Source organism: Rousettus aegyptiacus, unplaced genomic scaffold (genome assembly GCF_014176215.1).
Source record: "Rousettus aegyptiacus isolate mRouAeg1 unplaced genomic scaffold, mRouAeg1.p scaffold_m13_p_1, whole genome shotgun sequence".
NCBI lineage: Eukaryota > Metazoa > Chordata > Mammalia > Chiroptera > Pteropodidae > Rousettus > Rousettus aegyptiacus.
This window is the reverse complement of record NW_023416284.1, coordinates 81,146,230-81,434,587: the sequence shown is the minus strand read 5'-3', so window position 1 is coordinate 81,434,587 and position 288,358 is coordinate 81,146,230. Positions and strand designations below refer to the sequence as shown.

The following is a 288,358-nucleotide window of genomic DNA, read 5'->3' as shown; positions in this document are numbered from 1 at the left end:
TGATGTGAGCCTCTTTGGATTCCCGGTGTTGGTATTCTCTGAGCTTCCTAGGGTTTTATATCCATTTTCTTCACCAGATTAGGAAAGTTTTTTTTTTATCATTATTTCTTCAAATACCTATGCAACATCTTGTTTTCCTTCAAGTATATTGATCAGAAAGATATTTTGACACTTTTAGTGTCCCGTATGCTCCTTACATTATTATTATTCTTGGCATCGTTTTTCTTACCATTGTGATTGAGTGTTCTTGGCTTTCCTATCCTCTAGATAGGGCATTTGATTCTCTTCTTTATTCACTTTGTTTATTCCTTCATTTATTCCATTTAATATGCTTCTTATCTCAGATAATGTGTTCTTCATTTCAGACTGGTTCCTTTTTATAATTTCCATTTTCATTTTTATGTTTTTAATCTCTTTGTTGAAGTTTCAAGTGAATTTATATACACTTCCCAAAAGTTTATTGAGCATCTTTATAACCAGTGTTTTGAACTCCACGTCTGTTAGATCACTTGATTCCATTATATCTGAATCTCTGTTTGTTCATATGGTTTCTGCTTCTTTGTCTTCCCATTTTGGCTGCCTTTCTGTGTCTGTTTCTATGTACAAAGCAAAGCTCCTAAGTATCCTGGTCTTAGTGTGGATTTGCGAAGTAGGTATCCAGTCTTACAATCTTGAGAGTTCAGCTGCAGGCCAAATTAGGCCCAGCCTGTGACTCTCTAGAGCCACCTGTTAAGATTCAGCAAGCAATCCACAGATGTCATGCTCAAAAGGCCACACCAGAAACTGAGGCCAGCTGTCTCCAGTGTGAGATAGCTGCTCAGCAAAGAGCACTTGACTTACTGAGGATATACCCAAATGTGGCTTGGGTGGGGCTGTGAGTTGGCGTATGTGGGGTTTCAGGGAATCTTCTGGGCAGAGCAACCTCTGTTATAATACAGTTTGATGATGGTGGCGCTGCGTCCAGTACACTGGTAGTAGCAAGGGCTCAACAGGGAACAATGGATTCTGCCAGCACTTCTGAACAGAGTGATTCTCTCCTACTCAGCCCTCACTCCAACAATGTGTCCCTATAAGTCCCCAGTGCCCCCTGTGTACAGCCAAATCAGCACTGGTGCTCAGAGCGAGCAGGTCCGTCATGTGAAAATCCTCTCGTGACGTGGCCCCTTTAAGAGATGCTTGCCCCTGACACTGCCACAGCCTCCATCTCACTCAGTCCACTGGGGACAGGGCAGCCCTGCATCCTCTCATTCTCGTCCCATCCTACCTTCTGCTGTTGTAGAGTGATTTCTTGGATTTCTCCATAGTTGTATGGCTTGCTCATCTAGATCTCAGGTGATTTTTGCTTGTTGCTGTTCATTGTTTCTGTCACAACTTTGATTTGGTTGCCAGAGGGATGAACAAAGCCTCTATAATTTATGACATTTTCCCCCTACCTATTATTTATATTTTTGATCTTTCCTTCCTCTTAAAAAAGTCTCTCTAAAATTTCTTGTAATACTGGTTTGGTATTAATAAACCCCTTTAGTTTTTTTCTTGTCCGGGAAGCTCTTTATCTGTCCTTTGATTTTAAATAATAGCTTCGCTAGGTAGAGTAATCTTGGTTGTAGGTCCTTGCTTTTCATTACTTTGAATACTTCGTGAGAATCCATCTGGCCTGCAAAATTTTTGTTAAAAAATCAGCTGATGGTCTTATGGGGGCTCCCTTGTAGGAAACCAATTGTTTTTGTCTTGGTGCTTTTAAGATTCTCTCTTTGTTTTTAAGTTGTGGAATTTTAATTATGATGTGTCTTGGTCTGGGCCTCTTTGGGTTCATCTTGTTTGAAACTCTGTACATCCGGGGTTTGTATGTCTATTTCCTCTACCAAATTAAGACATTTTTTCATTATTATTTATTCAAATAAATCTTCAATACTTTGTGCTTTCTTTTTTCCTGCTGGTACCCCATGATGTGAATGTTGATATACGTGATGTTGTCTCAAAGGCCCCTTAAATGATTTTCATTTTTTTTGGATTCTTTTTTCTTGTTTCTGATCATATTGAGTGTTTTATGTTACCATAACTTTTGAATCGCTGATTTGATCCTTTGCTTTATCTAGTTTACTTTTGATTCATTCTAATGTTTTCTTCATTTTAGTTGTTATTGTAGTCTTCATTTCTGATTGTGTTTTTATGGTTTTTGTCTGTATTTTTATGTTTTCTATCTCTTTATTAAAGTTCTCATTGAGTTCATCTACTCCTTCCCTAAGCTCATTGAGCATGCTTATAGCTAGTGTCCGGAACTCTGCATTTGGTAGATTGCTTGTCTCCATTTTGTTTATTTCTTATTCTGGAGCTTTGTTCTGTTCTTTCGTTTGGGACATGTTTCTTTGTCTCCCTATTTTAGTGCTCTCCCTGTATTTGTTTCTATGTATTAAGTATAGCTACTAAGTCTCCCATTCTTGGTAGAGTGACCTTGTATAGTAGGTGTCCTGTGGGGCCCAGAGGTGCAGTCTTCCCTGGTCACCAGAGCCAGGTGCTCCAGGTGTGTCCCTTGTAAGGGTTGTGTGTGCCTTTCTGTTGTAGTTGGGCCTTGGTGGCTGTTTGCAGTTCCATGAGAGGAATTGACCCTCAGAGTGATTGGTTGTATGGACTGGCCATTGAGGTACTGACCCTACAGAGCAGGATTGACTTTAGCAGGCTTTGGTGCCTTCCCAGTTTGCCCTTTTGGTGTATTATCTCAGGTGCAGCCCTCTGTGGTACTCTAGTTCCTATTGAAGCTGACCACCACACATGCTGACTGCAGAGCCTCCTAGCAGGGACTCAGCCACAGGCCAAGTTTGGCCACAGCCTATGCACTGCCCAGGGCCACCTGGCAAGAGTCACCAAGAAATCCACAGATGGGATGGATTGGATTAAACATGGCGGTGTTAGAGACATTCCCAGATCTCTCCCCTTGAAATAACAATAAACTGAACACTTAAAACAACAAAAAATACACAAACTGCACACCAGCACGTCTGAGCATGGGATCTGCACATAAGAGCTACCACATGTCAGAACCCTGGGTGTTGGGCAGTGGACTGGGAGGAACAAAGAAGCTGTCTCTTGCAGCTGGGACTCTCTGTAGGAGGAGGGATAAAGGAGAAGGAGTGGCTAGTTCCCTGAACAGCCCTGCTTGAGAGTACTGTGAACTCCATGTGGCTGGTGGCAGTGCCCAATCATCAGGGCAGAAGGCGGAGAAATAAGGGTGGCAGAAAAGCAGGATGGCAGAGGAACAATAGTTGAATTTTACCAGCCACAGTTGCAAAACTGAGGATGAGTCTCAGCCCCCTCCCTCAACCCAGAGGGCCCCTCTAAGATGAAACACCGTGGAGCCCAGGGGAGTCTGAGCAAATGCTACCAAAACTGCGCTAACACTGACAGAAACTGAGACTGAGGGTAACGAGCATGATTAAACATCTATAAGGGAAAAAAGACATTATTAACACTTTATATAAAGCAGAGATCCAAGAGGCTTAGACACCACCTACTGGAAACCAAAAAAAACCCCACCTTACTTGCAACAGGCTAGGGACCATTATATAATAACTCTTCTTTCTGGGGATGAGGGCGGGGAGGAGAAAGAATACTTTCATTGATGCCCAGGCAGAGAAATAGTCCATTAAACACCATGAACAACCAAGATGACAAGGCATTTCAGAAAGAAAGACAAAAATCTCCAGAAGAAAAGCTTACAAACATAGACATATGCAACTTAAATGACAGAGAATTCAAGATGGTACTTCTGAAAAAACTCAGTGAGATCTGAAATGAATCATATCAGCGATTTCAGGAATTGAAAAAAAAGGTTAGATGAGCAGAATGAGTTCTTTAGCAAGGAGATTGAAACCCTCAAAAAGAACCAAATATAACTTCTGGAGATAACACACTGCAAGAGTTGAAAAATGAAATAACAAGCTTGGGAAATAGAGTCGACCAAATGAAGGAAAGGATCAGTGATATCAAAGACAGAAATCTAGAAATCAGAAGGAAGAAGAGAGAAACTGAAGAATTAAAAATAATGAAAGAGAAATATAAGAACTAGCTGATATCGTTAGGAGAGAAAACATAAGAATAATGGAAATTCTTGAAGAGGAGGGAAAGGAACAGGGATTAGAAAGCATTTTCGAACAAATAGTTGACAAGAATTTCCCAAATCTAAGGAATGAGCTGGAGCTTGGAATTCAAGAAGTCAACAGAACACCCAATTATTTCAACATAAAAAGGCCTTAACCAAGACACGTTGTATTCAAGTTATCAAAAATCAATGACAAAGAAAGCATTCCCAGGGCAACCAGGGAAAGGAAGATGGTAACCTATAAAGGAAAACCTATTAGATTATTGTCAGACTTCTCAGCACAAACCTTACAAGCCAGAAAGAAGTGGAATCAAATATTCAAACAATTAAGTGAAAGGAACTACCAGCCAAGAATAATATATCCAGTAAAGCTCTCCTTTAGATATGAGGGAGAAATAAAGACCTTTCCAGACATACAAAAATTGATGGACTACTCCACTATGAAGCCTGCACTACAAGAAATACTGAAAGGGGTCAGCTCACCTAAAACAAAATGACGAAAAAAATATGCATAATTAGGAGTAAGGTGACTAACAGGCTGATAAAAGCAGAGGAGTGCAAGCCTCAATATGAACAGATTATTATAAGCTTAAAATGAGAAGAGATTTGCTACAGCAAGATAGTAATGAACATTCAGCATATATAGAAACAAAATTAGACAACAATGACTGAAAAGGGGAGGATTTGAAGATCCAGATTCGCAAAGGGAAATGGAAATAAGGCACACACAGAAGAAAAGGGACAACAATATATGTTCAACTATCCTTCTCATATTTGTAATGTAACCACATGCCAAAGATTCAGAACTGTTGTATATAACATAAAACAAGAAGGACCAGAGGGAAAACCCACAAAAGCCAACCAAAATAAAGAAAACAGAAACACAAGGACAAGGAAGCAATGGAAACACTGAGCTACCAGAAAGCAAAAGATAAAATGGCTATAAGAAAACCTCATATTTCAATAATCACCCAAATGTAAATGGATTCAATTCACCAATAAAAAGGCACAAAGTTGAAGATTGGATCAAAAAACAAAACATAACCATGTGCTGCCTCCAGGAGACACATCTCAGTTCCAAAGACAAATATAGACTCAAAGTGAAAGGGTGAAAAATAATGTTTCAAGCAAAGGACATTCAGAGAAAAGCGGGAGTAGCAGTACTAATATCGGACAAAATAGACTTCAAAATAAAAAAGGTAAAGAAAGATACTTCATAATGATAAAAGGAATCATACACCAGGAAGACATAACACTTATTAACATGTTTGTTCCCAATCAACAAGCCCAGAAATAGGTAAAGTAATTACTCACAGAACTAAAGGGAGAAACAGACCAAAACACTATCGTAGTAGGGGACCTAAATACCCTACTGGCAGATATGGACAGATCATCCAAACAGAAAATCAATAAGGACATAACATCCTTAAATGACACATTAGACCAACGGGACATAATTGACATTTACAGAGCCTTCCATCCCAAAACAGCTGCTTATACATTCTTCTCTAGTGCATATGGAACATTCTCAAGATTCGACCACATACTGGGACACAGAGACAGTCCCAAAACAAATATGAGAAGGTTGAAATCATACCAACCATATTCTCTGATCATAATGCTTTGACACTAGAGATCAACTGCAAAAAAGCAATCAGGAAGAACCACAAATACATAGACAGTAAGCAACATGCTACTGAAGAATAACTGAGTCAGAGAAGAAATAAAAGAGAGATCAAGAGATACATAGAAACAAATGATAATGGTTGTACAACATATCAAAACTTTGGGGACATGGCAAAAGTGGTCATAAGAAGAATGTTCATATCATTACAGGCCTTTCTCCAAAAACAAGAATGAGCCCAAATAAACAACCTCGTTTTCATCTTACAAAACTAGAAAAGGAAGAACAAATGAAGCCTAAAGTCAGCAGAGGGAAAGAAATCATCAAAATTAGAGCCAAAATAAATGAAATTGAAAACAAACAAACAACAAAAATAGAAAAAAATAAATGCAACAAAGAGCTGTTTCTTTGAAAAGGTTAATAAAATTAGCAAACCCATGGCTAGACTAACTGAAGAAAATCGAGAAAGGACACAAATAAACAAAATCAGGCATGAAGGAGAAGAAATTACTACTGACATCACAAAGAACCATACGAAAAATACAAAGGACCATACAAGAATACTGTGAACAAGTATATAATACCAAATTTAACAACATAGAAGACATGGACCAGTACTCTAGAAAATACAACCTTTCTAGACTGAATTGAGAAGGATTGAAAAATCTAAGTAGACTGATCAGCAGTATGAAAATTGAAACGATCATCAAAAACCAGCCAAAAAGTAAAAATCCAGGACCAGATGGCTTTACCAGAGAATTCTACCAAACATTCAAAGATTTAATACCTATTCTCCTCAAACTCTTCTAAAAAATCAAAGAATAGTCAATACCTCCCAACTCTGATATCAACAGCTGGTAAAGATAACACAAAAAAAGAAAACTGCAGACCAATGTCTCTCATGAATACAGATGCAAAAATCCTAAATAAGATACTAGCGAACCAAATATAGCAACATATTAAAAAGATTATACGCCACGATCAAGTGGGTTTCATCCCAGGGTCAAAGGGATGGTTCATACGCAAATCAATTAATGTGATACACCAGGAACAGACCAAGGCTGTTCACTATCACCACTGTTATTCAGTATAACATTGGAGGTCCTAGCGAGTGCAATCAGACAAGAGAAAAATATAAAAGGCATCCAAATAAGCAACCAAGAAGTCAAACTGTCACTATTTATGGATGACATGATTCTCTATATAGAAAACCTCAAAGACAGCAGAAGAACACTACTAAAAACAAATACAATAAAGTCTCTGTATACAAAATCAAAGTTCAAAAATCCATAGTGTTCCTATACTCTAATATCGAAGTGTCAGAAAAAGAAGTGGAAAAAATAATTCCTTTTGCAATTGCAACAAAAAGTATAAAACATCTAGGAATAAATTTAACAAAACAGGTGAAAGATCTATATAATGAAAACTATAAGACTCTAGTAAAAGTAATTGAAGAAGATACAAAGAAATGGAATGATATTTCGTGTTCTTGGATTGAAAGATTCAACATTGTTAAAATGACCTTATTAACTAGAGCATTATACAGATTTAATGCTATCCCTATCAAAATCCCATCAAAAATTTTTAAAGAAATATAACAAAAAATCATTAGATTCATATGGAAGCACAAAAGACTCCGAATTGCCAAAGCAGTCCTGAGAAAAAAGAACGAGGCTGGAGGCATTACTCTGCCCGACTTCAAATTATACTACAAAGTGACAGTAATCAAAATATCATGGTATTGGCTGAAAAATTAGAGCACGGACAAGTGGAATAGAATTGAGAGTCCAGAAGTAAACCCACATTTATATGGGCAAATAATTTTTGACAAAAATGTCAAAAATATACAGTGGAGAAAGGAAAGTGTCTTCAATAAGTGGTGCTGGGAAAACTGGAAGGCCACTCGCAAAAGAATGAAACTAGGCTGTTGTCTATCGCTATACACCAAAACTAACTCAAAATGGATTAAGGACCTAAATATAAGACCTGAAACAATAAAATGCATATAAGAAACTATATAACTAAATGCATATAAGGAACTATACTTAAAGACCTTGGGCTTAAAGAGGATTTTATGAATTTGGCTTTAAAGAAGATTTTATGAATTTGGCAAGAGTAGTAAGAGCAAAAATAAATAAATGGGACTACATCAAAAGCTTCTGCTTAGCAAAACAACAACAACAAAAACCACCATCAACAAGGTAAAGAGAGAACCATCCAAACGGGAAAATATATTTGCAAGCAACACCTCCGATAAAGGCCTAGTATCCAAAAAGTACAAAGAACTCATACAACTCGATAACAACAAAAACAAACAATCTAATAAAAAAAAATAGGCAGAGAATCTGAATAGACACTTCTCCCTAGAGGACATACAAATGGCCAACAAATATATGAAAAGATGCTCAACATCGCTAGCTGTTACAGAAATGCAAATCAAAACCATAATGAAATACCATATCATGCATTTTAGAATGCTTCAATCAACAGTACAAGTAATAACATATGTTGGAGAGGATGTGGAGAAATAGGAACCCTCATGCACTTCTCGCGGGACTGTAAATTTGTTCAGCCATTATGGAAAGCAGTTTGGAGGTTCCTCAAAAAACTAAGAATTGATTTACCATATAATCCAGCAATTCCTCTACTGGGTATTTACCCCCAAAGACTTGAAAACTCATAATTGAAAAGATGTTTGCACACTACACCAGTGTTCATAGCAGCATTATTCACAGTGGCCAGAACATGGACACAACCGAAGTGTCCTACGATATACAGTTGGCTAAAGAAGCTGTAGTACATATATACGATGGAATATTACTCAGCCATAAGAAGAGATGAAATACTGCCATTTGTGACAACATGGATGGACCTTGAGATAATCATACTAAGTGAAATAAGCCAGACAGAAAAGGTTGAATATCACATGATATCACTTATATATGGGATATAAACCTAAAAGCAACAAATGAAGAGAACAAACAAACAGAGTCTTGGACAATGGAATAGTGGTAACCAGAAGGGAGGGGATAGAGGAAAGTGAGAAAATAAAGAAATAAAATGTTAAAAATTTATGTATATAGGGTATGAAAAAAAAATAAACTGGCATTAAAAAAAATCTGAAGATAGTTGCTACCTTATACTGAGCTTAGAGGTGCCTTAAGAGGCCAAGCTGCAAGGCTGGCTGTCACTAGTGCTGGGCTTGGGGATGCCCACAAGAGCAATGAATGACGACATAATCTCTACCAAATTTTCAGGTTATAGATTAAGTAGTGTTTAGAGAAAAAAATCACATATTTAAGTGTACATAATTTTAAAAAGAATAGAATAATTCACAAAGTAAACATACAACTCAAGGAGTTAGAAAAATAAGAAAAGAGTAAACCAAAAAATAAAAAGATAAGAGAAGAATTTAAAGAAATAGCAAATTAACCATAGAGAAGACCAACACTACCAAAAATTATTTCTTTGAGAGGAAAAAAGAAACAGTAAAATATGTGAAGCTTTAAGATTAGTGAAGACACAAAATAGATATTAGAAATAAAAAGGAGCTTTAACTATAGTGACTTTTAAAAATCATAAGATGATCTATGTCAAAAAATCAAAAACTTAATAGGAACAATTTTCTAGAAAAATATAGTTCTCTAAAACCTACTTGAGGAATCATATAAAATCTAAGTAGTCTTATGACTTTCAAAAAATTTGAATAGTAAACAAATATATATTCCTCTAAAAACAGCAACCCAAACTATTTCATTAGTTATTTTTATCAAATATTAAGTAAGTAATAATTCTTATCTTAGACAATGCTTTCTAGAGAATAAAAAGAAGGCATGCTCTACAATTCTTTTTGAGGCTGGTATAATCTTGTTGCAAAAATTGGTCAAAGGCATTATGAACAAGGAAAATTATTTGCCATTCTCACTCATCAACATTGAGGAAAAAATCCTAAATAAAATATTAGCAGTCCAAACCAAGCAATGGAGTAATAATCTAACATTAATGATTTAACATAGTAAATCATAATAAATCATATGCACACATTAAAGAAACTATATGATCATCTCAAAAGATATAGAAAAATTTGTTAAAATTCAACAGCCATCCAAGATAAAAATATTTAATAAACTAGAAATTAAAGGTAACTTCCTTGGGAGGATGCATTAGAATTAGTTGGTGACAAGAAATGGATGTGTGCTATTATTATGTCTACTGAATATTGACTGAAGGTCCTTACCAGGCCACTAAGGCCAGACACTGACATACAACATATAAGGGCTGGAAAGCAAACTACTTTTTTATGGATGACATGAATGCCATCCATGAATGTCATCCGTATTTGGAAAATGCAAGAGACTATACAGGTAAACTGTGGGAACTCTTAAGAACAATTTGGCAAAGTTCTTATATAGAGAGCAATACAGAGGAATCAATAGCATTCTTAAACAGTGGTACCAAATGATTGACAATGCAATTTAAAAAAAGATAACATTTATAATATCCCAAACTGTAAGATTATCAGAAATATAGCTATAATAATATGACACCTTCATGGACAAAATTAAGAACCTTTACTGTAAGACATAAAGAAAGATGTTATTTAATGTTGAAACATACCATATTCCTGGATAAGAAGACAACATTGCAATGGTTTTAATTCTCCTCCCAACTGTTTATAAACAATTCAATTCCAATGAAAATTTCACTTTTCGACAATAAAATTTTCATAAAATTTTTCAGGGAATTCAATATGCTTGTCCTAAAATTCATGAAATAGTAAAGGGCTAAAAACAGTAAAAAATTTTTTTAGAAAGTAATAGCATCAGCAGCAAAAGTAAAAGCAGAAGTAACGGAAGCTTAAAAAGGAAAACGAAGGTACAAGAGATAAAAAGACATTATATAGCTATAATAGTGAAAATGAACAATATCCTAAGAGAGTGGCATAGCATAGACAAATAATGTCCAGAAGAAGAATCTAGAAACTGGCATATAAATATCCTGTAACCTAAATGACAAGGTTGGTATTGCAAATTTTGAGAGAGAGGATGAATTCTTAAATAAATGATACAGCTACAATTGATTATTTATATGGAAAAAACGCAATTACATCTCTACCCTTTACTACACACAAAAAAATTCCACAAATTTTTGATAGATTAAAGACTTGTTACGAAAAACAAACTGTATGCATTTTAGAATTAAACCCAAGATCCTGTTATTTTTAGCACTTTTCTGTGTTCTTAAAGTATTTCATAGTTAAAAAGTGTTTCTTTAAAAAGTAAGCGAACCAGATGTTTGGGGTTTCAGAAAATCCAAGGTATAAAATATTTATGATAATCATAAAATAACCATAAAAGGCATTTTCCAATTTCTCATGATTAAAATGGCACTGAAGGCCAAAATGGAATATATTAGACTGCCAAAGACTATTACTTGGCTTCATAAGATTGTGTCTTTTATGCCTTTTATAATCTTTATGATCAGGTCTTTTATGGCAAGAGGACAGGAACCCAATTTAAATTTGCTTCAGCAAATATATGAAGTTTGGCTCACATAGCTGGAAAGTTGATGGACAATAATAACAAATATGTGTGCACTGTCAGGCACTAGTCTAAGGGCTTCACATCTATGCACCCATTTATTTCTCACAATGACCCTAGTGAGGTGGGTTCTGTTATTCATCTTGCAGATGAGCAGTAAACGGAGAACCTAGAGATAAGCAACTGTATCTTTGTGAACATAGTCAAGAAGGGACTTAGGAAACAGAGATGCTTCAGACAGATTTCTAACATGTTTGTTCAGGGCTGTGCAATGTGAACACCTGTTCCCATCTCCTATGGAATCACCAGCACTTTGGAATGTTTGGTTTATTTGGCAAAACTCAAAAAAGGGCTAAGCTCTTTTTTTTTTTGAGGCAATGTTGGTTAATTACATTATATAAATTGCAGGTGTACATTATAATTTGCTATCTATATACTCTATTGTGTACTCACCACCAAAAGTCTAGTTTCTATCAGTCACCACATATTTCATCCCCTTCACCTATTTTGCCACCCCAACCCACCTCTCTCCCCTCCTAATAACCACCATTCTGTTGTCTATATCTATTTATTTTAGTTTTGTTAGTTTATTTGTTATTTTTTTGTTTTATATTCCATATATAATGAAATCTATGGTTTTTGTCCTTTTTCATCTGACTTATTCCACTTACTGTAACACCCTCAAGATCTATCCATGTAGTCACAGACATCAATATTTCATAATTTTTGTGGCTAAGCAGTATTTCACTGTGCTCCATAAACATATAACATATTCTTTATCCATTCATTTGTTGATGGATACTTAGATTATTACCATAACTTAGTAAATAATGCTGCAGTGAATTCAGTGAATTTCCATGAAAAGATGTTCAATACCACTAATTATTAGGGAAATACAAATCAAAATTACAATGAGATATCATCTCATACCTATTGGAATGGATATTATCAAAAATCCAAGAAATAAGTGTGAAGAAAAGGGAATCCCTGTACACTGCTGATAGGATTGTAAATTGACACAGCCACTATGGCAAACAGTCTGGAGTTTCTTCAGAATATTAAGAATAGATCTACCATATAATCTAGCAATTCCTCTTCTGGGTATCTGAAAACAAGCTCTTAATTTAGTTTAATATGGGACAAAAATAGAGACAGCATGTGTGAAAGGAAGAACCCAAGGGTAAAGAGCCAGTTGGCCTCTGGGTTATACAAAACTCTTTGGAACTTATTCTGCAAGTAGAGAGCCCTACATAAGTTTTTGAACAGGACTAATTCAATCAAAACAGTGTTATGGGCATTTCAAGTAACATGTACTGCAAGTGAAAGGTAGAAAACTTGAAAGCAGGGAGACCAGTTAGAATACTGCTTGATGCATTAGTATCACACTAGATAAAGTTAGACTAAATTAGAAGCATATTAGATTAAATTAGAAGCATAGGGTTGAGGTCATACAAGAAACAAGAAGAGATAGATGAGAAAAGCATTATTACCGAAAAGTCAGCAGCACTTAATGACTGAATGGATGTTTGAAAAAGGGAGTGGGGAAAGTTAAAGATAACTTTGAAGTTATAGTATGGGTGACTGGGAGAATGATATCATTGGAAAGAAAAGGAAAGTCACAATAAATAATAGGCTTTAGGGGAAAAAACAGAATTCAATTTTAGACAAATTGAATTTGAGATGATGGATCAGAAACTGTATCAGTTAGGAGTCTTAGTTGGAAGCAGCCAAAACCAAGTTTAATTTAGGTGGCAAAAGAACTTTTTAGAGGGAGCTTGGGTAGTTTGCAGTCTTCAGGAGATCTGTAGAACCAGACTTAGAGACTCTCACCCTGGAACAATGACCTTAACCAAGAGGTCACCCCTGGTACTGGCTCTGAGCCCTGGACATGGCAGCATGTACTGCTGAGTGGTTGACACTGCATTCTGCTTCTCTCAGCCTCTCAGTCACCAGTGCTGCCAGGCTTCTTGGTTCCTGCTTCCCTATGTCATGAACTAATTCCAGGGGGACAGGTGTATTCAATGGCATGGGCCATATGGCTATACCTAATGTCAAGAGCAGCTGGAAGAGTGAGTGCCTGGCTTTTTCAGCTTTATAGTGAGATGCAGTCTCTGTATCTCATTGACGTTCATTAGGTTTTAGAAGTCTCTCAAAGCAGGAAAGGAGGTCATATGCCAGAAGGTCAAAAGAGCATTCAAGTACAAGTACCTATCAGGGGTTTAGAAAGTTTGGGCTGGAGCTCAGGGGAGAAGCTGGGGTTGGTGATAAACCTCTGGAAAGGGACATTCCCAAAAATAAAGGGTTTAGGGCATGATAGGATATTTATGTGTTAAAGGAAGTGAAAGTAGGGGCATCAGACAAATTTGAGAAGATTCAGCAAGAGAGGAGAGAGCTTCTGTGGAGTGGAGTGGGGTGAGTAAGTGTGGGATAGGGTCATAAGACCCAAGAAAATACCAACATTTTTAGAATTAAGAGGTCAGCATTGGCCATCCCAGGAGTTCAAAGAGGTTACAGTAGTGAGTGCATAGTGAAGAAAGAAGGCAGGATATGTGGTTAACCCACTTGTAAGCATTATAGAGAATGCACACTATACAGACATACCTTGTTTAAAAAAAATTTTTTTTAAATTAGTTTCAAGTATACAGCACATTGGTTAGACTTTTTTTTTTTTTTTTTTTTTTTTTTTTTTTTTTTTTTTTACAAATTGAAGGGAAGATCCTCCACTAGCAAAATGATTGACTTGCTGAAGGCTCAGATAATGTTTGGCATTTTTTAGCAATAAAGTATCTTTAAATTAAGGCATGTGCATATTTTTAGACATAATGCTATTGCACACTTAATAGACTATGATACAGTATAAACATAATTTTTATAAGATTGGGAAACCAAAAAATTAGTGTGGTTCACTTTATTGTGGTGGTCTGGAACCAAACTAGCAATATATCTGAGGTATGCCTGTACAATTGTGGGCAATATTATTTGTGCTGTAAAATTATTCACATACTCCATTACTGGTCCCTTATGGAGAGCTCAGCTCTAGAGTGCTGTTTAGCAATTAGCTTTATGCATTTTCTTGAATACTTAATGTTTTTTTGGCCAGGGACTGGGCAGTGAGGGGCAAGCTTTATCAATATTTGAAATCTCTAGTTAAGTATAAAAGTCCTGCATTAGTTTCTGCTGATGTCTGCTTGACAGTAGATCACAATCATGACATATTAGAGATGAGCTGACAGGGGAGACACTTGACTTGCAGATGGGCAGATGAACTTCTTCAGGGTCTACAGCAGTGGTCCCCAACATTTTGGCATCTGGGACCTATGCTCCTATGCACCTATGCCTGATGTTCTGAGGTGGAGCGGAGGTGGTGATGTTCTCACTAAGAGTGGCTGCAAATACAGATGAAGCTTCGCTCATTTGCCCACCACTCACTTCCTGCTGTGTGGCCCAATTACTAACAGGCCACGGACCAGTACTGGTCCACAGCCAGGGGTTGGGGATCCCTGGTCTACAGAACCAGGTAAAGAAGAAACTAATTCTGTTGAATTCTGGTTAAATCAGAAATTTCAGTTGAACTTAATCAATGTTAGGCAATTAGCTGTGCTCTCTGGGAAGGGCCAGAAAAGGAGGGAGATCTTGGGAACAGATTTAAATCCTCGTGGGTTTTCTATTCCACAGGAGAAGGATGTGGCGGGTCTGAGGTTTGGTCAGGGTGTGAAGGCCAGCATGTGGCAGAATGCCACTGGGCTAGGCATAATCAGCTCCCAGTTGGAAACCATCATATGACTTTATTGCTTAAAAATTCCTCCACTCTCTGCAGTAAAAACTCAGACTGTAGCAGCATGAAGACATAGTCAGAAGAGACTACTGCTTAATTATTCGATCCCCCGAATGGGTAATTTGGCAGTTAGTGTCTGTTTTAAGAGGGCCTCAAACAGGGTCTTGGGTAAGTTCTAAGTTTTGAAAAGTGTTGAAGGGAGATGAGAAGGTGGGAGATAGGTTATCAGAGAAGCTGGGAGAGGCAAGGGGTGGGGCTGTGTGATTGCGCAACAACAGGGCCTGTATGAGTGAGCTATCTTGAAGGCTTATTTGTTAAAATTTTAGGAAGTGAGTCTTTCCTGATGAATATGAACAAATCCTGTATTGCTATGAATAGCTATTAATGGCCATCTGATCTTTCCAGGTGAAAGTGATTTTTCTTTTAAAATTCTAAACTCTAATCTTATTTCTTTGTTTTTTATGGCTCTTATTGGTTTCCAATAAAGCCATTACATGTCTTTTTACATCAAGGAACACTTTGTTAACTGGGAGACAGCATATAAAAATTAGTTATTTATATGTGTAGTATAAAAGGAAGTCAAAAAAGAACAGTCTCAATTTCTGTGATCCCACAGACCTTGATACCAACCAAGCACACATTTCAAAGTGAGACATGAGAAAATCCATATGGGTTTGGTCAAAATTTCTGGAAATGAATTTTGTGACTATTCACTCATCACTTACCTTCGAAATATATAACTGAAATATATAACCAAAAGCTAAGAATTTAGGAAAAGGGCTTAGACATCAATAAGTGGATTCCTTCAAGGAGAGTTGTTGGAAAATGGTGGCATTTATCTTCCCTCAAGCTACATGAGAGGGGCTTCAAGAGAGTGAAGTGTCAACCTTGGTCTCCTGGAGTATATAGGATCCAAAGACTGATGATTTCCTTCTCCTGGAAGGTGGAAGGCTGTGCTGGACTTTGCCTGCCTGCCTAGGGAATGAAGAAAGATGACTGGTTTGAACATGAACATCGCTCCCAGAGATGGTGGCCAAAAATGCATGCTTCGGCTGGGGACTAGGTAGATGATGCTTGTATAGAAGTAGTTCTATGATTCTACCTAAGAAAATTGCCTGCAGTGAAGTGGGTGACCTCAAAAGAGGAGCACTAACAGCTACTAGAGGCTGAGTGAAAAAATCCCAAATTGCCAGGCAGTGCCCACATATAGGAGGTTGAATATGGAGAGTTTCCTTGGGGATGCCCAATAGCTTGTATCCAAGTTGGATTAAACCCCTCTTACTCCTTGCCTTTCCTTCCTTCTCATCTCTCCTCACCCCATGCCTTGGAGGAGCCAGAGACAGCTTAGTGACTGGTGGAGGAATGATAGAAGAATTTGGCTGGCAAATAAAAGAGAAGGTAAGTACACTCACCCGTTCTTACCTCCGTCTTCTTTGAAGCAAGACAGAGCCGGAAGGAAGGAGAGAATAGTGTATGGTGTTGTACGATTTTGACATTGAACAAGATATTACTGAAATGAGACCGTTCTTATAACTAAAATGAACAAAAATATTTTTTATTCTCTGAGCAAGATAGGAGAAATCCAGAGTCCCAGGGATTGGGAACATCCTAGTCCACAGTTGGAGTTGAGCTATCTTTAAAGGGACAGTGGGAGGGAAGAATGAAGTTTTCTGATTGAATCCCGTAGGTACCACTGTTTCAAAGAAATGATTGCAAAAAACTCCTCGAGGGCAGGGAATATGTCAAATTCACCTTTTTATCTCTGTAGTGCTAAGAATGTGTAGTTCTTGAGTGTAGCTTTTTGTTGTTGTTGTTGTTGTTGTTGAAACCTGAGGCTTTGACTAAAGTAGAAGTTCTTGAACTTGTAATGTGCACCTCAGAACTAACTGTTTGCAGGGCTTAGTAAAACACAGATTGCTGGGCCCCCTGCTGGGACCCGATGCTGTAGGACTGATGGTTTTAGAGAGGGAGCCTTTTCTTATGGACAAATTCCCAGGAGACGCTGCTGTGGCTGCTCAGGGAGCCACACTTTGAAAGCCCTGATCTAAATGAAATAAATAAGGAAGGGCAAGGTTATTCATCAACTAATTTATTCATTTGTTCATGAATTAATACAACAAATATTTACTAAGGGCCTACTGTGTTCTCTGTGCAGGTGCTGGCTGCATCCGGGATTACTCAGCTATCTAATTAGTTCAGTGAAGCTGCAGCATTTCCACCAGGCAGGAGAAATGAAGAAGCTTTGCTCAGAGAAACACTCCTCTCTGGCACTCACATCTATCTCACGCGAGGTTTCACTTTCCTTGTTGGCCTAACTCTTGTCGGAATGGAAGGCCTACTTCATATTTAATTGAGGCTTTTGTTCCCCCTTCACACAATATATTGATTCTTATAATTGGGCCTTTTTGCTTTTTCCCAAACTACATTACCCACATTAACAGCTGGCTTAAAAAGCTATTATAAAACCATACGAGTCTTAGTGGAAGTGAAAAAAGGAAATGAACCTCTCAGAGCTCCATCTCTTCCAGTAAGGAGTTCCATGGACGGGGAAGTCTGGCAGTGCTTGCTTTTCCGCCTCTCATTGGCTACAGTCCCCCAGAGCTTTCTAGCCAGCAGGCCAACCACTTACTCAGCTCTGCCCTGCAGACCAAGAATATGAGAATGTGGTAGGGGTCTCCCGTTTTCTTTCTTCTTTCTTTTTTTTCATATTAAATCTGTTCAATATCTTTAATAATTCTACTATTTCTAAATCCTTCCACAAAAGGGCATAACAGTTCTTCAGTTTATTGCAAACATGTCTTTGAAAACAAGTCAACCCTAATGTTGAAGCTATAATACAAACTTTTAATTATTGACAGTAAACAACATGCTACTGAAGAATAACTTAAAAACATGTGCTTTGAATAAAAGAAAGCCATATTTTGCTCAGTTATGCTATCGTACACATACATGCCATGTGGACTATTTTACAGCAGATACTAGTTTGCCAAACTTTAGATGACAAAATACTGAGTTTTGAGCTTGATATTGTCCAGCTAGTTGTTTCTGTCGCCCTGGAGAGTCTGGTGGCATGTAATGTTGAGAGCCTCCCTTGTTGCCACCATTTCTCCTCTCACACATGACTTCTCTGTGGTAGAATGTTCATATACTCATGATGCAGGGCCTAGCCAAAAGCCTCCCACAAATCCAAAAAGACTCCCACAAATCCACTGGATGTCACAATGTTCTGTTTGACAAATTCTGTTGCTTTTTCAATTAAGTTATGGATTTCAAGTGCTGCCTTATTTGTTTGTTTTTTAATTTGTCTTTTTGCTTTGTTTACACATTTTTCAACTTACTTTTAGTTGATCTGCACATAGCCACTGTGACTAGCAATCAAAAAGAGAAGAAAGCCACCATCTACTGCAGTTGCTTCAAGTTTTCCAACTTTCTGGAACAAAAGTCCTGCACACTTGCAGGATTTGTGGTTAATTGGGCTCAAATTCATAACAAGAGTCTAGCAGCCATTGTTTACAGAGGTCCCTCATGCACACTACATTTCCGGGAAAAGCTGCCCTGAGCTGCCTGCTTCTTGCACTGTGCCATATTTTCTTATTCTACTCTTCTCTAATGAGACCTATGTCCTGTGAGTCATACATATACATCTGTGCACCTTTCTGGGCCTTGGCCTGTTGTGTTGTGAAGTTAAGAGGGGTGGCTACACAGCCTTCTAAGTGCTCAAAGATGTTGGTGATGATTAATTTTATGTGTCAACTTAGCTTGTCCATGGTGCCCAGATATGTGGCCAAACATTATTCCAAATGTTTCTATGATAATGTTTTAGATGAAATTAACATTTAAATTGGTGGACTTTCACTGAACCAGATTGCCTTCTATAATGTTGGTGGGCCTCATCCAATGAATTGAAGGTCTGACTAGAACAAAAGACTGACCACCACCAAGTAAAAAGAAACTGTGCCAGCAGATGTCCTTTAGACTTGAACTGTAGCATCAGCTCTTCCCTGGGTCTCCAGCATACTGGACTACCTTGCAGAATTTGGACTTCCCAGCCCCCATAATAATGTGAGCAGATTCTTCAAAATAAATCTCTCTCTCTCTCTCTCTATTTATATTCTTTGATTCAGTTTTTCTGGAGAACCCTCACTAATTCACAGGTCAAATAAAGATTATATCACTGGAAATGTAGTGTAGGGGGAGTTATGAGATCTGTCGAGAAGTGCCAAGAAGTGTGGGTAGAATGACCACTATTATGTAAAGAGAGAGGATCCCCAAAAGAGAGCTCAACCTGAGCAAAGTGAAGCACCTTTTTAGGGAAGAGTAGTGTACTCTAGTCGCCTGGAGGGCTGGGTGTGAAAGGGGGACAGTTGGGAATGAAAGTGTAAGTATAATTGAGATAAATTGTGAAAGATGTTAAGGAATTTAGATTTTAATCTATATGTAATAAGTGGAGAGAGAGGACAGCTTTCTCCTTGGGAAAAACATACCAGTAGCATTTGATAAATTTATATGAAGTGGTAGGAGAGGACAATTGAAGATAAATTAGAAAATGTGGGTCATAGGTATAAAAGGTTTACTTAAGAAAGCGGAAGAGTAGAAGATGGAAAGGCCATATTATGTGGGACAATCTTCCTAAGAAAGAGAGAAGATCCAGAAACACACAGAAGTGGAGAGAAAGGAGAAGGAGAAAGGGAAGCAAACAGGTTGTGAGTGAAAGTGCTCAGGAGGCTTCGAGGAAGTTAATGTTTCAAAGGTCAGGGACCATTTCATCATTTGGGTAGGTGGCAAAGTTATTGTTAAGGTTTCATAGTTTCTTTTTGAGAATGAGTTCATCTTAAGCTCCCCCCCCCACCCCCAGGAATAGAATAGATTTATCCAGATCTAACTCCAGCAAAGATGATACTTTGTTATCAAAATTATGCATTTGTTTATCTGTGTGTGTGTGCATGTATTCCATGTCCCTAAAAGACAATTTTGACCTTATGACTCATCCATAGCAGGTTCTCTCATCAACTATAGGTATGAGGTGCCATAATGTACTGGCATACGTCCTAGTACACAGCAGGAGTTGAACAAATACATATGTACTAATGGATCTCAGAGTCAATCAGAGGAATCAGAAGTTAAATTAAATATAATGTTTTCCAATGCCCAAAGCCAAGTGCACACACATTTGTATGTGCAGATATACACACACTCATTTGGCTTCTTACATTTTGAATGCTTAGGATAGCACAACCATTAAGTCTTGGACACCAGGGTTCTGGAGAGAAAGAAAGACTGGACGAAAATCTTGACAGCATAGAAAGAATGAAGTTTACTGTTGCTCACACCATAGGTTCTCCATCTTGGCTATATGTTGTAAACATCTCAGGAGTTTTAAAAAATACTGATGCCTAGGTTCTGATTTCTTTGGAATGGTATGTGTTGAGAATCAGGATTTTTATAAAGCTCTTTAAAAGACTTTATTGTGTAGCCCAAGTTGAGAACCATTGCTTTAGATATCTGCTGTCCAATTTGGTAGCCATTAGCCACTTGATATGTGGCTAGTCAGAATTGAGATGTGCTCTAGGTGCAAATACAAACCAAAGTTTGAAGATTTTAAAGACAGTATGAAAACCAGACTGTAAAATAATATGTCATTAATAAATTTTAAATTGACAGTGGCCGACAGAATAATACCTTTCACACCCACATTTTGAATTTCAAATCTCCAGGTACTAAATGTCTTGTTTTAATCCACTTGTGGTAATTTGTTGTAAGAAATTGCATAATTGAAATATGAAATTATTCTATTGCTGTATACATTGAAATAGTAACATTTTGGATTGAGTTGAATAAGATATATACTTTTTTTAAAGAAAATTTATTTATTTATATTTTAAATTTTAAAAAGTTAGATATTTATATAATCCAAGAAGTGATCCCCCATTTACTTTAGCACCCATCTGGTACTGCACATAACCATTACAGTAATATTGACTATTTACTCTATAATATACTATAAATTCCCATGACTGTTTTGTAACTACTAATTTGTATTTCTTCATCTCTTTACCATTCTGACCCAGCCTCCAACATCCCTTCCCTCCGTCAATCACCAGTTTGTTTTTTGTATCTGTGAGGCTGTTTTTATTTAGTTTGTTCATTTCTTTCATTCCTTAGAGTCTGCATATATGTGAAATCATATGGTATTTATCTTTCTATGTCTGACATTTCACTCAGTAGAATACCCTCTAGGTCCATCCAAGTGTTGCAAATGGTAAGATTTTATTTTTTAATAACTCAGTAATATTCCATTGTGTATATGAACAACATTTTTATTCAATCGTCTTTGATGGATAGCAAGTTAGGTTGCTTCCATATCTTGGCTATTATGAATAGGGCTGCTGTGAACGTAGGAGTGCACAAAACTTTATGAACTAGTGTTTTGGTTTTCTTTGGATAAATACCCAGAAGTGCAATTGCTACGTCAAAGAGAAATTTATTTTTAATATTTTGATGCACCTCCAAACTGTTTTCCAGAGTGGCTGTACTAATTTGCCATCCCATCAAGAGTGCTCAAGGGTTCCTTTTTCTGTATACCTCTACAACATTTGTGGTTTTCGATTTGTTGATAATAGCCAATCTGACAGGTGTGAGGTAATATCTCATTGTGGTTTTAATTTGTGTTTCTCTGATGATTAGTGACTTTGAGCATCTTCTCACGTGTTTATTTACTATCTGTATGTCGTCTTTGGAGAAATACCTATTCATGTCTTCTGCCCAGTTTTTAATTGGATTGTTTTTGTTCCTGTTGTTGTCGTTGTTGAGTTGTATGAGTTCTTTATAAATTTTGGATATTAACCCTTTGTCAAATATATCACTGGTGCATATCTTCTCCCATTTAGTAGGTTGTCTTTTTGTCTTGTTGATGCTTTCCTTTGCTGTGCATAATTTTTAATTTGATGTAGTCTCATTTGTTTATTTTTTTCTTTGGTTTCCCTTGTCTGAGGAGGTAAATCAGAAAAAATATTACTAATATCAATATCAGGGGGTTTACTGCCCATGTTTTCTTCTAGAAGTTTTATGTTTTCAGGTCTTACATTTAAGTTTTTAAACCATTTTGATTTTATTCTTACATATGGCATAAGAAGGTGGTCTAGTTTCATTTTTTTCTTGTAGCTGTACAGTTTTCCAAGCACCTTTTGTGGAAGAGATTGTCTTTACTCCATTGTATTCTTGCCTCCTTTGTCACAAATTAAATGACCATATAGGCATGGATTTATTTCTGAGTTCTCTATTCTGTTCCATTGATCTTTATGTCTGTTTTTATGCCAATACCATGCTGTTTTGATTACTATAGCCTTGCAGTATAGTTTGATATCAGGTAGTGTGATACCTCCAAATTTGTTCTTCTTTCTCAGAATTGTTGTGTCTATTAGAGATCTTTTTTAATTCCATATAAATTTTAGGATTAATTGTTTTAGTTCTCTGAAAAATGCTATTGGTATTTTGATAGGGATTATATTGAATCTATAGATTGCTTTGAGTAATATGGCCATTTTCACAATGTTGGTTCTTCCTACCCCTGAGCACAGTACCTGTTTCCATTTATTTATATCTTCTTCAAATTATTTTTTCAGTGACTTATAATTTTCTGAAAACAGGTATTTTACCTCCGTGGTTAATTAGATTCCTAGATATTTTATTGCTTTTGATGCAATTGTGAATCAAACTATGAAATTATTTTTTAATTTCTCTTTCCAAAAGTTCATTATTGGTATAAGAACACAATCAACCTCTGCATATTAATATTGTATCCTGATACTTTACTAAATTCCTTCATCAGTTTTAATAGTTTTTGGGTGGACTCTTTAGGATTCTCTATATTTAGTATTATGTCATCTGAAAATAATAACAGTTTTACTCCTTCATTTCCAATTTGGATGACTTTTCTTTTTCTTATCTGATAGTTGTAGCTAGGCCTTCCAATACTATGTTGAATAGAAGTGAGTATTCTTGTCTTGTTCTCGATCTTAAGGAAAATGCTTTCAGCCTTTCCCCATTGAGTATAACGTTAGCTGTAGGTTTGTTATATATGACCTTTATTATGTAGAGGTATGTTCCCTCTGTTCCTGCTTTCCTGAGAGTTTTTATCATAAATGGATGCTGTATTTTGTCAAACACTTTTCTGCATCGGTTGATATGATCATATGATTTTTATCTTTCAATTTGTTCATGTGGTGTATCACATTAATTAATTTGTGGATGTTAAGGAAACCTTGCATCCAAGAATAAATCCAACTTGATCATAGTGTATAATATTTGTAATATATTGCTGAATTCAGTTTGCTAATATTTTCTTGAGGATTTTTATATCAATGTTCATTGGGGATATTGGCCTATAGTTTATTTTTATTTTTATTTTATTATTATTATTTTTTTACCTGTCTGGTTTTAGAATCAGGGTAATAGTCCTTTGTAAAGGAAGTTATGAAGTCTTCCTTCCTTTGAATTTTTTGAAATAGTTTGAGAAGAATTGGTGTTAATTCTTCTTTGAACATTTGGTAAAATTCACCCATGAAGCTGTCTGGTCCAGGACTTTTGTTTTTTGGAAGTTTTATAATTACAGGTTTGATTTCATTATTGGTAAGTGGTCGGTTCAGATTTTCTATTTTTTCTTGACTGAGTCTTAGGAGATCGTATGTTTCTAGGAATGTGTTCATTTTTTCCAGATCATGCAATTCGTTGGCGTATAATTGCTCACAGTGTTTTCTTAGGATCCTTTGTATTTCTGTGGAGTTTGAAATTACCTTTCTTTCATTTTTGATTTTATTTTTTGGGGTCCTCTCTCTTTTTTCTCGATGAGTCTGGTTAAAGTTTTATCAATTTTGTTTATCTTTTCAAAGAACCAGCTCTCAGTTTTATTGATCTTTTAATTGTTTTTCTAGACTCTATTTTGTTTATTTCTGCTCCGATCTTTATTATTTCCTTTCTTCTACTCGCCTTGGGCTTTGCTGTTCTTATTCTTGTTTTTTTTTTTTTTTGTTTTTTGTTTTTTTTTTTTTTAAGCATGACCTCACAGTCCTTTTAGAAGTTTATTATTATTTTTTAAATTTTTAATTAAGTTTATTAGGGTAACATTGGTTAATACAATTATATAATTTTCAGGTGTACATTATCATTTGATATCTGTATATTCTATTGTGTGCTTACCATCCAAAGTCCAGTTTCCTTTAGCTATCATATATTTGATCCCTTTTATCTACTTCACCTTCCCCCTAAACCGTATATTTGACCTGCTTGACCCCGTCTACCTCCTCCCTCCTCCACCACCCTGCTAGTAACCACTAGCCTATAGTCCATGTCCATGAGTCTCTGTCTGTTTGTCCTGCTCATTTGTTGCTTTTAGGTTTATATCCCACATATAAGCAGTATCATGTGATTTTCAACTTTTTCTGTCTGGCTTATTTTGCTTAGGATGATTATCTCAAGGTCCATCCATGTCTTTGCAAATGGCAGTATTTCATCTCTTCTTATGACTGAGTAATATTCCTTCTATGTATGTACCACAGCTTCTTTAGCCACTCATCTATCATAGGATACTTCAGTTGCTTCCATGTCCTGGACACTGAATAATACTGCAGTGAACATCGGTGTGCAGATATCTTTTGGGATATGGGTTTTCAAGTCTTTGGGGTAAATACTCAATAGAGGAATTGCTGGATCATATGGTAGATCAATTTTTAGTTTTCTGAGGGACCTCCATACTGTTTTCCATAGTGGCTGTACCAATTTGCAGTCCCACCAGCAGTGTATGAGGGTTCCTTTTTCTTCCCATTCTCTCCAACATTTGTTATTATTACTTGTCTTGTTGAATGTTAGAATGTGGCCATTCTAATAACAGATGTGAGATGGTATCTTATTGTGGTTTTGATTTGCATTTCCCTAATAACTAGCGATGTTGAGCATCTTTTCATATGATTTTTGGCCATTTGTATGTCCTCTAGGGAGAAGTGTTTGTTCAGGTCTTCTGCCCATTTTTTGATTGGATCATTTGTGTTTTTTTTGTTGTTATTGAGTTGTATGAGTTCTTTGTATATTTTAGGTATTAGGCCCTTATCGGAGGTGTTGCTTGCAAATATATTTTTCCATTTAGATGGTTCTCTCTTTACCTTGGTGACGATTTCTTTTGCTCAGTAGAAGCTTTTTAGTTTGTTGTAGTCCCATTCATTTATTTTTGCTTTTACTTCCCTTGCCCTTGAAGTCACATTCATAAAATCCTCTTTAAGTCCAAGGCCCTTGAGTTTAGTTTCTATGTTTTCTTCTATGCATTTTACTGTTTCAGGTCTTCTATTTAGGTCCTTAATCCATTTTGAGTTAATTTTGGTGCAGGTAGCTTTTGAGTTTTTCGAGCACCATTTATTAAAGAGGATTTCTCTTCTTTACTATATGTTTTGGCTTCTATTTGATTCAAATTTATTTACCCAGATAAATATTGGTTTACTTCTGGATTCTTGATTCTGTTCCACTGTTCTGTGTGTCTGTTTTGCTGCCAATACCATGCCATTTTAATTACTGTCACTTTGTAGTATAATTTGAAGTTGGGAAGAGTGATGTCTCCAGCTTTATTCTTTTTTCTCAGGATAGCTTTGGCAATTCAGGGTCTTTCGTGGTTCCATACAAATCTGATGATTTTTTGTTCTATTTCTTTAAAAAGTGCTGATGAGATTTTGATGGGGGTTGCATTAAATCTGTATAATTCTCTGTTTATTAAGGTCATTTTAACTATGTTGATTCTTCCAGTCCAAGAATATGAAATATCTTTCCATTTCTTTGTCTCTTCTTTGATTTCTTTTAATAGGGTCTTATAGTTTTCATTACATAGGTCCTTCACTTGTTTCATTAAATTTATTCTTAGATATTTTATACTTTTTGTTGCAATTGCTAAAGGAATTATTTTTTCCATTTCTTTTTCTGACGCTTCATTATTATATTATAGGAATGCTATGGATTTTTGAATGTTGATTTTGTATACAGAGACCTTACTGTATTTGCTTATTGTTTCTAGTAGTGTTCTTTTGGAATCTTCAGGGTTTTATATATAGTGAATCATGTAATCTGTAAATAGTGACAGTTTGAATTCTTGGTTGCCTATTTGGATGCATTTTATATCTTTCTCTTGCCTGATTACAATCGCTAGGACCTCCAATGTAAAATTAAATAACAGGGGTGATAGTGGACAATCTTGCCTTGTTCCTGATCTTAGAGGGAAAGTTTTTGGTTTTTCACCATTAAGTATAATGTTGGCTGAGGGCTTGTCATATATGACCTTTATTATGTTAAGGTACTCTCCTTCTATACAGATTTTGTTAAGTGTTTTGATCATAAATGGATGATATATCTTGTTGAAGGCTTCTTCTGCATCTATTGGTATGATCATATGATTCTTATTTTTCAATTTGTTTACGTGGTGTATCACATTAATCAATTTGAATATGTCGAACTATCCCTATGCCTCTGGGATGAAGCCCTCTTGATCGTGGAGTATAATTTTTTTAATATGTTGCTGTTTTTGGTTCGCTAGTATCTTATTTAGAAATTTTGTGTCTGTGTTCAGGAGAGATATTGATTGGTCTGTAGCGTTCTTTTTTGTCTGTAATCTTGATACCTAGGTTTTGGTATCAGAGTAATATTGACCTCATAAAATATGTTGGGAAGTATTGCCTCCTCTTCAATTTTTTGGAAGAGTTTGAGGAGAACAAGTATTAAATCTTCTTTGAATATTTGGTAGAATTCTCTGGTGAAGCCATCTGGTCCTGGATTTTTACTTTTTGGCTGTTTTTTGATGATTGTTTCAATTTCCATACTGCTGATCAGTCTACTTAGATTTTTCAATTCTTCTCAATTCAGTCTAGAAAGGTTGTATTTTCTAGAGTACTGGTCCATGTCTTCTATGTTGTTAAATTTGGTATTATATACTTGTTCACAGTATTCTTGTATGGTCCTTTGTATTTTTCGTATGGTTCTTTGTGATGTCAGTAGTAATTTCTTCTCCTTCATGCCTGATTTTGTTTATTTGTGTCCTTTCTCGATTTTCTTCAGTTAGTCTAGCCATGGGTTTGCTAATTTTATTAACCTTTTCAAGAAACAGCTCTTTGTTGCATTTATTTTTTTCTATTTTTGTTGTTTGTTTGTTTTCAATTTCATTTATTTTGGCTCTAATTTTGATGATTTCTTTCCCTCTGCTTCATTTGTTCTTCCTTTTCTAGTTTTGTAAGATGAAAACGAGGTTGTTTATTTGGGCTCATTCTTGTTTTTGGAGAAAGGCCTGTAATGATATGAACATTCCTCTTTTGACCACTTCGCCATGTCCCCAAAGTTTTGATATGTTGTACTACCATTATCATTTGTTTCTATGTATCTCTTGATCTCTCTTTTATTTCTTCTCTGACTCAGTTATTCTTCAGTAGCATGTTGCTTACTGTCCATGTATTTGTGGTTCTTCCTGATTGCTTTTTTGCAGTTGATCTCTAGTGTCAAAGCATTATGATCAGAGAATATGGTTGGTATGATTTCAACCTTCTCATATTTGTTTTGGGACTGTCTCTGTGTCCCAGTATGTGGTCGAATCTTGAGAATGTTCCATATGCACTAGAGAAGAATGTATAAGCAGCTGTTTTGGGATGGAAGGCTCTGTAAATGTCAATTATGTCCCGTTGGTCTAATGTGTCATTTAAGGATGTTATGTCCTTATTGATTTTCTGTTTGGATGATCTGTCCATATCTGCCAGTAGGGTATTTAGGTCCCCTACTACGATAGTGTTTTGGTCTGTTTCTCCCTTTAGTTCTGTGAGTAATTACTTTACCTATTTCTGGGCTTGTTGATTGGGAACAAACATGTTAATAAGTGTTATGTCTTCCTGGTGTATGATTCCCTTTATCATTATGAAGTATCTTTCTTTACCTTTTTTATTTTGAAGTCTATTTTGTCCGATATTAGTACTGCTACTCCTGCTTTTCTCTGAATGTCCTTTGCTTGAAACATTATTTTTCAGCCTTTCATTTTGAGTCTATATTTGTCTTTGGAACTGTGATGTGTCTCCTGAAGACAGTATATGGTTTTGTTTTGTTTTGTTTTGTTTTTGATTCATTCTGCAACTCTGTGCCTTTTTATTGATGAATCGAATCCATTTAAATTTGGGTGATTATTGAAATATGAGGTCTTCTTATTGCCATTTTATCTTTTACTTTCTAGTAGCTTGGTGTTTCCATTGCTTCCTTGTCCTTGTGTTTCTGTTTTCTTTATTTTGGTTGGCTCTTGTGGGTTTTCCCTCTGGTCCTTCTTGTTTTATGTTATATACTTAGGTTCTGAATTTTTAGTGTGTGGTTACCATTATGAATAAGTAAAGGATAGGCTTATGTACACAGACACACGCGCGCGCGTGCACACACACACACACACACACACACACACACACACACACACTGTTATCCATTTTCTTTTGCGCGTGCCTTATCTCTATTCTTTTTTGCGAATTTGGAGTTTTGAGTCCTCCTCTTTTCAGTCATTGTTATCTGAATGTGTTCCTATGTATGCTTAACGTTCATTGCTATCTTTTTATACCAATTATCTTTTTATTATTTAAGCTTATAATGTCCTGTTTTTAGTAAGGGTTGCACTTCTTGCTTCTATTTGCCTGATAGTCAATTTACTCCTAATTATGTTTTTTTTGTGTATGTCATTTTGTTTTAGGTGAACCGACCCCTTTCAGTATTTCCTGTAGTGCAGGCCTCGTAGTGGAGAATTTCCTCATTTTTGTATGTCAGAAACGTCTTTATTTCTCCTTCGTATCTAAAGGAAAGCTTAGCCAGATACATTATTCTGGGCTGGTAGTTCCTTTTACTTAATAGTTTAAATATTTGATTCCATTCCTTTCTGGCTTATAAGATTTCCTCTGAGAAGTCCAAGGATAATCTGATGTGTTTACCTTTATAAGTTACAGTTTTCTTCTCCTGGCTGCCCTGAGAATTCTGTCTTTGTCATTGATTTTTGATATTTTTAATACAATGTGTCTTTCAAAGGCTTTTTAGGGTTGAGATAATTAGGTGTTCTGTTGACTTCTTGAATTCCAAGCTCCAACTCCTTCCTTAGATTTGGAAAATTCTCATTAACTGTTTGTCTATAAATGCTTTCTAATTCCTGTTCCTTTTCTTCACCTTTGGTATGCCCATTATTCTTATGTTTCCTCTCCCGATAGTATCAGCTAGTTCTTGAATTTCTCCTTTATTATTTTACGTTCTTCAGTTTCTCTCTTTTTTCTTCTGATTTATTTCTAGATTTCTGTCTTTGTTACCACTCATCCTTTCTTTCATTTGGTCGACTTCTTTTCCCCTGGTTACTATTTCATTTTTCAACATTTGCAGTGTGTTCTTTATCTCCAGAAGGTCTATTCGGTTCTTTTTGATGGCTTCAATCTCCTTGCTCTACTCGTTTAGTCGTATTTTCAATTCCTTAAATTGTTCATTTGAGTTATTTTGGCTTTCACTGAGATTTTTCAGAAGTACCATCCTGAATTCTCTGTCATTTAAGTTGCATATTTCTATGTCTGTAAGCTTATATTCTGGAGATTTTTCTCTTTCTTTCTGAGATGGCTTTGCACCTTAGTTGTTCATGGTGTTTAATGTACTATTTCTCCACCTAGGTATTAATGGAAGTGTATTCTGTTGTTTTTCCAGGAAGAAGATTTATTATATAAAGGTCTCTCTTTAGCCTGTTACAAAGAGGGCACTTTTTTTTTTTTTTTTTTGGTTTCCAGTAGGTGGCGTCTAAGCCTCTTGGATCCCTGCTTTATATAAAACCTTAATAACGCTTTTTAAATTTTTTTTTTGTGGATATTTAATTACACTCGCAACCCTCAGTTCATTCCCTGTCAGTGTCATTGATAGTCTTGGCAGCGTTTGCTCAGATTCCTCTAGGCTCCTTGGTGAATGGCCTTGGAGAGTATGGGGGGGAGGAGCCCTCTGAGTTGGGAGTTGGGAGCTGTGGCTCAGCCTCAGTTTTGCAACTGTGGCTGGCAAAAATCAGCTGTTGTTCCTCTTCAGTCCCGTCCCACTCCTCTGCTTTCTGCCCTGATGACTGAGCCCTGCAGCCAGCTGGCCACGGGGAGCTCACAGCTATCGCAGAAAGGGCTGTCCAGGGAATTCACTGCAGGAACTTGCTGCTCCTTCTCCTCTCCCAATCCTCCTGCAGGGAGCTCCAGCAGCTGTGAGAGGCAGCTTCTTTATTACTCCCAGTCTACTTCCTGACACCCAGGGTTTGGACCTATGGTAGCTCTTAAGTGCAGATCCCACGCTCAGACATACTGGTGTGCAGTTTGGGTGTTTTTTGGTAGTTTTAGATGTTCAGCTTATTGTTGTTTCAAGAGGAGAGATCTGGGGATGTCTCTCCTCCATGTTTCCAAAGATCCTCCTTTTAGAAGTTTAAATGCAAGTTTCTGTCATATAACATTCCAAGTGAAGCATGTTAAAAAGCTATTTTGCACCTTCAGACCCCAAATCTGGAACAAAGTTTGGAAAGCACCTTCTAACAGTTTATATCACTCTTCTTTAAATTGGTTTTATTCTTGGGACTACCAACTTCTCCCTAGAGGCTAGTGAGAACACCCCGCCCTCCCTGGAGTCTACAAAAGCACACACCTCTAGTTCTTTTAAGAGTAAAGTTAGATTGTTTGTTTGAGATTTTTTTTGTTTGTTCCTTGACATAGGCCTGTATTGCTATGAATCTTTCTCTTAGGACTGCTTTCACTGTGTCCCATAGATTTTGGGTCATTCCGTTTTCATTTATGTTTGTTTTTAGTTACATTTTGATTACTTCCTGAATCTTATTGTCAACTCATTCATTGTTCAGTAGCATGTTGTTTAACCTCCATGTGTTTGTGTATTTTCCAGTTTTTTACTTGTAGTTGATTTCTAGTTTCATACCATTGTGGTAGCAGAAGTCACTTGATATGATTTTGGTCTTCTTAAATTTGTTGAGACTTGTTTTGTGACTTAACGTGTGGTATAATGTGAAAAATGTTCCATATGCACTAGAAAAGAATGTATATTTTGCTGCTTTGTGGTGAAACGTCTGAAAATATCAATTAAATCCATCTGGTCTAGGGTGTCACTGCTGTTTCCTTATTGATTTTCTGTCAGAAGATCTGTCCATTGGTTTCAATGGGGTGTTAGAGTCTTTACTATGAGTATATTACTGCCAATCTCTTCCTTTATGTGGGTCAATAATTTCTTTATTTATGTAGATGTTTCTGTGTTGGGTGCATATGTTTAGTAGGGTTATGCACCCTTGTTGTATTGATCCCTTTATCATGTAATTCCCTTTTTTGTCTCTTATTATAGCTTTTGTTATAAAGTCTATTTTGTCTCATATGTATATTGCTACCCCAGCTTTTTTTCCATTTCCATTCGCATAAAATATCTTTTTATATCCCTTTACTTTCAGCCTGTGTATATTATTTGATCTGAGGTGGATCTCTTGTAGACAGTATAAGTACGAATCTTGTTTTCTTATCTACTCAGTTACCCTAAGACTTTTCATTGGAACTTTTAATATAATTACATTTAAGGTGGTTATTGATAGGTACATAGTTCTTGCCATGCTATTATTTGTATTTATGGGTTTCCCCCTCCCCTTGTTTTGTTTTTACAGAAATCCCTTTAACATTTCTTCTTATTCTGGCTTGTTAGTGATGAATTCTTTTAGATTTTTCCTGTATGGGAAGCTCTTTATCTCTCTTTCAATTTTAATTGATAGTCTTGCTAGGTAGAGCAGTCTTGGTACAGGTTCTTGCGGTTTGTTTTTTTGTTTGTTTTTTTTTTGTTTTTTTGTTTTTTTTTTATCACTTTGAATCTTTTGCGCCAATCCCTTCTGGCCTGCAAAGTTCCTTTTGAAAAGTCAGCTGATATTATTATGGGAGTCCTCTTGTAAGTAACTAACTGCCTTTTTCTTGCTGCTTTTAGGATTCTCTCTTTATCTTTAACCTTTGGCATTTGAAATATGATGTGTCTTGGTGTGGGCCTCTTTGGGTTCATCTCATTTGGGAATCTTCATGCTTCCTGGACTTGTATGTCTAATTCCTTCACCAGGTCAGGAAAATTTTTTGTCATTATTTTTTCAAATGAGCTTTTAATTCTTTGATCTCTCTCTTCTCCTACTGGTACTTCTACGATAGAGATGTTGGTATATTTGATGTTGTCCCAGAGGTCTCTTCAACTTTCCTCAATTTTTTTGATTCTTTTTTATTTTTGCTGTTCTGATTGCATGTTTTCCATTACCTTGTCTTCCAACTCACTAATTTGGCCCTCTGCTTCATCTAATCTATTGTATATTCTTCATTTCAGTTATTGTATTCTTCATTTATGACTGGTTCTTCTGTATGGTTTCTATGTTTTGTTTTCGTTTTTGTTTTTTTATACTTACTATCTCTCTGTCTCTGGTAGATCACTTGTCTCCATTATATTTATTTTTTTTTTCTAGAGTTTTCTCTTGTTCTATTTGAGGTATGTTTCACTCTTTTCTCATTTTGGTTGCCTCTCTGTGTTCGTTTCTATCCATTAAGAAGATTTGTTATGTCTCCCAGCCTTGGCCATGTGGTCTTATATAGTAGGTGTCCTCTGTGGTCCAGTGGCACAGTCTTCCTGATCACCTGCATTGTGGGCTTTGGGCATGTTCCTTGGATGGGTTGTGTATGTTCTCCTTGTGCATGTTGTAGTTAAGCCTTGATTTCTGTTAGCACATCAGTGGGATGGGATTGATTCTCAAGCTGACTGGCTGTGGGGATTGTCCACAACCACAGGGTATGAGTTGCTATATGGGGGCTGACCCCTCAGAGAGGGGTTCCCCCTAGCAGGCTTGTTTACCTCTTGAGACCACCCTTTGGCTGTGTCATTTATGGAGCTAATCAGGTGATCTATTGTGGTCTGATGCCAGCCTCCAGGTGTGTTGGTTCTGTGGCCCCTTGGGAAGTGTTCCCATGTACGCCAAGTTCAGCCACTGCCTTTGATTTCTCAGGGCTACCTGGTGGGAACCACAAAATGATTCACAAATAGTTGCTGCCTATGCTGGATCTGGAGGCCAGTGGGAGATAGCATGCTGTGAGCCTAGGTTGTTTACCCCTAGTACTGGACCTGGGGGAGCGTAGCAAAAGGACCTGTGTTCCTCAAGGCCTGGGACTGCCTGCCAGCTGCCTGTATGACTCTGCAGCTAGAAGAGGTATGTGAATTGAGTGGGGTGGGGAAGCCAAGGAGTCACCAGGGTCAAGTGAACAAATTTCACTTGGCCCGTGCAGAGTCTGGTTTCATGCCAATGTTAAATCTGTGGTTTCCTATAAAAAGTCTCAGGCTGCAGCAAAGCCAGCACTGTCCTCAGATCCTCACACCCCTGTGATTCACCCAAAAGATACTGCAGTTTAGGCTGGCACCAGCAGCTCACCACCAAAAGTCTCCCCTGAAATGTGTGAAATGCATGTGGGCCACATGAGCTGAAGGCTGTTGCCTGCCAATAAATATGCAGTTCAGGGAAGATGTAGGGTGGGGCTGGCTATCCAGCAATGGGCCTGTGAGGGCAATTTGTGGTCTGGGTAGGGCAGGGCCCCTGGGAGACACCAGGTGGGCCGATCTCACCCTGCCAATGTAGCTTCAGAATTGGCCACAGGGGGAGGGTTCAACACAAGCAATATGACACCCACCTATAGGGGAGACAAAGGAGCAATGGCAGCTGTATCTCCAGGTCTTGCCCCAGGGCCACACAATTCAGTCCTTCCCCATATGTCTTTTGTACCTCCCGAGCTACTGACCCTCCTCCGGAGCCCAAGGCGAATGTCTGTGAGCAAGTGAGTCTGTGTATGGCCCCTTTAACCATACATGTGGGTTTTCAGGTTTTTTCCATCTCACCCAGACAGCCAGAGTCCCCACTAGTTTTCACAGTCAGATTTTGTGGGAACTCCTCTTTCCAGGACTGGAACCCTGGGCTGGGAACTCCTGTGTGGGGCTAGGACCTCTCGTTCCTTCACCTTTCTCTTTCTACTTGTTTTTAATGTTTGGCTACTGGTAATTTTACAATAAAATATGTGGCTTTACTTACATTTATTTTGAACAGTGCTGCTCTAAACCCCCTCCTCAATCTTTGGATGTTATGGTACTATGCCTTACTCTGTCACCAGTAGATAAGACACCAGTCAATGTGGGAAGAGTAACGACTTCCATGGAGATTTCTTGGCTAACTGAAAATAGTGTATATTCTTAGTGCCTTCTAGTTATTGGTAATAGGAGGAGAAAGTGTATCTCATGACTGGACCATACAGTGAATAAATGGCTATAGGTCATTTTGAGTGACCACTTTCCAAGTTTGTAGACACTGTAAAACTGGTTCAATCCAATAAATTATTAGCAGTTTTGAGAGATGTGCGCACAAATTGATGCTCACTCACCATTGGAACATGATTCTCTTAGTTCTCTCAACAACAGTGCAACTACTATAGGAAGGTGGTGTGGACTAGATCTGTCAATCTACAAATACCACTACTGGCTAGACCCTTGAGTGACATGTTTGTTTTTTGTAACAAGTGTCTTTTTGGTCACAAATAATAAATTTAATATTTAGGCAATTAACATGTTTACTTTTGCATTTAGCAAGTCAGTCCAAAAGAGGAAACATTTCAAACTACAGTGCCTGGAAGGAAGAAAATAGGAGTAAAATTCAGAGTAAAATTGAGGCCTAATTCTTTAGCACACTCTCTTGGCAAAAGAAAAGCAAAGGGGATTGAATAGCGTCTTCTTGAGAGGCTAGGACGAGATAGAAGTGGCCAGTCTTTGCTGTATCAGGACACACAAGTAATTTCTTACCTTCAAGCACACCAATGACTACTTTGAAAGAAAAATGAGGAGAAGGTGACACATTGAGGCAAAGAGCCTCAAAATATAACTGTTTTTTTCTTTTGTCATGATACAATACTTTCTTCCAAAGACACAAACCTAGAGTATTGTAGAGATTGTAATAAACGTTGAACTTCCAAAATTCATATTAATAATTCTGGATTTGAATGCTGGGAATATTTGGAGAATCTGATAACATTTAGTGACATTTTGTGAGTCAAAAAAATTTTGTTCTACAAATGCATAAAAAAATTTCCAGCAATGTGTAATTGAAAAAATGTGTAAAACAATTCCAAGCAATGTGTAGTGTTTGTAGGACAAAATGGGGAGCACTCAAAATGACTGCTATCATTCTGCAGTTCGTTGGAATCAAAGAAAAGAAAAAACTTTTTACTTCCAATTTGAGTATTTTTTCCCCTCAAACCCTAATCATGCTGTGTGAAACATGAAGTGGGAATGAGAGTGTTTTCTGCATTTTCTTCATGGCCTCGTGCCAGTATCTAATGCACTTAATGCTACTTTATATTTCCGGCCAACTCCTATAATCCACTTACAATAGATTTTTGAACTGCTGTTGATGTGGATGTCTTGCCTCAAGCCCCAGCAGTGACAGGCCTGTGCTCCATGGATAATAAAAGCAAGAAGGGTACTGGGACTATTTCTTAGAAGCTCTTCTAATGAGCAGTTACCACACTAGTTGCAGGAAATACTGTAATGTTCCTATAGCTGTAAAGATGCTTTCCCCCACATGAGTAAAGTTACCTGAGATAAATTAACTGTTTCTCTCCCAAAGACCTTTGCCTGCATTTCTCCTTAATAATTTTGTATAAAAGTACAGTGATGGAACTAAAAGATATCCTCTGGGCTTTAATTCTCCAAGCTTCAAGATACCATCCAACCACGAAGGGCCTGTCACAGTCATAATGTTAAGGTTAAATACCACACGGCATCTTTATATTTTTCTTTCTTGTGGCTAATGCATTGGTGCTTCTCATGAAATCTAGTCTTTCTAGGTTCAGCTTCCTAATAAAATGGAGTCACAGGATTTCTTTTCACCTGTGTACACCATTCTGGGAAACATCTTTCCCATTTTATAACTCATCCTTCCTAACCCTTTTTGATCCAATTTAATTCTTTTCGCATATGAAAAGAGGATCTACAGAAGGCCAGCAAGAGTGCCTCCAAGCCACTAAATCATGTCTTCACTTCGAACATGAATCATGTCTAAAGGCATAAGAGCCACCAGTTTAGGCTAATATTTAGTACATGGTGAACAAGAGAAAGAAAAGTGAAGGGAAATATTCTTAATATTCTCTTTCTCTGCTTTTTCTTCAAACTTTTGCATGCCATTGCCAAAAAACAAAATAGACTTGCTTTTATTTTCTTTAGTTTTTCTTTCCTTGGACAATTTCTTAACTTACATGTATAAATTTAAGGGCCAGAGACTGGGACAAATAAATCTCCAGTCAAACCGTGCATTTGATATGAACTTCTCTGGTCTTCCTGCTCCTGCCGTTGACCTCCTTCAGTCATTGTCAACAGAGAAGCAGAAATGAGTCTGTTAAAACTGAAGTTGGGTCATGTGATTTCTCTACTTAGAAACCTCCAAAGCTATAGGCTGAAGGTTTGTGTCCCCTTCCCCCAATTCACACGTTGAGATCCTAAACCCAATGTAAAGATTTTAGGAATTGGGGATATTTGGGGGTGATTATGTCATGAGAGTGGAGGAGCCCTCAGGAATTAGCGCCCTTATAAAAGAGGCCCTAAGGAGCTCCCTTGTCCCTTTCACCATGTGAGGACACCACAAGAAGTCTACAACTGGGAAGAGAGCCCTCACCTGACCATCACGCTGCTATCCTGATCTTGGACTTCCAGCCTCCAGAACTGTAGGAAATAAATTTCTCTTGTTTATAAGCTATTTGGTTTATGGTATTTTGTTACAACCGCCTGAATATGCTAAGACAGGGCTCGTATTTCAGAGTAAAAGCAAACTCCCTGGAATGACTCTAAAGCCTCATGTAATCAGGTCCCAGGTCACACTTTTTTCCTCAGCTTCTAGACTTTTCCACTTAGTCACTTTAGTTCAGCCACCTGATTTTCTTGCTGTTCTTTGTGCCAGATTTATTCCTGCCTTAAAACTTTGCCCTTGTTATTCCATATTCTTAAAAAGCATTTACCCTACAGATGTGCTTGGCTCACACGCTCTTCCTCTTCATGTGTTTACTCAAATGCCACCTCTTCATTGAGACCTTTCTTGGCTATTCCACCTAAAATTATGCCCACCTTAACACCAGGGTCTGACCTTCCCTCTCCCCCTTCTCTGCTTTATCTTTCTCCTTAACACTTAACTTGCAACATAATGTATATTTTATTTAATTAAATTCTTTATTATCTATCTTACTTAACCAGAACATACACTCCATGAGAGCAGAGATTTTGTCTATTTTGATCACTGCTGTGTGTTCTGATCCTAAAACAGTGCCTATGGGAAGTGTTTGTTCAGCATGTCGAATGAGTGGATAAATCACTCCTTTGTGGATGGGAGGCAATTAGTTCTGTTCAGTTTTAATAGACTCATTTCTGCTTCTCTGCTGTCAATGACTGAAGGAGGTCAATGGTAGGAGCAGGAAGACCAGTGAAGTCGACATCAAATGCATGGTTTGACTGGAGATTTATTTGTCCCGGTCTCTGGCCCTTAAATTTATACATGTAAGTTAAGAAATTGTCCAAGGGAAGAAAAACTAAAGAAAATAAAAGCAAGTCTATTTTGTTTCTTGGCAATGTCATGCAAAAATTTGAAGAATAAGCAGAGAAAGAGAATACTAAGAATATTTCCCTTTACCTTCCTTTCTCTCAGTGAAATAAGAATAAGTGAATTGCTCCCTCAACTGTTCTCTGCTTTGACAAATGCTTTGTGGCTATGAATACAGTATTTGTGAAAGTTGCCCTTGATAGTTTGTGAATAAAATTGATTTGTCATTAATAGAATTAAAAGTCACCAATGGGATTAAAAAAGGATTACAGAATGAAAAAGAAAATCGAAACATATTGATAACCATCAATAACCAGAAGTAATATCAGAGATATTACTCATCAAATCGTAAAATAAAAAACAGAAATGTCAGTGTTTCCCTGACTGTGCTAAAACATGCTGCCATTGAGACACCGTATTTTAGGGTGTATTTTTTCACAGCTTTATTGAGATATAATTGATATATAATATCGCATAAGTTTAAGGTGCACGATGTAATGATTTGATACATGTATATATTGTAAGTGTTTATCACAATAATGTTAGTTAACATACCCTTCACCTCATCTAATTACCATTTTGCTGTTGTTATGGTGAGAACGTTTCAGATCTGTTCTTAAATGTTAAAAAATGATAAAAAAAGATCTGCTCTTTTAATTAGTTTCAAATATAAAGTTCATTGATTAGACAATCCCCCCAATTGCTCCCTCCCTCTTCAGACCCTCCACTTAGCCAACATATTAATGCTAACTGCATTCCCTATGCCATGCTCCCCATCCCCGTGATCATCCATCAGCTACTAGTTTGTACTTCTTTAACCCTTTACCCAATTCTCCTAACTCCCCAAACCTCCTCCCCCTCTCTCTGTCACCAAATTGTCCGTTATATTTGTGAGTCTGTTTTTGTTTAGTTTGTTCTTTTTATTCCTTAGATTCCGCATATAAGTGAAATCATATAGCATTTATCTTTCTCTGTCTTATTTAAATATTTTCTAAGTCCATCAAAGCAATATCTTTTTCCATCCTCTTTCTTTTCATATGTAGGAGTCTTGTCTTCATATCCTTTCAGCCACTCTATCTTTTGGTTGGAGCACTTAATTTTTTTCCTTTTAAGGTACTTATTGATAGGAATGTAGTTGTAACCATTCTTTATTCCTGTTTTTGATACATGTTTTTTTCTTAAAGAAGTCCCTCCAACATTTCCTGTAATTCTGGCTTGGTGGTGATACATTCCTTTAGCTTATTTTTGTCTGGGAAGCTCTCGATCTATCCTTCAGCTCTAAATGATAGCTTTGCTGGATAAAGTATCCTTGGTTGTAGATTGTGAGTCTTCATCCTGTTGAATATTTTTTTGCCGAGCACTTCTGTCCTGCATAATTTCTCTTGAGAAATCAGCTGCCAGTCTTATGGGTATTCCCTTATAAGTTATTACCTGTTTTTCTCTTGCTGCTTTTAATATTCTTTCTTTATATTTAACCTTTGGCAATTTAATTATGATGTGTCTTAGTGTGGAACTCTTTGGATCACTGATTTTTGGGATTCTCTGAACTTCCTGAGGTTTTATGTCCATTTCCTTCCCTAGGTTAGAGAAGTTTTCCATCATTATTTCTTCAAACAACTATTCCTCATCTTGATTTTCTTCAGGTATGCCGATCAGATGGCTATTTGGACTCTTAATAGTGTCCTATATCCTCTTTAAATTATTCTTATAGTCTTGGCATCTTATCTCTTGCAATTCTGATTGTATGTCCTTGGATTTCCTGTCCTCTAGATAGGGGATTTGATGCTTTTCTTTATTCACTTTGCTTATTCCTTTGTTTATTCCATTTAATATACTTCTCATCTCAGATAATGTGTTCTTCATTTCAGACTGGTTCCCTTTTATAATTTTCCTTTCCATTTTTATGTTTTCTTATCTCTTTGTTGAAATTTTCACTGAATTTATCTACACTTCCCAAAAGTTCATTGAGCATCTTTATAACCAGTGTTTTGAACTCTGCATCTGTTGGATTACTTGACCCCATTATATCTGGATCTCTGTTCTGTTCTTTCATATGGTTCTATGTCTTCCCATTTTGGCTGTCTTTCCGTGTCTGTATCCATGTACTAAGTAAAACTTCTAAATCTTCAGTCTTATTAGTGTGGACTTGTGAAGTAAATGTCCAGTAACACAATCCTGATAGGGGTTCAGCTACAGGCCAAATTTAGCCCAAGCCTGTGACCCTCTGGAGCCACCTGTTAAGATTCAGGAGGCAATCTACAGATGCTGTGCTTTTAGTTGCCTCAAAAGGCCATACCAGAAACTGAGGCCAGTTGCCTCCAGTGTGTCTAGGCATTGCTCAGCAAGGAGCACTTGACTCACTGAGGATACACCTGGATGTGGCTTGGGTAGGGCCGCGAGTTGGGGGAGACAGGGTTTCAGGGAATCCTTTGGGCCGTGTGACCTCAGTTTGATGACATCTCGGCTATGGCAGCACTGTGCCCATGCCCTGGGAGAGGGGAAGGTTCAACAGGGAACAATGGATACCACCAGCACTTCTGTACAGAGCGAGCCTCACCTGGGCCTTCACTCTAACAATGTCTCCCTGTAAGCCCCTGGTGCCCCCTGCCCACAGCCTATTTGGCACTGGTGCTCAGAGCGAGCATGTCTGTCACTGTGAAAATCCACTTGTGGACACGGCCCCGTTAAGAAGCTTCTGCTGCAGCCTTCGTCTCACTCAGCCCCTCAAGACTGGGCAGCCCTACATCCTCGCCTCATCCTACCTTCTGCCGTTGCAGGGTGCTTTCTTGGATTTCTCCATAGGTGTATGGCTTGTTCATCAAGATTCCAAGTGGTTTTCCTTGCTGCTGGTCCTTGATTTCATCAAAATTTTGATTTGGTTGCCAGAAGAATGAACAGGGCTTCTATCATCTACACCACTTTTTTTTCTACTCCCGGTAAATCTTAACTCTACAATATAATATTAACTGTAGTTATCGCGCTGTACATTAAGCTCTCCAGAACTTATTCCTCTTATAATTGAAAATTTTACCCTTTCACCAGCATCTCATTTCCCCTACCTTTGCTTCTGACAACCACCAATCTATTCTCTTTCTATGAATTTAGCTTTTAAGATTCCACATATATATGAAAATGCAGTATTTGTCTTTTACTTCTCCTAGCATAATGTTTCCAAGGATCATCCATATTGTCACAAATGCCAGAGTTTCCTTTATTTTATGGTTGAATAATATATCAGTATATGTACCTATATCTGTGTATCTGTCTGTCTATCTATCATCTAATTTTTTCCCCTTGGCTACTGTAAATAATACTGCAATGAACACAAAGGTGTAGTTATCTCTATGATACAATGATTTCATTTCCTCTGGATAAATACCTAGAAGGGGGATTGCTGGATCTTATGATAGCTCTATTTTTAATTTTTGAGAAGACCGTACTGTTTTCTGTAGTCGCTGTACCAATTTACATTCCCACCAACAGTGCTTTTGTTATCTTTTTTCTTTCGATAATAGCCTTTCTAACAGATTCTACCATCTTAATGTAATTATTGGCTATTCGTATATCTTCTTTGGAAAATTATCTACTCAGATTCCTTGCCTATATTTTGATCATTTTGTTTTTTGCTATTGAGTTGTATGTTTTTCTTATATATTTTGAATATTGACTATCAGATATATGGTTTACAAATATTTTCTCCCATTTCATAAGTTGCTCTTTCATTTTGTTGATTGTGTCTTTTGCAATGCAGAGCTTTTTAGTTTGATATAGTCCTATTTTTTGATTTTTGCTTTTGTTGCCTGTGTTGTGATGTCATGTCCAAAAAATCATTGCCAAGACCAATACTGAGCAGATTTTTCCCTATTTTTTTTTTCCAGGAGTTTTATGGTTTCAAGTCTTACATTTAAGTCATTAATTCATTTCAAGTTTATTTTTGTGAGTTGTGTAAGATAAGAATCCAATTTCATTCTTTTGCATGTGAATGTCTGTTTATTAAAGAGACTGTCCTTTCCCCACTTAGTATTCTTGGCTTCCTTGTCAAATATTGGTTGACTGGATATGCATGGGCTTATTCATGGGTTCTTGATTCTGTTCCATTGACCTTTGTGTTGGTTTTTATTCTAACACCATACTATTTTGATTACTATAGCTTTGTAATGTAGTTTTGAAATCAGAAAGCTTGATGCCTCTAGCTTTATTCTTTCTCAAAATCACTTTGGTTGCTTCGTGTCTTTTGTGGTTCCACATATGGATTGTATTGAATTTATTGATGGCTTGGGGTAGTGGACATTTTAGTATTATTAATTTCTCTGAAAATGTTATTTTCTTCATTTCTTTTCAGATGATAAATTGTTAATGTATAGAAATGCAACTAGTTTTTGTATATTGATTTTATTCTTAGTCTAACAGGAATGTGTGTGTGTGTGTGTGTGTTTGTGTGTGTGTAGTCTTTAAGATTCTCTACATACAAGATCATGTCATCTGCAAATAAACAATTTTACTTCTTTTACAATTTGGATGCCTTTTATTTATTTTCTTGACTGATTGCTCTGGCTAGGACTGCCAGTACTATGTTAAATAGGAACGATGATAGTGGGCACCTTTGTCTTGTTCCTGATCTTAGAGGGAAAACTTTCAACCTTTACCTTTGAGTATGATATTAGCTGTGGGTTTGTCTTATGTGGCCTTTTTATATTGAGATGTGTTTCTTCTGCACCCATTTTGTTGAGAATTTTTATCATGAAAGGATGTTGAATTTTGTCAAATGCTTATTTTGCATCTGAGATGATCATATGATTTTTATCTTTTGTATTAATGTGATGTATCAAATTTATTGATTCATATATGTTGAACAATCCTTGCATCTCAGGGATAAATCCTACTTCATCATGGTATGTAATCATTTTAATGTGCTATTAATTATGTTTACGAGTATTTTGTTGAGAATTTTTGCATCTATAGTTTTCTTTTTCTTTTTCTTTTTCTTTTTTCCTTTGTATTATCCTTTTTCTTTTTTCCTTTGTATTATCCTTATCAAATGACAATGTTGAGAATGCTGCCTTCTCTTTGATTTTTTGGAAGAGTTTTGTTAGGAATAGTGTTCATTCTTCTTTACATGTTTTGTAGAATTCATCAGGGAAGCTACCTGGTCCAGGGCTTTTCTTTGTTGAGAGGTTTTTGATTACTGATTCAATCTAGTGGTTATTGGTATGTTCAGATCTTCTAGTAAAAGCATACCTTATTTTGTTGTGCTTTGCTTTATTGTACATCAGATATTGTGTTTTTTACAAATTGAAGGTTTGTGGAAACCCTACACCAAGCAAGTCTATTAGTGCTATTTTTTCTAATAGTATTTTCTCACTTAGTGACTTGTATCACATTTTGGTAATTCTCACAAAAGTTCAAAATTTTTCATCATTATTATATTTGTTATGGTGAGCTGTGATCAGTGACCTATGACGTTACTATTGTAATTGTTTGAACCATGCCCTTATAAGATGGCAAACTTAGTTGATAATTGTTGTGTGTGTTCTGACTTCTCCATCATCCGGCTGTTCTCCATCTCTCTTCCTCTTCTTGGGCTTCCCTATTCCCTAAGACACAATAATATTGAAATTAGGCCAATTAGTAATTTTACAGAGGCCTCTAAGTGTTTAAGTAAAAGGAAGAGTCTCATATCTCTCACTTTAAATAAAAATCAGAAATGTTAAGCTTAGTGAGGAAGGCATGTCTAAAGCCAAGATAAGCTGAAAGCTAGGCCTTTTGTGTCAAACAATTAGTCAGGTTGTGAATGTAAACAAAAAGTTCTTGGACGTTAAAAGTGCTACTCCAGTGAACACACAATAAGAAAAGGAAATAGCCTTATTGGTGATATGAAGAAAGTTTCAGTGGTCTAGATAGATGTTCAAACCAGCCACAACATTCCCTTAAGCCAAAACCTAGTCTAAAGCAACCCTCTACTCTCTTCAATTCTGTGAAGTCTGAGAGAAGAGTTGGAAGCTAACAGAGGTTGGTTCATGAGGTTTAAGGAAAGAAGCCTTCTTCGCAACATAAAAATGCAAGGCGAAGCCACAGGTATTGATGCAGAACTTATAGCAAGTTGTCAAGAAGATCTAGATAAGATAATTAAGGTGGTTACACTATATAAGATATTCCATGTAGACAAAACAGCATTATATTGGAAGAAGATGCCATTTATGACTTTGTTCGTTAGAGAGAAGTTGATGACTGGCTTTAAATCTTCAAAGAATAATCTATCTTGTTATGAACTAATGTAGCTGGTGACCTTAAATTGAAGCCAATGCTTATTTACCATTCCAAAATATCTAGGGTCCTTAAGAATTATGCTAAATCTACTCTGTGCTCTATAAATGAAACAACAAAGCCTGAATGACAGCACATCAGTTTACAACATTTTTTATTAACTATTTTAGACCCACTGTTGAGACCTTCTGCTCAGAGAAAAGGATTCCTTTCAAAATATCACTGCTCATTGAAAATGTACCTGGTCACCCAAGAGCTCTGATGGAGATGTAAGAGATTAAAGTTTTCATGCCTGCTACCACAACATCCATTCTGCAGGGCCTAGACCAAAGAGAAATTTTGACTTTCAAGTCTCATTATTTAAAAAATATATTTATTAAGACTATAGCTACCATGGATAGTGCTGTTCCTCCAATGGATATGGGCAAAGTAAATTGAAAATCTGGAAAGGATTTACAATTTTAGATGTCTTTAGAAACATTTGTGCTTCATGGGAAGAGGTCAAAATATCAACATTAACAGGAATTTGGAAGAAGTTGATTCCAACCCTCATGGATGATTTTGAGGGAGTCGAGATGTCAGTGGAGAAAGTAACTGCAGATGTGGTGGAAATGGCAAGAGAACTAGAATTAGAAGTGGAGCCTGAAGATGTGACTGAATTGCTGCAATCTCATGATAAAACTTTAAGGGATGAAGAGTTTCTTCTTATGCATGAGCAAAGAAAGTGATTTTTTGAGATAGAATCTACTCCTGGCGAAGATGCTATGAAGATTGTTGAAATGACAACAAAAGATTTAGTATATGATGTAAACCTAGCTGATAAATCTGAGCACGGTTTGAAAGTATCAACTTCAATTTCGAAAGAAGTTCTAATGTAATTACAATGCTATAGAACAGCATTGCATGCTACAGAGGAATCATTTGTGAAAAGAAGAGCCAATTGATGAAAAATTCCATTATTATCTTATGTTAAGAAATTGCCACAGTTACACCAATCTTCAGCCAGTTACCCCAGTCTTCAGCAACCACCACCCTGATCAGTCAGTAGCCATCAACACTGAAGCAAGACCCCCATCAGCAAAATGATTATGATTTGCTAATGGCTCAGATGATGATTAGTATTTTTTAGCTATAAAGTATTTTTTAAACTGAGATAGGTACATTGTTTTTAGACAAACTTAATAGAATACAGTATGGTGTAAACATACTTTTACATGTGCTGGGAAACCCAAAGAATTCATGTGATTCATCTTATTGCAATATTTGCTTTATTGTGGTGGTCTGGAACTGAAACTGCAATATCTCTGAGGCACACCTGTACTTTATAATTCAGTCTTGGTAGGTTGTATTTTTCTAGGAATTTACCTACTTCTAGGTTGTCCAATATGCTGACAGAGTAGTCTTTTATGATCCTTTATATTTCTGTGGTATCAGTTGTAATCTCCTTTTTCATTTATAACTGTATTTATTTGACTCCCCTCTCTTTTTTTTTCTTGGTAAGTCTAGTTAAAGATTTGTCAATTTTGCTTATCTTTTCAAATGACCAATATAATTTTGGACTTAGATTATTCTTCTCTTATGATTTCCTTAAGGTATTAAGTTAGGTCATTTACTTGAAATTATTCTTTTTTCTTAATGTATGCATGCATTGCTATAAATCTTCTTAGAGCTACTTTTACTGTATCCCATTCGTTTTGGTATCTTGTGTTTCCATTTTCATTTATTTCAAGATATTTTCTCTTTTCCTTTTTTATTTTTCTTTGACCCATTGGTTGTTCAGGAGCGTGTTATTTAATTTGCATATATTTGTGAATTTTTCAGTTTTTCTTCTGTTACTGATTTCTAGTTTCATACCATTGTGGTCAGAAAAGATACTTGGTATGATTTCAATATTTTAAAATTTGCTAACACTTGTTTTGTGACTGACATATAATCTATTCTGAAGAATGTTCTATGTGTTTTGAGAAGAATGTGTACTCTGCTGCTGTTGGATGTAGTGTTTTATATAGGTCTGTTAGTTTCATTTGCTCTAAAGTCTGTTAGTTTCATTTGCTTTAAAGTATAGTTCGAGTGAAATATTTCCTTATTTATTTTCTGTCTGGATAGCCTATCCATTGTTCAAAGTGGGATACTGAAGTTCCCTACTATAATTATATTGTTGTGTATGTCTTCCTTCAGATATGTTAATATTTGCTTAATATATTTAGGTACTCTGATTTTGGGTGCATATATATTTGCAATTGTTATATCCTCTTAATGAATTGACCACTTTTCATCATATAATGACTTTCTTAGTCGTTTGTCATAGTTTTTTACTTAAAGTCTGCTGTATATATAGCTACTTCTACTCTCTTTTGATTTCCATTTGTGTAAAATGTATTTTCCCATTCTTTCAATTTGAGCCTACCTGGATCCTTAATACCAGAGTAAGTCTCTTATAGGCAGCATATAGTTGAGTTTTTTTTAAAAAATGTAGCCACTCTATATATTTTGATTGGATAATGTAATCCATTTATATTTAAAGTAATTACTGATGCCATCATATTAATTGTTTTCTGTCTATTTTATAGCTTCTTTGTTCCTTTCTTTCCTCTCTCTTTTTTTCTTTTGTGAATTTATGTTTTTAGAGTGATATACCTTGATTTCTTTTTATCTTGTATGCATATATTATAGGTTTTTCATTGTGGTTACAGTGAGCCTTACATAAAATATCTTGTAAATACAATAGTCCATTTTAAGCCAGTAACTACTTAACTTCAATTCCATACAAAAACTTTACCTTTTTACCATCCCTTCCAAATTTTTATGTTTTTGATGTCACTATTTACATCTTTTTATACTGCATATGCAGTAACAAATTATTGTAGCTATAGCTATTTTTAGTATTTCTGACATTTAATCTTTATACTAGAATTAAATGGTTAACACATCACCCTATGATAGTATTGGAGTATTCTGAATTTGTTTTTATACTTACCTTTACTAGTCTGTTTTATGTTTTCATGTTATTAATTAGTGTTCTTTCATTTTACCTTGAAAAATTCTTTTTAGTATTTCTTGTAAGACAGATCTTGTAGTGAAGAATTCCCTAAGCTTTTGTTTGTCTGGAAAAGTACCTCTCCTTTGTTTCTGAAGGACAACTTCAGGACTTTGAATATAGCATCCTACTCTCTCACAGCCTTTAAGATTTGTACTAAAAAATTATATCTATGGATTTTTGGGAACCTATGGGCATTCATTTTTAAGTGACAAGCTTTGTTTCTCTTGCTGCTTTTAGTATTCTCTTTTTGTCTTTGATTTTTGACAATATTACTATAAGATGTCTTGGAGATCTCTTTAAATTGAATTTGGGGACAATTATATTTTATGAGCTTTATGTCCAAATCTATCCTCATGTCTGGTAAGTTCTCAGCCATTATTTCTTTAAATACGATTTCTCCCCTTTTCTCCCTCATTCTCCTTCTGGGACTCCAATAATACATAGACTTTTTTTCTTTTGATGGTCTCCTAAAGTTTATATAGTTTTTTTTCACTCTTTTTAATTCTTTTTATTCTTTTTGCTCTTTTGATTGAATACTTTCAAATGATCTGTCTTTGAGTTCATTAATGCTTTTTATCTGTTTGGTTCAGTCTATTGTTAGAGCTCTCTATTGAGTTCTTCAGTTTTGTCACTGTCTTCAACTCTAATTTTTTTTGTGTCTTCTCTATATATTTGTTGAACTTGCTCTTGATTTGTCTCCTTGATTTTGTTAAATTGTTTATCTGTGTTCTTTTGTAGATTTTGAACATCTTTAGAACAATTATTTTGAATTCTTCGTAAGGCAATTCATGTATTTCTATTTTGGGGATTAATTACTGGAAGTTTACTGTGTTACTTTGATGGTGTCATGTTTCCCTGGTTCTTCATGATCCCTGTGGCCTTGCATGTGTGTCTGTACATTTGAAGAAGTACTTACTTCCTCTAGAGTTTATGGATTAACTTTAGTGAAAAAATCTTCACCTACAAGTGGGAGCGTGCTGGAGTGTGTTGTGACCCTGGGTCTAGTGGTGTGGGGTGAAAATGTGAGACTTGTGGTGGTTCCAAGTTGAGGGTGCATGAGGATCATGGTTGCTGAGGATCAGGGCATCGACAACTGTGTGATCCTTGATGATAACTGTGGGAAGTCCACAGTGGGTACGAGGGCTATTGGGATCCTCAGCAATGCCTCTACATTCAGTGGCTAGGGACCATGGCAGGTATCTCTAGTGGTCAGAGTCACTGATGTGCACATGATCACCTGCAGCGACCATTTGCAGGTGCCTCTGTAGTGGCAAGGGGCCAACAGGAAGGTTTGGGGTCAACTGTGGGCACATTAGTAACTGTGGGAACTCTGGCTATTGGCATGCACCACCGTGGCTGCAGGGTCCTGACAGAGATACACACACAGCAGTGGAGGACAATGACAGGAATTGAGTTGGCAGTATGTAGGTACACAGTTATAGGAGATAGCCATGAATGCACATTCAGTAGTGGAAGTCAGCCATGGAGGTCAAGGCTGGCATTTTGCATGTGCACATCAGAGGGTGGAATTGACTGCTGTTGTAGATCCCAGGCTCTGGCAGCAGGTGGAGAGAGGGAGCAAGGAGGGACTCAGATGGCTGGCATTTGTGAATGTAAAAACCTGTGGAGAAAATCTCAGTAGTAAAATCTGCAGGGGGTCTGCAATGGTTGTGCTGTCTGTTGGTTTCTTCAGCAGCAAAAGCCGTTGGGGTCCTCCTCACAGCAGGCCATTGGGAACTGTGGTCATTCTCATTATTTGGTTGGTACTGGTAGCCCCTGACCTTCTTCCTTATTGCTACTAGACATCTCTAGATATCTCAGGTTTGCTGGTTTCTGGGTAGGGTGGTACCCCGTAAGCTGGTTGCTCACACTGTACTCTCTTTTCTGGTGAGGTAAACTCTTTCAAGCCAAGGTGCTCCTTCTAGGATTAAACAGTGCTATCCGAGGGGATGGGATTGGTGCAGATAAAATAAAGCTGTTCTTCCTCCCCTTTTTTGCAGTTAGTCTCAGTTTTGTTGTTGTCGTTCCAACGTGTTTCCGAAGCTTCTTAAGTGGACTCTTGAGCTTTCTCAGAACCATTTTGTTCATGGATAGGTGGCTAATTGTTTATCTTTGTGACGGGACAAAGACTGGACTTTCCTACTCTGCTATCTTGGTGACATGACTCTTTGGGTGTATTTTAAATATTTCCATCTGGTATATGATCAGGGCCTGCTAAGAAATGAAAGTTGATTTTAATCCTAGATTCTTTTATCCCCATCACATTTGAATCAAGAAAAATTCTGAATTGGTATTAGACTTACTATCCTTATTGAATATTGTATTCTCTCCTTTAAACTTGTATAAAATATAAAAAATATATAAACAAATATATAAATAATTTTTTGTCTTATTTGTTTGTTTTTGATGATTAGCTCACAAAATATTTAAGCTATCTGTGTAGCCTTGGTTTACTCAAGAACCTTGTTCATGAGTGTTCAGCAGATAGTTGGTTTGTGCATGCCTGTGAACAAACTACCCGACGTCAGAGAAAGAAATATATCTCTGTGTAATTCCCACCTCTATCAAAATGCAGAATGTTTTCTCATACCAGAAAATCCATCAAACTCCTTCAAGGTCAATCCTTGCCCAAACCTGTACCCACAGAGGCAATAATTTTTGTGATTTCTGTCAACATAGATTAGTTTTACTTATTCTTGAATTTAATTTAATGGAATTATATAGTCTGTCTAGCTTCTTTTGCTCAGAAAAAATGATTTTGAGATTCATCCATATGATTGAATATATATGTACTTTATTCCTTTTTATTACTGAAGAATATTCTTTGTATATATGTAACCACAATTTGTTTATTTATAGTTCTGTTGAAGACATTTCCCCTTCCATGCTCTCAGTCTTTTTTACTCTTATAAAGAATACAGCTATTGATATTCACGCAAAACTCTTTTTATGCTCATATATTTTTTCATTTCTCTTAGGTAAATACCTAGCAGTGGAATTGTTGGTTCATAGGAGATACTTAACATTAAGAGAAGCTTCAGATATTTTTTTATATTTTCTTTTCCTAGGAGCTTTATAGTTTCAGCTCTTGCATTTAGGTCTATAAGTCATTCCAAATTAATTTTGTGTATGTTGACAGGTATGAGTCAAGGTTCATTTTTCTCTATGTGGATATCCAGTGGTTATAGCATCATTTCTTTATTCATTGGATTGCTTGGGTTGGTCAAAAAAGCAATTTACCATGTAAATGTGGATCTATTTCTGGATTTTCTTATTTTATTTTAGTCATCCAAATAACTATCTTTACACCAATATCTCACTTACTTTTATAGTAAGCCTTAAAAATCTAGTTATACAGATGAATATTCCAACTTTATTCTTCTCTTCAATGTTGTTTTGAGTATTTTAAATTCTTTATATTGCCATATAAATTTTAGCATCAGTTTGTCAAATATATAATGATGACTGCTGTTATTTTGATTGGAACCAGATTGAATCTATGTATCAATTTGTGGAGGATTGATATTTAATAATATTGAGACTTCTAAACCATGAACATTGTATATTTCTATGGTTTAGGTTTTAATAATTTTTCTCAATAATGTTTTATAGCTTTCAGTACAGATGTCTTATAATATTTTTAAAAATTATCTATCATTTATGCTTTAAATGTGGTCATAAATAGAATTTTAAAATATTTGATTTTCCAGTTTTTTCCTAGTATGTAGATGATCTTGTACCCTATAACCTTATTAAATTTATTTATTAGATCTAGTAGTTTTTATGCAGATTCCTAGGGATTTTGTAGGTAGATGCCATGTCATCTATGAACAAAGACATTTCTATTCCTTTTTAGAATCTTTATGCCTATTATTATTATTTCTTATTGTCCTGATTAAGACTTCCTTTCACAATGTTGACTATAAGTATATGAGAGATAATATACTTACATTATTCCCAGTCATGACAGGGGAGAGTTCAATCTTTTACCATACAGTATTATGTTCAATGTGAGTTTTATCAGATTGGGAGGAGTTCCTTTCATTGCTGCTATGCTGAGTTAAAAAAAAAAATCCTTTGAATATAATGTGTCTTTTCTCATTGGCTGTTTTTAAACCCTTTTTCCTCTTATTACTAGTTATTTGCTAGGTGACTATAGTGTGCCTTGCTGTGAGTTTGTTAATCGTGCTTGAGATTGGTTTAGTAACTTGAATAAAGCCACAGGGACTCAGTTTTTCAACAAATATTTAAATTTTAAGCCATTATTACTTCAAATACATTTCTCTCTTTGCTTTCTCTCCCACTTCCTGCTCTTTTCTGGCATTCATGTATCTTTTAGAACATTTGTTATTGTTCCATATGTCACTGAGGCTGTTTATTTTTCAGCCTTTTTTTCTTTGTGTATTTTTTTTAGTAGTTTCTATTGCCCTGTCTTTAATTGTTTAACCTCCTGTCAAACAGATCCAATTAATTTTGTTTTCATTTTATTTATAGATTTTTGTTCTAGAATTCCCATTTAGTTATTTTTTTTAATATTTCCTATTTCTTTATTAACATTCCCTATTTGCTCTTTTATTGTGTATATGCTTTTTTTGAATTGTTGCACATGTTTATATCAACTGTTATAATAGTCTTACTCTTTGTTGTCTCATAATCATTTCAGTCATATCTGGGTTTATTTATATTGATTGATTTTTCTCCTGGTTATGAGTAATGTTTTCTCGCCTCCTTGCATATCTAGTAAATTTTAATTGTATACTGGCTGCTATATTTATATAGGAGCTATATTTTTGAGTTTCTGTACGCTGTTATTTAAGTTAGTAGATTATTAATATTTGTTGTTACAAGCAGTTAATTTACTTGAGCATCAACTTAAAACTTTTAAGCCTAGCTTTTAAGCCTTGTTAGGGTGAGTCGAGAGTAGTCATTACTTCAGGACTAGATTAGCCCTACTTCTAAGACATTGCCTTTTTGGGATCTTTACTGAAGGCTGTTGGTTTTCAGCTATCTTTTAGTCCTGGGAGAGCTCTGGTAACTGATCTCAGAAATTTATAAGTCTCAGTAGTTGTTCTTTTCCCGGTTGTTGGCTTTGCTTAACTTTGTGGAGTCTCAGCCTTTGCATACACTTTAGGCAAAGACATATGCTGCTTTCTGTAGCCTCATCTCTTCACAGCTCCTTTCAATCTAATACCTTGTTCCACAAAATTTTGATACCTTAGAAGCCTTGGACTTTAATCTCTGTACCCTCAGGACTATTGTGATTTATTTGAGCTCAACTTTCCTGCACTAAAATCTGAAAAGGTCTTCTAGGCAAAATGTTGGAGAGATAACAGGGCTGATTTAGCTGTTTCCCTTCTCTCAAGTTTCACAGTCTGTGCTGCCTGGTATTGGTATTCAACATTTGAAAGACTGGTTTTCTAAATTTTGTCTAGATAAAGAGCTAGACTGGTACCACTCTTTTAAGATGATCAGAAGTTGATGTCTCTTAGTAACATATATATAAACTTGGAGTCCTTTGTTCTCAACATTCACAATAGCTTCATTGTTGATCATAAATATCCAATTGTGAATTATAATTCTCCAGATCTTGTTTCAATTTATTTAATAAATTCACAGATATATAGTTTTCAATTAGCAAAAATATTAAAGATCATTTATAGTATATTACTTTAGACTACATATACAAAATAATCTCCAGATAATCAGCATTCGTCACATATATTGTAGACCAGTGGTCCCCAAACTTTTTGGCACCAGAGACTGGTGCTCCTATGAGATTCTAATTTCTGATGATCTGAGGTAGAGCTGAGGTTGCGATGCTAGTGCTAGGAAGCAGTTGCAAATACAGATGAAGCTTCAGTGGCTCACCTGCCGCTCACCTGCCATTCACTTGCTGTGTGGTAGCAGTTCATGGCCCCCAGGGGTTAGCGATCCCTGTTGTAGGCTGTAATTATAGAATAATTTTAATTTATGACAATTTTGTACATATTTCCCCATTATTTTGATTAATTTCTTATGAAATATTTTGGATAGATCAGTCACTTTGTTTTACTTATTTGCATCTTTCCAGGTAGTCATGAAAAGTAGATAAAATTTAGCAATTAGCTTGACAATTCCAATCACATCTCTTTTATTTGAAGAATACTGTTTCTCAGCATGACCTATATAGGACCAAACCTCTTTCATGTAAAGAAATGTAGTAACTACAACTACTCTTATAGCACTTCAAAATAATGTTCTTTCTTATCTGTTCTTTAATATATTGATTCTATCCATTTTAATTTTTTCATCCAAGCAAACAGATCCTTGTTATACTTTGTGGAATCTCTATGACTTTTTTTGAGAAATTTTAATCTATTCATCCAGTCTGTAAGTTCATTTGATCTAGATAATGTTTGTCATGCCGGTTCTTCAACAACGTTTAGAAAACAATGACAAAACAATAACAAAACTTTTAATTTTGTAATAGGCTACTCAAGATCTCAGAATATTTTGAAATTTTAACTTCTATTAATAAAATATCTTTTTGACAAAAACCTTTTAAAACTCATTTTGTATTCTGATTGATTCTCTGTTAACATTTTTGGGATACACTATTTTAAAAATAGAACAGTCTTTCACTAAAGAATTCTAATGAAATTATTTCTTATTATAATGGGTCATTTGGAAAGACTACAGTACAAATTGAAATCAATAAATTCATCAAATGAAGCTGATACTGATTTTCCTACATGCTCTGTTGACTGTAAAAACTTCTGTAAGTCTTTCTTTTAGTTTACATTTTGGCTCCTACTAAAATTTTTCCTTCTCCTCACATTTAAATTGTATTGTAATCTAGAATTCTGAAAATAACTCAAAATTTATCTAGTAGTAAGGCATGAACAAGAGCAATTTGAATGCATTTTAAAATTATTGTTATGTTATACCTAGTTGTACAATTGTGTAGTCAAAATACTATTACGGCATACTTTTGACTTATTGGTGACTATATATAAGAGTTTGTCACTGAAACACTTGTTTCTTCAGCTTGTTTCACTGAATGGGTGGGGATTTTCATGCTATTTCATCTGGAACTACCAGACTTTATAAGGATTTGGTATATCAAGTCTGCTAAGATATGTTCTGATACTTAGGGTGCATAAAACATGTGAGAATAGATGTTAAGGTAATTGCTTGTATGCTACAAATGAGAATTTTCAAAATTCTATTTTACATTATTCTCATAAAAAACAGATACACGTGTTTAAAATTATACACGTTGTATTATTTAGTGTATACCTGAGAGAAGAGTTCTTTCATTTTGACTTGGTATTGATTAGAACTGAATCCTTAGTTAACGAGTTTACACCGACTAGCTTTCAGCTCTCTGCATTTTAAACCTAGTTTCTCCCACATACTTCTAATGAGGAGCACCTCAGTCAGTTCTGTTGCCTATACCTCTGTGAGTCAGAGATGGCAGTGTTTCTGGAAGTGATTCTTATATTGAGACAACTAACAATAATTTCACTATACACAAGATGGACAATGAACCACATAAGTGTAACCAACTACATACAAAGTGAATCTATTCTTTATTCTCCCTGTCTTTTCTGGATCTTTAAAATGCCTGTGGATAGTCTAATGCCATCTGACAAAGAGAAGTGTGACAGAGGGAAAACTGTTAATTTAACTGGTTATGTTTAAAACATCTTCCTTTTGAATACCTTACATATACTTATGACAATGTAAAAATAATGCCAAGACCCCTCCAGGTCTTTAGAAGGGCTCTGCGCAAGTGAGGGGCCCTGAAGCATTTGTTAGCTCCCTGATTACTCTGGGCAGGGCTGCCCTGGGGTCTCTATTCTGTACACACTATGGAATCTTGGAGTGCCTTTAACCTTCATCTTAGATTTCCTGGGCCTGTCATTTTGTGATATCATGAGAATCTGAACTTAAATAGTTTTCATTCTCATTAAGTCCTTGGTATTTGAGAGGAATACAGAGAAATAATAAGAACTAAAAAGGCATGTTTTTAGTTTCTTGTGAAAAAGGAGAATTTAAGTGGTCTTTTTCACATGGATAAGTGATAAATGGAGAGGAAATTAAATTCAAATTATATTTAATTGAGAATATGCACATATAAAGCATTTTATAGATCATGTGAACAACACAGAAGTTGGATAAGTCATATGAATTAGCTATTCTTACTTGAATGACTGTAAAAAAACGATTAATTAAAACTGGCTTAGGTGATTCAATATGGAAGATAATTTATTCTGCAGATCAGGAGGTGTAATTTTGCACTTGCTAGACTTAGTATTTAGTAGCAAACTCCCTGAGATGAATACTTACCAAAGAATAGATAATGAATTAGCCTTTTAAGACTAAAATGATACTACATTCCAATAACTACCATGGAATGAAATCATCACTGTTGATTTATAGAGTAGATTACCTAAACCATTAAGAGGTTATCGAAAAAGCATATCTTTATTGTTTAACTTTTTAATATTTTTTACTCATTTTTTATGCCTTTCCTTTCTCTTCATATATATAAAAAAAATTAAATGTAATAGAATTAAACAGAAACTATCATAAAAGTCAATGAAATTAGATACCATTGAGAGTGATTGCATCTTTAGAGAGAAAGGCTATTGTCTTTATCTTAAGCTTCTTTAATATGCAAATCTAGAAACCTTTTAGTCAGCTCTATAGTTGATAGTGCTTTGTGTTTAGCACTGCCCACATTTTAATTTGGATTCATGTAAGGATCAGCCACAGTGAAGCCCTGCATCTATATTATCCTTTCCAAAAATCTACAATTTAATGTTTTTCGCGTACATATGCAAATGAACCAAAGTAGAAAGAGGATGTATAGGGGAGACAAAGATGCTGAGAAACCTCCCTGAGCCAGGAGAAAGTGAGGGGAGAGAGCTATTGTAAATCTGAGATGACGTCTATGAAAAGAAGCAGCATTGAGTCATGGTGCGTCAGTTCCCAGTCTTCTCAGGCCTTCCCACACATTCTTAGAACTTAGTGCCAATGCATTTACAATCAGAAGATGTGGTGGCAGTGCTGGTCTTTTGAGACATAAGGAATTTTCTTTCTTTCTTTTTTTTTATAACATCATTTCTTTTAATTTATATTTCCCTGAGAGCATGGTTCTCATACATTTAAAGCCCTGAGAATTTGGAGATGATAGACGTCTATATTTAATTCTAAATGAGACATCTGTTGATCTAGATTGACAGGCTTTTGCTTTCCTAGAAAATTACTTCAGGGGAAGCAAAGGTTCAGACACAAGAATAGAGTTTGAACATCACTCTTTCTGTCCAGAGCTGGTATTTCTTGTGGTCTGTTAAGATGAAGGACACAGAAAATGATAATTATATTATCAGGTCTTAACGCCTTATTCTTTATAGGACAGACAATTCCAATTTTCTATGACCTTTTGTAGGATTATAGACTGTGGGGACTAAAGCTTCTGAGTAATAGCTCAGCTCAGCTCTGATATACATACAGAAGACTTGGTGGATAAAGAAAGAGAAACATGGTTCCCAAGTACCAAAGCCAAAGAACCAGAAAATTGGTTAATTCTGGGGAGGAAGTGAGGGGGAAAGGTGGAGCAATATTAAGTGGATTTGGATTGATAGAAGACAATTTGGTACTCCTCACTTAAATGTTTCATCTCCCTATTTTATTGTGTCCTCTTTTGGGCCCAGGTCTTTCATTGCATTTACTCTTGCCTACCACTTTGGCGTACCCTGCCAATGGAGGGATCCCTAACACTTCTCAGGCTAAAGGAGGAGTCCCTCTCCTATCTGAGTTTGATGGTCGAGGAGCCTTCATCTCATCATACAGGTTTCAGCTGTCTTGCTCCAGTCTTCTTATCCTAGTTATCTCAAAGCTTATCCATATTCTGGGTGGTGGTAGCTAAGAATGGGTCTGTGTAACACAGGGTACCATGTCTTTTACAATGAATTTATGCCTCAAATACATATATGGTGTTTCTTGAAACATCCCCTCTTCCAACCTGCTAATACAATTAAGTCATTTTTGCAGCCAGGGTTATTATTAGTTGTCTAGACCTTAATATCACTTTGCTTCCAGACCTTTATTTTCCCTGCTTTTACCAATATCCTATGTTTGTTAATTGGAAGGCAATCATGATTAAACACTGAGCCTTAGATGCTGAGAAAAATCCAGCTAATAAATTGGGAAGTCTCTTTCCCTTTTTGTTGCTTTTACCATCTTTCGTTTTGTCACCCAAAGAGCATACTGTCTTTATCTGATAAAAAAAAAAAAAAAGTTGACTAGAAGGGCACACTGATGAGGCTTAGATTATGGGTTAAAGATAAGGTAACAAAATTCTTATTTATATGCACTACAAACACAACCCATGATGGCCATCTTGGTCACAAAAAAGACTGAGTGATGCAGTGAGTATTTCAGTTCACAGTGTTGGTGGGGAAATGTTAGGTGTTATAGTATATCAAATACAAAATCTTAATAATATAGATTCTTAGACTTGGAAGTTACTTTAGGAATCATCTTACCCATTCTCTTGTGTAGTTTAGCAATCTTCACCAAACCATTCCCAATGGGTGCCTAGCTTCTGCTTGGGCATCTTCAATTTTGGGACTCACTACCTTAGATGGTTGTTTGGTCTATGGTAAGAAATTATATTTGTGGGAAGATCAGCACATGGTGCCTAGTTTTGAGATAGAAAATGAAAGCTTAATTTCTCTCTTCTGTTAGCTTCATCTCTAAATTCCCTAAACCCAGACTCATCCCAAATTCCAATTTTAGCAACAAAAGGTGCTTAGAGCTACTGATGTTTTCTGCAGAGTTCCTTAAAATCACTTTGGCAGTAGTATGAGGAGAGAAAAGGGCTATTTATGACTCTTTGATTATTGTTTCGAGGGTGCTTGTGCATGAGAAAATGGGAACTAGGTAGCTGGGAAAACTCAGTTAGGATAATTCAGGTTAGAATGATTCAGAATGTTTTATTTCTAAGGAGGAGCAGATAGACAATGGACTATGTTCAAATAACTGTGTTTGATGGCTGAGTTCTGATTCTCATCCCATCTTGACCCCTGTTGCCTTTGATATTATTTGGGCTTTGATGCTTAAGTCAACTCTGGAAAGTAGAATGGTAAAGAGGAAGGAAAATGCCTGGGAACAAAGAACTTTGGGATTTTAGTGGTAATGGAAGGTGCTAAATGGAAGTAATTAAGATGACAGGGGACAGCCTGACCTATGTAGTAGCAGGGAGAAATACACTTTTTCCTCACTCAATTAGCTATTAGGTCATTCATTCATCCACTCATTCATTCAACAAATGCTTATTGATAGGCTATTCTGCACCAGGTACTTGGTGATGTACTCCCTAGAACCACAGAGATCCTTTTATAAGTTGAAAAGTGTATGCTCGCCTAAACAGGATCTATTTTAGTCATTTGGGACTGTTAGTCATTTTTGGCAAAGGAAATCATCGTGATGGGTCAGTCAGATACTACAACTTCTTTCAACATTTGGTAAAAATTGTCAGGGAAGCTATGCCAAGGCACAACAGAGATAGAAAGAGATAATCAACTTTAAACTTAAATGGTATTATTTTTCCATGTGTTAACATATGGTCTTATATATAATATTTTCTGTATTTACTGTTTTTTTTTAAATATACATATAATTAGGTGAATCCCAATTGAAATGGCCCAAAAATTAATGGTGAAAAGTATTGATTTTCCAGGTTCTTTTATAAGCTGTGTCTAAAGCGTGATACTGAGGTAAAAAACAGCCACTCCTACCCTCCTGGCATCCAGGTAGTGTCTCCTTAGCTAGAGAAGTAGACTAGCAGGTCAAAGAGGTTTATCTGGGTCTAGTCAGATGGTTGTCTGTGAAGAAGAAAATCCCAAAGCTCAATATCTTCTGTTAAGAAAAAAGAAGCCCCAAGAAAACAAATTAGGAGTCAATAAGAATGAACAGGTTTCTAGGCCAGAGAAGAAAGACAATGTGAACTCAAAATATCTTGTGTAGCCAGACCCTGTGGCTTCATCTTGGCTGTTATAAAAATAATTTTTTTTTTCTATGAATTGAGGTATAACTAAGATAGCCTCCAAGGATTCCTGCTTTCTAATATTCATGCCCTGTGTAATCCTCTTCCTCTGACTCTGGGCTGGACCTAGTGACTCACTTTTAATAGAACATGACAAAAGAAATAGGGTGTCATTTCTGAGTTTGGGTTACAAAAAAATTTTGACTTTTGTCTTGCTTACCCTATCTTGCTCTTTTGCTTTCTCACTGTAATAAAAGTCAGATGTTAAGTAGTGAGCTGCCCTATGGGGAGGTGACCACAACAAGGGACTGAGAGAGGCCCCCAGCCAACAGCCAGAAAATAACAGAGGCCCTTGGTTGACCAGTTTGCAAGTAACCCATGAATGAGCTTGAAAGCAGAGCCTCTCCCAGTTGAGACTTTAGATGTGACCATGGCTCTGGCTAACATTTATTGCAGTCTTGTGAGAAATCTCAAGCCAAAGTACCCAGCTACATCATGCCTGGATTTCTAATTTTTTTTTGGTTGGGAAAGGAGGAGTTATTTTGAATGCTATAAATAATCTTGAACATTCTTACCTTTTATATATGCATATATATCTGTTGGAAATACACATAGTGGAATTACTGGGTCATGACATGAATTCAGATTTCTAGATACTGCCAAATAGTTTTCCAAAGAGGTTACACCAATATACTCTTACCACTAGTGCCCAAGACAATCAATTATCTCACTATTTCAGGTGTGAATTTGTCACTTGAAAATATCTGGAAGTTATAGATGTCCATTTTTGAAATATAGGTAATATTAACCATAAGAAACTAGTATCAGAAATATAAAAGATAAGTTAATGACAAAGGATTAGGTCATTATAGTAGGAAAAAATTCAACAGGGCTTTGTAGTGCTGTGAGCATAGGACTTTTTGCTCTTTCTCAATTCGGCACAGCACCAAGTGTGCCATGGCATTTTAATGGCATATTTTATTAGTAATAATATAAATAAAAAGATAATAACAGTGAAGGTAACCTTTTGGATACCCAATTACCCAATGTATTAATTTTTGAAGAGCCATATATAGCCAATACTTCACTATGTGTTATTTCACATGTATTGAGCACTAACAGAACAACACATTAAGCATCAGTTAGAATACATAAATAGCCTGGTTGTCTTTATATTAGATTTTTAAGGAGATAACCAGGATTAAAGAAAAAAAATAGTCTAAGTAGAATGCTTTCATTTTTGTTCTTAACATTTAGGTTATTTAGGTGAGCTCAGGCTTTTCATTTTTCAGTTTAAATTTCCCAGATAATGGCCTTCATTTTTTGCTTAACATTGCTAGTGAAAATATCATCGAAGCTTATTTTCATTATAGAGAGAGGTTTTATTGTATTATACCTATTTTTCAATTTTATGTCACTAATAATATTTTGTTGATCTATATGGGCTTTTAGCATTATATACTCAATAAAACTAATTGGGATATTACTGAAGATAGCTAGAATTTTTTTTTGATGATTAGCAAAAAAGTAGATTCTTTTATTAGAGTCACACTTGTTTAAATTCATGGTTATAGGCAAGACAAAAAGATAATACTCATGAGCATAGCCTTGAAAAAGGCAATTTACAAAAAAGCAAGTTTGGCAACAATAGGCCAACACCATGGGCACTTTAGCCTGGACAGGCTTGGTTTGGGTAGGGAAATACTTGGTGGGGTGTGAATTTGTCACTTGAAAATCTCTGGAAGATATAAATGTCCACCTTTGAAATAAGGTTAATATTGGCCATAAGTAACTGGCATCAGGAATATAAAGGATAAGTGAATGACAAAATATTAGGTCATTATAGTAGGAAAACATTCAAAATCCACATTAAATGCCATGACTCATAATATAAGGGCATGCTCTACTAAGTTTAGAAATCTGCCTTCTGAGGATAAGGTGTAGAATGGCAAATCAGATGTTCTTCTGCTTTCTGAGGGCTGTGTAGTACAGTTGAGCATAAGCAGGAACAGTGAGGGAGACTAACTCCAGAGAGTTAGCTCCAGACCAGGGAGACTAACTCCAGCACCTCTGTCAGGGACCTTGCGGAGATTACCTGAATATTGGCTTTCTGTGGGTTTTGGATGGTACTGTGATAGAAGACTCTGCACAATGTTGTGAGGCCCAATTGTGGCACAAAGGCTCTTGTAGAAGAGAGGCTGGGTAGGAGAATGGCTATTCATGACTACTGGTGTATGTCAAGGACACATTTCTAGGGAACAAGACTATTTTAGGGTCACCACCATCAACTGTAGGACAAGGGTGACACTTACTATATCTATGGCTAGTTTTTGACTCATCTTTAACCTTGAACCTCCTGTTTTCAAGCCATTATTGGACTTAGCTGTAGCAGTGGCCACAAGTATTGGTTTAAGTATAATTCAAATCAAAATAAACTACTTTATATTTTCCCAACTTTATTGAAATATAATAGACAATTATTTGCTTGTATTTACATTGTACATTTCAATGTTTTTTTTTTCAATTATAGTCACCATACAATAATATGCCAGTTTCAGTTATATAGTATAGTGATCAGAGATCCACATAACTTGCAAAGTGATCACACCACTAAATCACCCCTCTTTCCTCTTACATATTTATTACATTATCAACCATCTTCCTCATGCTACACTCTATATCTTCATGTCTATTACACAACTATCCATGTGTACCTCTTAACCCCTTTGCTTTTCTTTTGTCTCCCCCAACCCCCTCCCATATAGTAGCCCTCAAAATATTCTCTGTATCTATGAGTTTATTTCTTTTTGTTGTTGTTTATTTTTTTCTTTAGATTTCACATGTATATGAAATCATGTGATATTTGTCTTTCTCATTCTGACCCATTTCATTCAGTACAATACCTTCTAGGTCCAACAAGGCAATATCTTTTTCCACCCCCTTCATTTTAGTGTGTGTGTGTATTTTAATCTTAAGTGAGTCCCTTGTAGACAGCATATGTAGGGGTCTTGTTTTCTTATCCATTCAGCCACTCTATCTTTTGGTTGGAGCACTTAATTCCTTTCATTTGAGGTGCTTGTTGATAGAAATATAGTTATTACCATTCTGTATTCCTGTGTTTGATACATGTTTTTTTCTTCTTAAAGAAGTCCCTCCAGCATTTCCTGTAATACTGACTCAGTGGTGATAAATTCCTTTAGCTTATTTTTGTCTGGGAAGCTCTTGATCTATTTTTCGACTCTAAATGATAGCTCTGCTAGATAAAGCAACTCTTGGTTGTAGATCCTGGGTTTTCATCACATTCAATATTTTATGCCAAGCCTTTACATCCTGCATTGTTACTTTTGAGAAATCAGCTGCCAGTCTTATGGGTGGTCCCTTGTAGGTAACTAACTGCTTTCCTCTTGCTGCTTTTAAAATTCTCTCTTTGTTTTTAACCTTTGGCATTTAAACGAGGATGTGTCTTGGTGGGGGCCTTTTTGGATCTGTGGTTTTGGGAACTCTCTGAGCTTCCTTTTATGTCCATTTCCTTCACCATGTTAGGGAAGTTTTCCATCATTTATTTCTTCAAACAGATTTTTTCCCCCCTCCAGTACCCCTGTGATACAGATATTTTTACATTTAATAGTGTCCCATAGGCTCTTTAAATCATTATTATAGTCTTGGCTTCTTTTTTCTTGCCATTCTGATTGAGTGTCCTTGGTTTCCCCATCCTCCTTATAGGTCATTTGATCCTCTTCTTTATTCACTTTGTTTATTTCATTTAATATATTTTTCATCTTGGATAATGTGTTTTTCATTTCCGACTGGTTCCCTGTTATAATTTCAATTTCCATTTTTATGTTTTTTATCTCTTTGTTAAAGTTCTCATTGAATTCATCTACACTTTCCATAAGTTCATTGAGCATCTTTAAAGCCAGTGTTTTGAACTCTGCATCTGTTAGATTGCTTGACTCCATTATTTCTGGATCTCTGTTTTGTTCTCTCATGTGATTTCTGTTTCTTTGCCTTCCAATTTTGGCTGCCTTTTTGTTTCTGTTTCTATATACTAAGCAAAGCTCTTAAATCTCCCAGTCTTATTAGTGCAGCTTTGGAAGTAGGTGTCCAGGCACAGTCCTGAGAGGAGTTCAGCTGTAGGCCAAGTTTAGCCTCAGCGTGTGCCCTTCAGTGCCACCTGTTAAGATTCAGCAAACAATCCACAGATGCTGTGCTTATAGTTGCCTCAAGGGCCCTTGACAGAACCTTGACCAGCTGCCACCAGTGTGAGTCTAGGTGCTGGTCAACGAGGGGCACCTGACTCGCTGAGGATATGTTTGGATATGGCTTGAGTGGGGCTGTAAGTTGGGGGAGAGGCAGTTTCAGGAAATACTCTGGATGAAGTGACCTCTGTTATCCAGTTTGATGACGTCTCAGCTATGGCAGTGCTGAGTTCCACATTGGGAGTAGGGAGGGCTCAACAGAGGAACAATGGATACCATTGGCTCTTCTGTACAGAGTGAGTCTCACTTCAGCCCTCACTCTGACAACTCAGCATCCCCCTGTAAGTCCCTGGTGTGCCCTGTGCAGCTGACCTGGTGCTGGTGCTCAGAGCAAGTGGTCCGCCACTGTAAAAGTCTGTTCACAGACACAGCCCCTTTAAGAGGTTTCTAAAGCTGCCAGCAGCTGCTGCTATAGCCTCAGTCCCACTCAGCCACTAGGGACTGGGCAGCCTCACATCCTTGCCCTGTCCTACCTCCGCCCATTGCAGGGTGATTTCTTATTTCTCTCCCTAGTTGTAGGGCTTGTTCATCTAGATGACAGGCAATTTTCCTTGCTGTTTGCTCCTGTACAACTTTGATTTAGTCGCCAGAGGGATGTACGGAGCCTCAATCATCTATACCATTTTTTTTCTCCCTTCAAAATAAATTACTTTATTGTATTTTGTTTCATTTAGAGCTAAATCAGTATAGACCTCTGTGCAAATTAAGGCATTTTTGAATGTTCAGGGAACAAAAAAATGGAAGGTAGTCTTGTGACCAGACTGTTTCACTATTTTCTATTACTTCAGCTCATGAGAAATCTGGGTTCATGGGGGTTAATTGAGGGTCTGACACTTCTTTGAGGTTCTCAATGGAATGGTCCTATTTCCTAAGACTTTGCGAAAGAGTAATGTCATTATTCTCCATTGTGCCCTCTCACTCAACTTCAAGTTATTCCTAGTTGGCATCTAACCAAATATTCCTAATTTGGCATCTAACCAAATATTGAGGGAGATGAGGGCAGGAAGGATCTATACTTAAAAGGAAGAGGTAAAGGCACTGAAAATACTTAAACTATTAGATTGGGAATATACATGTTAGGTCTCTCCAAATATATAGAAGCTGCTGAGTAGCAACAAACTATATGTATCTCTATATAGTTTTCAGGAAGATAATAATCAAAACAGAGCATTTCCTTAAAGCAAGAAGAGCATTAATCAGTAAATTGCTCTCCTTTCTGAGATTGTTGGAGTAAGTGCTCTGGTTATATCTTACTGCATTACAAATAACCTCAAACTTAGTGGCTTAAAACAATAACTGTTTTATCATATCTCATAATTTGGTCAGTCAAGAGTCTTGGCAGAGTGTTTCTTCTCTAAGTGGCATTGATTGAGGTCACTTTGTGGCATTCTGCTCATGGGTAGGCTGGTCTTCAGGGTCCAAGATGGCTTTATTATCATGTATAGTGCCTTGATGGGGTAGCTGAAAGGCTGAACTTAGTGAGGATGGTCGACCAGAGCATCTACATGTAGCTTCTCCAGGATGGCGGTCTCAAAGTAGTTGAGCTTTTGCATGGTAGCTCAGGACTTCCGATGGAGAGGATTTCAGGAAACAAGAAGTGAAAGCTGCTTGTTTCCCAAGACCTGGGCCTGAGAACTAATAGTGTTATTTCTACTACACTAGAAACACTGAGCCTGACTAGAATCAAGGGGAGTTTGACTCCACCTCTCAGTAGGAGAAATAATGACAACTTTATGGTTGTTTGTATTCTGTCACCTTAAGATAACAAATTCTAAGTCTGATCGTAATTTTTTTCATGCCATACTTTCCCAATGTCTAAACTTATTCAAAACAAAAAGAAGAGTGAAGAACTCTCTTTGTGGTATGGGCACTTGATTTTACTAATAGAAAATACTCATTAGGACCCCTTATTATTTAATTAGTTTCAGGAATGGTAAAACATTGCTTAGATAATTAGTTAAGTCCTAGAACAATGATTAATGTGAAAATTAATGGGAGTTCATGAACTGTATCAACAGCAAGCTTACTAAGCAACTTTTAAAAACATCTATTGTCTTTGGAGCTAGAAAATAGTCACTGTAACTCCTGGCAATTGAGGTGGGCACAATTTCCTAGTAATTTTTCCTGCTACAACTGAGGTGATTTTTTCCTCTTCTCGTTTATTTGTGTTTGTTTTTAAAGAGTGATTTCTGACAGCCATACTCAAAAGATATTATTGTTGCCTTGTTTTCATTTTTTTATAGAGAGTTATGGAAGTAAAACTGAGTCTAAATGAGTTGAGGTGCTGAGAACTTAAGGAAAATCTGAAACTAAGATGGGAAGAAGTTTCTTTAGACACAGCTGGCTTTCTTGGGTACCGAGTTTGAGATCTTTGCTTTAACACAGAAGTGAGAATGGGCCTAGAAATAAGATCCTGGGTCTTTTAACAGTCCCTGACCATGGCAATTACTTGGATGCCAAATTTTATTTTTTAGAAATTTGTCTGACACACTCCTGTGCACATTTTTTGAAATAAACAGCTCCCCTCAACATGCTACCTCTCCCACTTTATCTACATCTCATTTTCCAACACTGAACCTAAATGTAGTCACACCCCTATTATACCTTTATAACTGACCTGCGTTAGGCATTCCACCCCATATGCTCTTGGCTTGGTCACTCTTTGACCCACCCATAGGTTTTAGTTCTGCATTCAGTGTGCTATTCGCAGCCTCTATTAGCCTCCCTCCACAATACGGTGCCAGGGGAACAAATGCTTGTTTCTGGAATGTTCCAGCTCTGATACATCCTGCGTTTCTGTGGCTAAAATCTTTGTAGATACTTTCTCGTGAATGATCTCATTATGATGAATTTGGAGAGCCATACCTCTCCTTGCTGGATACTCACCATCTCTCCATGCCAAGCTCATCACAGTTCTCTAGAAGGATCATGCTCTTCCTTTCCTCTAGGCTGTCATAGGAGCTCTTCTCTGTAAAATGATCTTCAACTTACCTCCTGTTCTGTTTTTAAGACTCTATTGAAATCTTTATTATTCTTGGAGATTTCGGGGGAGGCTTTTTTATACATCTTTTTTTTTATTCCCATTATGCTCTGGACATACCTCTATTAATGTTTCCCTTTGTATTTTATGTAGCTGGCTCCCCCTCTGGCTTGTCAATTCTTTCCAGGTAGGGACCACAGACTTCCCACCTTTGAATCCTCAGGCTCTAGTATTATGCTCAATATTCAATAAATACTTTTGAATTTGTTCATATGTATTTATTAATAAGTAATTGGGTGGTTAGATGGATGGTTGGAATAAAGAATGGATAGGTAATTATAAAGCTGGCTGGCTGGCTGAATGGTAGAAAAGGTGAATAAATGTTTGGTTCAATTGGTTGGCTAGTAACTTTATAATAATATTGAATGGATGTTCACAAATGACCTTACACCTAGAATTTTATGACTTTTAATTGCCAATGCATCTAGCACAAATTTCGTTTCCCCCCACATTTCTGTTATAAACTTGTGCATATTTTTGTTTGTTATACTGCAGCTCTTCAAAGAGTCTTGAAGTTGGTTTTATATTAGTATTCTTAAAACTGTGGGAAAGCAGCAAGAGGTTTAAAGGGTGTACAGAAAACTAGAGTTTGATTTCACTGCCTACTCCTACCCCAGCTTAATTTGCCATGATATGTAGCTTTTTAGCCCTTTTTAAATTCTTCATGAACAGTTTGAAAATAATATTTACTTTTTTTTACAGGTTGATAAGTTAAAATTATTTGAAAAAAAAAACCCATGTATATTCTATCTATCTATCTATCTATCTATCTATCTATCTATCTATTATCTATCTATCCATCATATTTCCATCCATTCATCCATCCATTCATCCATCCATCTATCCATCCATCCATCCATCCATCCATCCATCCATCCATCCATCTATCTAGGTTTTATATGTGTTATTGCTAGAGTTTGCTTGATATAGCCCCCAGAATAACGTAATGGAAACATAAGCATTGTTATCCATCTTTAGTCATTGAACTTTAAACACAGATGAGGGTTTGTTCAGAAGTGTGGAGGACTAGCACAGGCAGAAACTAGAACTCAGATTCTCTGTTGCCATCTGATATGCATTGTTACCAATGCTAAAGTATTACTTGTAGATCCGTAACGTGATTACACAGTATGGAATCCCAGCTATTAAAAGAGTTGACCTAGCTCTAAGGTAGGCTTAACAGGTAGGTTTTATTTTGTATGCCAACTCCAAAGCAGTTGGTAATAGCTGCCTGCAGTACTGTGTTGAGGAGGACTCTGAGGCCTATTTTAGCTGCAATTGTTTAGTGATGTCTGCTTGAATATAGTCTCTTCTGTGCATATTTGCCATATATTTTCAATCTCTGTTTTAAGACCATAAAAGGTATATGTTATGATAGGTATTCATGCTGGCTTGTCCATTGATTCACCCTAATGATTCATGAGATCATTCATGAAAAAGTTTCTACAGATATTTTGCAGTTTCTAGAAGTTGGTTTTTGAACTAAATCTGTAAATATCCTCCTTCAGTGAATATAGTTAAAATATAGAGAGAGCAGCAAGGAAAGCTAACTGTGACAGCAGTACCTATTATATTTATTTTCCTGAAAGGGGAAGTGCTTATCTTCCTATCTAGGTGTGTTATTCCTATCCAAGAAGGGTGATTTCTTGAGCAGTTGTGGTTAGTAGTATGCTGTATTGAAAATTCAAAACATTCACTTCTGTGCAAATGAAAATACAATTAGATCAAGTTTATTTTAAGCTTTGATTACATTCTAGCTAATAGGAGTATATTATGTTAAGCCACCTTTACAGTCTAGCAAAAATACATTTAATTTTAGAATTGGAAATTTTAAGGCTTGGCAAATGCTAGGAGATTACTTAAGAGTTAGGTATGCTGTTCCTATGGGGACCAGCTACCCTTATGGATTCCTGGTGCTGGAGGCTTAGAAACAGTCTCAAAGGCTTAGATATGTTGTTATATAGAGCAGAGAATTCCATTCTGGCTTCCCCTTCCCCCTTGCCTCCCTTCCCCAGTTTCTCACCACTGTTCATTTTTTGTTTGTTAAGAATCACAATATACTGATCTAAATCACTCCCTAGGCATATCAATAGGTAATTTTGACCATAAATCAGCCTTGAAAATAAATATCAGGCAGCTTTGTCTGTTGGAACCTTGGGGCACAATACAAATGATGCCAGTGTTTTCTGTCATAGGGTAGTGCTGGCTCTTTGCAAAGAGGAGTCCATGTTACTTTTCAGTGCCTGAGCGATAGGCTGTGTTCTCAACATAGGTGATAAGAAAGAAAAGAGAGAATTAGTGACTGCCCATTCTTCCACATGCCTGGTCAATAAATCTGCCATCTTCTCTAAACTGTTGGGCTTATTCTATCTCTAAAACATACCTAGGCCTGCATCATTGTGTGAAGATAATCTCAGAGAGACAGGTGAAGCGTAATCACTATTAAAGACTAATTCCTCATTCCTCCTGTCCCACATCAGCCTCATAACTTTTTAGTACAGGCATACTTGTGTTTTTTGTTTGTTTGTTTTGTTTTGTTTTTTTTTTTTTTACAAATTGAAAGTGAGACTCTTCACCAGCAAATAGATTATAACTTGCTTTATAGTTTTATTGTGGTTGTCTGGAACCGAACCTACAATACCTCTGAGGTGTGCCTGTACTGAAGAAAGGATTAAAATAAGGGATATTGGTTCCTGCTGATCAGGCCATGGTGCGACACCTTTAAAATGCACCATAAAACTATATTATTTAATAGATCTGGGTATTACACCTGCTTTCTCATCTCCTCTTAGGTGATTAAGTTTCTCATAAATGCAATTTGTTAATATGGGGCCACATCTTCTGTGAAATTTGGCAGGCAGTTGCTTTGCTGCAGGTGCAAGATAAAAGACCTTTCCCTGGCTTTGCCAAGAAGACAAATGATGTTGTACTCAATTCTTGGGAAAAATATTCTGACACAGAGAGCAGAACCTGCTTCTAAGAAAGGAGAATAGAATTCTAGGGCGCAAATCATACACTTCTCTCCATTTTGGGGAGTATGTTACCCCCAAAAGGCTGAGTGGGGATCTGAAGTCTAGTTTTACATGAGGCCAGGTATTAAGCAAATCCCTTCGCTAAGGGGAGTCCTCTGATATTTGGAGCTGCAGCCATTTGTAATGATAAATGATGACTTTTACTCTTATGAGCTATGAGAGCTTAATTAGAGCTTAATTAAAGCTAATCCTCAGAATCCTTCAGAAGGGGGAACAATAAAAACTAACTTCCACACTGAATAGCCTAGGTTTGGAAAAGTGTGTTTTTGAAATACATGGCACCCCGACTCTGAGCCCTAACAAGTCCTGTCTAGATCTTCACACCTAAGTCAAAGCAAGAGCTGACTATTTTTGCATTAGAATTTCCTTAGCCAAGACAATGAAAGGCCAAGTGCCTAGATCTATCTCAGCCTCTTGTGCATTTACATAGAAGGTTGTCTTTGAATCTGCAAATCCAGCTCGCCATATACATGTCTCAGGGAGTCACTGGTCATGCTGGCTATCAGCTTCCGATGGCCAGAGACCCAAGGCCGGCTCACTTCTTCCCACTGCACAGTGGAGTTGGGCTGGATTTCACTGAAAGGATGGAAAAGAAAAGAAAGGTTTTACTTTCCAGAGAGGCAGATCCAGTTTCCTATCTTGATCAGGTAGCGATCAGAGCCTCTTTTTCCTTCTAATTGGTGGTAATTAGGAGACTGGCTTATTCCACCAGTTACAACCCAAATGAGCCCCCTAATGAGGCTCTGCCAGACCCTGCCAGTGACAATCCCTTGGAGCATGGTTATTTCCATTTGGATGCAATAGCATGTCTCCCAGTGTATGTGGTCCATCAGTGTCTGGTGGAGCTGGGCTGAGCCCCACAAGCCACGAGTCAACTGAACTCTATCTAGCTTGTCTCCAAGCCTCCCCAGTAGCCTTGTCAGTGTGACTGATCTGCCTCAGCTCATTTTTTGGCACTCCAGTTCCCTTCTGGGCCTAGACTCCTCTCTGAATCCCCCAGCTGCCTTTGCTGAGGTCCTGACACTCTAAATAGCTCTTACCAACCCTCTTGAACTAGACCTTGTTCCCAGACCAAGATCATGACCCTACTGCTGCGAACTGACTATGACTATATGCATGCTTTGTAATTTGTAATTCTGTTTCAGCCATCAAATTGGGTCTTCCGCCCATGCACCTTTCTCCTTTCATCTGTTGCCAATGCCCAAATCCACCCTGATAATGGAGTTAGTTTGTAGTGGTCCAGGTGTTCTCCTTTTCCTCTGTAGCCCATGTTCTGAGGTCTTACTAAGTGTCATGGCCAAGCCCACTGCAGCACAAAGTTGAAGTTGGGGGGAGTTAGGCTTCTCTGGGATGCTTTACCTATATTACCCCATGTGGGCCTCAGGAGGAGATTATATGCAGGTTTTATCTGTATAATAGTATCTAGAGGTAGCTACTACTTGACAATTTTGGAAGTATGAAAAATGGAGGTTTAAACAAGAGAAGCAACTTTTCTAAGATCACAGAGCTGTTAACGAGCAGAGATGAGATTTGAACTCAGGTTTATCTGATTCCCAAATCCATGCTGTTTCTACTAGTGTATAATGTATTTCATACTATATCTTATAAGAAGATGACTTTTCGATCACTGTGCTTACTTTTTCACATGCTTGCTTTCTCAAGCAAGATGGATAACCTTTAATTCTGTAGGAAGAACTTTCTACAAGTGTTGTCCATGGAGGATTCTTGGTCTCTGCTAGAGGACACATGCTAGTTGGCTTGTGGGACCCTTGGCTAGTGATTTTCTGGGAGAGCATTAGGGAAATAAACAGAGGCTTCATACATGTCTTGAAAAGAGAGAAAAGGAATCTGAGTATTTTCATGGGGTTATTAAGGCCTTTCATGTGAGAATTGGAAAGGACTAAGAAATTACTTTGATTGTCTCATTTTACAGATGAGGAAACTGAGATCCAAAGGGGACTATGGACTCTTTCAGTCACAGAACCCAATGACTCAGATAATGGATGAAGAGAGATACACTGGGGAAATGAAGAACATGTTGTACAGAGGAATTCTGTAGCTAGATCCACAGACAACTGAGCAAGGGGTCAGAGCTGGAGGAGATTACATCCTGCTAGCACCCTACGGAAGGACCTGGGGGACCCAAGGAGCTGGGGGCGACACTATAGTTTTATACTTTGGGTGGTTGGAGGGATTGTAAGGAAGGAGAATTGTGAAAGAAAGTCTAGAGTGGCTCAAAGGTCTTAGCCACATGAGTTCCCATTTGCTCTTGGGGGCTGAAGCCATAGAGCATCACTTTAGACAGAACCAAAGTGAGGGAAGGAACACAGGGCCACATACCTTTGTTGGACCTATTCTACATAAAGTTGGTACCTCAGGATTTCCTCGAATATCACTAAAACTACATATTTCAGCTAGCTGTGGATGTAACCTCTGGTATAAAAAGGGAAACAGCTTCAAATCCTAGAAACCCAGACACTGAATAAGAAGTCCTTTTTTTTTTTTTTTCTCTCTTGTATCTGTGGCCCATGAATTGGGAAAGGCACCTAAGGTCTTGGGGACCTCTTTGGGGCTACTCCAAGGCGTTGACCTTGACACTGATAATCTGAATGTCTCAATTAATTTTGTATTTGCCAATGCTTCTCTTATTTTTTTTCTTTAGAAATGTGGCTATATAAATTATTTAAATCAGTTAGATAAAAGCCAAATTGTGTAAAAAGTACACATACAACCTATATACATATTTTTCAAACTCAGTATATTAATTTTATGATTCAAGGTTTGAAAATCACTGGCCTCACCATGATTTTCTTCACCTGTGAAAGGTGGACACTTTGGACTATTGAATAGGCTGTGGAGAGAGTGATGTGAGTTTATATTTGCACGGTGCATAAAACTATGGCAAGACAGGGTAAGTGCCACATGTTAGATATGTATTGTTGTTCTTATTATTACTTTTATTATCATTATCACTTTTGTGGTTGTTTGCTCTGCTTGAACTCGCTACAAAATAATTTAGGACAGTAAGTTCATTCTACCTGTACACAGTTTCCATCTTTAATTTACAGTGATTAATTCAATATGAATGTAAATTTTGAAATATTTATTTCTCAGTAATCATTATTTTAACCCTGACCCATTTGTTTTCTCTTCTCTGATTTCCCCCAGTGATTAGTCAGAAACACTGTGAGATAGTTGTCCTGCTTAAGGATCTAGCCTAAGGCCATGTAATAAAGGTAACCTCAAAGAGAAACTATAATTCATTCATAAGCTTTGCTTCATTATTTGCGCTTACTCATAAACTCACCCAAATAATATTTATATCCATATCTCATACATGTATATATGTATCATGTATGAGTATCATACAAATATACTCATATATGAAGATATACGTGCATGTCTAAGTATGCATTTACCTACATACAGAAAGAGAGAAAAAATACTTTACCCATCTTGGTAAGTGGAGTAATACTGGAATAATCCTATTTGCCTGGGGATAGATGTTGTGATAAATGATTCTCAGTAATGTGCTGAGCCATCAGGATATGCTGCCCATTTATCATCTTGAACACATGCAGGCAAATGGGATTATTGTTACAATAAACTGCAACTATCTATAGTTTGTTCTCTGTGTGTCTAGCCCTCAGCTTCTGTCCTATTTGAAAAACTCAAAATTTAAACCAATATTACAAAGTCAGGGAACTTTTCTCTTGAAATAACTTCCTGAATCTGACCATTTTTTAAAGAGAAAAATGAATCTGGAAGATGAATTATTTGATGTTCTGGGAGTATCAAGTATAGAAACTTAAAAGCTGAGAGTCTGTGGGAGCAGTACCTCCAAGCACTTGAGACAGGTGGGAGGAGGTGGGGGAAGGGCAGGAAGGTAAAGCATCTTAGAGTAGAGTTGGCTTGTACCCTGATCAAAGAATGAGACCTGGCACCACCTGCCTTCCTTGTTTCTAGTTCAATTCCCTGCTCACCAGCTCTTTCCTTTCAGTCCTTTGCTTTGAGCTAGAGAACTGCTGCCTTCTAGGGCCCTGGCACGGGAGCCTCTCTGGACTATTCAAGATGTGTATCCCAGAAAGAAATATGATCTTGTGAAAGATTCTCGCTCTACAGAATTGCCCCTTTTAAGGGCCCAAGTAGATATATGGATCTGCTACCCATAAATCTGATCTTGGCAGCAGAGGGTAATTGGAGTTTCTAATTATCTGGCAATATGGTGGATATGGGCACTGGCTGGCTCAGTTCTTGGTTATGAAGGTGTGTGCTGGAGTCAGGAGGAAATGAAGAAAGTAATGCTCTCTCCAAAGTCTTAAGCCCACCTGGATAATAAATATTTTCTATATCAAATTCTTTCCAATTTTTGACAGTCTCTGAGAAATAAAGCTTCCCTTGCTTTGGAGAGCTTCACCCCTGGATATGAATTCCCATAAGAGATTAAAGACCTGGCATTCTATCTGTTACCCATCTGCCATAGACCAATATGCTGAAGTAACTAGTAATAATACCTTAGGGCAGAGCATGGGTGGGCCATCCTATTGTTCATGTAGGGACTGGTCTCTTTCATCCTTTCCCTGATTCATTCCACCTTGCCTGTCCCAGTGTCAGATATTAACAATAAACAATGCACCTGGACACTAAAACTATTTTGAGACTTTCACCTCCCAAATGGTGGGTCACTACTCTAGGTGAGCATTAATCTTTATTTTAACACATAGATTGTTTATTGTTGTATATTGGCTTTTGATTAAGGTGGAACTCTTGGGACAGCCAAGGTGTAAAGGTAGCTCAAAGTTCCAGTACCCTCAGATGAAGCTTGTGGGATTACTATTTGAGATGGAAAATTAGATACAGCAGGAGACTTTTTTGAAGTAGAAATGTGTTTCACTTTGCCTGAGTGATTATTGTATCTGATTCAAGTGGGAAGGTGTGAGAACGGACAAGTGAAACTATCATTTCTGACAAAAGCAGAACTATTACTGCTGACCTCTCCCTCTAGCTGGAGTTGATTCCTAATTTAATTCTTCCCTCGCCCCCCTGCAACTTTCCTATTAGCACAGGAAGGTTGTTAAGTTTTGTGCTTGCATTTTTTAAAGTACTCAAATCATTTTCTCTACTGTTTATAGCATCCACAAGCATAAAGTACCTCTTAAACTATGAGATGAAGAAGCTGTGAGCACTGTAATTTGAAAGAAATGCAGCTCTTAGTGGGAAAATTGGTTTTTAAACCTGCCAGAGAAAGGGTGAAGGAGGCCTCGCACTTGTCCCACAGATTACAGATCAAGGTAGCTTCTATGAAGGACATTTGGGGAATTCCTAACATACCTGGTCATGAGGCAGTTTCTAAACCCCTCCACCTCCCTTTCTGTGCCTTAGAAGGTCACCCACAGGAAATTTTCTAGATTGATTGATGCTGACAGGGACTTATTTGTGGTAGAAATGAAAGTAATAAACCTTAAGACTGGGATCCATTTTGGTGTCACAGTCTTAAGAGGAGCACTAACAAATTGAAGCATGTGAGAGAGGGAAGGAGCTAAAACCACATTAGAGGTGAGAGGAATGAAGTCAGGGTAGCTATAAAGAGGATTCAAGAAAGATGTCACAGTTGCTTGCAAATATTTGCAAGCCATCAGATGGAAGAGAGATGGGCCTTACTCAGTGTATAGGTCCAGATGACAGAATTGGGATCATTGGGATGATTGAAAAGTAGTATTGTTATCTAACAGTTAGGGCTACCTGACCATGGAATGGTCTGTCTTGCTGAATGACGGTCTTTGTCGGTACAATTCTCTGCGAACTGTATAGCACAATCTGATGGTGCTAGGTGTGAAAGAAGCAGTTTCATTCAAAGTATTACTGAACTTGGGGTTGTCATTAGTCCCCTGACTAAAGAACTTAGTCTCAAACTCTTTAGGCTCACTTTTATTCTACTGAAAGCAATAGTTCTAGAGAGTGCTTGGATTGGTGAAATCTGGGAGGTGGAGGTTGATAGAAAGGACCTATGAAAAGGAACATCTTTCAGCATAATATCTGATACACAGATAATAAATATTAGTAGGACCGATACATGAGGAAGTTGTATGGCAAAATGCTTAAACTTGGGTCCTGGATTCAGCCCCCCTGAATCTGAAACTTTGTGTTACTTTTATAAGCTGTGCAACTTGGGGCAAACCGAATGACCTCTCAAAGCCTCGAATTCCTCTGCTACTGAAAGGAAATAATAACAGTACCTACCTCATTTGGGTAGTTTGAAGGATTAGATGATAGACTTGCCAGTCGAATCAACCCTATTTTTATCCCTTGTCCCAAAGAAATAACAATAAGGAGGTAGCAGTTTCTTGGACATTTTCATTAGGGATTAGATATAAGTTTGGTAAAGACAGAGAGAGATAAGCTTCCCAAAGCCCCACATCACCTTCCCACAACTCCCCAGCACATACCGGAACAGCTTCCTCTTTGGTTTTATCACTCCAGGACCATCCAGGTGTATCCAAACATTTTGCAGAGTTTCTTTTAAAGGGTTGGTGAACTCAACTGTCACAACCATGTCAGAACCAACTATCTTTGGGCCGCGGACCTAAGAAATGAGTTGGGGGAGAATGCAGCTAATTAGCAGCACATAAAACCTCTTTCTGCTCTCTGTGCCCTTAACCACCTTTACTTTGCTTCTGTTTTACGGTATGATTATTTTTTTTTTTGCAATGGAACTAGTGTGATGAGAATAGCTTATTACTTTGATGGGGGGATATACCTATTGAGAAAGAGATAGAAAATTACTAATTAGAATCACACTCTTTTCCTCATTATAAAAACCACCCTAATTAGAGCTCAGGTTAATAACCTGGCTACCAGCTGCTCCCTTTGTCAGCAGGAGGTGGAAGTGCATTTGGTGTAGCAACAGATTTCCATGGTCTGGCAGCCAGGCGAACTCTGCTTCTGGATAGAGCTCAAATTTCCTGCCAGCACTTGGGGAATTCCTGAGTTTAAGGGGAAACAATTGCTCTAGGGAAACTGTGCCTTGCAAATATTAGAAACACTGTAAAAATGTGTCCAAAGAGGGAGTCCTTACTATTGAACTTGAAGAAGAGAAAGCTGGACACTAAAATAGACAAAAGAGAATTCATCTACAGCTACGACATGGGAGTCCAGGAGGATGTGAGGCTATTTGTTGGTGAGTTTCTCCATAACAAATCTCAGAAGTATCAGATATTTGGTAGGATATGCAAGTTCAATGCTAGCTTCAACACTTACTAGTAGTGGGGCCTTGGGTGACAACCTTCTGAGACTCAGTTTTCTTGTCTCTGAAAGTGACTGACATTTCTATGAGGTGATCTATGTACATTGCCATTATTAGTAGTAATTCTTATGCTGTGTTTAATCTGTGTGGGCACTGCCCCTTGTCCTTGGAACTATATGCTTTCCCAACACCATGTGCTGAAAAATGGCCAGGTGACCATAGTTTTAGTTGTTTGTTTAGGAGGTATGTACCCCAAATAGATGGAACTGTATAAATCCTAAGTAACTTGGGAACTAGATAATAATAAAAGATTTTCTGATAAGAAAAGGGTAGGATGAAATAATACATATAAAGCAGCTAGCACACTGCATACCACATGGCAAAGACTTAATACATTAAGCTCATATTTTTTTGAAGTAACAATGCTTGGGGTAGTTTGTTTTATTCACCTTATATTTCAGCCCACTTTCTACTCTAGTATCTAGTCAGTGCCCAGTAAATATTTGTTAAAGTAGTTTGGCTAGTTAAAAAAGTAATGGGCATTTGAGTTTTCTAGATAACAATCCAGTCATTACTATACCTTATTTCTTTAAGCAATGTATAATATAGAAAAAATCATGTGGAAATGAGCCTTTATTATGAATAGGGGAAAAGAGGAAGAACATTGCCTGGAGAGAAGACTCTCACTGACTCTACAGTTAAGAATAAAAAGTAATGGCTTTACTCTTTAAGATATAGTTTGTAACTAAATCTATATCTATGGGATTTTTAAAAATCTATAAGAAAAATAAAAATTCCAGTCAATTCCCCATGTTCATTACATTCAAAACCCCATCTCCTAAGGTAGGATGGGCAGAGAGTGGGTTCTGAGGGATCAGGGTGAAGCAGATGCCGATCATGATGGTGACTACAGCAGGTGTCACCTACAGAGCATGGATTGTTTGCCAAGCAGTGTGTTCAGCACTTTAATCAGTGGTCCTCAGCTTGGCATGCACAGGCTGAATCACCTGGGGAACTTTAAAACTATGGCAGTCTAGGCCCAACTCACACAATTAAATTAGAATCTCTGGCAGTGCACCCTATAATCTGTTAAGCACCGCTCTTGATTTCTAAGGACCAACTTAGAAAACTGTCCCTCACCCCTCCATTCAGTTGTAAACCATCGATGCAGACAAAACATTTGGAAGACAGTTTTTCACTTTCTTTCCAAATGTCCTGACTCTATCATTGATATTGGAGGCATGAGAATGCATAATACTGTAGGTTTAATTCTCAAGTGTGTCCCAAATATTTTTCTTAAGTTGAAAAGAAATTTCAGAATACTTTTGACTTTTTAAAAATACAAGATAAAGGTAATATTTATAAAAACTCTAAATTAGAGAAAGTGGGGCTACTTCAGAGATGCTATTGATAAAAGCATTTGCTCTGATCACTTTAATTTTGGGGAGGGAAATATTTTGAGCCATCTGCCTTCTTCATGGCATACTTTTACAAGTATGAGCACAAGCTCCTTAAAATAATCTGATAATAGTTACTCACCCTTACACCACACAGGCATACACAGTGGAAAATATACGGGATATACAAAGCCCACATGTAGTTTTAGGGGATTTATTGCAGACCTATGTGCCCTCTGGGGCCCACGGGCTCCAGGTTGAGAATAATTTCTATATTGGTAGGCTAGCTCTACAGGGAGATCCCCATGCTGTGGAAAGCCAAGTGTACACTTTCAGGTCACTGATGACAGTGATAGGAAAGATTAGGCATTTGAAAGAATGGCCCAAGTGTTTGGGTCTTCATGGATAGGTTTTAGATCTGAATATGATTAGAAGATTAAGTCTTCTCAGATAATTTCACATGTCATACCTAATCAGTTAGCTTCCAGAGTTTATCTCTGTAATTAAATGCTGGCATGGGTATATAAATACTGCCCAGCCTTCCTTGATGCTGAAGCGAGGAGGAGGCCTGGGAGGGGTGGTGTATTGAAAGGAGAGGGCCCTTCAAGGTTTTATAGTGCTTCTTCTGCAGTTAATGAATACTCAGTGTCACTTTTCTGCATTTGTCCCTATTAAACATCTTTCACCTGACTACTGAGTTGATAATGAGCCTTAGAACTCAAACTAAACCAAATAAAAAAGCCTGCCCGTTTAACATCAATATTTTCTGTTTAGGAATTTAAGTGGAGATGTTTCCCCCTGTTCTTTTGAGGAAAATGGAGCACACACATAGTATTTTCATATTTTGTGTTGATTTAAGTGATGTGCCATGCCATGGTATCTGTGAAATGCTGAGAATGTAGGTAAAAATATCTGTTCAAATTCTTTTTTTTTTCTTTTTTAAAGGGACTCTGCAGTGCTTTCTTCAGTGCTGTAAGAATCATTCCATATCAACGTAATTATATTTCTGATTTTCTTGCTCTCATAAAACCTTAAATCAAGGGAGCCTTTAGCAATCCTGAGATGGTTAAATCAAGAAGCTTTTATGTGCATTCACTTTAGAGAAGAGTATTACTCAGACCAGAGAAAAGGATAAAGTATATGTCATACTTGGTGACATTAAATCCTTTTCCACATATTTGATGTCCTTGGTTCTTTAAAATTTCCATTTAAACTATCTCTGTTTTAAAAAATTGACAAAATATGATGCTTTTCAAGTTAAATACCATTCGCCAATATTAAAATACTGAGTTCTTGCCTTTGATGCTATTTCATGATAATGAGCAACTATTCTGATTCTTTGGTAAACAAGTCTCTCTCTCCCCTTCGCTCCTTCTTTCTCTCTCTCTCACACACACACACTTTTGGGAAAAAAATTACTTTTTAGGAAATTACAAGAGCTCTTCCATGAAGTATACATTTTACAGTATACATAACCATGTTCAAAATGGAAACTGAAATGAAAAAAATTAAGAAAGAACAAATTTAGTTGGCTATATGAGTCACATGATTTATTAGTTCAACTCACAGCCCTTACTTCTTGTGTTTTCAATCGTGTATTATTACATGTGCTGATGAAAGATGAAATTTTTTTCTCCTTCTCTGCCTATGATCACTGCTGGTAATAAGCAGTTGCTTGTTTGTAAATTCTGCTCATTAATGATAGTGCCACCATTGCTATTAGCTAATACACTTAGGTTGGCGTTTACTAAACAATGCTAATGGTTTAAGATAGGTAATGTTATAGTCTGTGGTGTCAATTATGGTAGCCACCAGCCACATGTGGCTATTTAAATTAATTAAATTAAATTAAATTGAAAAGTCAGTTGCTTAGTTGCATTAGCCAAATTTCAAGTACTCAGTAACTACATGTGGCTGGTGGCTATCATATTGGACAGCACAAATTTAGAATATTTCCATAATTATAGAAAGTTCTATTGAACAATGCTGTTAAGTGATTTATATATATTACAACTTATTTAATCTTCACAACCATATGAATTAGATACTGTGAGTCTTCACTTTACAGGTGAGGAAACAGACACAGAGAAGTAAGTTGCTCAGGTTCATGAAGATAGTAAGTAGGGGAAGTGATAACTGAATGCGGATGGTCTGGTGCCAGAGCCATTGTTCAACCATACCTCTAGATTGACTCTAATTAGTAATAATAATAGTAACTTACTTAGTAATTCAGGCATTCTGCTCATCATTTTATTTGTATTATTTAATCCTCCTTACAGCCCTATGGGCTTGGGAGTTGACATGATTATATCACATCACATTCCATTGATGTGAAACTGAAACTTAAAAGATAAAATGTCCAAGTTACAGACCTAGTAAGTCTGTAGAATCCAGATATAAATATAGGTCTTTCTGACTCCAAAACATCCATTTTTAAACACTGCATACACTGTGGTCTCTGACAGCAGAGAAACAAAAATAGTAACATTTTTTTTTTTTTGCTGTAAATAGCCTCATTATTTTATGAAATTCACTGAAAAATTATTTGCAGTATTTCCTTATATTGTCCCTAAACTACCAGTTGAGTACAATGATTATAACTTGATCATGAACTAAATTTGAAAATATATATACAACCAAACTCTTTGATTTTATGGGGAAAGAATCAGATTTCTATAGCATAGTAAAATGTGACAAGATAGACTTAGGGCCTTGATATATTATATTACTTGATGATAACAGGATTTTCTACTTAGAGTAAAGGTCGAGATACTTTAAAAAACCAATAGCCCAAACATAGTGGGATTATATGATAAGGTAGATGAGATTCATCATTCTTGATGTTTAACTTTATGTGCCTTTTTTTAAGATAAAAAAAATAGCAAAAGGATATGCATAGAGCAAATTATATTTTAGGTACACAAGTTACCAGATACTTCTCATTTTAACTCTCAAATACAGGTTGTTATGTAGCTGTACTGTGGAAACAGGTATATGGAAACATAAACCTTCCAGTTGTGGGGCTTACCAATTGACAGGTCTAGGATATGCACTCCTGGCTGTTAGAGCACACTCACTCTCTGGTCATCCATGCCCAACAGCCATGAGGGGGTGGAGAGTCAGCAAGCTGTGCATAGAAAGCCATGGCTGGTGGAGCCCTGCCTGGGACCCTCGCAGGATACATAGATTTTAACCACTCAGAGCCCATCAGGGTAGGACCTTACACAGACATATTTGATTTTCTCCACTGATGGTCTAGGACAGTGCCAAGAGGCATATCCAAAGTGGCTAAGACACAGAGAGTGACCATACTTGGGGGAAGCTGCGGTGAAGGTGTGCTGAACTCAAAGTCTGAAAACCAGGGGCTGCCGCTGTATGTCCTTGGGCCAAATGGCTTGGACTCTCTGGGCCTCAGTTTCTTATGTGGTTATAGGGAAGATTCAATGTGAAATGATCTAGAAGAGTATCTTAAACACATTAGCACTTACTGAATCTAAATGCTATTGAGGTTTAAGAGAAGAAATGTTGCTACTAGAGTGACCATGAGAACCATCTAAACCATAAATTCCCCTATGGAGATGTAGATTCAGTTTCTTAGGGAAGAGAACCACAAAGGGGAGAAGTTGGGAGCCTCCACTAACACTTTTTAAAAAATGGAGAATCCACCTCCCTGTGCCCTTGCCTCAGCCTCCCTTGAAGGACCAAGGGGGAAGGGCAGGCAGAGGTGCATCCTAGTGACTGGGACATGTGACAAAGTCAGAGAGAACACAGGAGGTTGGAAGGGAGATATGTGCTTGGTTGGAGACATAGGAGGGGAGATGGTTTAGGATTTAGTTAGAACACAGTCTCTGTTTTCATTTTCTGCCTTGATAGAAAGTTTCTGATATTTAAGTTCTCACGGAACAAAACAAAACTGTAGCGAGGTCTCACCATTAACCCAGTGGCTGTCAAGCATTTTGGAGACAATTACTACATCTCAAGTGGTTTCCCCAATTTTAACCTTTCCTGTGGGATAAAGGTATATGAATTGAGATGTTGTAGGAGCAGAGTGCAGGCACCCACCTCAGCAACCAACTCAGCCTTGCTCTACTCTGGTTAAAATGGTATCTTCCATGGATACAAAGAGGATTCTAACCGGAGCCCACACCTTAGGAAGAATCATGGGCTCCAGTAAGAACACATTAGAATAGTTGTTCAAAAAAGCCAAAATAATGTCTTGAGTCAGAAGAGAGCTAGACATTGAGCCAATGCGGGTGTGTGTCAGTGCAGGTTAGGAAAGGGTGTCCCTTTTAAGGGTGGATGTTGCTCTCTGCATAGCTTGGCAAGTGGGATAGATTCGATCCCCTTATGGCCTCCTCACCCCAGGTGGGACAGTCTGCACAAGTGTCGGTGTTGGCTTGGAGTAGAGCCCACCCAGAAGTAGGTCCAAGTACCCACCCTGGAGGGGTTGGCAGGGACATTGCCCATGTCACCTGTGTTATCCTCACCACTGCAAGTCCAGAGTGCTGAGGCCCAGTTGATTGGGGCTAGTAGTGCAGACATTCTGCTTACAAATATCAATGAATTACCAGCCTTTGTAGGCACTGTGTACACTCATCATACGAGAGGAGTGCTTCAGGCCATGTGGTAATGGGGACCAATCCATAAGAAAACAGAGTGGCCAGGCTCCTGGAGCTGACCAAGGTTGGCTACCACTAAACAGAAATACCAGCAATCTTTCCCCATTTCAAAGAAACAGTCAATACAAATGTTCTTAATGTTGACTTTTTCCTCTGATAATTAAAAAAAAAAAAACAAACGTCTACAACTTATGTACAGAGGAGGCACCAAATAACTATTGAATGAAGTGAATAAAAGAATGAATAAATGAGTGAATGACTAAACAAAGGGCTGAATAAATACTAGAAATTTCTTATAGTCAACAGAACAAATAAGTAAGAAGCAATCCTTATTAAAATCTTGTTAATGCCACTGGGCCAATACCTACACTTGGGCAGACTGTGCCCACCCCAGAGGTGGGGAGGCAGTGAGGCACATTAAAATCTATGTTAAAAAATCTTGAAATCAGTCAGTTGTTCTCATTTTAAATGTTTAAGAGATTTTTTAAAGAATTGGGGGCACCTATTTGTTCATGGCTTGTTTACGGTTGTAATTTTTTTAAATCATGTACATAGAAAGTAGTTATATTTTCTCAGTAAAATTGCTCCTTGTTCATACAAGAAAATTAGTTCTGGTATTGCATGAGGTCCTGCAAAGGCTACAGGAATTGCTCTACATAACACTACAGAAGTATTGGCACCTGAGCTATCTTAGACTAGCACTTGGAAGAGTTTATTTTCCAGGTACTGAATGAAAGTCATCTGAGGAACACATAAAAACTTCTATCTGCCCCCACCCTTACACCAGACTCTTCAAAACTGGCCATCCTCACATGGGTTCCACAGGGAACAGTGCACACCCTTGACACCCAGAGGTCAGATGCAATGCCACCAGGTGAGTGTTACCTTCACTTTAGGCCAGAGGGCCACACATTGCTCTAAGTAATTTTCAGGGTGTGACTGCAGGATTTCCAGGCACAGATAGGACTAGGCAAAGAAGGAAGAAACTTTTATCAACAACTACCAAGTCCTGGCATGGCCTAAGCATCCTCACAAACATTACAAATGTTAACCCACAAAAACTTTGTGTTTTACATGTGATTGTAATTAATATAAATAACATAATTGTTAGTGGGTTAATCATTTTGCAAAAGGGACACTGAAGTTCAGAGAGGATGGTATGTGTGTATGAGACAGAAAGAGAGAAGAGGAGGAGGAGATGAAAAAGCAAAGTGGAGGGTAGGTATGTGTGGTGGAAGCTGATAGACATTGGCCTTCATTGAGGATTTACTATGATGAAAGTACTATGCTAAGCTCTATATGTGAATTATTTTAATGATGCCTCCTAGAAACACAATGTCAGTACTATCATTGGACCCATTTTACATCTCACGGTTGAGCAATTAACCCAAAGCAGCCCAGGTAGATTATTCACCCAGCTACTTTGCTTCTACAAAAGGGGCTACAGGTGTCCATCTTGGTGTTCTTATTCTAGTTGAGTGAAACCATGAAAAATGTGAAACCTTTGCTAATTGAGAATTGGAGAAACCCACCATAATGCTATTTCCATTTTACACATCACAGATTCCAGACAAGCCAGTCTCTAGCCTGGAGACCAGCTGAATTCTCCCAATTGCTTCCATTCTCTCCAAAAAAAAAAAAAAAAAAAAAAAATAGCTTTTCATTAAAAATAAAAATGCCTAAGAGTCTTTTTCTGACTTAAAGCATCTTACGACCATCACTGCATGGGAAGCCAGAAAAAAATACTATGTCTGATTTTAATAAAATATTCTTTTCTCATCAAAATATTTTGATAGCATGGAAAAAGAAAAGTGTGCTCATTAAAGTTTAATGAATGTCTCTCTCTGCCATTTTCCATATGAGGATCACACACTGTGACTCATGCACTGTGGGTGCTGGGAATAATTAACTTATCATTATAGGGAAGAATGCAACCAAGACTGGGTCCATTAGGGTGTAATTACATGTCCACTGGTCAACTGCTTTGGTTGACAATGACATGGAGTCAGACAGGTGAGCTCAGTATTGTTCCAGGTTGGCCTTCACTTGCTCTAAAAATGGGGCTGGTTAAAAGCAGCTGCAAACTTGCTGCCAGAAACCTCCAGTCCCAAGGATGAGCTGAGGACTCCCAGAATGAGAGAGCGCCTTGAGAAAAGGCTTTAAAGAGAAGGGAGAAACAAAATTGGTTCTGACTCTTGGGCGAGCAGAGTTGACAGTTGTTACATTTATGCTCTAGAACAGGGGTCCCTAACTCTTGGGTCACGGACCAGTACCCGTCAAAGGCCTGTTAGGAACTAGACCACACAGCAGGAGGTGAGCAGTAGGTGAGTGAGCAAAGCTTCATCTATATTTGCAGCCGCTCTCAAGTGTTAGCATCACCACCTCAGCTCCACCTCAGATCATCAGGCATTAGATTCTCATAGGAGCACTGGTGCCTTGTACCAAAAAGGTTGGAACCGCTGCTCTAGAATCTATGCTGCAACCTTTGTTCATAGAGTGAATTATAAAGCTCTCATTCCAAAATTTTAGGCTTTAAAATGGCCCTAAGCTGCCTTTCTAGGTTTATCACCACTAGTCCCTTGCTCCCAGCATCGACTCCAGCCAAAGCAGGATTCTAGTTGCTCCCCAAACCTACCATCCACCTCTCTTCTTGTTCTTCCTCATATTTTTTCCCTAGGATCTGGAGTGGTCTCTCCATTCATTTCTACTGCTTTAAGTGTTATCCATTCATAGGGGATCATCTATTGTTCTATAGCATTAATTTTTCACATATCACTCCAACCAAACTCCCTTGAAAAACACAGACCCTTGTTAAGGCAGTCACCATGTTCTACTTTCTGTGAAAATTCCAGTGTGAGAGCAATGTAGCCTAGTGGTTATCTACACAGACTGCTGAGTCAGAAGATCTGGATTAGAAGCTTCACTCACTAGGCATGTGATCACAGTCCAGTTGCTTATGAAAAGTAATGACAATAATAACAACCAGCATGTACTCAGTGTTTACTGTGAGTTGGGCATTAGGTGTCCATTAAGTCATTATATACTCACAACAGCCATATGAAGTATTAGCATTGTCTTCCTTTTATAAATGAGAAAAAAACGCTAAAAGAGAGCAAGTGATATGTCTAGGTTACAGTTATTATGTTGAGAAAATAGGCTTTGAACCCAGTTTTATTCAAAGCCCATGTTTCGACCACTATGCTACAGGGCACATTACCTCCTCTGGGCCTCAGTTTTCTCACCTCTAAAATGGGGGGTATAGTAATATACACTTCATGAGATAGTAATGATTAAATTAGATAACACAAGAGAAGTATAATAATATAGAGCTCAATAATTTATAGCTGCTATCATTGTCATCATCATACGCTGGTCTCATCCCTCCTGCCTGTGGGCTAAGGACAGGAGGATCAGGTCCTCCTAACCCTTTGTCTCTCACGTGGTCTCCCTTGTGCCCAGAAGATTCATTGAGATGTTCTGGGCCCATCTCAGGCTCAAAGAGATTGACAAAGTTTTCTGGCATTTTCCTAGAATGTGAGCACATGACCTAAGCAATTCTGGACCTCTGAGCCACTGTGCTTTTTTTTTTTTTTTTTTTTTTTTTATTTTCACCGCATTTAGCTCCCTCTCCAACTCCTGTTTTATTCAATTTATTTGATTCCTTTCCCTAAGGTCTCCTGTGTAATACTTCAATGTAATGTTTTTTTTCTCCTCCCTCCTTCCCTCTCCTTCCCACTCCTCTGCTCTTCCTTCCTCTTTTCCATTCCTCCCCTCTTTTCCATTCCCTTCTTCTCCCCTTCCCTTCCCTACTTTTTTCTCTCCTCCTCCCCATCCCCCTTCCCTCCTCTTCTCTGTGTCCTCTTTCCCTCCCCCAGTTACTTTCAGAACAAGAAGTGCAATCTGGATGCCATAGCTCTATATTTCCTATCTACGGCAGCCTCCCAGGTCTCCAGTCCTTTAGCCAGAGTGTCTGCAATGAGGGCTTCTCACAGCTCAGGGATACATGGGTGGCTTTTAAGGTGTGAGGTGCTTTACCCAGAAACACCTCTTCCTCTGCTCAGATTTAGTTTGTCTGTGGGGTTAATATGTTTAATAGGATTAGTGGTTAAAGAGTAGTTTTTTGAGAATTTCTTCTGACTTTCTTTCAAATAATTTTGGTACAGGACAGAAGCCAGAATTTTTATTTATTTTTATTTCTCTCATGTTCAAGTCCCAGTCAAACCTCTAAATAAATTTCCCTCAGGAATAGCACCCCTGATACCTTTATGGGAATTAAAAACAAAACAAAACAAAACAAAACAAAACAAAACAAAAGCAAGAACACAGCTCTTTTAAAAAGTGCATCCTCCCTGCCCAGGTCACTCAACTTATGGGAGAAGGTAGTTCCATTCTGTCCCTGAGGGATGACACTGCTCTTTAAGTAAACTCAAAAGATAACTAATAAATAATCCTTCAGATTAATAATGTCTAAAAGATGAAAGTTATTAGTTTCCTTTATACATACAGTTTATTATCAGTGGTGCAATTAAATTCTATTTTATGCTTTGGTTTGAGCACATAGCTTGGAAGTGCTCTCTCCTGAGCCCTTTACAGAGACAAGCCATCGCTTCATAATTAAGGAGAGCATATAGGCCTTGCCTCTGGTGAGAAAGCTTCTTAGGTTGAGTTCGTGGATGAGACTGGGAAAGGATAAAGGATGCCTCCACATGCAGTTGGGAGAGGCCTGCAGAGCAACACTGCATGTCTCCGAGGGAGAGCTGGCCATGAGGGCAGCCTGCCTGTTTGTGGGTGGTGGGAAGGCCCACCCCACTTATGGTACCTTATGCTATTGAATTCATGTTCTCATGGGATTAACAGCACCATGAGGAACCCAATCCCACTTCTCTGTTTTCCATTTGTTTTCTATTCTGCCTGCACATCCTCATTTTTGTCTCTTAAGGCCACTTGTGCAGACAGGTGCTGTGATCAGTCTGTGGGAGGTGACTGAGGTGAACGAACCAAACAGAGAAGATGACTTAAGTCTTTCTAGAAATAAAGGGCTTAGAATTATCTTCCTCCACAGGCACTATACATCTGTGTTTAGATGAGCCTTATCCTACGGTGATTAATGGTGGTTCTCAAGTGCCATCCACATGATACTAGATCCAGTAAAAGTTGTCATTTTGAATGCTATACAAGTTATTAGTTTTACAAATATTCACAGAAAATCATCCTTAAGACTTAAGGCCTACCTCCCCCTCCCAACCCATTGCCTTCTCCCTACCACCTCTAGGGGCATTTAAAATATGAGCAAGTTTATACAACTTTGATTTGTCTATCACTTTAGAGGAATGAAACTTAGGCTCTGTGCTAATCACTCTTAATTACTTCAAGGAAAATGTTCCCTAGCCACTCGGAAAGATCTCTAAGCCCTGGATATGGCTGGCATAAGATGTCATCGCCCAAGGACCCTGCTGGAGGCCTGAGTTCCTGCTCACAGGTCAGGGTGGTGTCCCAGGGATGTGGTTGTAGATGCTGCCAGTGCTCCTGAATTGTGGGAACAAAATGGGTTACCATATTCAGCCCTCCTTTGCCCAGTTCCTTTGAGCCATCAAGGGCAGAAATTTCTGGTGATAAATGGAGAGATGTTAAAGCTACAAGCCAAATGGTCCAAAAAAGCCATATAGTGACAAAAGTCAGAAGAAGTGGTTATCTTGATAATGGGGGAGGGGATTATTTACTGGAAAAGGCATGAGGGAGCTTTCTGAGGTGTTGGAAATCCCCTACATCTTCATCTGTCCGCAGTTTACAAAGTGTATACATATATAAAAAGTCATTGTCATCAAGCTGACAATTCAGTTCGTGCATTCTACTGTATTCAATTATATCTCAATAAACAATAGTACAGCCCAAAAGGCAGGTGGGAGATGATCCAAGCAGTTTCCATTTTATCCTCTGCCTGACCCACTTTATACTGGAGACTGTGAGAGTTCTAAGTATCTGTATCCATTACACATCTTTATCTTCCTCCACAAGTATGTTTATATCTACAGGTTATATTTATATCTGCAACCAGATCTATATATTTAAATCTGGAGAGAAGAGAAAAGTGTTATATGCTATGTCTATATATAGAGTAGTTTACTTCTTTCAAAGAACAGGAGGACCCTAGCTCCATTTGTTTTTTGTTTTTGTTTTTGTTTTTTTGAGCAGGACACACATTCAAATATACACTCACTCACAAACACGCTAAAACACAATAAGCTTGGATAAGTAATCAACAAATTTGCTGCTCTCACTTGTCTGAGATGCTAAAACTAACCTTGATGTTGACCTTGGGGATTGTCAGCACAGTGGACTTCTGCTTGGCCAGAATATCTCCCGTCTTATCGACACGAGCTGTGACGAAGAATTGCAGAGACGCTTGTTCCAGCAAGTGGCCCATGTACTCGCCAGCTCTCACCAGCACTTCCTCTTTCTTGACTGGCAGGAGGAAAAACAAACATGCTGGATATTGAGACCCGAGATAGAATCTGCTTTACTTTCCCCAAGTGACCTCATTTTTTTCACATTAGCACAGCACCCTCTGGAACACAGCAAAGCTGGGGGCAAATGGAACAAACAGTCAATCAGGGATAAGCTCTCCTGCTTCTGGGTAAAGAATGTGCTGGAAATTTAATATTCAGTGAAGTCTTACTAGAGAAAATGTGTCAAATTTCCCAGTGTTTTTCCTGTTGTAAAATATGATAGTCATGTTTAAAATCAAGGATCAAGGGGTTTTAACTGTGGCTATTTTGATTTGGGCAGGGACAGACGCCATCCCAAGATGGCAGATGTGGAGCGGTGAAGTTCAAGGTTACTTACTATCCTATGTGCCCACCCCTCGTGCCATAAGAAGCCTCTCATGCAGGCTATGGGCCATGCAGAAGCAAAACTGTCAATCACCTAAACCTGCTCCTTGTAGTGCTCCACAGATTTTTATAGGTTTTTAATTTTATTTTATTATTAGCTTCAAATATACAGTACATTGGTTAGGTATTTATATGGTTTATAAACAGTCCTCCTGATTGCTCTTTCTCTCCTCTGGCTCTACATCTAGCCATTATTTTAATGCTGAATGCACTCCTTATGCCATGCTTCCCCATCCCTGTGACTATCAACTACTAATTTGTACTTCCTTAACCCTCACTCCTTTCTCCAACCCCCTAAACCCCCACCCCTCTGGCCATCACCAAATTGTCCCCTATATTTGTGAATCTGTTTTTGATGAGTGTGTTCTTTTTGTTCCTTAGGTTCCATATATAAGTGAAATCATATGGTTTTTATCTTTCTTTACCTGAATTATTTCACTCGGCATAATAACCTTTATGTCCATCCAGGTCTTTGTGAATGGTAGAATTTCATTTTTTTAATGGCCGAGTAATATTGCATTGTATATATGACCATAACTTTTTTATCCAATTGTCTGTCGATGGGCATTTAGGTTGTTTCCATATCTTGGCTATTGTTAATTGTATTGCCACAAACATAGGGGTGGATAGATCTTTATGAATTATTGTCCAGCTTTTTTTTTTTTGTACCAATTTGACATGACTTCTACTTAAGAGAAAGATGCTCTTGAAACTTGTTTTCACCATAGGCATTCAACTCCCTCCTACCCCCTCTCCTATTTGCAACTTAAAAGACCTCTGTACCAAATGCTTATTTCCTCAAGTCACTGAAATTAGCATTTAGGTGTTGGGGACAGTCAGTGAGGAGGACATTTGGAGGATGGGGAGAGGTCCAGGCTGCTGTCAGTCATCATAGGGCTGAGGAAGGGGATTCTGTCTTGTGGCTCTGGCTACAGCGATAAGGTTCTGTTTGGCTGCATTGCCCACCTTTTCTATCCCTTTCATTTCCCACAGCCTGGGAGTCTAGACAGCAAAGGGCAGTTCTTCTGCAGGCTGAGCCTGGGCCACGTATAGCACCCGTTGCTAGGTGGTCAGAGCCACATGTTAGTGTGGCATCAACAGCCAGCACGCCCAGCAGGGGAATGGGTAACTCACATCTCCACCCCACACACACAGTACAGGCTCTGTAAACATTCATGGAATTGAAGGTCTCCACCACTGCTTCCCTGTCCCACGTCAGCCTTTTGCTAAAGAGTTCTTCCTGCGGAAGATTTTGAAGGAAATAATTCTCACGGTCGATAGTTTCATGTGCAGAGGGTAGTTCATTTTGCCCTCCATAGCAAGCAGCAGTCCAGCAACACAAATGGAACACTGTGCAGAGGCAGCGCCAGGGCACAGGGAGGCCTCCTGACTTGCTAGAGCACAGGTGAGGGTGTGTCAGGTTATGCTCAGCATCTGCTTCAAAGTCTCACAGATGAGTAGGTGCTATGACCGCCTCCAGCCCTCTGACTGAGGAGTTCTCAATCTTGGCTCCACAACACAATCACCTGGGGACATTTAAAAACCTGCTGGATCCCACCCCAGACCAAATAAATCAGAATTTTGGAGGCTAGAGCTAGGATGTTGTTTTAAACATGCCACAGTGGACGCTAATATACAGCTGGGGCCAAGAAGCAGTGCTCTAACAACCAGGGCATCCCCACAGAATGAGTTCTGAAAAAGCCTTGGTTCAAGTGGAAAGGGCTGTCTTTCCAACCCAGCTCTTGCTGCCCCAGGCTTGGTCAGCAGCAAACATCACCTGGGAGCTTGTTAGAGATGCAAGTTCTCTGACCCCACCTCACCTACTGGATCAGGTTCTGCACTTGACTAAGATGCCCAGATGACGAGTGTGCAGGTTTGAAAAGCACCCAGAGATACGAGGTTCTAGCAGTAGAAGGGGTGAGTTAGGGTGGACTTAGGACAGTCTCAGTTTTAAACCTGAAAATTCTGTACCCCGGAACCATTCAATTCCTGGCAAACTGTAAAGGTTGGTCACTCTAGACCAGTGGTTGTCACCTGGGGATAATTTGGCCCCCCAGGGGATGTTTGGTAATCTCTGGAGACATTTTTGTTAGTCAGAATTGGGAGTTGCTACTGGCATCTAGTGGATACAGGCCAGGGATTCTGCAATGCACAGGACGGGCCCCAGAACAATTATCTACAGCTTGAACTAACTGTCAGTGATGCCTCTGCTGAGAAACCCTGCCTTGGGCTATGTAGATTTATGTGAAGGTATTTGTCCATCCTAGGCAAGTATTAAACAACTTGGCTTGATTCTTGGGGCAGTCCTATTCCACTCAGAGCCAGCCTTTTTAATCTATGACATTGCTTTGATCTTGGCCCTTGAATTCTGAATTTTTGAACAACCCAATCATTTTGCCTTCTTTGGGCCTGAGCCTGGACTCTGCTTTTTCCATAGTTCCTCCAGCAATCAATTGTCTAGATGAATAAGACTCTGTGTCTCAGTTGGATATAACCTCAGATGAACATGTGGGGCCATTTTTCACTTCCCCAGATCTAAATGAATGGAGTGGCAAATGACAGGCCTGGGAGAATGTCCATTTTTGCCTCAAGCTGCCTTCAGTAATAATAAAACAATGGACCTCCTCTGGCTAGTTCTGTGTTTGACCTCTGGGTTCCTTTAGGCTGCTGAGATATGCCTAACTTCTTTCCACCAATCTTTACAGAGGCCCTTGCTACCTTTACAATATTGGTATAAAGACCCCTTAATCTCTGAGGCAGAGCATTCTCTAAATCATAGCACTAAGGAAAATGGGCTGTGCTTCGAGCCCAAGAGAACAGTTCTCCTGAAATAGTATGTTATGTAAGTGCTGTGTTTTGCCACCACACAAGAAATTGTTCTAGATAAAGTTTATTAAACGTGGCAAGAGAAAGAAGAATAGATTTTCACTCTATAAGTGGTGGAGCTGGGATCCTGCCAACATCATTTACGGTGTCTGGGGAAAGCCAAGGGAGACACAGACTGGAGCTGCCTCATCTCTTTTCCAAAAAGCAAAGAAAACTAAATATAGCCAAGTAGAAATGATAGCACCTTTGAAGGTATTGGAAGGTTTAAGTTATTCAAGTCTTCCAACCTGATTCTAGCCCACACATTTTCTTTAATCATCAATCTGGAAAGTATGCCTCTCATTCTACTTGGAACACTTTCTTTGCAATACAGCCTCCTAGAAATGTACTTTGACCTCTATAATATGTGATTTTTTGCAATAATATGCAGTTTATTTTAGATTGCAATATGCAATTTATTGCATGCAATTAATGACACCTACCTGCAGGGTAAAGCAAGTAACAGTCTCCAAACCCCTTGAAATTATTCAGGACAAGATTTGGGGTGGGCCAAGCTGTTGGGACCTGTATTAATAATGAATCAGACTTAGGTTTGGTCAGCTGTCCCTAGATCAGTGATTTCTGGGGACTAATATGTCATTTTAGCCTGCTAAGTCATATAAGCTCATTCTTTTGTTGGATTAGGGAGAGAGGGGGAAGGAGAATGAGCACTGGGATTCTTGGGAGGTGGGAAAAGGATGGTGTATAGTTCCCTGCCCAGGGAAGGGAGGGGCGGCTGGACTCCAGATAACAGGAAACTGGCTTACTTAAGGCCCAAGTTTACACCAGGGCCTACACTGTCATTGCTTGAATGGGGCCTGGCTTTTATTATCTGCTTTGCCTCTGACTACTGTATGTGACCTTGAAACACACCAACTCATCCTTCCAGTCTTGGTTTCCCAAAAGTAAACATGTTGGAAGTTAACATTTACTGAAAGCCTTACCATGTGCGAAGTATTTCACACATATTTATCTTATTTAGTTTCCTTCACACCGTCTTCACATACCACACATCCAATCTGTCAACCAATCCGGTGAGTTCTGCCTTCAGAATATACCTGCATCTGATTGTATGTATTTCTCTCACTACCCCACCATCTCTCACCAAATTATTGCAGTAGCATCTTAACTAGTCTCTAACGTTTAGCCCTAATTCCCCTAGAATCTATTCTCAACACAGCAGCCAGAGCGACCTTTCAAAACCTAAGTTAGATCATGCCACACTTCTGCTCAGAACCCTCCAGTGGCTCCTCAGCTTGCTCGGAGTCAAAGCTAAAGACCTTACCAGGGCCTATGGCTTTTTTCACTACTCTCTTCTTGACACCTGTGTTCCCCACTCTGGTCTCCTTGCTGCTCACTGAGCACATCAGACCTTCTCTGGTCTCAGGGCCTTTGACTTCCGGTTTCTTCTGGCTGAAAAGCTCACTCCTACCCTTTAGTCAGGCTTCTGTTAAACATTACCCTATTAGAGAGATTCCCCCCCCCCCCACCGAACCACCTCTCCCCCACCAGCACTCCCTATCTTCTTTACCCTGCTTTCTATTTTCCAATTACGTGCATAATAACACTAAAAATTCACTTGTTTGATTGTTTGTTGTTGAGCCCCACACCCACCACAAGAGACCACAAACTCCATGAGGGGCTACATTTCTGTTTAGTTCATTGCTGTGTCTCCAGCACAAAACAGCACCTAGACTTATGAGCACCAAACAAAGGTTTGGTGAGTGAATCAACAGCCCTGTGATGCAGGTTGTACTGTCCTCGTGTACAGATGAGGAGAGCAAACTCAGATTGCTTAAGCAGCTTGCCTAGGGACACACAGTTAGTAGGTAACATAGTCACACCCCAAATCCAGATTTGTCTAATTCCAAGGTTTGGGCTCTGAAATCCACTGCATCTGCCCGCCCTAAACAATTGTAATGACTGTCATGCTTCTGAGTCCTTTATATGACTGCTCTTTTCTATAAGAATTCTCTTACCTGTAGGGATAAGAAAAGTGCTAGATCTTCCAGTTTCTAAAGAAAATACCATGTCGATTTCCCCAACTGTTAAAGCCACATTATTGAAGTTAGGAAGGTTTACTTCCTTCAAGTTTGGGTAAGTTTCTTGGAAATAAGATTTCAAAAAATAGTTTCCCATGTTCCTGGGACTATCTTTCTGAAGCCTCACAGGGCACTTACTGTGGCTTGGGACAGACACCAATTCCAGAAAGCTTGAACACAATGGAGACATGATTTGGTCATCCCAGGGGGGCATAGTAGCTTTGCTTGCCTCTGTTTTATAAAACTTATTATTCATATACTTTTTTCTTTTCTATTTTCTTTTCTTTTTTTTCTTTTTCAGTGGCACATGTCAGATAATGGAAATTTGGTTCAGGGTTTTCCAACCTGCTCTATCTATCTCAACATGCTCTGCCTGGAGACCAGTTTCTTTCTGTTGACCCATTTTTTCAGCTGTGTGATTAACTGAGGTGCTGACTAAATACGAAGACTCCAGGAAATGAGATTGGTCAAAATTGCAGTCCCCAGAGCAAGCTTCAGCATGTCAGTCCCAATCTTGCTTAAAATATTATGCAGTTTTATAGCAAAGAAGATGCTTTAGAGGGGAATGTATACAGGGGAGGCTGGAAGAGATCAAGGATGAGAAAGAGGTCCCCTGAGAAATGGCAGAGCAAAGCCCTTCAGAGGCTCCTGGACAGCACGTCCTGAGCTTCTAGTCTTTCTCCCAAGGGTGGGCTCTCTCCTGGCCTTATACATCAGACAGGTCATTTTTCAGAAATGGCCTTTATGCAGAGTTTAGATCTCCTTGCCTTCTAAATGATAAAGCAAAACCCATCCATCATTCCTGCTGGGGCAGTCCCGAAAAGAATTGGAGAGAGAGGCATCACCAGGGGTCCTGCTTTTTAGATTTGTTTTTAACAAACTTTCCTATTCACACTCCAAAGCTCTTGGGATCTTGTTAAAATGCAGATCCTAGTTCTATAGGTCTGCATTCCTAACCAGCTCCCCAGGGATGCTGATACTTCAGGTCCTCAGCCCACACTATAAGTAGCAAGAAATTAAGTTATATTTAACTTTCACAACTTATTGGACTCTAGGCTTGGAAAATTCCAGTGTTCACTTGTATGCGTGAGACATGAAGACGAAAGGTGAGGCTTCTCTAGAGGTTGGTTCTCCAAGCTCCTGAGCTCTGGTGCAGAACTTAAAATTTGACAGAATATTTTCAGGGGGTATCAGCACATTGCCAGCTAGATCACAAGTCCTACAGAGAATTGCCTCCCCGCAACCCAGGTAGCTTACTAGAAAAAGGCTCCAGTGTCACATCAAAGGTCTCCTTCTTGAATTCCTCCTTAGAGACCCCGGTGTAGAAGGTGATGTTGCCAGAGAGATAGGCCGAGATAGCGTGAGAGTTGGGGCTGTTGTTCTGGAAGGTGATGTTGACCTTGAAGTCTTTTCCCAGCACGACATTTTCCACTTCAAAGTCCATGACCACGTCAGACTTTGGTTTGATGACACCTTCTGTATTGAGGGGCTTTTTAACCCCATACATCAGGGCAGTTTCAAGGGCCAGTCTCTCTTCTGTTTGGCCTGGGAAAGACAGAGATGATGAGGGAAAAGAAATGCAGTCCATCAGAGAGAAAGTCGCACTGTGCTCTGAGCACAAGCCATACAATTACAAGACATACGACTTCCCTTTGGGGTGAGAATTTTTCAAATTCTGCCAAATCAAGTTCCAAGAGAGTCATGAGCTTCCCAGGTCACCAAGTTGGGTGATATTTCTAGGGCCCGTCAGAAAGGGGTTGCTAAAGGGCTTGCTCTAAGGGTTGTTTGTCCAGTGTCATTATATCAGGGTTCGCAGATAGAATTGGTAAAATCTAACTCTTCTCAAACTGCGGTATTGATTTGCTTCTTTCCCCAAGTCCTAGCCATGTAGCTAGAATTTGGAGATCTATAAGCAAAGATTTTGGCAATAGTTGTACCTGGCCATTCTACCTTCTGCAATATGAGTTTTCTCCTATTCATGGATCTCCCCAGTAATCATCTCAGTAATTATCTCTCTACTTGAGCCTGTCCCATTTGCTCTTGCTGAGCTCCTGTCCTGCCCTCCATTCCTTCCTCTGTTGCCATTTGCCTCCAGCAGAGTGCAGAGATCACTATTTCCCATACCGTGCACTGCCCCATACACTCAGATCTAGCAAACTGTTAACAAGCCTTCCCTGCAGAAGGGCTCTAAGGCCAAGTTCTTTTGGGGAGCACTGGTTCTCTAGTGTCCCCTGGGTGTTCACAAGGTTCAATAGCCTATGAAAGGTTCTGAGATTGAGCCCTAAAATAAGGAGACATATTTAACACAAGATTTCTTAAACTCATCTGACCCAGAATACATTTTTTTTTTTTTTGAGGGACACCTATTGGCATCTGGTGGTGCAGTTTGAGATGTGTGTTGTGTTTAGGAAAATGTCTTATGTAAGATTTCCGAGATGGTGGCAATGGAGACAAAGATAGGGAGAAAAGAGAAAAGGACAAGCTCTGGAAGAAAAAAAATAGCTTTGTGTAGATGAGGAAGTGAGAAGTATAGGTACAAGTCAGGCCTGGGAGCTTGCTGCTCCCACCTCCAGGCTGGGCTGACACTCCTTAGAGCCCTGAACAAAATGCTTGGCCTTGAGGGCAAGGATTGAGGGGTGGAGGGATTGTCACTATTCTCTTTACCATCTGAATGACTTTGAGTACATCTCAGTATGTTGTAGAAAATAGAGAGGCAAATTTTTTTCTGGCTTGTAAAAACTAGTCATGGGGATGGCTAGCAAAAAAAACAAAAACAAAAACAAACAAATAAGAAACCAACACTTTGAAATAAAAATACTGGCTTTTATAATTATGTTAATTTTTAAGATACTATATCTTCCACTTTATTTTATTTAATTTATGATAAAATGCAACAGAGATGGAGAGGTCAATTAATAATAATAACTATCATTGACAGCTAACCATGTTATGGGTGTTATGGTAAATACATATTGTATGTTATCTCATTTAATCCTCAGAACAACTACAGAAGGCAGGAACTATTATTATCATCATCGGTTTCTCTATTTGTAAAACGAGGGTGCTGACGTCACAAAGTTGTGAGGTGGATTAGAGGTAGAACCTGCATAAGAACTGGTAGCTACTAGTCCTTTGCAAAGACAGAGAAAATGCCAGCAGGTGTTGTAAACAATTGGAAATGTGTGTGTGTGTGTGTGTGTGTGTTAACAATTTCTCTGATTGTTAAGACTGCCATAATGTGACAGAAACAATTTGTCTAGGATAAGCATTGGCCAGCGCACGTGTTTACGGATCAATAGGAGGGAGATGGTGATCGAGAGAGGAGGGGCTGTGACAAAGAAAGTGCAGCAAAGTGTTTTAGCAGAAAGCATCTGGCAAATAGCTCTGTGAGACACAGGGCATTAACAGTTTTCGATTTGGATGAGCACCAAATATGCATTTAGGCAAAATGCAGGGGGTGAACACCAGCAGCAGAAGCATGGTCAGAGAGGTGCCCCCGTGGGGGAGAGAGGCTGAGCTGGCCTGGCTGGCGTGAAGGGAAGGGACAGTGGAAGACTTGTGGGGCTATGAGAGATTTCATAGAATGTCCTGTCATAGATGAAGGGACCTCTAGCTTCCTTCTGTGGATGAGCCTGCCTCTGTGAGCAGGAAGTGCCAGGCAGAGGTAGGCTTGGGATTTTACAGGAAGCACAGGCTCAGGTAGGAAACAAGAACTGCAGGATTTTCCCAAGCTTGGCAGAATTCCCATCACTTTGCAGTTGTGCTTTGTGCTCTGATATCTTACATAATTCAGGCCATGAATTTAGTGCTATGAGAGAATGATCTAAAGCCAGATTGTTATTTTCTGAGATTCCTCTGTGGCATCCAGGCACAAGGTCGAAAACATCTTTTTGTTAACCGGGATGCAATCAGAGTGTCCTTTTATGTTTGACAAAGCCTCTTTTCATTGTCTGGGTCTTAGCTCAAATGTCATCTTCTCAGAGTGCCCTCCCTTTCATTACCCTGTGTAATATGCCCCCCAACCTCAGTCTTTTTATTTCTCACTAATACATTATCTGGTTTTCTTTCCTTTTCCTAGTACTTGTCACTACATGACATTATTTCTCCTGCTAGAACGAAAGCTCCATGTGCCCAGGACCTAGGACTCAGCCTGGCAGAGGCTTTTGAAGGGTCACGGTTTGGAGAAGCCTTTTGCTTTCATTCTTCCATCTTTCTAATATATACTAAATAGTCCAGTTTAAGATATTTGATGTTCAGTTAAGCTCACCTGTGAAAGTGCCACCTATGTTAGCATTCATTTGATTATTTCATGCTAGTTGAGACCCTGTGATTTCCATGCACTGTTCCAAGCTCAGGTTAGAAGCACAGCCCTTCTCTCAGGGGTCTTGGGGAAAAGTAAAGACGGATCACCATGAACATGTCCATCATGCATGCTGAGGCAGATGTTTGCGTGTGGAACAGGGAACATGCGAAAGACTCAGCTTCCCTGGGGGCAGGGAAGTCTTCTCAGAGATGTGATCCCTCCACAGAGAGAGCAAGTGGGAGCCTGGCTTGTTGGAGGAACTGTCAGCAGCTCACCTGGCTGCTGCTTATGATAATTGTGGGTGTGGTCAGAAGGGGCAGTGAGGGGGACAAAAAGGCAAATAGAGGCTTGGTGACCTCTGATTGCAATGCCTTGGATATGGCTGAAGAGAGTAAGGGCTTTTAAGTAGTGCAGTAATAGATTCAGATTTATTTTTAAATATATCACTTTGGCAGCAATGCAGGGTTTAGAATGAGGGGAAAAAGATGAGAAAGAAAGGTAGATTTGGGAAACTATAGCAGGTTATCCAAGCGAAAAACAATCATAGTCCAAGTTGATACTAGTGATATGATAGTAATAATAGAATTGCTAGCTGTAGCAGAAGCTAACTTTTATTGGACACTTTCTACGTATCAAGTACTGTGCTAAGGACTTTCCACACGTGATAAAATTTAATTCTCAGAGAGTGGCCACGGAGATAAAGGGGAAGGGATGGATTTGAGCCATTTCAGAGGGAACATTTAGAAGATTTGCTGTTTGACTGATTCTGAAGTTGCTAAATTTAGGTAGATTATGGTTCTCTTCACTGGGGAAGGGAGCGTAGGAGAAATAGATCTGGGGTGGGGGAGGCAGTGGGAGACGTGGCATCTGGGAAGGTTCAGTTTCAGGTTTGGGTGAGTGCGGAGCTGAAAAGTGAAGTCTAAATTGGAGACAGTGACTTGTGAGTGATCAGTATATATGTGAACATAACACCAGGGGCATAGAAAGAACATAAAGGGGATGGAATGAAGCCCAAGGATGGAAGCCTAGAATGAAGAAACAGTCAGAGCAGGTAAGGAAAGGGGAGCTTAGAACTGCAGGAGATAGAAAAAAGAGCCAAGTAGGTTGGGACAAAAGCAGGAGACATTTGTATCATAGAAACAAAGAAAACAGAATTTCAAGAATTGGGAGTGAGCAGTAGCATCAAAAGATGTAAGAGAGTGAGGCAAGCTGAGGTCTGCAAAACGTTTATTCTACGTGGCAATCAGGTGGTCTTGGCAACATTGAGAAAATCTTCAAAGACTTGATGGTAGCAGAATTCAGTGTATAGTAGGTGAGAAAGAAAGGAAAAGGAACATGATAGGATGCCAGGTGTAGGTAGCTCTCTCTAGGTGCCCGGCTATGGAGGAAAGGAGGAAGAAAGTACGGGCATGTTTGGTGGGGGATATACTGTTGAAAAGAGTTTTGTCAATTTTTAAACAGAGGTGACACTTGAGCCTACTTAAATGATAATGGGAAAAAAGCTAATAGAAAAGGAGAGATGAAAATACAGGTCATAGAGGGAACCATGGATGGAGCAAAGAGGAAATGGGATCCAGACACCAGCATAAAGGAGATATATTGCCACAGGAGAAATTTTAAGAATTCTGGTTTTCAAAGTTTTATAGCATAAAAGGTATCAACTTAAGCTTTAGTTCACTGAAGTGAAAAAGAGCTATCCACAATTCAGTTAATTAGAATAGTAAATTCCTAAATCTGATAATAATTTCTTTGTTTTTATTTATTGCCACATTTTAGTATCCACACTCAGAATTTGTGGAGAGAGAAATTATACGAGACATTAAATAATGAGAATCAGGGTGGCAAATGCATGGCCATGGATGCTGGCATACCTTCCTAGATGTCCATGGTAAACATAAGTAATCACTCAGTCTTTCCCACTATATTTGAGTAGTGCAGTCAGCATCCTTCTCTGAATAGCATTCTACTCGGTCATTCCCAAAGTTGGAATTTGAAAGGCATATGCCATCCTGATTAAGAGGCTAATTATCCATCCACTCAGGATCAAACTCCAGCCCAGCAGGTTGTTTGTCTCTTAAAACTATGCAAAATTTAGGAGAGCTTCTGTTTAGACCAGATACCCCACACTGTCTACCTCTCTGAGCCTTGCCATCTTGCCAAGCTGCGAAGGCCTGGACTGCAAATGTCTTCATTTTTCAGAGTTGGAACATTTTATTCCTTTAATCTGGTGTCCACCCTTGGCCAAGCCCCTGACTCCTCTTTCACAGACTGCTTTGGGGTTCTTCCTCTCTTAAGATCTGTCACCTCCATATTTGACAGCTATGGTGTTCTGCTGTGAGGTTTAGACGAGACAGCCGATCACTCAAATGGCTCCCTATAGGTTCACCTCTTGCTCTCTTGTCTGGTCAGCACTTCCACATTACAAAAGTTTATCCATAATCTCTATCCTGCTGCCTTTTTCTGGAAACTCCTTTCCCTTGCTTCAACTAGACAATTACTGTTTATCTTCCATCTCAATGAGCCCACCATAATGTACTCCAGGATCTTTCAGTTTGTCTTGGGAGTCCCTTCTCAGTGCCCTGCAACATCTGTCCGCTCCTGTTCAGGGTATCCACCACACAGCTTGGTTAGGGCTTGCTTCCTGCTTGTATCTCCGGCTAGATGGGAAGGCTGCGCTATGCATGTCTCCATTTCTACACAGTATTGAGAATATTGGGGATGGTTAATAGCAAGTCATTGAATGAATTAATGAATAAACGAATGAATGTCGCAGCTAATTTCTTTTACTTCTATTATGGAATTTTTTCTTTTTGAAGCATTTTTTACTATAATGCTATAACAATAAGGCATTCCTTACTTGTTTTGTTTTATTTTGCTTGTATTTTTTTTTAGCAAAAAAAACCTTTTTTTTTTTTGGATTGTTTCTATTGCTATGTATTCAAATTTATTACTTTCTTTTCTTTAGGAAAAAAAACAAATTTTTTTATCTGTATTGTACAATAGATGATAATCCACAGAAATGAAGAATGGATCATTTTAGAAATACAGCAAAAATTCACCTGTTCAGATGACAAAAATTCTGAATTTCTAATACTATGCACAGGAGTTCTCAATTCAGCAAACTTTCTCTTTATAGTGCAAATTGGTTTTGTAAATAAGAGCAGAGAGACTGTCTAAAATATTTAAAACAAATTCTGCATTCCTTAGCACTTCAGGAATACTGATGAATATTTAGGTATATGATAATAATTCACCATTTTTTATCCATTCACTAAAATGAATGCCACTCCCAAGAACTCTGCTAGTGAATCATCTGTAAAATATACTCCACATTCCCCATCGAGATACCTAAGGTCCTTTACTTCCTCTTTGCTTCTGACCTTGGGGAGCTTTGTCTTCAGCCCCTAGGTACTCTGAGCTTGATGCTTTAGTAATGCCTGCAGGATGCTAAGCACACCAGCTGCTTTACACCTCCATGCCTTTGGTCATGTTCCCAGTGCCTAGAAAACCCTGTCCATCTTTAACTGTGATCTGTGATTTATCTCACTCAGCTTTGCTTTTTCTGAATCTCCTGGTTGGATTGACTGTCCCTCTTTGTTATCAGAGGCTCCTCTATATAATAATTCTGCCACTTGGCCAGGAACAGAAATTCGATCCTGTTCTCTATGAGAATCCCCAGCACCAAAGACAATTCCGGGCATAGAGTAAGCAATCAGTACTGATAGAGGGGGAATTGAACTCAATGATTCACTTGGAAACATACTACACAATAAAAGTTAACAAACCCATCTTATCATTATTTTATAATTGAAATGGGTCTTCAACTTAATTAGCCCGAATTAGTGAGATTACACTGTCCTGTTAATATTGTATTATCTACCTCAAGGGATTTCCATGATAACTCAATGGAACAATGTATGTAAGAATAGTGTGTAAAGTACTCAACGAATGTGAAGAGTTATTTAAATTTCTCGTTGAAGTAAAATTATATTAGTTATACATTTTCTAATAGAATTATGTAAAATTATGTTCTTTTGTATTTTTGCTCTTACATAGATTCTATATGCTGTTAAAATAGATATGACTTAAAATCAAATTATTTTCACAAACCATGCAAAGGGGAATTCTATTCAAAGCAAACAAACACATGAAACTGTAATAAAAAATTTTACGTGTAATGTGCCTTTCACTCATGAGAGCTTATACTTCTGCTTTGATTACCAAATGCTGCAATTGCCAGTGTATTCTCTGGGATATATCTCATAGTGACAGTGGGTGATTACTAAATGGACTTGGGCAAAGAAATCTTCATTCAGTTATAGTAAATTACCTTCTTGGAATTTGTAGGTATCAGTAATATCCTTCATGCCATCTCCTCCAATTTGTTTGGTCACAATTAATTTCCCAATGTGGGTGGTGTCAACAGCTTCCACCACATGAGTGCCATCTTTCTTAGCTGTAATGTATACAAGATCACTGTTGACCTAAGAACAGGGAAAAAAAAGCATTAGCCATCATTGAATGTCCTTGTTACCAAAATCGCTAACTCTTGATGGTGTAGTCATCTAAGTTCCCTGGAGTTAATATGTTTTTTCAAACAACGTTGGATTCATAGGGCTAAACTCATTTTAAAACTATTCCAAAGGGGAATCTAGTCTAGATGAATGATCAGATGTTTTAAATTAAGAATATTAGGTTGAGACTAATAGTTGTCTAAATATCATTCATTTCATTCTTCCCTTTTTCTTGCTGATAAATTCTACCTCCTAAGAGAGAAGTAAAAGCACCATCATGTATGTTACTCTCTTTCCTCGACTTCTTTTAAGCTAGCAGTGGCTGTGTGACCTACTTTTAGGAAGAAGAGAACGTTTGCTGGGTGGTTTCTGGGAAAGACTTTTCTCCTTTATAATAAAAAAGGAGAGAAGTACATGGGAGAGTCTTCCTGCTTTTGAACGTTTTCATGCGAAGTGAAGTGCTGCTTTAGCCACCCTGGGACAGTGAGGAGGAATATGCTACTTTCTGCCAGTAAGATGGTATCATCTGCATATTTAAGTTATTGATACTTCTTCCACCAATTTTCACTCCTCTTTCCTCTGAGGCTAACCTAGTTTTTAATAAAAGATGTTCTGCGTGCAGATTAAACATAAGGAGATAATCTATACCCTCGTCTGACATCTTTGCCTGTAGGAAACCATCCTCTATATATTTCATCCTTACAGTGGCTTCCAGTCAACAGTTCAGGTTATGCATCAGGACAATCAAATACTGAGGTATGACCATTTCTTTTAGAGCAATCCATAGCTTTTTATGATCTACACAATAGAAGGCTCTACCATAGTTTATAAAAAATTGGCTGATCTTCTAACCTTTGGTATTTCTTATATGAGAAAAATTAAACTTGAATTCCTAAGTTCTTTTGTTACCTGAAGCCAAAAGCATTTTAATTAAAAAATAATAGGCTCTTCAGGAGGAATTCAGCCAGTTTTTTGGTGATTTAGCAACATTGATGGGACTTGGAAATAGCATCTTGGAGTCATGCTGGCTGACCCTAAGTTCTTCCAAGGTTCTGCCTTATCACTCTACTTTTCAGGCACAATGTCTAAATCTGTGGCTGAAGGTAGATTCCCCCAGAGTTCCTTATTCTTTACAATCACTTTCTTGTGGGTTCCATTTATTAGCAAGGAAGCAGGTAGGAAAAATGAATTGCACAGCTATATCAGGTACTCCAGTTGAAAACAGTCACTAATGCATTTACTAAATGTTTCGCAAGACCCTCTGCAAGACTTGGTTCCCTCATTTAAATAAGGTAATAATAGTGCCTTTCTCAAGGTAGTTGGCAGAATTGACTGAAATAAACACATGTAAATTATTTATAATCCTTGGCATAGAGCCAACACTCATAAATATTATTCATAATAGTAATGATAAATTGTTAGTATTGCTACATATTATTTAAAGTGCTGGAGGCCTAATGATGAACAAAATAGATTTGGACATTTATAGGGTTTATACTCTAGTAAAGGAATATTCCGTGCATCAGAATCACCTGAGGAAATTTAAAATAGATGTCTGATCAAGGAAGTTTTGGATGGGACCTTGAATGGAAATTTTATATATATATATATATATATATATATATATATATATATATATATATATATATATATATTTAAAGGTCCTAGATAAATCAATTGGACACCCAGGTCTAAGAACCCCTGCAATAAAGTACAGCAAGTACCTAGCAGGGGTTCATTCAAGATACCGTGGGAACACTTGGAGAAAAGCAGGGTTGGGGGGCTAAGAAACAGCCAAGTTGAAATCTGGAAGATGCATAGAAGTTAGTGAACTACAGGATCTCATGTTAAGTGTTCTTAATAAAACCAGCCAACCAACCAACCAACCAACCAACCAAACACAAAACTCACAAAAGAATACAAGAAAATTTTTGGAGATGATGGATATGTATAGTATCTTGGTTGTGTTGATAGTATCACAGATGCATACATTTAATTTAAAATTGTCAGTTACACTCCCAGTAAAGCCAAAAATAATTAAAGTAAAAAAAAAAAAAAAAAGGCTGTGATTAGCAGAGGGACCAGTTCCTGCAAACTTTCTGGAGAATGTATTTGAGAGACACACTGGAATAGCTGCAAGACACTTGGATTCAGATCTTGGATGTGTACTTTTAGAAAGTTAGCTTATCCTCTCTGACCTTCTGTTCCTGCTTCTATAAAATGAAAATAATTATACTTGTTCAGGCAATTTTATAGGAACATTTTAGGACTGAGTGAGATAGGATCTAGGTGAGCATAACTTGTAAACTTCGAAACTGAGTAAAAATCTAATGGGGAAACTTGATAGATCCCTAACTTTTAAAGCTGAGGTTAAAGATGTTTCAAGTCTCTATTTTTTCACAGAAAGTTTTGAATTTACATAAAATCAGATTCTACTAAGGAAGAAGGAAGTAGCTAACATTTATTAAATACACAACATTTTAGGGACACTTTAAAATTATTTAGTTTAAATCTTACAACCACCACCATGTGAAGTATACATTATTATGCCCATTTTACAGATGAGGCTACCATGACTCAGAAGGTCAGTAAAGTGTTTGTGGGCACATGGCTCAGAGCGGGTAGAGAAGTGCAAAGCCTGGGCTAGCCCGTGGCATGCTTTTTGACTTAACAGCACACTGCATCTCTCACATCACCTGCAGAACCATGAGTAGCACGATGCAGTGGTGAAATGGTTCCATGCTTGGGCCTCAGATTTCTGAGGAGAGATAAGTGATGTTCCTGCTTCTTAGCAGAGTGACCAGGGCTTGGAGGCATCTGCTATATGATGTGAAAGGCTGAAATGTGAAATCAGGAATCAGGACAGGAGATGACAGAGCAGACACCTGAGGAATATTGGTTATTTTGGAAAAAAAAAAAGAAAGTTAAATAACCTTTAAATGAGCTTCCTGAGAATTTTAGCTTTTCCTCTGGAGGAGGCCAAGCAACCACCAACAGCTCCCTCCTCCACTTGCAAATTATAGCAAATTAATGTTAAATATTCTCTTAATATTAGTCCTTACAACAGCTTACAGTTTTCCAGGGAGACAAGGCTAAATATGAAAGTGGTTAAGTCCTTGTCTCTCCTTGAACACAGCTTAGGAAATTTATGCAGGTGAAAGTCTCAGGCCAGCCCAACAGCACTGTCCCTTGTGGAGAGAAGAGAGAAGAAACTTACAAACGAAATGGCTTTTGCATATGTATGTTAGGAACAGGTGAAGGGGAAGTATTCTATTCAATCAATATGACACATCAGCAAGCTTTCTTTTCTGTTTCAGATACTAGGATAGTGATTCTCCACCTTGGTTGCACATTAGGGTCACTGAAGGGTTTAAATAATAGCAGTGATAGATGCCCAGCCACGAACAATTATATGTCTACGGTACAACAGTCATAAGTGCAGGAAATGCTGGAATAAATATTAGACCAAGGCTGTGTGACTTTGGGCAAGTTACTGAATGTCCCTGAGCCTGGGTTTAAAAATATTACCCTTGTGGGGCTGGTAGATAGATAAGTACTAATTCTTCCTTATGAAAGCCCTATGTTTAAAGCTAATTTCTTCTGAATAGAAAGGAGTCTTAGTGATTATCTAGTCCTACCCTTACATTTGAAGGGGCTGTGGTCATGCAGAGGCTGGGCATTTCAACATGAAATTTGGTGCCGTTTTCAGCACACCACACCTTGCCTCTCGGTCAGACACAGGCACTTTCTAGGCAGCCTCTCCCAAGGTTCAGGCCCCAGAGGCTCAGCAAAGATACTGCTAAGGATGTAGACTCTTTCTTCAGAACCCAGGACTGACTTTTATTTATTTGTTCCCAGGTAGAGATAACTACATGGCATATAGTCTGTGCAGAGATGTGGTGATCCTCTGAAGATATATGAAGGCAGTGGATACCTGCTTGGTCCATGAGGCTTCCTGGCACGACTGCTGTACATCCACCCTGTGCTTGCCACTCCTTCAGTCTGTAGGGCTGGCCATGCTGCCAGGCCATATGTGCTCCTCATCTCCCACCAGGACTATTAGTACTTAGGCATGCCATCTGGCCCCTGTCTCTCTGAGCTACTATTCTTAGCAATGTACTCTGCATCAGCTTTTCCTTCCTTCCTTCCTTCCTTCCTTCCTTCCTTCCTTCCTTCCTTCCTTCCTTCCTTCCTTCCTTCTTTCCTTCATTGAGCAAGCATTTATTCCTGCCTACTATGTGCCAGAACTTGCTTTCAGCAAAGGGGATCTAGCAGCAACTACCTTCATGGAGCTTACATTCTAGAAAGGAGGGAAATAATCAATGCTAAGGCAGGTCAGAAGAATAAAAACAATAGAGCAGATTATGATATTTTAAGTAGGGTGTGAGGGTGAGTGAAGGCTACTTTGAAGAGGTGACCTGAGCAGAGACCTGGATATAGGGAACAGAACATGCAAAGTGGTGTGGAAGAGCTTTCCTAGCAAAAGACTTTACACTTTCCCAGTGTAAAGACTCCAAAATGAGAGCATGTTTGAATGTTTCCAGAAGGGTAAGAAGGTCATTATGGTGGGAGGGAAATGAAAAAGGGATAGGAGTGAAAGAAAGCCAGGGCCCGGATCACAAACAATCTTGTAAAGATTTATGTTCAATTTTATTGTAAGGGTGGTGGGGATTTATTAGACTGTTGGAGACAGCATAGTGATGTTTTTATTTACATTTTTAAAGGACATTTCTCGCTGATCTGTGGAGAATGGACAGAAAAGGGGTAAGAGTAGAGGAGGGAGATGAATCAGCAGGCAACTTCACAGGATTCATTGCTGTGCAGAGCTCAGAGGGTAATAATGAAGATCATAGACATGGTTGATATATGACAATTTTTAAAGATATTTCTGGCAAGATGCCTCAGGAATGCTAAGAAGAGAAACCAAGATGATTTCTAAGTTTTATGTTATCTGAATGAATTATTTTAGATCAGAATAGAATATGCAGCAAAAAATGGGCTGCATCTAATAAGTGATAGCAAAATATATGACTTGGCATTGAGAATAAAGAATCTGCAGAGTAGCAGCTGCGCAGTTTGTACACAGAGAACTGCTGGTCAAGAGCTGGGAAAGGCATACCTGCTGGAGCAATGGGCTGGTTTCCATGGCTCTGAGGAGCCAGGCATCTCTGCTGAAAAACTCAGCCCAGTGCCAGGGAGGGAAGGCAGAAGCGTGTGTGTGTATGTGTGTGTGTGTGATGGTGGGATGATGTGAAGGAGACAGCAGATCCAATTAGAAGCTAAGATAGAAAAGAAGCAGCAACTTTGAGAATTCAGTGAACATGGGAATTCAGACGACAACCCCAGACATTTAGACCTGCTCTACTTCCTCCTCACTTCTTTAGAAACTCCAAGGCACCATGAGTTAGGGAGAGAAAAGGCAGATGTGTCTCCAGAACTGAGAAACTCAGCCAGCACTGAGGGCATGAAAAGGGAGGAGGGGAGAGAAGTAAGTCTCAAGCCCTGAAAGATATCTAGAAATGCTAAGAATAAATCTCTAAAATGGAGGAGAGGAAAAGGAACAGAAATAAGATGCTTTCTATGCATACCCCTCTCATTTTGGATTCTGCTCTCACTAAAGAGGACCAAATCCCTAAGAAGACCCCAAAAAGTCAATAAACATAATGCTTAATCTGGTCTGAAAGTGAGTAAGGAATGACAAAGTCAGCATACCCACAGACAAGAAAAGGCAAACTCCGGCTGACATACTTGGGGTAGGTAGTGAGAGGCAACCTTATGCAGCAGGGAGATGGGAACAGGAGGAGAAGACGCAGTCTAAAGCCTGAGTCATGTTGACATCCCCATGGGTTCCTACTTTAGGCACCTTTGAGAAAAGATTCTTGAGACACTTTCAACAGCTAGAACATGCCTTATAAATGACTCAGCCCTGGAGCTCAGCCTGCAACAGAGCAACACATTGTACACTATGTCAGACAACTCTGCAGTGGGTGAGAGAGGAGTAATTATAATCTGCAAATCCTGATGACATTCACAACACCCCGATCTATATTTAATAATAGCAAAAAGTGTTTGCATTAACAGCTATTAGACAATTTGCTCTTGGAGGCAAGTTCCTTCCTCTCTTCTTCTTAGCAGCAATAAAGCATAATAAAAATATAAAAACAAGGCTTTGTGAATTTTAGAGTGATTTCCTGTTAAGAGGTTCTCATAGCATCATGAACTATCATGTGACAGCTGGCGAGGTCTGGATAAATCTTCAAAACCAAAAGTGAAATAGAGGGAATAAAATTCCAAGTACAATATGTCTGTTCTCCCATGGCTTCTAGAAACTAATGGGAGGTATGATGAAAGAAACGCTGTTCCTTTTGTGTATTTCACATTTCCGATTTTGCTGTCCAAATACTTATGCTCATTGTACTTCCTAAACGTTGCCAAATTCTGCCTCCTCCTTCCTGCGCCATTGCCATTTGTCCAGTTCTCTCTGGCATGGGGTAATATCACAGCCTTCTAGCTGGTCTCCCCACTCAGCGGTGCTCCCATCAAGCCCGTGCTCCACAAATCTCACATCTCTCCCCTGTGGTAACTCTTTCATTTACAGGTTGAGGTGCTCACTTCTCAGACATAAGTTCCCTATGTCTAGTTTCTTCAGCTGTCATCTTTTGACATCCCCTGATGCATCACTTTATGCAAGCCTGCATAGATAGGTTTTAATGTACCCCCCTCCCCTCCGCCACACACACACACTGTTCAGATGCTCAAGTCATCACCTTTGTCAAAAAGTTTTTCCTTCCTCTGGCTTCTTTTTCACCCCTTTTGCCAGAAAAACTACTAAACACATTTCAAGACTCAGCTCAGCCACTGATACTTGCAGGGAGATCCTGATGCTCCTTCCAGGCCTCTGGCAACAATCTGCTCACCTTACTGTGGCTATCACAAAAGTGTCATTACTGTCTGTCCCCTTGCCACCCTTCCTCCATAGACAAGGTCTTATGGCCTTTGCTGTCTGACTAAATTTCCTGGCTCATATTTTTCAGTTAATGAACTTGAATGTATAAATGCAGATCATTTATTACCTATGTTGCTCATCTCATGTATTATTGTTATTTAACTTTTAATGTGCTTATGTACTCCACCTCCCATCAAGAATCAAATTTCTTAAGGACATAGGCCTCTGAATTCCCCACAGCACAGTTTCTGACATATATGAGTAATAGATATTTACTTATTTTAGAGTAGTTGTAGAGTGTGGTGGTTACTAGTGTGAGCTCAGATACCTGCCTGGCTTTCAAACTTACCACTACTATTTATTAGGTGATTGTGGAAGAGTTATTTAATCACTCTCTTCTGTAAAATGGGAAAAATTACAATACTCATTTTAAAGAGTTGCTAAGAACAGCAAATGGTAGACAAAGTGATTATACAGTAAGAACTCAGAACATGACAGACACTATTGCAGTGTATTTGTTGGTGAAACTATACTCTAGGTAAGTCCTGCCTCTTGGCCTCTCACATATTTTTCTACCATCCCCTGACCCCCACCTCTAGCAGCCTCCCAGTTTTTCAGAGCTCTCCTTCAGTACCATTATCTGCTTCCTCTACTTATAGATCCCATCCAGTTCTTCCAGAATTTCAGACCCTCACCAAAGTGTCCCTACCAGCTCATTAAGTGTGCTGCAGTCCAGTCACCTTCTCCCCCACACCATCTCATTCTGGCAGTTCTACTCTCCCTTACTCTGATGCAGGATGGCCTGGAATGGCAGGAAATGGATTGTAGTTCTCAGACTAAGACTGTGGCTGGAGTGTGTTTGAATTTTTGTTTTATGTTAATTGCTGGTCTAGTCTCAGAGTAACATAGTACACTGAAATTTCAATTCATAGACTGTCTCCACCAATTTTTAGTTGCATGATCCATCTAGACACTTAATTTCTTGGGAGCAGTTGATACCTACTTTATGGGTGCAGAGAACTAGCTGAGGTTAGTAAGCCAATTGTTTTTGAGGAGAAAAAAAATCTCAAATTATCAAGGAAAGAAAATGTTAGGTAAGAACTGCATTTACAATTAAGAGGCCAGAGATTAGAACGATGGCTAGTTAACTTTATAAAAACAAAGCATATGCCACGTACCTGGAAAATTTAGAAGTAATAACCCAGTATCTTTTTTTTTGAGGTATTAAGAGGTTGGGGAGGATAGTAGCACTTTCCCTTCGTTTTCCACCTACCTCTGCATAAACGAAGGGTGCATCGAACTGGAAGCAAACATGACCATGTTTAATGGCTTGAACAGAGGCCGGGCCACACCGATACATCCCTACATCACACAGAGGAAGAAGAGTATAAGTTTGTCATCTTCATTTTTGTCTAGATACAGGACAGTTCACAGCACTGAGGTGACAAGTGTTTTTCAACTTCATTACTGATTTAGCCAAAATGCTTTCCATGGCCAGGGAGGGTAGCTGATGGTATATAATCAAGAGGATTTTGTTGGAAATGACTTCTCAAAACAAAATTTGAAGCCATGAAAAAAAAATGCATGGCATCACTATCCTTTGCATCTGTTCTTCCACCTACAAACCTACAAGTGTGAGTGCAATGCTGTTGGCTAATGCAGCATTTATCCTTTTACAGTTGGTGTTTGTAATGTGGGAAATGGTGATGTTTCCTCAGTGGTTATGTTGTTTGTTGTTTTGATTTTTATCTTGTGTTTTTGGACACTGAGAACATATGTTAAGTTTAACTGCCGAATGTAGACACTAAACACACACATTGACCAATGTCCAACATGCATTCAGGAAGTCAGTAGGCCCATGTTTATGTTAACAAAGTTCTTTAAATTTTACCCAGGTAACTCTAGTTAATAAGAGATTAATTGCCATTAGTCACCTCTGAAGTCTCTCATGATATATAATCCAGAACAACAGAAAGTGTTGGACTTTCTCTTTTAAAATACACTAAAATTCTCTTGTGAATATGCAATGAATGTTTATATATATGTGTAATATCTCATATCAACACCAGAGAAAATAAACATAACATCTCCAGGCCACTGTGTTTTATCATCACATTGAAGATAAATGGAGGCTTATAATGTGACTTTATAAAAGTCCAGAGGAGGTCATAGCTGTCACTTACTACTTAGTATAGTTTTCAAGTTAGATGACAAATACCTACATACTTAGTTTTTAAAGAAAATCGCACAACATATAAAGAAATAATGTTCTGGGAAAAATTGGTATTTAAAATTGCTATTTTAAATATCAATTTAAAGGATGATCTGTACAGGGTACAGCCCGAAACGGGGCTGTCCTCTCGCCCATCACTCAGTGCATGTTTGTGGGGAACCTGGTGCTAAACCATTCATAGGTGACCTGCTTCTGGGTTATGGTTCCATAGGTAGCAGAGCAGCTTCCTCGCTGCAATCTATTGAAAGTCAGCCTTTGACACAAGGGTTTGAGAAAATAAAAAGGATAAAAAATTTTTAAATTAAGGATAATCTGTAACTATTTTTCTGAGTCCTTTATTTTCTCTACTGCCTTATATCAGGGAGGGCCGAAGTACATTTTATAGCCTAATGAAAATGCTTACACAGATATTTTTTCTCCTGTCTTCAAAACTGCTTATCAAAGCAAGAGCAGATGAATTATATATGTTGAGCTTTATGCTCTTTTTCTAAAAGTTATAACATAATCAGGGTAAAGCCAACCATCAAATTGAAATTAAATCTAATCGGCAGGTAGTTAATACTATACATGTGCCCAGAAAGCAGGCTTCTGAAGTTGGTTCCCACTGGGAGTGCTTCCCACACATCAAGTGCAATCATAAAAGCAAATGAAGATCAGCAGTTAAACAGTTCCCCTGAGGAAAGATGCAGTTTTACCATCACTGTTTTCCTGGGGAGTGCTGTCCACGGCTTGCCAACCACCAAATCCAACGGGAAGATCAGGCCTTGTCATCCAGGCTTCATTCCAGCAGTGGTAGTTCCTTAGAAAACAGCACTCCAGTGAGATTAAACTTCTGACCATAGTCAATGTTCCAAAAAGTGACAAAAAATTCCTGAGGCTATGCCATCTACTAATTATTGAAATGAATTAAACTCAATTGAGGACTCCCAGAGATATCCTGCATCTCTAGACTCAAGTTTGCTGGGCAGATATATTTCCATTGACACATCTTAGGGCACTCGCATAGGTGGACATTGCTCTTCTGCTAATACAGCTTCAAGGACACATAGAGATATTCTAATGAGTGCATTACACTGCTTTGATTTTAGCCATTCTCTGCTATCTAATGAAACAGAACTTATTACATGATAAAAAGGTAAGGAAGAAAAGTTAATCAAAACCAATATATATATATGTATATCTTTGGATTACTTTTGTATTTACATATATTAGATTTATAAAAAGGATATCCCTTGTAACAATTAAGAAATGAAATGCTTGTTTGTACGGACTTATATTATTGCCATTAAGATTAGAACATTGACTCCTGACTATAATTGTCTACAATTTGTGACAAATTTTTACTTGGTGTTCAATAAGAAGGAAAGTTGTCAGGGTGAATGTCTCTTTATCCTTTATCAAAGGTGGGCAACACATGAGCTAAGAGCCAAGCAAAACTTTTCTCATGACCCTCGAGGCAAGAGCATGGAATAAAATGTCATCATGAATTGTATTATTATGTCCTTGGAAAGACCTGAAATTATATGACAGTACAGAAATAAATGAGAGCACATTAACCAGTCCGCACTACAGAAAATATTCATATAGTAATAACAATTTAATGGTAGTTATAGCAGTCTTTGTTGATAGCACTGATGAATTTCAGATCTAACTACCATGCATCCTTTCCCTAAATGTCCTTCAATATCAGTAATTCATTCATGTTTCCATATCTCTCTGAGTTTGGCTCATCTTTGATTGGCTTAATTCAAAGTTACTTATTTAACTATGTACCCATTTTGTGCCAAGTACCATGCTAGATGCTGGAGATTCAACAAAGATCAAGACAAAAGTTTTTGCCCATAAAGAGCTCACAATCTAGGAGGAATAACAAACATGTTAACCAACTATTCAAACATTTCATAAGTTTTCTGTGAGGCTTGAACAAAATAATACATGTAAAGCACTTAGAACAGCATCTGGCATGTGATAGTGCTCAAAAATGGTAACTCTCAGACTTTGAAAAATAATTAATTGAAGTGATGCATGATAGAACAAAAATGTATCTGGGTTTTGATGGGGTCTCAGTGGGAAACTATCAGGGCATGAGGGGAGGCTTCACAGCAGAATTGATATTTAAACTGAGTCCTGAAAAATAAGTAGGAGTTTAGCAGGTCAACAAAGGGCAAAGGACAAAGTTGTGGAGGCATGAAATAGTCAACACAGGGTGTCTAGGGAACTTTAGGCTGTTTTGGGGCTGAAGGGTAGTGTGTTTGCATATTTGTACACATGAGAAAAGAGGGGTGGCAGGTAATGGGCAGGCAGCAAATCCCAAAACTGACAAATACACATCACTCTTACTCTATGCCAGGCACCCTTCTAAAACCTTTCTGTATATTAACACATCTGCTGTTCCCAGAGCTCTATCAGAAGGGTACTATTATTATTATCCTCATTTATATGATAAATTGAAACACAGAGAGATTAAAAGTCTTGCCTGAGATCGCATAGCTAGTAAGTGATAGAGGGTCCGTGCTCTTAAACACTAAGTTAAGCTATAGATCAGAAAGAGATTGTGAGATCTTTTGATCCCAAATTAAATATTCTTTTGGGGCAAGTTAAATGCTCAATTCTGTACTTGCGGAAGGTATGAGGAGAGGCAGTATGGGAGATCGAGCTGAGTTACCCCACACACACCAAAATACTGCAGTAGTCTTCAATGGATCAAAAAGATGTTCACCACAGAAGTGGTCATCACTGTGGAGAGAGAAAGGAGCCATTGGGAAGTAAAACTGATGGCTTATGGAGATGTGAGGGAACCAGATGATTTGAGGAAGACTTTTGAGTTTGCAGGGAGTGTGATGGTTCCATTTACCAAGACCAAATTAAGGAAGAAGAGAAGAAGGTTTGTATCAGAGGGAGAAATGTTGGGTTGGTGGAAAGTTCATTTTGAACATAATGAACTTGTGTGTCTGTGACAATTACAGGAGATGAAACCCCAGGTATTTTTATATATACGTGCGACACAAGATTTAATGAGGAAGAAGTCTCTGGCATCCTTACTGATGATGGAGGAGAGTGGGGGCAAGAGCCAGATGAAGAGTGAATGGGAAGGAGGAGATGCAGTGTAGATTCCTCCTCCAAGAGCGATCTATATTATGATGGAAGGAAGAGAAGATAGGGCAGTGGCTGGAAAGTAATGCAATGCAAGGAAGATCATTTAGATTATTTTTACATCAGGAGAGATTGTCATATAGAGAAAGAACCAGTGGAGTGAAGTAGGAATAAAGAGAGAACAGAGAGAGAGATGTTCCAATACCAATGATGCAAGAAGATGAGGTCAAGAGCAACAGCACCACAGACAGGCGTTGGGAGAGAGGCATTGTCCGCGGTGGGAGGGAGGTGCAGATATAGATCAGGATCGAAGTGTGGAGGTATTGGGGCAGGAACATGAGGTTGGTTTCCATTTGAGAGTCTCCATCTTTGCTCTGAAGCTGGCAGAAAGGTAACCATATTAAACAATGACTACTAGCCTCTCTTTCAAATAGTGAAGGTTGCACCATCAAGCAGAGATACAGAAAACATAGCAATGAAGCATTTGAATCCTACATGGACACAGTCCTGCTTCCTACACAACTTGTGGTCGTTTAGCAATCCTGGCTTTCACTGTTACACCACCACCTTAAATTAATAGCCCCAGAATCTCCTTATTTAAATTCAGATATCTTGGGCAAAGTTTGCCTTGACAAAAATAAACAAGTTTTGCATTTAAGATCTCAGATTAAAATATGTATTTGAGGATAATATTTTTTTCAAATGACCAGAAGATGGGGAAAGTTTTCTTTTTTTTTTTTTATTACGATATTTAATTAGTTACTTGTGATCTCTTCCACTTTCACCTATGACTGAGACCTTATCTGTGTATTTAGTGTGGGAGAATTTAATGAGAGGGTCAGGAACTCATAGGCAGTGGATGAGGTGGGCAGAACTATAAGCTGTCTACATCACCCACTGGCTATGAGTTCGAGTGGGGTTGGGCCTTAGTCAACATGTGGAAAGCCAATGACCGGATTCCCAGAATGGCCATGAGCAGAAGGAGAGGATGTTACCTCCAAAGCCTCCATTATGTCATTCTCTGTTCAGGAATGACCAGTGGAAAATGTGTTCTAGGCCACCCCTGCCACGAGAGTTTCCTTTTGGCTGTTTGTTAAGTATTTCTGGTTACACGTACTTGTCTTTTATATTCAATTTCCCTCATGAAAGAGGCTAATGATCACAGACATTTCTGAATTCTATATACTCACTCTCCGGATTGGGAAATATATATGTTTCCTGAAAGGTTATTTCTTATTTTAAAGCTTCTTTGTCTAGATCCTTAGCATTTGTTCTGTTTTCGTCTTGCAGTTTCATCATGCATGTGTAGAGTGCATAGATTCACTTTTGGGGGCTGTGTTTTGTTCAACATCACATATGCTGAACTAGAGCTGGCTCTTTGGAGGTGCTCACAAAGTATTGTTGCTTAAAAGGTGAAAACATCTCCTAGTAAGGTAGGTGTAATTAAATCTTTGTAAGATTCACGATTTAATATTTTCTCAGAGCCTTCATTTGAAACCTGACTTCCCATTATACTATCAAAGTGTCCCCTTAAAGTTAAAAGAAAACAATTATAAACCTTCAAAATGATCTACTTTCCTTGTTGCCTCTTTTTAAAGAAGCAGTGTAGAAATTAAAATAATGCCCCCATTTCATTGAGAGTTATTTAATCAAGTTGAAAATAACTTTTTGTGGAGTGGATAATGATAGAGATGACAAGTGAGGAACACATTTTTGCTTTCTGTTACTTTCTGCATGCTCTTCCAGTGACAGTTAGTGATTTCTGGAACTTATTTCAAGGATGCTAATAATTCAATAGTATTTGGTACAAAGGACCCAGAAAATCGTCACCAAAGTTAGAGCCTCACTAGAAAAACAGCACCGTGCACTGCTTGGAAACCCTTAAAAGGATGTTACAGCATTGGTTTAGTTTATACTTTGATTCAGTAAACCCCTTTCTTTGGAATTTGCACACAGGAAATGATCACAAAAATTCAATGACAAGTATATAAGACTGTTCATCCTTACATAATCTATGAGAGAAAAATCCAAAACAGTCTAACTGACCAATATGTGATTAATTCTTTTGAAACACAAAATAGAATACTATTCAGCCATAAAAATGCAGACTTATATTTATTATCAGGAAAGATCTATGGCATATTAATTTTTTAAAAACACATTACAAAACATATACAATGTATGTGTTCATTGTGTATGTACATAAGTGTGGAAGGCAGAATTTTAAATGACCTTTACCCTTGTATAATTTTCTCCCCTTGAAATCTCTGAACAGGATGAGATATTACTCTGAAAATTATGTTACTTTATATGGCAAAGAGAATTTTTTTCAGATGTAATTCAAGTAATTAATCTGTTGACTTCGAGTTAATCAAATGAGAGATTATCAAGGTGGGCCTGACCTAATCTGGTGAGCCCTTTAAACGTGGGTCTAGAGGTCAGGAACAGAGCAAACCAAAGATTCAAAGCTGGCCTTAAAGAAGATGGATGCTTTCATGAGGTTTACAGCTGCAAGGAACTGAGTTCAAAGAATGAGCACTGAGCATCAGGTGGGACAACAGTTCTAGTTAATATTTTGGTTGCTGTTATGGGAAAGGACCCAGTGCCCACACTCTGACTCACAGAAACTGTTTGATAATAAATTTGTGTTTTAAGATGCTAAACTTTTGGTAATTTGTTATGCAACAATAATAATGAATATAATATACAAAGAGACATATTAAAGAATGCTTAGCAAAATGCTGAAAATGTTGAGTAGTTAGAAAGTAGATGACTCTTACTTTTGTGCTTGTTTCCTGCAATGTTTGAAATTTTTATAATAAACATGTACTATACCTCCTCTTCCCCAAATTAAGAGGACAACTTTTTTATTATTATTATTAAAAGAAGGTAGAACACAGATCAAAATTTTTCCTGGTTCTAACAGCTGGATAAGGTCACATTTAGAGTTGTAAGAGCCCATGGAAGGTGGAGAAGTGGACAGAGAACACAGTTGAGGCCATGATAGGCTTCAGGGCTCTGTGTACCATACATTCACAGAAAAGAAAGTGGATGATTTGAGCAAGGAGACCTTCACTGCCTTTAACTTAGCTAACCACTTAAACACTCCACAGGGTTATTTCATTTACAATCTATCCAAAAAGATTTCAGAGAAAAGGAATCCCTAAAAGGGAAGAAAGAGATATCAGCTTATAACTTTATTTCTGCAGCTTTATTAGAGATCGAGGGAGAGCATAAAGAAGATCAAGAGAAAGTCCTGAAGAAGATGTACTAGACCAACTTCGAGTGTAAACCAAGTGTTTGAATTCTTTTATTTTAAAAATGGCAGGGTGCAGAAGGAAGGCACATGTCTATCTTGCAAATTGTTTGTGTATTTGTAGCAAATAGGCATAGCCCTACCTCTCTGGCTCTGCTGAAATACTCCTAATACAATGATATTGGTGACAAAAATGACAGCACACCCTGGAATTGTTAAGCTCTGGCTATACCAATGGCCACAGGGATAGGGTGGGGTTGGATTTGTTGGAAAGAAGTAGGGACAAGTTGGTGGATTCTGAGGCTTGTCTAACAAAACATTCCTAAATGGAAATGAAAGCTTGGACCAAGAAAAAACTTGTCAGGAGAGGTCAGGAAGTAAGACAACAAAAAAGGAATTATTCAGAGGAAGGGAGGCATGCTAGAGGATTCTTTTATGGAGCTGGGAGCTAGGAGCACCATACTTCTTCAGCATGTAGCCATTCATTGTTAGGGACAGTGGGAGTGCTGAAACCAGGAAGGTCATTTAGAGTCTCTCTGGAGTCATGTCAGTCAAAAGCCAGATATTCAATCAGATGGAGACCAGGCCAGTCACCACTCCACCATAGGAACCAACTGTCCATTGAAAAAAAAAGGTAGAGAAGAGATGTGGTGTTTATTTTTGCTTGTCCTGTGCAGGCAAGGGATCCTACAATGCTCATTGAGAAGTCAAAGTTTAAGCACAGCGTAATATAGAAAAAGAGGCCCCATTCGAGGGTGCTGATGATGTGGAGAGGGCTTGGATATTGGCTGTAACTTCTGAAATGAAACTATAAAGTATATTTATAGTAGAGGTGATAATCAAAATAATGAATAACTGCTTAGATGCAGGCATGAACCAATTGGAAGCTACAACCAATCAGAAAGGATACTCACTCCAAATGCCCATATAGTCCTCCCAGGGCATATTAGATAAATCCCAGATCAGATGTATTCAGTTACATACATGTGAAATAGTACTTAATAAATTTCTTTTCATTTACAAAGTTATCTGGGAGTGTGTCTTTCCGTAGTTTTGAGAGTATGGCCTTTTCATTCTTAAGCTTCCAGGTATTGATTTCTTGAATATTCTGCAGAAACTTTATTAATAATGATTTTTAGAAAATTAAGGAATGATTATGTAAGTTTCTTTTTTCTTCTCTTTTGATAGCTTACTCTCTTTTGATTATCTGTTTTATTTTTTCATTGTGGCACCACAAAATGAAGAGGCAGAGAATGAAACTAAATTAGGCAAAAACAAAGAAAAACAAATAATACCCCAAAATGCTAAGGAAGTAGATACTATTCATTCACATGAGCCATATTTGCCATTGCTACTTAGTAGAAGTTCCTCTGTAACTCTGCTAGATTCATTTTGAAAATAAGACCCTGGCCCTCTTTACTGTTCTCTCTGGGATAGCAAATTAGAAATTAATATTCCACCTGAAAATGAAGAAAAGATTGAATTTTAAGAGTATTTGTTTGGATAATTCTAACATGTGAAAATCTTTCTGTAATAGATTTGGCCAAGTTTTCCATAATTATTGAAGGAAGTTTTTGAAAATACAATCAATAGTGTTAGTAGGTACCAAAGTTATTATTTTGCATTATAAAGCTTTGAGTTTTCTATGTGGTTTGTTTGAAATGAACTCTGGTTTTTTGTTGTTGTTGTTTTTTGTTTGTTCGTTTGACCTCCCAAACCTCCTCTTTGTCTACTCTAAAGTGGGACTAGAATTGTATAGGGAGTGCAGGCACTCTTTGGAGATATTCTATGGTAGGTGTATGATAGGGATAGGAAAATAATCTAGTGCAGTGATTTTCGATCTTCAAAAAAATGTCCATTCCTAATTTTAAAACAAATATTTTGTAATACCCCTTTATTATACTGAAATGAAATCTACAGATGGCTTTCTATGCATATAATTTCTAAAAGGTCAATATAATGCCTTATAGCGTATAAAGAAATGGAGAAATAAAAGGCTATAGGTAAAATAATATGTATTTCAACATATATATGTCAAGAAGATGATCCTAGACATCAAAATATTTCTATAAAATGTCAACCCTTTAAGGGGTGTGATAGCCCTCCGACTTGGGAACACTTGTGTAGTGGTTAATAGTGTGCTCTGGGGAAACACTTACAGAATGACAGAGTAAGGACCTCCAAAAAACCTGCTCCTCCGTGAAAACAATGAGAATACTAGTAAACATGATCAAACCCAACTTTTTCAGAACTCTGAAAGTTAACCAAAGACTTACAACAATCTGAGGATCTATTAAACAAAATCAAATGAATCTCAGTGAGAACAGTGACCTTTGTGATATTTTAATTTGCCTTATTCCCACCCTCCTCTCTGTATCTCCATGGTAGTCTAAAAAGCCAACAGCCTCACAACTATGGTAGCTATTAAAACTTGCAGCCTAACAACGAAAAAAGGGGGGAAAATAGGTTTGGAACTCAGTAGAAGCGATATCTTCCAAGAATTGTCACTATTTAACCCTTCTGGCAGTTCTCTAAAACACTATTCTCAGGACTTACTTTTATTTGATCTGATTTGAGTTTACTCTGTGCAAATGACCCTATTCATAGGATGTTTTTAAAGAACAATTAGAAGCAACTATCTAAGATCACAGCTGCCAGAAAGAGCGATACAAATTGGGGTTAATAAATGATGCCCTCCAAAACTTAAAAGAAAAACCTAGGGACTGAGATGTCCATAGTGGTTTTGAACAACATACTCCTGAGAGTCTAAGTGGCCACGCATATGTGTAGGGCTGTGTGCATGTCCAGGAAAGTCCCAAGAAAGTACTAACTTTCACTTCTCGCTGACCTTGAGGCTCTGTACAAGCAAGAAGGGAAGGCTACAGCAGAACTGTAAACTTCTTGCTGGATCATTGAAGACATTCCTCCAATACACATACACGAAGCTCCTTAGTAAAACTGGTAGCTTATTGGTTCAAGGCATTTAAGAAATTCTCTGTCAAATTGTCACCAACCCATTAAGTTAACCCAGGAGAGATGTCAGTGGCCACACATGATAAAGAATACCAACTTTATAGATTAGTCCAGGAAAGTCACAAAACAAACAGTACTACCACCAACAAAAAAGCAACAAACATCAATGGCAGATTCTTGGAAACAGGAAATCTTATTTTTAGAGTTATCACATTACATGATTTAAATGTCCAGTTTTTAACAAAAATTACCAGACACAACAAAACAAAAGTGTGGATCATACAGAGAAGAAAAAGCAATCAAAAGAAACTGTTGCTAAGGAAGCCAAGATATTGGGCTTACTAGAAAAAAGTATTAAATAAGCTATTATAAACATGTTTAAAGAACTAAAGGAAACCATAAGAGAGATGTCTAACCAAACAGAGAATATTAATAAAAAGATAGAAATTATGGAAAGAAATCAAACAGAAAAACTAGAGGTGAAAAGTACAAGAATTAGAATCAAAATTTCAAAAATTTACTAGAGGATCTCAAAATCAGATTTGAGTAGGCAGAAAGAAGAAAAAATATCAGTGAATTTGAAGTCAGTTGAAATGATCCAATCTGAATAACAGATGAAAAAATATGAAGAAAAATAAACAGAGTCCCAGTAACAAATGAGACAGTATCAAGTGTAGCAACACACTTATAATGTGACTCGCTGAAGGAAAGTAGAGAAAGGAGCAGAAAGAATTTTGAGAAATAATAGCTGAAAACTTTCCAAATTTGGTAACAGACATTAATATACACATCTAATAAGTTAAAAACTCCAAATACGATAAACTCAAAGAGATATATACCTAAACACCTCATAGTCAAACCATCAAAAGATAAAGACAAAAAATATTGAAGATGATATCAAAAAAGTGATTTATTATGTACAAGGATCATCAATAGGATTAAAACTGATGTCTTATCAGGAACTATGAAATCTAAAAGCCAATGGGATGATGTATTTAAACTGCAGAAAGAAAAACTGTTAACCAAGAGTCATATATCTTGCAAAACTCTCCAAAAAAATAAAAAAATAAAAATAAAGGTAAAGGTAACTGCATAAAGAACTAGAAAAGATAGTGAAAAATTAATATTTATTTGTAATTCTCCCCTCTGATTTTTAACACAACTTCATAAAGCAATAATTACAAAATTCTGTTGATGGGCATATAATGTAGAAAGACATAATCTGTATTATAAGAACAGCACAAAGGGCAGGGGAATGGAAAAAAGTTATTTTATGTTATTGAAATTAAGTTGCTATTAATATGAACCTGATTGTTTTTAAATTATGATGTTAGTTGTAACCCCCAGGGAAACCAATAAGAAAAAAATTGAAAAATATATAGTAGAAAAAAAAGAAAAAGAATGAAAATTGTATACTAAAAATATCTATTTTACATAAAATAAGGAACTAATAGAGGAATAGAAGTAGAAAAAGAAATAATCCATATGAAAAGGAAATAGTTAAACAGTAGATGTAAATCCTGCTTATCAATAATTACATTAAATGTTAGTAGACTAAATAAACACTCCAATCAATAGGCAGAATTTGGCAAGATGGATAACAAAACATTATTTAATTATATACTATATACAAGAGGTACACTTCATATTCAAATATATAAATAGGTTGAAAGTAAAAAGATGGAAAAAGACCATGTTTGATCCATTAACATTTAATGTAATTATTGATAAATAAGATTTATATCTGTAATTTTGCTATTTTGATATTATGTCTTTTTTCTTCCTCTATTCCTCTATTATTTTTTTTATGTAAACATATTTTCTAGTATACCATTTTAAATCTTTTTAATCTTTTTTTTTACTATATAGTTTTCTGGGGGTTTTTTTCTTAGTGGTTTCCCTGGAGATTACAATTAGCATCATAACTTAAAACAATCTAGTTCAGATGAATACTGACTTAATTTCAGTAGTATACAAAAACTTTGCTCCGTTCTTCCTGTACTTGTGCTGTTATATTGATACAAATTATATCTTTCTATATTATAAACCTATAAACATGATTTTATAATTACTAGTATGTGAGTTATACTTCAATAAAAGTACTATTTCTTGAAAAAAGAAAAAAAGTAGGCTCTAGGGTGAGCCCCCTGAGGTTTGTTTTCAGGTTCTGCCACTTAATGACTGACAACCATGGTTAAGTTACCGTGCCTCAGTTTCTTCATTTATAAATGAGGAAAATAATAGTAACTGCCTTTATAGGTTGTTAAAAAGATTAGATGAGCTAATACATGTCACCCACTTATATTGGGATCTGGCACCGGAAAAAAAATGTATCCCGTAAGCATGGGCTATTTTGATTCTTTGGAGGTGGTAAATACTTTTTCAATATTTTCTTTGAGACTGAAGTGGTTCACAGAGTGTATTCTTAGTTCTCTAATGAGAGCTCTTATGATCTAGGGCCAGATGATTTTCTCAAAAAACAATTTTGGCCAACAGTAATGTGGTTAACAAGATAATCTATTTGAAAATAAATATCTTGGTAGCTGTTCAGAATTGGTAACTTGGATGCATCACAGGATAATTTTATACACCCTTAAGCATCTTGAAGTAGTTTGGTCTGTATTCGGATTTTTTCTTCTTTTTAATTTGGGATTCATTTTTAGATATTTTTTCACATAGATTAAAACTTAAGATAATAAAAAGTTCACCTAGTTGGAATACACTGAGAATCTCAAACAATGGTGGATTAGTTTAAATTTCAAAAACATATCTACAATGTGCAAACCACCACGTCATGGGCAGAGACTGTAATCAGAATTAGGATTGGTGGCTGTGGTACACCCAAGGCTGACTCCCAGGTGTGAAAGCCACTTAATTTTAGCTCTAAAACTTGTTTTGAAAGGGCATTGTTTATAGATTCAGTACTACCCATTGCAACACAGTTTTTTGTTTGTTTATTTTTTATTTTTGCATTTGGAGTGAAAAAATAATACAAAACAATAGCAAATGTACTCTTTCTAAAAAGTATTGAAGGAAATCGGAACTTTTTTAAAAAGAACCAGATGCACTGAGGCCAGCCAAACAGTTACAGAACTTTCTGTGGTGTGTTTGATTTCTGCTTTTTTTTTCTTCCTGGAGAAATGATGTGGAGCTAATTTGCAAAACAGCAGCTATAAAGTAAGCAGATCACAGCCCAGCCCTGTGTAGGTGAGCAGGTTTTCACACAAACAAGCAGAAGAATATGCAGAATATGGGAGGAAAAGCCTGGCTGAAGAATGATGAAAATTATTTTTAAAATAATAACAATTTTAGAGCTGGAAATGACACTATAGCTCATTAAGACCAAACTCACACACTTATACACATACATATGAGAAAATTAAGGCCCAGAAAAATAAAGCAATTTGCCCAAAGTCACCAAGATAATTTGTGACAAAGTCAATCATATTGCTTTGTATTATAGAGAGAGAGAGAAAGAGAGAGGGAGGGAAAAATTATATGCATAGTTTGACTTAATTTGGTATTTTTCCATGATACCCCGAGGAAAAAGAAAACTGTGATTTCTTTCCACTTTGATAGCTGACTAATTCTTAGATTGTCTAAACTTTGAGCCAAAATTGATAAATACAAATTTGGTAGTTTGCAATTATTTTAAAAAATTGAATTGAAAAATCCAATTTCAAATAAAAAGGCAATAAAGGAAATAAAACTTTTACCAATTATTTTAGCACTTGCTGTCTTTACACCTTTTTTTTTAATTAAAATTATTCAGTTGACATTGGTAATAAAATCAAATAGGTTTTAACTGAACAATTCCATAATACATCATATGTATATTGCATTGTGTGTTCACCACCCCGAAGTTAGATTTCCTTCTGTCACCAAATATTTGACTCCCCTTACTTCCATCTACCTCCCTCCTCTCCCACCCCACCCCTTCTCTGGTAACCACTAATCTACTGTCCATGTCCATGAGTCTCTGTCTGTTGGTCATGATTGTTATTTTTAGTTTTATATCACACATATGAATGAAATCATATGGTTCTCAACTTTTTCTGTCTGACTTGTTTTGCTTAGTTTGATAATCTCAAAATCTATCCATGTTGTTGCAAATGGCAGTATTTCATCATTTCTTATAGCTGAGTAATCTTCCATTGTATACATGTACCACATCTTCTTTTTACATTTATCTTTAATTTTTGATAAGATTTTTAAAACATCTTTTAGTTGGCCAATTAGCTGGACTTTGAGATGTAAAATGGTCAGCTTAAGGCCCTTGATGTATATACATGTGCTCAGCCCCTTCTCTTCACATCATGACAGCATGAAAAGCACATGCTTCCCCACCTCTGACTTGGAACTCCACTGTCCAGAGATGAACAATTTTCTCTGGGAATATGTGTAGGATGGAAAGGGTCACATGATAGAGATGCTTAGAAGCTGAACAAAAAGTAGTCACAGAGTCTAGGAAGCTGTTGGCTCCAAGAGGGAATCTGGTACACTGTTGACTATTGGATCCTTTAAGACAAAGAGAGTGAGGGGAGGGTTTGTCTTAAAGGAGGCAGGACCTAGGACTGAACAGAGGGTAGAGAAGAAGAAGAGGTGATGATAGATGGGTAATAAGGATATATCTCCACCCTTAAACAGTATCAACTCCATCCGCTCTTTGTGAATGCACAGCCTGGGGGAATTAGACCCTTCAGGAAGGCAGGCAAAGAGTTAGGTGTTCTTGATGTGCAGGAAGGAGCAGCAAGGCGCTGGATCATGAGAGTTAGAGTAAGTTTTAATATTCAACAACTGTAGTCATAATAATACAGGATACCTCTGCTTGAAACTCTCTTCCTTCCTACCTGGTCCTGATAAATACAAATTTGCTAGTTAGTTTGATCTTTGGTTGTCTCATCTTATCATGCGAACAGCTTTTCCACTAGCTCCCCTGGGCTTAGAACGGAAGCCCCGTCCCCTTATCTCTGTGACTCCTGGCTCACATTACAGCCCACTTATATCTTTTATTGAGTGTTCAATACATGGTTGTCTCACCCACAAACACTGAGTGGAGCTTCTCAAGGGCAGTGACCTGGTTAATTTCTCTGAATTCTTAGTATATAGGTATTCGGACACATTAGTGCATGATAGTGTTTGTTGAATGAATTAAATGACATTTATTCAGTTGAATGAACATTTAAAATTTTTTCAACCAACTCTATTAAGTTCTCATTATATGGCCTGCACCCTGTTACATGCTAGCAAAACGAACAAAAACAAATTATATCAGACATTGCTCCGTCACCCCTCCATGGGGGTTATATTCTGATAGGGGAAAGCCAAGAGGTGGGCATAGTTCTTTTACCCAGAACCATAAAATCTGATTACATCTTTATTTATGAGAGGAGCCTTTAATTAAAATACCTAATAAGTGCCACATCCCTTTCTTTTAAAATTATTTCCATTTTCATTGTGATCTTCATATAATGGGGTGATGAAACAGCTTTTTCCTGGTGAAGCCAGAGCTTCACTCTGCCTATGAGAGTGAGCCCATACTCTCCCTCCTCATGGAGCCCTCATATCCCTATTCACTGGTGGACTACAGCTCAACACTGAAGAAGTGTCTTCATTAAACTGTCCACAGTGATTCATAGATGCCTTCCCACAGGGGTTGCATATAATTCAACACCCATCAGCACACTGGGGACAGGCAGCTTAAATTGCTCCTTCCTGGATATGTTACCTTGCATTGGCCCACTGGAAATTTCATTTGCTACCCTGAGGTCCAATAACTTTGCCCAGCTGTTCCCGTCTAAGTTTCCCTGGCTTCTCCCTCTCCTGAATCGTTAAACAGCTGACTCTTCCCTCTGTAAGCATCAACACTGTGTCCACTCTGTGAAAAATTGCTGACCCCTGTAAGGCAAGGCACTCTTGAAAGGAAAACCCACCATGCAGGGAGCTGCTGTGACAAACCAGGAAGCAGGCAAATAAGCAGTCAGTCTTTGAAAGACTGTGATGATAAAGGGGGAAGACTAAGAATATGGGAGGAAATCAAAACTCTCCTGTCTTGGCTTTGAGTGTGTTGAGCACGAAACACCCTCACACACATTTTTGTCCTGTCCTCTCCACCCTCCTTACTGGCTTTGGGCTCTCTGGACCTGGCTGAGTCATGGAGAAGAAGCAGCCCAGGGTCCTTGAGACCCAATTGGATAAATTAATTCGTCACAAACTGTATACCATCAGGACCTCAATGAAGAGATAGTGGAGGCACAGGAAAGAGAATCCAAGAAATCTTTCTCATGGTTTCCTTTGGAAAGAGAGAAAGGAGGAGGAAGGAGGGCAGGAACCACATGCAAACTGAGAGGGAGTGGGGGCAAGTTTGTCTGACTGCAGCCTTTGAGAGAAGTGAGTCAGAGGCTTGAGTGAGGCCAATTGCTTCTGAGACCCTGCAAGAAAATTCACTAGGCCATGTGTTGCTGGCCACACTGCACTGGCCTCTTGAGGGACAGCTGATCCCCACCAAATCCTCCCTGCTCTCACCTCAGCCTCTGTCAGCCATCTGCACTCCCCATACCCTACCTACAGCTCAGGCTGCCACTGTTCTTAGCAGTGGACATTTCCAATCTACTCAGCAGTTATTGATTGAGTGCTCCTTCTGGGCCTAGCACTATGGTAAGTCATTTACTTGAATTACCTTATTTAACTGTCATAACTACCCCATCAGGAAATGGTCACTATTAAGATTACCCTCATTCTACTGATGAAGAAACTAAAGCTCAGAGAAGTAAAGCCATTTTTTTTCAAAGCTACACACCAAGTAACTATCTAAGCTGGTGCTTGATGTAGGGGTGTGGCTGTGGTGACCATGTGGTTAATGTGTCCAAGGACAGCCTCCATCAGTATTCTCAATCAAGGAAGGTCTTAGAAATACTTTCGTTTTTCTGGAATATCTATAGCTTCTCGGGTCTATTAGTGTTTGCATTGGAGAGGCACAAATTTCTGCTTTTGTTTAAAAAATATCCCACAGTAATAGAAATAGCATAGTCATCTTAGGATACTGGACACTCCTTTTTTTCTGACTGCTTCGATGTGCTTAGGTTGATGGTGACATATTGCTTCTAAGAAATTCCAGCTGTGTGGTTAATAATGAAAGCAATAATAACAGCTAACATTCATTAGGCACCTGTTATGCTTGGCTCTGTGCAGAATAAAAAAAAATTTTGTCATCTTTAGAGGATAAAAGAGAGGCACAGAGAAGTTGTGCTTTGCCCAAGGTCACACAGCTAGTCAGTCAGTGGTATAGGCAAACCTTCAACCCGGCTTGACTGAGCTCTTTATCCTCTGTGGTCCATGGTCTGGTATGCTCTGAGTTGGATTAGTATCAGCCACTCTATTAGTCAGATGGTCAGTCATTACTTATTGGAAACATATTATACATCAAGTGAAGGGAGGGAAGAGGAGTCTAGGGTAGTGATCTTGCCATGGAGGATGATTAAGAGTACTAGACCTGGGAACACAGTACCAGGGCAATGGAATATTTGAGAAAGGCAAAGAAGGAGAAAAGGGTGACAAAGATAGGGAGAGGAATTTGGAGCAGGGAGCTGAAAGAAGAAAAGGTTGTCAAGAGTGAGATCTACCAGCTTCACGATTTTATATCAATTTTGTTTATATTCTTGTGGTATTATTTGTTGGGAAGCCTCATGGGGGTTTATGATGACAGGTATCTGGATCAAGAAATAGAAGGGAATAATTTTGCACTGTAATTGACTACAAAGTCATTAGGTGTAGGGGTGTGTGCGTGCGTGCGCGCGTGTGTGTGTAAGGAAGAGGTAAACAATGTAGAATGCTAAATAATTCTCATTTTGCCATTTAGACTGTCACAACAGGCTATTTTGGTCTGTTTTTGTCATCCCATGTACATGCAGGGTTGCTATCCTGTAATTTTAAGGGCTTAAATGATACCTTAAATTTCTATTCAGTTTACAGAGGTGAGGTTTTGGCTTGCCTACACTCTCTAGTTTATCATTGCTCTGCTCATTCTCTGGGAATGAAGTGCACTATTTTTGACTCGTAGTAGCACTTTGCAACCAGTTCAGCGATTTCCTTCTCTCAACATTTTCAAATAAGCATTTATTGGTATTGGTGAGTTAATATTGCTCCTACAACTGTGATCATTCCTATAACACAGGGGAGTTAAGGCACTTCTAACTTTTAATTTCTCTTAAAAAGAGCTTATAACTTCCAACCATCCCCATTTGGATGCTTTTACTACTGACAGTGTTTTAGTTTTATTATTTATAAAGAACAACCAAATTTTTTGGCTTGGGAATTCCACCTAGTTCAATGCCTGGCAATTTCCTCCCATGTAGCCCTTCATAAATATCCTTTACATTTAGACTCAGTATTTTTCCCTGCTTTTTAGAATATTGTTTTGGACTGAGTGCATCCTATGGAAAAAGGAAATTTCCTTGGGATCTTAAACTCCCTGTAGCCAGCTTGTGATGCAGTTGTTCAGGAAAGAATCATGTGGTTGGTATCTGGTAATAGTTTCAACTTTTCTATCTCTGAATGAATGATGAGTCCACAAATTATGAAGAATTACATCTTTGTACTCAAAGAGCAATCTTATATCTCGAAAGTAAGAAAAGATTGCCAGTAAAGGTCATTTGGATTCTATTCTCAGCTTACCAGATGCGTGACCTTGAGCAAACTACTATAACCTCTCTGGAACTCAGTTTCCTCATCATGTAAGTGGAGATATTAATAAGCACCCACCTGATAAGAATTAGATAAGGCTGTGCACACACAGAGACTGGTACATAGTGCACATTTAATAAACTTTAGCTGTATTACTCTTAGAATGTTGACGTTGACAATGCTTGGCTCCCATATCTCTGCCATTCACCATAATATTCATATACTAATGTAGAGAAGAAATAGTGTAGGCTCTAGCCTCTAGGACAATGGCATTTTTCAGTGGTTGTTGTTGAAATGGGATGCATAATCTTTATTACCAGAAACCCTAACTGCCTGTTTGGCAACATTTTTCATTCATTAGGTAAAAACAATCTCTGACAATCAGACATTTCTGCTTATGGTATTGAACAGTTCTTAAAATAGAAGAGAAAGAAACATTAGACCAAGTCTGTCTTGTGGTAAATGTGTAATGTCACTTTAATTTGATATTAGCAAATGCCCTTATAAATCAAACTCACCACACTGAATCCTTGGTGAGTTTGGAGTTCACGTTCCCATCTTCTTCCAGGAAGATGTCCATTTGTAAATTGGCATCATTATCATGGGCTGAGAAATAATTGGTAACAACTCTTGCTGGTATCCCAAGGCATCGTAAAACTGCAGGAAAGAAGGACAGACCATAACTAAACACATCAATAAAATCTAATAAAGTCATAGGAACAATTTCTCCTCATAAGGGACTTTCTCTTTTACCAAGGTCAAAAGTTCAGATATAACAGAAGAAAAACCAATGAATCACTGAAATACTAATTAGTAAAAGTTTATTGTGTACACACCAAAAAGACAGTTTTCAAACCAGGAGCACTCAAACCAAAATATGGAATGAGGCTCAGGGGTGTATTATTATAAAGCAGCTTATGTGGTCTGAAAGAGGTTGACTGTTTATTCTTTACAGTGACTGGTTATATTAGAATTTTCTTAAATGACAGGGAATTGGTCTGTGGTTACTTTCTATCAACCTTGGAAAGAGTTTAAATTTTGTTTATGATTTCCATAGGTGTAAGCAAGAAATAGCCTTGGTCAAGTCGGCCCTGCAAAATAAGCTAAAATAAGCTTTGTTTGTATGACTCAAGCGGGTTTATCTGCTCAGAGAATTTTCAAGGCTGGTGTTCGTTTGCTTTTGATTTGAAAACCAACTGGAAAAGCCCCTTGGCATATGTTGTCTTCAAATATTCCATACTGAAGAAGGGGGACTAAGGGCAGCCACTGGGGCTGCAAAGAGAAACTTTGCTGCAATATCATTCAGAACTATAGTTGGGCCAGATAAAGCCAACTAGAATAGGAACCCAGTAATGGGGTTCCAATTGTTTAGTTGCTCATCATAAGATTGTAAAAGTAGTGTTATTTTAATCAAGCTAAGGAGACTATGTTTCTGAAAATAAAATAAAATAGGAAACCAACTAATAAGAAGTTAGGGATTTATAAAGCAGGTCCTCAGTGTGGTTTGCTTTCCTGGCTAGAATTTGCTTCGTGACGCTTGATGGAGGGTGACACCACAGATTCATTTTAATTGTTAGATAATAAATTACCTGGATGCATCTCTTGCCATATGTACCTATTGATTAAACTTAATCCAAATGCCCTCTCTGGCTCCCAGGATGCTACCCATCAGGGCTCATTGAAAATAATTCGGCTGACAATTTTAAGATTAATGACTTGGCTTGGCTTTTATTTTATCAGAATAGTTTAGCATATTTAACCAAAGACTACCCATATTTTTCAATAGAACAACCTTGGAAGTCCAAAATGGAGTCTGGTAAGGTGAAGCTTGACACTGGGGCGTCAATAACTCCTTCCCCCCAATTTCCTTCTTTGTACATATTTCCCCACATTGTGCGTCTGCCTTTTCCTAGCTTACCATCAAAGCCTGGAATAGATCTGGTGACCCTTTTATACAAAAGGCATAAATAGATGGCAGGTATTCACTATTTTTTCTGGATCTAGGCTTAAAGGCATTACACTGGGATAATAAAATCACAGGCAGGAGGAGGACATGAGGAGTCAGAGGGTCCTTTCTGTTTTCCTGGAATCATTTCATAAGAGTGGCTGCCTCCGTCATGTGCCCTCTACATAGTCCTGGCTTGGGAACTACGAGAGAGGGAAGCTACCTCCAACAGTTAGCTCATTTTGAAGTTCGGGCACCTCTCTAGAACTTCAGAGACCAATTCTTCTAGAAGACTGATACATTGTCCTTAACTGTTTTCAAGAAATGTATGTTCCTGGGAGAAAAAAAGTTGCACAGATGATAGAGACTTTGTTCATTTCTCTGGAAACCAAATCAAAGTTATGACAGAAACAAGGAGCAAACAGCAAGGAAAATCACATAGGATCTAGATGAACAAGCCATACAACTAGGGAGAAATCTAAGAAATCACCTTGCGATGGCAGAAGGTAGGATGGGGTGAAGACATGAAGTTGCCCGATCCCGAGCAGCTGAGTGAGATGGAGGCTGCGGCAGCAGCAGCCCATATCTGTGGATGCCTCTTAAAGGGGCCATGTCTGCGAGCAGACTTTTGCAGTGATGGACCTGCTCGCTCTGAGCACCAGTGCTTGTCGGAGTGAGGGCCTAGGCGAGACTCACTCTGTACAGAAGTGCTGGTGGAATCCATTGCTTCTCTGTTGAGCCCTCCCCCTCCAAGTGTGCAGACTCAGCACCGCCATAGCGAAGACGATGTCAAACTAGATAATAGAGGTCTCTCCTCTGAGAAGATTACCTGAAACTCCACCTCCCCCAACTTGCAGCCTCATCCAAGCCACACCCAGGTGTACCCTCCTTAGTCAGGTGCTCCTTGCTGAGGAGTGCCTAGACTCACACTTGTGGCAGCTGGCCTCAGTTTCTAGTTTGGTTTCTTGAAGCAACTATAAGCACAGCATCTGTGGATTGCTTGCTAAATCTTAACAGGTGGCTTCAGAGGGTCATAGGCTGGGACTAAATTTGGCCTGCAGCTGAACCCCTCTCAAGACTATGCCACTGGACACCTACCACACAAAGCCACACTAATAAGGCCAGGAGACTTAAGAGCTTTGCTTACTACATAGAAACAGACACGGAAAGGTGTCCAAAATGGGAAGACAAAGAATCAGAAACCATATGAGAGAAGAGAAGAGAGATCCAGAAATAATGGAGTCAAATAATCTAATGGATGCAGAGTTCAAAACACTGGTAAAGATGCTCAATGAACTTTTGGGAAGTGTAGATAAATTCAGTGAGAACTTTAACAAAGAGATAAAAAAAACATAAAAATGGAAACAGAAATTATAACAGGGAACCAGTCTGAAATGAAGAACACATTATCTGAGATGAGAAGTATATTAAATTGAACAAGCAAAGTGAGTAAAGAAGAGGATCAAATGACCTAATAGAGGAGGGGAAAGCCGAGGACACTCAATCAGAATGGCAAGAAAAAAGAAGCCAAGACTATAATAATAATTTAAGGAGCCTATGGGACACTATTACAGGTAAAAATATCTGTGTCATAGGGGTATCAGAAAAAAAAAAGACACTAAAAACTATTTGAAGCAATAATGATGGAAAACTTCCCTAACCTGGTGAAGGAAATAGACATAAAACCCAAGAACCTCAGAGAGTACCCCAAAGCCAGGGATCCAAAGAGGCCCACACAAAGACACATCATAATTCAAATGCTAAAGGTTAAAGACAATGAGAATTTTAAAAGCAGCAAGAGAAAAGCAGTTAGTTAACATATAAGGGTGTACCCATAAGAATGGCAGCTGATTTCTCAAAAGAAACTATGCAGGAAAGAAGGGTTTGGCACAAAATATTCAATGTAATGAAAACCTAGGATCTACAACCAAGAATACTTTATCCAGCAAGCTATCATTTAGAGTCAAGGACAGATCAAGAGCTTCACAGACAAAAATAAGGTAAGGCAATTTATAATCACCAAGCCAGTATTACAGAAAATGTTGGAGGGACTTCTTTAAGAAGAAAAACCATGTATCAAAAGCAGGAATAAAGAATGGTAACAACTACTTTCCTATCAACAAGTACCTCAAATGGAAAGGAACTAAGTACTCCAACCAAAAGATAGAGTGGCTGAATGAATAAGAAAACAAGACCCCTACATATGTTGCCTACAAGAGACTCACTTTAGATTAAAAGACACACACTGGCTAAAAGGAAGGGGATGAAAAAAGATATTGCCTTGATGGACGTAGGGGATACTGTACTGAAGGAAATAGGTTGGATAGAGAAAAGCAAATATTACATGATTTCAAATACACGTGGAATCTAAAGAACAAAATAAACAACAACAACAACAAAAGCAGAAATAAATTCATAGATAAATGAATATTGAAAGGAATACTAGATGGGAGGGGTCTGGGGAGACAGAAAGAAAAAGGCAAAGGGATTAAGAGGTACAAGTGGATAGTTGCAGAATAGACATGGAGATGTAGAGTGTAGCGTAAGGAAGATGGTTAATAATGGAATAAATATAAAGGGGAAGAGGAGTACTAGATTAAGTGGGGTGGTCACTTTGCGAGTTATGTGTATCACTTATCATTATGCTATACATCTGAAACTGGTATATTATTGTATGCCAACTACAATTAAAAAAAAAACCTCATTGAATTGTACAATGTAAATACGAGCAACTAATTGTTTATTATAGTTCAATAAAGATGGAAAAAATAGAAATAAAAAGCCATACAATTTGTTAAGGGTAGCAAGAGGTAGAAATAAACATTTTTAGAATGAATATTATATCTACCTATATATATATATATATATATATATATATATTCCTTTAGTCCTTGAGTATGCTCAAATCGCTAAGAAAATGATTGTATTCAGTTTGATGCCATGAAGAAACAAAACTTATGATTTCTCCCCACTTGAATCAATGACTAATTCTTATAATGTTACAACTTTGAGCTGAAACTGATAGGCTTCATAACCATTTATAAAAATATTGGCTCCACCCCAGCTTCCAACCTTCAGTCCCTTCTTGATTTTTCTGATTAAAAAAAATGCTAACTAGGTAAATCAGTCTTTATTAATAAGCAAGCAGAAAGGGCTCTTCAACTTGAGCTTAACGTTTTCTCCAAAGCTATAGAAATGGCAGGTGACTAAAAGTCATTACCAATGATGAACACATATTGAAATAAATTTATTTTTAGAAATATTTACTGAATTGACATAATGATGTCTGAGCCTAGACAGGCAAATACCATATCAAAAAATGTTGCATGAGGGTGGAGAGAATAATTTTGATCTGATATGTCTCCCTTTATGAATTGGATGTGGGGTAGATTGAAAACCAGAAGGGCAACTGAGGAGTAAAAATTGTTCATTATGTTCTGCTATCTAAATGCTCAGGGGCATTGGGACTCATATATAAAAATAGATAAAAAAAATATTTAAGATAAGACCACATGCCACAATCCCTTTAATAGCTAGGGTAAATATTAAGTGGTCTATTAACAAAATTTCTCAGTGATAAACAATAAGTAAATTAGCATATTTATAAAACTTCTTAATGACAAACAAGCAGCATACATCTTTTTTATTATTTATTATTTTAAATTTGGCTAATTTAAGCTTTTTAAAATGTGGAGGATTACTAAAAAGAAAATTCTACATCCTTTCCCCCAAATCCTTACTTGGCTCCTGAGACCCCTCATTTCTCTGAATGTAGAATGATGAATTATGCAGGAAGTAGTTCATCATTCTTTCTACAAAGTTTCTGCACTCAAAGAAAAACTATGAACATATTTGGCCTAGAACAATTTAATTATGCATTGACTACGTCCCAGAATAGCCACTCATAAATTCTATAGAGCCAATAGGAATTGCTAGGTCTCTTTGCCAGGTTATATATAAAATCTAGTGAAGTGAAATTTCCTTTACATTAAAAAATATTACTCAGGCTTCCAGTCAAGAGATTGAAGTAGGAAAACTTCCTTCCATGACCAAATCAAAATTACAACTAAACCACTGAAGAGCCGTCATTGAGAATCATCTGAAGTCTAGCTGAACAGAAGTCCTATAACTAAGGACTACATAAGAATCCATATCAAGACTGGTAGGAGGAACAAGGAATCTGAACTAACTGGTCCCACATCCATGTGTAGCAGTTAGAAATCAGGAGGCTGTGGAGGTTTCCCCTGGATTCCAGTGCCAGGGAGAGAAGTCCCCACACTTCTGGCTGTGAAAACCAGCAAAGATTATGGCTGAGTGAGACAGAGCTTGGCTGTAGTCTTCTTAAATGAGCCACACATGGACTCACTCACTGACAGACTCACTTGCTCTAAACTCTAGCATTGGGCCAGCAGCTTTAAAAATACCAGGGATGTACAGAAAGTAACCAAATTATCTGGCTTCAGGGTGATGGCTGGTGGGGCAGCTTTCCTCAGGAAAGAAGTGCTGGCAGACACCATGTTTCTTTATTGAGCCCTCCCCTCATCCAACATGCACATACATGTAGGCACCAAATCTGAGTATCCATCAACTTGGCTGAAACCATTCACCCAACCCTGGTGATTTCTCTGAGGTCCTACCTCACCCAACTTTTTGGCCCACCCAACCACTTCCAGTGGACTTTCCATATAAACAGCCTATCTTGACTCATGCTGTGGACTTTCCTAATATATCTTAAAGGTTCACAAACCCCAAACAAACATCATCTGGCCTTGGCATGCCCTGTACCTCTTTTTGAGCAGCTCCAAACCCAGCACTATTGGCAGCCAGCCTCAGTTTGTAGCTTAGCCTCTCCCAGACACCTCCAAGCCAAGCACAAATGGCAAGTATCTGAAGATCACTTTGTAGCTCATACCATGTGGCCCTGGGCAGGACATTGGCAATAACTGAACTTGACCTGCACCAGAACCTCTTCCACAGAGGCCCTAGGTCCAACACATTCAGTGGCCAGCTTCAAATTACACCAGGGCATCCCACCCCACAACGACCTCCAAAAACAATATACCCAAGGGGCAAACTCAGCAGGCACCAGAGGCCCACTAAAGCAAATCCTGGTCCATAGGGTCAGCCCCTGCACAAAGCTCCTCTGTTGTAGTCACAGCCAGTCCTCACGGCGAATCAGCCTGAGGGTAAGTCCTTCCCACTGATGCGCCAACAGCACCTAAAGCTCAATTACAACAGAGGACACATATAACCTGCACAAGGGACATACTGGGAGCAACCAGTCCAGGTGACCTGAAAGACTATGTCACTGGGCTCTACAGGACAGCTACTACATAGGCCACTCTACCAAGACTGGGACACACAGCAGCTCTACCTAATACATAGAAACATACATCGACACAGGGAGGCAGCCCAAATGAAGAAACGAAGAAACATATCCCAAATGAAGAAACGTAACAACACTTCTAAGAAAGAATTAAACAAAATGGAGACAAGCAATTCAGATGCAGAGTTCAAAACACCAGTTAAAAGGATGCTTAACGATGTCAATAAGAATTCAACAAGAAGAAAATCTAAAAATGGAGATAGAAAACATAAAAAAGGACCAGTCAGAAATAAAGAATATAATAACTGAAATAAAGAATACATTAGAGGGAATCAATAGTAGATTAGATGAAGCAAAGGATTACATTAAAAATATAGAAGATAAAGTAGCAGAAAACACCCAATCAGAACAGCAACAAGAAAAAGGAATCCAAAAAAAAATTAGGATAATTTAAGGAGTCTCTGAAACAACATCAAGTGTACCAACATTCACATTATATAGGGTACCAGAAGGAGAAGAGAGAGACCAAGGGATTAAAAACCTATTTGAAGAAATAATAATAAAGATCTTCCCTAACCTGGTAAAGGAAATAGACATACAATCCCAGAAAGCACAGAGAATTCCAAAAAGGATGAACCAAAAGAGGCCCACACCAAGACACATCATAATTAAAATGCCAAAGGTCAAAGACAAAGAGAGAATCTTAATAGAAGCAAGAAAAAAGCAGTTAGTTACCTACAAGGGAGCTCCCATAAGATTGTCAGCTGATTTCTCAACAGAAACTTTTCAGGCCAGAAGGGATTGGCATGAAATACTCATAGTGATGAAAAGCAATCAAGATTACCCTACTCAGCAAAGCTATCATTTAGAATTGAAGGAAAGATAAAGAGCTTCTCAGATAGGGAAAAGCTAAAGTTCATCAAAGGAGTTTCTTTAAGAAGAAGAAGAAAAAAAGGTAAAAAATATAAATAATAAAATGGCAATAACAAATATGTCTCAACTACTCTAAGTGAAAATAGATTAATGCTCCAATGAAAAGACATAGGGTGGCTGAATGGATAAGACAATAAAACTTTTCCATATGCTGCCTGCAAGAGACTCATTTTAGATTAAAAGGCATACACAGACTGAAAGTAAAGGGATAGAAAAAAAATATTTCATGAAAATGGAAATAAACACAAAAAGGTTGTGTAGCAATACTTACACCAGACAAAATAAACTTTAAAACAAAGGCTATAAGGAGAGATAAAGAAGAATCCAGTAATCCCCCTTCTAGGTATCTATCTAAAGAAACTTGAAGCACTAATTCAAAAAGACATATGCATCAATATGTTCTTTGAAGAATTATTTACAATAACCAAGGTCTGTAAGCAACTTAAATGTCTATCAACAGAGAAAGGGATAAAGAAGAAATGGTACATGCATACAGTGGAACATTACTCAGTTATAAAAAAAAAAAGAATGAAATCTTTCCGTCTGCAATAACATAGATGGACCTAGAAGGTACTATGCTGTGAAATAAGTCATATAAAAAAATACCATATGATTTCACTTATATGTGTAATCTAAAGACAAAAGAACAAACAAAACAGAAAGAAACTCATTGATACAGAGAATATTTTGGTGGTTGCCAGGTGGGAGGGCGGTTTGGGGGATGGGTGAAAAAAGGGGAACGGACTAAGAAGTGCAAATTATAGTTTACAGAATAATCATAGAGATGTAAAACATAGCATAGGGAATTTATTCAATAATATTGTAATAACTATGTATGGTGTCAGATGGGTATTTATGGGGGTGATCACTTTATAAGTCATATAAATGTCTAATTGCTATGTTATACACCTGAAACTAATATAATATTGTATGTCAACTATAGTTAAAAAATAAAAAAATTATTAAAGAAAAAATATTACTCATTTGAATACTTACACGTGTTAAAGACACCAGCAAAAACCCAGCACTGTCCATACCGGACTGGATTCTTAGAACTCTGGTATTCCAACAGAATGTCAATGCTTCCAGTCCAGGCTGATGGAGGGACACCATAGGCATATATATTGTCCCAGGATCCAACAAGAACACCTTCATCATCTTTGGAATTAACCTACATGGTGAGAAGGAAGAAAGATCATTTAGAAGAATCCTCTCCAGACTCTGACATTGGGCAAGCAAAAGCTTCTAGTACCTTCATGTGTCCTACACGAGGAAAATAGTTCACTAGTGTTTAATTTATTGATGTGTGGTCAGAGAAAGTGATGCAATAACTATGAGTGAAAGGGGAAACCAAAGAACCAAACTGCCTCTTAAATAGCATATCATTGTAGTAAGGTGACGTTGAATAGCAGATAGAAAGATTTGTAATGTCTTCGCCATATGCTCAGGAGAAGATACACATAGGACAGTTGGTTTCATTGAAATAGTGCTGGGGAATGATGTGAGAAACAGAGGAAGGAGACCTATAGAAGAAGACAGCTTAAGTAGGGATCAAGGTAGAAATCTTCTGGTGGAAGGAAAATTAAAAACTGACAAATGACGAAAGATGTATTGGTAGAATGGAGGCCCAAAGTCTCATGGTCTAAGGTGTTTTGTCTTTGATGATGAGTGGCAGACACTAATAAGTAAATAGATGCTTTCATAGGAACCATTAAAGTTAATAAGAAACCAGATTTCCATGGGTAACTTATAAAATTTGTTTTAAAAAGTTTTATTAAAGAAGTATTTTATTTATGATTAAAGTGCTTAAAGTTTTATGATTTTGTTAAAAGGTATTTCCATTTACATAAAAGACCTGCGGTCTTATAGTTTAAACATGTAGAAAACTTAAGCAAATAATAACAATCTTAGATATTTGGGAAAACCTTGCTGCACATTCAGACCACAGTCATCCTGTAGCTGACCTCAAATGCAGGAACAAAGACCTTTTGTATTTAGACAATAAAACAAAGGCCGGGAGTTAATAGTTTTGAGGCATTTTGTCAGTTTTCTTGGAGGAGTACTGCTTATTTCTCTTGGTGTAATTTAAATCGTGTTTAATTATAGTCAGAAGAATGTCTAGGTGGGGAGCAGTGGGAGTTTTTCCAAAAACTGGTGTTACTTCAACAGTATTAACATGAAAATTGTTTAGAGCCTTGCTCCTCAAAATGTGATCTCTGAACCAGCAGCAGTGGCATCCCCGGGGAACTTGTTGGAAATCGAGAATCTCAGGCCTCTCCCCAGACTTGCTGAATCAGAGTCTACATTTTAACAAAATCCTCATGTGATTTGTGTGCACATAAGTTTGAGAAGCATAGGTTCAGACTATTCTGGGAAGACAGTAAGCGAAGTGAAACATGTGATTGAAGTATGTGTGTTTGGACTATGAAAATCATAAAAGAGATATTAAAACATGGTGAGTTTTTATGTGTTCACTGCCTTGCCCACTAACAGCTCAGCATCAGCACTTGCTTAAACACCTCTCTTAGATTTGCTAAGTTTAGCTGTATAGGTGTCTCTCTTTCCCACTGGGGCATGAGTTAACTGAGGACAGAGATACAAATCTATGTCTTTCTGACTTCTAGCAAGTATTGAAAAGAGTTGTTGAATAATCACTTGTATATTCAATAAGCATATAGGCATTCTACAACTTAATAAGAAGAAGACCTTCTCCCTAGAGAGATATAGATAAGAAACCAATCAAGTGGAAGTAAATATTTTGGTATTAAGGGAGAAAGATGTACAGGTGGAATTGGGGGCAAAAGGAGAGAGTAATAAGTTTTATTAGGTTTCAGGGTGGTAGTGGTAATAGTGGGCTAAATAGAGGAAATAAGATGAAATCTAGGTTTTTGAGGAGCTGGGGGCCAGAAAAGGTCATTTACATAGTAAAAACCATTTGAATAAATGCTTGGTGTCATGAAACAATAAGGCAGTTTCAGGGACCTGTGAGGAGCTCTGCATAGGTATCATGCAAGTAGGCAGTATTGAATAAAATAGAATATACTAGAAGAAAATACTTAAGATGCGCAAGCACCTTTTACTCTGAATGACAGACCCTCCAATGAAATATGACATTTATTCTAACATTGAGTGGCGTTTCCCAAAGAGTATCCTTCTGGAGAGTATTCTCTAGAAGATCATCATTCAGCTTGATTTAGACATATTTTTCCCCTTTGACTCTGACCAGTCAGGTAAAAGTGAAGGTAACTACCCAGTTAATTTGTTTAAGGTAGAAAAATAGTAATTCTTTGAAGATTAACTAATTGCAAACTCATGATTTTGATGTAAATTTTGACTTTACCCTGTAAATTCATAAAATGATGGAGATGCAGCAGAGGTTAGCCAACCATTTTGTCTCTATTCATGATAATATTTCTTATTGCAGTTAAATTGGTTATTTTAAAATCTGCATCTATTATACTGAAGCCTGAAGAGTGCCTTTGTAGGCCATGATGTGGTTTTGGTCTTTGTGGAGAGGTAGATTGAAGTTTAACTCACATTAACATTTTCTTACCTTTATAATTGAGAGAAAGAATACAGCCTATGAATATCTGAGGTAAAAGTTTCTAAACTGTGGTTCTGATTAATGATTTTCAAACAGATAGCCATTAATTAGAAAGGCTATTTATAGCTAATGGTTGAACCTGATCAGCTAAGGGAAAGGAAAAGTGAAAAAAAAGCTATCTCCTCTACAGATCTTTTAATTGTTAATGCTGAGTTGTCCCTCTGTTGCTAGATAAATCACAACTCTCATTTATTAGCATTTGGCCAGATTAGCTACTGTTTTCTAATTAGAATATTGATTTCTGGAAAACCCATACACTAAAGAGATAAGTCTTTAGTGACAGATATGAAGGGTCAAAGTAGTAACTCCCTCCTTAAACAGCAAGATATGTTTGGGGGACACATTAAAGGCACAGTGGTCCTTCTTCATAGCACAATGAGTGGTTTTAACACCCTATCACAAACTCAAAGTTTAATCAGTGACAGAATGAAATGTCTTGGTCTTGCATCACTTGTGATTAAGAAGATAATACGAGCCCAGGACTTTGAACAGGGAGTGCTATTAAACTTCATTAAGGTTGCACCAAATTGTTCTCCCATAATAGGTACAAATGTTGGAAAAAATGAAAGACCAGCCCTCCCCCACAATTCACTGTCAGCAACCTCAGTAGAATAATATAATTCAGTAAACTTCAAAACCTGGTTCAAAGAAAAGATGAGGATTATGGAATAAAGAAGAGAGGCAGTATGGTTCAGCTTCTAACCCCAGCCACCAGTTCTTTAGAAACCCTACTGTCAACTCAACACAATCCTGATATTTCTCATTCGTATTTTAAAATCTAGAAAGAAACAAACTGAATTAAAATGCTCACGTTTTCCTTGTTCTGGCAAGAATAGGAGACACAGCTGTTATGGAGAAATGAGGGAAGAAGGGCTTGTACCTCTAAAGAGGTAGAGATTCCAGGACTACAGTACAGGAAATTATACAAAGCCCGAAAGTTATTTCCCCATGGGAAAGAGATATACCTCCAACTAGGTGGAGTGTATTCTAAAATAAGAATTTGACAGAATCCTGAAAGTTCAGAGCCCAAGTATTCTAACAGAGATTGCCATCTCCTCAGCTAAATTCCCTCCCCTGCTCCATTATTTCTCAGAGTACTAAAGAGTAGATAGAATGAAATACATTGGCCTCAAACTGATGTCCAGAGTTTAGAAATCAAACAAGTCTTAGATTGGGAAGAGTCAAGATTTAATCGACACTCTATTAGCAAATAAAACACTAGGAAGAGAGTTATGCAAGTATGAGAATGACTAATAAAAAAATGAAGCACTGAAGAAAGAGGAAAAAGATAGAAAAAGAGAAAATATATTAAAAGTAATACATAGAAGAAGACAAAATTAAGGAACATAAAGAGTTTTTCTCACACACTCTTAGGAGATCACAGACCTAAAGAACAAATTGAGAACCAAATTATATCATCATGGAACTAAAAATAAATTACAAACTGTAAGAAACAGACTAGATACTGATAAAAATAAAATTAATGACATAGAAGAAAAGCTTAAAATAAAGTATATACCAATTAAAGAAGTGAAGAGATGAAGTTATTTAGAGAGAAGCTAATAGTTATAAAAGAATAGGATGATACAACATAAGGATAATTAGTATCATTAAAATAGATAACCCAACAAATGAGACAGAAGATATATTAAGACATAATATAAGGAAACTTTACTAAGTTGAGAAAAAATTGAATTTACACATTGAAAGAGCAATCTGTGCTCCAAGGTAACTTGATGCAGAATGGTCATTGTCTAGAGACTTTAATTAACTAAGCTATTTGAATTTAAGAATAAAGAAATAATACAAACAGAAGATACAAATTTGAAACAAGGGAGGAAATTAGACTGCCTTCAGATTTCTTCATAGCACCATTCAACAGCAGTCAATCAATATTTACACAGTCATGAGAGAAGGAAAGGTTGACCCAAGGATGTTATGCAGAGCTATGGTATTTTGCAAGTATAAAGGCAACCAGCACACATTTCAAATATAAAGGATCTCAGGAAGTACAGTATCCATCAAAACCAAATTACTTAAAAAGTGATATCAAGACAATTATGAGTTGAATCAAACAAAGAACCCAGGAACAGAGATGCTGTGACACAAGTGGTGAGAAAAATCCATGTAAGTATAAAAATCTTGGGGGAGTATAGTAGTAACAGAATAAAAATGAATTTTAAAACTTGCTAATGTAAAAACAATAATAACCTCAAGAAAAATTACATGAGGAAGGAAAAAGAATAAAGAGCTAATGTTTCAATGTGTTGCTCTTTCTTAGTTAATTGACACATCTAAAATTAAAACATAATTTAAAAATATAATTACTTTATTCTTTTAATGATTTCATTAATTTTTAAAAACCTTAATGGGATTTGTTAGGAAATAATATTTCTGATAGTGAAGAAATATTTACTTGAAGCTTAATAATTTCTTCTGTTGTAATTCAGCTTTTTCTTCTGTGAAAGTAAAATTTAGTAAAACTTAAAATTAAATAGAATTAAAGTACAATTAAGTGTAATATTTTAAAATAAATAGTGTGACTATTTAACATAAATACAAACAAACAGACCAATGGAACACAATAGAGAACACATAAATAGACCTCAGAAATATAGTTAACTAATTTTGATAAAGTTACAGAGGCAATTCTATGGACAATGAATAATCTTTACAACAAATGGTGTGGAAACAATCAGATATTCATATTCAAAAATGAATTTTGACTCATACCTTGTACCATAGACAACAATTTTCTCACAATAGAAGGATTCCCAGCCAAGAGAATTGAATAGGTGGACACTGTGCTTTCCTCTTTTCACAACCACATGAGAATTACAACTAAACTACAGAATAACCATCATTGAGAATCTCCCAAGTCTAGCTGAACAGAAGTCCTACAACTAAGGACATACAGAAGAAGCCATGTCAAGGCTAGTAGAGGGGTGGAAGTGCAGAAAGGGATGGTCCCATGCCCATATGTAGCAGTTAAAAATTGGGAGGGATATCTTGGCTGCAGAAGTTCCCCTGGAGGAGTGAGGGGTCCTAGCCCCACATTGGCTCCCCAGCCTATGGTTTCAGACCCTAGAAGGCCCCACAACTTTCTGGCTGTGATAAACAGTGGAGATTGTGGCTGAATGAGAGAGAGGGTTGCAGGAGTCACAGACATCCATCTTAAAGGGCCCATGAATGACAAACTCACTCTGAGCTCCGGCACTGAGGGAGTAGCTCAAAAGGCATGGGGGACATAAAGGGAAAAACTGAATTGTTTGACTTCAGAGTGAGGGCTGGAGGGGCAGCATTCTCCCAGAGAAAAGTCCTGGCAGGATTCATTGTTTCTTTGTTGTGCAGTCTCCCTGCCCATGTGCAAATGCAGGAAGCCACCATATCTAAGTTTTAATCAACCTGGCTAACATTGGTCACCCTTCTCTGGTGATTTCCTAAGACCCCACCCCATCCAACTTTCAGGCTCACTCAACACAATTCTAATGGCTTTTCCATGCAAATTGTCTGTCTCGACTCATGCTGTGGACTTTCTTAAAATCTGTCAAAGCTTCACAAACCCTAACGAGCAATATCTGGTCTAAGTATGCCCTGTACCTTTTGCTGAGAAGACCCAAGTCTGGCATTAGCTGCAGCTACCCTCACTTTGTGGCTAAGCCTCTCAAGACACCTCTAAGCCCAGTGCAGGTGGATTGCTTGGTGACTCTTGCTAGGTGGCCCTGGGCAGGGTGCAGGCTGTGGCTGAACTTGGCCTGCAGCAAGGCCCATCCCAGGAGGCCCCAGAGCCAGCAAGCCCAGTGGCTGGCTTTGGACTGAACCAGAGCACTAACCAAGGCTGCATTCAAGGATGACACATCCAAAGGGCAGGTTAGGCAGACACCAGAGCCCTGCTAAGGCAAGTACTCCTTCAGACGGTAAGCCCCAGACCAGCCAGTCCTCACAATCAATCAGCCAGATAGATGGTAAGTTTCTTTAACTGATGTGCAAACAGCAATCAAGGCTTAATTACTAAAGGAGAGCACACACAACACACACGAGACCCACTTGGAGTATCTGGCTCAAGTGTCCAGGGAGACTGTGCCACTGGGCCCCACAGGACATATACTTTACTAAGACTTGGAGAAATAGAATTTCTACCTACTACTTAGAAACAAACAATCTATTGAGTTTAAAACACTGGTTCTAAGGATGTTCAATGAACTTAAGGAATAAGTAGAGAAACTCAGCGAGAATTTTAACAAAGAGATAGAATACATAAAAGTGAAGATAAAAAACATTGAAAAAGAACTGGTAAGAAATGAAGAATACAATTACTGAAATAAAGAATACATTAGAGAAAATTAGAGTAGATTAGATAAAGCAGGGGGTCATATCAGTAATATAGAAGATAAAGTAGCAAAAAAACACCCAGTCAGTGATAAGTTACCTACGAGAGAGCTCCCATAAGACTTTTAGCTGATTTCTCAACAGAAACTTTGCAGGCCAAAGGAATTGGCATGAAATAGCCCAAATGATGAAAAGCAGTAATCTATAACCAAGATTTCTCTATCCAGCAAAGGTATCATTTAAAATCAAAGCGCAGTTAAGAGCTTCTCAGACAAGAAAAAGCTATCACCATGAAGCCAGTATTACATGAAATGTTAAGGAAAGAAGGAAGATAAGAAGAAATTTTGAAAATATAAATAATAAAATGGCAATAACTACACATCTATCAACTTTAAATGTAAATGAATTAAATGCTCCAGTGAAAAGACATAGGGTGGCTGAATAGATAAGTAAACAAGACCCTTATATATGCTGCCTACAAGAGACTCATTTCAGATCAAAAGACACAGACATACTCAATGTAAAGGGTTGAAAATGATATTTCATGAAAATGAAAAAAAAAATAATGGGATAGCAATACTTATACCAGATGAAATAGACTTTAAAACGAAGGCTATAACAAGAAACAAAGAACTCATTTTGGTGGAAGGCCCTTTAAATAAGATGGCTGTAAAAAGATTGGCCTGTGCTTGGCTCTGAAGTGGAGCTTCCTGCCAGCGGAGTGGTTACTCTGACCTTAGGGCCTGGCGTTGGAGTTACACTAAGTAGACTTCAACCTAGGGTCAGAATAAGCCCTGGGTTCCTGTGCAATTCAAAGTGCAGGGAGAGCTTTAAAGCATGACTAACACTGAACTTCTCTCCAGTTTTGGTTGGGAGATTGAGCAGATTTTAATTCTATATTGAAAAAAAAAAGTAACATTTCTTGATTCTCCAATTTCCTATAGCACACACCTTTAAACTTTGCATAATCACTGTTTTTTCTGCTTCTTTTTAAAGGTAAAGGTATTTTTCTTACCCCATGTGCACATATTATATGGCTGTAATGAAATAACTTTTCTCTGTTATAAACCTAATCTGTTAAATTTCATTCTTAAAAGTTATATTCTCATAAAGGTTAGGACTTCTGTAACCCTCATAGTATATAATTTTATACCTAACCATGTCTATAATAGTTTCTCAAAGACCATTGGATATAAATTTGGGGTAACATGAATTAGCTTCAAATGTGAAGAGTTAAGTTTGGAAAGGAGAAGAATTATTCCTTGAATAAGATCCTTTCCAGGTTTTGTGAACCATAATCCCCCAGCTATAGTCTGGTGGTGATCAATCTAAATTGTAGGTAGAACTCATATAGTAGATGTCAAATTGTGCCCATAACATTCCAGGGTTCTGTAAAAGAACCTTAGCAGTCACTGTTTTAGGGGGTGGGGAAGGAGATGACTGAATTATGGCAGTATTGAGAGATTCGGGCACCCCCCTCTTCAATAACAACAGTTCTACCTTTCTCTTTTATATATTTGAGTTTGATTGATATTTGTTTGAGAAAATTATTCCAAAATGTAAAATTCGAAAACTCATTAGTCTGGGAATTGTAGAAATCTGTTTCTTGTGCCTGCTGTGCCATTTTTCAAGTTATGTGGTGAGGATAGGAGGAAAGATGAGCTGAAGATTAAGTACTCCTAGACAGGTTATTCCATGGGCAAGCCTCCCAGGAAATACGCACAAGAGAAAGAATTAGAATAGTAAGAATTCTACTTCCTCCCTTGCCTGGGTCCTCATCTTTCATTCTCTTTGGACTTTCATTAACACTTATAATAGCTAGGATCCTGATCCAAAGAAAAAGAAAGTCATCTATAATCTCCTTGGCTTTTCATAGTGATGAGCTTAACAATAGGCTGCTTTGTTATCCTGTCTTCCTGGAATATCCTTCCAGACCCAAACCCTTTCTTTACTTGGTACATGCCTAACGATTTTTTAAAACTCAGATGGTTTCATTCTGAAAATCATTGCCTATCACTTTAATTTGAACGTCTTCACTCACATAGTATTCCTTGCTTAACACTAGTCTATTCATTGCATCACCTTGTGTCATTGATTGATTGCTTTGTTCCCACTACCATATGTGCATTCCTGGAAGTAAGGAAGGCGCCATACTGCTTTGACTTTGTATTCTCAGTGCTAGCACAGAGTGGGCACTAAATAAGTTCTGCTGAATGAATGGACATAGTGGAAGGTGGTATAGGCCACCTTTTACTAGATCGGGACAAATGGCTTAATCAGAATGCTAACAGTCATTTTTGTTGAAATTGACAAGTTGTTTCTAAAATTTATATAGAAATGCAAAGGATCTAGAATAACCAAAACCATATTGAAAAAAAAGATCAAAGTTGGTGGATTATATGATTTGAAGATTTACTATAACACTGCAGTAATTGAGACAATATGATTTATAAGGATAGATAAATAGACCAATGGGACAGACTAGAGAGTCCACAAAAATAGATCCACACTTTTATAGTCATTTGATTTTTAACAAAGACACCAAAGAAATTTAATAAGGAAAAATGACAGTCCTTTCAGCAAATGAAAGTCTTTTCAACAAATTAGTTTACAAGTTTTTCAATACAGGGTGCTAGAACAAATGGATAAACAGTGGTGAAAAAAGCATTGACCCTTACTTTATACCACACAGAATAATAACTCATGACAGATCATAGATATAAACATAAAAGCCAAAATTATAAAGTTTCATAACATGTACAGGAGAATATCTTCACGGTCTTGTGGAAATAATGTATTTCCTAGACAGGCTTCTTAAATTTTTTAAAATATTGAATTTTATAAAATTAAAGAACTTTTGTTTCTTAAAGTATACCATTAAGAAAAAGTAATGACAAGCCACATTCTTGGAGGAAATATCTTCTACACATATCTGACAAAAGAGTTATATGAAAACTATAGAGAGAGCAACTACAACTCAATAATAAAAAGGCAAACAATCCAATAAGAAAATGGGCAAAGACTCGAAAAAAATAAAAATTAAAATCCCAGTGAGATACCACTATACACACATTAGAATGGTTAAAATAAAGAAGGTTGAGCAAAACAAAAATAGGTGAAGTTGTGTAAAAACTGAAACTCTTATATATTACTGCTAGAAATATAAAATGGTCCAAATCACTTTGGAACACTAGTAGATTCCTATAAAGTTAAAACTTCACATATCCTATGATTTAGGCATTCCACCTTTAGCTACTTATCCCAGAGATATGGAAATGTATGTACACAAAAAGACATATACAAGAATGTATATAGTAGCATTATTCACAATAGCCCCAAGTTGGAAAAATCTCAAATGTCTATTATAGGTGAATGGATAGACAAATTGTAGTACAGAATATAATGAAATACTACTCAACAGCTAACAGGAACATTAAAGACATGAGCAACAACTGATTGAGTAAAAGAAGTCAGCCCCAAGTAGTATATACTGTATGTATCCAGTTATGTGAAGTGTTAGAACAAGCAAATCTAATCTATTGAAAGAATTCAGAATAGCGATTGCTTATGGGAATGTGGATTGACTAAGAAGGGAACACAAAGACATTTCTGAACTGATGGTAATGTTTATATTTTGGTTGGGGTGGCTATTGCCCTAGTCAAAACTAACTGAATTTAGCATTTATTATCTCTGCATTTCTCTGTGTGTAAATTTTACTTTTATTATTAAAAAAAACATGAATTAACCCTTACCTATATTATGAAGCATATATCCACTGTTATGAAAATGTTTTTTGGTATATAGATACATGACACAAGCTCTGGCAGGGGTTAGTAATTAAATTCATTTTTCATGAAAACCACTAAAAATGGAGATTATTAACTTTATCTCCCTTAATAACTGAGGATTCTTACTTGGTCAAAATATATTTTATAAGTGACAATTGAGAGAGAAATAACCAAATGTGGATCAAAAGAGAGAGAGACCAAGATTTTAAGCTTTTCAAATGTCATCTGCCTTTTTTCATTGCTATATCATGCTGCATGGTGTAGGGCTGGTGTAGAACAGCCTTCCAAAAATTTTTGAATGAAAAGAATGGATGGATAGGAAGGGGAAAAATGTAGAGGAAGAGGAAAGAAGAGGATGTCAAGGGAAGAGATAGGAAGAAAAGAGAGTGAGAAGTGAGACTCAAAGTGTGTAAGGCTTTGAAAACATATCGTAAAAGGTTACGTTGGCTTTGCTGTCCTTCTGTCTATCCTGGGGACATCTGCCCAGAAGACGAGAGCAGCCCGACTGCTCAGCCTAGAGGGAGTGCTGAAAAGATCCCATATTTTAGAAATAGCCTGTGTGATTACAAAATAGATGTAGCATTGAAACCTCATTCCAGGAAGCAATTCAGGGAAAGCAGACATTTAGATTGACGATGATTATCACATTCAAGAGATAGCTTGTAATAAATGTCTGTTTTTCTCCAAAAATATGGAGAGAACAGGCATAAGAAATGTAAACTTAATAATTGAGAAACCAAGCTGTTTGCCCACAAATGGAAACTTTATTACACTGCTGGCTTTTACCATAACAGAGAAAAATGATGTCTGAGCAGTTCATTGTCCCGTTCTCCCCACCCCCCACCTAAAAGAGAGGGATTGAATCAGACAGAGCTTGTAAAAAATATTGTATTTGTATCCAAAGAGCTCATGTGATGTGAAGAGAGGACAGACAGAGGACAAATCCAGGAAAATATAATATTTCATATGAACCAGTGGGATCAGGCAAACTGGGCTTAATTTCCAGTTCTACCAGGGGCCTTGGATAAGTCATTTAACTTCCTTATAGCTCAGTCTTTTCATCTGCACATTGGTTATTTATGAAGTGAATATAATTTTTCAAAATTGGCTATGTAAACAATTTCTGTTAGGTAAATTCTATTTTTCCACAAACTCGCAATATATTTCTTAATTGTTAAAAATTCTTTAAAAAAAACAGAAATGAAAAGCTCTACTGAGTAACTGACCCTATGGTATTACATTTAATTTGAAAGGTACTAGAGATTGTCTTGACTCTCTGTACCTTCCACTTGTCATTCCTTCAGTCTTTCCTTACCTGAAGATATGTCTCCTATGCTTAGGGATATCTTAAAACTCCAACTTTAAGGGTTCAAAAAATCTTTTTAGACTTGATAATTTAGCTCTGTTGGACTATGATAATATTTTTCATTAATTCTAACCAGCAGATTCCCTAAAGCTGCCATCACTGGGAGCCCCTAACTGATTGAGATGTGCTACCAGTGGAAAGGTTAGAGGCTTCCAGTGTTTTTTGTTATTCCAAAGTGATATTTCTGGGGATGAATCATGTAGAGAGAAAATAACAAGTTAAAATAAAACATGCTATTGGGTTGGAGACCCAGAAACTCTGGATAGAGACTCAAATCCATCTTGGAGCCTACAGCTGGCAATGGTCACTAGCCTGGAGATTTTAGCTCCTAGGCAGGTGTGTGGGTCATTCACATTCTTCCACAATATCAAATGGAAGCCGTATGGTTACCTTTGCAAAGGTGGTACCAAATCATGTTCGGTTGTACTGCCACTGATTAGCGGGTGGTGGTGATCACCACTGCCACCACCATTAGAAGTTCTGATCTGCAATGATATGAATCTTTGACACAAGAATGGGGAAACAAATTATTATTACATAATCATGTTTTTTTGATAGTTTAAATTTTTCCAAATGGGGAAATGTGAAAAAGCTCCTCAGTGACGAAATGGTTGAAAACAATTGACACTGAGAATCTGGATGCTCAGATTTCTCTAGGACTGTTCACTCCAAGAAAGGTATTTTAGCTGCGTTAGGGAGCAACTGGATAGTGATTTAAAATTTTTTGTTTTGTTTTTTAAAAATAAAATTGTTGGGAGCCTGTGCTGTGGTTGGTCTGTATGATGAGGAAGTAGACTTCATGTATTTATATCTGACTGTAATGTTCATTTGAGATGACTGAGGGGTAGAATTACTAACCCAAGTGAATTTTTAAATATAATCTAAATAGTCATAATAGTATGTTGCAAAGAGAAGTTTGCTGAATGCAAAGCTTTCCATAAGATGTCTGAGTAAATAACTGAAGGAAAATAAAAAGATGAGTTTGTAGTAAGTCTCCGTGGAGCTGCTTGGCAAAATATCAAAGGAGTGATGGCATTACTGTCTTTTTCATGCATGGAAAGCAAAAAATAACTTTTTTTTTTTTAGTTTATCTATGAGATCAGATAGGCTTAGGGATCAGAACCCCCAAATTCATTTTATCTCAAAGGTCTATAGTCATTCATCTTGTGCTGGACCTTAGGAAACTTCGGGACCTACTTCCAGTTGTGGCCAGTTTGATTTATTAGCTGGAGTTCAATATTTTTTTTATAACACTAGAGAGTATACCGAACATCGATAGGTTAAAAAAAAAGTTCAATCTTGAGTTAGTTCCCAAAAGGCACAGTCAGAACAGGGTATTAATGGGGATTAATGATGGCATTGTAGTTCGATATTAGCAAAAGACCAAGGCTAAAAATAAACATGAATACCTCAAGGGAAGCAGGAAAGTTCAGGCTGGCAACAGTATAAAGAATGGAGTTTTAAAATATGTAACTATATTGACATTTTTTTCTCTCCTTCCTTCCAAAATTTCTCAAAAATGTCACCTTTAAAAGATTATTATAATTGAATCCGATAAGCCCCCAGAGAAAAAAATTATCTTGGTTTACTTTTCCTTGCAGTGCTTTTGGTGACTGGTTATTTGCATGTAATTTCCACCACAGAAAAGGGGTTTCCATGAATAATAGCATCGTTTATTATTGCTATGGGCCTTTGTCAGCCATTCTTCTACCCCCTTAGTCAATATCTCAATACCTACTAAGGCTAAGTGTTCAGTCCTGGGAAAACTCTGAGCAAAACTTGAGAGATTTTCTTTTCCATATGTTTATTTCATCAGAGAATTTGCCATACTGTATTGAAATTTTCTATTACCAGTCTGTCTTCTCTATTAGAGTCAAAGCTCTGTGAAGGCAGAAACTATGTTTTGTTTTTAATTGTACCCCAGGACCTAGACTGGTAGATTCTCAAATACTTTTTGAATGAATAAGTTCATATTGAGTGCTTTACTACCATCAGCATCATTAGAGCAATCACTATCACTATAACCACTACCATTATCACTATTACCATCACCATAACCATCATCACCTCCATTACTACCACTACCACCAATACCACCATCGAATCATATTTGGTACCTAATTCTCTTTGGGAACTCTTTCTCTAGGGGCCCAGAATTTTCCAATTTATACCTTTCTTCACATATTCCCTTATTTTAAAATTCACCTATCTCTGGACCCATTCCCTTGGGTTCTCTTTTTCTGGGAGACAGCTACTTAATTTGGCATAGTAATTCTGTTACAGGAACTAATATGTTGGTAATGGTCCTCTAAAGTAATATGATCTGAGAGTAAGGAGAATATCTAGTTCTAGCTCAGCTACTTATTTGCTGAGCAACATCACTTCTAAGAGCCTCTGCTTCTACGCCTAGAAAACCCCTGGAGAGTTTTCCAGATCCCATGCACTGATTCTCTGTGCATTTCAACACAGATCTTCTATTGATAAAGTCTCAAGCCAAAGGAGCAAACCTGCACCAAGGTGAGATTTTAGTAGTTTCACAGTGACTAAGCAAGCAGTATCTGCTTAATAAGCAGATAAGCTTAGAAAAAGCAATGGCGGCCATCGCAGCAGCAGTGCGCCTCCCTGGGCAACTTCCCTGTCCTCTGTTAGCTGCCAGATCCAATCAGTCATGGGGTAGAAACAGACACAGACAGGTAACCGCTCAGCAGTAATGCCAGGCTATTGTCACTGTTTCCCCTTTCCCCAAGACCATGCAGTGCTTGTCACAACATGGCATTACACAACTGTTTTGATACTCTGACTGCAGCTCAGAGTCCATATCTGATTTCTTCATGGTAATCCAGGTCCAATGATAAATTTCTTCATTAATGTCCTGAGAGCAAGATAAGTTTTCAGATAGCACAAAGCTTCTTTCTAAAAATTTCCTGGGAATCATCTTTGGGGTACTGTCATATCAGATAAGTGATGGAAAGAAAATGGCCATTAAGCAACATAATTTAAAAGAGAAAGTGTGGCTTTGGACAAGTTCCTTCTGTTTTATAATTTTCTCTTCTTAAAATTTTTCTCTCTTTTATATCAATCTGCAGAGTAGCTTTGATAAAATTTACCACTTAGTATTTAGAAGAGTCTAAATCAAACGTAATTTATATAAGGTGATACTAACTCAGACCCAATCCTAAAACAATGAAATTACAGGACTTTTAGACTTTCTTCCCCCTTGAGAGAATCCAATAGCCCAAAGCTGTCCAGATTGTCATAAGCTTTTCCAATTTTCACATCAAAGTGAAGTAACAGCAGTGTAAAAGAAGAACGAAATAAAATACTGAATATATAGAGCATTGTTCTGAAGAATAAAAAAATGTTCTTCCTGCCACCTGGAATAACAAATGCAGTTTGAGTACAGGGACAAAGTTTCATTTTAAAGATGAAGTAAGGCCTGGAGAGGTTGAGTGATTTGCCTTGGATCACATAGTAAGTAAGTGGTGGAGTCAGAACTGAGAGGTCTGATCTGATACCAGCCATGGCCCTTTCCATACAACACTGCCTACACTTTCTTGTCAGTTGCAGAATGAAAACCAGCAGGCTTTGCATGAGGTAAGAAGACAGATCCTCTATGTAGGCAAGAAGAGAGGGTTATATTCATTGCATAGGCAGGGAAACTGAGCCATAGAGGGGTTTACTGCTGTGGTCCTCATTGGGGGTGATTTTTAACCCCCAGTGGACATTTGGCAGTGCCTGAAGACATTCTTGATTGTCACAACTGGTATGGAGAAGATGCTACTGGCCTCTCTTAGGTAGAAGCCAGGGATCCTGCTAAACATTCTCTTGTGCAACAGGACAGCCCCTTCCTCCCTCAACCCCCCCCCCCAAAAAAAAAAAGAACCCAGGTCATAGACACTGGAAAGTAATGATTTTTATCTGGAGATTGTGTACTTAACATCCACGTTTATTATTATTATTATTATTATTAAAGTTTGCACAGCCTGAGTAATTAACTGTGCTCATTTAGCATCATGTACCTACTTAATCTCTGTAAATTCCTTGCCAATCTTCAGTGGTAGACTTTGCTATGACCACAGTAAGCCAATTTGCCTTTGGGGCCTCAGGTTTCTACTCCTGCCTCTTTACCTTCTCCAGGTGACCAGCCAGGGCTGGGCCGTTCATCCCCACTCTTTCCTGGTGACAGTTGCTCCCAGGAAATTTCTGCCTCTCATCACTTTCATCTTGGCATGAATTGAAGCTAGTGTCTTACCCCTCCCAGAAAATTTATGTGTTACAATGTATCTCTGTTTCAGTTCTTGTATCCTGTGAAGGGATTTTCCAACCTTAATAACTAGACTGGGGAGACATTTGAAAAGAATTCCTCAAACAACCTCCAATGGCCTCTGTTCTTCCAGTGGACTGGGACAGCCCCCTGAGAACACATACACTGGCCCAACCTGTCTCAGAGTCAGGGTTCTGGCTACACTCACAACTTTGGAAAACTTTCTTTCCAGGCTCTCTAAATTCATCTCACATTTTGAAGAAAATCTTTAATTGAGAATTTGATAGTTTTTTTTGTTTTGTTTTCATCGTTGCTTAACTTCACTTAGCAATTTCATGACAGGTTTCCAGGATTTGTGAATAAGAAAGGAAGTACCTGAATGACCAGAAAGCAGTTAATTTTTTTTTGAAGGTGCCATCTTTTTTTTTTTTTTATTGATTTTTGGAGGCTTAATATCTTAGTTTCTTAAATCGTTATAACTGAATAGATTTTGGAAGCATTTGCAGAGCTCTTTTAAGGATTAAAGGAGATAATTGTTGTGAAAGGGTTTTGAAAACTATCAATCATGTATTTTGTGTATGTAAGCAACGCTGGTGGTGAAAATAGAAATATTGCCCTGAAATGGTCCAGGGTGGGGCTTCTGCCTCCTAACACCTAAAGCCTCCCATTCCAAAAACCAAACCAAACCAAACCAAGCCATCCCCCAAACAGGTTCTGTCTTGTTGTAAATCTTGTAATCGGGTTATAGATTTTCAAAACTGAACTTTATAGGTTTTTGTATTAATAAAATTTCAAGGCAATTTTCATTATGATTATATGCTTAATTCAAGGTTTAATAGCTTCTACTTGGTCAGATGCCACTACAGAAAGTATTGGGTTAGCTGCTTCATGTTTGCTTCTCTCTTGCTTTGGCTTGTGTTAGGCAGTGATTTCTAGATTAGTAAAAACACCATGTGTGAGCAAGCTTAGGCTGATGAGCATGCTATTTTATAATGCTTAAGAAGGAATTAATTTATATTCAACCACTGCTAGCTATCACTTCCTTTCTCACTGCAAACCTGTCATGGTGATGTTAAAAGAAAAAGGAAAAGAGGAATGTTGTCAGTGAAACAGGAAAAATAGTGATGGACTGCCGGTTTAATATATGTTGTTATAATTTCTATAAAGAAATTTCTCAATTCTTTAGAATTGTCTTTTCATTATGCAATGCAAATTAACAACAGGAAACAAAAGACTTTTGATTTTAGTTTTTACCTCCTATTTTTAAGCTCTACTATTTCTAAATTCTCGTGTAGTTTAGTTATTAAGAAAATAACCAGAAATTACATTTCATATCATTCTCAGTTTAATATTGATTAATTGGGAAAGATTGATTTTATTTAGCTCAAACAAAACTCACAAAACAAAATTCTTATAAAGAGTAAGTTTTTTTTAAAGAAAAATTAAGGAAATTAGTAATATGAGGATTTTTTTTATTGTGGTTCAGTCTTTAATGGAATGAAATAGCACCTAGCTTAATGTATCTTTAGGAATATTCTGGTCATGAGTCAGCTTTGGTATGCTTCTGTGCTCAAAGGGCAAGACCTACATGCCGTGTATAACAGTCCAGTCCAGGACTGCAGAGGACCTGGGCATCACTTTTAATTCACCTCCCATGCCAAACCTCCCAGCTTTCCAACTTATATGGACTCTATCTCCTCTCCTAGGAAGTTATTGCATTGCAGGATCTTTGTATTCTCAAAGATGTTTTAAGATTTCCTACAAAGAGCAGCATGAAAGGTAGAAAATATCTAGATTTGGAGTCAGCTGACCTGGGTTCTAGAGGAAGCTTTGTCACTGATGATGTCATTGCTTCCTAACTTGCAAAATGGCATAAGTAATACCCACCCAACTTATCTCATGTGATTGAAGAATAAAAACCCATTTCATCAGCTGTATGGTGAGGTATTATTTTAATAGAAACTAAAATTAGATAGAGTCATTTATTTCTTTACTCTTACTGTGGTTGTGAAAATGTTGAAAAGCTGTGTCTTGCATATTTTTTTTGGGTGCTCCCTGAAGTTCATTGGTTTGCTTGCTTGATTGATTATAGTCACTGACATTTTTGTCATGGTCACTCCTCAGTCCCTAGGCAAGAGATTCTTAAGAATAACTGGTCTATAGTATCATGTCATCTATTACCATTTGTCTGAAGCCCCCTCCAAAACCTACAATACTGATATAAAAATTTTGTTTTATAGCAGAGAATTTCAGGCTATGACAAATAAGAGTTTACTAAGTTTAAGTCACAATTTCAACAGCTCTTAAAGAACTGGCATTTGTACTGAGGCAAATGACATGTTCTTGATTTTTGTAATCACTAGTAGTTGCTTACCATTGCAGAGCCAACGCGGCTGACTTTGATGGGATTCCCCCTACCCGAAAGGTCCATTTGTGCTCTGTCCATCATATACAGGCAAGCGTCCAGGATGCCATCCTCAAACTGTTTGGAGGGGAAAAAATAAGAAACTGCTTAATGTCCACTCTACAAGCAAAATACTTTCTGGCAAAAAATAAAATGAAATCACAACTTAATGTTTAGAAATGTGTGTTTTTCATATAGTAATTGCCCATAATCTCTAGTACGAAGGAGGCATACTCTTTTATTTCTTAGTAAAATAAACAAGAATTTAAAAGCAAACTAAAAATATAAACAGAAGTACTAGGAAACTGATATACTCAAGGATCAAGAACTGACTTGAAGTTCCTGAGAAAACTGTACAAGTTAATTTAGATGATCTCTCCAACATATTGGCTCCAGTGCCCAAAGCAATGAATCATTGACCAAAGACAAGCCAAAATCTTGAGACCTCAAAAGTATCATGAGTCCTTGTATGCTCAGAAAATAAATGGCTCTCAGGTATATCACAGGAAGGTACTTGAGGCCTGTATACCACATACTGGAAAGAGTAGGAGATTTCAAGTAGTAAATGCCTGCCTAAGGTTTTCCCTCTTTGAGAGAAGGTGGACTCTGGAGTCAGGAGATAGCAGCTTATATTATGAAGGGAACAGCCTTGTAGTCAGCTTAATCTCCTTCAAGAGAACTGCTAGCCATTTGCAACACCAGTATTTTTGAAAAAGGAATAAAAAATAGTAATAAAAATGGCAAAATGGGAAGATTTCATCTATATTGTATTGCACTTTACTAAAGATTTTCCTGAATATAGAAATCTTGCAGTTGTCCACACAAATACTTGTGACAGAAACCACAATCTTAATGGCTAATTATCATGTAATTCTTTATTACATTTAGTTAGAATATCAATTCTGCGTGTACTCTAAACCGATGTGATGGATGCAGTAATGGGTAACTGCACTAGTTCTGGAATGTAAAGAACTCGTTACCCTGGTACTTACTAAGCAGCATCTCTCAGCTGTGTCTGTGGGACAGGATAGCAGCAAACTGGTGAGGAAAAAGTAATAGTCGTAGAACTAGTTGTTTCTCTACATCACTGCAAACTACTGACTTATCTGCTTCTTTATGCTGAAGGACCCAAATTAAGGACACCAAATGATAGTAGAGACAGAGAGTGGCTATGCTCGACAGGCTGAAGAGTACCCCAGTAATGCTTGGGACTCTTCCCCAGTCCTCCTAAATGACTTCGTCCTTATTGGCTCTCTATATATTGTCACATTGAGAACATAAGTAGAATCACACCTAGAGGTTAGGATTCAGGGACCCAAAGCTAGGGCACTAGACAATAGACAATAGTCAAGGGTTGTAAGTCACCCAGGAAGGGGAGTGCTTATAACCAGAGAGCCAGGCAGGGATCCAAAATAGGAGAGAACGTAGGTAATTAGCTTGACAGGATGGCAGGAATGAAGGTGGGCAAGCCTGAGCACTGGGCATGTGATTTTCAGGAATAACGGTACAAGAGACAACCATGAACCTGTTTTTGTTTGTTTGTTTGTCCACAAAGCCGGGTGGACAAAATAGGAACTAGTGATGACACAGGTCCCATTTGTCAGGTTCGAACAGGGGTGAGGGATGTAGGCAGTGTCTCTATGGAAGTCAAAACAAGACATTATGAAGCCAGGAAAGTATCATGCAACCTGATGAGGCCAGATTTTTGTGAACTCTCTCCACTAGGTACCAGAACAATGGTATGCATTTCCAACTTTCTCAGCTAAAACTCTCTGAAAAAGGACACATTTACCTCCTCTTATGCTGCTAATGCAAAGTTGTTTCTGAATCGTAGGACATGCATTCATTTATGAAAATATAGTAAAATATCATTCATTTGCACCACTGTTAAAATTACCAAACTGAAATAGTTGAGATTATTGAATGTATAAAATGAAACATCATTTGCTATTTTATATCCAGGCAGTAACTTGAGGTTGCAGCTATAAAACATATCTAGGTAAAAGCCCAGAGAGCCCCCTTTGATGAATGGCAACACTCTCTTCTAATTAGCAGTATCTTATACTAACACTTAAAAAAGTTATTTCTTTGAGTTGGGTGCACACCTTGCAGTATCCTTTGCAGCTCTATAAAAACACCTTTTCCTTATAAGAAAGAGAAAACTCGGTCTATTCCGGGTTGCAAAGCAACGTCTGAGCTAATGAGATTTCATTGTACTAAGATGCCAAAGCATTTCTTACTACAAGGCCACATTATCGGTAGAATCTCTGATCTTTGTAACATTGTAATAACTGAAGATATGTGATTTCAGCTGATAAATTATGCAGCTGCCTTTCTAGTCTCTGCTCTGGGCTGTCTTGGACTCTCAGATCCTGAAAAGCAGGAGACCGTGCTTGCCTAATATTGGCAAATGGCGCCCTGCGGTGAAACTTATGACAAAAAATATTAAGCGAAAATGTCCTTGACAATGACAAATTTTAAATGGCTCACCTGACCATAGCTCCAGCTTCTACTTTTGATGTTATTGAAGTCTCCATAAAAAATAACCCCGATGTCATTTAGGACATATTCTTCTCTTTCTTTATCATCATCCAGGTATACAGCATCCTCTGTATCAGAATTTAAACAAAATGACCATTATCAAACCAGTCTGAATTTATATATTTAAAGTTTGTTTCGGTCCTAAACTGCAATTTAATCAACAAATAAAAAGTCCTTTGTCTCGCTAAAGATAGCTCATTTCCCAATATGTAATTTTGGCAATGGTGAACCTAATCAGTAGCCAAGATCAGTCTGTAAATGATGAAATTTGTCAGCGAAATGCTGACAAACTCTGTCCCTTTAAGTTACAAGCAGCACAATTAAATTGACATGTCTCATTAAACATTTTAAGAGTCTGGTGTATCAGTAGTTTCAGAATCAGAATTCTGTGATGCAGACACAAATCTGTAAAGCAGATCAAAAAATAATTTTCAACCTATTAATGTTAATAGAAAACTAGCCAAAAAGAAATGATTTTTAAAACAATTCTATGGCATATTAGAAGGTTGCAGTATCATCTGTCATGCTTGGTTTGTGGCCCATCACTGACAGAAGATGGGAGGTGGGGGGTTGCCATCTTTCAATGAGCATTTATTGTAGATGCTTTTGGAAGGGTTTTCCCTACCATTCTCTCTGGTTAGCACCTTTCATTGCAAAGACTTTTTTCTTCCCTGTGGCTATAATCTTAAGAAGGCCATACTCCTCATTTGCCTACTTAGTAATTAGCCTAAAACTTATTCCCAGGGCAGGTGTGAAAACAGTAAAAACATCTTTAACACAGGCAGGACCATACAGGTATAAATTATAGTGAGGTAAATTTGAATATTTGGAACAGGGTCAGTTTGGGTCCTAAATGCAGGCATGGTTCATTACATTTCATTACAAGTCATACCTGCCATTTCTATGATTTTTTTCAGGGTTCTTTCCTCATCATTCCCTGATAGGCTTTTATCATTCTCTTTGAAACAGCAGTTATTAACCTTGGCTGCATATTAGAATCACCTGAGTAGATTTAAAGACGCCTGATTCCTGGGCTGAACTCTGTATCAATTAAATCAGAATCTCAGAGGGTGGGAGTGAGATCCAGGCATCCAGTCTATCTATCTATCTTTCTGTCTTTCTATCTATCTGTCTGTCTGTCTATCTATCTATCTATCTATCTATCTATCTATCTATCTATCTATCTATCTATCTATCTAATCATCTATCATCTATCTATTTATGTATATTTTAAGTTCTCCAGTGAGTCTGATAAACAACTAAAACTGAGAACAAATGTTCTAGCCCCTTACTACTCGAAGACTGGTTAAAAGACCAGCATCATCAGCATCACCTGGGAGCTTGTCAGAAATGCAGAATCCCAGGCCCCAGCTCAGACCCACGAAATCAGAATGTGCATGTTAACAAGATCCCCAGGGGAAGGATGTACACATTAAGGTTTGCAAAGCACTGCTCAGCCCAACCACTTCAATCCCTATATGGGCTATCTTACAGTTTTGATGGAATCCCTTGAGGATTCTTTGTCTTGTGTTTACTCTCTAATACTTCCTTGTTTCTTCCTTTTTCTGTTCTCTCCCCTTGCCTCCCATTTTTCCGGTTTCATAAAATTGTAAGTACACGTACACACTTACATATGTACTAATGCCAATAAACTGCACACATTAACAGTGTACAATTTCAAAATCAAAATAATAAACGTATTTATCACCCCAAAAATTTCATGAGCCCCTTTATATTCCTTCCCGAGCTTCTCTCTGATTCTCCCATTAATTTTTTTTTGTCACTGTAAATCAGTTCACATTTTCTAGAATTTTATTTAAATAGAATCATACACTATGTACTCTTTGGGTGGTCTAGCTTCTTTCACTCAGTCTAATTACTTTGAGATTCATTCTTGTAGCGTGTATCAATAGTTCCTTCCTACTAAAGTCATTTTATCTTTCTAGAAGAATTTGACTTAAATGACAAGTGTTCTGCAACTTTCCCTCAGCCCTTGCAAGTGTAAGCTTTGATGCCTCAAACTGTTGGCCTTGCCAGGTTTTGGAGGCAGAATGCCATGGTTTTATCAGCAATCTCTACATAGGCCTATGGCCCCTAAAAGAAAACGATAGCTTCATTTCCAAGTGGATAACACATAAGGAATTGACAACTGTGTTTGAGGTCAATATTTCTGGGTAAGCATAAATGAATACTTTTATTTTAAAAGAAAATAATGTGAGAGTATATATAAAAGGGCACTGACCATTTGCATGCACATGGCCTTCCATCAGATGCTATCAACCGTCCTGAAAAGAAAAGGCTACTTTTGTTTTTATTCTTTTATAATAGTAGTTTAACTGTTGTGACTATCCTAATGATAAACATGCTAGCCAATTGGGTTTTAAATGCCTGCTATTGAAGTAGAAATCTCCTGCTATTGCTATTTTGAAATTAATATAACAAGGGATCGTGTTAATGACATTAGAAACCAAGATTTGCAGGATAAGAGAAGGAATGCATAAGCAAAATCAAAGAAATAAAAATTTAAACCTCGTATCCTATCTTTAAGGCATTTGTCACATAATATTCATTTGCAAATTATTCTAGATTTAGGAATAGCTTTCCTTAATTTTTAAATTATTATTATTTAAAATAAAAGCAGAGAGAAGGCTTTCTTTCAGTTTTCTTTTTATTAATAACTTGCATGCATGATAGTACTACAGCTGTAGACTAATAGTTGGACTAATTTTAATTAAGAATGGAAGCAGTTAAAGGTTTGACTACAAAATCAAGTTTTTCTTTAAAATCCTTCTTAAATGGCTCTAAGGTGGACTCATCTTTGGAAAGCATCACACTGCATGTGATTTACATGACTGCTAAACCCCTCGAGCTGCCACCGGTTTCTGCAATTTATCTGTGTGTTTGCACTTCTCTCAATCCTTTATGTGTGCTCTATTCTTTTTCTCTTCCTGATTCAAAAGAAAGACAAACTTATTGAATAAATAAATAAATTAAATAAATAAAACATTAAATATTACTTACATGGTGCAATTTATTCACTAACAACATATCAGGATAAATTAAAAGAACTTTTGCCTGAAAATGCTGCCTGTGGACTATTGTGTAAATGTAGCCACTTTGAAAAATAATCTTGAAACTATAAATTGAAACATGTTTGGTCAGATTGTATCAGACTTAATTTGTTTTGTTTTGTTTTTCCATTATTAACACATTCTTCTATTAAGGGATATATATTTAAATTATTCTGCAGAAATCTTAATGAGTATAGAGTTTTGGGGCATGAAGTTTCCTTGTTTCTTTCTATTCACTCATAACAGTTAAAGTTTTTGTTTCTGGACTAATAGGCCCTTTAATATTTTTAGCTAGAAATCAGTCTCATAAATCTATTTTTGAGTATACTTTGTGTAAAATAAAAATATTTAGCTTTGTTAATAACTTTTCCAAGCTGAACTCCCTCTAGCAAGATTTTTTAAATGCTTTTATTTACTATGAATTTAGATGGTGCACTTTTCCTGAAATATTTCATAACTTTTTTTGTACTTTTGTCATTTGAAAAGGTTGTGGTATAGTTGGTCTGCAATTAAGTTGCAAATTTAAAACCACTGTCAGCTTTGTAAATCAACATATTGGTGTTTTATTCCTGATTTATCATCATTCTATTTACAGCTGGAACTGGAATCCCATTATCTTCTGGCTACCATTCACTTCTTCATAGTTAACAAAAGAAGAATGTGTAATTCAGTGAATGCAGTTAAGTACCCTGTCAGGAGATGAATCTCATTTCATCAAAATTGAAGTATGTTTTCCCATGAAAATAATGGCACGAATTGGGGACATATCACTCTGAAATTGGAAGACTTCCTCACTTAAGGCTCCAAGGTGGTTCACTCAGTTGAATTCTAGATTACTACTCTTTTCTTTGTTCACCCACTGAGGGGTATGGTTACTTTAGTGGGAGGAAATGGCCATTCTAACTACTGTTTTGAGAAGATATAAGAAGAAAATTTTAAAAATTTTACCTCCTCCCATATGGTTGTGCTTATGCTCTTATGGCCTACAGATGGATTTCAGAGATTCTTTAAGAGATTTTCCTATTTCTACTAATCTTTACAATACTGTTAAGTGTTTCAATCAGAGCTTACTGTAATAATCATAAATTTAATTCCATTATAATAAAAAATCAAGCAAAGTACTTTAGGAAAAAAATAAATAGAAATTGAAGATGTTGGTAATAACTCATGATGCATTTTCTCTTTAAAAATCACATTTTTTAGTTCTTCCCACTATAAAGAACTAGAAAAAAACAACCAATATAGTAGCAGCAATAGCCCTTGAGCCTGTATGATGGTCTCTAAGTACCACTCTTCCTCTTCCCCTTTTCCTGTCAAAGGGTCCAGGGCTTCTTAAGAGAAATGATTCAAAGAGGTCTGTGTCAGAAAATGTATAAGACTAGACTGAAATATGTCTTCCTATCAGAAAACAAGGAGGTTATTAAAGATTGTAGAAGTTGTGATAAAGGAATCAAAAACCAACTTAAAGAAGCTCCCACCAGCCAAGAATGGGGTCATTCAAACATCAAATATAATGGTCACTGCAAGAATTGGAATAAAATATTTCCATAATTATAAATTCATAAAGGTTTTTACAAAGTCATTGATCACCTTTGTAAGTTGATAGAAACAAACTTATTATTCTGAAGACTTGGAAATAAGGAAAGAAACATGTATCTAGATTTCCTTATGTAAATACTACTTCAAAGCAACAAAATAATTGATATGATAAATACAAAAGGAATTGCAGGTTGGAATGCCACTATTTGTAATCCTTAATGAAATAATGGATCTAGACAAAAATTTTTAAAGGCAAATAGGGAATTTCATAGTCGATGGATGAAAATGAAAAAAGCTGATCCTATTGATAAATCTAAACATAAAAAAGATGTGCACACATATACAAGTCTAATTTTTAAAGATGCATGCTAAAATGTAGGGATACAATAATATGACAGCTGGAATTTTCTTGAAAATACTAAAGCAAATATAATGGAAAAAATAAAAAGTAAATATGGCAAAATACTGATAACTGTTGAATCTGGAAGATACATAAACAAATATTCATTGTACTATTCTTTGCGCTTTTGAGTTTGTTTGAAAATTTTTATAATAAAAATAAATGTTGCCAAAGGATATAAGAGAAAACTTGAATAAATGAAAACATTCAAAATGTTTCTAATTGGATGTGAAAATTTAATATTGTAAAGATATAAATTCTATGCACATTAGTCTGTACAGTTAATGCAAACGCAACCAACATTCCACTTTGATTTTTTAGAACTCTGCATGCAGATTCAAAAGTTTATCTGAAAAGGTAATGTGAAAGACTAGCCAATAAGTAAAATGTTAAAAAGGAAGAAAAACTAGGAGACTCGCCTCACAGGACAAATTGAACTTTTGACCCCAATTCACCCAAACCTGTATCCATGTCCTTTGCCATGTAAATAGCCATCTTTCTCTCTAGGCTGAAATATCCCCCTCTTGACTTTGGGATTACTTTGGTTAAAGAGGTATTAGTAGAAGTGATGCAAGTAAGTGTTTGAGATGCCCTTGCACAATTGAGCATGTGCTCTTGCATTTCTACCAGGACCATAAGAAAAACATACCCCAGCAAGTCCACCAGTCACAGGAAGATGAGAGACACATGGAACAGAGCAGCTCCACAACCTGCAATAACAGGTAGAGCCTCTCCAGCTACTCCCACCTGAAGCAGAGCTGGTCAGTCAAGCTCCATCTACATTAGCCCAACCATCGTCAAGTGCCAGATCTATGAGATTAAATGGTTATTGTTGTATGCCAGTAAGATTTCTTGGTTCTTTCTGATGAAGCATTCCTGCAATTACAGCTAACTAAAACAAAGCTGTAGTTAATTGATTTGGCACAGTAATAGATAAATATGTGGATAGAGTTAGATGTATATTAAAGCTTAGTATATGATATAGATGGCATTTAAAAACAGTAATGGCAGATCTGATCAATAATGATGTTTTGACAACTGCCATGTATGTGGGAAAAAAACCAGTAAGAGCTATTTCTCTCACTATATCAAAATTTATTGATAGATTTAAGAGAGGCATATGTATCTCTTTCTGCAAACCCTTAACTCACTCAAATTGTCCCAGAAATGTACAAGAAATAAAACATTCAATAAATATATTAAAATACACTCAACTTAATTAATAATTAGAGACGCACAAACTAAAATAAGCACAAAATACCATATTTTGCCTACTATGTAGGCAAATTTTAAAGCAAACGGTAACACCTAGTGCCAATGAAGTCATGAAGAAATGAATACTCTTGTGTACTGTGGCTGTATTATAAAGTACTGCAGCCTTTTTAAAGGGTAACTTGGCAGTATCGATACAAATCTAAAACATGAATTTACGTTGACCAAGTAATGCTGTTTACAGGTATCTATTCTACAGAAATACGTTTGTGCAAAATATATGTGAAATATTTAATATAGCATGGTATGCTATAGTAAAAATAAGCAATATAGATATTTGTAAATAAAAGAATGTATTAATTATACAACCTTATCAAGAAGTCCTGAAAAAGAATGTTATGTACTGATATAGATATATATCAGTACTCTATAGATATATATATGGACATTAACATGTAAAATTATTGCAAAGTATCCAGAATTATAAACACAGTTACAGTTGTTTTTCTCTGGAGATTCTCTAGGATTGGAGGATGAAAAGAGAAAGTCCACTTTTTACTATATGTCTGAGTATATATGTATATATTCAAAAGGACAATGTATTCAATTAATTGTCAGTTGAAAATGAAAAACATTCAAAAATATATTAAGTGGATGAAAATACACCAAAATGTTGTGTATCTGATTTGTAGATCTCAGAGTTCTTTTTATGCTTTCGTTATTATTACTTCTATAGTAAGATTTTTATCACAAAAAAGTTTTTTTTTTAAATGTGGTTGCATTTAAGTGGAACTACCATTTTAATAAGAGGTTATTAAATTTAACTTTTATGCATTAACTTTTCTTCAAGAGTAATATGGTTGTGTTCTCTTTTATTATCAATGCCATTATTAAACATCATCATATGATCATAACTTTTCCTCCTTCTTTAAGTCTCCTCAAACCTTTTTCTTACCAGCACAGTCTGGAGTAAGCCTTGTTCTGTGGTAACATCTATCACATCATAAGAAGATTATTTTAATGATTTAATTATTTATTGAACAAATATGTGTTTGTTACTTACAATGTGCCCAGACCTTTCTAGGTGCAGTACAAATACAAATGAACTCATTGAAACTCATAAAATCTCTAAGAGAAAGATATTATTTAATCCCCATTTTATAGATAAGGAAACTGAGGAAGAGAAAGTAAAGTAACTTTCCTGAAGCCGTAGTCTTAATAAAAGGTGCAGACAATATCTGGATAGTAAGCTGTTTCCCAAATGGACTGTGACTCTCGAGTCCAAGAATTAGGTAACTGTGTTCCTTCCCAGTACCCAGATAGAGTGCTTGGGAACATGACACCATAAATGCCTACTGCAAGAATGAGAGATGAGAATGGATGTCTGGAGTTTGGAGAGTGAGAGAGAAATCCAAGAAAATGAAGGATTTACCTTTGAGTTTTTCGTTACTATTGATGGGAAGTTATAAATTTAGGTGGCACACTATGCACGGGGAGGAGTTCTGTAGCTCAAAACTAGGCAATTCTTTTCCTTCTAGCAGTTGAAATAAATCTTCCCTGAAAATGGGCAGGCATGATCGTGGATCCTCAACAAGGCGAGGAAGTCAAATGGGAAGTCTTGATTTAAATTTTAAATTTATTTATATTTTAAAAGAAGATTGAGAGTGGGAAGCAGAGCTTTATTTTCCATTTTTATTCAGATCTGTCACTTTAAAATACAGTTATTCAAAGCTTAGATAAAAAAAAATAATATGCCACCATGAAAACTCAAAAAAAAAATCTCTTTCTTTGATAAGCTATCAAAAATAGGAAAACTTAATCATTTGCCTCTGGAGATTTTTGTTGTTGGCTTTCTTGTGTTGCTTTTGTCTGTTTTTAAGAGGTAGAATGGGATTTTACTAATCCAGGAGGAAAAATTATTCTCCACTTAGTTAAATGAAGGATACTACTAAAAGGAAAAACAAACTAACCAATAACTCAGTGTCCTAAAACCTAGCAATTTGAAGAGTTAGAAGGCACACACTCACTTGGATATAAGTGTGGTGATTGAGAGTTTTACTTCTCAAATATGTGATAACTGATAGAAAAAGCTGGATCTAGATAGCTCATAAAATTAGAGAGGCAGCACTGTGGACCTACTGACAACTTCTTAATCCTAAGTGACCTCTGGCAAACAATCACAAGCATAAAACGAGAGGAAAACAGATTCTGCATGTCATCTTTGGTGAATGCGACATGATACCTCCATCCACCTTACCCAACAGCTCTGCCACCAAAACAGACATTCAATATGCCTTGTAAATAACCACCCTTCCAGGGTGACTAACATGAGACAAGTAGTAAACAAGAATGATCTCATTTATTTTACTGTTCCTCTGGTAGGAAAAGAGAAAATTGTGGGCTGAGAAATTTTGTGAGTCAGTCATAGGACTGATTTTAGGTACCATGGGAACTTACCACTTGCCTCCACACCCAGAGAAAGTAAGAGTTTATAACAAACACATAAAAATGAATGCTATTGATTTTAGTATCTGTATAACCTCTTTGGGAGAAGGTTATAATCAGGATATTCATCGCCTCCTGGACCGAAAAATTCCTTTTGCTTATTTACATGCTATTTCAAAGTTAAAGCAAGTCCCATTTCCAAAGTCATTGAAGTCAAGTCTAGCAAAGTGAATTTGGGATCAAAGAAAGCTATAGTGGCCGGTAATGCTATCATATAAGTTTTCTCTGAAGAATGTGCCTAACGATTAAAATCAGAGTTTGGTTTTGTATCATCTCCTTTAGAAGAAATAATGGCTTTGTCTTTCAAAAAGGCAAAATGTGTCACCATTTTAGTGAAGGGAGAAATTTTGAGTGAGGAGATTAGGAATAACTTCTACTTGCCTCCCCTTTATATAAAAGCTGAACATCACTAAAGAAAGAGGGAAGACTTATGCTGGGCAAGTGTAACCATTCTTCGAGGGAGTGGCTTCATCTATAGAGCAAATGTGATTCCAGATTGGTATCATCATGATATGTTTTTCCATTTCAAAGTAAATCAGAAGAGGTGATGAACTCCAGCAGTCTGCATTACTATAGGCATATTAAGAAAAATTTCCTGTCCATGGAAACTGGGGTACACTGGAGCATATTAAGAAATAACATTTCCAGAATCTGTGCTTTTTTTTCTGGAAGGTTCCAAAGCTACTATCTTCCTAAAATAACGTAATATAACCACTCTAGAAGCCTGACTTTGTCCCTATTAACCTTGGAATGGAATGAATCCATGAAACACAGGCAAGTGGTTCCTCAATATTTGGATCCATTTATGTATCTTGTAAACATGTTGCACTACATTACAACTCAGATCAATTTAGGAAGTTTATTTGATTTGTGCTAATTTGCCAGTTTTGCTGGTGCAGGGCTTTTTACTGTGCTTAAATATCTTCAGAAGATAGACTATTATACATGAAGCAATTCTACAGAGAAAAATGTCAGAGATTCTTTACTTAGTACGTATCCTCAAAGGGAGCCTCTGTCCTTGTTGGCATGCTTACTTTTTTTTTTTTTTTTTTGCTAAGAAAACTTTCGTTTGATCTTACAGCTATCAACCTAGTTTTATTTTTATTTATTTTTAATGGTAGGCTTTTCCAATGTTGATTAGAAAATCATAGAAGCTTCCTGGCTGGCATTTACTTCGTGTTTCTCTTATTACACAAGACAGGATGCCAATGGTTCTGGTTTTAAAATTGAAAGAGCTCATCTTTACCTAATCAGGATATTCAACTTTTAGCTCTAGCTTGTTTCCTAATTTTCTATATGACCTTGAGAAACTTATGTAACACCACAGTGTCTGTTTTCTCTTTTGAAATCTAAGGCTAATAATCCTCTCTCTGCCTCTCAGAGTGATAATTATCAATTAAATTCAGTAAACAATTCACTGAGCATTAACTCTGTGCCTAGCACCATGTTAAGCTGAATGGGAGAAGAATTCTGCTTTCCAAAACACAAAATACAGGGTGATATTGGCTATCAGCATTCTTTGAAGAATATTAAAAAAACTACATATATAAGGACTGTAAACTACCCGAATTGGCAAATTCATGTGATTCTGAATTAGATCCTTCCAAACTTGTTCCTTCCAGAAACATTTCATAAACAGCTTTGGTCCTTGAATCTGGGGTCACCTATATGCCATTGAAAATGCTTATTTTGCACTCTCTGGGCTCCCTTGTGATTGTAATGACACATTGAATGATATTTACTTGGTATTATATGAAAGCACTATACTTGGGACTAGAGAATTTACAAAGATAAGCCACTGGCTGGTCTCTCCCCCCACTCTCTAGCTAGGCCAATGCCCCATTACATATTTTTGTGCCATACTTATTTTAGTACTTTTCAGATAGTATTTTGTTTTTATTAGTAGCTCATTTGTTAAACCTTTGCTAGAAACTTTATGAGGGCAAAGGTTGTCTTTTTCATCATCATATTCGCAGTGCCTAATTTAGCGTCGACCCTTAAATATTCGTAAATGAATAAATAATACTGTTGTATTACCCATGGGTAATTATGTTGTCCTGAGTATGGGAAGAGACATACTATCAATATTTAAGCATTGGACTGAATGAACGAATGGCTTTAGTTTTAGTGTGTAAGTTCTGGTGTGGATGCAAGGGTGTCTGAGAGAAAGGGGTGCTGGTCATTGTTAGCCCAGGAACACCATTCTGTACCAAAGGGTTCCAAAGACATGTAAAATTACAAAGCAAATAGTATAAGGAAGAATTTCATAATAAAATATAAGCTGGTTATATTTTTTTTTACTGTCTGTTAAAAGCATCCAGATATTAGAAATTTATTGATTTCTTTATATTAAGTTTAATTGATTTCTTTGTTTCAAAGAAAATACAAAAATTACATTGGATAAAAAGGTAGAAATACCAGGTGCTAACTTAGTGTCAGCTACTAAGAGAGAAAAATCCACATGCACATGTTCCCACAAACAGAATCCCGCAGACACTATAGATGTTTTTGACTTTATTCAAGATGGTAGGGTGTGAGATTACATTTATAACTGATCTGCGATAATAGGTGCAGTGAACCTAAAAGCATTTTCTTGGAATTATTAAATCAATGCAGCAAATATTCATTGAACATTATGTACCAGGCACTCTGCGAGGTATTAGGATACAAAGCTGAATGAGGTAAGGGAAATCAGTGATAAGAAATGTGGCGGAAAAGGATCATCAAGAGAAGAAAGACCAATGCCCGATCATCAATTGCCCCAGACAGATTATGAAGCATAGATATGGAACATCTAAATCTCTCAGGACATACTATCTGGCTCTAAGTTTAGATGAGCAATTTAAAACATTCTGAATTTAAATAGTAAAATCCATCCAATGATCCAGACTTTCTGAGTGGTCAGAGAAACAAGATGAATTCACAGTAACTGTCCAATTCACTATTGCCTTTGTGGGTACAGTTCTCTCTCCATCCCCCTGGAGAAGAGCTGCCTCATGGAATGGGTCTGAAGCCAGTTAGCACTATTAAATGGAAAAAAACTAGCCAATAATTCTCCCTGCATCCACCCCTGTCCTTACTAGTGTGGTATTGATCCCCACTAATGATTTAGTGATTAAGGAGGATAGATTGCCTATGAATACAAAGCAAGCCAAAGGGCACCCAGGAAGACAGCTGAGTGTGTATATATATATATATATATATATATATATATATATATATATATAATCAATAATTACTGTATGTGGACATATAATTTCAACCCAGTGTCCTAAACCACCTTGGATGTCACTTCCACATTGAGTGTGCTGTTTTTAGCATCTTGCTTACCTTGCTCTTTTTTTTGACAATCTCTGATTTCCTCTTCTGTTACCCTTTCCATTTGGACAATGGCCAAAGCCCTCTCTATTTAACTACTTTACAATTGTCAGACTGTATCTCTAAGAGTCCCTCATTATGAATTAACATATGTAAGCACAAAACCAGCTGATTTTCAGGCTACGATATATTTGATTGTGTGTGGGACTCATGATACATATCCCTTTTTGGGTCATGCCTTAGCTTCTAGGCTGGGAAAACCACACAATGAGTGTGGTTTCATAAACATTCTCTGAAAGATGTAAGTATTGACATAAAAATATAAAAAGTTGTTCTCTGAAAAGCTGGCACCAGAATTTTTCTGGACAAACTGATCTTCAAAAAATGTGTGGTCCCTAAAAGCCCAATCACTGGAGAAGCCAAAACAGCAAAACAAAAAAACTTGCAAACTTTTTGCTTTGCTTGACAGAAGAAAGAAAATTTGCTCCTGAGAGAGGATGGGAGAGAAGTTTGGAGTACAAGGAAGAACAGAAAGAGAGAGAGAAAAGGCAAGAAGATGGGGAGAAATTAAAATTAGGATTAGGGAGAAGTTCACAAAATCTTAACAGTAAATGTACTCTCCTATATTTTGTGATTATTGATTTGAGATTATTATGTAAACCAGTGAGTGAGGTCCCAGACCAGCAGCATCAGCATCTCCTGGGAACTGGTTAGAAATGCAAATTCTCAGGCCCCATTCAAGATCTATTTGATCTGAGGGTGCTGCACAGAAATCTGTTTTAGCAAATCCTCCAGGTGATTCAGATGTGCTCCAAGTTTGACAGCCAAAGTAAATCTTTTCTCTTTCACCCTCCACGCTAATTTTCAATAATGTCTAGAGATTAGTATATGTTTTGTGAGACAGCTTTTGTTGTTTCTGAGGCAGCCTAAATATCAACACTGGGAGAAATGGGGTTCCTAAAGGTAGAAATGGCCATAAGGACAGAAATAACCAAGGAATTTGCAGAAATGTTTGGCCTTTCATAGGCCAAGGATTAGGACAATTGCAGAATTTCCCCTGTGTTCTGGGGAGTAGGGAGGACCCACTTGCCATGTTTCTGTAATAAGCCTGCTTCCCACTTCCAACTCTCATGTCTTCTCTATCAAGCCTCCAATACTCCCTCTTTTCTTGTTCTTCACAGATGTCTTTGCTTTACACTTCACTGAGAAAAAGAAAACTACAAAATGGCAACAGCATCATATTCCTTCTCCTCCTTGATTCAGTGGAATCTAGAAAACCTGTGCTTTCACCCACCTCCTACTTTGCTCCTGTCACAATAGAAGATGGATAGCCCCATCTATCAAGCCCTTCATCCGTTTCCTGGATCCCACCCACTCAAGGATTTCACTCTGAAAGTCAGTGGTACTCAACCCTGGGTCCAAGAGTCACCTGCAGAGCTTTTTAAGAACACTAAAGTTCCAGAAAAATTACCTCAGAATGTCTGGGGAGGCAGACTACATTAGTAGTTTTTAGAGCTCCCCAGGTGATTCCAGTGTGAAGCCAAGAAAGTTAACCACTGCCCTCTCTGGGCAGCAGACTCTCTTTTTCTTGGTTTGTCTCTATCACTATAAAATTATGCCCACTCTCTCCTGTCTTTAAAAAAAATCTCCTTTGATCTTCATGTCGCCATCTCAGTTTCATGGGAAGTCTTCCTGAAAAGAATGACAATACCTGCTATCTCCACTTCTTCAACTCTTATTATACTGCAGCCCATGCCCATCTCTCTGGCTTCTGTCTCTGGTAAAACAATCCCTTTAAGTTCCCTAATTACTTCTGTATTTTCACAATGTATGACCGCTGTTTTTCCTTACCCTACTCAACTCACCAGCAGCATTCCAAAAAGCTAACTACTGCCTTCTTGAATCAACCCATATATCTGGCTCTGTGACATTGTGCTCTTCACTATGTTGGCTACTTTTTCTCAGTCTAGACTCTTCCCTTTTGTCTAGACTCTGTTGATGATACTAAGTCCACTTTTGCTCCTCTTTAAACATCCCCACTAGTTCCTGCTGGTGCCAATATTACATCATTAGCTCAGCCATCTCTTTTGATCTCCAGGTTCACTTATTCAAGAGCCTACTTGACATTTTTGCTTGGATGTACCACAGTTATCACTAAATTAACATTTCTAGATGTAACTCTTAGTTTCACCTCTACATATTCCCCTTCACTACCCCAAGTCTTCCCAGCTCTGAAAATAAATGGCATTGCCATCAACCCTGTTGGTCAAACCAGACACCCAGAGTTACCCTTAACTCTACCATCTTCTTTACCTACCATGTTTAATCTCTCTGTAATTTCTGTTTTAAATCCAAAGTGGATCTCTAATCCATTCCCTTCTCATCTCCATTGCTATCATCGCAGTCCAGTCCATGATCATCTTTGTCCTGTGCCCAGTTTTCAAACTGATCTCTCGGGTTTTATTCTCATCTTCTTCCAATCAGTGATACCTAGGGGAGGTCCCTCTGCTCCTTTTCTGTAATGCAGAATCTAACATTGAGGCCATGTTATCTCTATATCTAGATGACTCTTCTTGAACAGAAGTACCCAGAAGCTGCTTATCATGGATACAACTGAAGACAAGAATGCAATCAAGCAGTCAAAGGTAATTAGACTATCCACCTCTGAAATGGTTCTCCTGCAAAGTGAATATGTCAGACCACATGACTAACCCTTTTCATCTCTAGAAGAGTGGTCACATAAATTAAAATGCATGTAGGTGTGTACTCCGTTTTACGCAGATGATATAATCCAGAAAACTGCAAATGAACCAAAGTTTGGGTAAATTATACCATTCTTTAAATATGCTAGGGTGTCGGATAGTTATATGATTTTCTTTTTTGTAATGCAAGGAAAGTCAATAACAAACTCCGGGTTTATTTATTTTATAAGTGCACATTTTCAAAATTCAATTTTCTAACACTAGATCATCTCCTACGTACTCCTCCATCTTTGACTCCTTTGCTGATTCCTTCTGTATTACTTTTAAATGCTGGTGTTGTTTAGGGCTTGATACTACATCTTCCTTCCTTCTTTATGTATATCTTCTCCCTAGGTGCAGATAACTCCTAAATTTATATCTAATTCTCCAGAGTCATAAGTCAGGATACCTACTTGTCATTTCTATTTGATATCTAAAGTTATCTCCAATTTAACATTTTTGAAATTCTTAGTTTACTTATTTCCATCGGTCTTTTCCAACTCTGTACATAACATCCTATTCACTTAGTTGCGGAATGTCTCCTATCTGGTTGACAAGATTGCTACAAACAGGAGTGTACCTTTGAACTAACTGCACATGTCCCAGTTAATATCTCCTTTTGCTATCAACCTCAAGCATCTGTCACATAGATAAGATTATTGGATATAAGATTATAGGGGTGGTAAGTGGTGAGTATAAAATTAGCTCGGTGCCCTCTGCCAATGCTATTGAAATAGATAATTCAAAGTAAAGGTCAGTAGGATCCAGGTTTATGTTACATATGAGTGGAAAACATTGTTGTTCACTTATCATTTATGTGTAAGTCCAGATCAACCCTGATTCAAATGCAACTCTCACAAACTCTCAGTCATTCGAAATTAGCAATACTATAGACCCATTTTGGAAGTTTTAGAGAGCAGTACATATGATGTAAGATGATGTGAGAAGTATCCTGCCCCATATAAGCTTTTATAAGTTTTATTACTATTTTTTTAAGATCTAAAAGTGGGCCCTTTTCCACCAATGCTACTGCAACATTTGCATCTGCCTCTAGAACTTAAAATCATCTCTATGTCAAGTATGGAAGCAAGGGGCAGATATAGGAGAGGTAGAGATGAGGATGGGAAGAAAATATTGTATGTGACTGAGTTTTTAAATTGAATCAATAGAGAAAATCCTGGATTTGACCAAGTTTATTTAAATATAACTAGATTAAACTTCTGCAGCAGATAGAAAGAAGACTTAAAATAGCAGTAGAAATTAAGTTGTATTATTTTAAAATAAAGTTACATGTTTGCACATCCAGAGGTATAGCTTGTGAAACTTGCATCCATTATGCATACAAATAAATGTATAGGAGCCTTTAGATATTAAGGCTTTCTGTTCTTGAATTAGAGAGATAGAGAAGTTAGCTCCACTATGTACAGGATCAACTTTAATGTGTTTTTCTGAAGCCAAATTATAGATTTTAATAGTTTTGAAAGTCAGGTTTAATAAGCCTATTTTGTTCACAGAGCATTTGCAAACACAGAGGTGATATCATCGACATATAGCTGGACAATTAATTAATTGTGCAACTTTAAGCAATATTCAATTGCCTGCAATAAAGGTGTAGCAGCATTAACTTTATATAAACAAATTTTGTCCTCATATACACTGAGGGCAAATTTTGCATCTTTTTCTGTCTTTTAATCATGGAAAACAGTGCATGTAGAAAAGGAACAGGTCTTCTAGAATAGTTATGCTAATTCTCCAAAAAGGATACATTGTAAATGTATGAACTATTTTTTTTTTTAATGAGAAAAATAAATGCCCGCCCTTTACCTTCACACCAAGGATTGAAGAGAATGTAGGTGTCTGTTTCTGGGTTTCGGCTGGTGCGGATTATTCCGTAGGGGGTCCAGACGGCAACGTACATGCGGAATTTTCCCACAATGCACTTGGGCGAAGACTGGATAGACAGCCGGACAGACCTGTCCTCTCTCGTGACAACTTTGGCCCCCCACTTTCCCCTTTGCAGTTCCGAAACGACAGGAACTGGGACGTATGTTCCCTTGTTCTCCTGCGGGTAGCGACCTTGAGAAGAGAGAAGAGGTAGTATTGAGTAGATTTCACAAACCGACTTTGTTCTCACACTGCTGTTTTATAACTGAAGGTGAAAAATAATTTGTTAGACTTGAAATCATACGGCCTAGGTTAAATTTCCCTTCTGCTACCCACTAGCTACATGATGGTAGTCCATTTTCTTAACCTCTTTGAGGCTCAGATTTGTCCTGTCTAGATTTAAAAAAGAAAAAAAAAAGGTACTTATAGGGACTTTTATTGGTTGGTTAAACTAATGAATTCAAATAAGATGTGAAAATGCTAATCTGGAATGCAAAAACAGAAGTGGAGCTGTGTACTGTGGAGGTGTCATTCCCTGAAATTCTGTCCTCTAAAAAGTTAGGGGTATAAAGCAATTTTTTTGTTCGTTTGTTTATTCCGATTGTAATTTTATTATTTGTTCTATCACCTATAACCATTTCTATATTCAACCAAAATGTATTTACTGCCAGTCTCAATGACTTAGGCATACATCATGGGCAAGAATTCAGGCTTCAGAGGCAAATTATTTAGGTTTGAATCTTGGCCTGCTACTTCCTTAGCTTTACAAGCTTAGATTTAACCTTTACAAGTATCTTTCCTCCTCTTTTTCTTCATCAGTAACTAAAGATAATAATACTACCTAAGGATGAATTAAAATAACACAAGAAAGATGTTTTTGCATGTAATTTTTCATTCATAACAAATTTTCAGCTGTTATTTCTATAGATGAATAAATATCAGGGCATTTTACATGTTTCCAGGCTCACCATACTTTAAGTATAAGCTATCTCAAGGTAAATTTTATTTATCTTTATTGCTACCATTTTGGACCAAATTTTTATTTCATGTGTTAACTTCAAAACTAATTTTCACCAATGGGTTCCTGAAAAATCAAAGTCTTCATTGTATATAGAAAGTCAACCTCACAGCAATTTTTAACTCTTTAACTTGCCATTTAATTTACAGTTTAATTTATAGGATAGTCAAATGCATCAATAATTGAAACTGGAGCAAATCTGTCATTTGCAAACTGTTTCAAAATATATTAGACATTTAATTCTCCAAATGAAGAAAAATACATTTTAGACTGTCTTTAGGTCATTTTGATTGTAAACAGAAGAAAATTCAAGAGCAAAAGTTATTCATTCATGCCAAGTGTTTTATATAAAAAGTAGAGTATCCTACATTAAAATGAAAATGATGCTTCATTTGGCATCTTCAATTACTGAGGTTTGTAATGTATTTGTCAATAGGTATGATGTTGGAGATGGAACATCCTGAGGAGGTGTTTGCATAAGTTACTGCTGTGTAATCCTGTGAGATACTTAACCTTAATGAAAATAATAATTTACATAGTGTAAGTCAGGGAGAAAAATTAGAACCCCAGTGCTTTGATATTTGTTAGGGATATCAATTAATCAATTACTCAGAAAAAACATCATCATAAATTTGCTAAAACTTTAAAAATGGTTTTCTGCTAAAGTGTGACAGTGTGTAGGTGGTGTTCTTGGGACTACATGGGGATAAACCTCCAAAAGTCTGCATGAAATTCCACTTATAAAAGCCGTTTGTTTCAAAGACAACTTTATCCCCATATTTTCTATGTTTGCTTCTTTTTAAGCATGTTCAAACTGGTTTGGGTGGGGTGTGAGGTCGCCCTTTTCTCCAGAGCATACTTGCTCTCTGGAGTTCCCATCACTGTTGAAGTATAGGCATCAAAGGCAATCTTGCTAAATGGGACCATAATTCATTCATTACAGTAGCTCCTGGCAGCTATTGCTACTAAATACTGGCTTGGATTTAAAATACACAGTATTAAATATGACACAAGCTTAGTAAAAATAAACTTTCAGAGCTAAAATCTATGCAATAATAACAGACTTAGATTTTTTTAAACAAAACAGATGAAAGGAATTTTAAAAGAATTACATAAGTATAGTCCTCGAGGGATCGCAAAGAACTAGGAGAATATATGTGAAGTTATGTGCTGTGTGCTATGAGACTCAGCATCACCTTTGTGCTAACATCCACTTTTGTTGGAAGCATTGAAATAACTAGAACAATTATTCGTTTCCATGATTACACTTCAACTTGTGCTTTTAAAGACTCATATTAAATTTGACCTATCAAATTCATGTTATACAAAATTAGAGTTAAAAAAAAAAAAGGAGAGGCATGTTTATTCATGCTGGCTTCAAACCCAATCATGATCTAATTTAAAGACTATGTTTGAACGGTTTTCATTCATGCAACAGTGTTGGCTACTATGTACTAGGCATCATTCTAAGTGCTAGGCATACAACAGTGAAGTAGACAGATTCCTGTGTTCATGGGGTTTGCAGTTTATGGGGGAAAAAAAAGACAATACTTGTGCTATTTATTTACTGCTTCATTTCTTATAATAAACCATGGGAGAGAAATCATTATCAACATCCCAATTTGACAAAATAGGAAATTAAGACACAGGGTCATTAGCAATTGATCAAGGTGATGTAACTCGTAAATAGTGGGACTGCGATTTGAACCCAGTCAGTCTGGCTTGAGAGACTATGAGTTTAACCACTAAGGTCCACGGCAGTCGTATATGTAGAAAATTCTTTGGAGTTAGTGAGAACGAAGTTCAAATTCTAACTCGACAATTAATTATTAGTGCAACTTTGGGCAAATTTCTTAATTGTCTAAGCTTCCATTTCCTTGTCTCTTTGCAATTTAGTTTTGGAAATAGAAACAAAATGGATTTTATAATATAACGAAAGCTTTATGCCTGACACACAGCATGGGGTGACTCAGGAGATATTTATTGTTTGTGTTTTAAACAGCAACTGGAAAGTAAAGATAGGAGGAAGAAGAGGTAATTTTACCCCCTGTGGTAGAAAGGTGGGTGTCCAAGGGAAAGCAGTCATTTTTGTTGAGAAGGCTGCCTCTGATACTTACTGTGTGAGTATGGGCAAAGTACTTAACCTCTCAATTAAACCTTCATTTAGTCTGTAAAATGCGGGTAATAGTGGTCATAGTTTGTGATGAAGAAGGCAGTTCAGTAAATGGCAGTTCTTACTATTATCTCTCCATTTCCTCTGGCTTTCTGATTCAAATAAGAGGTCTTTTTTTTTTTTTTTTCTCCAGGAGTGGGAAGGCAGAATGGGTTTGCTGATAGTCAACAAACTTATAGAATCCAAATTTACTTTCAAAGGCCATTTCATTCCAATTTCCAAAATCTTGAGCTGATTAATTTTTTTGTCAAGAAGATTTATACAGGCCAGCCTGCCACACACAGAGACCCCAAATGATGACGTTCATTATTAACTAAAAAGCCTTGATAATTCTAGAATTATCACCTGAAAACCAAACCTCACTCATAATTTCTGATTTTCTGAATCATTTATAGTCACCATAACCTTCATTTATTCCTCAGAGCAGGTATCAACAAACTAGAGTCCATGGACTAAATGTAGTTTGCCACTTAATTGTGTGAATAAAGTTTTATTGGAACACAGTCCAATTTATTCATTTGTGTATTATTGTGCTACAGCAGCAGAGTTCAGTAGCTGTGATAGAAATGCTTAAGGTTGGCATTGCTTAAAATATTTAGTATCTGGCCCTTACAATAAAACTTTGCCAACTTCTGTCTTAGAGAATTTAATATTTTATTTATTTAGGGGGTGATTTCTTATAGACACAGAGTCTTTGACTTGGGTCTAAGAAGAAAACCTAGTTTTTCCTTCCAAAGAGAAATTTGTTATTTAACCAATAACAAACATCTGTGCTACTATTTGATCATGATTTCGTTTCCTTAAAGCCTCCTACTTAAATTCCTCCCAGAGGGTGTCGAAGACATAGAGGATTGGCCGTAATTTTTTTTCGATGTCACTGTACCTAGCTTAAATGTTCAATTTTATTACTGTAGTGCTTGTTTAGAATTGCCAAGGCAGTTTACATAGATAGAGTTGGAAATAAAGTGACAAGAAAAAAGATTTTTTTCCTGGGGAAAATCCCTGCAAGAGAATTTTCATGGAGATTCCATGAGATTGTCACATGCAGGACACCATGTACCGAGGCAGAGGAAAAGACAGGGCTCTGACAAAGGTCTCTGCATTGTGAAGATCGTTTTCCCTCTGCATTATGCTGCCTCCATGGAGGTAGGGGGGAGGATGGTGGAGGGATTCTGAAGATGAATAAAGTGAAACAATCTTCAGGGGTGTGAGGCAAGAGGACAGTGAGGGAATACACTGTGGTGGATAGTAGATGTGTAAGACAGAAGTATGAATCCAAGGGCTTAGTAACTGGTGGTGAGAAAGAAGACCTGGCGGAGAAGAGCATGCAAAGAGGGTCTCAGGCTACCATGCATTTGCTTTGAGAATGTTTCTAATGAGATGTTGGTGACTAAAAGGAGAAGGGTGAGCAACACCGATGATGTGGTTAGGTTAGGCCATGTGGCACCAGACCAGTGTATGGAAGCAAACCAGGAACTGGCAGTGATTACAGGTACACACACACACACACACACACACACACACACACACACGTATATATATTATGATATATATCATTATATAGTATGATACATTACAGGAATATATATATGATATATTCCAAAGAGAGGGGGAAAAAACAGATTTGCAGGCCTATTCATATTCACTGTATGGAAAAGCTGAGTTTTAATGTGAGACCTGACATGTCAATAGTACCTCAGGGTATTGTTGCCTTCTCTATTACACCATGTTTAATTCTGAATGTAATGATTTCAGTGGCAGCACTGGGGAAGAATTTTCCATGATTGAATTGTGAGTGAGGAAGTTGTGACAGAATAGTATTTCATTTCACTAAGTAGCCTTTCTTGCCCCCAGGAGGTGGCATGTTTAAGAAACCACAATCAGGCAACACTCTGGATCACCCATCCATCTACATCCATAACTACCCATCAGCTCTCCTTGGCCAAACCTGGGTGTGAAATGCAGCCCCACACAGATGACGATCATATACCCGTTTGCTGTACGATGCCTGGATAAATGTTGTGTTTAACTACCCCTCCATCCCCCTCCTCCCTCCAATTGTGTAACTTTTATATTTAAAAAATTAGCAACGAAATAGAAGTAGGAAGTATAATACCCAAAAAAAATCCTCATTTTGTTTTTAACAATATAGCCTTTGAAATTGGACTACTAAACATGAAAAAAATTACCAATTATATATTCTTTCAGATTTATTTAAAATTGGCGCCATCTTTCCAAGTGATCTAGAAATTAACATATGTTCTTAGTTTAAATGCTTGTTTTAATCTGTAAATTGTTTTTGAGGCCACAGATATATTATCTGTAAGGCAAAATTTGGTTGGTCTATATGCCTATATTGGAATCCCCTGTGCCTTCTTTAATCTCACTCTCTCCTTATACATATAGGTGTGAATACAGAGAAATGCACATACCTTCATTCCTTAGCCTCTCAGCCTGGAATTAGGAGGAAGACTGTAAAAATATTTAATCCTCTAAGATTTTATTTTTTCCAACCTTGGCTCAGTGGGCCTGAGCTTTTTGCATGGCTTCTTCATAGTAATGTCTCTTGTAATTTGGCAAGAGAAATCTACCTCATACTTAGACTATTATTATATGTGAGGGGAAATTTTACTCTTGACCATTCATTTTAGACCTGAGAACTCATTGCAGGCAAAGCCCTATATAGGTACTACCATACAGAAGAATATGTTGCCTTTTTAAAAATTAATTTTTTAGTCAGTTGTTAGCTTTGGAATATTTTTACATTAAAAACACAATATTTTATGTGGCAATTTGCTTCCAAGGTAGTCCAGGAAGGCCACTAATTAGCGTATAGAATGGTCAGTGTGGTTGGATATTGTTGCTAATAGAATGATTCTGACTTCACCTTGCTGTATCTAGAATCTGGAAGAACATGTTTGTAATGAAGAAGAAGTAGGTCCCTGTAATTGAAGTCACTGTTTCCCTTTGTGCTCTGTAATGAAGAAGAGTGTATGTCAGGACATCTTGATTTCTCTCATCTCTCGGGCATGTCATCTGAAAATCAAGTGGCCGTGGTCTGTGTTCCACCTATGCTCTACGTAGTAATAGTAACACTGATTGTGTGAGCCATGATTAATCACCAGAAAATCATGAAACAAAACTTTTTCCCCACCTATGGCCATGCTACCCTGACCAAGCCCAATCCTGTCTGATCTCAGAAGCTAAGCAGGGTTGGGCCCGGTTAGTACTTGGATGGGACACCACCTAGGAAGATCAAGCTGACAAGGTCCTTCCAATCTGTGAGGTCAACCAAGGGTTGCCTCACCTAAAAATAATAATAATAGTAAAAAAAACGCATTTTCTCCCTGTTCAATTAGATATCTATTTTTCTTATTAAACTGAGCTAAAGATATTATCTTATTTGTTTTTATACCCCCATAGAATATCACAATGCCTTGCACTGAGTGGGTGCCCAATAAATAAATGTCAATACAACTGAATTGAGCTTTTTGCATATGTCTAGTCCCATTTAAGAACATCACAGAGTTTTTAGGAGCTATGGGAAAAGATGTGTGCAGCAAAGCCAGTTGCCAATTGCAAGCACCTTTCACATGAAATAAAAATTTCTAAATAAAAATTTCTAGTTCTAAATTTTTTCCTTCAAAGGGTGTTTCCCATTCAGATACAAATACTTTTAAGCTGAACTCTGACTCCACCTAACTGCAGACTTGCTTTAATAGTGAATTCTTATAAGAGGATTGTCTCTCAGGAACTCATGAATATATCATGTCTCTAGCTAGTAAGGTAAATTTCATGATGTTAATTCATTTTTCCATTTGATTCATTTGTTTTTTTCCCAAGACACACCTTTTATGTTCAAAATAATCAATCTATTTCCAAATTGGCCCTGGAAGGATTACTGTGACAGCATGATGCATGTGGCAGAGCTGGAGGCATGAATACGGTAGCCTTGTAAAGTGAAGCAAACCTTGTTTTAATAGCCTTAGGATGGAATGGGGGTGCACAGAGACCAGTATGGAATACGTCCCTGAATAACTCTTAGAAACATCAGGTTACCAACTACAAAAACAAAACAATTTCACCAAAGGAAAAAAAATCAAAAAAGCCACAGAAATTTTGAATAATACAACAAACAGGAGAGAAACACAAATGTTCAAAAGGAAACCATTTCAGTAAGGATCTCCAGGAACCTGCCCTTTCTATTCCATACCTTATTTTATACAGATATAGATATATAGATATAGATACATGGCTACATGGACATGTGGATATATATATAGAAAATGAAGAAAACTTCCTGGCACTGTTTTTTTCTGTAGCTCCAGCAAAGTGGGGAAGGTAAGGGAAGTTTCTTGAGGACAGGGACTGAGTTTTGTTTAACTTTATATATACAGTGGCTTGGCTGATGCTTGGAACATAGTAGGTGCTTAATAAATATTTGGTAAATTGAAGATAAATACTCTTTAAGGTATCTCATACAGCTTAATTTTATTTCACTTTTTTTTCAATCCTTCCTAAAATTCTCCTAAAATATCTTGGGATAAGGTATAATTTTTGGAAAATATATATTTTACCAGCACTGTGCTGGACTCTTTGGATGATTTGGAAAAAATACGGGTACTGCCTGAAGCTGACCATCAGCATTAAGAAGTGCGTGACTTTGATGGCCAACCAAGGCAATAATCTGGATATAAGGAGAGGTTTCCTGGATCAAGATGCTGCCAACAGCAAAGAGAGGATGAAAAGGACAGGAGATAAAATTCAGAGGAAACATCAACAGCATTGAGATACAAGAGTTTCTTCATCTGTGAAATAAGACTGTAAAGCTCCTTCAACAAATGTGACATTTTAAATGTGTTTACAGTATGCCACGCTTTAGCTGGGATTGCTAGCCATGAGGAAAAAGATATAATGGAGACTTCTGAAACATAAATCATTAAAGTGTTGGGAGTGATAGAAACTCAGAAACCATGTCTACAAAGTCAGAGAGGATACCTTAGAAAATGTGGCTTTGGAATATAATCTTAAAGGTGGACAATGTAGGGAGGAGCCTTCCCATAAAAGAAATAATGAAAGCCTGGAGCCTAAGGGAGCAAGGAGACACTCAGGACACCTGTGGCAGGAGAGGTAGTTGACTTGGCTAGGTTAAGAACCAAAGGGACCTTTAACACTGTGCAAAGGCTTTTAGGCTGTGTCCCCGGGTGGGCTGGAAATGGGGTAGGAGCCATTGAGACACTTTAAGTGGCCCGATGAGATTTGCGCTTACTTCAGAAAGATCTTACTGGCTGCAGGATGGAAAGTGGTTTAGAGGGAAAGAGAATGGAGCCAGAGAAACCAGTCAGAAGGCTGCTGATATTTCCAGGCAAGACATGACAGTGTCTCTAGAGTGATAATTATTGTCTCTGGAGGAACGATAAGTGAGGGCATGCTGGGTAGAAGCAGGAAGCTTGTTCAGGTATAGGATACCAGCTCTGAGTGAGGTAACCTCAGGTTCTGTTCATTCTTTACCAAATAATTTTCGAGTGCCTACTAGGTGCCAGGCACTGTTTTAGATGTTGGATATATAGTCATGAGAAAAAGTCATCCCCTCTAGCCCTAGGGATCATGACTAAGCAGCAAGCCTTGATGAGCATGCTGTTTTGTAAAGAGTCTGCTCCAAAAATTAGAGCCTAGTGTGGTTCATCTTTATGCAGATTTATTCAATGAAGCTAGTTTTCTGGAAGTTCCCTAACCATATGTGTACATTGCCTCATTTGAGGGAAGGCAGAATATTTTTGTTTTTAAGAAAAAGTAATCAACATAAAGTCTCTACTATTTAGACAAAGTTGGTTATAGTATATAACACTACATTCTAGATTTGTTAATATTGCTGATCCAATTCCTAAGAAAGAGGAGGAACAGGAGTTAGAGCATTTTGATTTGAGATCCAGGTTGTTCATCGGAGAGTAATAGCTACAGTATGTGCTTATTAACTGTGACTGTCGACTGTCTAGTTTCTCTCAGACCCAATGCCCATACCTCCTAGAACCCTCTTTTTGGTTCCACAGGAAACTCTATTCCCAGTCTCCTTTACCTTCAGTCTTCTACTTTGGTTTAGGCAATGAGGCTTTGGAGGTAGATGAAGGAGACACCAAAGTGTGTCTCCCCTTCTCTCTCTGCTTCTTGAGAGGTTGAGTCCCCTCCATGGCTCCCAGCTCTCACCAAGAGCTGGTTAGAGCCTGCTGTAGCTTTCAGGGATAGCTTCTGGGTTTTGGTGAGACCTCTTCTTTTATGTGCCTTCCATTCCAGGTGTAGAAACTTTTTTCTGTTACTAACTCCTGAGTTACCTGACTCTGACACCTGCTTGGCTTCTTAATTGTTCTTTCATCAGTGTAACCAATTGCTTTGAATAAACTTTTTTGATTGTAAAACAAGAGCGTTTAGTGTATGATCTGAACTCAGACCCTGAAATATGTCAAATATTATATGAATATTCCATATAACTTTAAGAGCTACATTTATTTTGTATCTGGGGAAACTGTGGCTCATAGAGCTTAAGGAACTGGCTCTAGGTTACATAGCTATCAAGTTGCGGAACAATGTTTTGAACCCAAATATCTTTGGTTCAGTAGTCATAATTGGAGAAGTTAATGAACCACTCAGTCTATTTTTCCATCTGTAAAATGACAATTATAATAGGTGAGGATTAAATAATAATATATGTAAAGGCCATGTCATAGTCACAACAGCAAAGAAAACCTACTAAACCCAATTTACTCTATTTCTGAGCATGACCACATGGGTAGTAAAGAAGGTTGCTGCAGATGTGGTATGATTCAGGGATTTATTCAACCTGCAATCATTGAGCATCATGTAACTGCCAGGCACTATTATAGGTACTGAGAATACAGTGATTTTAACACAGATACATTCATGAAGCATACAGTCTAGTGAGAGTAAATAGATAATAAATACAAATATACTATGCCAAGTAGAGGTAAGTGCTATGAAAAAATAAATAAAGCAGCTTAAGGAGATAGTGATGGGGGCGGGTGTGTGGGTGTGCTAATTAGGATAGAGTGATATTTGAGCATTGAAGTAAGAGAAGTGAGGAAATGAGCCATTTAAAAATTGGGAGAAGAACATCGATGTAAGTGTAAAGGTCCTGTAGAAGGCGATGCTTGGCGAGCTCAAGGAGGTTGATGTGCCTGGAGCAGAGGGAACAATGAGTAATAAGGTCAGAGAGACCCAGATCAAGTGGAGCCTTTGTAGGTTGTTTTCAGAATTTTGAAATTTATTCTAATTGAGAAAAGAAATCACTAGAAAACAGGTGTGGACTGAGTTATCTTTTAAAAAATCACTTTCATTGCTATGTGAAGACTGTAGGAGAGCAATCAAGATTGCTATGAAGATCTCTTGACTTCCTATAATATTCCCATTTTGATTACTGATCATGAAAACCCTTCCAATAGAGGACAAAAAAGTGATAATGCTAAAATGCCTTTTCCTTGGAAAAGTCAATACCTTTGCTTAAATTTGTTACTCTGTGATGTAAAACCTTTCCTGAAAGCTTATCTTAACAGCTGGGAAAGAACTGGACATTAGGAAAAGGAAGACTTAGTCATTGAAGATGATATTAAAATGTGGCTATTTGAAGTACAAAATTTATCTACATCACAATTGTTTCTAGGGAATCTCTAGCTCTTCCCCAGCCATGATTTAAACAAAGCTCTATTGTTCTATCAATCTATGGAAGCTGAACCCTACTAGGATCTAGAGATGTGGAGGAGAGTGATGGGATGTTAGCATGGCAATGTCCAGTTTATTATATTTTGATGGATTTCATGAATATAAACCAAACTGCATACTAACTTTCTGTCCTTCTTCACTCCAACTATTATGTAACATTTTCAACTCACAAAGAATGTTCCACAATTTGGGGGGTTCTGCTACCCTCAAGATGGTCTCTGGAAGCCCAAGGAAAGTTTAGAGGAAGCAAGAAACATACTTTGGACTGAAAATAAGGATCAAATGCAACAGCTAGCAGCTTTGGGGCCTATCTCTTGCTTTTTCTCAATCAACTTCAGGAAGCACACCATAAGAAATTCTCTCTTACAAGAAATAAATTTCTCCAGTAAATGGAAATTCTATGGAGTCAAAGATCCATTTGTTTGTGTTTTATCCACCATGTAAGCAGACTGAGGCTTGAGAGTACTAAGAGAAATATTCATTTAATTAAAATCACAGCAACTGGCCTAAAAAATAGTAGTATTAGCCAAAAGGATAAGATTAAAGTTTAGCTGAATGTCTTCCAAACAGAACAGACCTCTGATAAAATTTTCACAAAACAGTCAATTCTTAATAATTTAATGGCAACAACAATGAGAATAAGGGCAAATCATTGATAATTTTAACAAAATATTTGCCTATCTTCAGAATTCAATAGATATTAATACAATATATAACAGCTAGTGTTAAATGAGTTTACATTGCCAGAGATAACCCAATTGTTAGTAAAGCAAAAAAAGCTTATGAAAATATTTTAGGTTTCAGGATGCAGTCAATCTGGTACTAGTCTGCAGGTGGATATTGATAAAATATGCACAATAAACATGTTTTAAAACAGATATTTACTAGTGCTTACTCTGAGCAAAGTAATAGCACTTATCCTGGAGGTGGCATGGGTAGACATATGAGATGTATGTGATATACTTCCTGTGCTGAGTGAATGTATAATCAAACATCCAAGTTTAGCTTGTAATTCAAGTCATAAGACTACTGCCACACAAAAGCAGTGAATTGCTAGTGGAGTCGAGAACACTTTATTACTTCTGGTCAAGATGGCCAAGTAGGTAAACACTGTGCTTACCTCCTCTAAAGACCACATCAAAATTACAACTAAACAACAGAACAACCATCATTGAGAGTAACCTGAATTCTAGCTGAACAGAAGTTCTACAGCTGGGGACACACGGAAGAGGCCATCTTGATACTGGTAGGAGAGGCAGTCCCACACTGGGCTGTCCAGTCCAAGATTCCAGTGTTAGGAAGAGAAGTCCCCACAACTTCTGGCTGTGAAAACCACTGAAGATTGTGGCTGAGCGAGAAAAAGCAGCTGGAGTTCTAGGGACTCCTCTAAAGGGGCCTGTGTATAAACTTACTCAGTGCTGGTGCAGCAGCTTGAAAAGTGCCAGAGATATGTGGGGAGCAAGTGAATTATCTGACTTTAGGATAAAGGCTGGAGAGGCAACTTTCTCCCAGAGAGAAGTGCTGATATAATCCATTGTCTCTTTGTTGAGCCCTTCCTGCTTCCAGAGTGCAGGTGCAGACAGACACTAAGTCTCAGTCTCCATCAATCAGGCCTAACACTGGTCACCCCATGCTGGTGATTCCCTGAGAGCCCACCTCACCCAACTTATAGGCCCACTCAAGCTTTTCCCACAGGCTTTGCCATAAAAATGGCCTATCTTGGCTCATGCTGCAGACTAGAATCTCTCAAAGTTGCAAAAAACCCAAAAAGCAACATCTGGCCTTGGCAAGTCCCATAACTCTCACTGAATAACCCCAAGCTGGGCACTAGTAGCAGCCAGCCTCGATTTGTGGCTAGGGTTCTCAAGGCACCTCTAAGCCTAGTGCAGAAGGTAGCCATCTGTAGATTGCTTGGTGACTTTTGCCAGTGGGGCTGGGGGAGGACACAGGCTGCGGCTGAACTTGACTTGCAGTGGAGCCTATTCCAGGAGTCCCCAGGGCGGGCATGCCCAGTGGCCAGCTTCCAACTGAGCTGGAGCAACACCTGGGGCTACATCTGAGGATGACACACCCAATGCAGACTAGTCAGACACTAGAGCCATGCTAAAGCAAATCCTGCTTCATATGGTAACCCCCTCACTGACCAGTCCTCACAACCAATCAGCTTGAGGGTCAATTCCTCCCATAGAACTACAGACAACAAACAAAGCTCAACTACAACAGGAGGCTACACACAACACACACAAGAGAAACTCCTGGAGCCCCCAACTCAGGTGACCAGGGAGACTGTTTCAGTGGGCTTCAAAGGACACCTACTACATCAGGCCACTCTACTAAGACCAAAATACATAGGAACTCTGCCTAATACATAGAAATAAACATAGAGATGCAGCCAAAATGGAGAGCCAAACGTATCCCCCAAAAAAAAAAAAAAAAAAAAAAAAAAAAAAAAAAAAAAAACAGAACAAAACTCCAGAAAAAGAACTAAACATAATGGATACAAGCAATCTACCAGATGCAGAGTTCAAAACACTGGTTATAAGGATGCTCAATAAACTTAGGAGAAGAATAGATAAATTCAGTGACAGTTTTAACAACAAAAAAAATAGAAATCAAAAAAGGATAGAAACCATAAAAAAAATCAGAAATGAAGACTATAGTAATTGAAATGAACAATACGTTAGAAGGAATCAACAGTAAATTAGATGAAGCAGAGGATCAAATTAGCAATTTAGAAGATAGCGTAACAGGAAATACCCAATTAGAACTTCAAAAAGAAAAAAGAATACAAAAAAAATTGATAGTTTAGAAGGCCTCTGGGATAACATCAGGCATACTAATATTCTCAACATGAGGGTACCAGAAGGAGAAGAGAGAGAGCAAGGAGTTGAAAACCTATTTGAAGAAATAATGACAAAAATCTCCCCTAATTTGTTGAAGAAAATACACATACAAGCCAGGAAGTGCAGAGTCCCAAACAAGATGAACCCAAAGAGGATCACACCAAGACACATAATTAAAATACCAAAGGTTAAAGGAAAAGAGAGACTCTTAAAAGCAGCAAGAGAAACCCAATTAGATACCTACAAAGTAACTCCGTAAGACTGTCAGCTGATTTTTCATCAGAAACTTTGCAGGCCATAAGAAATTGGTAAGAAATATTCAAAGTGATGACAAGCAAGGACCAGCAACCAAGGTTATTCTACCCAGCAAAGCTATCATTTAGAATCAAAGGACAAATAAAATGCTTCCCAGACAAGAAAGTGCCAAAGGAATTTATTAACACCAAACTAGTATTACAAGAAATGTTAGAGAAAGTTCAAGAAGGAGAAGAAGGAGGAGGAAGAGGAGGAAGAGAAATAGGAGGAGGAGGAGGTGAAATATGAATAATAAAATGGCAATAACTACATATGTATCAACAATTACTATAAATGTTAATGGATTAAATGCCTCGACCAAATTATACCAGACAGAATAGCCTTAAAACAAAGGCTATACGAAGAGACTAAGAAAAATGCAGTAATTTATCCAAAGAAACCCAGAACACTACTTCAAAGGGACCTATGAATACATTTGTTCATTGCAGCATCATTTTCAGTAGCCAAGATATGAAGGGAAACTGGATGTGCATGAATGAATGAATGGGTAGATAAGAGGTGGTATGTATATACAAGAGACTCAGCTATATAAAAAAAATAAATTGGCATTTGTTGGCATTTGCAACCACACAGATGGACCTAGAGGGTATTGTGTTAAGTAGAGGAAGTCAAACAGAAAGACAAATGCCATATGATTTCACTTACATGTGGAATCTAAAGAAAATAAACAAACAAACAAAACATAAACTCATAGATTCAGAGAACATTTTGATGATTGCCAGATGGGAGAGGAACTAAAGGGTGGGTGAAATGGGGAAGAGATTAAGTACAAATTGGTAGTTACAAAATAGTCATGGAGATGTACAATATAACATAAGAAAAATAGTGAATAATATTATAATAACTATATATGGTGTCAGATGTATACTAGATCTATTGGGGTAAATTTATTCACCATGTTGTACATCTGAAACTAATGTAATATGATATGCTAACTATATTGGAAAAAAATTTTTTAAAAATTGGAAAAGAACAACTTTATTAAAGACATAACAAAAATAGAACTTGAAGGATGGGGAGAAAAAATAACGTGTGGCTGTCCATTTGCTTATTATAGATGTTCATAGTTGCTTCATGAGCTGATCACTGCTTACATTTAAAAACTTCATAAAAGAATTGTACCCAAGCCTGGTTTTCATAAATCAGCTTTACATCTGAATACAAAGATCTTATTTAAACACAAGGATGTAAAGGGACCACTTCCTAGGTTGGAACAGTGAAGCCCTGCCTAGGGACACCTTGTGGGAGAAGGTTACTGACATATCTGAAAGGCCTTAGGATGTATTCCAATCTTTCTTCATTCCCTCTAGTAACTTGTTACCCACTGATTTGCCTAAAATCTTTTAAAATAAAAGTATTTTCTCAATACTTCTTTATTTGTAGATTGAAGGGATATAATTTGGCCTTCATTAAAGGACACCCAAGTCTAGCCCTTTCGGAAATAGCACAATAAGGGAATTTTGTCTAAAACTTATGTTACTACTCTTAAACTCCAAAGTTTAACTCCAAATTTAGAACATGTATTCACACTTTCTGCTGAGTGGCCAAAGAATCCTCTCTTTAGGACTTCCTCTAGGCCTGCCTTCCCCGAAAGCTCCTGGTTTCCAAACATTTTACACTATACCCCATAAAAACAGTCATTTGGCAACTCATTCTGAGGGAACTAGTCTCAGCTAACAGCTAATGGCAAGATTCTAGTAAATCCATTTTTGCTAAAACATTAATATTTGATAAAACTAACTATATTTCTTCTCACCCCCATATTTAACCTTTATAGAAAACATCTTAAATGACTGACATTGTTGAGTTCCATTCATTGAATACAATTTGAAAGGAGGACGGGCTCCCATTCAGTGGACCCTGTATCCTTTCAAGATCCTTCCAGATTCCAGACCAGCCATCAGGCCAAGAATACTAGGACCAACTAGTAATCAGGATCTGAATTCTACTGATGCCTCCTTGAGGAAAGAGATTAGGTATGGAGAGCATGACTAAGATATCATTATATCTGTATAAGTCATTGTCATTATGCCTAATGTCGAAGTAATAAATTTTCGTTGTTTTATCTACTAAGATTGTGATCACTTGTTATAGCAGCAATCGAAAAACTAATCCAAACACAAGGCACTTTTTTGGCATGTTATCAAGATTCACTAAATGTCATTTTATGAGTGATGTTATTGGCCCTACACTCACATTCACTCAAGTCTCTTCAGGTATGAATTAAGAGAAACTTCAAGAAATCTTATGGAGTTCAGGGGTCATGGCCGAAGGTCACCACAGGCATACCAAGAAGGCAAAAACAATGATAAGTGAGATAAACTTAGGTTAGATTGGGAAATACTGAAAGAAAGTAAAATAGCAATGAACATACTGAGGGTCCACATCTTGATTTTTAAATACCACTTTCTATTCAAAAGAAGCAGAGTTCCTTGGAGAAATGGCTTCCACAACTGAGGCAAGGAAAATACAGAAATGTCTTGTTGTGCCAGAAAATAATGAAATAAGGATACTGAAGCCAGTTGGAAGTTTCTATTTGGCAAAATCTAGGACAATATGAAGATCGAATTAATTAATGATAGTAATGGATTTAAGTAAGACATTTAATTAAATGGGAAGTTATGAGTTCATACTGATATCAACCAATTATTCTATCAATAAAAATTTCATGATGAATAATCTCATAGTCTCAACATTCTTTCTTACAAATTGTGTATCAGCTACAAAAAAAAAAAAAAACAAAGAGTAATTTTGCAGTAGACAAATACTGAAAGACACCACTGTGTTGGATTCTATGATGAGCTGTCCAGAGAATTCTTTAGGATTAATTGACAGGCTTACACAAAGTTGCTGGAATTGATGTCAGAATATGGTCTTCAGTAGGTCAGATCTCTTTAGGAACTGCCTTAACCGAAGGTGTCATCCAAGACCACACCTCATTCTAGGGACATCTCACATCCAATGGATGAACAACATGGGGGTACAAAGGCCAAGTCCACTTGCCTATATACCAGGAGAATTCTGAAGAGCCATCCTAGCTCCTTAGTTCTTAATGTAGTTAGCTGTGGTCTTTGTTAGGACTGCATCATAGCTCAGCTTTTTGCAATTCTGCTTTTTTTCCACAGTGGTTGATCCCAAGAGCACTCCCTAATCAACTTCTTGCATGCTAACTTCAAAGTCTATTTCCTGGGGAACCCAACTACTATATAGACTGAATGTTTTTGTCTCCCTAGATTCATATGTTGAAAACTTACCCCGAATATTTTGAAGTGGGGCCTTTGGGATGTGATTAGGCCATGAGGTTGGAGACCCCCAGAGAAATCCCTTACCCCTCTTGCCATGTGAGGGCACAGTGAGAAGACAACTATCTATAAGCAGAATGTAGGCTTCAACAGACACCAAATCTGTTGGCACCTTGATCTTGAACTTCCCAGCCTCTAAAACTAGGAGAAATAAATGTTTTTTGTTGCTGTTGTTGTTTGTTTGTTTATAAACCAACTAGTCTCTGGTATTCTGTTATAGGAGCCCAAATGGACTAAGACACCAACCTTTAACATGGCTTTAATCAAGTGTTCTAAATCAATAGTAATAGTAATAAAACTCTAAAAAATTATGTGCAGCCAGATAGGATTCACTAAGGAAGGCACAGTATCACTTCTGTGATATTACTGGCAAAGATACATAATCTGATTTTAATCATGAGGAAACATCAGACAAACCCAGAATGAGTGGCATTCTACAAAATGACTGCCTTATATCTTCAAAGGTGTCAAAAAATGAGACTATCAAACTGTTCCAAATTGAAGAAAACTAAACAGATGAGCTATGATGACAAAATGAAACATGTGATCCTGGACTGGATCCTCTTGCTATCAAGGACATAATTGGAACAACTGGCAAAACTCAAATGAGGTCTGACGGTTAGATGGTTATAATGTATCAATGCTAATTTTCTGATTTTGATAGTTATATAGGAAAATGTGTATGCTTATAGAAAATATGTATTAAAGTATCAGGATGATAGGACATCACATTGACAACTGTCTAAGGGTTCTGAATATAAAATGGAAATCTTTGTACTGTTCTAGTAAATTTTCTGTAAATAGAAGTTTGTTTCAAAATGTAAAAAAGGAAATCTTTTCAACAATAGCAACAGAATAACTTGTATAGCCACTGTTTGTACAGTTACCCTATATGTTCCTGTCCTCCTGTCCTCCTTTTTTCTTTCTTTTTTCTTCTTTTTTACCAATATCTTTTTAGCTTTCTTTTTTGGAACACCAACATCAGTTCTTCAAAAGTATGTGCTGAAAGGATATCCCCCAGTTGCCCTGCACTAGGCAACAGCCTAACTCAAACAAGGGCACCCTGTGGCCTTCCCATCAAGAAACATCAGCTTTAAGAGAATATAAGACTAACTGGTGAAAAGTAAAATATCAATGAGGAGCTCAACCTGTTGCATAACAATGCAAATGGAATCCAAGGCTGAAGAAATCACTATGTGGGCGGTTACTCAATAAATCATTGCACAGGGAAGATAGAGCACCCACAAGGCCAGGTATACTGTGCCATATAAATCTAGAGGAAATGAGACAGAGAGCTAAGAGATTTCTTTCTACCTTCTGAAGATAATTACCTTATACTTGAGCCCTAAATAACCAAGAATGATTTTTTCTTTGAAATTTTATCTTGATGGTTAGAAATACAAGTGCTGTCTTTATGAATCATCTTTATTTTTAAAATTTGGCTAACACTGCACTCAAATGTCTTTGACATGTTTAAAGCAATTTGTTTTGCAAACATGAAAGTTAGAAGAGATTGAAATGACAGAAATGAAGTAATGGAGAGTATGTCATTTTCTATCACTTAGTAATATGTTGCACAAATAAAAAAAGTTTTTTGATGGAAAATGCCACCCTAGCTGTCTCCACTACTTTATTTTCATCATTTTATTCACAGAATTATTATTTTTATCTCTTTTGGTGAAATTAATTGCTTCAGAATACTAAGGGCTCTTGTCTACACTATGCGCTAATATCCCAGAGCGCATACAGTATAGATGTCAAACTAATTTTGAGATGCTGAACATTAAATGTGGCTTCTCTCTTTAGGAGCAAGTAATACAGGGTTGAGAGCAAAAGATATTTTGCCTTTGTTTTCTCTAGTTAAGGAAACAGGACTTGAAATATTATTAATTCTTATAAATTGAAATAGAAAGCATAATACTTATCTTAGAAGGGTTGATAGCTTTGTGCTGATGGCTACTTTGTAAAAAATCCTGCACGTGTTTCTCATCAGGTAACACCACTTTTTTGCCACGTTCTCTCTTCTGGTCTCTCTTCCTCTTCTTAAAGGGATACGAATTCCACCATGGGGCCCCACCTTCATGATCTTATCTAACCCTAATTACCTCCTAAAGGCCCCATCTCCAAATATCACCACATTGGAAGTTAGAACTCCAACGCAGACATTTGAGTTGTGTGTGTGTGTGTGTGTGTGTGTGTGTGTAGGGGAGTGTACAAACACATTTAGTCCATATCCATGTCTCATCCCTCTTCTTCATCACCTCTCTCTTGCTTAAAGGCCTCCAGGTTGTCCTGCCTATTCCATACCTTAACCAAGTTCCTCATACTTAATCTCTCTCTTCAAAGAGAAATCAGTGAAATTCAGGTCCCAGTGACTGGCTCTTCCTAATATTCCTGACCCGATGCTAGAACTGAGATCTGTAAAAGTCTTAGAATAGAGTCCACTGAATGGAATTTTAGGTGATGGATAGTATTTAACTATGATGGTTTATCCACTTAAGATGTTAGGGAATTATTTCTATAAAGAATAAATATGAAGGAGAGATGAAGTATAATTAGTCTTATCAAATACTAAAATTTTACCAACAATACATATACTAGAATCTTGCCATTAGCTATTAGCTGAAAACAGTTCCCTAGAAGGAGTTGCCAAAGGCTGTGTTTATGGGGTGCAATGTGGACATGTTTGGTGACCAGGAGCTTCTAGGGCAGGCAGGCCCAGAGGAAGTTCCAGCGTAAGGATTTCTGAGCCGGCAAGGGGTACTGCAAAATTCTTGGCACAATAGGTGGAATTTAACTGTAACTATCCTCGACAGCTAGACCACAAGCCCAGAGAATGGTTGAGGACCTGGGTTTCCACACTGATTGAGACACACTCAGGTGACTTTGGCCCATTCATTCCCCCATTTTTTATTAAAATTGTTGGGGTGAGATTGCTTAATAAATCAAGTAGTTTTCAAGTGTACAAGTCAATAATATGCCATATGTATATTGCACTGTGTATTCACCACCCAACGTTAAATTTCCTTCTATCACCAAAGGTTTAATCTCACTTACCTTTATCTACTTACCCACTCTCTTCCTTCCTTCTGGTAACCACTAATTCACTGTCTGTGTCCATGATTCTCTTTGTTTATCATGTTTCTTTGTTGTTTTCAGTTTTATATTCCACGAATAAATGAAATCACATGGTTCTCAACTTTTTCTGCTCCAACTTTCTGTCAGTGCTCACCCTATTAAGTCCTCATCCTCTCCGAGGTGATCTGATTGGACATCCAACTAATTCAAGGCTGCCACCCTCGCCCAGAATGATGAGGAGTAATAGAGTACTGTAGCAATACCCTGACAGCCCCGAAAGAGAAATCTGAAGGGAAGCTTAGCTCTTGAATGCTGGAATGCAAAGGTAGCTGTCTTGTTGCTTGCCTCTTTGGGTGTCTTTGCTCCTGCAGTTAGAAGGTGCAAAGGAGCCCACACTATGCCTCAGATAGCTTTCTGTGGACAGGTTCCAGCTCTGTGCCTATTCACCCATTTCCTGTGGTCGAGTCTTCTTCCCTTTGCCTTGCCTCATCTTGAATGGATGTCTGTGCTTGACCTCACCTATACTAGATGAGGTCATTCCCAGTTCGCACTTCCTTAGCTGAGATAATACTATGTGCCATCCCTCCAACATTTTTGGCTCCTGGTATCTTCCCATGGTGGAGTAAGTTTTTCTGTGGCCTATTTGGATACTCATTCCTATTGTTACCACTGTGTGATTATTCTCTTTTCCTCTCTAGCTTTCTAGTAGTTTTCTTTTGCCTCAGTTTTGATATGGCTATCATATATTCAAGGTGTGCTAAGATAGTGCCAGCTTATACCTGTTTTTTTCCTAATATCTTGTTTACTTAGCCCCTCCTTTCCTCTCAATAGTGTCCTGATTTGGAGGATAAATTACAGGTTTACCCTATCTATGATCCACTGAGCTTCATCCAGCCCTAAGCTAAATTTGTGAGGGAATATATTTGAAACAAGCAGGTTGTGCAAAGTGATGGCTATGATTCCTTCTAACTAACATTTATTATTCTATGAGTTGATTAAACACACCAAACTTGGGATTTATTCACCTTTAATAATGAGCAGACATATGCACTAAAACATTTAGAGGTATACTTTTTGGAGCTGGTGGTCCTAATTGCTCAGTAAGCAGTTATGCCCAGGCACATCTCCTCCTCTTTTAGCTTCCTGTTTCTGCCTTGAATACAAGCTCAACCTCAGTATCTTTATTCATTTCACTTTCAACTCATGGTGATTTACTTTCCTGCATTGTCCATGACTGCCTTCTCATGCTCTTCATTGTTTCTCTCAAAAATTACTCTTAGACTATCTTGTTTTCTTAGGACACATCTCTCTGCAGAATGTTAGTTACTTATTCTGCAAAACCAATTTGTGCAAATTTATAAATAGTTGGTTGGATAGTATTATTTATCCTCAAAGAACATTTTTATTTTATTAGGGGAGGTTCAAATGTTATGTGTTCATTTAAAAGAGTAACTACAATGAAGAAATTCAACTTGCTGTTGCTGGAATACCTTTCATGTCCATCTGGTTATAGATGTGGCAGGTGGTAAAGAAGAAGACAGGGAAACTGAAGAAACCACACCAAGACTCCCTGAAGAACCTCCAGTGCAGCAAAGGGACCTCCAAATGGCTAAGTTAAGCTTTAGCCAGAGATAGGATAGTGCATTTAGAACATACAACCCTGGCTTCCTGAAGACTGAAGAAACACTTGTGAACAGGTACAAAATTTGCTATACCTACCTCCTGAGGGTAATTGCTGTCATTAACTAATAGATAAATAACAAAACATCTATCCACAGTACAGTGTGTGTGTGTATACAAGAATGAGAACAAGAGCGACAGTGAGAGCAAGAGAGAAACAAAGAGACAGAGATGGAGAGTGAGAAAAATTACAAGAAAGGGTAAGAAAGATCAGAAGGGCTAAGATATTGAAAAGAAAGAAAGGGTGAAAAGGGTAGCAAAAGAGAGGTATAACTATTTATAATTTATTTTATGGCTCTCTAATACCTGTCTGGCTCTAACTGCTATTATAGTACTGCTTTATGAAGGTTATACTTCCTTAAGGAATAATATAAGGATTTAGCTTTCCTATACAGTTGCAATATTTAAAATAAGTCTGGTAATTGGGTCAACTTATTAGCAAGCAACTATTACTAAAGAGTTCCAAGAGTTTTCCAGTTAGCTCTTCATCAGTTCTTATAACACTAGTGGGGTAACGAGAGGGCACAAATCATGAATAATTAGTGCACTTTTATTCTTTCTTCAATAGGTTTTAATTCTACTCAGACACTGTCTCTCTTTTCACAGATTGGAGACTGAAAAGAACAGTACAACAGTGGGCACATTAGTTTTCATTAAATGTTTTTTCCCTACCTTTTTTACCCCTAACTTCACATACTATAAGCCTTTTTTAGAATTTATGCGGAAAAGGCGGGGAATGCCTACACTGTATAGTCCCTAAGTTCAGATCATAAGAGTCCAGAAGAGTACAGTTTCAATTATGTGGGTGCTAATTAGCCAAGGTTATGAATTCTCATCAGTGAGAGAGAGGTCAATATGACACAAGAATGAAGATGTAGAGAAACAGAGGAAGGAGTGAGGGTGAAGGCAAATTAGGTGAATAAAAAGGAGAAGGGAGGAAGGAGGGAGGAAGTCAGGCATTTGTGTGGGAATTCTTATTCCAATATCCACGGTTCTTCACAACTGCTCCACGCAGTACACTTGATGTTATGAAACAGACTAGTAACTCTATTACTCTAAGGACACTGAGCTTCACTTAGAAACTCAGACTCTGCAGAATGAGATGTGGGTCACAAGGCAGGGCCAAGGGAGCTCCCTGTAGGACTCCGACACTCGGATATGGATGGCAATCCCTCCTACATTGAGACTAAACAGACTCTGTCACTTCAGCTTGAACTGTGGGCAAATAATTCTGAACATAACTTGGCCTGTGGATTATCAGAGTTTCCATCTGACTAACTAAAGCATGGATGTTATAGACACTGAATATTTTTGTTTGGAGATTCATTGATCACTATCTTTGCTTAGCTATCTGGTTGAAAGGACAGAAAGCAATGGCCTTCTCTTTTCCTTTTGGACAATGTTTTCTTATTTAGTACTAGTATCTCATTAGAACCTTATCCAGCACCACTGGCACTTAACTGCAAAGTCTTTAAGGGCTTGGCCTAAAGAGGAAGGTTGGGAGCCTTCTCTCTCACCACCACCTCTTCAGACTCAGGATGGGGGTGGGGCATTACTCAGTGGATACTTAATAATGGAGAAATTCATCTCATAGAAAGCTGCTTAAAGAGTCACACATATTTAGAGTCAGGCTAGGCTGGTGCCTCAGCAAAGGTTTCCATTTACAGGTAGACAAGAAGATTAGAGGAGAATAAATTAATTAATCCACCAAACAATGTAAATATGATTAATTTTAATCTTTTATTGCAAGCTTGGTGCTTGGCGCTTGGCCCTTGACAATGTGTTGTGTCCTCTTTTTTTTTAATAAAAATTACCAAGGTGACATTGATCAACAAAATAACTCCTTTGCAATTGCAACAAAAAACTAAAATACCTAGGAATAAACTAATGAAACATGTGAAGGACTCATACAATAAAAATTATAAGACACTATTAAAAGAAATTGAAGAAGACACAAAGAAATGGAAAGATATATTGCATTCTTGGATGGCAAGAAACGACATAGTTAAAATGACCTTATTTCCTAAACCATTATACAGGTTTAATGTGTCCTCTTTAAGAGGGCCAAGATAGACAAGCTACTGGGCTAAGACACTGATAGTCTGCGGGGAAATCGAGGACAAGAGATCTTCCCTACACTGTACAACCCTTGGTAAATCACTCAATCCCTATAAATCTTGGTTTTCATTTATTTTTTAATGGAGTTTATTTCTATCCTTGCTGCTCCCCAGTTATGTTGTGAGAGAAAAAGATGTTTTCATATGTATTATCTCATTTAATCCATAAACAGCTGTTTGAAGTAAATATTACAATCCCGATTTTGAGGTGAAGAACAGTAACTTAGGGGGCTAGGCAATTTCATCGTTGCTTAAAATATTGAAAGTAAGATGCTGACTGGAGTCTGCTTGACTTCAACCCCTCCGCTCCCTTTTTATTGTGCTGCTCTTGGCTCTTTTATCAAATGAGCTGTCTTCCTTGAAATGACTCCACAAGTGGCAAAGTGCTAGTAGCTGTAACACACTGTTATTCCTTAGAACACAGTGTATTACTTTACCATAGATGAGTCTTATTTGGCTATGTAAAGAAAAAAAATCAACTTCACTACCTCTGATTATAAAAGTACATTTTTAAAAAGAGAAAAAATCATACAGAATGATGTATTACACATTAACCTTGCCTTTCATTAATACAATTTCCCCTAAAGTCTCTTACTGTTGTCCCTGACAACAATGTCAGCCCTCCAATCTATCTTTCATCCTCTGCCATAGAAACCTAAAAAGCAAAAACTTAGATCTTTTTAATACTCCACTTAAAACTCTTCTATAAAGGCTTCTAGCTATTTGTAGAATGACCTCTAAACTTATTATCTAGCTGTACAAGATCTTTAATATGTTTTTGAGTTTTTTCTCCATTGAACTTCCCATTTTTTTTCTAGATTATATACTTTTTCTACTTGACTGGGTCAACTCTTACCCATCCATTGAGAACCCGCTCAAATGGCACTTCCTAGGGACTCCTCCAACTATCCCCATAATTTTTCTCTCCAAGGTGCTTTCCAAGCATTTCGTCTAACAGGTTGGCATTGAACTTAACCTCTACTGTGCAGGCTGTTCATTTCAAACTCTTTGAGGACAGAAGATAAAAATATATGTATTATTACTCCAATGCCAATACAGTTCTTTGCACATAAAAGGTATTTAGTAAGAATCCAATAAACACATTCAAAAGGAAAGTAAAACATTCAAATTGGGTTTATGATAAAAGAAGCCAAATAAAAACTTGGAAAGTAATCATTTTTGAAAAGAAGATTTACTTAATACGAATGCCAAATTGACATAGTTATTTTAATGTTGGCACAAAATCTTAAGTGTCAAGAAGAAGAAACGGATATTATATTAAGTTACCATAACATATGACTACAAATCCACTAAGCTTCATCATCCACTCTCCTTGGTATTCTACAGAATAAAGATAATTTGCAACTACAGTTAGGTATTTTCTAGGGTAAGTTCTGCATTTTACTAACGGGTGTTATAAAATAAAAATATGATAGAGTAGTGTTTGTAGCAAAACAATTTTGAGAAATGTTAGGCTAGAGAAATTTTTTTTTCTACTCTGTGCCTCCTCAGAGCTTTTTTTTTTTTTTCTTTAATCGCCTACAGCACCTGGTATTCCTAGGTGGTCTCCCACAGAGCTTTTAATATACTGATGTATATTAGGACTCTCTGAGAAAAGGCATGAGACATATCATGACCCAAATGTATTTGTCCACAGAACTCTTTTTAAGGAGCATCTCACATGATAGGTGTTCACAGACAACATACTCTGGGAAACAGTGTCCTACTTTCTTAGATGCCATTATTAGTCACATCACAGAGGCACTTAAAAATGAACACACTGATTGTCGTGATCCCAAAATACACAGAAGCAAAAATTTGAAATGATAGCCTATATAAATGTTGCTACAGGATGATGAAATAAGTAGCCTATTCTCATCAAAACACAGCATAATACAGTGGAAAGAACATATTTTAAGAAATATTCTTTTGTATTTTACCAGCTGCATGATTTGGGGCAAGAAATTTCTCAGCTGAGAAAACGTGCAATGTATGTGAAGATAACGAATGATGATTTTATCTGGACTTTCTGAACCAAAAATCCATAGGGACACATAATCTTAAAGAATTTGAGTGATGCCCCCCAAGTATAAGATATGGTCCCTTGCCCTTTTAAGCTCCTGTAGCACTTGCTTACCTCCCACATCTTTGAGAAATCTGTGGTCATAGGCATGATGATCAGTTTCCTCTCTCTCTACCTAATATGTCCACACTGTCCCTTACCTCTTTCCCAACCCAGCAGAGGCAAAGACTTCTTTTTCCTAGTCAGTCCCTCATCCATGCCTCTTCACTCTATTCTTCTACCTCCTCCAGCATTTTCCTTTAGTTACCCACTGTTTCTCCTGAATCTTCAGGATTCTTCCTTCACTGGCTCCTTTCCCTTGGACTACACACATGTTCGAGTACCTCCGATCCTAAAACAAACACTGTAACAAAACACCTCTCCCTTTCTTTTCATCTCCTCCAAAAAGATTAATCCACATTTTCTATGTCCATTTCTTCATATTTCATATGAAGAGATAAGTGATACATTGGAAAAGGATGATGAAAGACTGAGAGGGTGACTGATCAGTAATTAAATACAGAGTGTGAATATCAGAGGCTATCCTGGCTGCATATAAGTAGGCTCTCATGAAGCCAGAGTGCAGAAAAAAAGCTGAGCATTAGGCCCAAAGCTTAATTATATAATTAGAATACTCCTCGGAAAGTTGAATTTTTCTCTTTAGATATATATACTAAAAAAAGGTCAAGGCAATAATTGGGTAGAAATGGAGAACTGAGATATCAGATGAACACTTATACTTGAAATCATCCAAAATCATGAATCTAAGAAATATCAGACCCCTTTGAGCCTAAAGAAGTGGCCAATCCTATCAGCCAAATGATAGAAGACAGAATTTAACTTATATGAAGTGAGTGTCTTATAAGACATTATTTCCTCAGGCCTGCTCCTACTTCTCTTCCTGACCAAAACTTGCATTAAGGTACAATGTAACCCCATCAGGGAGGTGCCTAGTATGTGGCATGATAGAGGTGTTAACTAAAGCTGCAGTAGTGATCAGATTGCAATATATAAATGCACCAAATTAACATGTTGTACAATGTTACATGTAAATTATATGTCATTAAATAAAATAATATGTGGATAAAGTGGGCATATGAAGGTGATAGAATGTGCACAGCTAACAAATCTAGAAGAGGATTCTGTTTCATGGGCAAGCCCCATAGGGCACTTCATTCACCAAGGTAATCAGAAATGTGATGGTGAGTGAAGCGAGAGTATCACTGAGAAGCACAGGGGTGTAGAAACTGTTGCTACACAACTGCTCTGTGATAGCAGGGAGAATGATAGAGCCCTGAAATCTTGGAGGCCAGATGGCACGCTTAACTGTGAAAAGAAAGGTGAGCACAATTATCAAACTTAAGAAAGGGAGGATGGAGAGGGAAGAGATGACTCCTATGGATCACTATGCATAACTATGGATATAATTAAAATAATATAATGTCCATGGGGGCAAAAATGATGGTCCCAGTCAAAAAAAAAGTTTAAAAAATTGCTCAATGTACCTAAAAATATAAAATATAGGGAAATTAGGAGGCTGAGAATAGCCGCTCCAATGAAGTCATTTTCTCTTGCCCAGTTCTTCAACCATATTGTAAACTCAGAACCCATTAACTTAACAACAAGAGGCTAGGTCCCCCAGAGAAGAACCCTGCAACATTGTAGCAAGTGTATATGATAATGATTATCTTAGTTCTTCCTAAAAAAAAGTCCTATCATTATTTATTCAGGTAACTAGCACAATGGAAAGGGCAATGGGTTCCCTAGATTCAAGGATTTGTGGTTATCTCCACATTCCTCAAATGTATAATTAGCACGGACATCAGTGGTAGACATATTGATTCTTTGGCTAATAGGGTAAGATCTAGAGTAAGATTAGACTGTTGAAATTTGGCTTCTTCTCTAGTAGCCAGTCTCCCCCTAACTGTTGCCTCACTATGTCTCCTTATTATATTCAATAAAGCTGGTCATGCTTTGCTTTTCAAACATCCTGCTCTCTTGGACTTAATGATACTGTACTCCCCTAATTTTCCTTTAATTTATATGGTCACGTGGTCTTTGTCTTCTATAGGAGCTCCATCTCCTGGATTGACTCTTTAAAAGTTGTTTTTCTCCAGGACCTGAGTCCATTTCTCATTTGCTTTACTTTTTTCTAAATGATCCTGTCCACCTATGTATGTATGATATTTACATTTCTGTATATCTAATCCAAATCTCTTCCCTTCGTTTCAGACTTTTATATGGAATCATCTACTGGACATATTTACTTGAAGTCCCTCAAGTCCCTCAAATTTCAGCAAGTTCAAATAAAATCACGTTTATACTTCCACTGTTTCCTCGGTTGGGATAGTATGCATTGTGTTTAGCAGAGAATACCTGGGTTTGAATTGTAACTTTGGCACTTCGTAGGTGTGGCCTTTGGTAAGTTACTGAATCACTTCAATCCTAATCTCATCTGAAAAAAAATGGAGATGATCAGAATCCAATGCCTAGAGGGGTACTTGAAGAATTGAGTACCCAGAATCAATGAGTGAATTATCAATGGGAGCCACTCTCGTCATTTCCTACACTAATTTTTTTCTTCCTAACTCCCTAAAATGTTTATTTCATTTGAAAGTTCTCGCACCCGTTGTCATAGTCACATAAACCAGCAACTCTTGCTTCCCTCTCGCTCCATGCAGACTACCAATCTTGAGTCCTGTAGATTGTGCCTCCTAAATATTTCTCAAATTCAGCTCCTCCTTTCTATCTCTGCCATCACTGCCCTAATTCAGACTCTCATCCTCTCTCCTTTGAACACCTCCTCTCCAGTCTTGAACCCCATGACTGAGAATGGTTCAAGTCACCCACATCCTTAAAACAGATCAGAGTCTGACTCTCTAGCCAGTTTTTGATAAATGCTACTCAAGAAAACAGTAAAATAAAAATATTGATGTGCTGAGGACATTTCAGTGCTTTATGAGGTTAATAATGTAGATGTGCAACTGATAAACTCCTATAAATGCTTGAGTATGTGATTACTATACCTATGAATGACATAGCTCAATATGTAAAGGTTACACTTTTAGACTCCCAGCATGACAAAGACAGAAGGGACTTCTGGCATATAACACTCAACGTCTACCAGCACCCATGCTCCATGCTTAATTCTCTCTGTCCCTCTCCTCTGAAAAGACTGAAAAAAATTAAATGCTTCTCTTACAGTTAAGGGTAGCAAGTGAGACATGAATAGCTTGCTGAAAGCTTCTGGGAAAGCTTTTGTTCTGATAACAGGAGCAGGCTTTGCCATCTTTCCTTTTTTTTTTTTTTTTCTACCACAGACAGAAATATGAAGCCTGGAGCTGTGGGTCAAGAGAATCTTCCTGCTACTGGCTTTGACACCTTTGGGCTCTTGTGATTGGGCTCCAGGGTAAGAAATTTACTCACAGATCCTATCTTTACTTTGGAGGCCTCACATCTGCTGTTTTGAGGGGGAGAGCTGGTAAGAAATATAACTGAGAATTCTTTCCTTAGAATGACCCTCCCTTAACAGCATATCAGAGAAATAGGGTGCCCATGTTACAGTAACAGCAAATTAACACCACAGGCTGACCTAAATTTTCACAGCTCCAGCTACAGGTTAGCAAAATCTATAATTAACGTTCTGCTTCATGCCTTTCATAATTTGTCATGCCTGCAGGCTCAGAGGTAGAAAGAGACAAAAGACCCCACAGACTACCAGGCATGTTTTTCAGCCACACCCACCTCCTCAAATTCATTAACACCTCCCACCTACCTCACAGATTTTTGTGTTCTACCAACAGCTAATGAATGCAGTTATCAAAGCCCTGAGACCATCTGCAGCACATGCGGCCCTGTTCATTTTCTTTAATCAGAGAGCCCAGCACACAGTGGGTTTGTCTGGGGCCAACAAGAAAGGCAATTTACTTAAATATTTAAAAAGATAAAGAAACTTCATATGAAGGAGAGTCCTCTATAAATAAATCTCATGACCTAGGTTCTGAGGACAACAACAAAAGGAAACTCCAGTGTATTAACACATGCCAGCTCATGTTATGTAAAGTCACAGGGAAAGAGAAAGAGACAATAATAAAGAATTTAATGTGAACTGGAAATAGTGAAGTGTAAAGTAATTTTTTTCTGTATTTTTAATTTATAATAGATTGCTCTATGCAACAGTTACAGTTTTTAAAAGTAGTAAATATATCGATCTATATTGATAAATCTAATCTTGTAAACATTCTAAAAGATTTTCAAAGAGATTCTTTTATATGTCCTTTATTGTCTACAAAATATTCTCTTTTTTGTTTTCTAAATCAATTTTCACATTCTAGCTTTCCTGAAATTGAGGGCCACCTACATATACAAACCTTTGCAACTTAATTTCATTTCCAGTTAACTTGTCTCTTCTCATTACAGCAATTACTTTTAAAATAGAATTTCCATAGCTTTATTTGATCCTATTGAAACAAGTACTGCATTTTAAGAGAATTATTTCTGAGCCCTAATGAGTGTCCAACACTATTTTTTTTTTTTTCAGTCTTAGCCCTACAGAAGTAGTGAAGCCTGAGGTTGTTGTGGTACCCCTTGAATGACGTGAGATGCAGAAAAGACTAATCATGACAAATATTCTATCATTGGTCTTTTGAGGCCATTTAGAAATGTGCTTGATTTCTCATGCACTAAATAGTAGAAAGTGGAATTTTGTCTTTTTTTTGTTTTTTGTTCCTACAATAAATTTGGAACAAGAAAGTCCTTAAATGTACAGTGGGTCCTCTGTACATTTCATTCAATGTCATTTCATTATAATGTTAATGAGAAAATACATCAATTCTTGCTGGAGCCACTGTCTGTGTGGAGGATGCACATTCTCTACCCATGTCTGCATGGATTTTCTCTGGGGACTAGTTTCCTCTCACATCCCAGAGATGTGTGTGAGGGGTGAAGGGGTATGTATACATTGTCCTGGTCTGAGTGAGTGTGTCTGTGTGTATGTGAGAGCACAGTGAAAATCCTGTTTAGGGTGGGTCCACCTTGCACCCTGAGCTGCCAGGAGAGGTTCTGGACACCCGTGCCTTGAACTGCAACCAGTGTTTCATATTAGAAGTGTTTGGGGTCTTTCTTTAGAAGTTTGGTGATTTTTTTGTGATCAGAAATATGCTGTAGGAAATTGACTTTTGTTTATATCAATTAGCCTATCATAAAACTGGTTTTGTTACGTCATTCTGTTTAAAGTGGCAATTTCCTAGAACCTACTGATGACATTAAATGAGGACTTACTGTAATAATGCCTATAATAGGCCATACATATTAGACTACAGCTTAACTCTGAAAGTGGCACATTATGAGCTCTAAGAAGGATTTAAAGTACATATTTGTTTTTAAAATACACAAATTTTTATCCCAAAGGCAATTTGCTATACTTCTCTTCCCTCATCTTTTTACTAAAGGAACAGAAGTAATACTACGCTTTTTGTAAAAAAAGGACTTCAGATGCTCACTGTAGTGGATGCTGTGGTATGGTGCCCACACCTTTCCTGTTCAGATGGAGGCATCAATGTCTCTGATGCTGAGAGTGTTGATGGCTCACAGCTCTCACTGAGTTATTTTCAGGGGTTTGCCCTAAGCCATAGAGAGTCAACTACAGTAATTATCCCCTTCATGGGTGGAGGGGGGGGCGGGTGGGTAGCTTGTAGTCAATGTCCAGTCAGTGCTAGTGTGTAAAGAGCCCGTGTCCTTGCCTCAGGACTGGACAACTCTGAAGATCAAATCCAGCTCCAGAATTCACTATGGGAATTCACTGAGGCCTTCGTTGATGGTGGTTCAACTCCTCCCTCTAGCCAACACTGAATCCTTTAATCTCTCACAGTTGTTGATCCTGAGAGCACTCCATAATCAACTTTTACCGCACATGTTAACATCTCAGAATTTGTTTCCTGGGAAACCAATCCAAGATAGTTATCATTTTTTTTTTAAACTTCCATTATTATAGTTATTTTCTTAATGGTCAGTAGGAGAATATCTCAGACCTCAGACAAGTACAATTCAAGGGCAAATCTCCCCTGTCTTGTTCTCATTGCCTTAAATATTTGTCTATAAAGGTGGAGATAAAAATTTCTATGAAGTTAGAACATAACTGTGGACAGAGCTTCAAAGGGTATTTGTTGACATGCATGGAATGATTAGTCCATTATAACTGTGTAAGGGCATTTTAATCAAATCTAGTTCAAACCAGGATGTGCACACATGTGTTCATGAGACAGAGAGAACTATATAAACTTTCATCAGATTTTAAAATATTAAAAATATTATCTGTACATTCCTTTCTCAACTGAAATACACATTATTAAAAATATTAACAGTAATAGTCCATTCCCTAAATGTACTTAACTTGTGGTTATTTAATTTTTCCTAACACTGAAAGGGCAGTTTAATTTTCCCTTCTCTTACCCACAAGTGGGATGACAAACAATTCTGCGTAGAAATTAAGCATCACACTGATGCTGTTTATTCTGACTCGGGGTTTCTTTTCTCTTCTCCCACTTCTACTCTGGCTTGAACCAATTTCCCCACATTTATACACAAATTTGCAATGTAAATGCAAATAAGCACAAACCATATTACCTGATTAGTAAGGGTCACAGATTTTTTTCTAAGAAAGTATTTTAGTTTTAATTTTATTACTTTTAATTTATTTATATATACTACGACACGGATCAATACTTTTACACAGGTGCCTTTATATAATCGTAGCATGCTTACTTTGTTTCCTCCCTATCTTGTTTGATTTCCCTTCCCTTTCCTTCTCCTATTTTGTCTACACTCCCAGCAGGAAACCTGTGTCAACACCTATATGCGTACTTCATATTATTTTCTATACTCACAGTATTATACATATCGATGCACATATACAGTTGCACACACATATAGATTTTATGTTCACTCTTCTACATTTTGTTTTCTCACTCACTACTCTTTTTTTTAGTTTATTTATTTAAATTAGTTTCAAGTATACAGTACATTGGTTAGACATCTATATAGTTCATAAAATGATCCCTCCATTGCTCCCTTCCTCCCCTGGCCTTCCACCTAGCCAACATATTAATGCTAACTGCATTCTCTATACCTTACTCTCCATCCCCATGACCATCTATCAACTACTAATTTGTATTTCTTTAACACTTCATCCCTTTCTTTCAGCCCTCCAACCTCCCTTCCCTCTGTCCATCACCAAATTGTTCACTATATTTGTGTCTATTTTTGATTAGTTTGTTCTTTTTGTCCTTTAGATTCCTCATATAAGTGAAATCATATAGTATTTATCTTTCTCTGTCTGACTTATTTCACTCAGTATAATAACCTCTAGGTCCATCCATGTCACTGCAAATGGTAGGAATCCATTTTTTCAATGGCTGAGTAATATTCCATTGTATATATGAACCACAATTTCTTTATTCAATCATTTGTTAATGGACATTTAGTTTGCTTCCATATCTTGGCTATTGTAAATTGTGCTGTCATAAATATTGGGGTGCATAGATCTTTACAAATTATTGTTTTGCTTATTTTTGGATCTCACTACCTCTCTCGAAGTTCTCCAGAATAATTCTAATTCATTCTTTTTTGAAGAAGAACAGCCCATTATGTGACTATATCACAATATTTTAAAACATTTCATTGAGACATTTATTTTTAGTTTTTTGTTACTATAAACAATGTTGCAGTAAATAATACACACTTTTATAAACCGGATTTTAAATATCTTTGATGTAGATTCCTAAGACTGGAATTGCTGGGTCAAAAGGCATATGTCTTTTTAATATTAATAGATATGGCAAACTGCTTTCTAAAAAGGTCATAAAATTGTATATTTATATCAGCAATGTATGCTTTTCTTTATATACTGCCAGTAAATATTACAGTCTTTTCTAAAATTTTGCCAGTCTGATAGATATTACTTTGATTTACTTTCCCCTGTACTAGTGAATTTGAGCATGTTTTTATGACTATAAGCCATTTGGATTTTCTCTTTTGTGAATTGTCTCTTTATATACTTTACATATTTTTCTATTGCTTGTTTTTATATCACCAATTTGTAAGAACTTGTTTGCCTTCTATGGTAACCCTTTATCTCTGATGCATGTTTTAAATATTTTTCCAGAGCTCATTTGTCCATTGACTTTGTGGTATTTTTGGTTGTATATTTATATTTTGATCATTTGGTCATACATATGATCATTTGTAGTATTATAATACATACATAGCAAATAAAAATACATATATTATATGTAACATATAATATATATACCAAATATGTATATACATATGTATACTAAAATCCTAAAATACAAAATACTAGTTGTTTGAGTCATTTAATTTATTAAAACAACACAAAAAAACAAAAACAAAAAATCCACATATTTTTCTTACTCCATTAAACATGCAACTGTATTAAATAATTTTATATACTTAGATCTATTTCTGGATTCTTTGCTCTACTAAACAATTTTTGTTATATGTTTGTATAGCTGCTTCTGATAGAAAATGCTCTATTACTTACAATTTCTTTGTGTAATTTTCTTGGTTATCATCGGGTAATTATTCTTTCAAATTAACTATGTTATTTCATCTAGTCTAAAAACTTTCATTGAGATCCTAATTGGAAATAAATTAAATTTGCATGTTAATCTGGGGAGACCATTTTTAAAAATGTATTGAGGCTTTATATCCAAGAACATGTTTGGTTTTTCATTGGTTTCTTTTGCCTTTCATTAAGATCATATAGTTGTTTTATATAAGTTGTGTGTCTTGTTCTATAAAATTTCTTCCTATATTTTATAGTTTTAGTTACTTTTACATGTGGAATATTTTTCCTTATTTTTATCTCTAGGCCTTTAGTGGTAAAGAAGAGAAAAGCTATTGACTTCTATCCAGCCAGTTTCAAAGTTTTATTAATAATGTGCTTATTTCCTTTAATTTGTTGGGATTTCTATATATACTATTATAGCATTAATAAAGTATAATTTTTATCTCTTATTTTCTATTGTTTATAGTAGATATTTCTCATATTGTTTATTTGCTAAAACTTTTAAAGCAATATTTTTAAAAAGTGGTGATAGTAGGTGCCTCTAATTTTTTATTATAATTAAAATTACTAACTTTTTGCCACTCAGGGTACCAAAAGTTGTTGGTTTGGGGTAAATATTATTTAGGAGATTTCTTCTACTTTTGTTTTATTCAAAGTGTTTCTAAAAACAGCTGCTAAATTTAATTATGTTCTTTTCAGTGACTACATTTGATTGCCAAATTTTTTCCTTCAATTTATTTAAGTATAGGATTAGACAGATTTCCTGAATTGAAACATTCTTGCTTTTCCGTGCATGTGTTTACTTGCTACTCTTATAAATTCCTGGAGAAATATTTATCAAAATGTGTCAAATGTTAATAGCTATTACTTAATAAAAGGTTCTATAATCAAATGAATTTGAAAAACACTGGACTAACCGAAATTAATTGGTACTTCTCAGAACCATTAAAACTAATGTACATTGTTAACTTGCAACAGATTAGGATACAAAATGTTTAGTGAACTTTATTTGACCATCCGTTTTTCATATGCTATCCCATGGTACTATATTAGAGCAGAACTTTGGGAAATGCTAAAATAGAGATTATATACTAAGATTTGCAAATATTTTCAGTATATGAGGCCAATTAAATAATGAGGGCAAGGGTGATAAAATACAAGTCACAAGTATAGGATGCCAAAACCATTTGAAGAAAATAATTTAACATTTTGTCCCAGTTGTATTCACTTCTATTTATACAAGAATCTTGCCTGGGTAGATGCAAATTATTGATGTTTCTCATTATATAGACCCATCTTAGACCATAAGGTGGTCCAGGGGCTGAACATAATCTCAGCTCCAGCTAACTGTTAAAGTATTATTCTAGGAAATAATTCAACTAAACCCCTATCCACCCTCTATTATGTGACCCATGGTATCATGACTATCTTAACATGATAACATAGATGGACATTTATGACTAGGGCTTGTACACAGCACTTACCAATGACATATTCCACCCTGAATAGATCTCTTCTGGGGTCGTACGGACGATTGAAGTCGATCTGGATGTAGAAAGACTGTCCTCTACGTACAATAAGCTTGTCGCTATCATACTTGTCAGTGTGGTGATCTATTTTGTTGGTATCCCATCTCTCCTTGAACAGGTGAACACTCGTGACATTAAGGTAGTCTATGCATAGAGAAAAGAATTGAGGTAACTATTTAGTAACTTTGGTTTAAACATAAATTCAAGAAACAAGATTTTTTTTTTCTGAAGAAGGAAAGTTTGTTGTATAAAACTCTATACACAGGGCTAGTAGGTTTGAAAGTTAGTCTCTTGTGACATTCTTGCTTTCAAAGAGGATTTGTAACAAACTTTTTTTTTCTGATCTCATTTTGCACCACATGACACTCACTTTGAGATAGATAGAGCAAGTCGATAATGTGTATTGTATAGATTTAGATACAGAGAAACTAGGACTGAAGTCCAAGTGTTCACATTCCCAGTCTCATGCTACTTTTCCTTATATCAGGTGCTTTTCTAGTGACCACCACCTAACTGCTTTACCAACTAAAGGCAAGCATGGAAGAGCAACCTTTAAAGGGGAATAATCAAATTAAACGGCCTCAAAGGATGTTCTAAGGACAGAGTTGACCATCAATACAAAATACTCTTCTTACTTCAAAAAGGGTCAAATACCTCTCCTTTTGTAATTCTAAAAGTAGATCTTGTCCCTCAAAGGCAGGCAAGAGAGGGAACAGGTATGGAGAAGGACACTAATACTTCTACAAGATAGGTATGATTGTTCTCACTTTGCACACACAGAAACCAACTTCACATTTCCCTAGCTACAAGTCAAATCGTGGTCTAAAGCCAAGACCTAAACATTTTCCCTTTAATTTTTGTATATGGGAATATAAATGCCAGTAATACATTTATCTGTGATAGCACTGGATGGATGTTAGATCTTCTTCTGCTTTTTCCCTATTCTTTCTGAAAATCATCATTTGATGTGAAGATAACTTTAAATACCCAACTACACTAGTTTATAATATCAAGTCTAGAGACAGATTTTTGTGTGTGCATATGCAGTGCTTAATGGGCACTGGGGAGAAAAGCCTAGGTGGGGAATGCACTGGCCTTTGCCTTCCCTCCATTTACCTGACCATACAAGCTGCATGGTTTGCCTTACAACTATGAACATAGTGTGCATGGAATGCACAATTACTGACCTTCTGCTGGTTCATCATTTTGCAAGACTCCAGTGACTTCCTTTGCTTTTGCACAGGAATCCTGTGTAGGATGCCTGGTTCTCTCCAGCCTCATTTTTCTTCTCATTGGGAAAACCAAGAAGTTGGGCTTATTAAGATACTCTCCAGTTCTAAACTGTAGGAGTCCCTGAAACACTCTTAATTCATTCAAAGTTCAGATAATCCTAAATTTGAATTTCAGGTCTTATAATGACTTAGGTAAGAGACATTCCTCTAAGAAGCTGAATTTTCTCAACTTGAAAATGTGGATACTAATACCTTAATAATTTTTGTGAAGATTCAGTGACATAATGATGCAATCTGTCCAACACATAATGGGTCATAGGCTTACTTGTGGATCACTGAATATGACCTTTGATGGAACCAATTTATATTTTACATGGTGTGGTGCTCAATGCGCTATTCTGACTGTAACATTGCAGTAAACAGAAAGTGCAAGATGCAGTTTTATTTTTACTTCGTCTCAGAACCTTGCCATAGTACATGGTCCCCTGAAGGGCACTTTCCTTCCATTATGCTGTGGACTTAAAGTGTTTAATTCTCTAGACCACTCTCTTATAAGCTGCCTTTCCCTTAAGTTCTCTAGCCTCATTTAGGTCACAATCCCCAGTGTTAAACCAGCCTCAGGAAGAGTTGAATAAGAAGGGGTTGAGATGGTGGAGTAGGAAAATCCTTAGCTTACCTACTCTGACAGATACACCAAAACTACAATTACATATAGACCAACTTTCTTTAAGAATGACCAGAAGACTAGCAGAATAGATTTTCTACAACTAAGGATATAGAGAAATAGCCACATTGAGAATGGTAGGAGGGTCTAGTCAGGACCCACATCCCTTGTGTGGCATCACAAGGGATTTCACAACCATGGAAGTCTCCCTTGTGTCATGATAGATCTGAAGCCCACATTGAGCTCCCCAGCCCAGGGGAAACTTCACCAGGAAGAGGAGTTCACATAACATCTGGCTATGAAAACTAGTGGGGCTTATGTCCAGGAGAGTAGAGGGCTTTAGGAAACCAATTCTGCTCTTAAGAGACTTGAGCAAAAACTTACTCTCTGGGAGTTCCAGCACTGTGTCAGCAGTCTGAAGAGCTCCTGAGTGATATTGAAGGATACACTGACTGATTTTAGGGTGAGTGCTGCAAGAGCAGGAATTTGTTGAATATCTCTAGGGAGAAAAGCTCTAGCAAATGCCTTTTATTTTTTTAATACTCCTAGCTGGCCTGAACCTGGCAGGCACCATTTCTAACACTGTTCATTAACTTTACTAATACTCTTCACCTTACCCCAGTTTTCCCCTGAGGCCTCACTCTGTCCAATCTGCCCACCCAACCCAACACCCCTCCAAAGCAGCTCCTACACTGCTACATCTATTGGAAATCCTATTCCAGCACTGGCGCCCTCCAAAGAGGCCCCAGCCCCACCCTACCACACCTGGTAGGCAATTTCAGCCAGGACCAGTGCCCCTACAAAACAACTCCCATTGTGAGGGGATAGCCCTCACACACCAGCATGCCTACAACTTGGGCAAGCTGTGCAGCCAGCCATGCTGGTGGTCTGCCTTCATACCAGCACATTCATAGCAATTGTGGCCAGCTCTCATAGTCAGCCAGGCCAGGGGCCAGCCCTACCTACCAGTGCACCCACAATAGTTATGCCCGAGCCTCACAGACAGCTGGGCTGTGGACCAGCCCCGCCCACCAATACATCTGAAGCAGTTGCAGCCAGGTCTCACAGCCAATCACCCTAGGGGCCACCCCTGCCTATCAGCATGCCTGTAGCAACTGTGGCCCAACCACAACAGGAGAGAGCATATAACCTACACAGGGGACAACCCTGGAGAACCTGGCTCTGTTGAATAGGAATTATTTCACTATTGGGCCCCATAGGACACCTTTTATGTAAGACCACTCTTTCTATACAGGGAGACATAGCTGATCTGCCAAATACCTAGAAACAAACAGAGAGTTGGACAAAATAAAGAGACAGAAAAATATATTCCAAAAGAACAAGAATAAGACCAAAAAAAAAAAAGAAGAAGAAAAGGAAATAAACAACATAGAGATAAGCAGTCTTCTAGATAAAGAGTTAAAAAATAATGATCATAAGGATGCTCACCAACCCAGAGGAATGAATGAACAGGTGAGAACATCAACAAAGATATAGAAAATATAAAAAAGAACCAATTGAAACTGAAGAATATAATAGCTGAAATAAAAAGAATACACTAGAGGGAATCAACATCAGATGAGATCACGCAAAAGAACAAATCAGGAATCTAGAGACACGGCAGTGGAAATCACCCAATCAGAATAGTAAAAAGTAAAAGAATTTTTAAAAATTGAAAAGAAAGTTGAAGGGACCCTGAGACAACATCAAGCCTACTAATATTCACATTATAGGGATCCCAAGAGGAGAAGTGAGAATGAAAGGGAAAGAAAACCTTTTTGAAGAAATAATGGCTAAAAATTTCCCTAACCTGGTGAAGGAAACAAGCATCCAAGTTGAGGAATTACAGAGTCACAAACAAGATGAACCCAACAACCCCACACCAAAACACATTATCAATGGATAGGTCATCCAGACAGGACATCAACGAGGCCTTAAAAGACACATTTGAACAGCCTAAGAGTGTGTATATGCGTATGTGTATATATGTGTATATATGTGTGTGTGTATAAATAAATATATATATATATTAATGCCATTATGGCATTCCATCCATAAACCGCAGAATACATATTTTTCTCAATGGCACATGGTACATTCGCCAATATAGATCACATGTTCAGTCACAAAATAAATCCCAATAAATTTAAGAAAATTGAAATCACATCTGACATCTTTTTTGACCACAATGGCATGAAACTAGAAATCAGTTACAAGAAGAATACTGGGGAGAAACTACATGGATGCTATACAACATGCTACTAAAAAAAAGATTGACCAACAAAGAAATCAAAGAGGAAAAAAAAAATACCTTGAGACAAATGACAATGGAAACATAACTTTCCCAAATCAATGAGATGTAGTAAAAACAATTCTAAGAGGGAAATTTATAGTGAGGTAAGTCTACCTCAAGAAACTAGAAAACACTCAAACAATCTAAACTTATAACTAAAAGAACAAGAAAAAGATAGTAGAAGGAAGGAAATATTAAAAATCACAGTAGAAATAAATAAAATAGGGACTAAAAAGAAGAGATTAGGCTTCCAGTCAAGATGGTGGGGTAGGTAAACGCTATGCTTGCCTCCTCTCACGATCACATTAAAATTACAACTAAACTACAGAATAGCCATCATTGGCAATCACCTGATGTGTAGCTGAACAGAAGTCCTACAACCGGGGACACACAGAAGAGGCCACCTCATGATTGGTAGTAGAGGTGGAAAGCCAAAATGGACTGGTCCTACACTTTCGTGTGGTAATTGAGAATCAGGAGAAATATTTTAGCTGTGAGTTTCCCCCGGAAGAGTAAGCGGTCTGGGCCCTACACCAAGTCCCCCAACCCAGGTTTCCAGTGCCAGGAAGAGAAGTCCTCACAACTCTGGCTGTGAATATCAGCAGAGATAGTGGCTGAGTAAGATGAAGGGCAGCTGGAGTCACAGACTTTCCTCTTAAGGAGACTGTGCATGAACTTACCCGCTGACAAACTCACTTGCTCTGAGCTCTGGGGCAACAATTTGAAAGGCGCCAGGGACATATGGGGAGGAACTGAGATGTCTGACTTCAGGCTGAGGGCTTGTTGGGACAGCTTTCTCCCAGAGAGAAGTGCTGGTAGATGGCATTATTCTTTTGTTGAGCCCTCCCCTTCTGGGCCTGAAGACCCAAGTGGGTGCCACATCTAAGTCTCCATCAACGTAACTAACATTGGCCAACCCACCCTGATGATTCCCTGAGACTTCTACCCTCCTGACGTGTGGGCCCATCCAAGCCACTTCCAGTGGATGTTCCATACAAATGGCTTGTCTTGACTCATGCTGCAGACTTCCCCAAAATTTCTCAAAAGTTCACAAAACCTAAATAAGCAGCATTTGGCCTCAGTGTATCCTGTATCTCTTGCTGAGCAGCTCCAAACCCAGCACTAGTGGCAGCCAGTCTCAATTTTCAGCTTGTCCTTTCAGCTTGTCCTCTCAAGGCACTTCCAAGCCCAGCATGGGTGATGGCCATCTGTGGATTACTTGGTGGCTCATGCCAGGTGTCCCTGAGCAGGGCACAGGATGCACTTGAACCTAGCCTTCAGCAAGGGCTCTCCCAGGAGGCCTCACCTGTGCACCCAGTGGATGGCTTCAGTCTGAGCCAGAGCATCACCCTGAGTTACATCTGATGAGGTCACACCCAAAGGGCAGACAGGGAAGGAATCAGAGCCCTGCTAAAGTGAATCCTGTTCTGTAGAGCCAGCCCTTGCACAACAGCTTTTACATTGGTCATGGCCAGTCATCACAATGAATCAGCCAGCCTGAGGGTCAATCCCTCCCATTGATGAACAAACAGCAACCAATGCTCAACTACAACAGGAGGGTACCTACAACACACACAAGAGAAACTCCTAGGCATCCAGCTCAGGTGACCAGAAAACTGTGTTACCGGGACCCACAGCACACCTACTGCAAAATGCCACTCTCCTAAGACTGGGAGACATAGCAGCCATATCTAATATATAACACAAGTAGGTAGCCAAAATTGTAAGACAAAGAAACATGTCTCACATGAAATAACAGAACTATGCTCCAGAAAGATAACTAAACGAAATGAAGATAAGCAATCTACCAGATGCAGAGTTTAAAACACTGGTTATAAATTTGCTCAATGAACTTAAGGAAAGAGTAGAAGAACTTGTGATAACTTAGAAAACATAAAAGTAGAGACAGAAAACATTAAAAAAAGACCAGTCACTAATGAAAAATACAATAATCAAAATGAAGAATACCTTAAGAGTAGATTAGATGAAGCAGAGATCAAATCAGTGATTCAGAAGATAAAGTAGCAGAAAACATCCAATCTGAACAGCATTAAAAGAAAAGAATCCAAAAATGAGGCTAGTTTAAGGGATCTCTGGGACAACATTAATTGTGCAACATTCGCATCATACAGATACCAGAAGGGTGAGAGAGAGAGAGCAAGAAATTGAAAACCTATTTCAAGAAATAATGAAAACTTCCCTAATATAGAGAAAGAAATAGACATACAAAGCCAGTAAGTTCAGAGAGTCCCAAAAAAGATAAACCAAAGAGGCCTACACCAAGATGTAATATAATTAAAATATTGAAGTTTGAAGACAAAGAGAGAATCTTAAAAGCAGAAAGAGAAAAGCAGTTAGTTACCTGTAAGGGAGCACCCGTAAGACTGGCAGTTGACTTCTCAAAAGAAACTATGCAGGACAGGAGGGGTTGGCACAAGATATTCAAAGTGATGAAAACCCAGGATCTACAACCAAGATTACTCTACTCAGCAAAGCTCACCATTAGAATGAAAGGACAGATAAAGGCCTTTTCAGGCAATAAAAAGGTAAAAGAGTTCATCTTCATCAAACCAGTATTACAGGAAATGTTAGAGGAACTTTAAGAAGAAGAAGAAAAAAGCAAAAGCAAAAATAAAAAATATTAACAATAAAATGGCAATAACTACATATCTACCGACAATTACTTTAAATGTAAATCCTCCGAACAAAAGACGGGGCGGCTGAATTGGTAAGAAAACAAGACCCTTACATATGTTGCATATAAGAGACTCACTTCAGATCTAAAGATACACATAGATTGAAAGTAAAGGGATGAAAAAAAGATGTTTCATGAAAATGACAACAAACAAAAAAAAGCTGGAGTAGCAATACTTATACCATACAAAATAGAATTTAAAATAAAGGTGATAACAAGAGACAAAGAAGTACCCAGTTATCCCACTTTTGAGTGCTTATCTGAAGAAACCCAAAACACTACTTTGAAGGGACATGGGAATCCATATGTTCATTGCAGCATTATTTACAATAGCCAAGATATGTAGGCATCCTGAGTGTTCATCAATGGATGAATGAATAAATATATATCTATATATATGTGTGTGTGTGTGTATATACACACATACGCATATATACATGCATACACACATATACACACACATATATACATATATATACATATATATGTACAAAGAATATGACTCAGCCATAAAGAATGAAATCTTGCCATCTGCAACAACATGATGGACCTAGAGAGTATTGTTCTGAGTGGTTTCAGTCAGAGAGAGAAAGACAAATGTCAAATGTAGAATCTAGAGAACAGGATAAACATACAAACAACAGAAAAAAAGCTCATAGATATAGTATTGTAATAACTATGTATGATGTCAGATGGGTACTGGATTTATTGGGGTAATCATAAGTCATATAATGTCTAATTGCTATGCCGTATACTTGAAACTAATATAAAATAATATTGAATGTCAACTGTAGTTGAAAAATTAAAAATTTTTTTAAAAGAAAAGATTAATGAAACTCAACAAAATCAATAAACCTTTAGCCAGACTCATCGAGAAAAAAAATGAGAAGGCCCAAATAAATAAAATCAGAAATAAAAGAGAAGTGACAACCAACACCACAGAAGTACACAGGATCATAAGGGAATGCTACAATCAATTATACACCACCAAACTGAACAACCTAGAAAAAAATAGATAAATTTCTATAAACATACAATCTTCGAAGACTGAATCAGGACAAAACAGAAAATTTGAACCGACTAATAACTACTAATGAACCCAATCACTAATCAAAAAACTCAAACAAAAGTCCAGGACAGACAGCTTCATAGGTGTCTTTAAACCAAACATTTAAAGAAGAATACTTATCCTTCTTAAACTATTCCAAAAAATTGAAGAAATTCTTCCGAACTCATTCTGCGAGGCCAGCAACACCTTGATACCCAAACTGCCAAAAACACTACCGAAGAGAGAAAATTACAGGCCAATATTCCTGATGAATATAGATGCAAAAATTCTCAATGAAATATTAGCAACCTGAATTCAACAATACATTTGAAAGGATCACACACCATGATCAAGCGAGATTTATTCCAGAGATATAAGGATAGTTCAATAGCCACAATCAGTCAACATGATACACCACATTAACAAAATAAACGGTAAAAACATGATCATCTCCATAGATACAGAAAAAGATTTGAGAAAATTCAACATTCATTTATAATAAAAACTCTCAACAAAGTGTGAATAAAGAAAATATAACTCAACATAATAAAAGCCACATGTAACAAACCCATTGTTAACATCATATTCAATGCTGAAAAGCTGAAAGCTTTTTCTCTAAGATCAGGAACATGACAAGATGTTCACTTTCACCACTTTTATCTAAGACAGTATTGGAAGTCCACAACAATAAGACAAGAAAAAAAAAGATATCCAGCTTGAATGGAAAAAATAAAATTGTCATTATTTGCAGATGACAGAATACTAAAGATTCCTCCAAAGAGGTATTATAACTAATAAATAAGTTCAGTAAAGTTGCAAATTAAAAATTAATATACAGAAACCTGTTGCATTTCTATATCCTAATAACAAAGTATCAGAAAAAGAAATTAAGAATATAATCCGGTTTACAACTGCATCAAAAAAGAATAAGTTTAACCAAGGAGACGAAAGACACGTACTCTGAAAACTGTAAGACATTAATGAAAGAAATGGAAAAAGACACAAATAAATGGAAAGACATACCATGCCCAGGTGTGGGAAGAGTTAATATTGTTAAAATGTCCATATAACTCAAAGCAATCTATAGAGTCAATGCAATCTGTATCAAAATTCCAATGGCATTTTTTATAGATGTAGAACAACAATTGTAAAATTTGTGTAATTATAAAATTTGTATAGAACAACACAAGATCCCAAATAACCAAAGCAATCTTGAGAAATGAATACAAAGTTGGAAGTATCATACTCTCTGATTACAAACTACACGGTGAAGTTATAGTAAACAAAATAGTGTGGTACTGGCACAAGAACAGACATATATATATAGATCAATGGAACAGAATGGAGAGCCCAGAAATGAACTCACCCTTATATGATCTAGTAATCTAAGACAAGGGAAGAAAGAATATGCAATGGAAGAAACTCTCTTTGATAAATGATATCAAGAAAACTTGAGAGCTACATGCAAATAAATAAATAAATAAATAAAGTGTACCAGTTTCTCACACCATATACAAAAATAAACTCAAAATGGTTTAAAGACTTAATGTAAGACCTGAAACCATATAACTCCTAGAAGAATACATAGGTAATCAACTCTTTGACATGGGTCCTAGTAATAATTTTTTCATGTTGTTTCCTTGAGCAAGGACAGTAAAAGCAACAATAAACAAATGAGACAACATCAAACTAAAAAGCTTTTGCACAGTGAAGAAAACATCAACAAAATGGAAAGGCAGACCAATGAATGGAAGAAGACATGTGCAAGTGACATATCTAATAAGGGGTTAATATCCAAAATGGATAAAGAACTCATGCAACTCAACATCAAAAAAACAAAAAAAATTACTAATCAGAGGACCTGAATAGACATTTCTTCAAAGAGGACATACAGATGACCAAGAGACACATGTTGAAAAGATGCTCAACATCACTAATCATTAGAAAAATACAAATTAAAATTATAATCGGATATCACCTCACACAGTCAGAATGGCTATTACCAAATAGATAATAACAAAGAGCAAGTGGTGGTAAGGATGTGGAGAAAAGGGAACTCTCATGTACTGTTGGTGGGAATAAAATTGGTGCAGCCACTATGGAAATTAGAATGGAAGTTCCTCAAAAAGTTTAAAGCAGAACTACTATACAATCCAGCAATTCTACTTCTGAGTATTCATCCAAGGGAAACAAAAACACTAATTTGAAAAGATACATGAATCTCTATGTCTATTTCAGCATTATTTACAATAACCAGGATATGGAAGCAACTTAAGTGTTCATCTATAGATGAATGGATAAAGAAGATGTGATATATATGTATACATATGTACATATGTATTCTTAAGATAATATATACTATATGTAGTATATACATATGTACATATATATATAAAATAGAATATTACTCAGCCATAAAATAGAATGAAATGCTGCCATTCGTGACAACATGAATGGATCAGAAAATATTATGCTAATTAAGATAAGTCAGACAGAAAAGAAATAAATACTGTAAGATTTCACTTATATATGGAACTTAACAAAACAAATGAACAAACAAAACAGAAACACTCATAGACATAGAACACAAACTGATGGTTGCCAGAGGGGAAGGGAGTGGGGAGATGGGCAAAATGTGAAGGCCATTTAAAACTTTTAGTTATAAAATAAATAAGTCATGGGGATACAATGTGCAGCATAGGGGATATAGTCAATCATATCATAGTTACTAGACTTATGGTTACTAGACTTATGGTGGCAATCTCTTTGTAAGGCATATAAATGTAAAATCACTGTGCCGTAACCTGAAACTAATATAGTATTGTATGTCAGTTATACTTTAAAAAAAAAAAAGGAAGAAAGAACTAGAGAATCATGAATGTCCCAGTTTCAAATGACCTTAGTAATCAACTCACCTGGCCCTCTTTCTTGGGACTGTGCCTTTTAATAATGTTTCTTATTTAAAAAGTCTAATATCCTAATTTCTTAGAAACAAGTTTAATCAGCTCTCCATTCTTCAGCACCAATGGAAAGAATAAACCAATATTTTAGCCTCACAGAATCTCAGAGGGTAAAGGTACTTTCTAGACCATCTGGTAGGGCTGTTATCTACTGCATGAAATATTTCTGTGAAAATCCCAATTTAAGCTTTTTACCTCCATCTGAACAGGGAACCCACAATCTCACAAAGCAAACAGTTCATTTTAAAACAACTTTAATTATTTGAAAAATCCTTTTAAGATGAACTGACATCTGCTTCTCTGTAATTTTTCTAACCGTGCATCCTGGTTCTGACTTCTGGATAAATATAGAATACATTTTATTCATTTCATCTGCCACTCTTTAGATTTATGAAGACTACTGTTAGGGTTCCTCTAAGTAAAAAATTCTTCATATCTTCAGCTTTTCCATATCTTTTACCCATTACTCTGTTCTGGAATACATATTCCATTTTGTAAAATTCATCTCTTGTATTTCCCCTAGAATTAAATACATTACTAGTTCTGGTTTTTCCAGTGAAAAACAGTGAGACCAGTACATCTTTTGAAATAAATAGTACATTTTTATTATTTCAGTCCAAGATTTCATTAGTGTTTTGAATACTCTTATTTAATTATTTATTTACATTAAACATCTGATGAATCGAAAGCCTTAAAAACACATTCTGATGTCATTTCTACTAGGAGTGGGTTAAATAAAGTTCAGTCCAGACCCTTATAAGCCACTTCGTCATGTTGCTATTTTGTCATATCTATTTATGCAATTGATTTCTTCTTTTCAGCTCAATTTTAAGGCCTTATATGTATTCATATTAAATTTCATCTTATTGAATTTGGTTAGCTGTTCCAATTTCTTAAGATAATTTGAGACCATAAGTTTAATGTATTTAATATCCCCTGAACTTTCTGTCCTCTAGGAATTTTATGAGTGATATTTTAACTTGATATTAAAGACATAAATATAAATGCTGATTAAGTCACTGTCTAATTAATACAAGCTGGGTAAATGCACAATGGTAGACACTAAAAAGTGAACAAGTAATTATGATATAGTGTCACAAATATTCTGATAAAGGAAGTATAGGAGAGCCCCTAACCCAGATTAAGGGGAATATAGGAAGCTATCTGGAAGAAGTGAGGTATAAGCAGTGGTCAGAAAGATGAGCAAGTCATACAGATAGAAAGAGAGGTGGGCAAAAATGTTTTAGGGACAGAGGAGAATGAATGAAGACTGAAGCAAGAGAGTGCATAGTTTACATAAAAAATTGAAAGAGGATTGGTTGTCGAGTCTACATAGTGGTGAGACCACACAACAGGTAGGTAGGAGCTGCTCATGCAAGCCTTTTAGACCATAAGCATTTGGACTTTAATTGCAGTGAGGATCCAGTGAAGAATCTGAAATAGCAAACTGACGTGATTACATATATGTGTGTGTGTGTGTGTGTGTGTGTATATATATATGTGTATATGTATATATATATATATATATATATATATATATATATATATATATACATACATATATGTAAACTGCTTCTGATGCAGAGTAGAATGGATGGGATGATGATAGCACCGGAGGCAGGAAGGTCAGCTAGGAGGCTGTTGGAGCATTTCAGATTAGGGATGGGGTAAATCTAGTCTGCCTGTAGGGAATGAATGCACTGATCCTGAAGTACTCACAGAATTTGCCTCACCTCTTTCTACCCCCACCCTCATATAATATGCCCTTGAGAATGAGTAAGTTAACTTTATGCCTTGGCTCTTCAAGCAACTCTGTCTACAGGAGAAAATAAAACTGGAGAGAGAAATTCAAGTATATTTTTGGTTCTAGTTCTCACTGCAAACGAAAACTCTGGCTTTCCAGTTCGAGTAGTGAACCTAGTTAATGCCTACTGAGTCTGTCCGTTCTTGAGGTAGTGCAGTGCAATCCTAGTTCTGTAGGATAGTAATAGGTATTAGAATATTACCATGGTTAAATGAGTTTGGAAAATGCTGGTTTAACCGAGGTTAATCAGGATTCTTGCAGGATTTATGGGAGACTTTAATATGCTATTGTACATTGCAATTCTCCTACAAGTACAATTTTTTCCAAATTTAAATGATCCTAGAAACTATTTTTTTCTGGAGTATTTTGCAGAAAATGTTTTGGGAGATGCTTCACTGCTTACTAATTGTGCAGCCTTAAAAATGTTATTTAATCTCTCTTAGTCTAGTTTTCTTTTTTTAAAAAAGGCAACAAAGTATCTTACAGAAGTAGCATATGCATATGTAAAAATGTATATGAAGTGCTTTAGTACAGTGTCTGGCAACTAGAAAATTCTCAATATTTTTTATTATTATATAATTATTTTTAGTATTAGGAGAGATAGAATAGTATAGTGGATGACTATGGATTATGGAGCCAGACTGAATTCAAATCCCAACTCTGACACTTACTATCTGTGTGACTTTGGACAAGTTATAGAAACTTCCTGTCCTCAGTTTTCTTACCTGAAAAATGGGGGCAGTGTGGGCATTATATAAGAAAATGCTACATACCCTGTTTTCTGAGCAGGTAGCCTTGCTTTTCTTTTCCTGAATTTCTGTTGGTGGATGACATTATTTTCTCTTTTTGATTTGTCGAATATGTTTTTCTTTTTTTTTTTAAGTTTATTACCATTAACCACTTGGTATTATCATAACTTGGTGGTTTTATCTATGCAAGTGTAAGTTCTTCAAGGACCAGATCATGTCTTAATCATCTTGTCACTGTGCCCAGGGACAATGGGTGGAACTTCCTTAGCAAATGTGCCACTTTTCATTTTAACAAATTTAACACCTGAAAAACTGAGCCTGGAGTTGGTCATTCATTTTAAAATAGATTATTCCATTTACCATAGTATTAACCATAAGAGTTTTTTCAATGTCATTTTATCACACAATTTCATTCTCAAAATGTGCCAGTTTCAGGACTGTGTATATATATAATGTTGAAGATAGTAATGTGGGTTTTATGACATGAGGTATATTTTCAGACTAGCTGTGTTGCTAAAACTTTGAATAAAAATGCCATGTCTTCACAGCCCACTGACACTGCTTTATAACAAAGAGTAAGCAAAAAAGTACTAATGAATTCCTTTGACTATTAAAAAATGTAAGCCTCAACCCCAATATCCTCATGGTTTTATAGTTTTTTCAAAATGAAAATGAACATACATATAAATATATATTAATATATACGAAGAGTTTGTTTTAAAACAACGTAGTTTATATTGTTATGTATTTGACAGCATTTAATTCAAAGAATATAGTTTTTAAATTGTTATTTTTTTCTAAGTGATCTAAGTGATCACTCACTCTAATTCAATGCCTTCAAGAAGAAAAGAAAAATCATAAGAAATCACAATGATACTCTACGTGGGGAAAAACTAAGATAATGATAAATATAATTTCTCTATATAATCTCTTTAAAGTCCATATTAAAATAATTTAAGCTAAGGAAAATATTTTATTTAAAAATAAAATGACTAAAATATGGAACATTACAAGCTACACTGAGAAGTCAAGAGCTTAAAGAAATAATGTTCCAGACTAGTGCTCCCCAACCTTTTTGGCATCAGGGACCAGTGCTTCTATGAGGATCTAATGCCTGATGATCTGAGGTGGAGCCGGGGTGGTGATGCTAGTGCTGGAGAGCAGCTGCAATACAGATAAAGCTTTGCTCACTGGCCCACCACTCACCTCCTGCTGTTTGGCCTGGTTCCTAACAGGCCATGGACTGGTACTGGTCTGTGACTCAAGGGTTGAGGACTCCTGTTCTAGACTATTGTCAAATTTATAACATACAGAAAGTTAACAGGCAAATAGTTTATTCTTTAGAAGGATAAGGAAATGGCAGTCATGTTGCCCTCTCGCCAATGTAATCTACTAATAGGTTTATAAAGTTATTATAATTTTCCCCAAGTGTTGGGAAATGGAGTGAAGTCTCCAATACCACTGATTAAATGACATTTCTTTTATTACTCATGGAGAGTCACCCACAGATTAAGTCAAGTATAGATATACAAATGTCATAGTTCTTTCTATTATTTGTTTTGTTTAGTATTGCCCCTTCCTACATAGTAGGCATTCAGGAAACATCTATTAATCTGGCATATTGATTTTTGCTTTGTTTATTGCCAACAAAGTATAGTTTAGATTGAAAGAGCCTACTCATTACACAGGCTCCATTTGCCACAAATAGGAAATAAATTTGCTCCCCCCTGTCCAAACCTTGTTCCTGGAAAAATAAGGCACTCATTGCTAAGCTATTTTGTGTGTGTGTGCATGTGTGTGTGTGTGTCTTTTAGGGAAATATTGTGGCTGGAAACTTGGTGACTTGCTCTTTCAAAGTGAGAGCTTTAAAAAAAGTCTACATAACACAATTGAGCTTAGTTCTAAACACATCAGAAAATGGACTGTTAAAAAAAAACTCTCCTCATGAACCAGCTGCCTCCCTATACTCCTACCTTGTCACTAATATGAAAAAAAGTCGATTATATTCTTTTTTTGATTGTACAAACATTCTTCAGAGACTGATTATACCTGTCACAGATAGAATCTTCAAATAAGTTAAATGTTTATGTTCATATCCTAGGAATTCCCTAGTGAACTGAATTCTCCTTGCAATCTTTGGTAATATTATTACTAAGCTATAGGCATTTATACTGTTTATGAGGAAGTTGGTCTGTTTATTGTGAAAATGACAGGATAAAGTTTCTTTTCTCACATTTCTTTTAGATACCGGAATTTTAAAGTATGATTAACTAGAATGGTTAAAAACATTTTCTTAAATAGCTTATTGTTTTTAACTGTTGCTATTAAAAATGTCTGGTACATGGAATGTATAAGAAATGCTCACCTGCGTAGAGGAAGCTAAAATAAGAGAAATGAGACTAACATCTTCTCCAGGGACTAAAATTCCTCTGATCAATTTCACTTCCATCCTAAAGAATCTCAAAGCCTCCAAATGTATCATCTTCTCTACATTTTCTTCTCATTCTTAAAATTAATTTATAAAACATAATTCTGATTATGTCATCTTGCTATTTAGAATTTTTTGCAAGCCCCCTAATTAACTGCAGAAGGAAGGGTGAGATTTTCAAGACGTGTTATGGTATGATCTCTGATCGATTGTCTCAGGTTCATCTCCCTTCTTTTGTCCTCTCAACTTAGCATATACTGTTCCCTCTGTAAAAAATGCCCTTCCATGCACTTGTCTACCTGGTACATTCCTATTCATCTTCTAAGACTTAATCCAGATGTCCTTTAATCACAAAGCCTTCCTCATCCTTTTTTCCACTCCACTGACATTACTAGTTATTCCTTTCATTTGTTTCATTTACTAGATGGAGAGTTGCTTGAGGCCAGGAATTGACTTACTCATCTTGGTGTCCCTAGAGCCTGCCGTAGTTCCTGACACACAGGTGATAATCATTAAGTGTTTCTCCACAAACCAAATGCAACATTATTTCTTACCATACATTGAATGGCTCTCTCATTCTTTTGATAACCTTGAATCCAGAGAGGTTTGCTCTACACAAAGGGCAGATTTATAATTAACCAGTTGTTTTAGTTCTGACATGAAGTAGTGGGAGGAAGGAAATGTTGAAAAATACTAGATCTTATCTGTATTTGATTTTATTTTATAGATCCAGACTTGCTTTCCAGTTTGAAATCACTGCATTAGAGCTGTCAAATAAATATTATAATTACTACTGCAAATGATCACGTACCGTTACTAACACTCAAGAATTTAAGGTATGTTCTGGAACATTACATCTTTTGCTAAAAGAAACTCTAAGACAAGAACACTGTAGAGAGATTTTAAGAAACACCAGTCATGCATACAGAGCAGTCTATTAGCTATAGATGCAAATCTAAACAATCAGATTTTCAGGTACTTTTCTCGACTATAATTGAGTTCAAAGAGGGGCATTAAGAATTCTTAAAAACAGACCAGGACATCAAACACCATCTCTAACGCGCTGGTCCTATTTCCAGGTTTCTATTTTTCTTAGATTTTGTACTGCTGTATGGGAGGAACCTTACTTAAGTTTATATATTTTGAATTATAGGCTAAAATAATTCCTAGACAAATATTTACAAAAGCTGTGAATTAAGGGTATTACACCCACTCAGTATAGATTATGTACATTGACTGCCATAGGACTATTCAAAATGAAAAAGCTGGCATTTCCCCCCTTCTTCTCCTCTTACTTCTTTGCCTTTCTTAGTCAATTTTATAAGAATAGCTTGCTAAAGAAATGCTTTTGAAAAAAGCTTTATTGAAACAAATGAGGAGAAAGAATTTGATTTAGGGTTTTGTGTTCCTGGGAGCCAAAGTTATTATCAGAGAATCGAGGAGGTACAAGTCCCTTTGGAGACCACTAGTGGCCGCTGCATAAACTTTTAAGAAGATGGTATTTAAACACACAGGACTAAGCCTTAGCAGGGATCATTTGGGGAGAAATTGATATACGTAGTACCAGAAAACCCACTTTTAAACACAATTAAACAAATTTTAAAATCAAAGCTTAAGTAGGAGATGGATCTCCTTGATCAGATGCTTTACATGCTTTTTGGTTTTTTTCCTGTCCTTGTCTGGGACTCACTGCTATGCTTCCTGGGTTCAGAGACCCTATCCTCACAGCATGCAGAACTTAGCTCATCTATGAGAAATATCAAATGAATGCATGTTTATGAAATCTGGAAGTTGTTATGAATAATAAGATTATAATGACTAGGGCTAATGAGTCATTCAGTTCTCAAGTGATTGTTTGTTCATTCATTCTACAGTCTTTGGGTCCTCTTACTTCTATGCCACTGCCTGTAATAAGTATCCCAGAATGTCACTTGAGTTGTGAACATATGACTGCAGGCAAATAATGACTGATTTTTCCAAATAATTCGGTTCTAAAGAATGCTCCCACCTGCCTCTAAAGTAAACAAAAAAACAGTAATCCCAGAATTCTTTTTTAATTGACCTCCCTGGTCAAGTTCTCTGGCTGTTTAATTTCTTATTGGTAACATTTTATTCGGATTTCAGCTATACAGGGGCTCCAGGCGGTACATTTTCCCTTTATAAGCAAGCGTTGAGTGGAGTGGGTTCCTGACTGTGTAGGGATATGATAATTTGCACATTCTGAATCAAAGAGAATTTATTGGCCACATATTGTGGGTCAGGGACTCTCACAGGAACTTGTCATTTGATCTGCATGACAACTGTGAAATAGGTAATGCTTCCATTTGCTGATGGAAAAACTGAGGCCTGTGGGCACTTACATGAATTCCCTTGAGTACAAGGGTGTGCAAGTGGCAGTTGTGGGATAGGAACCTGGGTCTTCTGAGTCCTGCACTGGAGGGCTCTTTGCCACACCTCACTGCCTCTGTGCAGGTTCGCATTTCTCCTCACTTATCCTACGCCTCCTTCTCTTTCTGTTCTTCCTGCCTACTTTCTTCAGCACCCTTCCCTGGGGCTCAGAATCTTCTCTGCCAGGAGAAATTCTGCTAGTGACCTGCTTAGTAATTTGACATCTGCACATTTCTCAATTTATTTGCATTTTAAGAGAAAAATAAAAAGACTCCTGGACTGGGCAATAAAGGAGTTGGACAGAATTGCTTGCTTAGGCCTCAATTTTCTAACCTATAACATGAAGATTTAGATGAGTCGATTAGCAAGTCCTCTTAAACTCAGTTTTGTGCTTTAATGATGGCATTTTCAGGAGTGCAGTACCTAGCTGAAAGAGAGAGAGAGAGCTCAGAACTACAAGTTTACAAGTTTGTTTTGGTTCCTCTACTTGACTGAAGATGCTGTCTGTCCTGTGAGCCCCTTCCTCCGAATTTGATAATACATACACCAGCATGTGGGTATTTAACCCCTGTTGAAACCTAGCACAGACCACCCTCTGGAGCAAAAGTGGGTGTTGGTGCATGTGTGCTACTGACAAAAAGTGCTCCACGGTAGATGCCATTCAGGGTCGTGAGTCTGAATGTCCCTGCCTGGCCCAGGGGAGTGGTGTCTGTGTCACCACGCCATCACTGGCACCTGGGCCCTGTCACAGCTGACAGGGCTGAAGAGAGGTCAGCTGCTGGCTGTTGCTCCCAGAGCATGTCCCTTGAGATCAGCAGAGGCGGGAGCAGGGGTAGCAGCTTGCCTCAGCTGCTCACCCGGCTGCTCTGGAGAGAAATAGAGGGCTTCCATCTCCATTACTGTCAGCATCTGGCATCTCTCCCCAGCTCTGAAACTCACAGCAATGGATGGAGGAAGGAGGAGGGAGAAGGAAGGTGGTACAAGCCAGACAATCAAAACAACCACAATATTTTTGAAGTGGAAACTTCCAGCTAGAAAACATTCTTAAAAACAGAAGAGTAGAGCTGGAAGAGACCTTGGCTAAGCCCATGCCCTTGTTTTGCAGAGGTGACTTTCCTGGGATTACGAAGCTATTAAGTGGCAGAACTAGGGCAAGAATTGTGGTCTTTGGTGCTTTTACCACTCAAAAGAGAGTTTTGGAGACCTTTCTTTAAAACCTCAGACTGGCAGAGGGCCCCCTTTTGTGGGAGCTCAGCGGACCAAGCACCTATGAGGAAGAGCGGCCGGGCTGGTTGTGACTGGGCCAGAGGTGTCTGTACCTTGCGGGTTGAAGCCCCGGGGCACCAGGCTCTGCAGCTCCACAGTAGGGGGTTCATTCTCTGCTGCATTGGAGTTGTTGGGAGGGACAGCTCTCCTCCCTCCAAAGGTGGTTCCAGGGGTCCCTGACATTCTCAGCTTCTGAAGCTCCTTGATGGGGGGAGGAAAATCAAGACACAGAAAAGGAATGTAAAGCAAGTTACATTTGACACAAAGTTTCGAAAATAGAGAAACGGACGTAACTGTGTGTGATAGCACTGGAACAGCACATTTTGAGTTTCACATTAACAATACCTGAGAAGTGGCAGTGAGAATTAGTCTAATGATGGAGTAGAGTCCCCCAAGGGTCTCAGAGAGATTTGTCGAAACATATGTAATTGAAGAAATGAAACTTGTAGAAATGAAAATTGTAAAAATTTTTGGGAGCAAGGTTTCTTTTGTTCTCATTACCCCTAAAGGCAATATTTAAATAAAAAAAAAATGTACTGTCACATGCATCTATATATGCCTATTTCATATAGACATACAAGACTTAAGTCTCTTTGAAGGATAAACTCATACAACCATGTCCAGATCAATGACTTCCTCCCAAGCATTCATGTTTGCAATTTAATTCAACTCTTATTTATTGAGGGTATACTGTGTGCCACACTGTGGTCTGGGCACTTGAGATACAGCAGAACAAAAGTGTTCTTGCCCAATAGAGTCTTTGGTCTAGTGTGGGTTAGGGTCCAGCTCAACAAAATTCAGAAGTAAACTTAGTAGGGTGTGAGAAATTGGTAACTACTGTGGAGCCAGGACCACAAGGAACAGGATAGGGAGATGGAGAGTTCAGGTAGGTGAGAAGGAGGCATGCTGTAATATTAAAAAAGGATATAAATAGCCCGTCCTCTAAACTTACTTGGTCAGTGGTGCTGACACTGCCCTTGTTCCAAGCCTGCTTCCCCTTCCTTTGGAGTTTGTGCAGGCAAAAAGCCAGTGTAAACGCCGTACACATTCCTGTCAGTGCCCAACAACTACTTGTTGATCAACTGACCAAATGAAGGGAGATCTTGTTTCTGGCCCCAATGAAATGTCCCCTTGATCACCTGGATTACCCAGTCATGCCTCCTGGTGATTTTGCTTTTTTCAAAAACCAGACACACCCTCAAAAGATGAGGAGCGGTCATTATAGAGGCAACTAGAGGAGACTGTTCCAAAAACATGTTGAGCAAAGGCAACACAGCTGGAGACAAGAGAATCACTTTCTAAGGTGTTTGGTCTTGGAAGGAGACAGCTGTGTTTGGAAGTATAAGGTCTGAACAGGTATTCATAAATCTCCCACAGATTTATTTACAGATAGTTTCTAGTGAACTGAAGGGGGTAAGAAGGGAGGAGAGAGTAAAGGGTTAATGATGGGGCGAAGGCAGGTAAACGCAGTTCTCCAGTGGGAAATAGCAAGGGTGGACTGTAGGATGGCCAGGAGGGAAGAACAGCACAGAACGGTGCAGCAGCCTGTTGGGAGAGAGAACCCAGTAAGCAGAGAACTGGGGAGCCCATGCAGGTCTGGGTGGGTTAGTGAAGGTGGACAGAAACACCCCTTTTCTCAGGTCTCGGGGAGAAGGTGCTCGAGTTCAGCTTCTTCGCTGGGATGCAGTCAAGCAGGTGTTCTCACCTGCTCCTACTTCCCCCTCCCCAACCCTTTATGTCCCTTCTCCAAAGTCTGCTCCCCTGATGAATACCCTAATTCCGCCATTCTCATTTGTTGGCCTTCTTAGCCAGCAGAACCTTTAAGAAAGCTTTGTAGGGTGCCTGAGAAAAGTCTTACTCAAAACAGGGGTTGGGTAAATGAGAAGTTAGGGGCCAGGAACGGAATTGGACAAGTGGGACTGCCTCTGATCTTCATCTCCAGGTGCCCTGAGCTGCAGCCTGAGGGACCTAGTTTCAGCGAGGAGGACACAGCAGACACTAGGCAGCCCCTGGGTGCAGGGCTGCATCTATCCTGGCAGTAGGGATGACTGCTTACCTGTGGTCCCCTCCTGAGGTGCCCTAGGGCAGGCGGTCTCTGTGTGTCTCCGGATACTTCCTCAAAAGGACACAGAAAAAATTACCAGAAAGTTGGCTCTTAAATAACTTCCTAACAACTCCCTCCCTTCTCCCCTCATCAGACGGGGTTTTCTCCTCCCCCTTCTTGACACATGGAGAAAGTGAGCAGTTTCAGGACTTTCTGTTTCTTTCTATTTACTTCTCCCTTCCTGCTCTGTTATTCTGGCATGCTGCTCTTCCTCTTACCCATGGCCCCCTACTCCCAAATTCCCAGCCCAGTTTCTCCCCACAATCCCCACCTCCAGTTGTGCCTCCCACTCCTCAGCTGATGACTGAGAGGACCAGCTAATTGCCAGGCAGACCTGCCCCCTTCCCTTAGTAGGGAGAACTAGAAGGGTCTGGATTTTGCCATGTAAGTTGGTGGGGCCTGACGGGAGGGTCTGCACTCCTGCCGACTGGTCACAGACAGCTGTGACCCTGCATAAAGCAAGAGCAACATGTCCTTCTTGTATAAATAAGGCTGAAGGACATGGTCTGTATTCTTGAACCATCCGCGGGTGTCATAGCCACTACCTAACCGCAGACTTCCTGCAGGAGGGGATGCCCAGCTAGAGGGAAAATGAATAATGCTTTAAAGAGTGCCACAAAAATTAGAAAATTGCACTTTTTTTGGTAAACTATTTTGACTAATCTTCAAACAATTGGAAAAAAAAGGAAAGAAATTTTTCTTTCTAAAATTTTCTATATTTTTTTCCTGAGTCTTGGTATCTCTAAAAACTCCTATTTTTAGTCATGGCTATTTCTAACTTCATGCTGTTTCTAAATTTCTGACCCTACTACTTAATCCAATTTCACACGAAAAAAAAAAGGACACCATTGGTTAGGAATTCTCTCAATTTCCTGCTACCAAATCTATGAATTTACCTGTAACCTTTTCCCTCTTTCTTCCTGTTGTTAAAGTGGGAGGAATTCCTACTCGCTCTTGTCCATGGCCAAGCGCACCTTTTCCTCTTTGCCTGTGCTCCGTGGCCCCTTCTTCTCCAGGTATTTGCTGCACTATTCATTCGTTCTCTCTCCTGTGTCTTAGCTTCTGCTCTCTAGCTGCTGCTTTCGATTAGCAAGAACACACTTCAAGTCAAATCTCTCCACTATTTTTGAGTCTTTTCTTCATCCCACATCCCCCCAGCTATTGCTTCTTTCTCCTCTCCTCTTCATTTCAAGCTTCTGCCACCTGGCTTCTGACCCTACTATTCTACTGAAACTGTAGTTTAAGGTCATCAATGGCCTGTACTAAATCCAAAAGACAGCTCAGTTTTCATTTACTTAACCTTTGGAAGCATTAAACTCTGTTTCTCACTCTTGCCTTGAAGGTCTTTTCTTTGGGCCTCTCTGTAGTGTCAGTGCCGTGAAGCTCCTTGATAATTTCAGCAACTCCCATGTTTTCGATTTCCATCCATATCCTGATACCTCTCAAGTCTAGGTCTTCAGCCATAGTTCTTTCCAGAATGCCGGACTCTCCTAACTGTCCACCAGCCATCTTCACTTGGCATGTCCCAGTGATAATTTATACATTCATCATGTCTAAAATGAGATGTATAATTTTTTCGGAAAACCTGAATCATCTCAGGAGTTCCTTATCTCAATGAAAGCCATCACCTTGCATATAGTTACCCAACACATAGCATCATTTTTGACACTTCCCTCTCCTAAACCAACCCTCAAAGCCAATCTTTTAATGAATATTTTCTACTCTACTTTTTAAATATCTCTTGAATACACCCATTTACTCCCTTCCAATCTATTCTCTACAGTACAATCAGAATGAGCTTTGTGGAACTTAAATCTGAAATAAAATATTTTGTCCAACACCTTTTTATTGCTACTCTTCTTTGCTCTTACTATAAATTCGAAGCATCAGCTGACAATGTCCCATTCAGTCTAGGTCCTGCTATGCTCTCCAAGTACCATCTCTTTCATTCCCTCTGTCATATTGTCTCACTCCCCCATATCAACCTGTATACTACTCACTCCATGCTATGCTGCAGCCAGAGTGAATTTCTTATCATGTGCTCTCTTTCCTCTCCTCCTCTTGCTATAAGACTATTTCTTATTTACCCTCCAGATTTCAACCTAAATTACTCAGATACACTGCAAGGAGCTTGCCTTGTGATGGTGCTCCTCAAACTGTATGACCATTTTCTGTTTCTTAGCCTACACCATAAGACTAAAAACGAGTGGAGAATCCAACCAGAGCTCTCCAAGGAAAGCCTGTTACCATTCAATTATCCAAAGCCCACACTTTCTATATTATTTGCTGAGTGCTAGGGAAAGATATTAGAGAAAGTATCATAGTACATTGGTCGTTCTCTTGGCAAACATTAAGTCTGAGTGTACTGGATTTCTGGATACTCTTGCCATGTGAGGCAAGAGTGGTCAGCTTTGCACCTTCCAAATTAGGTTCTACAGCTTCCAGGTCCCCCTGGGACTCCTGGCTGTGTTATGCATTTCAGGATAAGTTTGTAACCCTCACAATAACCACTATGGGGTCATTTTTGGCCTGAGACTCACTCATTATTGTGTGAACACGCACACATGTTTGTTAACGTTCTAACTCTTCCAAACTACCAACCCAGGAGCATTAAAAGTGTAGTGGCTTTCCTTGTGCCTAATAAATAGTGTCAATAAGGGAGTGTCTGGGTGCTCTCAGCCCTAAAATTTGGTCAAAGACCATTCATGTTACAGAGCCTTTCCTCACAGTCCTGCGACTGAGAAATCAGAAGAAAGTTTCCTAGCCATATGGTCCACCTTGAACTGTGCCAGAAAATGTGACCTCTGTAGAAGCAGCTAGGTGTACAGACTTTGAGATCTGCAATGTCTTTTACCTCTGAATGTCCCTTCCCTGGCTTTCAGGTGGCACAGTGCAGGTATTTAAGAAATGTAGCAGGCGGGATCCAGCCAGAAAAATAAAAACCACTTAGGTATTTTTGAAAGAAGGAATTTAACAAAATGGACTGGTTTCACAAGTGACAGAAGAAACAAGAAGCCAAGCAAGGGAAGGTGAGTCATCTCAGCAATTAGCAACAGCTGGGAGGATTTGGTATTATCACAGCACAAGGGCTGGACTTATGTGCCAAGGACTGAAACTGCCTGAGATTCAGTCATTACCAGAAACACTGTCTGAAGTCAAAAGGGAGGGAAACCCTGTCCTAGCTTGTCTTTCACTCTCCCTCCGTTGTCTCGCATTGCTGCACTCAGCTAAAATCAGCTGGCAAAGGGGCTGGGAAAACACAGCCTGCACAGCTGGCACCGCCACGCCTGCTTTGGAGGGGGGTGTCCAAGGATCATTCCCGTGTTCAATGATTCACAAGGTGGATCCAACAGACTGTGCTCCTCGAAGCTATGATATATTACAGCGAAAAGATACAAAGCAAAATTAGCAAAGGGAGAAGATCCGTGGGACAAAACCTGAAAGAAGCCAGGTATAAGTTTCCAAGAGTCCCCTCCCGATGGAGTTACACAGGACATGCTTAACTCCCCCAGCAAAGAGGTATGAAAACAGGTGTGAAATATGGTCTACCAGGGACTCGCTTAGAGACCTAGTGCCCAGGGTTTTTACCCTCTGCCTGTATGAAACTTCATGCTCTCCCAAGAAAACAGGTGCTCAGCATAAACCTCATTATCTGTCCAAACCGTATAGGTGCAGTGAGCCATGCTGTCAGTTAGGCAGTGGCGGGACAACTCCTAAAATCCAAGTTCCTAGATGCCAGCCAAGAGCCAGCCTTACAAGGAGGCCTCTAGTCTAAGGAGAGCAGTTTCAGGTCTGTTGTCTTGATTCCGTTCTACCTACCCTTCCCACCCCAACCCAGTACAGAGTAGAGCAGAGCAAAGATGAGGGATGGATCTCAGGACAAGCGGTTCCGGGATTAACATATCAAACAGTGGACCATTCATCACAGTCCCGACCAGTCCCTCACTCTCCCTTCCAGATGTTCCTATTGTCACGACAATGGCCTGGAGCAAGAGGGCACTTCAGTGGGAAGGACATTTGGGTAATGCAGTTCTGCTCCCCCCTCCTTCCCTTTCCCTGACATCACGGGCTCAGAACGAGCCCTCTGAGAAGTTGTGCATTCTCTCTGAGTACATAAGCCCTGGCACACCTTCTCAATTTTCTGCAACCAAAAAGGCCATGATCCCAGTTTGTTGACTGAAACTTGAAGAAAGCTGCAATTTCTACTTTACTGTCTGCTCAAGGGGCAGGGCAAGAATGCCTAAACAGTCACAAAGGGATCCTGGCTCTGTCAGAGTGATGTGGCAACCTTTGGGAGTTGTAGGTGACAGAAGATACAAGGGAGGAGTGATTTTAAGTTCCCTTACTTTGACTCTTTAATTCTTACTTTTATGTCTATGGTATGGATCCTCTTCTCTCTAGATACACTACCAGTTTTCCCTACTTTGCTCTGTCAGGAAGCAGACTGTATTTACTCAGGGGATGACTTTTCTAGCAAACTGTATTTGATTTACATGCAATACTTCACATCCAAAACAAACAAGCAAACAAAAAATTGTGGGTTTTTTCCCCCAGCTGAAATAAGACTTGCTGTTTTTTTCCAGCTGAAGTAGGACCTGGATTTTGTTGGTTATAGATGTAGTTGCAGAGGGAGGTGAGTGGATATAAATAACAACTGGCCTGGTACAAAGATGCCAAACCCTCTGACATGAATAATCAAAGTCCATCTCTTAGGAGAAACTTTCTCCTCCAGTGCCCTTGAGCCTCAGGAGATGGGGAAAACTTTCCTCTCCAGAAAGAGGTGGGTTGGGTTGAGGATGGGAGGGAGCCTGGGCTAGAGTTTGTAATCACATTCCAGCAGTGGTGAGCAGCTGGTGGAGGAGAGTGGCCCTCTGCACCCATTCACATCATTAGAAAAGCCTCAGAGGAGTTTTCACAAAGTCTGACAATGATATTTAAAGCCCCAAGAAAGAATTTATAAAGTACCATCACAGATGCCCAGCAAAAGGGCTTGAGGTTTAAGAGAGGACTTTTCTCCAACAGCTCTTTTCCCTTTTCTGTTAGGAGAGACGTAATCCACCACGCCAGTGACAGCTCCAGATGGCAGACATCTTGTGTTGCTTTAGCTTCCCTAAGCATGGCCTAGGCCCTGTGCCCTGCCGTCACCCTGATCTACCTTCCAGAGGAGCAGTGGTTGCTGGACTGTCTCTCCTCATAGCAGTACCCCTAGAAGGAAAAGTGGAAGAAAGCTGTTTTCTCCTTAGGAATCAATGATTTAACTAATGCACTCGTGTGCGTATAGTGAATATCTCTATTTGTGAGTGTGCTTGCTTCTATATGAGTCCATTGTCTATGTGAGTGTGTGCCCATCTGTGTATGTGTGTCTGAGTGTGTACAAGAATATTTGTGAGTCATGCCTGTACTTGAGTACATTGCCTATGTGAGTGTGTAAATCTGAACTGTATTTATGAGTGTGTCTATATGTGAATGGATGCCCATCTATGCAAATGTGTATGTGAATGTGTGTAAGGGTATTTGCAAGTGCCTGTACGGGAGTGCATTTTCTACATGAGTGTGTATGTCTGACTGTATTTTTGAGTGTATAGCGAACTGTATTTGTGAGAGTGTGGCCATATGTGAGGGTGCACCCATTTGTGTGAATGCGTGATGTGAGTAAGTGTGTGTGCAGAGGCACAGGGAGGACTGAAGAATTCTCAAGAGGATGTTTTAGCCATGGGTACTCTCCTGGATGTGGGTTTAGCACCAGAAAACACTCTCCTTTGGCTTTTTAGTGCCTCCAGAGTTCTGGCTGGACTGGTTTAAATATACTCCAAGAATTTTTTAAACTTTTAAAGACTTTATAAAACATAACAAAAGTCAACTAGCACTAGATTTCTTATAGATGAAGACTTTCAAATTTGAAGGGAGTATGTTTGTCATAAAATAGTAATGATATCCAGAGTGGGGAGAGATGCCCTTAGGAGGCTGTAACCCACAGCCTGAACATGTGGCATGATTGCCTTGGTTTATTTGATTCCATTCCTTACTCTGATGAGGGCCAGACTGTAGTGACCACAGCAGCAGAGCAAGAGGCACAGAAACAAAGCAAGAGACTCACAACCACTTATCACACTTATCTCACTTTCAAGAGAAAAAGTAATCAATGGTAACAAAGCATTATAGGAAAAAAGCAATTAAAATGGCAACATAGCAATGCATATAGACAAAATGATTAACTGAAGTGAAACCTGATGGTAACACTGTACATTTATTACAAATATATTAATTGAAAGAAGAGTAGCAATTGAAAACCACAAAAACACCAGATGATTATCAGATGCACTAGAAGCAATGACTGCTTCGTTAAAATTGCCAGAATGCCAACTACTCATGTGTGTGTTTGTGCACATGTGCATGTGTGTGCATAGGTTTTCAGTCAAGAAGTTCTTCAGGAGTTTCATCTGCAGTTCACACTCATCAATGGGAAATTAGATTTAAAATTGGCTGGTTGTATATATGAGGATATATATGGGTTTATTTTGAACTGAAATGAATAAAAAACTTTCCAACACAAAGAAGCTGTCAGGGGAGTGGTCCAGAGAAAGATTTTGAAGGACATATGTCAAGTGAATGGATTAGTTTTTGTATGGTTCACAGCTTTTTTTGGAAGCCCACAACCTGGTAGGTCAAAGGGCAGATCTACGTGGGCATCTCACCCTGCTTTCAATGAGGCCCATGGATGCCTGCTGGCAGGGGTGCCTCAGCTTATGGCAGTCACTCGCTGCTCCCTGTTGTAGTCACACAACACCTTCTTGCTAGTGAGGTGAAACACTACAATCAGGCCTGCAGGACTATTCTGAAGGAGAACAAGAGCAGAGACAAAAAAAGAAACTTGGAAACTGGAAGAAGAGCTTCTAGTGAGGTCAGGCCGGAAACAGAAAGGCCATGATGTTCTGCAGGGTCTTCCCAGCAACAGAACTTTTGGAAAATAACCTTTGAATTTCCAAAACAAGCCAAAGGCTGTTGCATAATCACATGTGTGGGCACAAAAATACAGCTAACAAATGGGGTAAGTTCTCTTTTCTCTGATGCTCACTCAGCAATTTCTGCAATGAGGTTTACATATAAATGTGCCAGAGTCTTTCCTGTGAATATGTTTCTTGTTAGTACATTTATCCTTTCATGATGATAACTATAAGTGTTTAAAGTAGCATCAGAAATATTAGCTATACCATAAGGACACATATCATTATCCACTGAAAATATTTCCCACAGCTCATTTTTGACTTAAATAAAGGCATACACATGCATACAACTCATGTTCAAAAGATTCAGACATTGTGACTTAGAACATTAAGGCTCTTGAGTGGTCCACCCTACTGCCTATATTCTATGTGCAATAACAGTCTAGCATCATTTCCAAAGAGAAATCCTCTAACAACCACAAGTTATTATAGGACATTGTCCTTGGTTATTCAAATTCTTCCTTAGCCATAAAGCCCATTAAAACTTTTGGGAGGGGCTAAGGGAATAGAACCAATAACATTTTATAAGTAGCATTGCACTTTATAGAAATCGACTCAGTTTAAAATGGGTTCATGTATTTCTCTACTGTATTTTCATTTTGTATGCAGCCTTCTAGGGTGCCATTGTGTGTGTGTGTGTGTGTGTGTGTGTGTGTGTGTGTATTTTTTTAGATATATGTGGCTTTCTATAATACTTTCTTCCACTTGTCCTAAATCACCCTCTTTCAAACCTTGAGTTTTTTAATGATTGTGTTTTATTCATTCACCCCTGAATTAGTTAGTTTCCAAAGATAGCCTCAATAATTCATGTCTCTCAGTATTCACACCCTTGTGTAATATCCCCCCACAGTGAATCTGGGCTTTAACCAATGAAGTGCAGTGGAAATGACACTGTGCCAGTTCTCAGCCTAAGCCTTAGGAGGTCCTCAGAGCTTCTACTCTGTGCTTTGGGGACCGATACATTCACAGATTCCCGCTACTCTATGGATGGATCACGTGGTGAAGCCAGGTAGAGTCCCTGAGACAACATGGAGAGGAAGAGGAGCCCAGTTGTCCCTGCATCCTAACTGAGCCCAGACTTCACCTATCCCTGCTAACTCACTTCCCTTGTGAATGAGCCATCTTGCAAATTAACGCTATGGCCCCAGTCAAGGCATGGCAGCTGATGCCAAAAGGAGCAGAGACAAATTGCCCACTGAGTCCTAGCAAAATTATAAAATTTTTGAGCAATTAAATATAGCTTTGGGATAGTTTGTTACACAGCAATAGGTAACTAAGACACATTAATTCAACAAATATTTATGAAATACTTACTATTAGTAGACTGTGTAATGAATAAAATATGATATTTATCTTTAAAGCATATAGTCCAGAGGAGGAAACTATACTAAAAGCTAGTCTTTTAGAACTTAGTTAACACGCCTGAGAGATTTCACAGACTTTAACATATTTTCTTTTTCATGCCCATGATAACTTTCTTTCATATGGACTTAATCTGACATATAATATATGTTCAAAATATGTGTTGAATAATTAATGAATTAAAGTCAGTAAGATATCTTTGATCAATGAAAGCAATATGAGTTGCAGAGAAAAATAGGAAGTAAAGGCTTTCAGTGAATTATGTCAGAGAACTGGCTTTGTTTTGTTTTTTTCTTGTCCTAAACAGTTAGTAATTCACTTTAAACTTTGGTTTCCAAATCTAACAACCACATAATAGGAAAACCAAATAATTTTAAGAGTAAATAACAATTTATGCAACCTACAATGCTTTATTTATGCATAGTAATCTTTATTTAAGTAATAAGTGCACAATCCCTCCACTCCCATTCTAATTCACAGTGTTTTCATTTCCTCCACACTTTCTTTGGGCCACTTATCCCAGGGCTTTTATTTCGAGCAAATCAAACTTGATCTAATCATGGGAATAGTATAGAGGAAAGAATGGTAAATCCTATACCACTAGACCTGGGAACCCATTATGCATACCTTGCTAACAATTGTTATTTTATGATTTGAGGACATATATGAAGAGTATCATATATCTTCTAGAGGCTGAGTTTGGGAATAGTGGGACAGAAACTTGGAATACATGAATGCTGGTAAATCTACTCAGCACTTTGAGTCACCTCTATCAACCTCTTCTCTCCCCACATGCATTGCTTTCAGCCATATAAACTTGGTAACTTTAGGCAAGATCTCATTTCGAGAGGGAGATAATGATACAGGGGAAAAAAGATCAAGTATGTTATAGATGAATACAATGAAGATAATCAAATCAACTTGAGACTAACATAGCATGATTTCTTTCAGTCTCCAGTCCCATAAGAGTACTAATTTACATAAATTTCCAGTCATATTCTCTCCATATATGTATACACATATAATTTATTATTACAGCATATAGTTTAATTTTCAAATGGACACAATGCTTTCATTATGTGGAATTCTATGAGAGATATGTCTTCATAAGTACAAAACATATAGTTTATGTGTACCTAAAGCATATATTTGTATTTATGTATGTATGTATAATGGATGCCACAGAGTTGAACAGCCTAGAGAAAGAAACAGAAATCAGAAGTGTTTTACTTTGCTTTTTAACATTGGCCTTCAAAATGCTTTCATCTAAAAAGGCAATCGTATCTTCTGTCACTCTTTAAATTAGGATTAATTATAGAAAACGCCGTTGTGATATATTGTGAAATATTAATACCTTGTAGTTGTCTAGTAATTTATAGCATGAGGGGCATTTTCATGACTGCTATTTAATTCTCTAAACAATCCTCTACAGTATCTCTGTATATAGGTAAGGAGACTGAGGCCTAAAGAGGCAAAGGGACTTGCTCTTAATCATATAACTGTCAAATCACACATCTGGGACTTGAATTAAAGTTTTGAAAAATTGAACCCAGTGTCTCAGCTAAAATGCACTTTCACCAAGCCACTGTCTTTCTCTTACTCAAATTTTCTGTCACACCTTTATGTTCCAAAGTCTCTCTAGAATTGGACTCACACTGCTTCTGGAGGACAATGACTGGATCCATCCAAATTCTCTAAGCAGTGACATAGGCAAATAGGCACCTGCTCAGGGCTTTTTAAGTGTAGTGAGTAGGGGACGATAGACAGATAGCTAGTCTGTACCTGGTAGAGTCATCCTGATGGATGGCATGCCACTATCCACTATCCACCCTTGTCAGTAGACTAGTTTTTATTGGACCTCTGTATGGGCCAAGAATTCTGCTAGGTGCTACAGGGGATTCAGCTGGGTATAAGTGAGCAATTATCCCTAAACTCATTGGTGAAGGGTAAGAGCAATAGTTATCATTAATCTTGGACACTTCAATCCCTTTACTCCCATCATGGTACTTTCTGATGGCTCACATTTCTGGCATTTTGCTCACCATCGTGGACCACCTTGGGTACCAACAGCAGGTTCAAACGACCCAGTTCTTATGAATATACCAGTCAACTACTCAACTACCATCCTCACTCCAGCTCTCAATTTCCACCACCTTTTCTCTAATCTAAAAATGCTTTCAACACAGTCAAGAAATACGAAGAACTTTCCAGTCTAACAAATGATAACGGGAATATTCTTTGTTGCTGAGCCTTGGCAATCAAAGTGCATCACACATGTTCGCCAGCTGTAGTTCAGATGATTTCTATTTTACCCCGCATTAATTTTTTAAGAACTCTCTCTAAGGCCCAGGGGGCCTGTAATTGGCTTTTAGTTCTTTTTTCTGCACTGTCGTGTCTAATTGCTGAGATGGTTCTATGATAAGGCTCACATTTTAAGGTAGCTTTAACGTATTTACCAGGCTTCCCATCTGCAGGCAGGCTCAGGTCTTTGTGTGGAATTTTAATCATGTTTTTTCCTCTAGATGAGAGGTGGAAGAATTATTGACTATATTTGCTTTTTATTATGTTTTTCACATCAGTAGCATAGCGTAGAGTGCATGGCCAATAACAAACCTAAGACTCTGTTTTCTAATTTCAGTTTGATTCTTGAGGAGAGTATGAAATCTGTGCAGCAGAAGCAATGCCAGTATAAAATGAAGCCTGCTCTTCCTCTGAAACATGCTTCTGGGGTTAGGTATGATATAAGGCCTATTGGGTCCAATGAACATCATCCCTCCTCAGCAGAAGCAGCCCTGATTTTGTATCAGATTGTCTCTGTATCCTTTAGTGCATCTGGCTAGTGGCTACCACAGCCTACCCATGGACCCCCTTTTCAGTCTCCATTACCAAAGAGCCCCACGTACCATTTAGAAAACATTATGATATAAAAATGAGAGGGCCTGGACAGTTGCTAATTGCCAGGGCACTACATGCAAGGCCAGCGCTACAATCTCTTTCTTTAATTTCAGATGTTCTTTTTTTCCTGCAAATTTCATATGCTTTAGGAAACAAAAGAAAAAAAAAGTTGGTCATCTGGCCCTACTTCCTTAAAGTGAAGCTAATGGAGGTATATAGGATCTGCCTACTGCAGCTGATTTTCTTCCGATACTGATTGCAGCTACACACCCTATGCAGACAGCATGCAAGATTTTCCCAAAATATAGTTTCATGTCCTTGACTTCTCCAATTGGTTTCAACTGTTTGGAGAGTTCAGGTTTTGCATAAATCACTATATTTGGGGAGAAAAAGACATCATTTCTGGCAGTTGTGGCTTAACGGCATTATTCTCTCTTGTGCAGTGACAGCTTGAAGGTACTCAAGATCCCATTCACTTCAGTGTCAAGCTTTTGATCCAGCCCCTGGTTAGGAATCAGCACTCTCCACAGTCATTAACTTCCTTTCTTTTTCACAAGACTACCCATCTAGTAGCGGGCTTCAGCACTATTGTTAAGTCTGAATTTGCTGGTATTAACTCACTCATCACAGACCATAAAAACCTCTGCTCCTTGAAGTCTCTCAAGTGTGTGAAGGCAAATGCATAGGGAGGAGCCGCCTTTTAATATGTGTTTTACCCTGTATTCTCAGGGTAAAATTCAATGGAGGTATTGTTCAGTTACATTTGTTCAGTCCTTGAAGGCAGAAGGCAGTGCCTCTATTTGAAGCTTTGGTTCATTCAAAGGGGAGCAATCAATTTAATTCTGCAAGTTTCATTAAGCACTTCCTACGACCCAAGGATAGGGCCAGAGGCTATAGGGCAGTGCCTCTCAAACTGTACTGTGCGAGAGACTCACCTGGAGAGCTTCTGATTAGATAGGTCTGGGACAAGGTCCAATTAATCTGTATTTCTAAAAAGTTCCAAGGGAATGCTGATGCTGTCTGTGGCCCCTACTTTGAATAGCACTGCTGTAAAAGACCTTTTAATGAATTTGCAGAGAGTTGTGGGAAGACATTCAAACACATCCGAATTAGAGATTAAGACAACCAATAATACAAGACTAAATCATCTAAGTCCCCAAATACACAGTGGAGATATCGAATGTCAAGGGCCTTCAGGAGGTAATGAAAATAATGTGGGCCAAATGTACTAGACTATGGTTCACCTGAAGAACACAGGTTTAAACTGCATTGGTCCACTTACATGCGGACTTTTTTAAAAAAAAAATAAATACGTGGAGTCCCATAAATGTATTTTCTCTCCTTTACAGTTTTATTCATAATACTTTCTTTTCTCTAGCTTACTTTGTTGTTAAGAATACAGTATATAATACATATACAAAATATGTGTTAATTGACTGTTTATGTTGTTGGTAAGTCTTCCAGACAATTGTGAGCTGTTATTAAAGTTCAGGGGAGTAAAAAGTTATATGTGGATTTTTGACTGCACTGGAGCGAGGGGATAGGTACTCTTAATCTCTACATTATTCAAGGGTCAGCTGTAGTTGCCACTAGTCTGGGATGGGTATTTGGAGGCAACAGGGTTTTAAAGAGAGTACACGATCTGGATAGGTGAAAAGAAAGAAGAAAGCTTTCTGGAGAAGACAAGAAAGGTGATATTTAATGATAGTAAGAGGATTATTTAATACGGCATTTGCACTATGAGCTGATGAAACTTGTTTTGCAGGATGCATCATTTTGTGGAAATAAATGAAGACCAACCAAACAAGAACAGGTGAAGTCCATTTATTCTGACCTTACTCCATCAAGAGACTGAGCCACCATCACTTGTGTTTTGACAGAGACTCAAACGGAGGCAGAGGAGTGTGAGTCTTACAGTAGTAAAAAGGAAGACTTCAGGTGTGCCCTGATTAGAGATTGTTAGCAAGAGAAGGCTGTAGACAAGCCAACTAGAAGCAGGGCATCCCAAGTGATTTGGTAAGGGTATGTTTTTGGCTTCCTCTGGTTAGTCCTAAATTGGAAAAGGAAACAACTTAGGAGCCAATTGTTATATAAGTCATTGTTTGGCTTTCTGAATTGTTACTTGAGATAGCAGTCTGGCTTCCTGCAAGTTCTGTCTTAGAGCCAGTAGGTTTCCTGGACTGGTTATTATAGATAATGGGTGGTTTCCTGAGCAGGCTGCTGCAGAGATCTATTTTTATATATGATCTGGCCATTTTCCATTTGTATACTCGGTCTCCCATTTCTGTTTTAGAGACAGCTGAACAATCTAGGGTTCTGTGGGCTTGTCCTGATGTCATCTCTCCCTTCTTGTTTTTTCTATCCATTTTCTGGGAGTGTAGGCTTGTAGCATCAGTATGCTTAACTGGTGACTTTCAAGTGCCCTTTTCCTTTTTACCTAAACATTCACAAACCCCTCTATGTCCTGTCCATTCTAAGCCTCTCAGATTGATAATCAGTAAACTTCTGGACAAGAAGATAATCGTCCAGTTGCTCCTGAGTAAAGCCCAATTTTTGGGCTGCATTACACTCTCAAGATAAAAGCTATGGCTTTTATCACTGCAGAGGTGTCAAGACTGCTTGGGAGGCATCAAGGGCAAGGACTAAGGGTCACAGTTGTCCCCTTGACCTCATATGAAAAGGAAAGAAGCTCCCAAGTCTCCAGATGGAGGGGAGCCCTGTAGATTCTTGTTGGATGGATGCAGCTACAGGCCTCGGTACCGCCGCTGATGGAAGGAAAATGGAAACTATGCAGGTGGGGTCCTTGTTGCAAAGCTAACATACTATAGGCCTGCAGGCCCCAAGCACCTGAATGAAGTTACCACTTTTCCTGGCAAGCACATGAAAAGGCTCCACATTAGTGAGCCCTAGACACCATACTGAGGGTTTGCAGAAGTTTCCTCTGGTCTCACCATCTGTCTGCAGCTACTTTGGCAATGGAGTTGGGCTGCCAATCTCTCAGCAGATGGGTTTCTTGACCATCTCCTTGGTGATGGTGTATAACCTTTTAGCTACACCCCTACTACTGCAGGCAGCTCAACCAGTTTATTTATCCCGTTTTCTTTTGCCCTCTGAAACTCATCTTGATTTGACTCACAGGATATCTAGTGAGCCATGCACACCTAATTAAATTTTATAAGTGTAGCTCATGTGTTGGGTCATCCTTTCTCTTTTTCTCTGAATTGCTTATTTACTGCACTTAAATTCATTTCTCATGAAAAAAAATTCAACAGGAAAATCGATCACAGATTAATACAGTAAACTAAAATGGCCATAGGCACTCAATATAAAATATTTTAGCATTTAAAAACTTTTAGCAAGTATTTATCATTTATAATAAATATTGATATTATTAAAATAAATAATACATCTGAAAACTAGGACTTTTTCAGCTTTGCTTTCAGACATGTTGAATATGTTTGGGCATAAATATTTTTTCTGGGGAAAAAACAAATATTGTGTTTGTTGCACAAAAGATGAAAAATTAAGTTATAGAAATAATTATTCTATTATATATATTGACATAGAGATTCCTGGCTATTTGTCAACATTCATTTTCCTTTTCTTCTACAGTAGTTGAACCTCCAATTTTTAGCTGAGCCTGTCTCTGGAAGAAGAATCCTATTTCTCAACTTCTCTAATAGCTAGTTATGGCCAGGGAACAGAACTCTGGACAATGGTAAATAAGTAAATATATGTGTGAAATTTCTGGTGTGAGTTCTTAAAGGGGTGGGGGTACCCTTTCTTGTTCTAATTTCCTTCCTGCTGACTGGAATGTGAACATGATGTCTGGAGCTGAAACAACCTTTATGAGCCTTAAGGATGGTGAATAAAGCACTAAATTGGAAAGAACCTGAGCTCTCATGGCTGTAGAACTCCTATTACAGCCTTGGACTACCTAGTCAGACCCTTAAGTGAAAGCAAAATAAATAGATGTCTAGTTTAAAGCACTATTAATTTTTAAAAAATCACTTGCAACCTAATTCTAACACATATGCCAAAATAATCAAAGAACAAGGAAAAAATTTTGCCATATAGGACTGCTCTTTCTTTTGACACCTTAAATCAACCTGGGAGCATATTCACTGGAATCTCAAATAGTAACTCATCACTTTAGTGCATTAGCATTGCTCACAAACACAGGATGATACAGAGGTCATTCTATTGGCCACTCATGTTAATTTGCTTTTGTGTTATCACCAAACATAAAGTAATGTCATGTCAAGAATGTAAGCAGTGATGATATCATAGCACTCAGGTTAGAAATAATGGAAGAATAAGTTTGAAAAAAAAGCAGAGTTAACATAAAATATTCGAATGTTGGTAAAAGCCAGGCTTCACAATCTCAATCTCAGATACCTTCAGAGACAAGTAGTTAATGTAAATGTAGCTTAATTTAAGACTACTGGAGTGGCAGGAACTCACACTTAAACCCTAAGAATTAGTGCCCTACCTTAATGCGCTTAGGTTTTTCTAAGCACATATTTGCTTCTGGCCAAATAAAACTAATCTCTGAGCTCATCCTATGCCTGGGACACAAGTGTATGTCTCTGCTGTATTCTGATGAACATTTATATTGGATTATAGTAGATTTCAGCCTTGGAGCAAGACATGATCTTAGGATTCAAAAGGTTTATAATCAAGGGGAAGAAGGCAAGATGGGTCAACACTATTTTTGTCAGTATGATGACTTTTAGAGTCTGAAATGCCTCACTAAGATTAAGAGTTGTAATTTGGGAAGGTTATCTTTGAGGTTGGCATGAGGTATGGAGGCTAAGGGAGTGACCCAGATCAGAAACTAAAACCCAGGTAGGAACAAAAAGATACTTGATTTGCAGAACTAGGGTTTCATATCCAAACAATAATTTATCAGTCTTTTTTTCCTTTCCAGCTTTTTTGAGATATAGTTGACATTAAACATTGTGTAAATTAAAGGTGTATAAGGTGATCAGTTCTTGAAACATATGACAAAAAGTAACCAGAATAAGAAGTAGAATTTTAAACTGTTTTAGTTTATGGTAATGCCACCCTGAACATGCCCTAAGCAGGTTTGGGCCTGGTCAGTACTTGGGTGGCCACCTTGGAATACCAGGTGCTATAGACATTTAAAAAAAATGTTTTTAATGAAACATTCGTCTTGCATGTTATATATAAAAATCAGGGTTAAGTTCAGGAAGGATAATATGCATACAATAATGAATGAAATGTTGATAGTCACTCTTCCCCAACACCTGCTCAAAAATACAAGGGCCAAGAATAATGACAAGAACTCAGAATTCATAACAAATGCTTGTTAATGACCTACGCTGCTCAAACCCTCATTAATATAAATGATGATATTGAAAATTATTAAGAATCAAATATCTAATTTGATTATTGTCAAAGACACAACATTAATTCATAGACTGGTCCAACTCCCCAGATAGCGTAACTGACAACAATTTAGAAAAATAAAACACATTTTCTTATACCATTATTCTTTTTTCCAGTCATAGCATTGTATCCAAGTTAACATTACTGAGCTAGAAAAAAATTATATAATTTCATTTGAGATAGTAAAGAGACTAGAATATTAGAAGATACTGTGAGAAGCCATCTGTTAAAAAGAGGAGCTTGGAATGAATCACAAATCTTAGACTTTATCCTTATACTCTTCACTTGTGAACTGTCTTCGCTCAAGTGGAGGGAGATAGCATGTATGAAAAATTGCCAAGGAAGCTCAATATATAGGAATCAACATATTGACACGTAAAAGCAAGAAAGCATGGTTCAATAGCAACAGTCCAATTTCTCACATCTACATTGTGGGACAGATGGAGAAACAAATTGACATCTGAAAGGTCACTGATTTTGATATTCCTAGAACAGAAATGCTTCCAACTGGGAGTAAATTCACAAGTCATTGAAGTGTGGAGGGCTAATCCACTTTATTGCCTTCATCAAATATTTAGAAATGGTACAATACTTATTGGAAAAAAATTAAGAGTGTAAGAAAGGAATATACATATATATATATATATATTCTATGGTTTACTGTGCAAAAGCTAGATTATTTTATTAAAACATCACAATTATTTTTTTATGAGAAGAGGAACCTCAGTGGGATTTGAGAAACAGAGTTTATAGGACTGTGTATTGAACAGATATTGCCAGTTTTACATACGTCTTATATGGTAATATTAACATCCCACTTAAACCTGTTACAGAGTCGAAGAGGCCAAGTGATCACAGGCCAGATGGTCTGCTGGTCTAGTGACTGATATTTTGCATTAAGGATTTGACATTGAAGATTTTCATTAAAGATTTAGTTGCTGGCCCGAAACAGAATACCAAGGGAGACTTCTCACACTAATCTCTTCTTCCTAAAAAATGGCTTCAGAAACATAAACAACAACAACAACAAAGTTTACTGAACTGTATGTGGTTATATTTAGAATAATTAGGTATAAGGCCCACAATATGTAAATTTAATCACTAGAATAGAGTTATCCTGGGATCCATTCTAACTACAATGAAGTAATGCATTAAGCAATAGCTCTAAATAAGAAACTTCTTCCCAATAATTTTAAAATTCTGTACAACTAAACAAAGAAACCCCAAGAATCCATCCACAATAAAATTTTGCTTGATAAACTACAGAAGGTTACAAAAGATAGAGAAGATACAAAACAATACTTATCACAAATTAATACAGCTTTCCTCCCCAAATACTATAGTTCTTTTTCTGAACACTGAATACCTTTTTAAAATTTTATTGATAAGAGACAAAATAACTATATAAGGCCAGAATGTTGAAAGGCAATCTATATCCTCAAAAGAAACTAAAAGTATTGTAAACAAGTCATATCACATAAACTGCACTTACCTTTCTCCTTGGTACGAGTTATGGTACCCACCAGCTGCTGGAATTTGTAAGCAATGGAAAAACAATCAAAATTATGTGCTTTGTTTTTGTTTTTATTAGTTAAGGTGAAAAATGGAAAAGGCTGGTTTTGAAAGCACAATAGATTTGAAGTAATACTGCCTAAGTTAGACTCACAGCTGTGCCAACTTTAACTTTACAACCTTGGGTTTACTATGCAAAAGCTAGATCCTTTATTAAAACATCACATTTTTTTTTTTTTTTTTATGAAAACAGGAATCTCTTAATGGGATTTGAGAAACAGAGTTGGGCAATTACTTAATTTATTGTCGCGAGTTCCCTTTCTGTAGACGGAGGAATCTGAATAGGTTATGCTTTTAAGATCTGATGTTTAGTACTGTTATGTGCAGCTATTCATTTCTTTAGAAATTTCTGTAAGTTTTGTTGTCACTTTCTCATAACACCTATCAGGAACTCTATAGCTTTCTTCTTCATCTTCCTATGAGATCCCCAGGCTTGAGAGAAACCAGTTTTGTTTGTGATTAGTTTGGAAATGAGCATGTGACTCAAGCTGGGAACACTGATATCAAAGGGTTCTGGGAAAGTTAATTCTTGTTTTTTCTGAGAAAACTTTTGTTCAGTTTCTCTGGACCTGGTTGGGTGCAGAAGATAAAATCTGAAATATCACTATCTCCCTTCCTCTCTAGAGGTGAAGCCAGTGTTTTGAGAAAGGCCAAGTCAAAGAACTATTGGGAACAACTGATCCAGGGCCACAGGATTAAGTCAGCACTGAAGCTAACCCTACTCTGGGCTTGCAGTTACATGAGCCAACACATTTCCTATTGTTTCAGCCAGCTAGAATTGGTGTTTCTGGTTCTTGCAGACAAAGATATTTGAAATTTTCATTTCATCATACTTGAAGTATTCATCTATGCTAATCTTTCCTCTGTACTTATTTGGCATGCTGTGGAGGAAGTAATAAGAGTGATTTACCCACAATGTGTCCACTTGGTCTGGAATCTCAGAAGTGGAGAGAACATAAACTATGAGGTTATTATGTAGAGAAACTACATCTTTGAATTCTTAGTACTTAGCAAGGGCCCCCAAGATAGAGAGTAAACACTTAATAAGTGTGTAAGGAATACATAAGAAAAAATAATATTGACAGTTAACATTTATTGAGTACTTACTACTTGTCAAAACACATTACAGGAAGTGTTCCTTTTGAATGTTCAGTCAGGTGAGAGATTAAGTAGCTTTCCAAGGAGTACTTACAGACTTCCAATCTAGACTTGCCTGATCCCGAGTCGGAGCCCAAGTTTTCTATTTGTAATTTCAACTACTTTAGATGTTTTCTAGTTCAATAACACTCAAAATGTGGTCCAGGAACCAGCTACAAGTCTGAAAACTGTTTGCACAGTCTAGTTCAGCTGTCTTTTTTTTTTCCATAGCAATAACTTCCCAGTGAAGAAAGTATGCATTCTATTTGAATAAAGGCCAGGCTTCGTCAAAAAATGAATTTCCAACTTTTCATCAACATACAGTGTTTGAAATGGTGTGTTAGTTCAGTTCGTTACCTGAAAGAAAACTTAAACTGTACAATAATTGCATAGAGTTCGTATTATGGGGCAAAACAATTTTTTTTTTTTTTTGCTTCTCCTTTCAAGTTACTATTTAGTGCATAAAGAAGTCACTTTGGGTTTCCTCCTGTCTCTCTGATATCACTTCCTATTCACACTTTCCCCCATCTCCTGACACACCCCTCGATGTTTCCCCTCCTGTATTTACTCCCAGGGTTCCAGCTCCATCTCCAGTTAGCCTTGCCAGGTCCCCAAGGTCCTGAGCATTGCTCCTGACTTTAACCAAGATACATAAAGGTAGCTTCTTACTGTGCTTTGAGGTGGGGAAGGGGGCTGAGATTTTTGAGATTCTTCAAAGTGGAACATCTGCAGAAAAAAAATACACAAAACATATAAAAACTATCCTTTTTTGCTAATATCGACCACTTTTATGGAGTAACTTCAGGTACTATTTTGTTAATAAATCACTGTTCTTCCACGAAAGAGAAAGAAAAGAAAGGGATGAGAGGGAATAAAAATCCTACTCTACCACACATACACCCTCTGGTCATGCTCACTTGTTCTCTCATGTTGAGGAATATGGAAAATGATATCCTCCTTTAATGGCATTTGGGACCCACTTGTCTTAGATAAGTACACATCTGTCAGACACTAATGCAAAACTGATCTTTCACTCACTGCATGTACAGGGTAAGAGGAGAGCATAAAGGGTCTTTAAAAAATTAGGAGATGATATTTCCTTCCTCACGCTTTAGGGTTTTTTTACTCTGAAGTCAATTGTTATCTGGTGGATTCATAAATGGAATGAAAAATCTTATTTATGTGTACATCTTTCTGAAGCCCCTATAACTTCAAATGGATGATAATACATTTCTAATCTGTTTGCCCACTGCAGAGAGAGCAGTCAACTATACAGTTAACATATTGTTCTCTTTCTGCTTATGTACATATGAAAGCATTTTTAGGAAAATAAGATAAATTGATAAATAAACTTGTGTAGCCTAACCACAAAATTCTATTTCATGGCTTCAGACTATGCCTGTGCATTTTCCAGCCATCTCACAAATACAAGGAGTGTTGAGAATGAGATATGGGAACTTACAGGAAACTTTCACCTCTAATGGGTGAAAAAAAAGTAAATGTATTCTTACTTTATGTGCATCAGTAAAGGAAAGTACATTCTGAAATTCATTTAAAGATGGCTAAATAAAGAAGACATATAACTTAAGACAAAATAAAGCTAAAAGATAATAGATATCAATTTGCAATTTAGCTCTTTCTGTCATGAGACAATTTAGGGTTCTATAGGAGATGCTTTTTTTTTTTTTTTCCATAAGCCAAAAGAAATCTCATTTAATTTTTCAGTAATAATAGACACAAAGTCACATTTGTTCTTTGCCTTCAACCCTTATTTTGCTCTCCTTTCAAAATTATATCACCTGTGAAAATGTAGTAGTACAGACCCTCATGTTTATTTTGCAAACAAATAAAAAAATTAGCTTGTTTTATATTCAACTATACTTACAAAAGGGAAAGAATATAACAAATTTTAATTGAATTAAAAACCACGTGTTATTTTTGTACATTTAAGTTTAGATAATTATTAGTTAAAGAATTTTGTATTGATTTGGAAAGTCTTGTATCTTAATAGAGACTTTTGCAAATAAGCACATTGGATTAAATATCAATTGACGTACAAATTAAGCACTAAACAGTTAAATCCATCTGTCTTCTTTGCTGTGAGTCTTAGATCCAAGAGCTTTACCAGGTCATCTAAATGCCTCTTAATAGTCACCCCTGACATTTTCTGACATGCTTCCTAGAACTCAAGGACCAAAGAACATCTGGTGCCTCATTTATGATTTATTTTTATAAAAACCAAAGATGCTGAGAGTGTCCTCATGAAAGAAGCACATTGCAAAGAAATTTACTTTTAATAATAATCACTGTTTTATTTGTGCTGTTAACTTTTCAAAAGACTTCCATACGTGAGTAATATGAAATCACATTTAAATAGTACTTCATCATCTGCAGAACTCCGTTATATGCATTTTTTCATTTATCTTTCACAAGAATCCTGTAATATAGATAGACAGGGTCTCATACTCACACTTTTTTTCAGATGAGAAAAACTGGGCTCAAAAAATGAAAGGATCTGAGTGGATCACACAGCTAGTAACAGGTAACAGTAGAAATTCTTTAGCATTCTTTTTACCAAAACTTGATATAACTTCCACTTAATGACTCCTGTTGAGATTATAACCATCTTTTCAGATAATTAGGTGAGATACTATGATGAATATCATAATTAGATCAATATTATAATTATAATGTAGTCTCTGGTTAGGTAGTAGTTTCTTTGAGAAGCCATTTTTGTATTTCGAAGAAATAGAAAAAGTGTCTGATTTCAGTTTTCTGGAAACAGTTTGTTCCCAGACCCCAAGGACAAAAAAATAAAGGAAGCTTTTAAGAGTTGGGAATGTAGAGAGAAAGAGCACTGAAGGGTAGAGTCCAAGATCAGACAGGGGTAGATCCCTACCTGACTTGGCTATGTGACCTTGGTCAAATCACTAGGGATGAGTATTAATTGTGTGAACAATTGAGCTCAAATTCCTCATTTTGTGCTCTTAAAAACCTGTTTCCCAAATGAGGAGAAATTAACTAACTTTCCCAAGACTATTTAACAGGAAAACAGAATTAGGATTTTGGTTCCAAAACCCTCAATTGCCTCAACATTCTCACCGACTTTGTTGATTGCAATGACCTTGAAAAATCCTTTCCATCCCTCATATTCTGAGTCTGCTTTAGATATAATAGAATTCACTAACAAACCAAACTCTCCCAGTTAACGTCATTCCCCCCATATTTTTTTTTCCTGAGGATAATATGAATTTAAGCTAGCTAGTAAATTGTGATATATTTTAGAGACTGTTATAGTTCGATAGTACTAGTTTCTCATTGTTTGTCATTGTTATTGTTGTTACTATTTTTGATTTTAGGTTTTTCTAATTGTTTATTGACATCTGTTTTAAATGTTATTTATTGAACCAAATCATGTATTTTCAGAGACTATTCATACTTTGCTTATTTTCATGCTACGCAAATAAAATATCATCTGAAAATTAGAAAACTGTCATTTTTTCAAAGAAACCTAGATTAACAAGTTAAAGTTTCTATTCACTTTTCAGTTCTCGTAAGAAGCAACTAAATATAATCTTCGTTATGAGACATAATTAAACACTTAATTATTTTCTTAAATAATTTAGAGGAATTAACAGTGTCTTTTTCTTTAAATATTTTTTTCTGCCTCATTCTCTTTTTCTTTGAGGGATTTCAATTGCATGTGTCTTAAAACTTTGGATGTTATTCTACTGAGGCTTTATTTGTTTTTTCCACAACCTTTTTTCTCTGTGTTCTACAGATTGGATAATTTCTATTAACCCGCTTCTTTTGATCTCTTTCAATGTCATCTCGAGTCCACCATTAAACCCATTAGTGAATTTATTATTTCATAAGTTTTATTTACTTATTTAAAATTTTCACTAGGTTCTTTTTCATGCTTTCTTTTCCTAATCGAGATTCTCTATACATTCCTATATGAGATTTGCTACATGTTCATTTGTTACGACTGTATTTTTACATTTTTGAGCATGGTTAGAATCACTACTATAACATACTCATCTGGTAATTTCAATATCTGAGTTGTTTCAAAGTTAGTCTCCACTAATTTCTTTTCTTTTTGGTATGGGCCATGTTTTCCTGTTTATTTTTTTTATTTTTATTTTTTATTTATTTTTTTATGTGTAGTAACCCCAGATTGCATCTTATGCATTATGAATGATGTATTGCAGAGAACACAAATTATATTATGTTCCTCTAAATAGTGTTGATTTGTTTGTTTGTTTGTTTGTTTGTTTATCTTAGCAGTCAGTTAACTTACCTGAACTCAAAATCCAATTTGTCTCCTCTGTGGTGGGAAGTGGCTGAAATCTGTTTAGTTACTTTAGTTTTAAATAAGCTGCTTGGAATCTACCACATGCATATATGCTTCATGGGTCAGCCAAAGATTTGGGCAGATCTTGTTTGCAGAAATTGGAGCTTCCCTCTATGGCTCTTTCTTTTCCAAGATTGCTCTCTTCGTTTTCCAGTTGCTATGGTAGAACCAAAATGTGTGTTTTGATTTCTCAATTATAAGATGGCTGTTTCCTATCTGTGTTTTGGTTGCTTTGCAGTTCACTGACTGTAGTCTGTCCTTAGTTGAGAAAAACAGGAAACTGACCTCTTGCTATTTCCTTTTTCCAGCATGGCCTCCTCTCCAATTTCTGATTTTAGTCACTCTTCAGAGACTTCAGTAATTGTTATTTTATATTCCGTTATTGTTATCTGAAGAAAAATTGATATACATATTCTCCTTCTCCATTACAAGATCTGAAATTTCTAAACCTTTCATAGTAAGTGGCTTCTTTGAAGGATGTGAAGAACCTGATATTAATCAGTTGCTTAGTCACTTCTTTGAAATTTTAAGCGGAAAGAATATTATTACATCTTAACTCTAACTAAATACAGGGTTCTGAATAGAAGTTTACAGACCCTTAGTTTGTAGGGAACCTCCCCACTAAAAACAAATTAAAGTGATAAAAATAAAAAATCTCTCATAGCACTTATATTTTCAAAACTAGATAAGATAAATTCATTAGCTCATGAAAGCATATGTCTTTACAATTCTGTTAGTCATTGTGTAGCTATTTGAGTTCTATAAACCAGATTGACATTTGGAGGATTTCTTAAATGACTTAAGTGACTTATATTTCTTGGATGAATCAAATTTGACCTGCAAGAAAAGTCTCGGTTAATGAAACTACATTATTATTATACACACCACAGAAAATAAAATAGCAGCTTTTAATAAAATTGGTCTCCATTACACAGAATGGAAGGTTATCTGAAATTGATCTAGCAGAAAAAAAGAAATTTATGCTCTGGGTTAGGTGCAGACTAGTTTAAACATGACTAACTCCTCCTTGTGCTTTAGATGATTTCTCTGCTACTCAGCTATGAGATTTCAGGAGAAAATAATTTTGCAAGAAAAAGGATCATCTTGAGGCAGAATTCTGAATTTTTTTACTATTCATAGTACTTAAAAGTCTAGAGTAACATATTTTAAGGATCAGAGTAAGGTGCTCAAGACATAGAAATACTTAAAGCCATCCTCAGAAATAGATGACATAACTAGAAGTATGGACAGATTATCTCCATTTGTAGGGTTTCAATAAGTAGCAATTTTGCATTAGACAATAGAAGCTCACATTTCACTTTACAAGAGATTTTTTTGACTGTCAAATAGTCTTCAAAAATTTTAATTAACCCACATTTAATTTTCCTGGTAATTAAGTGTGTCGGCTTCTTTATGGAGAAGTTTCTACTCATCAATATGAAGAAGAATGCTGAAACTCTATGGAAAGGAATTTATACCTGTAGGAATCGCTACTCCAGAAATTGATAAAATTTAGACCACTGAACTTGTCAAATTGTCTATAGTGTTCTCATTTAACTATTATATCTTTCCATGTAAAAGTTGGATGTGCAGTATCTAGAACTAAAGAAGACTTTACAGATTATGCAGTCAAGTCCTTGTTACTTCTAGACCTGGAAACTGCAGCCAAAGCAGAGATTTGCTTTAACCTCTAACCGAACAAGGAATCTTCAAATCATAGCATAGAGCCTGGGCTTGTTGTCTTTCACATCTCTGTGCAAAGATGAGATGAAATTTTCAAGGTTTTAGTCAGTCATCATACCAAGAATAACATGTGAAAATACACATTCTATACATAGCTGAGACTTGGGTCCCAAATTCTTATTTAATTTTTCTATCTTAGAAAAATAATAAGTAAGCCAAATAATAAGTAAGTCTCAAAACCTATGTTGACCTGCATCATCCTAAAGCATAGACAGGAAGCTGACCAAGTACCCTGTTCCTCCTACCCTCTTCCTAAAACTAAACCTGTCCTTGGTTCTGGGAGAAAGAGGGATGCAAAATGACAAAAGCTTTTCCTCCCAGGACTAGAAACCAGCTGCCTGAATTCTCCCATCCTTTTCCCTTTATTTGAGCCTCACTTTAATTTGGTTTCCAAGTGTAAAGGCACTTCATAAAATGAAGACCCATTAAGGATGGTGGCAACAAATCAACCACATGGAGAAAAAGAAAGAGAAGAGACACGTGGAGATACCATCTCTATTGTCCAGCAATAGTGTCCTGTGTGATGTAGCTAGAATAGATGATGCCAATGACCAAAGACCTGTAGAGGGATCACATATTTCAGGGAGCCTTGTGCCATATACCTGCAATTACAGTTTAGGTAATTCTCTGATACCCAGATAGTGAATAAGCTTTATCTACAAAGAGAAAGAAAGGTAGAAGAAGAGGGCAAAGCTGTAAAACCAAGTGTTCACTCAAAATAGATTAAGTTTAATCTGGAACCCTTTAGCTAAACTTAAATTGACTGTATTGTTTTATTACATTCATAAAAATTGAGGGCTCATGAGCTCAGTATCAGAAAAAAAGATTTTTAAACATTTTTGCACACTTATGTTCTTAAAAGTTAAATTAATCCCCCTATATAATCAATATTTGCTGAGAGTTCATTCTATGCTGAGTGCTCTGCTCTGCGCTTACAATGACCTCATGAAGCAATTATTTCTGGAATAGATAGTGGAAAAAGAAAGTACAGGGTCGTGAAAATGTGTATTTCTTATTTTAAAAGATATTGCCAAAATGCCCATAAGAATAGCCACACTGACTTCTGTTTCAACAGTATTTTATGAAAACACTGGTATGCCCAGTCTCATCAAAACATACTATTAAAATTAAGTTGATATCTACATTTATAAAAAACAAAATTTTATTGTTTTAATTTTTCTTGACACTAATGAAACTGAGCAAATTTTAAAGTGCTTAATTAAATAATTGGATTTCTTTTGTGAATTATAGATTCATATTCTTCAACCATGTGTTATTGGTTATTTATACTTTACTTATTAATTAGTAAGACTTTATTATAGTTATTAATTCATTAACTGTTACATATGTTGCAAATATTTTAATCTAATTATAATTTGTCATTTAACTTTTAAGTATCTTTTTCAATAAGGAGGTTTATCTTTTATGAGTTTATATCTGTAAATCATTTGTTTTGTTTCAAAGACCTCCACCACAATTACTAACAAAAAAATCTTCTAATAGTTTGTAATTTTTTAATTAGTTTCAAGTATACAGTACATTGATTAGACGTTTATATGATCCTCCAATTGCTCCTTCTCTGCTCTAGTTTTCCACCTAGCCAATGTATTAATGAACTGCATTCCCTATACCGTGCTCCCCCTTCCCTGTGACCACGTATCAACTACTAATTTATACTTCTTTAACCCTTCACCTCATTCTCTCAGCTCCCTAACCCCTTAAAAAATGAAATCCTACCAATTGTAATGACATGGATAGACCTAGAGATTATTATGCTGAGTGAAATAAGTCAGACAAAGAAAAATAAATACCATATGATTTCAGTTATATGTGGAATCTAAAGAACAAAAGAACAAACTAACTGAAAACTGACTCACAAATATAATTTCGTTTTTAGCATTTATGACTTCGTATCTAAAATTCACTTTAGGTATGGTATGAGGTAAAAAATTTAATTTTTTCTTATCAAATGTGTGGCCAAGTGTTCTAACTTAATTTATTGAATATTTCTTCATTCTCTGCTGATTTGAAATGGCACGGTTCTTCTCCACTAAATTTCCATATAGACACAAAGCTGTGCTTCTATTTAATGTTCTTTTCATTGATCTATTAATATCGTCTCATGGTATCATCTTTGTTCAATTACTATAGAATATATATGTGTATATATATAGTATATATATAATACATATACATTCACAAACACCCATATGCATATACAGTTCTCATTGTTCTCTTTTAAAATCACGATAGCTGTTCTTGCCCATTTACTCTTTCAGATGATTCCTTAAATCACCTCACCACTTTCCATGAAATATCCTGGTGTTATGTTCATTGAAATTGCATTGTTTATGTACTGATTATGGAAAAATAGCTATCTTATAAATATTGTCTTCACTTAAATAAACATGATCTATCTTTTCATTTGTTCAAATTTTCTTTTTATGTACTTTATTAAGCTTTGCACATTTTTATAAATATTTTTAAGAGGCTTATTTCTCAGGTTTTTATAGTCTTTATTCTTACCATATATTATTCTTCCTCTTTACAAGGTCATTTGGTTATTAGTTCTTGGTTTTGGAAAATATACAGATTTTCAGATATTGTTCTTATAAGTGATCACTTTACTAATTTTTCATTAATTCAAATTATTTTAGTTGATTTTTTTATATTTTCAAAATATACTGATTACCATCTGCAAAAAAACACACACACAGTTCTACCTTTTTTTTTTTCCAATATCTAAAACTCGTATTTTTTTCTTGTTTTATTACATTGTTCAGAACCTCCAGAACAATGTTAAATAGTAGAAAGAATGGTGGGAACCCTTTTCTTATTAGAATAGTGTTTGAGAAGCAAAAATATAACATCGATAAATATGAAAATTTTTAAGACTATAGTTTTATATTACTAAATTGTTATCTAAAAACATTTGTAGCAAATCTTACTTTGACCAGCATTGTGTGAGATTATCTAATCCCTAGGCCACATTTTTAGGAAAAAAAATCTCCTGAGCTAACTGGATATATGTGACATAAATATGTCAAAATAGAAGGGAAGCAGTTATGAGAGGATGCTTGAATAATCCAAAAGATCGAAATTGTACTCACTTTTTTAGTTTACAGGGTCTTTTTATGATCAAAGAGGTACTAGATGAGAGTTTGCCTGTAGTATTAGTGATGTAGAAATACATGAGGATTAATACTATGTCTAGTAATAAATTGCTGCTGTTTAAATTCTGTCCCTGTCACCTCTGATCCTTTTAAGACACAAATATTATGCAGGTAAAAAAAAAACACCCTATATTAATTTACCTCTTAATTCCTTAAAAAGGCATAACTCTTCTGAATAAAATAGACAGAGCCCATGTAGAAAGCAGTGCTGAGGAGGTATTTTTGTTTTTAAAGCCTTTATCTAACTCAGGGTAAAGACAGAAGCAAATGAGAGATATTACTCCATTAATAATGCAGCATCTTTGACTCCTGTGGAAGAACGAGGAAAAATGATGAAATACATCTGGCAACTCTGTTTAGTAGGCTTCCTCCAGCATTGTACTGAACAGAACCTTTAGTCATCTGCGGCAAGTATTAGAGTAGTCAGTTATTTGAAGATGAGAAGTTAAAAGTTCAGCAAATATGAAATTCACAAATTTCATAATCTTATCTCATACAAATGCAAAAAAAAGCATTGTCAGAGACTGTGAAGTGGTGTAATACATGTGTAGCAATAACTGGTTGAAAAACGGTGATTGTTTAAGTGCACTTTGTGTTAGAATGAGATAAATTTTGAGCTATTTTGAGAATGCATTTATCTACCATTGAAAATGTATTTCCCTGGAATGATCCCTCAAAAATCAATATAGACTCCTGATAAGTATCTTTGAAAAGATATGTTCAGTTGTCCATCATATACTTCATTTCTTATACAGTCTTTTCAATGTCAGAAACATTTTGCATCCAATAATTATAAGACAGGAATGTTTTATTATTGCCGACACTGCATTAAAAAGAACTATTTAATAAAGTAGCCTAGGTCTTTAAATGATTGCTCAACCGGCTCATCAAAGCAATCTAAAAGAGTCTCACAGAGCAAACTATCCTTGCATGTTCCTTTTTTTTTTTTTATCATCTGTCAGTCATCAAACAAGGAACAGCTGCACAGCAAGCCCCCAGTAGCAACAGCTCTAAAGTGATACAAGTGGAAAAATAGTAACCTCACAGTGGAGACATCTTGCTGACACCTCCTTAATCAAGGGATCAAGTAAATCCAGTAATGGGAAAAATCAACATCCTTATTCCTCCTGATAAAATGCACTGAGAACATCACTTTTGAAGTATTGCTGCCAAAATGCACAGCCTGAATCTCAACAAACTCAAATCAAAAGACATTCTACAGAATACCTGGCCCCTTCTGCAAAAATCTTAAGGTCACAAAAATCAAGCAAAGACTGAAGAACAACTATTTCAGATTGAAGGAAACTACAAAGACAGACAGTTGAATGTAATACATGATACAAGATTTTCTTTTGTTGTAAAGTATATTACTGGGACAATTGGTAAAATGGGGAAAATGTCAGTAGATTAGAGGACAGAATTGTATTGTTAATATCTTATTTTTAGTATTTATATTGTGGTTGTATAAAAGAATGTCATGGTTCTTCCAGTACAGAATCACCTGACCACTGCTAACTACAAGGGAAAATGGGAAAGTCAGTCTACATGCTAATGCTCAGTGGGCTAGTTAAGAATCAGGATTCTACTACCCAAGACCAGGGAGAGAATGGATACTAGAATAAAAATACTGCTTTTAGTCATAAAGAACATGTTCTTGGGAAAGTCGATTGTAAAAAGACGATGTCACATAAGAGGAAGACTTATTTTAAGGCTATAATCTGCGATCTCATGGGTGCTAATGACTCTATAACCTGACCTCACGTGGAGGCTGAAAACATCAACAATGGAGCTTCTTCACTATCACGGTCTCTCAGGGCCCACACGAGCTCCTTAACCTCCACTTTCCTTTGTCTCACTCTTACTGGTTTCCTCTACCTACCTACTCCACGTATGCTTCTCAATGGCATTCCCAATTCCCAAGTCCACATTTCACGGCAGGCTTAGCTTTTGCTATCAACTGCTGGTGCTCTTAATAGCTCAGTTCACATCTGATTGGGCACACTCAGACTTCTGCAAAAGGATTTAAGTTGACCATGATATGCATAGAAGTACTCTAGGATGTTTGTCTACCCCAGATCTAATCATACGTGGCTTAAGAGAGAAGAGGCGATGTCACCTGGCCTTCTGGACTCTGTAATAGTGTTAGAGTCAGAGTTTCTCTAGGAAGAATAAATGGAATGAGAAATGGTTGTGATTTCTAATGTTGTACTTAGATAGGCTACAAACTAAAAGATACTTTAGTGACTACTTTTCATACACACCCAAAAACCACCACAATGGAGACGAAGTGGCCCATTCATTTCCAGATGTAAAAAGTTGCCAGGATTCATCTTGAGAACAGCAAATCAGGTAGTCAAAGTGGAAATGTACAGTAAATTTAATGAAATAAAATTACTTCCAGTAAAAAAACCCAAAACACACAAAACACAAAACACTGTATTGACCTTTTTAAAAGGTCTTTTCACCAGAGCATATGTATAAAATTAGACAGGGTGTGGAGGGGTGAGAAAGAGTTAATTCCAGTCAATCTGCAGTTAAATTAAAAGAGAACTGAAACCTGTGACGTTCTCCCCTCCCCAGAAAGCTTTCTGCCTTTACTTGAATCTTTTTCCTAGACTCGGAAGGTCTGGGTAAATCTGTCAGCTGTCACAAAATACCATCTGTCCTAAGAAAATGGGTGCAGAGGTGGCTGTAACCCAGGGGATTTTCCCAAATGCTGTCAGCATTCATTTTCCCTGGTAGAGGAGCACAATCAAGTCCCTGACAAGAAAGTGAAAACCCTACAAAGTAAATGTCTAAAGTTGTACTCACAGGGGAACAGGTGCATGTTTGGGTAGACGATGGGGGTGATTTCCACCCACCTGGGACAGAAGGGGAAATGAGGAGACATTCGTTAAAATCCACACATGTTCAAGAGAGGCAGGAGGAAGAAGGGAGAGGCATGGGGACTATGGAAGATAGGCAAAGAGTTAGCCATGTAAGAACCCATCCACATCTGGCTAAATATATGGATTTGTCAGTACTGCCTGTAACTTTAATCTAACAGCTGAGGGTATGCTGCTAATCTGAGGTCGTGTTGACATTTAAAAGCCATAGGTGCTCAGTATAGTTAACTGACAATTCAAAATTGTCTTCATAAGCTCTCTTTAAAGAAGTCAGCCAAACATTTGAGAGGGAATACTTATAGCCTCGTTCTGCCATTATTGTAAGAGGGGATTTCCCCTAAATTGCAGAGAAAGCCATCTAGCTATAGCTACATTTAGGATAACCTCAAGCTGCTGACTCTTTCAATGGGTAGACAGGTATTGGTTCTGGAGCCTAGATTTTGCAAGAGTCAGAGCACTGTAATTGTTTATACATCTTCCAGTAAAACTGTGACTGTGAGTCCTGTTTGCTTTGAGAGTCTCCCTAGTCCTTTTTAACCAGACTCTTGGCCATTGTTCTGAGCCTATATTAGGGGGATGGCAGACTTACTGATGAATACTTCCTGCTGTTCATGTAGTGGAAGCATAACAAAACATGCAGCAAGAGCCTCCTGATTTCATCAGATGTTTGCGAAGACTTTGGGAGATGCCTCTAAAAACTAGAACCTCAGCTAGGCAAGGACCAAATGCATACAGATGAGAAAAGCACAGAAATATAAGCAAAGGAAAAAATGCGTGCACGTGCTTGCGCGCGCGCGCGCGCACACACACACACACACACACACACACACACACACACCCCACATACATACTTTTCAAGTCCATAGTAAACCCCAGGCAGGAGCAGCAGTTCATGGATACTTCTTTCTCACACATAAGAAACAGCATGAATTTATTTTTGGAAAGGTGTCTGAGCGGTGGGTAGAATATCTCCCAGTTAATGATAAAAGGACTTGCAGGCTTGGACATGTCAGCTACGGGGATTTTCTGCAGTAAAGAGGCTGCTGTGACCCCTGGGGTTGGGAGCAGATCCCTTTGCAGAAGCTGCAAACCATTCATTTGCCTGGAAATAAGACTACCACAGCCCGGTGTTCACTGAGTTATACATCTTGAGACCTCTTGAGTATTTGCCAGCCTGTGAAGGAAGATGGCAGTGCTCTGCCTGTGGTGAGTACAAACATTGTATCAGTTTGAGGCACTTAGGCTACATATCTAGGGAGATGCTTTGCCCCTCTGGCAATTTTTTTCTTATCTCTGGTTGTGTCTACCAGGTGGTTACAGCTGCTTCTTTACATTTCGGTCAATGAGCCAAAATGCCATTGGGAGTGGGAGAATTTCCATTGTTACACTGGGTGCTGGGTTTTATTAAAAATTATTTAAAAACATGTATACACACATACAGACACTATATATTATAGATACATACATATATGTATATATCTTTTATTTAATTAACAAACATATATACCACATCCTATAAACACTTTCATATCAGTTACTATATGGAAGATATTCTTTTAAGCCCTTCACAAATGATAATTCATTTCATCTCCAAAACTGCTACAAAGAGGCAGTTGCTTTTCTTATTCCCACTTTATAGAAGAGAAAACTGAAGTATGGGCAGATTAAGAAACAAACTCAAGGTCACCTAACTAGCATGCAATGAAACTTGTGTTCATCTGACTGACTCCAGAATCCTCGCATTACTGTTGTATCTCATCGACTTGTCCTCACGCCATCTCTGCTCGCTCTCCACTGAAAAGAAATCTGTGAGAGATCACTTAATCACACTGAGTTGAGCAGTTTGGTAGTATTAAAATTTTTACACGAGTATTATTCCAGGCTACAGACCCTCTAAGATGATTTGGGAGTATGTGCATCTATACCATCTGACCTTTCGAATTTAGCTTTGCAAAGCCTTAGATTTTGTATAAAGAGTTGTAGGTGATGAATTTGTTAACGGTGCAAATAAGTGTTAATTATGTATGAATAGTGCAATTCATACTAGAGTCAGAAAAGTCAGAAGAAATCTACTCTCACAAGATTTCATTTAAGCTATACAATTATTACCTCTGATAAAAAGAGAAATGGTCTAAATCTAATTTAAAAAAAATTCTACCAAATGGCGTAAAGAACAAAAAAAGTCTATTAAAGTGTAAATGTCTTATTACTTACCTGTTGTAAAATTTTAGATGTGCATCTTATTAATCTCATTGTTAATTGGTTATTACTGATCATCACTATTTTAGCTGCTTTTATTTTATTCTCACTTTTAGGAAATTTTACTCCTGTGTTAAGTTCTACATTGAAACTATTTCTTCCTTAACATTGTTTGAATGTAAACATTGTTTGAATATAGAATGTAATCAAAGATACTCAAGGGTTAAAGTTTTCTTCATAGAGATATCAGTTGCTTGTACAGAGTCTTATAGATATTAGGAGCTGAGTAACAATATGATTTTGAAAATGGAGAAAGGAATTAAGACCCAATACCCTTATCACCTTCTTTTCCTGAGGAAGCCCCACGGAGCAAAAATGCTAATATCAGAATTGGGAGCCCACATTGCTAACAAGGCTTTTAAAGATTATAAATCCCTTCCTCCACATAGTGTGAGAATCCCAGAAGAACCATTGTCCTACAATGCCCACCATTTACCTGAAAGATGTAAAGAGAATAGACACTGGTGTCCAAGGTAGCCCGAGGGCAGGCAGAGCCCAGACCCATAGAGTAGGGTTGCTCAATTTAGCAAATATATACATAGGAAAATTAGTTAAATTCACATTTCAGATAAACAACAAGTAATTTTTTTTATTATAAGTATACCCCAAATATATCACAGGACATACTTATACATAAATATTTAACCAAGCATCCTATATTTTATCTGGCAACCCTCCAGGAGGCAATGAGGACACAAATGTGTTGAGGCCACTTTGCCCTACCAACAGACAAGTACAATATTATTTGCATATACTTTGCCCAGATGAGTATTATAAAGTAATGTTTTTGTGAGACTAAGGTGTCAGGGCCAGGCGGATTGTGTCGGCTACACTATGTCAGCGGTACTGCTGATAGAGAAGGGAAGGTTCGATGGTGAGACGTTCAGTTGGAAGAATGCACAAGAGGCAGACATGAAAATGAAACGGCAGGCACCAACTTTATTGTGCAGAGTACACTTTCATTGGGAAGTACAGTTCTATCGCAGGGGCGAGCGGTATTGCGCGCACTTCTTTTGCTCTCCTTTCTTGTGCTCCCCTTCTGCTCTCCAGGGGACTGAATGACTCCTTACATAGCAGAATACAATAGTTGACCTTCAGCCACACATGTGTAATGCAATAAGTTGAAGTATGTTTACATATTTTCTAAATCTGGGATCCTATTCCTAGCCACGGACCTGGATCACAGCCAGAACTTGGACCAGCCAGACCTTGGGCCAGTCAGGCCTTGGATCAGCCAGGCCTGAGATAACAGCCAGACCTTGGATCACAGCCAGACCTTGGGCCAGCCAGCCCTGGTACCCACATAAGGTATGAGCACATTTGGGGGATTCTCTACCCAACCATGAGTGAGAAGACAGTATTGGTAGAAAATGGGTGAGACTGGAAATCAGAAGTGCTGGATTCAAGCCATTCCTCTGATACACTGTGTGTGCCCTTGGATAAGTCAGTTAATGCATAGGGAAGGGAGAAGTAACTAAGGTTTTTTCACATGTGAATTATGGCTCAGCTGCATCCATAAGTGAGGGTGATAATGTATCTTCCTATTATTTACGGATTTTGTGAGGCTTAAATTATATCACCAACCATAAAAGGTTTTTTTGCACACAAAAATAACACACAGAAATATTGCACAATTACAAGATATCGTGATCACAGTCATTAACTCTACTTGTTTTGGGAGGAACAAGTGGAGGAGATGGAACAGGACCCTCTTACTCTTCCTCTTTCTCTGGCCTCTATCCCCTTCTTTGTGAGCATCTGGTGTGTCTTTCATATATTAAGGGCTATCGTATCACTATGACCACCTCAACTAGTACTTATTAATTCAAGCTCTTGGTAAGTGAATGACTCAGCAAAATTGATATTTTGCTAACTTAAACATTTTAGCTTAGAACAGCAAGCTATTTCACAACTAACCAAATACATGTCAAAGAAAGTTAAGTCTTTACATGCTATAGATATGACAGGGTTCTTTACAAAGTTGAATATCAAAGATGTAGAGTTGGTATTCACTGAAGCAAAAGGCTGAAATACGTAAATTGCTATCCAGTATAAAGCACGGTCGTCATGGCAAACACCCTTAGAGTCAGAAGACCTGGATTTGAGGACAATCTCTAACACACACCATGTGATCTGGGGCCAGTTCTTTAACCTTACTGAGCCTCAGTTTTGTTATTTATACAATAAAACTAATAACTGTCTATCTTATATAAGCTGTTATGAGGATTAAATGAGGTTTACATACATATATAGCACTTTAAGAAATGTAATATATAATAAAATGCGGTTGTTGTTCTTATTAACTTATGTTGTGTTCATTTTATCCTAACTAAAATAGAAGTAAAATCTTCTAAAAACACCTGGAAGTGTCAAAATTCTGGCATTATCTTTGATGTTTTTTACTATATATTTTGACTATATATTTCTCTAAAGTAAAATTATTCTTGTTTTCTGTCAGCTGAAATTTGAAGTATTGGGAAGACATGTATAATTTAGTTTAGCAATTTGAAAGGATGTTTAGTATTTAAAATGCATTTTTCTCTGAGGCTTTGAGATCCTCAAGATGATTTCAGTTTGTGCAGATACATCCTCTGTCAACTCAAATTCAGCTTTGTGAAGCTTTCTAGTTTTCATATGCAGACGAACTTGTTAACAGTGCTAACTAATGAGAATTACAGTGCAGTTCAGACAAAGGGGTGTAATAAGTTGGAGGAAATCTGCTTTGGCAAGAAACACTTAGTGAATGCAATCAAGGCAGCTCTGAGCTGCAAATGTCAGTCCCCCTCCCTAGCAGGTAGGGGTCCGTCTTACCTTGAACCACTGAGCAGTTGGGAGCCTGACTAATATTTATTATTCATAAGGTATGGGGCCAGTGCATTTCAGATATTTGCAAAGCATTGCAGCTGTTAATGAGGTGGGGGGAGTGGTCTCTTCTCCAGTAGCCCCCACTGTATTTATTTGAATGTGTGATCATTAAACTGCACAAGCCTCCCTGGGGCTCAATGCCCAGAGTGCATTACACCTTGGAGAACGTGAAAATACTTTAATTAACAACATGAGTGGGCAGGCCTGCTGGGTTCCTTCTGTTACTATCGCCAGGACCTGAAAAGTCTGCACTCAGTCATCACCTCCATCATTTTCATTATCAACATAAAAGAAAACACTAAGCAACAATTTCATTAAAATTGATTTGGAAAGACCACTAAATATAAGATACTTCTCCTTCTTCCTTCCTCTGGCTCAACTTTATTAATAATTTAACATCACACCAATATACACACATATCCACTCATGTGCACACATACACACACACATGCGCACATGAGACATGAACTTGATATTCTTCTATATTCCACATGCTCTACAAACAGTACAATACTCTGGAATGTGTAGGTGGATAACATGCCAAATTGGCTGGGAATATGCGTTCATGTGAATGTGCAAATGTATGTTAGCCAGTTACTCAGTCAGATAAATAATTTGGTTCATTAATTTAAATAAAATGCTGGCAAGTTCTTAGCATACTATCTTGCTGAGAGTCGATGTGCTTTTGTTTGTTTGCTTGCTTGCTTGTTTTAAACTGTTGAATCAATGATTCCTGTCTGAACTCATTGGTTATATTTAAGATCATGTCATACCCAACCAAAATTTGCAGGCACAGAGAATAAGACTTGCAGTCTATGTCCTGGACTGATTTGTTGTCACGTGTGAGTGGAAATGTGAGCAGAATGGGCCACATACACACGTGCAGGCTAATCATTGCTGTTGCCTCATAGCTCAGTCTGTAGGTGGGTTTCTTATAGAATAAATTTATTTAATGACAAGAACTCCAGTTTTATTAGAATTCAGAATTTACTTAATGAAGATTTAATCATTGCATCACTCTATCAATTAGTAAGTACTTATTGAGCATCCACTGGTGCTCCTCATTGAAATAAGCCAAAAAAGCAGTGGGCAATCCAGATGGAGAGATACCAATATATGAGACACATTTGGAGAAAATTAAATATTGATGATTAAGGCCGGGACTTTAACCTTGAAAGTATACTCTTTTTCCAGGTATATTGGGGAAGTTTTATTATTGTTTTTTAGGATAGTAAGTGGAAGTAGAATGAATAGCAATCTAAGGAAACTTTTAAAAAAATAATGAACATTATTTTAGAACAACTCTAAATTTGCAGAAAAATTGTGAAAGCAATAGAGAATTACTATATACCTTATATTTAGTTTCCCCTATTATGAACATTTTACTTTAAGTATGATACATGTGTTACAATTAATGAGTCAACATTAATACATTATTATAAATTAAAATCCATACTTTATTTTAATTTTCTTGGTTTTCTCCTGAGGTCTTTTTTCACATTACATTTAGTCTTCATTCCTCTTTAGGCTCCTCTGGACTGTGATGGTTTCTCAGACTTTTCTTATTTTTGATGACCTTGACAGTTTGAGGAATACTGATCAGGTATTTTGTAGAATTAAATTGGGATTTGTCTGATGCTTTTCTAATGATTAGATAAGGGTTATGTTTAGGGGGGGAGAGAGACCATAGAGATAAAAATGCCATACTCATCACATGATATCAAATAAATACTATCAACATATTAGGTACCATTTTTTTCTCCCCCAGTAGACTATTCCATATAAATGTTTGAAAGCCTTCTTGGAAAAGATGAATTACAAGGAATCTATCGTATATACGAAAGCTCCCTGATCCACTCCCTAGACCATGGCTGACCTCTTTCTGCACTTAAATGATTTATGGACTCTAATATTTATTATGCAGCATGGTTTTTTTTTAATAAACATCATTTTCAACATTAACATTAACTTTAAGATGCACAGAGGCTAGCTCTCATACAGAGAATGTAATTTTAAACTCATTCTCTAAGATCTTGATAAACTTGTATGTAAGAAGTTTGCAATTACAAAGAAATTTGGAAGTTTTTTTTTTAAGTAAGCTGAAACTTTACATTTGACTTGTTGGTAATCTTACATTTTAAATGTTCCTGTCATAGCTGACAGGAACAAAATTTATGGGGTTAGGTTTCTCTGCCATGGGAGGATGCAAAAAGGAAGCATTTGTCTACAAACCAGAAAGAGTTCTCACCAGACACCAGATGTTTTGTCTGCCAGCACCTCCAGAATTGTGAGATGATGGAGGATGGGTTCTCAGTCATGAGGCTGTCATATTGGGAGAATTGCTGATTAAGGGAAATTTTGATGGAGTACATGGGAGCATACCGAAGGATGGGACTGATGTGGCTATTGGAGCATATAGAGAGGATCTTCCTCAGGAACTGAAAACAGAACTTTTACAAGAAGCCAAGATTCTCAAGCAATATAATCGACCCAAACTTGTGGGGGCCTATACCCAAAGACAGCCTATCTGCATCATTGTGGACCTGATTCTAAGAGGTGATTTCCTCTTCTTTCTGAGAATGGAATAAATAAAACTCAGTCAGTGAAATAATCATTATACGCTGCTTTCCAGTATGTCATTTCTCAAGACTGAAAACTGTATACGTAGATTGGCAAGAATTAACCCATTTTCTGTTTAGAAAAAAAAAAGTATAACTCCCTGTCGGCATTAATTAAATTTTATATAAACACACTCTTTGAAGCTGAAGCAAATCTGATTGCTTTTCAATGTGAAAATAAATATAAAAACTGTTCCTGAAGTTATTTCTAAACAGAATTTTTCTCTCATCCTAATGTAACAGAAGTGTACACCTAAATTGATTCATCAAATAAATCTTTGGCTAACAACTATCCAAGAACAATGTTAGCATTATGCATAGAAATGCTACATTTTCTACAATTCAACATTTTCAGCCATCAAGAATTACTATATTTTATAAATGGAAATACCATTTATAAAAACAGAATGCTATAAATAGAATAATGTCATTTGTTTCCAGAGATTATCAATATACTAGAGTGATGTGAGATATTTCATGACAAACTTTGGGGGTAAGGTTAGTACTGTAATCTGTGAGTTATCTCTGGGTAAACACTGCAGCTACAAGTGCTACCAGTCATATTCTCTGGAAAATGGGAAATGGGTTAAAAAGAATGCTATGAATCAGTGTGAATAAGGATGTGGAAAAGCAGATATGCATATGCCACTGTTGGGAATATAAATTGCACAGTCTCTTTGGGCAGTAACTTAAGAATATATCTCTAAAACTATGCAACTTTGCCTTTACTTTATCTCAGATATTTCACTTCTAGGACTATATTCTATGAAACTAACCACAGATGTTCAAATAGATGTGCTTGAGCAGATGTTCTCTGCAACTTTATTCATGGTAGCCAGAGAAGAGGGGTAGGGAAATTGGGGAAAGTAAATTAAAATATTGAACAACCAAGTATTAGTTATATAAATTATAAGATGTTCATTAATGGAACACAAATGCTGACATTATAAATTCTGTGATGCCAGAATATTTTTTGGTAGGGAAAAAATGTTTACATTATATTCTTAGCTAAAAATACAGGACAAACATCAGAATCTACACGTACCACTTTTAAAATAGGTGTATATATACACCAACATACATATTTTCTATCAAAGAGAAAATGTGATAGAAAATATGTATTTTCTATCAAAGAGAAAATACACACACACACACACACACACACACAGATATGAGTGTGTGTGTGTGTGTATACCAATAAAACACACCAAAATTATTGAGTAGTATCTTTAGTCATATTTCAAGTATGTATTCCTTTATTCTAATTTTCCATATTTTTTTCCATTAAGCAATCACTTTTATAATTAGTCAAAAAAAGTAATTTCTCCATCCATAGTCAAATGTACTTATTCAGGAATTATCTATAATGTCAGTCCTTTCTTCTTCAATTATGTGTTTCTTTGGTAGGGTTTTTATGTTGTACATATCTATATAGTTAACCATAGTAGGACATCTGTCTCAGCTAGGTGCATTATGTTGCTGGAATATATATATAACTATTCAGAAAATAGTTAAGAATGGGAAATAACCTATGAAAGATCTTGAAAGCCTAAATAAGTGTCATAAAATACCCCTGCCTTGAAACCCTGACCCTTTAAATGTGGGAGTTTTCCTTTAGGCTATCTTTATTTTCACATAGTCAGAATAAAAAAAGGCCATGGGGGAGGGTGTAAACCAGGGAGAAAAGAAACAGAGACTTTGAAAAACAGAGAGACAACACGAGAAAGAGACAATATTCTTAAAGCAGTAGATAGTATTTGAGAAGAAATCGAAAGTCTCACCCAGGCATCATTCCCTTCCACCAAAATTTAGTCATTGCCATTCACGATTATTATCTTGAGTCATGGAGGACAGTAAGGGATTTCAGTATAGGAATATAAGAAAGCAAATTCTATATTTCAGAAAATTTTTCATTCAAAATGGTTAAAACTGTTTAAATGTTTTTCTCGAAGGTTCATTAATCCTTAGTTACTTGGGTATTTTCCTTATGTAAAATACCTATATCCAGTCAAAATAAGGATTTGCTGTGTGTATGTATTATCGCAAAGCAAGAGTGTCACCTGCAATGTGCTTTGATGTTTGGGATCATAAGTACCTAAGTGGCAACAAGTGTGCAAGATAGAAACGGGGATGCTGAAGAACAGAAACATTATAAAATAAGGATCTTATAATGACTTGCATTTTAACCTAAGTAAATTATATTATTTACAAGAGAAAAATATCAGCAAACTATATCTGTTTTACCCATTGTTATCACTTGTTACCTAATCAAGTTCAATCAGAGCCGTAGGTCAAAATAGTTACTCAGGTTACTTTCAGTTCTGCCAAATTAAAAATAAATGCAAAATAAGGTTATAAAAATTGTGACATCTCACTATCCAGTCTTATCAGAATGTCTCTGTGAGTGTACGTGTAATCTCATTTAGAGAGGATGAGAAAAGTAAAATTTGAGGCCTTTCCTAAATGTAATGGCTCTGAAAATAGCTCTTCTGCTCTCCCCGCTTCCACTGCCCCCAAAAGCAACGAAGTTTGAAGGAGTTCACTTGTAACAGGGATAGGAGGAAAAAGAGTAGAGGAAAGTCTTGGGCATGAGACACCTCAAAACTTTCTAAGTACCCACAGTCTTATCTCTTAGACTGAGTGTCTAAGAGCATAATGTCCCTCGGGCTGAAGGACCCGATTTGCTGGCTCCTCGCTTCCTATCATTCACACCTGCCTTCCTCCAAACCCATTTTTCCTTTTATCTTGCCCCATGGCCTATAAACATACTTTCACTTTCCATGGAGCATTTTATACCCATCGCACATGGCTACTTCTTCAGGTTGTGATTAGACCTCATGTCCCATTAGCAAAGGAAATGTTTCTCTACCGAAATTTGGTTAGTTATCTTTCATGTTACCCTATCACAACACTTATTACACTAAATTACAATTGTTTATTTAGTAATATCTTCCCAGGAGACTTTTATGACACTGCTGTAGAATATAAAATACTACCATCAATTAACTAGGAGGCAGAAAACCAGCAAACACAACCATAGAATAGAATGGAAGTCTGCTAGCTGGTTTTTAAGAGGGGAAATACATGGTAAATTATCCCTTTTCAGGTGAGAAGCCAATATATATATTTAAAGTGGTTGTTGTTGTTGTTGTAATCTTTATCATTACTAGTCTCCTGGCATATAAATTTATGAAAAAGTTGCTGAAAATAAAGTTTTATGTGTCTTTGCTGTATTGTTAAAAAAAAAACTCATGGGGTTGGGAACATGGATATTTACTGAGCATCAACCCTGCACAGGTATTTCACATATTGTATCTAATTTAGTAGCCCTATAAGTCAGGTTTAATCGCGTGCATTTTACAGATGAGAAAGTGGCTCTGGGATATCAGGTCACATGATTGATAAATGATGAGCCAGAATTTCATGTTTTCAAATGAAATAAAAATGGTCAGTAAATGTATATTTACTATAAAAGATATTCAGACTTTTTACTAATCAAATAAATGCAAATTTAAACAATATGGTTTTTGACACCTCAAATTGGAAAAGATTAAAAATGCTTATACCCAAGTACAGCCTAGGGACTATAGTCGATAATATTGTAATTACTACATATGGGTTTAGATAGGTACTAGATATCATGATGATAACTTTGGTATATATATGTCTAATCACTAAGCATTACACCTGAAACTAATATAATATTATATGTCAACTATAATTTAAAAAATAAATTTAAAAAATGCTAATAGAGGCAAAAATGTGGAAATGATTTTTTTTAGCACTACCTATCATAGCTTTAATGTATTTTGCCTTTGAACCAAAAATAACACTTTTAGGAATCTATCCTATTGAAATACTTATTCAGATATACAAAGATATGTTCCTCAGGGTGTTAATTGTAACATTATTTACAAATTACAAAAAAGTAGAAACAACTCAAATATTGTGGGCTTGTTGAAATAAATTATAGTGCATGCATACAATGGGAAAACTATGCAATTATTAAAAAGAATAAGGTAGAGCTCTGTATATACACTATTTATGAAATAAATGAAATAAATCATGTTTCTGAAGAATTTCTATTTTTTACTGAGTTTATGTCAATATATGTGGCTCTACCTATATATTTCTACATTTCTTTTAAAATGTAGCAGTGATGGGGCTTTATAAGAGAGAGTTCTAAACTCAGCATGTTCTTAGTTCTTTGTATGGGACTAGGTATGCATCTGCAAACAAACCAGCAATTAAAAATATATATTTGTAAGCAGATTGAATATTTTATAAGCTGAAGGCTCAGAAATTCATTGAAAAGATGTTAGATTAAAGTCATTGCATATTATTAACTGAGTCTGTGGTGACTCCTGAAAATATCAAAAGCACGGAAGTTATTTAAAAATGATCTCCAAACATGTCGATTTAGAGTAGAAAATGAGGGCATAAAAAAAAATACTTTAATGAAGATGTATAGAAATACCATGTCAAACAATAGTCAATAAAGAGAAAAACAATAAATGAAGCAACTGTAGAAAATAAATCAGGAAAGTATAGCAGCCTGGTTGGACTCAAGGAATGTTTTTGAAAAGCAGAATGCTCTGGAAATAGCAGCAGAATTTAGCCCAGTCATATATACAGTCTAGTCTGTGGGCTGTTGTTCATTCAGTGCGGTCTCTTTGGTAACCTCTACTCACAAAGGTGGGGCTCAGCAGTACTAGACACTGTTATTATGTCTTTCAATCTGGTGTTCATTTTCAAATTGTTGCATAATATTTACATGGAATGACACATACCAAGTTTTGCATGGTAACAGACAAACCTCAAAGGCATCAAGACTTGGATAGGACTTCAGAAGTTCAGCTCCTTGGATGAATGAATTATATAAACTCTTTGATCTAACATCTGGATGGCAACCCCTTTAAGGATCTTATTTCCTATACAGTCACTTCTCTTCCTCAGATCACAAGATCCAATCTTAGACACACAGGCTAAAATCAGAGAAATTTGCAGAGTCTAAGCTAAAATGATCGTATGTATTTTTTCAAGGATTATGGTTCAGCCTTTTTAAAATACTTATCAAAAATATTTTTTAAATTAGATATCTTTTATCACTATATTCCCAATGTATAACATAGTGCTTGGCACATGAGTGATAATAAACAGTTAAAGAAAGAATAAGAGAAAGGAGGAAAGAGTTTATTTAAGAGAGTTGAGACTCAATTATCTGGTCATATCATCAATTTCCAGATTCCCTGTAGGGTGCATCAACAATTAGCCCAGCGAATACCAGAAAATTTCAGTGTTTAAAGAAAGGAGGTGGGGCTGTCTTATTGCTATTGTCAGCAAAACCAGGGATGGCAAATGAATAAAATAAAATTTCAAGGCTAAGAGCAAGAAGCTAGAACCCCTAGCTTCTGAGTTGTAAATTGCTCCAAGACTGGTAGCAAACCTGTCAAAAATGTGGAGGACCACACCCAGGCCTTCACTGGCTGAGGATGATGAAGTCACTGGTGCCATTTACCATTGTAGTAGATGTTGCTCACACCCATGTTGTTGACATCTTACAACTTCATCGGATGATGGTGTCTATACGGTAAAGAGTAAAAACAAAGTAAGGTAAGCAGATAGTAATGATAGGGATACTCTTATTCTATAGAATAGTCATCAAGGATCACTCTGACAAGGTGACCTTTCAGTTGAGACAGAATAGAGTAAAAGAGGTGGCCATACGGATATCTGAGGGAAGAGCATCTATGAAGAGAGACCAAGTGGAAAAGCTCTGAAATAGGATGGCACCTGACATCTTCCAGCAACCCTAAGGTGGCAAGTGTGGTTGGAGCAGAGTGAAGGAGGAGGAAATGAGGTTAAGGAGTAGAGGAGTCAGATCAAATAGCCTTTTTTTTTTTTTTTTTTTGCACAGAGACTCTTATAGGCCTAGAGAAGGATTTTTGTATTTTCTTCTGAGTTAAATAAGAAGCCACTGTGGGAATTGAGCAGATGAATTACATGATCTGTCTTAGGTTTTAGGATCATTACACTCTGACTGGGGTGCAACAAATAGACTGAAGGGAGCCAAGAGGGGAAGTAGGAAGACCATTTGGGGACATTGAAACAACACAGGTAAAAGATGATGGTAACTTAGATCAGGGATAGCAGCAGTGGAGAACGGGGTTGGACTGAGAATTTACTGTCATATTGGATGTGAGATGGAAGGGAAAAAGAATTAAAAATGACTGCAGGCTTTTTAGACTGAATAACACTACTAATGGAGTTGGTTGTCTTTATTTGGGATGGGGAAGTATGAGGGAGAAGCAAGAAATGAGGTAAGATCAAAACTTTGGTTATAGACATGTTGACTTCAAGATACCTGTTAAACAGCCAGTGGAGATTATAATTAGGCAGTTGACTATATTGTCTGAGAGTATACAAATGAATCTGAACTGGTGATTTAAAATTGGGGGTCTTTATCATACAAATCAATGGGACTATGCGAGATCAACTAGGTACTAAGCATTAATAAATAAAAGATCCAAAGACCCCTTCTTAAAGGTCATGGAGGCATGAAACATCCAGAACTAAAGAAAGAATGAGGCTATGGCAAAAAAGGCTGAACAGAAGCAGCCAGTGAAAGTGATACCCTGAAGACCCAGTGGAAAAAAATATGTCAAAGAGTAGGGAGTGATAAACTGTATGAAATTCTGTTGACACATTGAGTAAAATGAGTTTAAGTGACTGAGAATTAAAGAGTAATGTTGTCAACATGCAGGTCATAGTAGAGTGAACATTATTTCCCAAACCTTTGAGAACGAAGAGCTGTGTAATAGTAATTTATCGCTGTGTAACAAATCACCCTAAAACTTAGTGGTTTAACATAACAAACATTTATTATCTCAGATGGTTTATGTGGGTCTAGAATTTGAAAGCGGCTTTGCAGGACCGTTCTGGCTCAGGACCTCTCATGAGATGACAGTCAGATGCTGGTCAGGGCTGTGGTCATCTTGAGGCCTGACTGAGGCTGTAAGATCTGTTTCCAGGGTGGCTCGCTCACATAGCAAGTTGGTACTATTTGTTGGTGGAAACCTCAGTACTTCCTCACAAGGGCCTCCCCATAGGCAGCCTGAGTGATCTATCAACATAGAAGCTGACATCCTCAAGAGCAGATGACCCAAGAAAGCAAGGCTGAAATGATTACACAGGCCAGTTCTACTCAATCTGGGAAAAGTGTAAACAACTGGAGGCTAGGATAATGGAGGGGCATCCTAGAGGGTGACAACAACAGAATATTATTAATATTTGTGCCCAGACAACACTTACAAATAGGGAGCATCTCAGCAAACGGAGATACATGGTTCCCCTACATCTTGTGATTTGAAGTAGAACAGTTTCTGGGGAATGGAATGATAGAGATGAGAGTCATACCAATGAAATTCAGGCCCCAAACTTGTTCAATCACTGGATAAAAAGTGAGCTCTTCTTCCACATCTTTCCACTAGTTATGAAGCTGGTAGAATTGTAAATATGACTGATAGTCACTTTACCATCAACTTGGTGTCAAAGGATAAAGGCAAGAGAGAGCCCTCTGTCAAGAGATGGAAATTCCTGATGATAATTGTTGGGCACTTGGATCCAGTCAAGCCTCAAGCTCACATCAACTCCAACAGTCATGGCATTCTCCTCTCATCCCTTTTAAAAAATTTAAGTTATTTTTGTCAAATTTAAAGCCAAAAAATAACCCAGATCAATATCTCCCTTATTTAAGTAGCTCATTGTGGACCACAATTCACTAGTTTCCTAAACACATTCAGTTATGTCTGGTTCAGGGTAAACACACATACCTTAAACTCAGTGTGGTCTCCCTGCCACATCAGGGACACTGTTCAGGTCAAGTCCTTTGAGAGCTTTTACTAGCATCTTAATAGGTGGCTAGGAGTATACAGTATATAAGAGTACATATTGACATTGAGTTGGTATTGGTGTTTGGGCAACCCATAAAAGTCAATCTTTAAGACAGGCTATGCCACAGGTACTTCTTTAGAAACAGCTTTACTCTGTGAAGCACTGAGGGTTCTTCATTAAATAAATCCAATAATAAAAGCCTTCCCTGGGAAAGTGCTGCCAAGAGAACAGCTGAATCGTTCATCCAGAACCAAACTGAAGTCCATCTCTATAAGGAATAGAAAATGTCTGTTTTTAAATTGCATGCTAGTTGCTTTCTCTTCCCCTTCTTTCTAATCCCTCTTCAGGATCTTATTTCCTTTGGTCATCCAGCAGATACAGAACTGGATTTTCACATAGCCTCTTAGGATTTGTTATACTTATAGTATACCTATTTTGAACTTGAAAAAAAAATCTATCAGTAAAGGGACATAGAAGAGAGACTAGAGGTAAATAGAAGATGACAGTGGCTGGAACCAGCCTATGGGGTCCTCACTTGCAGAAGGGTAATCCAAGCTGAGGAAGAAGGACTTGCAACCATCTGGAGGTTTCCCTAATCAGTGCCTATTTGAAATGCATATCCAGAGGAAAGAACAGAACTAAACTGTGCATGCAGAAAATTGAATACGTCCATTGATCTGGCAAGTCCGAATAAATTCTAATTCTTGTTAGCATGGTAATTAGTCTTTGTGGTCAACGAATTGAAACAAGATAGTTTTGGTGCCACTTTTCTTACTCCGCCATATTACTCAAACATAAAACACACCCATATTTGGACAGAACAAACCTTCTTAAGTTTCAATCATCACCTGCTTCGATTTAGGAAATGGGTTAAGAGAGGGAACAGTATGGAGGTGACATTTAATTTCAAGATCTCCCCACTGCTGTCACTCAGCATTAGCTTGCTCCTTTCAAAGAATAGGGTATCTACTCTATGTGAGATACTTTCTTATACATTGTGTCATTTAATCCTCATAAGCAGGACTTACATCAGCTTCTTTTGAAGAGGCACAGCTTATAGGAAATGCCTACATATGGTAGAAACATTGGTAGTGAGTAAAATATGCTAATGGTTGAACCTAGAGCCAAGAACCAGAAAGCCAATTCATGATCCCATATCCACCACTGGTCTTGAGATATGGCTTCAAGAATACCATCTGTACTTCAGTTTCCCTTAAAATGCAACATACAACACAAAGATAAGCAGAGGAGTACTGTTATCATGTTAAATGTATCACTCTGAGCTTCTTTAAAGAAAGGTGTTTCTAAATGTACCGGCATAATAACTACTGAGTAAATATGAATTTTGCACTCAGACTTACCAGGTGGGGGTGTGGCATATGATGAGAATTGACCCTATTACTCCCTCCATGCAGTTCAGTGTTCCCAGATGGTACATTCAATGAGAGTTTATTTCAGCATCTTTAAATGAAATCTACTGAGAAATGGTAGTTCACTTTAGTAGTGTATACTCTGCAAGAGGGAAAAGCATATCAACTTGCTATTCTAAGATGCTATGTTACTTCTCCTCCATAGCTCATGATGTGGAAAGTGCCATAACTTTCCCAACCATACTTATAGAGAAAAAGACAGTGTCATTTCCTCTGTTGAGCATCAGTTTCTCCCCCTCCAACATAGTTTCACAACCTCCATGTTCCTGGCATTTGGAGTTGGATAATTTTTTTTACTGTGGGGACTGTCCTGTGCACTGAAGGCTGTTTAGCAGCATCCCTGGCCTCTACCCACTAGAAGCCCATAGCAACACCCAGGCTCCAATTTATAACAACCAAAACATTTCCAGACATTGCTAAATGTCTCCCAGGGGTGAAATAACCCTCAATTGAGAACCACTGCCATAGAAGGTGGGTAGTAACTAAACTGCAAAATGTTTGAGTTAGAAGGTCTAGAGAGCTGAGTGATTATTTGTGTAATCATCCATTTCACAGATGAATAACATGAAGCCAGAGGAATTTGGTAACTTGCTTCAGGTAACGCAGAGGCATTTAGTGCAGCCAGTATTAAGAATCCAATGCACAGACTGCTCTGGTCGCTTTTTCTAGTTCTTGGGAATGGTTAAGGAATTATACTCTTATCTACTCGATGACATTAAGGATGAGAATATGAATTCCTTTTCAAGGGAACCCATTTAATCTGAAGGATACTTTCCAGAACTACAATCATACCTAAATTATTAGAGGCCTAATTCAAGTTCCTCTGAGGTCATACCAACTTAGGTAAAACGATCCTTCATCAGTTTCATTTCCCAACATTCCCCTAGCCTCCACCTTCCATTTTCCCTCCTGTGCCTGGAGATGTCACCCTATTCTCAAGACATATGGTCATAGAGTATCCTTCAAGGTTACATACCTTTAAATCCTCTAATATACACACACACCCTTGGCACCTCAACACATGCTTATAGGATGATGAATGCAGTTAGTTTCAACCACTGTTGCTTCCTTCCTCAGCTCACTTGATTTTCCTTTCTTGGGCCTTAAAATAGTCCATCCTTCCATTCACCAAACTTTTACCTACTTTCAACCATAAAACCCTAAAGTGGCCCCTACCGTCGGAACATCTGCACTCTCCAAACCTGAAGTAATCTTAAACATTTTAATTGAAAAATCATTTCTTTTTTAGATGTTCACCAAACTTTTGGTTTTGCCTCAGCATGCACAAATAGGTAATGTGCTGAAAGAGAAATTAAAGATTTAAAATACTGACCCTTAGGCCTGAAATTTCCTTCCCATTTTAATTTATTAACCTATGTCCCCTTATTTTCGAAAATGCAGTTCAGATATCTTCTCCAACTCTCTATATTCCATCTGGGTTTATTGGCTTCAGTCTAGGGCTCCAAGTCATCACAAGAATATATCTATTGCCCTTAGCATAGTCCATGTTTCTGAGTTGCAAAAAGACAAACATGCTTCAGGAGAAAACAAGAACAAAGAACAGGCATAGAATATATTGCATTGTAGTTGATTCTAAATTTGTAACAATGCAAAAAAATCCAATAATATACATATGATTGTTCTAATATTGCATAGAATTTTAGAATGGTCAGTTCTCATAAATAAATGACTTTAATTTTACTGTCAAATATTGTTTTTCTTTTGATTTGCTAATTCTATAGTCAATGTTGGTGTTAACATCTTCCCAGATACTGTTCAGAAATTGTCACCACATATGGTTTGCACACAGGTGCTTGCATATGATTAAAAAAAATAGATAATGGATTTCTTTTGTCTCTTTCCATACCCATACTGCTGAGGACCAGGTTTCCTGTGCCTCACCCATGTACACAGGGCATCTTACAGCTCTCTCCACAGCCACTCTGTTCACTTCTATGTTAGAGGCCTGGACAGCTTCTGCATCAGGGCTGGACTCTGGGGAACCATGAGTCCCACCTTCAAAAAGCTTAAAATATAATGAGGACCTAAGGCAGTTAAACAAGTATTAATGTATGATAATAAGTAGGCGGAACTCACGAATTCTATTTGAAGACAGGGCTCCAAGAAACCTTCCTAAAGAGAATGGCATCTAATTTAAATTTAAACATGAATGATGCAGACAGAGAGGTGAAGAGAAAGTGCAGAAGTTTTAGTAACAGAGGCTGTTAAGAATGCTCAGGGAGAGCAACTAGAGCAACTAATCTCTTTGACTCAACACTTTCTAAATATTGGCAATAGGTTAAAATGGGTTGGTCCCTAGGTAATCTTTCAGGACAATGTGATTTTAGGGCAAGGAGAGAATCCTCTGAAGCCCCCCAAATATCTCCCTATTTGCTCAATAGTGCCTATAAATAACTGAGAGAATAAATGTTTCATTCCATGTTAGAAATAAAATGCCTTAGAGAAGGTAACTTCTTAAGGTTTATAAATTTTTGAGCCAAAAAATACAAATAATGATGTCAGGTCTTTTATAATTGCCTAAGGGCAATGATTCATAAACATTAAATGCATAAGAATTACCTAGGCAACCTATTTAAAAAATAGGTTCAGACATTTGTACACAGCAGCATTATTCACCATAGCTAAAAGGTGGGGAAGCAACCGAAGTGTCCACTGATGGCTGAATGAATAAACCAAACACGGTATACATATGCAGTATGTTAAAAGGGAAATTCTGATATATGCTCCAACATCTGTGAACCTTGAGGATATAATGCTAAAGAAATACATCAGTCACAAGAAGACAAATACCATATGATTCAATTTACACGAAGTCTCTAAAGCAGCCAAATTCATAAAGACAGAAAGTAGAGTGGTGGTTACTAGGGGCTGAGAGGGAGAAAGGGTGGGGAGTCAGTGTAAAATGGATACAGTTAGAGTTTAGGAACATGAAAAATTCTCGAGATGAATGGTGATAAGGGTCGTACAACAATGTGGATGTACTTAACACCACAGAACTGTACACTTAAAATTGGTTAAAATGGTCAATTTTATGTTATGCATATTTTACCACAATTTAAAATTAAAAAAAAAAAAGATGGGGGGAGTAGTTCCTGGGTCCTGCTGTCAGAAAGTCTGATTTCATAGGACTGTCTGTTAGGGTTGCATCAGGAGACAGAATTCATCCAGATGGCTAAAATTAAGGAACTAAGATGAGGGACTACTTACTTAGATGTGGATAGGGTTAAGAAAACTAACAGGGATATCATGGCACCCAGAAAGCAGTGACTGCAGATATTACTGCTTTGAGGACTAATGAGGCAGAGAACAGAGATTGTGTTACCTAAGCCCAGTAAAAACTGAAGCCATGATGAGATCCAATCCAAGATAAGGGGCTGTCTGTCAGGATCAGCCATCCATCCATGAGGGTGTCGGTACTGCAGAAATGTGAGGCTAAGGCAGGGAGGGAGCTGGAACACGTAAGGCAACCTCTCTCCTCTTCTGTTCTCTCATAGCACATGGGGGCCACCCATTTGCTAGCCCCAACTAGAAGCCAGAGAGTAGAATAGGAGCCAGAGACACAGCGAAAGTCAACCTGGCAGAGCGAGCACGGAGTGAGCAGAGAAGGGCAGGGAATAGGTATGAGAGAGACAAACAGAATAACCAGCACAGTAGTTCAGGGAGGGGTGCCTGTGTTTTAAAAAAAACACCTTAGGAAATCCTTTTGTAGAGGGTACCACTTCTATCCAAAACACATTTTAAGGACATAATTTTAGGGGAAAGGTCCAGAATGCAAGAAAGCACTGAGTGGTCAGAAGTACTGATGAAGGTAGAAGTGAAGTAGATTGAGTTGGTAGAAGGGGTGCTAGACACAGTGTCACAACTGTGATTCAGAGACTGGTACGATTGCTCCTCTTCCATTTTCAAACTGAATCCGTCTGTGAGGACATCTTCACGTATTATACCACCTCAGCAGGCTCTGTACCACAATGCGTATGGCTATGGTTTCAGTGAACAAGCAGGCACCTGAAATAAATTTTCCCATCTGGAAAAGTGAATTAGTTCTTTGCATACCCAAGTGTGCTATAGA

General features: G+C 37.4%; 1 protein-coding gene and 1 long non-coding RNA gene across 3 annotated transcripts; both read right to left on the bottom strand.

Annotated features, from left to right (window-relative positions):
- Positions 1-68,055: 68,055 nt before the first annotated feature.
- F13A1 (coagulation factor XIII A chain) lies at positions 68,056-236,107 on the bottom strand. 2 transcript variants are annotated; one of them, XM_016160997.2, is made up of 16 exons: positions 235,938-236,107; positions 235,619-235,678; positions 233,616-233,763; positions 213,991-214,179; positions 177,541-177,792; positions 160,880-160,998; positions 158,360-158,467; positions 139,630-139,804; positions 130,948-131,086; positions 113,121-113,224; positions 111,466-111,554; positions 103,063-103,216; positions 95,687-95,974; positions 88,934-89,094; positions 75,820-75,956; positions 68,056-69,949 (listed from the first exon to the last, which is right to left on the bottom strand). In XM_016160997.2, the coding sequence occupies exons 3-16, from the start codon at positions 233,743-233,745 to the stop codon at positions 69,796-69,798; spliced, it is 2,199 nt and encodes a 732-aa protein (XP_016016483.2). In that variant the 5' UTR covers positions 233,746-233,763; positions 235,619-235,678; positions 235,938-236,107; the 3' UTR covers positions 68,056-69,795. The 2 variants fall into 2 exon arrangements, with proteins under 2 accessions (XP_016016483.2, XP_016016484.2); XM_016160998.2 differs by having other exon boundaries at positions 235,619-235,674; positions 235,938-236,043.
- A 38,384-nt stretch (positions 236,108-274,491) lies between these two features.
- On the bottom strand, positions 274,492-280,456 carry LOC107518906. Its single transcript, XR_001598979.2, has 2 exons — positions 280,392-280,456; positions 274,492-274,900 (listed from the first exon to the last, which is right to left on the bottom strand). It is a non-coding gene; the product is annotated as an uncharacterized LOC107518906 (long non-coding RNA).
- Between the last annotated feature and the right edge of the window lie 7,902 nt (positions 280,457-288,358).

Excerpts from the sequence above, each read along its gene's own strand:
- F13A1 (XM_016160997.2), bottom strand. The coding sequence starts at position 233,745 with ATGTCAGGGACCCCTGGAACCACCTTTGGAGGGAGGAGAGCTGTCCCT. Across the intron at positions 160,999-177,540 it reads CTTCAATCCTTGGTGTGAAG|AGGATGCTGTATACCTGGAT; the intron begins GTAAAGGGCGGG and ends ATTCTGATACAG. Across the intron at positions 103,217-111,465 it reads CACCCTTCGTTTATGCAGAG|GTCAACAGTGATCTTGTATA; the intron begins GTAGGTGGAAAA and ends CCCTGTTCTTAG.